Genomic DNA, 244,768 nt, shown 5'->3' with positions numbered 1-244,768 from the left:
ATATGTTGCCGCAGCCAATCAATTTATATGCAAATCATCACACACCATCAGCTAACCACGATAATAAAGCACACACGCAAGCCAACGTACGGTCAAATACACAAAACACACACTCTCGTACCACACACGCTTTTCTTCCGCTCACGTTTTAGGCTTTTCCGGCTTTTCCCAATCACCACAGCGCGGTTGAATGGCTGTCGGTTCCGAAACGCGCCCGTGATAAGAGCCAAGATCTCTTCGAGTAATATTCTGCGAGATTGGGCGAACTTTTTTTTTCCTCAAATCACACAATCCACACACTCATTCATTCACACACGCGCGCGCGAAAAGCCTACTTGAGGCGGTTGCGGTTGAAGAAAATTGGTGTTTATTTAGCACGTTCCACAGCACGTTCGTTTCTTCGAAATGCTCGTTCCCCGGTGGGTTGATCACACCAAGCGGAGTTGGCAGTTGTTCTCTTGACGAACGTAGTAGGCCTTGTCCACTCTTCACTCGGGAAAATTGGGACCGAGGAAAACACAGCAAACCATGAAAATTCTCGGAAACCTTTTCACAACCCGGGGAATCCCGTTAGAACCGCGTAGCGTGCTTCTATTTTGCTCACGGTCCGAATTCCAATGTCCGATTTCGACACTCCTCGCACCGATGCACCGACGTTGCAGCGATGCAGGCGTACGCACCGGCCGTGCACTTTGCACTCACTACGCGCACTTCTCGTGGTTTTTTTTATGCTTTTTTTTCGTCCCGGCAGATGCACCACCTTCCAGAATACACTCAGCCGCTTGGTTTTCTCGTTGGCGTAAAACGGCGCCCCTACCTTATGTCCTGGTTCTGGTAGGGAGGAAAAATCCAAGCGCAGGCGCGCGCACACACACCCTTCCAAGGTGCCTTCCCGCGAGGCCCCTAGTGCCTGATTGTGTGTTGCGAGGGTTGTTGTTTTGCCCCGTTTTCCCAGCGTATACGGTACAGAAACGCGACCACGGTACGTCCGTCTTTTACGCCAGTCTGAAGGATATTGAACGCGAAACGGGCCCGAGAGCTGGGCGGCCTCGAGAAGAGCAACAATTTTGCGAGAGAACGAGAGAAAGAGTGTGAGAGAGAGAGTGCGCTCGGGGAGAGAACTTTCTCTTTCTGTGGTTTGAGCATGCATTAATTTGCAGTATCTAATGTTTTATTTGTTGCCACAATAACCATTAGATCCGATAATAATGCATCATTTTATCTCTTAGCGTTGATTGCCCTCAGAGAAACAGATTGATTTTCTGCACGTTTTATTTTTATTTTAAATAGTTTATTAAGAAATTTTGAAGTTGTACGTTAGATGAACCACATTTTTACATTAATTTATACCCCTTGGTTGGATTTTTGGCAATTGCTGTTCAGACTTTTTAAAATTGATTTTCTCATGCTTACCGATAAACACTCAAATACAATTAACGATAAATGCCAAGGTTTAATGTTCACGGTTTCTTTTCAAATAATTTGAACCGCTTATACAAAGCTCCTCAGCATAAATTCAGCATAATCCGCATGTTTTATAATGAAAGAATGCTAGCTCTTTTGCTACATAAGAACATTGGGGTTTTATTTAAAAATCATGCTGAATCTATGCTACCAATAAATGTGAAAGAAGTAAACTCCTATATCGTTCCTGCTCTAAAACCCGATGCAATGTTTATGCTACACTGAGAGTATGCTGCTCTCAAGCTGAGATTTTCTCTCGCAGCATAAATTCGGCCTACTTCTCTTTCGCTCTTTCTCTGGCCAGATTCGCTCTCTTTGAATATTATGTTGTTTTTGTCCGTTGGTTAGCAATTGCATTTACAGTTTTACAATTGTATAACAGTAACAGATTAAAACTTTTTATACGAATATTGTTTGAATCGTCTTTCTCATACTATAAGTAAAGGTGTTTCAAATCGATTCGACGATCTTCTTAGATTCAAACAGCATCATCACTCTCACTTTCCGACCTCAATCTAAACGTAATCCAACCTCAGTTGAAATACCTACTCATAGCCGTTTAAAAACACTCTTTATGCAAAAACATTATGAGAAAACTTATTCATAGCTTCAGTTTATTGTGCATTTAGCAGCTTCCCCACAGATTCCACGCCACCGCTCATGGGAATGAAAATAGATTAAAATTAACCTCAGTGCGGCACAACCGAAGTAGTATTTCAAAGTCCGCCTCGCCACGCCGTCTTTGCATAAGAAGCCAATAACCGATAAAAATCTGTTCCTCCTAATGAACATATTGTTCACCAACGGTTGACTTCGGAAGCGCTTTGCGTGGCCCAACCAAAGCGGAAGAGTGGTCTCACGTTTCGTGGCACGAGGTTCGCCCCCACATCGAGGGCGAGATAACGGACCGGCTGTGGGAAGGTTGTTCAAGATGCAAGACGCTGTCGGCGCATAAAACCCCCCAACAGCATGTAAGCCACTCGAGCGTGCCCGGTAGAGGTGCGTAGCATTATTAATGGCCCCGAATCACCATTTAAGGTGAAATGTCAGCATCGCCTCTGGGGCGAAGGAGAATGAGAGTGAAGAAAACAGGCAGAAGATCATGCGAGGGTGAGCTCAAAGTACTGCTGCACTGTCGTGGTACGATGTCTTGCGTGTACGTTAAATTTTGAACCGTTTATGTATGCTGCACGGCTTTAGGAGAGTACCTTTAGTGCGAATAAGGGATGATCATCTCAAACTACCCCAGGAAGGTGTGCCCAAAGTCACAATAACCCTCATTGGAGAACTAACCTGCCTCAATCGAAGTGATCAGCAGTTGAATCGGCAATGAAACGACTCGCTTACGTCACCATCTTTATCAATCGAAGGAACGCAACAGTGAACCTTATCAGCTGCGAGCCTTCTCCTGCATCGTGATGACCATATAGGAGGTGAAGGTAGACGCAACACAATCGCTTATCGATAACGCCTAACGCACGAGTCCTTGGACGCTGCAACTTTGTAGTCGCTGTTTAATCTACGACTAATATTTACTATTTAGATTAGTTTCCTGCTATCATACCCCCCTAGTTGGTGCGTGAGCCTTAATCGAAGCATAAATTGACCAAGTTTGAATTAGCTATTTAGAACAAAAAAGATCACTTGCAGAATCTTTTTTCTTCTAAAAGGATCAACCAGAAGCAGAAGTATGGGAAAAATTTGCTGGGGAGTTTCTTCGTTTAATCCACGCATGCATCAGATTACTTTTCCTCATCCTCGTGCGTGCGATAATCCTTCACACCACGTTGTGGCACAATGTTGCGATTGCACGATAAGAACAAACGTCCCTTATATTAAAGGATCTCCCGCGTTCGAATGAAGCAATCAGTGTGGAGCTAGTGCTAGAACCAGTCGTATCTAGTAGGGACTTCGATAATCGTGTTCTCGTCATGTGATCTAGTGGACTAAACCGTGATCGTGTTTGATTCCCACCTAAAAAGAAATTCCTGTGTGAATTGTAAAGTGTACCGATGAGCATTATGCCAACCTCGACGTTTGTGCTGGTGGTGATAATTTCCTGTACGTTGGTGGCTCGAGATGTCCTTGCGACGACAAAAAAGAAAGACGGCTCCGTAAAGCGCATGATCCTGCTCGATCGAACGCCTGTCCTCCCAGATCGAGTGCGTTTGCTAGCGGAGTGTGCTGATGGAGATCGTAACTGTACGCACACCTGCCCGGAAAGCTACACCCTTGATGCCCGCAAGCAAACCTGCCGACCGAAGCGCCAAGATGGCCGCCAATGTCCTCCGGGGTACGTGCTACGGGCCGGTGCCGGCGGTGCTGGTGGTTGCGTGCTGGACCAGGAAGACATCCAATGTCCTCCCGGGAGTACCCGCGAAGGCAACCGGTGTGTGGTGCGTAGTTTCTCCTGTCCTTCAGGGTACACCCGGCGGGGTCAGAACTGCCTTAAAGAGGACATCTGCCAACCGGGGTATCGGTGGGAGAGCGGATTATGCTTCCCGAGCTCCGCTCGTCGCTTCTGTCCAGCTGGGTTTGTCGAACAGCGTGGAGGAAACTGTGCACCGGCGGCCTGTTCGGATTGTTGTGACTGTCGGGATGAAGTCGCCGGAGCCGTGTGTCCTGCCGGGTACGCCAGTCAGTGGGGTCGATGCGTGAAGCTTTTGCAGGCTTCTCCGGATCTTCGCATCCAATCGGTGATGTACCGACTCCCAGTGGAATGTCCTGCAGGTGCCAGCTTCAACGAGGGACAGTGTGAGGAATGGGCCGCTGTAGGTCGACCCGTCTGTCGAGCCGGCCATCTTTACAACGGATCCTGCGTCGAAGTGGCCAAGTGCAACCGAGGCACACTGAACCACGTGTGCTCGTGCGAACTGGAACAACACGTGACCGGATCGTGCACTGTTGGCAAGCTAAACGAGGGCGTGTGTGTCCTTGCGAGAGTCCACTGTCGAGCACCGTTTCGCCTGCTTGGTGGTGTGTGTGTGCGTGAGTCCAAAATTCGTCCCACCTGTCCCGATGGTGGTGTGCCGTTTCAACAAGGATACTGTGCCCTTGAGGTGCCTCGATGCGGTCGAGGATTCTCCCTCGATAGCAACGGTCTCTGCCGGAAGGAGGCGGTTTGTGCGTTCGAATGTGGTCCTTACCAGCAGCGAAACAAATGGTGTGGTTTCCCGGCGACTTGCCCGGAAGGATACACCCTCGGTGAGTCGGGACACTGCGTGCGGGAAACGATCCGACCAGCACACACTTGCCCCGAGGGAACAGTCGAACGTGGGGAGCGTGGATGCGTCAGTTTAACACCGATCTGTCGGTCGAACTTCCGGTACGATCCTGCCGTAGATCAGTGCACCCGATGCGAGGAACGACCGCTAGAGTGCGCTCGAGGCAACCTAACTGGAGGGCAGTGTGTGTGGAGCGAACCAGCTTGTCCCGGGGAGTACTCGTGGAAGGACAGCATGTGTGTGTGGACGGGCACTCGTCGAGCGTTCCAATGTCGGCGAGGATACGAGGAAGGCGAGCTGTGTGTACACGGGGAACTGGCCTGTCCGGCGGGATACGAGCTGTTGGGAGAGAGCTGTGTCACTCGGGAGGATGTCCAGTGTCCGGAAGGATCTTACCCACTAGACGGACGTTGCACGATCGCTAAGGAGTGTCCGGAGCACTTCCAGGCAGGACCACAAGGAACGTGTTTGCGTGAGAATCGGCGACTCGACGAAACCATGCCACCAACCTGCCCGGGTGGGTTCGCTTACGAAGGTGAAGTGTGTGTGCGTCGATCCGTGGTCGAACCGTTAATCACCCGCAAGGAACCACGATGTCCTGAAGGATACGACACGCGAGATGGGTGTGTGCGTACGATCCGCACATTCGCCGTATGTCCACCAAGGACGATCTTCACGGATCGAAGTGACAGGTGCTACTGCGAGGTGGACCTAACCTGTCCAACCGGTTACGAACGGGCTGGATCGGACTGTCAGTTCCGTGCGGCCGGTTATACGTCACTCGTGAACTTCCTGAATCCTTGCTATGGCGCGTTCTGCGAGGCTGGAGCGTACTGTATTGCCGCTTGCTCGTTCCCACCGTGTCCTTTCGAGCCCTGCTCGACGACTTCGCTTGGGGCGACGTTTGGAGCTACTCGACGTTGTCTCACGCCTGGTGCCGGACCCGAGGACGATTGTCCTCCGCAGGCGGTGATTGGGCTCGTGTGTCCTCCAGGCTATGAACGCGTGAATAGCTCCTGTCTCGCGTACTACGACAAGGTGTGTCCTGAGGGCTACGAGCTGGATGCAGACGAGTGCACGCGTGCCGTGCGCCTCGAACCGATCTGTCCTCCAGGCTACCGCGCGGATGGTGGTTCGTCCTGCGTGCAAGTGTCTTGTCCGAACGGGTACAAACTGATGGAACTGGGCGGATCGGGAGAAGTGTGTGAAAAACGCGAGCTTCGCTCACCGAAAGCATGCCCTCCCGGGTGGGACTTCTTCCAGGGAACGTGCCATCGGAGAGCGTCTTGTCGTAACGGCACAATCGAGGGTCCGTACTGCGTGGAGCGGGAATACGCACGTCCTACCTGTCCCGAGGGTTTCCAGCAGCGTGAAGACGATTGTGCCACGGATGGATCCTGCCGTGGAACCGGAGCTACACTCATCGATGGCACGTGTATCCGTATTGCGACTCCACTGCCCTGTCCGGAGGGAACGTACCGTCAAGGGAAGCATTGCGTGTACCCGGATGCCCCCGAGTGTGATGAGGTACCATTTGTGGCCACCAACTGCACATCAGAGGTAGACTCCGGTGGTCAATGCCGCCACAGGACATCTCCAACCTGCCCGAAAGGTTACCGACGTCGGGACGATCGGTGCATCGCGTGTCAGCTCGAGAAACTAAACTGTCCGCCAAACATGGCACTCCGTGAGCAAACGTGTGTCGCAGAACGACTCACCTGCCCGGAAGGACACTTCCTGCGAGATGGACATTGTGTGATGCTGCACGTGGTCAAGCCACGGTGTTCCTCCAGCGAGTACACCCTATGTCAAGGGTTCTGCATCGTGGCGTACACACACGAGTGCAAAGGCATCGAATACGGGTTGCCAACGTGTGGGCGCGGATTCCAACACCGTGGTCGATGCGTGGAACCAGGAAGATGTACAGATGCTGAACACGCGCTCATTAACGGCGAGTGCCACGTGCGCGTCTTCTCTGATCCCTCGTGTCACGGCAAAGGTTCGCGAGTGGGCGAACGGTGCATTAATGGGACTCCTCAGTGTCCACCGAACTACGCCCTCGTTGCAGGACAATGCTACAGCCGTCATATCGAGAATGCTCACTGTCCGGCATCCGGATCCTGCGCCGATAGCTTCTGTCAACTTGAGCCACCACGTTGTAGCGCCCCAGCGGCCATGTTTGATGGAACCGCGTGTCGGCAGCTAACGACCGCGAAACCGGTGTGTCCTGTCGGTACCAGCCCTGACCGGTTGGATGCGAGCTTGTGCCAACTTAAGTCGGAAAAGGCCGTTTACAATTGCCCTCCGGAGTATCACTACCAGAATGGGGTTTGTTTGAAGAAGCTGTACAAGAACGCATCCTGTCCGGTGGGTTACAACCTGCGTGGTGGGGCTTGTGTCAAGCGTGTTTGCTCACGCATGTCCTCGGGATCCGTGTGCGTGGATGCGTCATCTGTGGTCACTTCCAGTGGAGCAATCTCATGTACACAGTGTCTCAACGACACTACTAGCTCTGCCGGACCGTGGGGCGCTAGTACAGCTTCGGAATCCGTCGATCTATGCTGTTCGGTGTACTCCCCGCGGATCTGCCGTGGCACAGGAGAGTGCTATCATGAGAGGGAGCATCTTTGCGGCTCCTTCTGTCTCACCGAAAACGACAGGATCTATCTGACGGTGTCACGCACGATGTACGTTGGCACGCGATTGTACGTGGCTCCACGCCAGAAATCCGACGACGATGATTACTACAACGGGAATGGAGAAAATGACGAAGATGGTGCGGACTCGGAGGACTGCCAGCAATGCGTCATGGGACCGGTGAATTGTCCGAAACGATGCAACACGTACGAATGTGAATCTGACGATGGTATGGAGTGCAATTACCAGGATGCAGCCACGTTCTGCGCTCAATATAAGGGTGTGAAACTTTGCACATACCTGCTTCATCGAGGGTAGTGAAAAACGAGCAAAGCATCGCTTGAAAAGAATGTCTAAATAAAACAGCTATTTTACCACCTACCTTCGTTGTTTGTGTTCTCCATAATAAAGATTATAAGCTATTCGAAACTGGTCAATTTGAATTTGCTCATTTTCAGATTCGTCTACGACTGTCATGTTGTCAAACTGCTCGCCCATGGCATGACCTTGAGTGGTTTAAAAAAACGCATTCAAAAACATAACTGTCCCATCTGTCATCACGAACGTCGCCATTAGGGAAGCGCAAAAACACAAGCTCTCCAAATAGAAAGATAATACGCCTTGTTAACAGAGGCTAATTTTACGGTAAGCTATCACACCTTCACCCTACGGTACCTAATCGCACTAACGCGGAGCTGCGATATGTTACAGATAAGCGGAAAAACGAACCAAGCACATCATGTCGAGTACATCGCAGAAACACAGAAACTTCGTCGCGGAACCGATGGGAGAAAAGCCCGTCACAGACCTAGCGGGCGTGGGCGACGTGCTGGGGAAACGACTCGAAGCAGCTGGCTTCGACCGAGCGTACACGGTCCTTGGCCAGTATCTGATTTTGAAAAAGGACGCCGAGTTGTTCAAGGAGTGGATGAAGGACACCTGTGCAGCGAACTCGAAGCAGGCCGCTGATTGTTACCAATGCCTGAGCGATTGGTGCGACGAATTCCTGTAAATAATGTGCTGTTGGGGTTGTACTAGCATTTTAAGAGTGGACATCGTACCACGACAAGATTCCGAAGAGGTTTAGCATTATGCGTGACAATGTACCGATGAGCGCTTCCACGGGTTTGGATCCGTGCGTGAGCGCAAGTTTTTCATCCAAGTTCATCGTGTTTGACGAATAGAACAAATTACTGCAATTTTAATATTTACTTTATAAAATCTCATATAATCTAAGTAAACGATTGCGTTTGCGTGTTCGTTCATGTTTCCGAAAATAAACATTAGTCATCATTGCTGTTGAATTTACAGCCTGTGACGCCAAATTTACGGAGCATTTTTTTTCTCAACATCAACACGCGCAGCATCCATTGTCAGTTCAAGAAACGTCGCGTGGTGCTATTTTGTCAACCAGTCCTTTATATCCTTTTTTGTTTGAAAAATGCTACAATTACGGTTAAGAGTGAATAATTAAAAATTTGTTTCTATATACGAGAGAAAGAAGAGCAGCTTTCTTAATTGGTAGTTCTTTTCATGAAATAGCCTTAGATCGCAGGACATTATAGTAAACCATAGGGTGTTATAAACTCGTACCTGCGTCATGACAAGCGTGGACAACATTGAAAAGTGATGCAGGAAGCAAGGTTAAACAAAACCGTTACAGCTGCTGGAGAAATGCAAAAAGCAAAAACATTTTGGCACATAGAAAAGCAACCGTTTGCTGCAACCATAAGCTATTTTCAAATATATAAACATCTGTGATGTTATCATAATTTCAACGAGATTGTCTATGCGCTATGCCATAGAACTAGCTCTCTACATAGTGATAATACAATTTAATATTACCGATAAAGTTGACTGTTTAATCGACAAAATTACGCCGGAAACAAATTATCACACTTTTATTTGGTGTTCAAGATGTTGGACGGTTTGCAATCGCCAAAAAGAATAGAAATAAATGCAATCGTTTGAATAATGCTCTTGCATCTGTCAAACTCCCATCCAAAATGGCGGCTTCGAGTGTGGGTATTACTTCACCTCCGATCCATACATAGCTGCCTTAGAAAAAGTCGAAGTGCAAAAGAAGAAAGATCGGCCAAATTTTCGGAATTTTCTCGGAGTGAAAAAGCGAGTGGAAAACGTCCCGTGCGAACACGCCGTGGTGCACCCGGGGGAAAAGTGTCGGTTGGTGTAAAATTGCGTTTGCATGCGATGAAACGTAGCGCGTGAGCCTTGCGAAAACGATGTGGCGTTTTTCGGTCCCCGCACCTTGTTCGAAATCCGTGCAGTCCAGGGGTGGTGGTCGGGCGGAGAGGAACCGAGCAGAGAAAGAAAAAGAAAATATCCAGACTTTGGTGCGCTTCGGTCGTCGGTGTTGAGAGAAAATAAAATTAAATCCTAGCTTGTGCTTCTTCCACATCAGAACTAACGCGGCTGCTTCCGTGTGTGCCGCGACGGCGGAAGTGGCTCATGTCGCCATCGTCACTCCCGTCTCCCGTCCTCGAGCTGGATTTAATCGATCAAAGCGGTGCGCTGATATACGTGGACTGTTCGTCAAATTCTGCCGTGCTCTCTTCTCGTTCGCCAAACGCATTCACTTAAAAGCGACCTTGCAGCAAACGGCGCGGTGCAAGCGAAATTCATTGTTCTAGGGGTGCAATTCCACACCGAAGTAGCCGCAGCCCAAAAATCGCATCCTCCGTTTGTTCCCTCGGTGCCTCTCATCCTCTCTCACCCGCCCCCTCCCACCGTCTCATTTCTCGACAATTTCTAAACCAGTGAAACAACAAACGTCAGTGGCGTATCGCTCTCTCGTTCTCTCGCTCCACACCCACCCACACAGTCGCAGGTTTTAATCTCACCACCACAGCGGTGAAACGTGTTTAATAGCGACGGGTGCTCATTTTTTGCTCACTTTTTGCTCACCGCAACTCACCGTCTCACTGGTCTCTCCCGAAGGCGTGATTTTGCTCTCAAAAACACGGTGGTATTAACTTTATTCTTTCTTTTTTTTTGTTTCTTAAAACACTCCCCAAGAACCACTTTCACACCCTCCCCCCCTCGTCTTCTCGTCCCCTTGTCCGGAAAATGACCTTATATGGCAAAGTGGCTCGCGCAGGGAGCTCCAATTTTGTAACGTTGTTTTGCATGCTTTCGCTGCCACGGTGTGCGCTTAGGATTTCGCCCGTTTGGAGATTCCTGTTTTACCCATAAACCCCATATGGAAATCATTCGTTCACAAATCACAGATACCCTGGCCTCGGAGTAACCGGTTGACCGTACGGTGAAAAGCGGTAGAAAGTATCAATCCACATGTGGCAGAGTTTTCCGAACAAACGAAGGAAGGAGCGTGTTTGGGGTTTAGGATTACGTTCGATTATCGAGCAGCAGCAGCAACAGCAACTGCACGAAAGAGAATTAGATAACATAAACCCCTTTAACATACGACAACGAATATTCTTCCCCACATTCGTCTCTTACAACTTCTCGGCGTAAAAGAAAAGGGGCTAAAGCTGCCATTTCCACAACTGCATCAGCTGTGTGAGCCGTGTGTCCCAATTTCGTGTTTTTCGCTGTCTCTATTCCTGTAACAAGCGCCATTACGCAATGCTTACAGCGAATTGTTGTTTATGCTCCATACGGCCAACGCGCATAATTCCTCGCCGATATTAATCTGCTTGCCTTCCCTTCCACCAAATAGTAAACCACCAAACTCGTCGGCTCCAGCGGCCGGAGTGCATCCGCGTTTCCGGCGTGTGTGTGTGTCCGTGCGGTGATCGTGTGTGTGTGTGTGTAAGTGGCCCAGTGTGTGATCCGTGTGCCGGCACACGTGTAGTCCGTTCCGTCGGGGGTTTTTCCTTTCTGCTTGTCCGGCGAATGGTGGACATGTCATGAGAATTAATCGTATCGAAGAAAGAATGGATGACAACAGTTCGCTCGGTCACCAGAACGGTGGCGGCAGTGCGGTTGGCCAGCTGGGCGGCATCGGTGGCGGAGCGGGCGGTGGCCAGGGTGGTGGAACCGGCGGGCTCGGTGATATGGCCAACAGTGGTGCCGGAAGTGGCCTCGTCGGTAAGGGCGGTATGGGCCCTGGTGCCGGAAACTGCGACGATCAGAACAACAAAACGCCGACTCAGTACTCGATTCCTGGCATACTGCATTTCATCCAGCACGAGTGGGCCCGGTTCGAGCTCGAACGCTCACAGTGGGACGTGGATCGGGCTGAGCTGCAGGTAAGTTCCGGAGGGATAGGGAGATGTGGGAACCAGCGGCCCCCTTGTTGGCCATGTCTCTCAACGCCGGCTGCGAGATCGGTTCGTGCCCGCGTTTTAAGTTATTCTTAGCAACCCGCGCGATTGGAGTGAGCTTCCTGCTGTTTTTGGTTTGCACCCGTGGCCTGCTTCGATTTTCCGAGCGTCCTCGTTGCTATGTTTTCTTGGTCGAAAGGTGAAACGAGACGCAGTGCGTTTTTCACTCTCCTCGTTGGAGACAGAGATGGGGAAAATGATCGGAAAATCGGTCGATTAATGTCGTGCGGTCGTGTAAGTTCATCTCGATTGACCCACGACCGGTTAATGGTGGAAAAAAGGATCCAAAAATCCCCCCTGTGCCAGTGTGTGATCGAACTCTAGCAGCATAGTCTACGTGTGAATTAAAGATAGCACGAATAAATGAACACTTTCAGTTCGTCGTGCGTTCTCTCTTTCTCGACTAGCAATCGCTAGCATAAGAAACCTCGAAACGCAAGACAGTCTTGAATAACGGCCGGGTGCATCCAACCAAACTAACCGGCTCGCCCAACGAAGCGCAAGATACGCACTACGCAAATGGAGCGAAACTAAGAGGAAAGCCACAGACAACGTGCAGCCACCGAGAGGAGGCTAGACGGCGAGAAATAGAGACCCCACGAGGCAGGGCCAACCCACTGGTGCATCGGTTTGAGCGTAATTTCCTCGTTTTGCTTTTCACGCGCGCGCCTGTACGACGGAATGATTTACGATGGAAAACCCTGCGGCACCGCGGTGACGCTTATCCTTTTCTAGAATGCTCCTACCCGGCAAGGAGCAAAAGAAAATCGCCCTCGGGTAGGAGGTAGGAGGGAAAGCAAAAGTTTTCCTTGCAAGGAGTAACGCGAAAAAGGGCACACACAAGTCGCTTTTGCAACCGACCCTGTCTATGTTGCCCTTCCAGCTGCGTTGTTTTGGGGCCGCGTTCCCGTCATCGAGAAATTAAACTTTAATTTCGGAAGTGCCGTAATGGCGCGAGGGGTCCGGATGTGGCATAAAGCAGCGCGCGTCGTCAAACTTCCGCTATTGTGTGTGTGTATTGCGTTGCCAAAGGCGGTTACGAAGCACACGAGAACTTTGTGCCAAGGACCTCACATTATCACGCTGGGAAGAGGTTTTTTGAATTAATCTCATCACATATTCTTTACAAATTTTACCTGTGCATAAGCGACCCTCTTTTTTTTGTTCCTCTAAGGAATTGTCCTCCGTGTGCTGGAGGCGAAGACGAACCACCGAAAAAAAACCCCCCAAAGACTACGAAAAGTTGTTGAAGCGTTGTTGAGAATCTCAAGGAAATGGAACGAAATCGTTTTATTTCAAAATTCCACCTCACATCCGTTGCTCGCCCCCCGTTAATTGCAAGTTGATTTTTCAATCAAACTGTCGTTTAGCAATTCTGCTCGTTCGGTTCCGCTTCCTCCAGACACACAGGTGGATTCTCTGCTCCTCCAGACACACAAGGAAAGTGTTTCCGTGCGTGTGATGTTTTGTTTTCTCTTCTGACCACCAGGGATGGGGCTTTTTTTTGGTATTCATTTTCTGACAGCCCCAAAAAGCTAACACAACCGCAAAGAAATCATGGACCATATCGCGTAAACCGGTTTTATGATTTTATCCGATTCGCCTTCTTCTCGTTGGGTTTGGGTCGCTTTTACGGGTCCGTGAGCTGCCATTCATGACTTTGCAACGTGATTTCGATGGAACCAAGCACACCGAGCGCGCAAATAAGCGTGTCGAAGATTGCCAGTTTTAATTAGCGCCGAGTTGTCGGTTTTTGTGTGTCAATGGTCAAATATAAATCCTGTTCTCCCTGGGGGGAGCATCGAAATTCAGGATTAGTGCCGTGGAAAGTCCACGAGACGATGCAAATTTGAGTAACCAATCGGCTGATTGGCGGCATCTTAGCTAATCGATTGGTATCAAGCGCTAAAAAAAGATCGATTCCGTGCCGTTCTGCCGTGGATCCCTGGAGCCAGCTTCTGGCTACTCCGCTTGTAATGGTGGCTCAGTAACGCTCCGGTGAAGGTGTGAAATGTTTGCCAATTTATTGTGCTAACGAGAACGAGAGCCCACCTTCTTTGGAAGCTCCCCACAATTTTAGATCGATAATCCAGGCGATAAGTCGCCCTGTAATCCACCCAGTTGAGGCCGATGGCTCCCCATGTAACATGCCAACATTGGACAGTTGGGGGCAACAGGACCATCCCCGTTCACGTTCCACATCCATCGTGAGCCCTATCAAAAGGTGGTCGTGTATACAACGGTTTACGGTGGGAACCCATTGCAAAACATCGCAAGGTCATTCAAGGCTGGCAGTGGAGGGCTTTCATTTTTTTTCTTTATTTTGCTCAACCGTCATAAGTGCCGCCGTGAAGCATTGTTGCTTTCCCATGCCTGCAGCCTTATCAGCACGATTACACACGCACACACTCACCCACCCTCGGCCAGTTCTCGCGGGACAGTCACGTAACAATCCCTTGTCCCTTCGGTGAACGCTAAACAACGCATTTACAAATGGCGTAGTAAGTGTCGTCTGCCGCAGTGGTACAAAAGCACACCGACGAGCGTTTAGATAGCACCGTAAATGAGGAATTTCTACCACCGACGACGTTGATAACGTTCGATTACTACACTGCGTCCACACGCTTCATGAATGCGCTGGCCTGATGTGGCGATTGCACATAAATCCTCTCGGGGAAGGACGATTAAAATCCGACGTTAATCATTTCACAACAAACGGCGCAACCTCAAAGCATCGGCGCTGGCTGAGGAAATAGGAATGCGCCTGGAATCCGCGTGAGTTGGGCGGCAAAAGGGATAATCTACCATTTGTGTGTAATGTTCCCCAGCGTGGGCGCGCGTGAGCGGTGGCTTATGCAAATATTTACAACCCGCTCGTCTGCCTTCATTCAACAAGCATTTTGCAACGCGGACGAGCCGTCGCGAGTGGTAAAGTATGGATTAAATTTGCTAATTTAAATTATCATCATAAACTCGTCCTCGCACGGGGGAGGAGGTTGAATTGCCACGCGACGATGGACCGTTCTGTCCGTTGGTGGGAAGTTTTTAACGTTGAAAAGCAGCCATAAAGTGATACTTGTTGGCACGAATCGTCATGACGGTGTCGGATGCAGGTTTTCAACTGCACGCACTGCAATTCGCCTTCCCAGTGGCAGTAAATGATCCCCAAATGGGTGGCGCCTGCACGCAATTCACCTTCAGCACTCGATCGATCAGTAACCAGCAGAATGACTGGCTGAAACACTTGCACCAACACACACACACCGGGTATATGACCTACATCCTGGCGGTGGTAGCTTTCCCATCGACGAAAACCCAATTAAAACGAGATCTATTCCTGTGATCCATTCGCCAGCTCCCGGTCGTCGGTTGAGATCCTTTTTCCTTCGTCATTAAATTTGATACAAGCGACACACGACGATGGTGGAGCCTGAAAGGGGAAGCAAAACCCACCCACCCACCCCCCCGGTCGACCAGCTGATACAAATCGGGTTACGTTGGAACACTCTCCGGACCGGATGATGATGATGATGTGGCGCATGCCGGTGCAAAGACACCGACTGTGGGAAAATGCTTCCACGTCTCGTCTCCTCAGGTCCTATCTACATCTTGGGGGGCTCCCAAACCACAAGGAGGGCATTTTCCTCCCAAAGGGATCGCAACAACAACCCAGTGCCCAGTGCAATTTTCTTAACCATCCTTTGGGGTGGCGATGGCGACGGTGCAGGTGTGAGGTGAAGGAAAAGTCCGTGTAAGGGTTTGCAGTGCTGTGAAACAACCCTCACAAGTGCGCTGGGTGTTTTCCTCCCTCCGTTCGCTAGGTCCCACAAGGGAGAGGAGGGTATCATGGACAACGCGAACTCCTTAAAATAGCTCTTTCATCCACTCTCTCTCTCTATCTCTCTCTCTCTCTCGTGCAACTGGCACTAAAGCGACGGCTTTGAACGAAAATCTCATTAGCGTGTTTGTGTGCTAATAACTCCCTACCTCGTCTGTTGGACAACCGGAAAACTCGCTTTTCCACCTTGCGGTGGCCCCATCGCGAATCGAAGTGGAAAGAAGCGAAAAAAAGGGGTGTTTTTATTCGCCACCGTGTGCGCCTCCAAGGTCCAGGGCCTCCTCGCCTGGGGAGTAGGTACTTGAGGTACCCTGGGGGAGTGGGTACTTGAGAGGAGGGAAAGGCTTTCCACCGTAAACCAGCTGGTGTGGGGAATGCGGGGAAGGACTGTGTGTCCTAGAAACAAAAACCAACCCGACGGCATAAGAAAACGCGCACGATATTTGAAACAGGACCGCGAGCACGGCTGTATGTGTTTCTTTCCTTGTTGGCTTCTCGGTTTGCATTTCCGATCACGTCGCGCACTTCCGGGCCGATAGCGAAGGGTATCATCGATTACGCATTCGATAATCGCTCGCTCTCTCTCTCTGTTTTTCCCCTTCTCGTGAGAGAGTGACAGGAAAATCAGCGAAGGAATCGGAAAGCGAATACGCGAAATAAATGAACGGTGTCGACGCGTGAAATCGGGGTGAGGTGGGCGTGCCTTTTTTTATTTGTCTTGATTCTATTTCATCCCTTACGCTCTCTCGAACCCTCGGGGACCTTTTTTGGTTAAGCAAAATCGCACAATCCCAAAAGCAAACTCAGAGACTGGACTCTGAAATGTCCCCGCGGAACGCGGAACGGGATGAATATGGATTTACTCGTCGCCGTCGTTCTCGACGTTGGTCAAATCCCAACGGCCAGAGGAGGCACTTTTTTTGTTTGTTGTCCTACTCTCCACACCACGCCGTTGTGTTTTATTTGAAACACACCACTGCCGCCGCCTTTACCGAAATGGTGGTGGCAGTAGGAAGTAAACACCTCAATAATGTGAGGCGTACGAGGCACCACTCATGAAACATGCTCGTGACAGGGCAGTAAACGAAAATCCGTGGTGAGCGTTTCGTGTCATCGTCGCCGCGATCGAACAGGACGAAAAGAATCGATCGCATGCTAATGTAGCGTTTTCGTCGAATCACTACGCGGGTGCCGATGTTTGCTGATTTCCATACGACACACCGAGGGAAAGCAAAAGGGAGCAGGACCAGTGTAACACCAACCTTTTTGGTCTTCTTTTCTCGCACCAATTAGAACCACAGTGGTGTGTGGTGCGTGCGAGTATGGGCGTCCACCCTGCGGGAGAAAGGCCCATTTCATGCTTTTAATGCTCAACTGCTATGCTGGTGAAGCTTCAGGGTTAACTCCCACCCATTGGTTGGCCCTTCACAATAGCATGGAAAGTCAACGCAGAAGTGGCCTTCGCCCGTAGAAAAGCGAATACAAGAACACACACACAGACACATGCGCGCGTGCACAGCATGAATATTGAATGCATCTGTCACCAACCGGGGGTTGAATGGGGTTTGCAGCTGGAATGAGACGAGAAAATCCACGCTCATCGTTGTTCGCTATCAAAACCACGCTTTCCCAGCCGCCTAGTAGAGGTGTGTGTGTGCGTGCGCGTGCACATTTGATAATCTCCCGTTTTCTCTTCGTCAAATCGCATCCCTCCGCCGGATCGGGGACAGATGTTAGAATGCTTGTGCTGGCCGGCATGGTGGATGATCATTAAAAATCCTGCAGTTCTGCGTGAGATCATCTCTTCCCGGGGTCGCCGCTAGAAGCTTCCCAAAAGTCTTTTCATGCGCCTTTGAGTAAGACATAATGCAACATGCGTGCGAGCGTGTGGTAGGCATTTTCCAACAACCCCCACAACCCATGCGCTTTGTTCTGACGAGAGGCGGCTTCTTTGCCGCAGCTGTGTTTATGGGGGGTTTTCCGTGCAGAGCTTTTCCCAAACACAACACCACAAGCGCTTTAAATAAGACCCGTGTGGTGCACCGTGAGATGGAGACGCACGCGTGAGGCAAATCTTCGGCGTTGTGTGAAACGCAAGCAAGTGAAACGAACCAGGTGTGTGACCTGTTTACGGTCGTAGCCCAGCCAAACGGCGCTGTTTGTATCGCGGCATTAACGAGATTCATCCTTTGTGCCTGGTTTGGGTGGTTGGTTGGTTGCAGGAGCAGCCGCCGAGAAGCACTTCACCGACACACGCCGTACGTTTTTTTTGTTTCCAAACGTGGCTTTGGAAATTAATTGCTTTACACACACACAAACACCCTTCGTGTGATTTGCTGCTCAAACGGGTGTTGAAGTGTTCCGAATGGGGTCCGTTCGGGAGGACTCTGCGATGGAATGTCCCGTAGGCATGCGAAGAGCGCGAATTCGTCCTTTAAACCCCGGAAAAACTCACGATGGTTCGCGTAAACGCAGGAACAAAATTATGGCACTGCGTGCGTACACCTCGTGCGAGGTGGAAATGTTTTTTTTTCTCCCCTCTATTTAATAATGATGAGCAACCGGTGAAGAGAGAACATAGACGAGACCCGCCGCCGGTGCCATCTACATCATAAATTTAGAAACACCCCGTTCTCGTGTTGTGCGAATTTGTGTCTAGAGACTTAAGCGACAGCAGCAGCTCTCTCTTGCCGTTGTTGGATCGTGTGTCATTTTTGCTTCCCTTGTCAGTCGGTGGCGACAGAAACCTGCGATCCTGATCCTGAACGCTCAGGTGTCAGGTGTGTGCGACAGCCTTGTGTTTAAATTGAATGTTCGCGCCCATCTTTGAGGCTGACGGTAAAGGAACGTCTGTTGCCCCCACGGGCAACCGAACAACAGTATCGAATCGTTTCGTGGGCTTTTCGGGGGAATTTTATTCGAACCTTTTTGTTTCCCCTGGTAGCACAACGCTCTGGCGTTCAGACAGCGAAATATTCGAGCAATGTCTTGCATTTGATCTCGACCCCCCCTTTTTTTTGTTTGTGCGTCTCTCTTACCTTGTTTCAAAATGTTTTCCTTCGCCAAATTCCAACCCTTGACCTTTGGTTTTGATGTAAAGGACTCCCTAAGGGGCGGGAGTTGAAGACACTCCATTCCCGCCCCCGTATGGTGTGTGTTTGCACGAGCCAAAATAATTTGTAATATTTATCGGAGAAAGAGAGAGAGTGCGAGCGAACGCAAAGGATGGGAAGAATGATAAAATGCAACGGAAAAACTCTCGCTTTGGGAGCGAAGGGTCACGACACGAGTGGGGGTTTTAATCTCAAGAAAAGCGTCTCTGTTTTTGTTTTGAAAAATTCGTGCCAGAATTTCGGTGAACGGTGGTACTTATGTACTTTCTTAAGAACTACCGATGGATGGAATCGTTCTGTCGGCTTCTGTCTGTTATGTTTTACCGCAACCAGAACCGTGAAACTTTGCATCACGCGTTTGGGGAACGAGGACGACAACACAACCGAGAGCGCAAGCATAATATTTATTATTTTGTTTGATCGTTGCTCTCCCACGGGAAGCGCTGGCGATGGTTGCATGCTTTGACCTTTTAGGTTCATAAGGACATAAATGTGTCTGCAAATCGCCCGTTCGCCAGCTGGGGGAAATAACTGCTGTGTGTAAAGCTCACAATCTAATTGGCAAAAGTTCCACCGAGTCGTTCGTCAGTTCGTCCTTTTGCGAGAGAGCATCCTTGACCGACCCGTAGACACATGGCAGCTTTTTTTTTGTTGAGATCCTTGAAGCACACCTGAAAAACCATCCCCCATCGGGTTCTGTGGAAACGTTATTTACTTGCTCCGTACGCCGTAGAAACCACCATATCGTGGCTGGTCTCATCATGTTCCCCGGTGAAGTTCGTCGTAACGAACGTACGCTTCCATACGGCTTTTTGTTTGAGTTGCCATTGATTCGAGTGTTCGAGGCGAATATTTATTTTCCGCGATTTTTCCTCAACCTATTTTTTTTTTGCTGCTATTTGCCCCCGCTCCATTGTTCGTCGCTGGAAACCCGAACAACTCATCGTGTGATGGAAATCCATCCTTCATGTGCTGTCTGACGAATTTTTATCTGATTGTGTTTTAGATTCGGGGGGAGGAATTCGTAGAATTCAACCGAAACCTAGTCATTCGTCAGCGGCGTGTTTAATTATGCAGTCTTACTTACGGCCACCAAACCATTGCCAGGCACACGTACGCTTTTTTTTATCGCTGCCACCCACCTCGCAGCAGACACACCACTTATCGATTTGTATCGATTTCAAGCACTTCAACGAATCGCTCATATGATTGATTTTAAACGCGGCTGTACCTTCGGGGACAATCGGATCCGAGAAGTTCACCGGATGCGGTGGAGCAGGAAAATCCGCAACGAAGAAACAGGCTCAGGTGCGTTTGCTATGGTTTCTATTAAAGCACCACCTGCAAGCACCTTTAAACTGTACGTCATGTAAGCGCTTCGTTTGCCTGCTGGTCTCGCACGTAAGGACTCGACGATATGATGGCGCTCAACATGTAACACGAACGTTTCAAACACACACGTGGAAAACAGACGAAATGTGAAAGGTGAATTGACCCATCAGTGAAGCGTTGTTCGTGTGGGCGGGATATTATTGTTGCATTATGATCGTGGTTTTTGAATGGGGCAAATTCGTGGAAGCAAAAAAAAACGCAAGCATCGATTCGAATGATTGCAATCCGCAATTTTAGACACTCGAATATTGGATGGGGAATTTCGGCGAGGTGTCTTCTAGCGTTGCTTTGCGATCAATCCACAAAAGTGCCAGAAAGTGGGGGGAAAAAAGTGTTGGCCGTTTGTCAACACTAAGCGCGTTATTAAATCATCTCTTCACGTCGTAGTCCTCCTCGCTGTGTGCTTCCTGGGTGGAGTAAAATTCAACCATTTGGAAGGACGAAAACGACGATCGTGTGTGCTGCGATGTACATAACACTCTCATCTCGACCCGTCAGGTCGTTGCAACGGCGTCCAAACGGGAGGCAGTAAAAATTATTTATTTTTATACCCACAATCCCCTACTATACTACCGGTGGGCCGGCCACACCGTCGGGTCACGCTTTTTCCGCTTCCCTGTCTATGATGGCGGGATGTACAGACGCTGGGGTGTCTAAAATTATAAACCCAAACTCTCCCTTCTGCGATTTTCAGCGTGTGTGCGCGCGTGAGTTTTCCACCCCATTTTTTCCTCCCCAGTGTGTGTGGGTGGTGTAGTGCGTGCTCTTTCCGGCACACACGCTCGGTGCTGCATCTGCACGCCATGCTGCAGAAGGGCCCGAGATTGGGGCCCCATGTTGCTGCTGATCATCATTAGCCGTGTGATTGTGGGTGGGTGAGTGAATGCGAAGTAATGCCGATGCCGCCGATGTTTCAGTCTGACGGTTCTGACGGTTCGAGCACAAGTTCAGCAACAGCTCTTTTCAATATCATGGCCACACGATCGACCGCCCTTGTTTCGTGGTGTGGAAAGGGTGGTTGAAGGGTGGTTGTAAACGTCTCTCTTTCTCTCTCTCTCTCTCTCTCGCCATCAACGGATGCAATTTTCTGCCGGAAGGGTGGCCTCAAGCGACAAGAAACCAAATCCCATCCCTTCCTGGAAAGGGGTTTGGAGAGTGTTGTTACTACACCCCCACCACGAAGGGGGGGGGGGTTTTGATCGACGTCCAACAACAAGGGTTGATTACCGTGCGACTGAGGGAGGATCGCGATTTAATAGGATGCATAAAAAGAATAAATGCTGCTTTTTCTACGCGCTCTGAAATTACGGTGCTGCTTTTGCTGGTGAAGGGAAGTGGTGGCCTTTAACTCGGTTTGTAGCCCTCGTATCACATTTCGTGAAACGAAAGAGAAATCATAATGCACACCACACCACCCACCCCACCCCACCCTCACATCAAACAATCATAATGGACCCATTTCACCGTCGTCCCGTCTCGCACAAGGGCACACTCTTTTTTCTCGACGCGGTACGATTATTAACTAACCCCACCAGAGATCGGGCGGAGCTCATCATTAGATATCGATCCTGCAATGGAAACCGAATTTCACCCCCCTTGCCAGTGTCGAGTGATTTTCCTTTCATCGGGGGCAGTCGGGGGGAAGGAAAAAAAAGACCGGTTTCGATGAAAGACGAATTTCCGTGATCTCTGCTTTTCCGCTTCGCGAGCTGAAATGGAAGCAGAAAACACACCCGTGGGCCTTCGATAATGATTGACGGAAGTGTGTGAAATCGTGGAGGGTTCCTCGGTTCTTCACGTGGGGGAGAAGATTAGCAGAAACGCAAATCTTTCACACCCAATCCGTGTTCCTGCCATCGTCCTTAAAATATCTCACCCCGGAAGAAGGCGCTTTCTTTCTTTGGCTGGATGTCGAAGTGGCGGCGGAACTGGGCGTTTCTGTTTGGGAGCTTTTTTTTCTCCTTCTCTTCTTCTTTACGATGGGGTGCGCGCGCGTTTCCTGATATTGAACCGTTTCACTTTTTTTTGTTGTTGCTGTTGCGCGGCACCACGCGTCTCACACAATCTTGAGTCCGTCGAATTCAAGGCAATAAGGCAACACCGCCAGTTTTTTTTTGTACTATCAATCAAGCGGTTTTATTATTTGTGTGCTCGCTCGCACACCATTCGAGAGGGTTACCCAGGGTTTGCCTTGTGTTGGTTATGAGCCCAGTGTCCTTTCTGCTGCTGGTGGAAACACTCGACCGAAGATTGTGCTTGGTGTGAAACGTTCTGCCGTCGATCGATATTGTTCAGAGAGATTTCTGATGGAAGCGGAGTTCAATTTTTCGCGACTTACTTTACTAAGCTACGAGCAGCAATTCCACCCTTTAAATGTGGCATTAAAGATCACATTTTCGTACCCAATCGAACGGCGGCCGTTGTAGCTTTTTTTTTCGAAGATGGGGTGGGTTGGGCGTAATGAAAAGGAAAAGCGTCCAATTACCATCACGAAAGTGATGCAGTACTCGCGCACACTCCACTTGCAATTGTACGTGCTCCTCTCGCACTGTTTATTTTATTGGACTTCGGGCGCCAGCGTGTTGTGCTGCACACATACACCATACGGTTGGGGATTATGTGTGCCTCCCCCCCGCGATGGGTCTCCTATCCTTTCCTCCCACATTTCACTTGGATTTCCCGCGCGATCATCGTGATTCAATGTGATGCGCGAAACGCACCGCGCAAGAGCTTTGTGCGTTGGGCGTAACAATAGATGGGGGGGGGGGGATGAGAGGAGGTGGCAATACAATCCACCCTTTGGTCTACCCCTCCCCCCTCGCCCCCCCCCCCCCTCGGTGGGGGTTGATTATTAGCACTAGTTTTCTAGCGCAATAACCGTTCCGAGCTCACCGATGTGTGCCCACAACAACCGGCCCAGTGGACCGATTCGGCCACGGGCTCGCTCTTTCAGCGGCGCAACTTTTCTCCCCCCCCCCCTCCTTTTTTTTTCAGCACCCGGTTACGCTAACCACCCTCCAAAAGGCTCGATCGAGGCGGTAGGAGGGCTCCCCCTGGTGTTGCTGACAATGAGGAAAAATCGCCACCCAACGATCGAGGCACTTCTCTCTCGATGGCGACGCAACCCGGGCGAAAGTGTTTCTTTTTCTTCTCCCAGTAGTGTGGTGGGGAGTGCGTCCACCCGAAACCCCACCCACCGATGACGGCTTCCGCGGACAGGGTGGGTGGGTGGTGGATTATGTTTATTCAAAGAGCTCGTCGCTCCCTCCCACGCCAACACGCCAGGGGTATTTTTTTTCTTCTGCCTTCCATCAGGGGTGGGCATCGAGCATCATCGCGAGATCTCGCGCAGGTGTTGGTACTGTTGCGCGTTTGTTGCCATTGTTTGTTTGCGCTGTTGTTGGAAAGCGTCGTCTTTTTGTCCGAAGCACGCAGCCAAGCCCGTGTGTTGGTCCTTGTTTTGTTTGAGTTGTGCAAATTACGCTCTGTCGGGAAGCGGATTGTGACCCTCGAGGGGTCAAAGACGCATGCATACGGATGAGCTCGCATCCTTGGACGGGTTGCTGCGTTCTGGAGCGGTTTCGGTGAGTTTCTGTGACGTTAAAGGAACCGTAAACGAACGTGTGAAACTCGTGTCGCTAAATGTTATCCGTAATCGTTACCGAAGAGTGTGATCACGCGAAATGGTCGGTTCTTTTTTTGGGTGGAGAGCCTGTGGCAATGAGTGAGCGTGTGTTAGCGAGTCCTTCGGCATTCTTCTTATCACAATAGACCGCCAACACAATGGGCCGCCGTCGTGAAGGTTGGTCATTTAACTGCCACCCATCAAATAGGGGCTTAGACGGGAATATGATGCGGTCCTGTCTGTAGCGTCATTCAGGGAGCTTCTGCTTCGGTAGACTAGTAAGGGAACTGAAAATTTAATTAACGTAATAAATAGATATATATTACCCGTGGTGCTCCGCCATGAGTGTGTCGACGTGTGACGGTAACGAGGACGATGACGAGGAACCGGGCAAAAAATCCATAAATCCATTGGATTCTCTCGAGGCGAACGAAAATAGCTTCAGGATAATGTCACCATTCACCCGCTGGCTCTGCGCTGGTTCCCCGTCATCATCATGTTTTATTAGAAGGAGTAGAATAACGTTTTACGGCCACTGAAAATGCGCCCGCACATGCAACTCGGCGAGAAGAGGTCTTAATGAAAAAAAAATATCGAGAAGCAATTGCAAACAAGTGGTTGGGGAGCATTGCATCCCCCGACGGTGCTTTAGCATAACCATGTCGTTTTCAGTTCCTTACACTGCTCCGGATATAGCGATTGTTTTGTTTTCAATCTGTAAACCAGGCGCAACTCGACCGAAAGCGGATCGTTTTGTTGCCCTGCATGTTCACACACGTGTGTTCCCATTCGGTTTGAAATCATGATCATGATAAACAGGAACAGCAAGGGGACGAGACCGTTGAGAACTGCAAGCTTGACTAAACCGCACGAACGATGTATTTAATTGCGACAAAGCACAATCACACGGTGTGGGCCACATTTCCCATGCCTTCTTTTGAGTGAACCGAAGAAACAACCCGCAGCATTCGTTACACCCCCGATCTAATGTTCTTTTCCGGTGTTTTCTTTCAGGCAAAAATCGCCGTGCTGATGGGCGAACGCAAGGGTCAGGAATCCCTCAAATCCGACCTGATCCGACGCATCAAGATGCTAGAGTATGCACTCAAACAGGAACGCGCCAAATTTCATCGGTTAAAGTACGGTGTCGATCCGCCGATGAACGACATTAAACCGCCAACCGATGAGCCAGGAATTGGAACGGAAGTAGCTCCCGGTGAGTGCAGTGGGGGCAGGCTCCCATCCACCCTCCCATTGGTTGATTTCTTTCTAACACTCCGATTCGATGCTTGTAGATCCGGAGGTACCATACAGTTCCGTGTCGAACATCACTTGGCGGCAGGGTCGGTTGCTGCTGCGTCAGTATTTGCAGGAGATTGGCTACACCGATACCATCCTGGATATCCGTTCGAATCGGGTGCGTTCGTTGCTGGGGTTGAACAACAACAGCGAGCAGGAGGAAAACGTCAACCCAAACGTGAATGGTGGCACCGAATCGAACAAACGCGCCAGCGAGTCGCAAGGTACGGTGTGTCCTTTGGCCTGACCATCCGGAAGAAGCAGACCCCGAGTCAGGGAAAATGTTGTACTGATGGCCCTGATCCCAATTAATGCGTAAATTGTTTGCGCTTTCTGCTCCCGCAGGACGTCGAACGCCGGCGAAGAAACCGTCGTCCGTGACCGAAGCGATGATACTGGACTCGGAGGCGGCTGTCATCGCCAACTTTGACTTTCTGGCCCGGGAGGACGTGGAGATGTCCGACGATGATGACGTCTCGGACGAGATCGATGTGGTCGGTGACAGCGAGGACACGGATATGAAAACGACCAAACGGAAAGCCAAAGGAAGCACTCTGAATGACGGTGAGAAGCGATGAATAGAAAAAAAGGACATAAGTCAACATTAGGAGGGTGATGTTCCCGCCCTGCTTTTGTCGCCCGTTCGAGCCCGTGGGGCTTTAATGGCTTTTGGTGCCCCGGGGGAGAGGTTTTCTACGTGCACACGTATTAAAATGTGTTCTTTAACTTTCTTTCTTGGACTTGTGCTAAATTTGGCTGACGGACTCAAAATTACGGACGATTGTTGTGTACACATTGAACGCTCGCCTTTGGATCGACCAGATATGGACGCCGAAGCGGATGATGTAATCAATGAGTTAAATCCACTAACAGAAGGTGAGGATGTTATAATGGAAGACAGTAACAAAATCGACCCCGCCGGAGATGATCTGTATGTTGGTGAGTGATCTCTTGCCGCGCCAAAGGAAGATTCTTTTTTCCTCGCATTTTCGTTCACCTTCAAACTTTCGGGTTTGCATGGTTTGTGTACCTACCTCTTCAGAAGCTCGCGATCCTTCCCGAGAGACGGAAGTGTTGGTGTTTGCCATGAGGCTGAAAGTGTTACCAATTTTTGTTTTTCTTTTTATTCGTTGATTCCATTATGCTTCTATAATTCATCTGTGTTTCGTTCATTCGTTGTTCCCGCTTATTGAGATTTTTTGGGGCTATCATGCCATCATCATGTTAGCGTGTTATGTTCGCTCGCCGTAGTAACGATTCTCACGATAGAGCAGTCCGTTTTTCCCGTTTTCAACAATGCATGTGAAACTTTACGTACAACACCCCCTTTTAAACCATAACGACTCGATAGATAGCAGCGAGCGACAGTCATTGCACTTCTCAACATATAGTGATCATCTTCCACGACCGCCCGATCTGTGACATCGTGTAGAATGGGCGGAATAAACGGGAAAACCGGAAACCTCCGGAAATTCCGAAGCTATCAGAATCGTTTGCTCACTTGTATCTCCTTCTTTCTCTCCTGTTCTCGTTGGAAACGACGCCATGTTACAGGTTACAATAAAAGTGGTATGCCACGCCACCCGACGATACCGGGTATCGGAAACGACGAGGAGGTCGACTCGTCCCTCGGCGAGCTGGCCCAGCTGACGGTGAATAACGAGACGGAGTCGGCGTACGACGTGTCCAACTCGAAAGAGCCATACCGCAAGACGTGGAACGCCAAATACACGCTCCGTTCGCACTTTGACGGTGTGCGGGCGCTGGCCTTCCACCCGCAGGAACCGGTCCTGATAACTGCCTCCGAGGACCACACGCTCAAGCTGTGGAACCTGCAGAAAACTGTGCCAGCGAAGAAGTCTGCTAGTCTCGACGTGGAACCCCTGTACACGTTCCGCTCGCATAACGGCCCGGTGCTGTGCCTGGCGATGTCGGCCACCGGGGAGCAGTGCTACTCGGGCGGATTGGATGGTGCGATCAACTGCTGGAATCTGCCAAGCTCCAACATCGATCCGTACGATAGCTACGATCCGGAGGTGATGCGGTGCACCATCGACGGCCACACGGACGCCGTCTGGGGGCTGTCGGTGAATCACGCGAAGAACACGCTCGTGTCCTGCTCGGCGGATGGTACGGTCAAGCTGTGGTCACCGTCGGGCAAGATCCCCACCAACAGCACTACCTTCACGTCCGAGACGGAGGGCATCCCGACCTCGGTCGATTTCGTGAAGGACCAGATCGATCGCATCGTCGTGGCGTACAGCAGCACTCACTGCATCATCTACGACACCGAGACCGGCAAACAGGTGGTGAAGCTCGAGGCCAGCCAGGAGATGACGGGCAACCTTGGCAAGCACATCAACAAGGTCATCAGCCACCCGACGCTGCCGATCACGATCACGGCGCACGAAGATCGTCACATTCGCTTCTGGGACAATGGGACCGGATCGCTGGTGCACTCGATGGTGGCCCATCTGGACGCGGTCACGAGCCTCGCGATTGACGCGCACGGGTTATACCTGCTGTCCGGCTCGCACGATTGCTCGATCCGGCTCTGGCACATGGACAACAAGACGTGCGTTCAGGAGATTACCGCGCATCGGAAAAAGTTCGACGAAAGCATACTGGACGTCGCGTTCCATCCCTCGAAACCCTTCATCGCCAGTGCCGGCGCGGATGCCATCGCGAAGGTGTTCGTTTAATGCAGCACCGGTGCCTGGGCGTGCGTGAGTGAGCTGAGCTGCTAGCCGGCGAAAGAAACGGAACAGTGGGAGAGAGGATTGCGTGAAAAGAAAAATCGGTAAGACTAGCCTGGCGGCAGTCGTCGGTGGTGCGTGTTCGTGCACGTGTTGCACGCCATGGGCTGGCGTCCGTTCCGATCCGCTACTAAGGTGTTGTGGAACTTCTTCTTTTGTTTTTTAAAGCATGTTTATGATGTAGCTACGCACTGAGAAACGTTTCTTTTATCCCAAAATGCGCGATTGCGCGAGAAAGTGACAATTTCCACAACACGCCACCGTTAACGTAAAACAAAAAGGTGGTGTACTCATTATCCGTGTGGTGTGTGGATCGATTCGAGCGCCAGCCCCCAACTGCAAGGAACTGCGAGGAACACCCTGATGTTGTGCATGCGTGCACACACGACACGCCACAAGATGAAACGTTCGTTTCTCGAGCATAGAAATCGAAAAGCGAATCTTTAGCGCGATGGCGGCGAACAGCCTTTTCGGGAGGGAAAAATGAATGCACGACGCATTGGCGAAGAAGCTAACGAGCGGAATAATTCTAGTAAAATACATTTAATAATTGACACACTCACAATTCGACACATACACACACGCGTATGCAAGGAGCAGCTCGTTTTCTTTGTCCTTTGAGACAAACGCTTCGCTGTTTCGAACGTGCTGCTCTCAATCCCTTTTTTTTAGGTTGGACTTAGGCATTTCAAAGGATGATATCGACGAAGCGTCAGCAGATCTTTGATTCTTAGGCGGGACGGTTCCATCCTGTCGCGATCAGAACCGTTTCAGTTTGTTTTTGGCACACACACACACACTTACTCACTCATACATACATACGTGTCTGGCGGCCTGTTTGTGGTTGAGGCAGAAAAAATGTAAATTACACGTGAAAAACGCCCCTTTCATTGTATTTCCCGATACACTTTGTGTGGTAATCGCGTTTTCGGGTCGAAGTGTGACCGCCCAAAAGCGCAGTCAAACCAGCATGATGTTGTTCGAGCTGCATTCGTTCGACCTTACCTCACACACACACACACACTGTTGCACATGACGATGAGATTGTTAAAAACAAGCACAGGAAATTGCAAAACCCGTGGGTAGAATGGTGCCTCAGCACAATCACACAGCCACACACTCACAGGACCATATACACAGCTCGTCCACACGATCGAAGTGTGCCAGATTTCATCGGCAACGGGGTTTGCCCGCTGTATGATTTACGCAAGTACGCATGCACGTGCTAGAAAGGATCAATCGGTTTTTGTACACAGTCTCTGGAGCTGGCGAGGACTTTACTTTGCTTCCCTTCATTCGGTAGGGCTACATTTAGCAAGCAGTTACATTCATAAGAATGCATACACTCTCAAAACAAGCGAACATTAGCATAAAACAAGTATAGTAAAAACAAATGATAATAGAATAGCGCTGGATAAGAGAAGCCCGGGGGCGAAATGCGCTGGTTACAAGCGACTACTGCTAGTGCTCTGTAAGGGGGGCGTCGAATGCAACAAACCCTACAAATCCAAGCCCCGCCAGTACCTGGGGAAGTGAGTGCATACGTGCAAAAAAGAAGAAAAAAAACAAACTTACCAGGCGCAGCGCGGATAAGGGGAGGCGCACATCCTGACGTACTAAAATTACGGGAATAAAGTACGCACGACAGCTAGACGGCTCGTATTGATCAAGTGCTGGCACACAGGATGCAGGATGCATCGTTTGATGCATCTCCCGTGGAAGGAATGGTGTGGTGCGGGCAGCAGGACGTTGCACATGTAACACGCTCCTTCCGTTCAGTGTGTGCGCGTGGGCGCCCCCTTTGCATGCAACTAGGAACGATGATTGATGAAAGTCCTAAGAGATGTAATCTTATATTTAGGCATAAATAGCGAGAATCGTGCGTATATAGGAAAACAAGCAAATCATATTAAGAGATATCTGATACATACACTGGCTCATAGATGTTTGACCGGCGGTAGAAACTCCATGTCTACTTACCCCCCCAACCACACAAGCATGCACCATCACCAAACGGCAGCATAACACGGTCGGTCTCGAAGAGTGAACAGACCCTTCTGGCTCGCTGCCGGTGATAAGAACTCCGGCTCTCATGCTCGGTGCGTGAAACGTGTGACGACGGGAAAAGGAATAAAAGTAAACATAATTAGCATGGGAGGGAGGAGCAAACAAAGCAAAACAAAAACTACACATAGCCGCCGTGGGCAAGAAGAAGGTGGTCGAAACAAAATAGTGTCGTGAAAATATGATATGATATGAAAATTGTATTTATTTTACTCAACTCCATTCAAAGAAAACGAAAACATGTTGTTAAAGATTTTGATTTATTAATAAAGTGTAGAGTAATTATGATTTCAATCGTTTCTCTCATTGTGCGTTTGGTTCCGCTTTCGTTTATGTTCGAATTTATTGTTTATTTTTTTCTTCTTTTATTTTAGTAAAGCTCTTTTTTCATATGGGATAAGAATCTATCAGCGCTGGCCGTTGAAATCGACCGTTATCCCGTCGGTGGTGATCGATCGTCGTAGTGCAGCTAGCTTTTTGGGAAAGGGATCGACACATTTCCCGCAGTTTATTTTTATCGCTAGAAACGGTAGAAGGAAGAAGGATAAATTATGTTTAACATTTCATTGAAAACAAACGAGCATTAGCAATAGCCAGCACAGCCAAGCAAAACCTAGACGCTCTCCTAGCCAGTGAACCACGTTTACTACAATCGTCCGTGTTTCGTTGGCCACTTATTCCGGGCGAAGGCAGCAAATGTTCGACAAACAAAATGCGGCCATACCTAATAGCAATACAGATTTTATATAAACATGAAAACACAAGCTAAAAAGGAACAACACAAATGAGAAAAATGTTCGCACGAGCAGGGGGGCAATTGGCACACGCAAACAAAATAAAAATATTAGAAAATCGCACGCCTCAATGGGTGTGTGCTACTGCAGCGTTTAGTGTAGGCAAATAAGCGTTAGAACGCGCGTGCACTGTGTTTACCGCGACGCTGCTAGCATTTTCCCAAGCCCAACAAGCGCACCTGGAACCTGCAGTCCTGCCACAAACACGCCGTTAATCCGTTTTGGTTCGATCACCGGGCACAACTATGGTTTCTAGGGTTTGATACAAATCGAAACATTACTCACGCAGCCAGCAACCAACCAGTTGAAGTCGAAGTCGAAGAACAAAATGAGCCATAAAGCTGGCGATTAGTTAAGATGTTCGATCAAAAGGAGCTTATGTTACGTTCGTCGTTTATGGGGACACCTTCTTCCTTTCGAATGCCATACTTTGTACTACTGCCGTACGGTTTTGCATAGCGAATGAGACCGCTGCCTTTTTCTGTCCACAAGAGTAAATTGCGGGATGTGAGGAAGTACGAGTTCCGGGTGGGGCTGTCCAAGAGAAGATGCGAAACTAGCAATTGCCGCCATTCGGAACTAGGGAACTCGGGTAGCTTCCGTGGTGTTTGTAGATATATCGAAACACGTATGATGATGAAAAGAGGCGACTGGGAGAAAAAACAACCAACATTACAAGCATTATAGCAACATTAACAATGCAGAAAAGGACTAAAAAGCACAACATAGAGGAAAGCAAAGCAAATAAAAAAATGGATCTAACATAGCAACTCGTACTCGAAATGTAGCATTTGAAGCGTAGTTATTAGCATGTATCTTACACTTGATGAGAGCGCGCGAATTTTGGGCAAAAATGACGAAGAAGACGCATCAGCAGCAGCAAACATATTAACAAAAAAAAACCATAGTACCGCTCTCCACAATCTCCCTGCCCCGTGAAAGGTTCACAGTTTCAGTTCCGCTCTGCTGTACCGTCGCGGCGTGCAGGCATTTTAGTTGTTCGGTGTGAAACGAAAGCAGGTTTTGAAGGAGCAAACAAGCAATAGTACCTCTTATTGGATTTACTCATTGATTTTCGACGTACGAATGCCGCGTGCATGGGGATAAAGGAGAGAATCATTATCATATTAGGCAAAAACAGCAGATACTAAAGGAACGGCAGTAACATCGTGCATGTGCATGACTAGCTAACCTAATAGCTACATTCTTCAAAACCCAAATCTACCAAGTAATAGTAACCAATAAAAAAACCGATTATGTGCAACCTTCGGGTTCGAAAGGCATGCTCCGAAGGCTTAATGAATCAGAACGTTTACGATATCGGAGTCACTTCGAATCGTATAAAAACCCGAAAAAAAACGCTGAAGTTAAAACGGCAGTGCTGCTAACTTTTCGTGAAGCGTTAATAAAAATTAAACACTAAAGGAACAAAAAAAACACACAAGAAAGCTAGAGTGAATACTCACCAATCGTTACGATAATAAATAGTTATAAAACTTTGATATGAATAAAATTCAATGCATCGCAGAATTGTAGTTTATTTTAAAAACAAGTACCAATATAAATGCAAGCCACCCGAAGGCAACGTCACACCGGCAAAGGCAAGCTGACAACGGCTACGGCCACGTGAAGAGGGATCCTTTTTTTTCAAAAAATAGAGAGAGAGAGGGAAAAGACGCATTTCGCAAACAAGACAAAATTGTACGTGCAGCCGTACGCTCTATCATACACTCGCACGCACAATAGTACGGAAAAAGCATAGACTATGCTGCACCGTTTGGAAACAAACCATTTCAAGCCACCAAGAGCGCCAATACACTATACGGACCACTGATTGTTTCGAGCTGTTGTTATTAGCCTTTCGAAGCAAAAACACGTTCCCATTCACGCGTATCCTTTAAACCGCTAGAGAACCGCTTGGTGCAGCTGAACCATAGCAACCTACGATACTAATAGTCGCACCTCACGCAGCCGTCGAAGTGCAAATATCTAGCCTGCCATGATAGCGCAATACACTATTACGCAGTTTCATACACTTCATCTCACACCGTACATCACTCCACGTGGCGTATGCATCCTAGCAAGCGGTGACGTAGCACGTGGTGGTCCTGCATAGCACGGGCGAATAAAAAAAAATATTGCGAAACGCGAGCTATAAACTTATAAAACAAAACAAAAAGAGAAACAAAATGGTAGACAAAAGCGTGGAAGTCCTGCGTGATCGGCAATCGCGAGATATGTGTACGCCTGTAAAACCGTTGAAATCTAATACAAAAATTGAAGAACAGGACGCGCGCACCCAGTGGCTTCGTCATTGTCCTGCACCATTGCGCACATGGCGACTGGAATGGGGCCGCTCTCGTGCAAACACCGCGAGACTAAACTAAATAGTCACTAAACAAAAGAAAACCCGACGGGGAAGCAAAGAAGGATCATTGTGTTTTACCTGTAATATATTGTATTTAAATGAATCATGTACTAATAATTGATAAATGATAAACGTATGAAAACAAAGGAAAAGAAAAACAACCCAACAAAGTAGAGGGAAATAGACATTTAATCTTAACAACAAACAGAAGCAACAAAAGACGAAATGTGCGGGAATACGAATGGGGGAGTTGGGTGTATTTCTGCAAGGGTTCTCCAACCGCAGCTTGGAGAAAGCGTGATGGTAAAAGAAGAAGCTCTGCAAGGGATGCAAGGGCAGGAATAAATTAAATGCCCCAAATCGTAACGCTTGAAATCGTGGTGGTAGAACGATTCTAAATGAAACATCCACGTGCGGTGGACGATCAATCCACTCATACGGCACAGAATCCTAGAAAATCCGATTGCATAGCATACAACCGCAGGCATGTTTAAGCTGGAGCAAATCCCTTGGAAGGAGCTCTGTATTCCACTCCGCCGGTGGATGTAAGCTACAAAAAGTGATCGAGTGGGCGGAAAACCTAACATGCCCTTCTGATGTATCAATTTCGCCAGAGTTGAAAAACGTAAGCGAATTCGTGGTGGAGGGCGAATACAGACGCGTAAATCGTAATAGGGGATTCATAAATTTCCCCTTGGAACAAGGAAAAACACAACAAAACGAACAAATGCCAGCACGAGAACGAAAGCTGATAATGACATTAAATTTATTAAAGTTTAAATAAATGGACTAAAATCAAACCAATCGACGTGTGTGATTGATTCTAATAGAAGCGACAAAAGGAAAGTTATCATATATCACTCTAGTATCCTTTTTTTGAATTCGTTTAGTAAGACCACGTGGTCATCATCGTTATTGAGAAACACGTGCTCATATATATCATCGAAGATAGCCCACCGAAATGTGGAAAGTTTTTGGAACTTCTAAGGCCTAAATAACAACACTAAACCGTTTAAAATTATCGTATGCATTTATTTTTGCTCCCGTGGGACAACGTATTACATGATATCCGTGTTATATACAAACAATTCATTTAATAGTACACAATCTTCCCCACCTACAGATCCTCGATGCTACCACCTGGCATTTGCTGTCGTCCGATTGGCGCTCACAAGCGGAAGGTTTAATTCGATACCGGTTGAAGCATGATTAAAACAAAAGCATAGAGATGTGACCTTTTCCTCGACTGTCACAGTGGAATCGGTTGAAAGGAAAGCTACCCCAAACATAATAAAACAACCATTAGGCAGGCTGAGACACAATACCGTACGATACGGGAGCTAGGCTCGCACTCAACACAAGCCTACTCTACGCCAGGAAGATGACGAAGAAAATGAAAAATAGTATCAGCACGCCAAAGATCTTTATCATGAGCCACCGGTTTTTGGTAACGGACTGAAAGTACTTCAGAATCTCCCCATGCGCGGCTTCCACGTTCAATTCGACGTCCTGCAGATTGCTATCGATCCTATCGACCATCTCCTCCTGTTCCTTCACCATGTGGGCGAGCTGCTGAAAGATGCCGCCCAGCTCCACGATCGTGCTCTCGATGTTTTGCATCGTTTCCGCCCGTTCCTGCACGTAGCTATCAGATTCGTCGTACAGTACCAGTTGCTGCTGCTGCTGTAACAGCGGTGATCGTTCGCTGTTTGATCCACCAGCGGCCGACGAACCACCCATGTCAATACAGACTTGATCTTGCTGTTCCTGGAGCAAAAGGCTACCTTGCGTTGAGCCTCGCATCGTCGATGGAGGCAACCCTCCGGTCATTGGACCCTGGCTGAACTGAAAGGTTAAAGCGTACAGCTTACGGTTAGTAAACGAAGCCCTGCTTAGCTGGTACGGTAGCTCAATCCATACCTGATCGCGTCGCGTTTTCTGTTGCTTCAGATTTTCCGTTCGCACTTCGAGCACTTGCTTGAAATCGGAACTCATGTTCGCCAGCTTCGCCTGTAGCGCGACCACCATATTGGAGGAATGTGAAAGCAAATGCTTGCCGTTGGTGGATCTTCGTTGCGATTTCGAGACTTCCTGCAGCCGAGCGATTTGCTGATTTAGCGAGTTAAGATCGCCTTTGATGATGTACGTCAACTCTTGAATTTCCGCTGGCCGGTCGTCGAACAGCGTTTTTTTCTTTGCCACTGAAAGAAAATAAAAAGAAAGCCTTTATGTAAAAAGAGAAAGGAGGGATGCGTTCTAGCCAACACGTGCGATACGTACGTAGAGTCAGCTTCTCCAGTTTTGTGTACGTGCTAGCGATGTTTTTGCCAATGTGCTTGGCAATCATCATGAACTCCGAGTAGCTTTGCATGTGCTTAGCCTTCCGCGGATCCTTCAGGTTGACCGCCCGTTGTATGTTCCGCCCTTGGAGCGAGCGAATCGCACTCGCGAACTCGTTCGAACGGTCGCGCGCCGTCATTGTGAATTCCGGTATTACACTCCCCTTGCCGAGCGGATCGTCGTCCTCGTCGTCGAGAATGGAGGTTTCGCCCGTCCAAATTCCTGGCCCCTGCTTGGGAGCCGTCTCCTGCCAAGCGTTACGCGGCTGCGGGTTGACCGGAGTTGGTACCACCGAGGCAAAGATGCGCTGCGATAACGACGGTAACCAGCTGGTGGCCGAACTAGGCGGTGGGTATTTGGGTTTCTCTGGGATATCTTCTACCCGTTGCTGATGACCACCGGTTGTCGTAACTGGCCCCTCGGAGCCTATGGTTATTACCGCGAATGAATCACCCGTTTCGTCAGCACCGTAACGACGTCTGGCCCTTGATTGCATCGCATAATCGCCCAACAGCAGGACCACAAATCAAAACATCCATCAAACGGTCCAGCCCACTGTTGGTTGATGAAGCACTTCTCGGATCGCGAATCAAGGAGTTCCCAAAACGGGACAAGGACACGTATTCTATCACAAACACATTGCGCGATCCGTGCTCATGTTGTAAGAACCACAGCTAGTTGGTGTTTTTTCGACACGATATGAATGAAATCAATTGTTTTTCAGTGGGTAAAAACATAAGAAAATGACGTGGAATGAAGAATTACGATTTCTATTTTACTTTTTGTCATTGACAGCTGGCAAACCCAGTGAAAAAACTGCACGTACAGCCAAAGTATGGCTCCGTTGACTGTCAATCACGACTGACAACAGTACGATTTTCTATCAATTTTCTTACAACACCGAGCCTGTGGATCGTCCTGCTCGTGATAGGACTTATTTCGGAAAGTTTAGTTTTCTTAAGTGAAAATGACTCTGTACCATTTCGGTAACTGTGCCGCGTTAGTGTACGTGCCATATTACTTCACCTACAAGTACTCCGGATTGTAAGTATCGCACCATTGACACCCTTATCCCTTTGTTTTTGTGCGAGACCCCGTGCCTCCGATACGTTCATGCTGTATTGTTTTTAATTAAATTACCATTAACACGACGTGTCGCTTAACAGGTCGGAATACGGCGCGTTCTGGAAATGTGTCCAGGCTGGTGGAATATACGTGTTTACACAGCTTTGCAAAATGCTTGTATTAGCAACGTTCTTCCCCGACACCGACACCTTCAGCGAAGGTGCCCCGTTTAATTTCATTGCCGTATGTATCCGCTTTAGACTGAAATGAAATTATCCACCAGTATTTAGCTAATAAGCGTACATCCTACTCCTCCCACAGGAATTCCTACGATGCAGCGTCGATCTTGTTGACTTTCTGGGTCTCGCCTTTGTGTTGTCGAGAATTCCCGGCAAAGGTCACAGCAAACTCATCACAGCCGGTTTGGGGTGGGCTACAGCAGAAGTGATTTTGTCTCGTGGACTAATGCTCTGGGTAGGCGCTAGAGGGGCTGAATTTTCTTGGATCTACACTCAAAAATGCTTGGAATCGAACGTGTTGTTAATACAACACCTCTCTACTGCAACACTACTGTGGCTGTTCTCCAGGCACGATCTGGATAAGAAGTTCGCCCCGGTGGTAGTGTTGCTGCTAGTGGCCACTTCGTACCGTGGCGTTTGGCTTGAAGGTGCTCTGCATGCCATATCAGCCGGCCCATGGCTGGGGCTAGCCTTGAAAGCACTCATCACCAGCTGCATGGGAGTCGCCACGCTACACATCTACTCGGGGCTCGCCCAGCAGATAGGATTGTAGAGCTTTCACGTTTTAGTTTATCACCCATTTCTCAGTAGTCATGCACCCCCAACAATTTGTTATTCTATTGCAGCATTTTGCAGATAGTTTATTTAATTGAATTAAAATAAAATCCTACTAATCCTTTAAATCGAACAATTCATAAACTAAATTTATATGATACACGTATGATAGGATGATACAGCTATGTTTTCTAGTATGCCTGTATACTAGTTGAGAAATTATCTTCATTATTGTGTAATATATTTTTTAAGCGCATATACACTTGTATACTAATTAATGAGTAACGCATATGGAACATATGCTTTTCAGCGTTATGTCCAATTTGAACCCTTCTGCAAACTGCACAGATTTCCGTTTTCATCTTTCTCTAAACGTATGATATTTTTTGCTGCAAGTACTGAAGAAAAGTGTTAAATTTTTTTTAAGAAAATTGTTATAATTTCTAAACTGCCATTGACTTACTTAAGAGCTTAGCAAATACCGACGCCGCTATTAGCCGCGATTGGTTCTCGAGTAGGATTCGAATTTCTTTGATAGGAATGGAATCGTTGGATCCTGTTGTCCACATCGAACGCAACAAGTTCGTCATAGCTTTCGTGGTCACAGATCCTTCAGGTTGGTTGTCAGCATTATCTGTTGGTCCTAACGCGGTAAATACCACTTGGTGTTGTCCAGCAACGTTTGTGCTGTGCATAGCATCGATAGATGCTGGCACGATATTTTGTGCTTCGTAATGGTTTAGCCTTATTGCGCAAGAAGTTACGTTATCGGTGGCTGTTTTACAAATTTTTTTCACGTTAAATAATGCATCAAAATCCATTGAAACATGTTTCCTCTTTTTTAAACACTTCAAACTTTGTTTGCGAGGAAAGTTAACACGTGAGAAGCGCAATGGCTCGGCAAACATCTTCTTCAAATTGTGCTCCTTGTTGCAAAGCGCCAGCTCTTCCCGTATTGAATTCTAATTTGACAATAAATTGGTATATTTAGATAACAAATTAGTGGATAGTGAATAGGTTCAAAATTAAATTAACAAAAAAATGCATACGGGGTTTTTTGCGAGGTTATTGTTACGGCTTATCCATCGTTTATGGCATTCAAAATTAAATATGATACGATGATCAATGATTAGCCGTCTTTTTTTTAACGTATTTTTTCCGTCTTGCCTAATATTCATTCTTTCAGAACTGCTTGGGTAATTTTCTTCGTGTGCTGATTGTACAGATCTATCGTTCTCATTCACTTCGCGAATAGACATAGACTCATTACTAGAACGTAAATAATTCATCTATAACTTTGTTGTTATCTGATAATCCTACTGTTCAGGTACTTACTATTCAGTAGACACATTATTTTCTTGATCGGTTTGCATAATTGTCTCAACCGCCAGACGAGGCAATTCTTCTTCAAGAGCTGCATCGTTGTATCTAAAAAAGAAGGCATTTACTGGTACAATTATGCTGAAACATATTCGAACCAGTTAAAAAAGCTATGGGGTCCTTACGGGCAGTTGGCAACATTGGCCATTTCGTCAACTGTTCCAACCGTCATATCAATGTTCATGTCCTGCATGTTAGGCAACTCGTGGTCCATTTGAATATCGTTGTCCGAATCACTTGACTTAAAAAAATTGAGCATCCCTTCGGATGGTGCACCTCCGAAATCATCATTTGCTAATAAGTCGCGATCCTCGTAGGTCGTTGTTTGGACTTCACGCAGAGTGATATCTTCCAAATTTTGTACTGTGGTTTGATTCTGTTTCAGGCATTCGATTATTTCGTTTTCGGAAAGAGGTTTAATCAAGTAATCAAGCTCCATATTCAAGATAGTATCTAATTCTCTGCTCTCTTCCAGTTCAATCTTCCTTACACTGAAAAAAATTTAATTTATCATTAGTTTTAGGGTATTGGATAACAGTATGAAAGATTGATTTGTTATAATTACATATTTTGCTTTCTATAACTCACGGCGAGATTGACTTCAGGTTTATTTATGACCAGTAATGATCCTGAAATTGAACACTTGTTTAATTAACAGCCACGGACACAAAATACTTTAACATTGTTGCACATACGATGAATGGTTTGCAGAGTCAGCAGATATATTTCGGTTATGCCTCGTGCAATCTTCGACGTTACGGCAAGAGGCAAACCTCGGCTTACCACCAGGTGATGCACGAATTTACTAAAATTAAGTTCAATTAAAGTCAAATACACCTAACGTTCATTTCCATATCCCATCCATCCCTACCTCAGCTCAATTAGTTTCACATCACTTTCGTTTTTTTCAGTTAGTCTTCTATACTGCTTCAAATCCGTTCCCGCAGTCCATACATACGAAAAAAGTTTGTTATCGTTCCACAGCGCTAATTTGTTTGAGAATTTAGATTTTGGAGGCATTTTGACGAATATTTTACAAAAACAAAACTTTACTAGTGTATTATCGTACTGTTACTATGTAATTTTTATCAAAAATTTCACCGTGTCACAAGGATTGAGTACCTAAAATCTAATTACCAACTCAATATTAACGGCAGATGAACAATGAATACCAGCGTGAAACATTATAAAAATTAAACTACGATTTAAGCCGCCGTTGCCAATAGCAACCGTACGCAATACAGCTACTAGATTGAACTTCATGGCCTGCTTAGCTTTTGTCTTTCGCACATTGTGGGGGATGCGGAAAAGACACTAACACGTTTTTTGTTATTTTATATTTATTTTTAATTCGTTGTATTTTAGGTCGTATACCAACGTTCGGTTTGGATAGCCGAGTCAAGTTCTTTCTTAAATGTTGGCTACAGAAATGACGATGAGTAGGGAACTACCTACAGTATGAACTTTACTGTCGATAGCATAGATCAGAAAAAAAACGATAGTTACATAAGAAGCATGTAATGATAGTTGCATGAAAAGATAGTTATTTATTGCACATTATTATTTGATGCTACAAACAATTCTCCTTAAAACACTTATCATCAGTCAATAATCAATCAATCCAATACGATGATCGGTTTTGAGTTTTGAATTCTGTTTGCACAGCTTTATGTAACCGTTCGTGTTATGCAACACTTCAGAACGGCAGCATATAAATGCACGAACCGCAACGGAAAAATTTAAATATGATTGGGTGCTTCCGTGATGGAAGCCGTAATAAATTCGTTGCAATTCAGTGCCGCACTGCAACTGTTTCTCAACACACTGGTAGTAACGCACCTTTCCGAGCACTACAGTGTCTGCGTTGCACGTAGTGTTCACGATGATATACGTCTCGGATTTCCTCGACCCGTTGTTAGTTTGCTGGAGGACAATTTCAAATTAGCGCCTGATAGCGACGAACCACTGCGCCATTTCGTAGCGGCAATTGATGCCGGATGCGAGGGTTTCGTAATAACGAACGACATGCTTTTCCCGTTTCTGGACATCTTTCGATCAGCCCACGAGGAGGCATCCTTTCGGGCTCGTAACAGACGCATCATTGCCATTACACAGCTTGATGATTCCCAAAGGAAGCGTTTGATACAGCACGATATCATGGAAGCTATCCCCAACATGCTGATGGTGGTTCCAAACGCAACGGCCCGCACCATTGAGGTGTACACCACCAAGCTATCGGGAGCAGAACCTCGAGGAATAACGACCGAGCTAATACGTCTGGAACGCATCAATCTCGAGACATTACCGGTAGATTCTCTACCAGCATCTTTGGTGAATTTTCCGAATCAGCTAAGCAACATGCAGGGACGAAGGGTTCGTCTGTCTACCTTACCCTATCCACCGTGTACCGTAGTTTATGAAGTGGTATGGCTAACAAGAGCCGCTTGCCAGCGATAAACGTGGTACGTATATACATTGCTTTATTCATTCCTACCAGCCATTGGGACAAGGAAATGCACGCAGCACGACGCCGGCCAATTACTCGCTCCAGGTGGACGGCACTGAAATACTGATGGTCCTGGAGCTGTGTCATCGCATCAACTGTTCGGTAGAAATTGAGCTTGGTAGGTAGATTATACCGAACATACGACGTTAAGGTACAATGTACTCACGTTAAACCGGCATGTCTAGTGGCCAACTCAGAATGGGGCCAGGTGTATCCCAATGGCTCCTCGGACGGATTGATCGGGTCACTGATAAATCGGCGATCGGATGTATCTGTAGCAGCAATTTATCGTTGGTAGGAAAGATTTATGGGACAGAAGCATACACCTAATCAGTTTCCTATCCACGCAGGTACGTCTGGTATAAGTACATGACGATGTCCGTGTACACCGGCAGATCCGGAACCTCATGTCTTGTTCCACGTCCTCTACCGAAGCCGTTCTGGCAGACACCATTCCTGTCGTTTCCTCCCAGTCTTTGGTTGACCGTTTCCGTATCATTTTGCTTTGGAGCTACGGCCGTGTACCTCACCGAGCGTGCTCAGGAGGAACTCCGTCCAGCGACTAGAACCACCCATCGGTACCAAGTCATCGATGCCATTTTCTTCATGGCTAGCCTGTACGTAGAGCAGTCAGTTCCCTTGCCGAAAAGCCTGATGGCGGGGTCGGTACTGGTTTCGTTTCTGCTCTTCGGAGGGTTTATGGTCGGCAATAGTTACGCGGGATCACTCGCGTACGTGATGACGATACCACGGTACCAGAAATCTATCGACACACGTGCCGATTTGGCCGCGAGCGGTATCAAGTGGTCCGGTCGGTCCATCATCTGGATTAATTCGTTCGTAATGACGACACAACCAGAGCTAGTCACGATACGGGATAACTTCTTAGTGCGCGACAGTGCGACCATGGAACGGTACATAAAATCTCACCTCAACATGGGTTATGCTAGCGAGCGGCTAATGTACGGGAGCTATCCGGTTGAGCCGTTTATCGATCTCAACGCCTCCCGGTTTCTGCAACCACTCAAGGAGGATCTAATGTGGGAACAGACCATAACTGCGTGTTCTAAAACCTGGCCACTGATGGAATTGTACGATGATTTACTGTTGCGCGTGCACCAGAGCGGTATTTTGCGGTACTGGGAGATAATCGTACGTATCAATCACCGGTGGCAGTTTATAATAGACAAATTTGCTAAAAGTTTTTGGTCTTCTCTGGAATAGAGCGTAATTCGGAATATGAACTTACAAATTCAACGAAATCTAGCTGATGCTCGCCTTTTGCAACAAGCCGAAAACGAGCCAGTTAAGCTCACTATAGCGCACTTTCTGGGTGTGTTCTTCATTCTGTTTGGGGGATTAGCTTTCGCCACGCTGTCGTTCATCGGTGAGGTACTAAAACATCGTACGCAGGCATCCTGGACATCTAGCCGAATGAAGCCTATCCTGAGGAATCGAATGGATCCTAACATCCGCAACAATAGCGTGTGGATTGATTAGAAGCACTATTACCCGGAACAACCATAAATAAATTGCTACCTTAAGCTGTGCTATTTCTTTCGATACTCATTAAACAATAGTGAATTTTTATCCTCTCTCCGGGAAATAGTATTGGCAAAATTAAACTCACTTCTTGTGCTTCACCGTTTTACGAAATTTGAATTCATTGCGCCATTAGATCGCTGGATGTTGTTGCGATTGGATCGGATGCGCGATTCGACCGTTTCGGCTGCGGCGGCTCGTTTGAATTGCTTCGTTAGGAACTCCTTATCGTACTCTCGACTGTGTGTGGTTTCCTCACGGTGATCTTCGGCCTCATACCGCTTTACGTTCGATTCCCGTTCCTTTTCGCGCCACTGCGCGTTGCTCATCATGGCCAATCTCTTCTCCTCTAGCTCTTCCTCCGTCAACGGCCGCTTCTTTTCTGTTGGTTTGCTCCAGGATGGCTTCTGTTTCGATTGTTCCGCCTTTATCTCCTCCCGGTTGTACAGCCGAACATCTGCTGAGCGTGATTTGGTTTCCAATTTTTCACCCGATGCCGTTACTAAACCGAAGTTTCTAACCTTCTTGGCGCGTCTTTCGTCGTCGGAGTCCTGCGCTACCGGACGAGCAGGGGAAGATTCCGGCGAATCCGAATCGGATGTCGATGCTGATGAGCTGGATGATGGCGTCCTGCGAGGTTTTGTCGGCCGTTTTTCCGGCTTTGTCCGGTTGGGACTTGTCTTTCGAGGACTTTGCGAACGAGAATGGCGCCTGCTCTCTTTGGCTTTCTTCTTTTCAACTGATTTTTCCCGCGATCGATCTCGACTGTGTTTGGCTTTCGACGAGCCAGCTTTACGGGCTGGTGACCGCTGCCTAAAACGATTTGTAGGACTGTTTCTACGTCTATCCCTACTTCTAGAGCGGCTTCTGTTCCGTGAAGAATCGTTGGCGATACCCCGAGAATTTCTATGACGCTTCCCATCGTTTGTATCTTCCTCCGAAGATTCCCTTCTTTCTCTTCTTGCGTGTCGAGAACGTTCGGTGTTTTTGCTTGGACCTTTATCTCTTCCACGTGTGTCACGATCGTCTCGCCGAGAATAGTCGTCCCGTTTTGCCCTATGACCATGTTTTCGTGTCTGTGAATCTTCCCTATCTGATTCCGAAGAACTGGATCCGTTACTTCTCCGATCAGGGTGTCGTTTCTTCTTTTTCGAACCAGTGCTTCCCATCATGTCCAACTCTTTGGACAGCTTTTCGTACTTCATGGAAAGCAGCTTGTTAAAGCTAACGCCTTCCTGGTGTTCTTCCGCCATGGAGTTTTGAACTTTTTTATACTTCTCTGCCAATAGCTTATCTAGATCTGTATCGCTATCATCGCTACCACTATCGGAACTGTTAGAGCTATTACGCTTCTTGCTCTTTTTCTTTTTTTTATCGCTCTTTTTACTTTTTTTAGCCTTTTTTTCCTTCTTTTTCTTTTTCTTGCCATCCGACGATTTCAAACTCTCATCTCCCTTGAGCAGACGATGAAGTTCCTTCAGCTTAACAGGATTTTGTAGGATCTTCTGGCGAGATTCGATCTGTTTCTGTTTGATCAGCATTAGTGGATCCTCCATGAGCTTCCGGGCAAGATCCACCTGGTCGTTGCTGAGTACATCCTTGTGTTGTCGGATCGAAAAGGGAATGCATTCGTGCTCGACATGATTTTTTGGCTGAGCCACACCGAACGTAGAAGTAGAAGCTTTTTCTTGGGCATCGAGCTCCTCGAACGTCTTGTCCACGGTTCGGCCCAGCAGATATTCCTCTCGGTTGACCAACTGTGACGGTCCCCGGTACATCCACTCTAGTTTCTTATCGTCACCGTCATCGCTCGGTAGAACGCCGGACTTTTGTCCCATATGTTTCAGCTCCTCGCGGCTTCGTTCCTCGTCTATTTCACGCCGGAGCTCGTTCAAGCGTCGCTTTTCGGCCGCCTCCTGTTGCTCCGCTTTCCAGACACGCTCTTGGTTTTTCATCGTGTTCGGGTGCCATGATTTTTTCGTATTCTGAAAAGAATGAAACACTAGACATGAGCCGCTGCGTTTACTCACGACATAACTGGAGACTTACCAAGTCGCCACCTCCCATTTTAGGACACTTTTCATTCAATGTTTAATCAATACACCAGGAGTTAGTCTTTCGCGCAAAAAATATGTTTTGTTTGGATTCAAGTATGTTGACACAAGTATATCAAAATTTGACATAATAAAGCGATTTTGGGTCACTAAAATCATGATGTAGGATAAAGATTTATTTCTCTTTAGCTCTGGTGCATTAATATGAAATATTATTTTAATTTGACTAACATGTTTTTGTTGTGATAGTTTTTGTAGATTTTATCTGATTTTTGTAATTTTATCTGCTTCTATAAATGCATTTTTAAACGCTGATTTATTTGGCTGCACTGTTTTGCAGGTCGTCTTGGGTAGTCAGAATGACATTTAGGCTTCCACATCGTCAAAAACTTGACACGTTTCGGTTACGTTTACGTTTGCCCCGGTTCGCGTAGCATTTTGTCGATACGGCTTTCGCATTTGTGGCTTTTCCGTAGGACTATATACTCCAAACGTGTCTGGTAGATACGCGTGCGTTCAGCATCCATTAGTGTTGTTTTACCGTAAAACTACAGCCTAAGAAACTACTCTTCATCATGGCCGAGACCACGAAAGACCTGGGTTTTACCAAGGAGGAAGAACTGCTGCTGCAGGATTTCAGCCGAAATGTGAGCACCAAATCGAACGTAATGTTCCATGGCAATGCGTTCATCGTATCGGTTGTTCCCATTTGTAAGTAACACCTTGCGATATCTTCCGTGGATTTCCGGTAGATTTTCATTGACGTTTTTGATTTTTTATCGTTGCATCTTGCAGGGTTATTCTGGAGAGTGCATCAAATGGACCTGCTGCCGTCCGTGGTGTTCTTCGTGATTGTTACGGGACTGTGCACGTACCTGCTGGCCATGGCTTATCGCAACACCAAGTTCACGATGAAGCACAAGATCGCTATCAAGCGTGAGGATGCGGTAACGCGTGAGATGACCGCCCAGCTGTCCGAGGACAAGAAGATGAGCCGCAAGGAGAAGGACGAGCGTGTGCTGTGGAAGAAGATCGATGTGGCCGAATACGAGGCTACTACGTTCTCCATCTTTTACAATAACGCTCTCTTCCTGGCTATCGTCATCTTCGCCAGCTTCTACCTGCTGCGATCGTTCACTCCGACCGTCAACTATATCTTTTCGATGGTCAGCGCCGGAGGACTGCTCGCCCTGCTGTCCACGGGAAAATCTACGTAAACACCAACGCACAATAGTTGGGGCGAAACCGTGTTCTTGAACCAGCTAAGCTAACGAGATGGTTCGATCGAATTTTTGCTATCGAACAGGCGCTTAACTACTCCAGTTTCCCCCCTCTTCAAGCAGTAAGACTTACTAATAATTTAAACTGCAGGTGTGCCCAATAGGTGCATGCTTCGTTTCCACTGTTACGAACTGAGACATTCATTCACTCTGTACGCCGAATCGTTCCCGTTCGGCCGAACAACAATCATTCGAAGCATCGCTCAGTAAAGTTTAAGTTAAAACAAATGCTCCACGTGTTACAAACTGGCTGAACTCGGGACATCCGAAATTGTTTATCTGGGGCAAGGATCTTTGATTATTTACTAAATTTTAGATACTTAATTTCATTAAGGACTAGGAAGTAGACGTGACCTGATTGAATTTTTATTTTCAAGAACAGGACATGTTATGTAAAAATTTTTGAGAGGGTTTTGTATGATTAACTAGCAAAGTTACTTCATATTATTCCCAAAAATATAAAAAAAATCGAAAAAGTAGAATTTAGTTATAATAACGATGATTTGTAATGAATATTTTCGTAAATGTGCAAACAACAATGTCCAACAGAGTTGCCCTTCCCTGGCTCGACGTCACGCTGTCAAAGTTTTGAAAACAAAGCCCGTACGCCATACTGCATGGTGAACAACATTACGCGAAGCAAGAAGAAGTCAGACATTACGCAGAACAACAACATCGAGAACGTGATCGTGCAAGGTGCTAGCAGTGTGATTTTCAGAAGATTTTGTCTACAGCCGCAGCGAGTTGAATTTTACAAGCGTGAGCCAAATATCCATCACGAAAGGTGAACATTAATTCCAGTGCAAAACCAGCGCACTTTTAGAATCGTGAAATATCGTGCCACAAAGACAAAGTGCTACTTTGTGGTCCATTCGCCTTTTTATACGCACGTCGAGTTTCGCAAATTTCCTCATCAAAAATGGATTACGAAGAGCTGACGACGATGGTGGAGGAGCAGAATCAATCGGTAAGTAGGCCCCCGGGGAAAGGATTTCGGTAAAAAACGTGCCCCGTGCCGTGTGTTGTGATGGAGACGGAAGTTGCGATAAAAACAAAGATGGCGGCAAGCCACCGATGGTGCTGTTTGTTTTGATTTCGTTCTTCCGTTGGACCTTGAACTATTCATCACCCACGAATGGATGGATTAATGGCTGATGAACGGCATAAATTAATGTCAATTCGTACCGATCAAAAAGTTCGCCTTTGGGTCGGGAAAATCTGATGTAATACCTGCTGTAGTTTCCCCGAATAGAGTACCATTCGTGGCCTCCCTCCAACCCACATTCATGACGTCATGGATCAGTCGGAAGGCTGGCTGTGTGAGAAAAAGTTGTTTACGTTGCCGTTTCATATAGCCACCAGAAAGAACGCTCTCTCCCTCTCTTTCAGTCTCCCCTGTTCGTTTGCGTTTGCCCTGCTCTCTTGTAACAAGAGCAAGTCTGGGTTGGTTGTAAAAAAAAACAACAACAAAGGAACCACGTTTCCCCTAAGGAAGGGTTCGACGACCTGTTCTTGCAATAGAATGTTAGCAAGGGTGCGAAATACGACGCAATTTCCTAAGCGTGGCTTGGGTTGCTTTGATTTTAGGGTGCGCTGAAGACAGCAGATAGCTTCACGGTACAATTACAAGGGATTTTTGTTTCAATTTTCAAGACATGATCCTTCAAGATGGGTCCTTGTGGCATATTACACAGCATGGGAGTACGCACGTGCATTTGAAGCAGCGATAATCGTGTAAGAAGCAATCGCATCAGACAAAATTTTCGCATGCCCAGTTGTTCATCCCTGCACCGTATTCCCAATGCGTAATACACCGTCCCACTGGTTGGTCTCGCATGCTACCAAACGTACTACGTTCTCTCACTCTCACTCTCTCTCTCTCTCTCTCGCTTACACCCGGTCGCGAGAGACAAATTCGCGGAGAGAAGAACGCTTACGCAAATTACGTCGTTGGCCACCGTCGTATCGCGCGCGGTCCGCCTTCACACGGCCCAGGGGGTTGGGGTGGTAGGGGCGTATGTTGGGGGTGGTGGTTGCGGGCGGAGAGAACGGTTTTTGCCGCTGATTCGCAACACAGCGAATGGCGCAGCACCGTTTCGTTGCCGTCGGTGCGCTTTGTCGGACGGGTGTTGTTGCGTCGTGGTTCCGCTGGCTGGCTGGGTTTGCATCGGAAACCGGGAGATCCACAGTCAGTTGCGTGTTGGCACTGGTGGTCGGTTGGACAGATCCGCGAACTGGACAGGGACTCTGTGCACTTGTCGCAAGACACCGTGTTTTGTGGTATTAGAATCGTGTGCCGGGACCATCCCCGCGGGGTTAGAGATTTTCGGGCGTGAAACACGGAACCAACCCAACAGGACACGCTTGTCCGGTTCGTCGATTCGTACGAATCGGATTACGACGACGATCATTCCCACCGGCAGCTGCAGCACCCTTCGGTAGGTAGGTGAAAGAAGGTCCTGCGGCAGACCTGTGTCCTTTCCCATGTGCATTGGTCGCATGGCCACAAGACATCGTCCTTTTTCGCTGCTCAAGCGTACACGTGCGTTAGTTCTTGTCGTGAAGAACCACCCCATTACGTTGGGGGAAGTCCGCTAGTGATGTGGAGTAAAATTACGTCGCAAAACGTCATCCACTTGGCGTCGTAGAACTCTCGATATCGGTGCTTTTGGGTTGTTCGTTTTGCCCGGTGCAAGGTGTGCCTTTTCCAATGTAAAACTGGCTTTGAACTCCCGTCAGGATATATCGACATTTTTTTGCTGTTCCATGCCGGTTGAAGCCAAAAAAAGGTGGGACGATGAGCACACGTTGAAGCGCCGATGCGTAATAAATCGTCACCAACGGACCGTGCCAACCTGTATCTTCTCCATTCCCGCATATGACGTCGTTTATCGACCCTCACTCACCCCCCTAACCGGTGGCCACCGATTGGTAACGGGTTAGTTAAGAGGAGAGCCCTCTTTAGCTCGATTTATTAATAGCAAACCTGCGGCATGAAGGGCAAAAGGATAAAACGCAAAGAAGCAACCTTGCGCCCGGAGTTCCTTTCCCACTGAGAGTGCTTTCCCGAAATTCACCTTCGTCCTTGAATGCAATTCACTTTCGCCAGACGAATGCCGTTTTGTCTGGTTGTTGCTGCCCCTTCGCTTCGTTTATTGATCGTACCGTAAATGACGTGATTATGACTCTAATCAGTGCTCGTGTTCTTTTCTCATCCGTTCCAGGAGCGTAAGGAGAGCGGCAAACGTGGGCGCAAACCCGGTCGGAAGGTATCCACGGAGAAAATCGATATGAAAGCGAAGCTCGGTAAGTATACACTAAGCGGAACGAGGTGTGCCCTAAAGGATCTCGGGTTCTGCCACCAGATGATAGTAACGAATGGTGTCCTTTCTTTCCGGTGGCGGACAAGCAGAACGCAGCCGGCAGAGTGCACGCGAGTGTCGTGCCCGCAAGAAGCTCCGCTATCAGTACCTCGAGGAGTTGGTGACCGATCGCGAGAAGGCTGTCGTCGAATTGCGCCACGAGCTGGAAAAGCTGTACAACTGGGCGCTTGAGGTGGAAGCCGGTCGCTGCCCGGAAGGACTGCAGGAACTCCTGGAGGAGATGGGAGCCATGAAGCAGGAGTAAAACCGCACAGCACCCAATCCAACGCCACACGGCGAGGACAAGCGTTTTGTTTCCGTTGGAGCACCGTTTTGCTTCCCGTTGAGGTTTAGATTTAGTTCACGCCAGTTGGCTTTGTTAGTTGCGTTCCCTCCTGTGGATTTGCGTTGGCCACGGACAGAGTCTTTATGCTTCGGCAATGGGCTCGTTGCTACACGGGATCAAAAATCCGTGCGGTTTCGTTGCATTTTTAACGTGGTTTAGTTCAGCTTGCGTTCCTTAATGATTTCCGGTTACGTTTTCGATTGTGTTCTGTTTCGAGCAATTTGCCTAAAAAAAGATAAAGAGAGTGAGAGGGTGAGAAAGGATAGCTAGGAGTAGCGGGAGAGAAGCGATAAAAATAACATAAAAAACGAAAAATGAAAGTAAAGTTATACAAAAAAAAAAATGAAGAACAAAAGTACATATGCACTCTGAATTATACCGATTTAAAGACGAAAAGTAAAAAAAAAACCACAAAAGCAAAAAGGACGCGGGACAACATTACCTCAGTTCACGAAGGACAGTCAACACAAGCTTCTGCGGCGAGTGTATTATCAGTTAGCTTACAGTAAGGAGGTACAAATGCGAACGTAGGGTTTCAAATGGTCTGCACGTTGCGCCCTTCGGTGGAGCGCAGGGAAGCGAAAAGGGCAGCAACTGTAGGGCCCTGGGATAAGGTTACGATTAAGTATTTTTTGTGTTAGATTTTACAAGCGAAGCAAAAGGAAGAAAAAAAGGGGTCCAACACGAAAGGACTTCCGATCGAACAGCCGGGGGCGAAACAATCCCGAGCAGAAGCCCCTTTCGATGGATGCTATTAATAAAACCATTCTCCTTTCTTTTTATCGGCAAAGAAGAGCGTGCTCTAATCCACGATTTGTTGCTGCTATCTGGCTTCGTTTGTGGCAATCCGTAAACTTCTGTGAAGGCACACCGAAAGAGCAATCAAGAATACTATTTTTGTACGATAATACGAGTTTGGCAATTATATGATAAAATAAAAGCAAAAACCGGCGCGTATCCTTCGGCGCGAAGTAATGAGTGCGTTTTTGTGATTCCTTTTCTGATGACTAAAGAGATCCTTGCTGTAAGGAAGAGCCTTGTGATACGAGAAATGAGTAACGATAGCGTGGTAGGTTATTTTTTCTTCATTTTATTTTGCAACAATAGCATCAATTCTACTGCGCAGCGTACAGTGTCTTCAACAGAAGGAAGAATAATATGTACAATAATACGGCAAAACAAAACCCCAACGTGAACGAATCTACGAGTCCTGCTCCAGATCCCCGATGGATCTGCTGCAGGTCCCGGTTTCTCCGATTCGTACACGATTTGGTTCCTCTGCTGATAGCCAACCTGGTTCTACCGCCTCTCAGGTTCCACTTTGAGCTTTGGGGTTTGATTTTTCAGGCAAATCCTTGCGGATTGTATGCGTGTGCGAGAAGCCAAAACAACAACAAAAAAAAAACGGTGGGGGGGAACTGTTTCACAAAAACAGGCCCACCCGTGGCACCGGGTCGTCACTGGTGCGGTCAGTTATTTTTTCCTTGGCAAAATTGGCATAACAAAACATAAAAAAAAATCGATTTCGATTAATTACGATACAAGTACACGATAAAACAAAACACATATAAAACAACAAGCAGCAAGCACTCGAAACGCTCGCTCACGTGGTCTTAGATTAGCGAATCCCACCCCCGTGCCAAACGATCCGTCCGGTGCTGCGGGAGTTCCGGGATGCGGGAATGCGCTCCGAAAAATGCTTGCCGATTCCGTGCGGCGGGTGGGAGGGTGGTAGACGGGTGCCCTTCTTTGGTGGTCAGTCTCACGGGTGAGTTGTGGTCAGTCGCGTTTGGGTCAATGAAAATCCCTCCAACGACGGCTTATCGGGCGGTTGGTAACGAAAACCCGGTTGGTGTTTGATACTGGAACGGAGCCAGCTGAAGTAGCTGGAATGGTTGCGGTTGTGATTCGAGCTGGAAACTACCACCCGGGTTCGACGGTGCTGTGAGTGCGTACGTAACTGGTTGCTGACCGTAACCGGTTGTGTGGTGCATTCCCGTGGCACCGTTACCGGATGGTGGCGTTACGATCACTTCCTGCTGGTTCGATCCGGATCCGTAGTGATCGGAACCACCGTGCAACAGGTGTCCGTACTGCCCTCCATCCTGGCCAGTCGATTGAGGACCCGTTCCGTAGTCAGCACCCTGCGAAGTCTGACTCGGGAACGTGGAGGGTCCGTACTTTGGCTGCTGACCATAGTGGATGAGCTGGTGGTTGAAGAAACTGGTGGCATCAACGTTGCCGTACTGCTGCTGTTGTTGTTGCTGCTGCTGCTGTTGAAGCTGCTGTTGCTGTTGCAGTAGCTGTTGCTGCTGTTGCTGCTGATACTGCTGGAGCTGGTCCTGGTGCTGTTGAAGAAGAGACTGATGAGATTGTTGTTGCTGCTGCTGCTGCTGTTGCTGGTGTTGTTGTGCTTGATGTCCGGAGCCGCTGTGGAAGACGGTGGTCTGAGTGTAGTGAGCTCCGTGGTCACTTCCGGTGCTGAGTGAGGAGTACGACGCTCCCATGCCCGTCTGTGCATCGCCCGTATTGTCCTCGGTGACTGGTGCGCTGGATGCGTGCTGCTGGGACTGCTGTTGTTGTTCCGTCTTCTTCGACTTTTTGCCCTTGCTCTTTTTGTATCCCGTCTTGGTCGTGCGGCGGTAACTGTCCTCTAATCCAGCGTATTCCTCGTGCTGTTGCGATTCGAAAGGATGCAGACGCGTGTTCGAGTAGCTAGTCGACGAGAGTTCCTTGTCGAAGGGGAATGGGAAAGAGCCCGATTTAACTGGCACTGGATACGGGACCTTCTTCTCCACGGGGTACGGTTGTGGGACGTACACCTTCACCGGATACGGTACCTTCTTCTCGACTTCGACCTTCACCGGAACCGGAACCTTTTTCTCGACCTCAACAGGAACCTTTACCTCAACGGGATAGGGCACCTTCTTCTCGACAGGATAGGGCACGGGTTTGGGGACCTCGTAAGGTACCTTCACCTCAACCGGAACCGGAACCTGCACCTGTTTGTACACCGGGTAGGGCTTCGGGACGTGCACCACCTTTTCGACGATCTTCTCCACCGGGTAGGGCTTGTCAACGTGCACGATCTTCTCCACCGGGTACGGCACCTTCACCTCTACTGGGTAGGGTTTCGGGACGTGCACCGGTTTTTCGACGATCTTCTCCACCGGATAAGGCTTTGGGACGTGCACGACCTTTTCGACGATCTTCTCCACTGGGTAGGGTTTCGGGACGTGAACGATCTTCTCCACGGGGACGTGAACCACCTTCTCAACGATCTTCTCCACCGGGTAGGGCTTTGGCACGTGCACAATCTTCTCGACCGGGACCTGCACGACCTTCTCCACCGGATACGGTTCCTTCTTGACCACCGTCTTCACGTGGTTGTGATGGTGATGGTGATGATGGTGCTTGATCTTGATCTTCTCCTTCACGATGTTGTGCTCGCCGATCTCGTAGTGCTGACTCTCACCGACGGCCGCATCCGGCGCATCCGAGGTCGTATCGATGACGCCCTTATCCGAGCGTGTCGTCAGCTCGGGCGTTTTGCGCGTCTGCGTTTCCGGCTCACCGTCGGAGGCTGCGTGCTTCTTTGGCTTCTTGCTTTTCGGCTTGCCCAGGAAGATGTGGATTTTCTTGCCCGTCTGGCGCTTCTCGTGCTTCTTCACCGCCTGCCACTGGCGATCTTCGGCCGGAGTTTGCTCCAGCATCGACAGTCCATCGTGCTCGGCGATCGCTTCCGGCTGCAGCTTTCGGCTCTCAAACTCCAGCGCCAGTGTTGCCGAGATGACGACAGCCACCGATGCCACCAGTATCTGCAAAACGAAACCAAGAACGCACAATCGGTGGGTTAGTTTAAACGAAGGGTGTGCTTCTAAAGGACGATTAAATGCTGCTAAGTATTAAGTGCTGCGTCTTGTCAGCATGCAACTGCATTCATAGCGGAGCAGTACGCAGCCACATTTTAAATGTTGAGCCGTACGCAACCTTCAAACGTGACGATCATTACTTCGAAAGATCATGAACAAAACAATTTATTAGATCAGACAGTATCAGCCGTAAGATATAATTTTTTTCAATCAAGGGGTGTTTCTGTCCATGGATTATCTCTAAAACTAGCTTCAGGCAGCTTAGGTTAATGCAACGGCGAAGCAATCACTTTTGGTGTCCTTTCAGTCATTCATTTTGGGTTCACTAGCACCAGGTGGTTCAGATTCTTAGGCTTATCGTGCCCTTTATCATTGTTTTGTATCACAAAACTTCACTGGGAACAGTGTAATTCACGCAATACCAAGAAATTGTTCATAATTCGTCACAAACTCGCTCGTTTTCTGTCAGTTCGTTCGTTCACATTCACAAAGCGTTCTGGGAGGCAAGTTGGTCTTCAGTTCACAATCGAATTCAGGACTCAGAGCAGACTATCACCCGCCACACATTATTTCGATGGTGCACTAGGGTCCCTTCGAAGAGGTTCACAAAACCACGATCCTCACGATCCTTACCGTAAACTTCATTTCGATACACTTATGGATGGACGGAGAGTACAAAGTTTACTGGTTGAACGTTTCGCTGCTGCAAGCCTATTTATATATTAATTAACCAACCCAAGCGTATCCGGTGGGTTTTGCCCTCCTAGGTATCGGCCATCCCCACCAGCAAAAGCTCAACAAAAGTAGAGCGGGGTTTTTCCACCCACACGGTGCATCGTATGAAAAATGCACTGAAAAATTGGCCATGCACTCGGCGCGTTCGTTTGCATGGGGCCGTGTCCGGATCGGCGGGCAATGTTTTCCGCACTCGTTTTCCACAGCGCGCTACGACGGGGGAGTGCGAGGGTGGAAAACTCCCTCAACCCTCCTCCCTCGGGGGTGAGCTGGTGCGCGTGGTGTAAGGGAAATTGTTGTTGCCATCACGCTCAAGTAAAAGGGCTTCCATTTTTAGCGCCAATTAAACGCACCCTCCAGCCCCCGCGTGGCCACGGTACTTTCGCTTTTCTTTTCCTATTTCCACCCCCGTGTGCTGGGACGGGACGGTTTACATGCCCGCTGGCCCACGAGCTTTTGCGGCGTGGGGATGTTGGCGGAGGGTCTCACACGAAGCTACTTTCTTTTGTTTTCGTTTTTCACCACCCTGTGTGGTGGAGAAGCAGCAGCACCCCCAGCGCACCACCCATTGAGGGGGCGGGAGCTTTTCACGCTCGTCCACGATTCGCGAAGAATCACTTGCGGCGGATGATGGAAGCCATTCGTGCAGCAGTTGGTGCGCAACAGGAGGAAATGCACGAAACGACAAACGAAAAACATTTCATACAAGCCGGTAACGAAGGCAGGAAAAATAATACACCCCCGCGTCTCGAGTCTCAAGGGGTGTGAGGGTGAAATGAAAATGTGGGGAGGAAAATGACGTCCTCGCGGACTTTGGAGCCGAGTTTGGAAATGGTGTGGCTCATGGGCTTAAGAGGAGTTGCTCTATTAGAAGGGTATTTTCGGTCCTCCCAAAGAATGAATGATGGAGTTTTAGAACTATTGGATTGTGATATTTGAAGTTTTTTTTTTCATTTGGAGTCCTATCGTTTAACATGCTGAAGCATTGATCTGTATCCATGACAACGACTTGTTCATTGCCTCGTGAATGTCCTTTAAAAACCATGGCACACTTTGTTACATACGCGTACATGCGGTTCTGTCAAAAGAGGCTCGTTTGAGAAGCACCCAGCCTAATTGCACGAGGGTGCATTTTTCTGCGAAAAGGAGAGTGCACCCGGTCGGGATGCATTCGAAATGTCCGCCCTGGGTGCAAAGAAACGATGAATATGTTTCTTTTCCAACCGCGCGCACGGCACCCCTGTTCAAATTAGCCACGTTTTCAAACGCAAACCGTTAAAAGGGCTATGCGGTAGGGCAGTAGCCATGCCGGGTACCGTGCATTTCTCGTACGTTCGATCGTGCACGTAAACTCACGCTCGTGGGCGAGTGCTGGCCGGTTTCGTGACAGTTGCGGCCATGGTGGGTGGGTGAGCTGTCAAGGAAAAAATGGCGATCGGCGCCATTTAGCTGCAGTTCATGCCGTGGCGGCTGCACCGATTAGGCTGCCAGGAGTTCGATCAACTTTCGCCGTCCGGGAAGCGTGTGGAAAATGCGATAGATGAAGGATGGGTGTTTCGGTATGCATTGGTGTGGCATGCGCCCGTCGGGGGCTTTTCGTGGGGCAGCACTACGACCAAGGGGCGAAAGAAAACTTGCCCTTACAAGTGATCGTACTAAGAGGAGTAGAAATGACAAGCGATAAAATTAAGTAATAATATTCCTGTTGTGTGTGGGGCAAAAGCGTTTCTTTCTAGCCACATTTAATCGAGCTGCATGTTGCCATGTTCACGCTGAATGGGGTACATGTTTTTAATTGAGTTTGTTGGCTGAGTTGGTATGGCTATTATTTTAAAACATTATTTATACATTCATTCAGCATTAATTCGCGGTACGGCGGGGCAGTGCTCTACCCGCACTGATGTTTAACTCATGTCGCAATTGGAAGGTAATACATTGTACTAGCTTCGCTTCATTATGATTTTGTTTTAATCAACGGCAATGTTAGGGAGGTTTAATGAGCAATAGTTTTGTTTCTATTTAATACAAATATTAAATCTAAGGTAGTTTGAGCTTCAAAAGCATTTTTGATCGAAATAAGGACTCAAAAGTGCCTGCATTCAAATTTATCTGACTAATAGATGAATTGAGCTTAACATTTGCTCTATGCTTTGGCTGCTATGACATCACACCGTTTCCCAGAAGACCGATAAGCAGCATGTTCACGGTTTAAATTACATTTCCGAGAAGTCAGAAAGCGGGAATTCCATATCCCCAGATTCGATTAAATAAGAGCCACCATCGCACACGAGCGACTGATTAGAAGCCCCCAAACCAGCCTCGTGGTGGTGGAAATTTGCGTGTAGCATAACGTTGCTTTTAGCGCTATCTTTTAATCTTCATCCCGCTCGAGCTTCCCGACACAAATCGATCAAAGTAGGCTTGCTAGTTGTCGGAGGAAAACGAAGAAAAGCGGCCTACTGCTTTTGACAGCACGAAAGAGAAGACATGATCACGCTCACACCCACTGCAGCGGATCGCAACGAAAGCGAAACTGCTGCATAAGTGCATCGGATGCACAATGCATTTACCTAACGTGCCCGCGTTACGTGCAAACCCACCCGGTGGATGGTTAAGGGCTGCGATCTCCGATGCGGCCGCTAATAATCACCATGTTTAGCCGGCCGCGGTGGCGCTGCACTTCCCATTTCAATTATGTGCATCGCGCGTAGATGCACGCTGCAGCTTTTTGCCTCCCCCAGTTGTTGTGCGTACGGCGACAGACAATCGGAATCGACGCCGCCGTTGCGTGCGAGCGTTTGTGTGCGCTGGTTTCGGTGGGTTTTTAGGATGGGTGGGATTTTTTTCCGCTTTTCCACCACCCGACCATCACCCGTGTTGTTGGCTATGTTTGCTGGCCATGTTGCGTTGCATTGCGCAATGTCTGCAAATCGACAAGCCGCCGGTTCCCCGGATTGTGCAACGGAGGAAAAAGGCGTATATATTGTACGCATAATTGTTAGTGTGTTTATTTTATTTCCCTGCCGCACGCGCAACGTGTGCAGACGGGCGGGTGGCTTTCGCTATCGTTAAGCCATCAATTTCCTCGGTGCCATTAAAATGTGGAAGAAAAAAGGGGCACCGTATTTTTCCTGCTTCCTGTACGACGCACGGCACGGCAGCTCATTAGTGGCCAGGTGGAGGCGTTTATTTGAGAGCAGCAAGGAAAGCCCACGCACAAACGAGTATAAATTAATCATACTTTGCACGGGGGAAACAAAGGCGGATTGAAATTACTTAAAACAACATTAGTTCTCATTTAATTTTTGCTTTCTCGAGACCGACCAAAGTTATTGCTGCAGCGAAAAAAGAGAGGATAGGGTGTAAGTTTACGCAACCAAACTGATAGGAAAACGTTCAGTAAATCGCGTAGTTAATTGAAACGTTGAAGTCGCTTTATCGTTCGAGCATTTAAACTGTTACGAGCATGGGTAATGGGCTTCTTTCGAGTCGAACAATTCAATCGAGGCGTAATATCGACGACGTGCTAAACGGATGAGCTTTTCCTTACACCACAAACGAGCAAAGCTTAACGTTTCTTTCCACGACTATCCTGGGTGCATTTTGCTTGGAGGAGATATATTTCCCTTACTTGGTATAAACGGTACAATCTACTTGTTTGAGCGACAACTTTTACATACAAAATCTTACCATCTCTTAGCGTAAGCGGTGCGTTTCCTAAATTTTTACCAGGCGCTTTTGCTTCCCCCGGTTTTCTATCCGAATAAATAAAAAAATGGCCACCGTAAAAAAAGGCCCACTCGTCCGGCGGGCAGGTGCATATGGCTACGTTTGCTGCAGGTGAACGAATGCAAGAAAACAACAAGAAAAAAGATAACCAAACCGGCTGGAAAATGAAAGCTTTTCACGCTCTCTTCTTCCTTGACCGTTTGTGGCATCGGACGCCTCAGTCAGTCGCCTGCGGGTCAGTTTAAAAACAAGGAGGGATATAATTATCAGTGTCTACTACAGCCTGCAGTTGGCATTATGCGCAAAGTGCAACCTACTTTTGCCACTCCTGCAAGTGACTAGGATTATGCTTGTTCGCTGGTTTTTTGTTGTTGTTGCGAGTTCTCATGGGGATGGTTTTTTCTCTCGCTACATCACTCGGTTGCCTAATACAGGCCGTGTTACCGTGCGGTGGCCAATGGCACTGGTTTGAGGGGCTGCAGAACTAAACCCGTCCCCGCTGTGTGTGTCACTGTTCAGCGAGTGGGTAACTTACTTAGCATAACAAATCCGCTCACGCGTTTTGGGGTTCGTAATCAATCGTTTCGTAATAATGCCGATAAGTGGTTTTGAACGGTGCATTCGCGTTTCGTATTTAGTACAAACGGTACATCAAGGGAACCGAAGATGACATGACATGATGCGGGAAGCAGCGCAACAAGTGGTTGCAAAGACAAACAAAACCAAAAACAAAAAGACAATTTAGGCAAAAGAAAAGAAGAAAGCCCTAGCTACGGTTACGGATGATGAGTACATGAAGGGATCGTCCCTGATCGTCGTTTTAGCGTAGTGCTTGGCACGTCCAAGTGCGAGCCCGTCGTTTTGCTAGCGAGCTAACAGGTGTGTTAGTTTCTTTTTTTTTGTTTTTAGTTGTTGCTGTCCGTGACATTCGCGTCCTTCCGCTCTAGTCCTGTTTTCACCAGCTTGATGGAATGTAGTCTGATCGCGTCGTCTTAGGCGTCGGTGAGCGTTTTCGAGTAGGGGTGAGGACGCTCGGACGCGTCGTACTCTCGTTCTGTCTTCCATTTTGTTGCAATTCATTGCTCCGTTCGATTCGTCTCGTCTCGTTCGCGACGGTGCGCACCACACGTGCCCTACTGCCAGGCCGGCGGTACCAGACATGCAGTCCATCAACAGCAACGACAATCCAAAATGAATCAAAGAAAATAAAAAGAAAGATGGCGCAGGTGTGCCGCTGCGAACCTCCACATCCAAGCGGGTTTACTTGGAGGAGGGATAGTAGTACAGGACGGTGTTGCCAGGCAGCTGCCAGTGGGACGCCTGCAGCTCGATCAGCTGCAACAGTGTGCGACGAATAGCTGGTGCCGAAGCGGCCGAATTCAGGAACGCATCACGAACTCCGGCCAGCAAGGATTCGAGCTGTTGTGGTAGATGTGTCTCCAGATCGCGTCCGATACAGGTCAGCACGAAGAACAGACATTCGATCTGTGGGGACGGAAATGTGCCAGTAGAGTTGAGTGGAACCGATGGGCATCGTTGGAAGGATCTTACCTCTGACAGGGACCTAACCGGTGGCTGGACACAATCCTCACAGCACTTGCCGAGGACGGTCAGGAGCACCAGCGGTGGTGGAACACCGTCACACTCGGTGCGGAGCTGCAGCTGACGTCGCTTCAGCTGGCAGAACATCTCCGTGAGGAAAGCCATGAACGAGGTGAACCGTGGCCTGGACGGATTCTTCGAGTTCTGCATCGCACCGAGCACCTTCTCTCGCTCCTGGTACCACTGGCGGCAGGTGTTGAGCAACGCCTCCAGAAACGTTTCCTTCTTCTCCTTGGCGATGATCGAAATGCAGACACGCGATATGGGGAGTGAGTAGCTGGGAAGGAGACAAGCCATGGTTGTAGAATTTTTTCCAACAAATAATTACTAAGCAGTGTACTTCTTCCACCTGACAGTTGAGCTGTCAGTGGTGTTTGACAGAAGAGAAGTAGGCATTGGCTTACCGGCGCCCATCGACGGCACGATGCAACAGCTGGGCAGCCAGCTCCATCAGGCAGCGGGCATTCAGCTGGTTCGGATCATCGATCGCCTTGTTGATGGCGGCCTGCACCTCCGGTGGGAACATCCCGATGTCGTTCGCCTCACCCCCAATCCCCAATCCGAGACTGGCCAACCCGCGAGCCAGCGTATCCGCCGACGAGAGGGACTTCGAGCGCTGCAAAGGGGCCAGATTCAGTTGGGTGTTGTTGTTGTTGTTGATGTTGCTGGTGTTGTTGTTGTTGTTGCTGTTGCTGTTGCTGCTGATGGAGGAGGCGTGTGGCGAGTGGCTGCTGTGTGGGTGTGTGGCGGTGTGAAGCATCGGTTCCGGGGCGAACTTGACGCGTGGTCCGCTGGACTGAGATGGTACGAGATCGCGATGGCGGCAACGAAACATGAAAGAGCAGAGACGAGAGCAGATAAGCAAGCGGATCAACACACACACAGCCACACGCAACACAAACGACAATTTTCACAGTAAGCGAAGGCGTAGCGCGCTGATGAGAGCGGTGGAGGCGGTCCTGCGATGCCCCGCGGCAGGACTTACGTGCAGGATGTTGCTGCTTGAGGGCGAGTTTACCAGGGGCATGTGGGATTGCTGCAACGGCACGCCAACATGGTGCAATGGGTTGTGGTTGGGCATCATGAGTGATCCTCTCGGGACGGGACTGCCAATGCTGCCTAGCTGGAGCGCGTGATGTGCCCGTCCTGGAGGCATTCCGCCCAGCGGCATCGTGACGCTCGATTTCGAGTGCTGCAGGGAGCTGCTGTAGATGTTCAGCGACCTAAAACGTGCCCCAACGGGACGAGAAGAATCATTTTCGTGAGGGTGATCCTTTGTGGGGCGAGCTCTCAAACCTTACCTGGAGCTTTGCAGTGGAAATCGATGATCGTTGAGTGGAAGGTTGTTCATCTGGAATTCCTGCGCGTGCACGTTCAGCTTGTTGTTGAGACCCGCCAACCCGTCCAGGCGACCCTCTGTTCGTGGTGGGTGAAAAATTTCACACAAGGATGTTAGACAGTACTGGTTGGCCTGGGACAGAACGTTGTGCTTACCGCGTAGTTGCTGCTGAGCGTGCTGATGGGCCTGGCTCTGGCTGAATGCCAAACTGCGCCGTTTGTTGTTGCTGTTGAGCTGCGCGCGTGAAATGGACAAAATGAGAAAATGTTTAAACGAGTTGAAAGCGAAAAACCATATTGAAGCAAGCTGAATGAGGCAGATAAAACCAACGGCAATAAAGGAATGTCGTGTGACAAGCATAGGCAGAGATATTTATCCAAAATCTCGATATTATTCCTACTCTAAGCGAAAGCGAAACCAAGCACAAAAATTTGTCACAAAATAAACTAAAAAAATGTACTCCAATAGCGTTTTTTACCTCAAACAATGGCTAGGGGGTTGAATTTTCAAATTTTCAAACAGATAGTCAGTGGAACAGGCAGCGTTAAAGGAAAAGAAGAAAAATGTTATCACAGAGCAGTTCGATAGGTTCACGATAGTAGTAGCCGCCATGCCGAAGCTCATTTGGCCTCTCATTACCTGCTGGTTCGATGTGCGTATGAAGCTGCGCTCGCGCGAGATACCAGGCGAAATGTAGTCCTGAATTTTGACGCTCTTCTTCATCGCACTGTTTTCGTTTTGTTCGGCCATTGTTTTGTGTTTCGGTTTGCGGCTGCTACTGGTGCTCTAATCCTTGCGTCCTTCCTTGTTCCCGGGGATGCGTTCTTTGGCACTATTTTCCTTCACCAATACCAGCGTGTGTTGCGATCAAACACGCGTTGGGTTCATTATTTGCTTGAACGCGGTTTTCGTAAGGTACCTTCAGAACCTGCGGGTAAAGGGTTTCATGTTCACACATCGCGATCGTTGATATTAAGTAACAGTTGTTCGTACAAACACCGTGTTATGATCGTGCACTGAATCCAACAAATCATAGGAAAATCCCCCCATTTCTTCTATGCTTCCGTACGCGTTCAGCGCGTTTATTATTCATGCTCAGTACACCACCGGGTGCTCAGACGGGCACAATTTGCATACCCACACATCAACCCCCTATGCTTTGCAGCTGTTGCGCATCGCTGTTCGCGCCACTGCACGCGATCGTTACGTCATCGAACGCGCGTTAGCCGCCCGGAAACAGAAATAAAATATTATTCAAAAATATTCTCTGCCACGTCTCCACCAGCCAGAATGGGAGCCGGTTTTCCTACGGTACACCAAAATGTGCGTCCAACGATCGACACCATCGCGACACGATCGCCTACGCGATCTCTCGGGTGGCACCGATTGAACTTGAATGCTTTACGCGATCACCGGTTTAAGTGGGCGGAAGCTAGCCGTTAAACGTGGCACCTATTTGCCAGCTATTGAACGCGGTGAAATGCAAGGGCAACTAATTGCATTTGGCAAGAAACACACACACACGCGCCTGTGCGAGCTCACACATCGAATGAAGGACGACGATCGGTGCACTGGCAGGCGTTGACGATCGCGGAATGTTGACGAGCGCGTTCATATTTGTAAATATTTACACCTGTTTCGCGGGCTGCTCTGTCATGGTTGCATTTTAGCAGGTGCCCAAGACAATGCAACTGCATGTGTGGTTTCGGGTTTCAAGCGAACGGAAAGCGATCGAACACATTGCCTTTAAACGGGGATTAGTCAACGTTTAAAATTCGATTTGCTGCGGCTCGAACCATAAGCCAACAATTTGAAAACAGACTGCTCACCGCTGTTTTGCTGTCAAAACAATCGTTATTTGGAGACCCCTACCAAGATGGAGGAGTTGCATTCGATGCATCACCTTAATGCACTGAAAACGTCACACACGGACGGTAGGTTTGTTTACTTGAGGTCGCCCATCCTAAGGCGCACCAGATATCGCGTTCAATTTGCTCCAATCAACAGCCTCACCGTGAGTGTGTGTTCGTGCGCGATCGCAATCCTCCGTGACCCTTAAACACCGTGAAATGTTGATCTTAATTAAATCCCCACCGTTTTCAACGCATCCACGCCCTGTCAAGTGCTCACTAGCCCTCCCGAATGCCGGCATCATCACACGCGCCTCCATCGTGAGAGGAGGATGACATCATCGCCCGTGCCTGCTCGAACCACCAGCTGATCGTACCGCGGCTTTGGCGATCGATGCGTGCGTAGGTGTAGCATGGCGCGTGTTTTAAAATCTGCTGCTACTTAAACCCACAAACCTGGGTTCGTTCGTGCTCGAAAACAGATCGATTCGGAATCGAATTTTCTAAACAAAAACTCCGCACCGATGATGTACAGCGACTGGTGCTTTTTTTTGTTGGTCCTCTCGCTCTCTCTTTCCATTGCTTGCTGCTTTTTTTTCCACCCCCTAAAACACCCCATCGGCGGCGCGCCATGCCGTGCGGGTTTATTATTAGCGACTGCCGTGCAGCGGTACCACGTGTGTGTGTGTGTATACCGCCATTTTTTCTGGCCTCTTCTCTTGCCAAGCCACCCGTCTACTCGCGTTTCACGATGGAGGTTTTAGATGTTTTCCTTCACCAGAGACGGATGCGTCATGGGAGGTTTGTGGGGGGCTAATTTTCGTCAGAGAATATTTTGGTGAATGTTTTTCCTTCACCCCTTTTAATATCATGCACACACACACACACACACGCGCACTTAGAAAAGTGCACCCGTATCTCACATTCGCGATCGTCACCACCAACTAATTATCACTGCTTGAGGGAATTTGTTCGATAAACATGATAAGATGATGGCTGCTGATGATGACCACCACCCACCCACCCAAAGACGCCTCTCAACCGGATGTGGGTGGTTGTGTGGGTGGATATGCACCGGCCACCAACTCGGGCACTGTTTTCACTGGCGTTGATTCATCTCGCAAGATGCTCGCATGCACAAAGTGTCCTCCCCACACGATTCACTCGCGGTGCCCAATCTAAACCATCCGGAATAATTCCACCTCGAAAACGAAACTACCCTCTCCTCCCGTGGGATAGAGTGTTGGTATGCGTGCGCCTGGTTGTTACTTGCGCGCGTTTGTGGCGCATTTCTTTACCGCTTTTCCGTCGTCATACGGCGTATTGGCGTACGGTCTCACCAGTACACGGGGTGGATAAGAATACATCCACGGGAGCTTACGTTAAACACAGCGCAACGATCGATCGATACGGGATCGATTTCACTCCCACTTTAGTTTCCCACCCACTGCAACACTGCAAGCGGTCTTACCGTGCTTTGAAAAGCCCACTAACAGCCACCCACCGGAAGGATCACTGGTATTCGTTCGTTCTCCTAGCACACTTAGCCACCCTCACTATCGCTTGTTCTTTCTCTCTCTTTCTCTATTTTTTGTCACTTCACAGCAAACCGGAACCGACCGAACAGGGGTTTGGGGTGGCGCGCCCGTACGCGGTTTTGGTGGACGGTGACGGCGGGTTTTTTTTTCGGAACAGTGTGTGTATCGTGTCGGAGTGGTGTCGAGTTTCTGAGCCGGGACGTTTCAACCGCGATCTTCGAAGGGACCTCGCGGTTTCGATCGATCGAGAGTCACACAATCTCTCTCTCTCTCTCGTGGTGCTTAAAACACGGTTCTAGCGCTAGTCTCTGACTAGAGCCGATCGTGATCTCTCCCCGGAGTGCGTCTGCATTCTTTAGTAGACGTGAACGAGACCGCGCGGATGCTGCAAAAAAGTTAATCACAAAACACCCCTCATCGATCGAAGTCGCCTACTTAGATCGCACGTTCTCTCGCTGGCGGTGACATTTGGCACCCGAAACGTTCTCTTACTCTCACGGGTTGCTTCGATTGCACTTGGTTCTCTCTCACTCGCTCTCTCTCTCTCACACACACAACAAGAAGGTGGTCTGCAGGTCACTACCATCGCCCATCCACCCCATCAGGACAAGGGGGTGAATCTTCTCGCGTACGCGCACGTTCGCTTCTTACCTCGGGCTATTTTCGCGCATCTAAGCAAGAGCGCGTGTCATGCCGCAACCGTTCGGGACAGCGCCACTGGCGGGCCTGTCGGTGGGTTTTTGGGCGTGTATCACTCGCGGTGTGGCGACCGTTGAGTAACCGATGACTAATCATGCATGGTGACAATCGCCTCCGGTACAAGCTTCACGGCTCACCGACGGCAGAACCACGCGACAAATGGTCGACTATAAGGCTTGATTCACGAGCCAGTGAGACGATCGTTGTGTCTTCGTACGTCGGAAAGGGTTAACTTCTTGGTTTATTTCGAAGTTGAGGAATTGATAGAAATAAAGGTTTATGAGGCAATGGCAATAAAGGTTTATGCTAATCATCTGAATCGTTGGTTTAAAGTCCCTATAAAATTTGAAGCATTTTGTTCTGTCTCGTAAATCATAAGTCAAATTTATGCATAGGTATTTATCTATAACTGGAAAAAATGGATAATGTAGATTTTTATGAACATTTAAAGTAGTTCATAAAACCAAGAAAAATCCAACTTACCCATCGTTTAAACAGAACCTGTATTTTGCAGAATAGTGCGACCCTTAGAAGGCGCTGCAACGTGACCAACCTGCATAATGATCGATTCTCTCTACCACCGGCGATGCATTCATAAAGCGTCTCCAAAGACGCCCTCGCTTGCCCTAGCGATATTCGGATTCACAGAAGGTGGTCATCGAGATTGAAAACACTTCACCACTCACAGGCTCGAGAAGCGACATGGTGAGGTCGATGGAAGAAGCGTTGGGGTTTTGTCATGAATTTAAAATATCTTTCTTTATTGAACTCGCATTAGTATCCACGTTTGGGTTTGTTCTCTGCCTTCGGTTTCGCTTTGCTTGATGTAATGTCATTTACTGGCTGGTCGGCCCACATTGCTTACTTACTTACGCATTAGAGATATAATAACTTACATATTATTGGCTTTGCTGAGTAACAGTTCAGGCTGTCGAGAAGAAAGTGGGACTGCATTTTTTTTGTTTGTGTAAATATTTAACCGTTTCGGGGCTCGTTTGTTTTGTTTGAGTTTGATTTCGTGTTGTTTAGTTGGTTTTTGGTTTAGTTTTGTAAGACTTCACTATCGATTTAACGACTGTTAATTTTACTTTAAATTTAATACTCCGCCTTTCTTTGTGTAACGGAAACCGAAGGTAGAATGTATATGCTAGTTTTGTTGGTTTTCAACTCTCGTTCTTTTTTTTGCTGCTGATGACATGTTTATTTCTTCCTCATATTATAATAGCTCATGATCAGTGCTCTACTACATGCTCTCAAGATAATTCTTTTCTGTTGCTTGATTTACCCTTGCAGATCAGCGTCACTTGGGCTTTTTATTTGGAACTCTCTAGTCAATTTGGTCTATTTACAAGTCCTACTGTGGACCATCGCCCCATCGCCAGGATGTAGGTGGTTGAGCTGAAAGGATATTAACGGACTGGTGTAGTCACATACTACTCTGCGCGGGTGCTGTTGCTAAGACGCAACAACAGTTATGTTGATATGAGTACGAACAAATTTCACCTCAACGATGTCTGAACGCGTAACGGTAGGATATTGCACTGGAACGGTTAGATAAGAATACAACTAAACGATAGAGGAAACAGTAGAATATCGAAGAGAGTGTAGAATAGTGTTGGCTTAGATAACGTGTAACTATGCAATGGTAACCCTACGTGGGTCGAATGGTCATAAAATCACTACCGAATGCTTGAAATATTCCGCTACCATGAAAGAACCATATGTTTCTGCTAGTTCGCTACGTTTTGCAATGAAACTGTGTAAGAATATCGGTTGTTTATTGTTTGTACATGTTGCTGTTTGACTGCCCCAGGGCTCCCGGGGTGCAGAATGAGACTGTTTTGGGAGCAGCTTTTGACGAAACGGTAAACAATCGCCCTTTTATAAGTTATGTATGGTTACTTATGCTCGTGTTTTTTTTCCATAACGGTGGTTGAGTAAAGTGACATTTTGCTCGTTGCTCTTTGCACATCGTGTCATTCGTTTCTCGTTGTCGGGAGCGTAAGGTAAAAGGCAAACGGTACGAAAGTCTACGACCCCTTCGCCGGAGTGAAGCCCAACGTTATTGCTAGAATGATTTTCTTCTTTTAAACTCCCTCTGTTACACCCTTTCGAGGGAGAGATAAAATATGAATGTAACTTATTCTCCCTTCTCTGACCTATGGGAGCGAGTGCATCACTCGGGATTTTCTCGAAAGCATAGTTTATAATTATTTGTTTAAATTGTTCTTTTCTGTATATTTTACACTTCTCTGTTAATACTTTATTTCTGGCTGGAACGATGAATGACACTGTGAAATTGATCCGTAGCCACCTTTTCCCGCTTTGGAGTCGTGGAAATCCAAGCGTTGCACACAACTTGAGCGCGCTTGTACGCAATGTTGCGCACAATCGTGTTTCACCCGTTGCGTGCAAGATTTTCCGTTGCAAGCGCTCGAAAAGCGCACCCATTTCCACCCGGCTTGCCGATCAATGGACATCGTTCGCGTCGCTTTACAGCTTTCCTTTATATTTTTTTTGGTTCGGTGGCGCACACTCTTTGGTTTCGTTTAATGATATTTCCGTGAAATATTTTCCCGTCTTTAGAATTGCTCTGTTGTTCGCATGACAAAACAGGACGCGCCGCAGGTAGCGTCCTTCATTCATCAATCGCTTGATCGTAAAAACCAATCCGTAAAACATTATGCCGCTGTTGAACGCGTGCTGCAAAACGTGCAATGAAACGAATTCCCTTTTCCCACGTGTTTCGTGTCCTTTTGCAGATGCTTCGGCATCTTCCCACCCGCCCTGAATTCGTTCCCTTTGTACAGGAGTGGCACAATAACTGAGACTCACTATGAGTGGCGCTTTTGAAGCGATTGTGAGAAGCGTTCTTTGAGCAGGTGTAAAGCAGATAACGGTACCTCGGAAAACTGGAATAGGTACAACAAATAGTACGATTAACAGTGCTAAAGCGCGCTCATGCATAGCAGCAACACAATCACAGTCTAGGAAGAAGGAAAAACAACTGACCGAGCATCCGCTTTTTTCGTGCAATCGTTGCCATTTGCAGCAACGTGCATGCTCATATCGGACCCACTATGTACAATTCAAACCAATCGTGTGGTCCCACCACGAACGCGGGCTCCACAAACTTTTAAGAACATCGAAGAAGGCTACTTAACTGCTACGTACACGCACATTAAAACACGCACACTTACACAGAGGCCGCGTTGCCTGGGCCAACATCAAGTACTCATGTTTCGATACAGTAACTGACTAAATAACGCGAGCATTCGTAAACTGTACATGCAGGCGTACCGTCCCCGACTGCTCTGTAGAATGGTTCATACTGTTATACTGTTAAACTCTTTTTTTTTTCAACAATTTTATGCTTGTTTGGACCCTTAATTTATTACATTCCTATAATCGTAACGCTAGTCGGTTGTTGTGGAGTGGTCTAGGAGCAGGAGCTAAAGGAGTAGTCTTAGGTACTAGGGAGTCTTATGTACTATTGTGTTATTTGTTTGCTGAACATTAGCCTCTAAGGGGTGGCTTAGTTCGAACTACTACCACTGCTACCTGTTACGCAATAGAAGTCAAACCTATACTACCAGCAACAGTGTCGGCTAGGAGCGAAAACCCAAAATAGATAGGAATTACCTACTTATTGACATTGTGTTTTTTTTAAATGCTTTCCCACTCCAGAACAGCAGCCGCTGGGAGGGTTTAAAATGCAAACACTTTGCTGCTCTTTGCTGCGCTGGCTGTTGCTAAAGGACTGTGCTTCTAAGCTAGTGCGATTAAGCGTGTGTTTTTGTTTGGTTTTCGGGGTGGGTTTTCCCTTGCAGCGCTATAACAGCGGTAATACTAGCACCAACACTACTAAGGTGTGATAATTGCCGTTTGCTTTGATTGCATTAAACCTACGAAGCATGAAGGTGTCGCTACTATCACTGATATGATTGAACGAGGAACCGCACACGCAAACCGTCTTCCATCGGGATCGGGCAGCAAATGAGACGACTCACTGTAAAACGTTACAGAACGAGAGAAACGAGCACCTCATCATGGGTTAAAATGGGGGCCCGATTTGTTCCACATTAATTAGCAGCACGGGTGATTAATTAGTCAAAACGAACGGCGTTTAAAGGAGTCGGGCGTGAGTGAAACATATCACAAAACGCATTACAACCCATTGCCATCGGTTGGAAGGAGTCTTTGGCGGGGTGATTTGTAAAATCCTTGCACAGCCTTTTCCCCCACGGACGAACTGAAAAGGTTACTTGCCCGTACGTCACGCCCGGTAGCCGTGTGTATTATTTGGCCCGGTTTTATTGCTTCCATCATGGTGTGATTAATGTTTGTTTGGTTTAAATTGTTTCTGTTCTAACGGCTCGCAACTGTGTGTGGGGCATGACTCTTCGCTAGTGCATGGAGTTTCTTCTTGCTTTCCGATTAACAACTTGGTTGTGGAAATTCGACGAACAGCACACGCATTATACAAGACACAACTCACCCCGTACCGGGTTCATCTGCGCCGAGGGCATAAAATAAAGCTCAAACTCATCCCCGGGTATGGCTTCGTCCGGCTGGGTGTACAATGATTCCGCTCGCATCATCGCGCACTCATCTGTGCGCCATTTTCCATCGAAACTTGGGCGGCTTAAATATTTCAGCCCGAAGAAACTCCACCGGCGAGACGACATAGCAGAGAAAAAGCTCGCGCACACACGATGGAGACGCCTGGTGGCGGAAATTTGTGTGTTGAATTTCACATCACATCCTGCTTGTGTGGTTTCAACACAAAGGCGAAAGCACGAACTCGAGCTGTCCACGATCGAGGTTTTACGGCTGCCGCAGTTTGGTGTTTGCCAACTCTCCCATCCACCCACACGTACGCACTGCTTATGATATGTGGCCGCGGGCTGATAATGCCAACCGGGTGGATGGTTGTTCTGGCTGGTTTTATTTTTCTTTTTTGCGTCGACTTTTAGCTCCATTTCACCACGGCACGAGCCTCTGCCCAAAGGGTAAGATGGATCGCGAGCTACTCCCACACGCCGTACGCCGGCAAGGTAAATAATAAACCATCAAAACTCGCATCGGGATTTGACGATCCATCTTTTTCGAGCGCGGAAACTGCGGGGTGAAGGTTTATGGGCGAATCGTAAAAAAACACGGAACAGCATGTCGCCGAAAGCCAGCCCGTATGCATGCACGATGGAAGATAAGCGCGCGCGAGAAACGAAGCGGACTTTATAATCTGACTTTTGGGTACTTTTGTGCGACGAAGTTCACGCTGGGCTGCTGCAGGGAGGCTTTCGTTCATTCGAGTTTCATAACTAATTCCACGCATGTCTTCGAGCTGGATGGCTCACGTGGGACAATCCACCAATTGATTGTCATTTGCCCAGTGCTGATGAGCGTTTCAGTTTCCCTTGCGGAAGACGGAAGGTGTCAGTGGAAAATCCTCTCGTTAAGCGGTTTTTTAAATCAGCACATTTTTTCGAACGCATTACCAGAAGCCATAAATTGGCGTGCTACAAGCCCGCTTTAATGTCGCCGGGCGAAGGTCGAACCTTTAACTTGGGTGGCATGGCAGTGCTCCCATAAATTTTAATAAACCCACCAAGATGAGCTGCCAGTGAAGAAGGCAATACCGAAAAGAAGTCCGATCGGGCCGTGTGTAGCTTCAGTGGCTTAGAACCGGCTGATCGGGAAGGTGTCTTTGGGGTTCGGGTCACATGCCGGTGGCGGCGTGCTTACACCGAAACACCGAAAGGAATGTGCTTGGCAGAGATTGGCAATTGCGTCACTGGCAGGATGTTCTCTCCACCCAAGCGAATGTATGAAATCGAGCGGAATCATAATCGTAAATTAATTTAACACCCATGAAATCTGTGTCCTTCGAGTTTCACGGCAAGATTGAGCATAACCCGACCCGACGGGGGTGCGCCGGTGACGAAAATTCGGTCCCCATCTTCATTTCCATCGGCACGAGTATCGTACCGACCGTATCGATTCAACAGATGGGAAGGATTGCAAGGATTTTGCAAAGGCAGAAATGGGTCCTCGTGTGCTGGAGGCCGGCAGCATGAGTTGTGACCATCGGTGGTTTTCCGGGACGATACCATCGGGGTTGTTAATTAAATTTAAAACACCGCACCGCGCTCGCCCAGAGACCTAGTCCCCTTTCTCTCTGGTGTCAACGTAAAAAGGGTTTGAACCCAAGGGTTCGAATCCCTTCGGGGTGTTGGGTGTGTGTTCTTTTTTCAGATGCGCCCAACCTCTAAAATTCGGCCGAGGACGCGTCCCGGGATAGATAGGCGTGTGATTAGGTCGCTTTGCGCTGCTCCGTGGTCCACGTGACCCGTGGGGATGCGAATTAGAGATAAAAGTGTTGTCATATTTGCGATGCCTTTTTTTTGTAACTGGATGCGTTTGTGATGTTCAGTTTGTTCGGAAGCCGCAAAAGGGATGCGTGAAAAAAGAAAATGAAGCTTAAAAGAAGCAAAACCAGCATGCGTGATGAGTTGGAAAGATATTTGTAAATTTTTGCTACGAATCAGAGAGAACGCAACAGGACGCTCCACTATTGCAAGGAGCAAGGAGTAGAGATTCATTTTTTCTTCCTCTTCTTCTTCATCTACATCATTCTCATTATGTGGCTGCGAATGGTACGAAATCGACTTGATCTCGTTCCAATAAATGTACATGCGCTTCTGCTTCCATATGCTTTCTTCGCTCAAAGAAGCCATCTTCCTCGATCCGTAGCGCGAATCGATCGAACACGTAATGCACTAATGAAGGAAAATACACACACTCACACCGATCCCCGGTTTGCGGGCGATCTGATCCATCTAATTATTGCAACGCGTCCCACTCCTCGATCGTACTCGATCACGATACAAGGGTGTTTTGGTCACCCTATCACACGTGGTTGGTTTTTCCGCTATGTACAGTTTTCAGGACGACGCAGCCGCCTGGACAAAGAGACGAGACCCGTTACGATCACCAACGATCCGCCTCCGGTAACCAACGATTGAACGGGGGTTTCTGTTCTATTTTTTTTTCTTTCTCACAAAATGGCTACCCCAAAAGGACATTAAAACACAATTATCCAACTCGCCAATGCCCGCGGGCTGCCTTCTAGGTTCGTCCTAGAGGATGCTGATAGCTGTGACCTTTTTCTCAGGGTCGACTCTTCGAAAGAGAAAGTCCGATTTTCCTTCTCACCCCCTATCACTACGATGCCTGCGCGCGTGTCCTTACGCGTGTGTGTGTGAGTGTGCTCTCGCTAATAATATGTCGAGGAGATGTCTTTTGATTTTCGTACCGATTTCCACGAGCAAACCATTTTGGGGTATGTTTTTTTGTGGTGAGCTTTTTCTCCACCCTCCTTGGCTTGGCCAGCAGGCCATTTCCTCTCTCGTTTGATTCGAATCGTGTATGTTTTGTCACAACCATGTTTTCTTATTCATTTTCCCACCTTGCGCGAATTGAACGTGTGCGGGTGATGGTTTTGGTGGCGTTCTCGTTTCGGCCCTAGTGTTTTTGCTCCTTTCTTCCATCGGTCCAGCGCGTTGTGCTGGTCGGCTTGCATTTTTTTTTGCTATTTCATTTCTCGCTGCTCCATTTACAGCGTCGAATCCGGCTTCCGGAGGTGGACAATTAATGCGCTTCCTCACAAGTCCGTGTCCGGGTAGAATGTGCCCGTAGGCTCGCGAGCAAACACACCACCGCTAGTGGGTGGGCTTTTGCTTGACGTGTTTTTGTTTCGCCTTCAGCCTACAGTTGATGCAGAAGACATACTTGCGTGCGTTTGTGTGTGTGTGTGTTCGCGACTGTTTGCGTTCCGTCTGGGAACGCTGGCGTTTGTAGCAAGTTGCTTGTCGTTTCGATGGAGGCGCCTGGTGGCGGCTAGAGAGTGCGCAATTTTTAATGATGCAGTGTTTTTAGGTTCGACTCGCCAAAGATGTGATGCGATGCTGGCATCCGGTTGGCAAAAAACCCTCTCCGTTCCGGTTCACTTTCTCCAGTCGACACCGAAACACCTCCACCCAGCGTGCAGGAGAGATTGACGATGTGAAAGTCCTACTTCAGATACTACGCAGAAATTGGTTCAACTACAAGTTTTTGTGTGTAACGTGTTGTTTCCTATTTGTTATTACGATTCCGTTCCTTCGCCTTCACTCGGGCTTTCTGCTTTCGAGAAAGTGTGAAACTCGCCCTTCCTAAGCCGGTTTCTGCTGTCAACGCATGATGCCAGCACAAAACGGCCGTCGATCAGGATGCGATGAACGTTCTTTCCGTCAGAGCGACCGAGCGACTGCCGGCAAGTACTGTCACACCGAATGCGTATTATAATACACCCCGCGTACAGACACAAACCAGCGTGCCGGATGGTGTCGGCTGCCGCCAAGGAACGGAACCGGTTCGCTAGAGAAGAGTGAGAAACTTTTACATGAAACTTGAAGCTGAATCAGTAGCACCGAAGTAATCAAGCAAATATTAATCACTGGAACCGCCGTTTCCCAGGCCGGGCTTCACGTCCAATGGAACCTGCCGCGTGGAAAAAGAGAAGACGGAAAGAAGAGAAAACAAAGCAGCAAACACATTAGAATAAGAAACCGTTTGTGCGAGGAAAGCAAGTCATTACGCGTAGGGCGTGTGGAAAATGTGGGGCCGGAAAAGCAGCTAAGAACCGTCGCGATGTGATGTAAGTTCATTAGAACGACCCAACTCGGTCAACTCGGAGCCCGAATGGCTTAATTTATCAGCATGTTTGCTCGATATCGATCAACCGGCCAAGGTGGCCACCTACGGGAAAATGGAAGGCTTCCGATCCATCCCTCAATCATATGGGGTGGCCAAAACGGGGCACGGATCGGAGTATTATTATTAATGAACCGCCAACGGACCAGCTCGAGGCTCGTGGTATCAGAACATGCTAGCGAGCCGGCAACCGGCACACCGAAATGCTCTCGCACTTGTTCGGTCCGTTACGCTTTCGCGGGAAAGTTTGACGAGGAAAAGTTTGTCTCCCCGTTGGGCTGGTGGGCAAGTGAAAAGAGTGGAGCAAAAGAAAAAAGAAGCAAAGTTACTCTACGCGCTCGAACTCGTGCCCGTGTACCGGTCCGTGCGAAGTTGAATGCTAATGAAGGTATCGTTGGTCCGTGGCAAATCGAGCCCAGGATCACATCGTCATGCAGGGTGGGTGCGATTACGGGACAACCAACAAGGCCACAGAAGCACCTGAGTGGTGTATCGCGCCGTATCAGCGGGATTGAAAATAATTTATGTATTTACAGCGAACTGGGCGCTTTATGAAATTAATTCGCAAAGCCAACCGCCACTAACCAGAGAAGGATGAAAAAGAAAAGCCCAATGATGGTCCATTATTGGACGATCCGTTTATCGGTGGATTACCGCGTACCTCGTTCGGTGAAGGTTGGATAAGTGTTTAAACCAATGATACCGATGGCCCACCCGGGCTGATTGCAACACGAGTGGAGATATTCATTTAATGGCTTAACTTTTAATAGAACACAACCGTTTTACGGGCCGTACGGGTAACATTCGTTGGTCATTCCATGAGCCGAAGGGATCGAAATGCGAAACGTCAGCGTTTGAATTTGGCATTACCGAAGGGAGATGAAAAAGCGCAGAAACAATAGCGCGCATTCATTTGTATAATTAATCCATCCGACAAATCCAACGCGTCGTGACAGGTGGGATTGATCGCTACATGTCCGTTTGTTCCGCAAGAAAAACTAACCCATCCCAAAGGGCCAACGATTCCGCTGGCGCCAGTTTGGCCGCCATCGGAGACATTCCACCGTCGGATTTACCACCCCATCCAGAACAGGCCCTCTTGCGCCCGAGAGCGCCCCATTAATCGCAAGTCATCCGCATCTCGCACGGTCCAATATTTATCCCATGCCGGGCTGGGCTCCAAGTCGTACTCAATCTCGGTTCCGCGACTTACCAGCTTCCGGAAGCAGTCCTCGAAGAAGAGCGTCATCGAACGGTAGAGGTGCTTCTTCACGCCGGCCAGATTGTGGCCCTCGTCGGGGTATATCAGCTGCTTGAACAGTGCGCCTTTGCTGGAGAGTGCCTTCGAGAACACCATGCTCTGCTGGAAGTGCACGTTATCGTCGGCCGTACCGTGAACCTGCGTTTGGGGAGGAAAATGGGAACCAAGCGACGTTGGCGTGGTTTGATTAAATGTAATGGGTCCGTGGCATGAGTTTCTCCTGGGAAAGTGAGAGAAAGAGAGCGAGAGAGAGAGAGAGAGAGAGAGACAAAGCGACGGCAGCAATAAATTGCCGACCGATGACGGGGAAATGCTTGCCGAGGCTTTTCCACGTCATCGGACCTTCGGTCGACGGATGACTGCCTCGTGAAGGATTGTTTCCGATGGTCGTAATATGTTACGAGTATTACGGCTGCAATCGATCCCTTCGTTTACTTTCACTAAGTTTCTTGCTCTTTTTCCCACTCTCTCACACCTTCTCCGGGTAGCGTCACTCACCATAAGGAACTGCTTGTCGCGCAGTTTTTCGGCGTGCTTCGACAGATCGCTATCCTCGTAGCCCTTGTAGTTGTCGGTCACATTCGGCATGCCCATATAGCGCTCGGTGTACGTGGAATCTGCCGTGGAAAAGCCCATTTGAGTGCTCATTTTGTGGTGTGAGAAAACCCTCAGGAATCCCTACCGTAAAGCTTCCAGTTTGTGACAGGTGCAACGCTGATACCACACTGGAACAGGCTGGTAGGACTGGCCATGGCTAGAGCTGCCGTGTATCCACCGTAACTCCAGCCCCAAATTCCAACCCGTCGTTTGTCGACAAAGTGCAAGCTGTCTCGCAGGTACTCGGCTACTTCAAGCTGATCAGACACTTCGACGGTGCCGAGCCTTCGGTAAACCTCGTGCAACAACTGATACCCTTGGCCGCTTGATCCTCGTCCATCGATCTGCGTCACAATGTAGTCCTTCGTCCCGGCAAGGTAGGTGTTCCAGTCGACACGCCACTTGTCCGTCACTAGTTGCGTTCCTGGGCCAGAATACCTATGCCGGAGAGGTGAGTAAGTTGCGGTGACAATTCGGAACTTCAGGATGGCTGACGATCACACAGAAACACTTACACATGCACGATCATCGGATATCGTGTGATCTCGTCCTCACGCAGTCCGGGGGGTAGAAATAGACGCACTTGCGCATGATATCCGCCCGAGATCATCACCGGGAAAGACTTCACCTGCGGAAGCGCTATCTTGCCTATGCGTTCGGCCAGCGCAGTGTTATTCTGCAGATAGTACAACACCTGCGTAGGACTCTTTGTCGTGTCGGGTACGATCCGATAGATGGCGCTGAACGGTACGATCGGACCGAGACACTCGATCAGTGCGTACTCGCTGTTGCTGGGCGCAAAAATGGCCGTAAAGTACTGACATGGCATGGGCGGTTGTGGGATGACCACTTCCGGTTCAGCGCCGGGTTTCCGTTTCCGCTTCGACGGAGGTGTCGTCATCGGTACCTCGACGTACTCTTCTTCTTCGTCCTCGATGTCCTCCCAATCATCGTTCCACTGTTGCTGCACCCGATTCGATGCCTTGATGGTGACGTGTGCGTGTGAGCTGTGTTGGTGGCTGCACGTGAGACAGCGTGGTGGTCGAGGTGATGTTCCTTGTTTCGGTGGCAAGGACGAAGCCCGATAGAGATGCTGTTGAGCTGGGGAGTGCTCCGGGATGCCAAGGTAGTACCTGATGCGTGGTACGGATCACCCGAAGCACGAACGATACGGATAGGAAAAGGAAGAAAAGAGCGATTGAAACGAGAACCGGTCATAAATAACCAGGATCGTCCAGGACCTTGACAGTCGGGCGCAAACTTACACGAAATTATTCGCCTGATCCCAGTGGAGGATTTTATTAACCTCGAAGCGACCATGCGTCAACGGGATGATGCGCTTTTTGCCGATGTGCACGTGTACCAGGTGCCGAAAGTGTCCTGCCATGAGAGAGCGAGAGAGAGAGAGAGAGAGAGAGAGAGAGAGAGCGAGAATGAAATGTCAGGGACACGGATAATGGAGTGGCTGAATAATGAGCTAAATTCCCCTGTTTGAAGAAACTTGTCGTGCCCGAGAATCGAATCAAACGGAACATCCATCTTCATGTGGGCAGGGTTTCGTACTCGTATGACGTATTTTTTTTATTGCATGTACGATTCTGCAGTCAATTTGGAAAGAATAATGTGCGTAAGTTCCTCGCCGGAAGGAAAATAGAAGGATGACACATCTGTGGCATCTGTGTGTACACTGTGCCGTCAGAAATGATTCTAACTTTTCCTTATTACCGCATTTTTAGATGGGTTCTTCCTTTAGAGAGGATGGCAAGCAAAGCTGATGGCTTTTTGGGAGCAAATTCGGTAACTCTGAGAACATCATTTATTTTAACATGTCGACTGATGGCATGTCATCACCAAAAGGGACACCTTTCGACACTCCAAATTAGTACGCGCCTACGCTGAACCGTGAATTATGCACACGCATTTACATAATTAAGAAGTGAGCAGAGAAAGCCGAGTAAATTTCAAGCAAAGAAAAGCATCCTGGCACCCAGAGTGGTGGGCGTTTGTGGTTGAAAAAGCAAAAAAAAAAAAAAATAGCTGCGTCAAAGAAGTAAAAGCCCACGAAAAACACCTACCTGCGGCACCGTCGCGCAACGGCGAGATGGCAATGTACGAGCTGCCATTAAGGCTGAAGAACGGTACGGACATCTCGTCGACCCAGCCGCGTCCATCGCCACTGATCCGGTGTGTCTGCGGAGACGGAGAACGAGACGAAAGGACTCGAATAAATCCCACTTAATTCGCAAACATCGCAAAGTGGATGATGTCGCTTTTAGCGTTTCACTGAACCCGCCGGTGTCCGTGCGAAGCCAACCGCAGGACTTTGATGTCACACGGCGGAACGGCCATCGTGGTGGGTTACTCTCGGCACTGGTTCCTATTTAGAGGACCACTCTCGGGAGCGAGTTAATCCGTGTCCTGGATGGGAGGCGTAAAGCCTTCCTCAACAGGAAGGTCGGAACTCGGCATCATTTCGTTGCGATTCGACATACTGTGGTTCGCGAATGCAACCAGCTCTGGATGAGGTTCGAGCAAATGGTGCGGTTTGATTAGCCTTTGGTCCCATCGTCAGGATAACGACACCGCTGCCTTTTACTTCATGTCTGGCTCTTTTTTTTCTCAGTGTCCCTTTCCACTCAGTGTCCTCGAGCTAAAGCAAGCACACCCTTCTCACCACAGGGCGGTACAGCGTGGTCAGAGATTTATTGTTTCAATTTCACAGTTGAAATGCAGCAGCGCGCCCATTGGACACGCAAAAAGCAGAAACCACAACGAGCGGGCACGTTTCGGGACACGTTCCGAGCACGGCACGTTCAGATCCACCGGAACATTGCGAGGGAATTTAACGTCCGACTTCATCAACAATTGTGCAACGGACGGAATAGGAAACGGAACGGAACTGAGAACTCGACGCAGGTTGAGGGATCGAGTAACCCTCGGGTGTGTTGGTTTTTTGTTGTTGCCCAGCCCAGAACAAAGCTGACAAAGAGGCGAGGATTGGATGTTAAGTATCTCGGTGAGATTTGGACGTATGCATTTGATCTGTGGAAGCGCTAGTCGTGGTGGTGAATGAAGCCATCCTAGAACTCAGGCACACCGAAGGGTGGCTGCGCACGATTGGGGTTGGCTGCCGGACGGGCACAAGGATAACGCTGTTTGGAAGACAAATTACCTCCTGGCAGTACCACATCGGGCTTTTGCAGAGCGTCACGACCGACAGGTTCTGGGGTCGGTTCATCCAAACCACGCTGACCTCGGAGGGTGACACCCAGGACGCGCTGGTGAAGTAGTGCTCCCTGTGAAGGAAAGAAAACAAACGCACCCCCCGAGCGAGCGAGAGGTATAATGGGTGGTATAAATCGTTTGCTCAGCTTCGATCGATCGAAGGAATAGCACCGATGATGGGTTCCACTGAATAAAGCCGTTGAAAGCCGACGGGCCCCCAAAGCGGACGTCGGACAATTTATCTTCTCGTTGGCCACTAGCCCATCGGCTTTGTGGGGGTGCGTGTGTGCTAAATAAAATTTCAATCAACCACTGGAGCTTTAAGCTGGCCCACCCACATGAACGGACGGCAATGGCGAAAGTCAAATGGCGTTAAATTTTCCGATGACCGCGGCACTGAAAGCTACACAACACGCTCGGCTTCATTAAAAGTTGTTTGCCGAACTCGCTCACTAATTCATTTTCAACTTTGTGCATGGCTCCACCGTCGTGTGGGCAAACGATCGATGGTGATCGATGTTCGATGGCAGAGTAGCCTTGGCTCGAAGCCAGCTGGACCCTTGTGCGTCTCGCACTGTCCATTACTTGCAGGGTGAGTGAAATTTTTCAATTGAACGGAAACTTTTTTAATTGTATTTGAGTTCAGTTTGCGTGGGTAAAAAAATGTTTCACTCGATCAAATACGACTGGTGGTGGAAAAACGTCTGTACGTTGTTGAAGGTCCTGGGACTGAGCAGTACTAATAGCCGTTTACTGTGCCGTGCGATGAGTTTAATCAAACTTTAGCAACTTTAATTTATTTTGTAATGCTTATTTATGCTACAAACGCAACAGTGTAGATGTCCTTACGACTGATTCGCGGTGACAGTGGATCGATTTCTTTAGACGAAGAGTGTAAGCTGTCATACTCCGAACAGGCGCTCGAGTATTCAGTTCACGATTCCTTTAAGCTCGCCGCATCGTATTGGAAAGCTTTAAAAATCGCTTGATTTTGATGCTCCTTTTGGGGCGTTTGATTGTAAGCATACGATAGAGTTTCGGCATCATTTCTAATGCAAAAACGACCACACTGATCAGCACTCCGTACAGGTAGAGCTGGAAGATAGCCTTTAGGGTGTCGGTTTTCAGCACACCTTCCTCGAGCTTGAGTGACTGCTCGTACATAACCTGATCACCGATTGAATCGAACCAATTCTGGTAGTGGTTGATGAAACCGCCCTGTATCAGATACTGCCGATAGGTACGATATTTCAGCTCCAGCACCGAAAACGGACTGAACTTCATGAACTCCAGCATCGGCACGAAGGTCTCCCACATCACGTAGTACTGCCCTTCAACCGTATCGTCCTGCGAGCTCTCGAAAGACCGGTAAGCGCACGGGACCAACGTACAGAGCCGCACCGCATGGTCGATGATCCGTTTTTTCGTCATCGGCATCACACGGTGTTTCAACTCAGGAAAGATGGCCGTCACGAATTTGTGCACCGTCGGAGGTGCAGCAAACTGGTAGTCGGTAGCGACCAGCTCGGACGTGGTTTTGATACGCCTCTCGAATATCCGCATCGAGATCAGTGACAGGATCTGGCTCTCGTAGATGGTGTGGCAGAATAGGATGAGCAGGGCGAGCAACACGGCTAGTGCCCGTTCCTGGCCATTGAACAGATCCCAATTACCGGCTGACTCACCAACGAAACACCCAACATTCAACCGAATCCAGCGGCCACCGAGAGCGATCTTTGTCAGCACGATCGTCGCGACGCAACCAAGCAAACACAGCCAGATGTCGTAGTTGAACGGTTTGACGAAGAACTCCACCAGGCTTATCTGATCACCGGTCGGGATGCGTACGCAGATGCCACCGAAAGTAGGAATCGCGTGGAGTTCTCGCACACTGTCGCTTCCAAGGAATACCTTTGCAAGACACAAATCACCTAGACCACGCTCGACGAGACCGCCCATATTGTCCTGCTCGAGCTGTACTAGGTAGGTGGCGTTCTGGTGCTGTACGATGTCGTACATCATGTTGACTTCGGGACTGTACAGCTTACCATTGAAGTACACGGGCTCTAGTGATCTCTTATTGGACACGATAGTGTATCGGTAGCGGTGCAGGTTCACCAGGTAGTCGGGAAAGAGGCGCGAAAAATCGATCCTACCATCGTCTGAGAGCGCCCGAGTTTGGTTGGAAAACGTGTCAACTGTGTAGAGTTCGATCCGATCGGGGCGTGTTTCTACGGCGAGGAACAGCACTCGGTGCAGACCAAGTAACCGGTAATAGTGGGCCACCGAAGTGAGCAAATGAGACGATTGCTCGGAAATGGTGCGCTGGAACAGGATCACAAAGTACGCGTTATGGTCCCAGTACCGAGACTGGGTGTACTGGAACAGCTTGAGCGGTGGCGTGTCGGCGGTGATGTCGGACTTAAACACGACGCACACTTTGGCCTTTAGCTCCAAACTTGATTTTGTGGGCTGGTCAGGCTTGAAAGGAATCGTTTTCGAGTGCTGGTAAATCACGGGAGTCTGGAGATTGCGAGTCGATCGTAGCATCTCGGTGATGTATGGAGAAGCAAATTTTTCTGCGTACGGTTGTACGATGACGAGCAGTTGCGGGTCACGGATGGAATCAAGCACCAGTTGCAGCACATTATTCACGCGTTTCACTATGTCCGGTTCCTTGTACGGTTCCAGGTTACGACCGATAGTATAAGAGGTTAGTAGGACGATCGTTCCAATCCGGGTTAACAGCTTATGCAGGATCATTCTGTACCAAACACGACTCTGTGGCGAAAGCAAGCGATTCCGCGGGTTTTATAGGTCGTCCGGGTTGGCCATATGAATTGTAATTTTCTGCAAAGTGCACATCTTGTAGTGCATTAGCTGCGCTGAAGTCCATTTGCGGCTATTATCCACAATGGACGTATTATTGTCCATGTCAGAAAAATGCGGTTTCAGGAATGCAGTTTACTCGTGAAAGGCTGCTGCAATTTCGTTCTCTAAAAGCACGCATTTTCTAGAAACTCTTCACCACAAAACAAAAGCAACGTGGCATGAGAAGAGGATACATAAAATGGATAGAAAACATTTTATCGAACGTTCCATCGTTCGGAACAGCGCCGGACAATGGGAGAAAATTATTTAAATTCATGCAAGATACGCTAGCTTAATCTTGTTTAATCAACGTGAGAACGGGACATTTCCATTTCCATCCGTGGGCGCTCGGATAAGCACCCACACCCTTGCCTTGAGGCTTGGCCTAGGGAGTTTTTTAGTTTGTTTCTTCACCAGAAAGTCATGCTAAAGTTTTCCAAACCAAGCAGGGGGTTACGAGTTGTAAAGTGATTTCACTTTCGACGAGATCAGGAGGATCGGGAAGAGCAAACTTACTGATTCAGCAGGATCGGTGGCGGCGTGAGCTTATTCATCCGAATGCTCTTGGGGTCGGTCAAGTCAGCGACGTTCAACGTGACCGTTGGGTTGCCCGTTCCTGGCTTGGGATACCTGTCGAAGGATTAAAAATAAAAAAGGTCCAGTCGATTAGAGTCTTGCAGTGGAGTGGGTCAACTCTACGGCGAGTTGGTTACAGCAAATTACGCTCATTGCTATACGATCTAAAATACACGCTAGTGCTCGGATGCAGCGCGGATCGACAAACATCGCAGTAGGCGAAAGCTCCACGCGTTTGAGCCGCAAAGGCTTACGACGCAGCTTACTAAGGTTTCGTTCGATATAAATCTGCCAGCGTTATAAACCCACCCGCTTGGAAACAAAGTAGCCGTGGAAAAGGATCTCGCTTTTAGCCATCTCACCTACGGTGGAACTCGAATACGCTGCAGAATGGAAACGGGCACGGGAAGCGATGAAAAGTTGCTCTATCGCTTTTCGTAGCTGCTTTTATGCCTTTTGCTGCAGAACGAAGAACGGGATGAGGATGAAAATAAAAAAGAACCTAATGCCCCAGCACCGGTTGAACTTTGTCGTATGCCTTCTCGACCGAACACCGATCCTCGCCCGTTGCAACGGAAGTCCACCGAATGGGTAACATGGGTTTTCCGAGAGTTTTCTCGGGCGCGCACTCGAACGCAATTCCAACATTCGGGTGCAACTCGAATGGGAAAATGACGGTGGCAGTGATTTTATTGCAGTTTTCAGCTTCTCCGTCCACGGTTTGCGCGATAATAACCCACGACGTCGTTGCCTTCCGAAATGTGAGGCTATCAATTCCAGGCAGCAGGTCCTTTTGCACGCCGGGCACGACTTTGTGTGCTGGCATTGTTTCATTAGCGCCAGCACGTTGGCCGGACGATTGGCTTATTGAATCATAACCTCGCATTTCGGGCGCACACGCTTCGCCAAAATGGCGTCTTTGGGAAAACAAAAGACTCCTCGAGGAGCGTGGGTGTTTGCGTTATGTTTTTCTTTCATTTCCCTGCCGACCGATCGCGAGAGGGCAGGGCATAAATTCTCATCCCGCGATGGGTTGCAGATGCAGAGGGCATAAATTCCGCCCGGCAAATGACTTCCAGTTTGCCGACCTGGATGAAGGTCGTGCCCTGCTGTGGAACGGTTCAGTTTCATTTCGGGTGGATTCGAAGACGCATCTTGGATGGACGAATCGGGGGCACCATTAATTTTGCGAAAGTTTGCCCCAAATTTGCCTGCCTTCGCAGTTGGTAAGATGCCGACTAAAGCCCGATCGGATCGGCCCTCGGATCTCGACAGCTGGAACAGTGCCCGAGTGGTTTCACCGTTTTTCGATGAAAGCTTTGTGTTTGAGCGTGAGTGAGCTTCCGCTTGAGTGAGCCATTGAGCTCTCGAGGGCACGGTCTGACTGACTTGGGGCGTGGGCGTGTAATGTAAATATTTAAACTGTTCTCGAATTCCTCGAACCGAACGGGGTTCGCCACGGGGTTCCACGCGGATGGGTTTGAGTTATCTTCCAATTAGTGAAATTAAGGAGCTCATTCCGCACGTGAAGTGGCTTCCTCCAGACGTTGGTCGTGGTAGTAAATCTTTATCATTTTGTGCTCGACGGCCGTTGGGTCGAATCCTGAAAAACTTCCAATTCTTCTGTATTCGCATTGTCGTATCGGTACGCTGCGAGACAGGGGACAAATTAGTACGCTCAAAGCCACACTAAATGGCTGGCTTGTGGCGGGTGTTCTACTCCGGAGGGAATTTCCGAGTTTTCCTAAACTTTCCCCCAACGCCTCTAGGCTCTGAAGGGAGGCTAGCGATATCCGTGACGTTCCTATACACGACCTTCAGGACCTGTGGAAAGAACAAACATTACAACCCTTTTCTGGTGCAGAGAGCTAGCGGCGTTCACATAACGGCAAGGGGCCAACGAAGAACTATTAATCTCGTTAATAATTAGCCACCGAGTTCATGTTACGCGAACGAAGGCGAGGTGCTACTAAAATATTCAGCACGACTAATAGCTCCCGACCCCGGCCGGGTTGTTCCACCCTCATCAAAGAGCGCCTCAATTATTCAGCCGTTGTTCAAAAACTTGCCAACGCTTGCGACACCGGGGGATAACGCGTGTTGATGATCGAAACACAATGAAACTTAATAAGTGGTAGATGAAACGCGCCATCGCCGTGCTGCAAAGAGCGTGTCCTTGCTGCAGCACCCACGCGCGAAGGCGCGAAGCAAACAGAACGATTTGCCGGTGCAGACATTGTTGCAACCGGCTGCACGCTTCCTTGACGACGTACCGGAAGTGGTAACAAATTTTCACCCTTACACGCTGCCAGCGGGATTCCACCAGAGGGTGGTAGCGTCATGGCACAGTTCAAGAGATGTACACGGTGTTTGATTGTGTTTGTGCTGATCATTGTTCCGGAAACGGGCACGAGTTCCGTTCGCTCGCCCGAGAAAACTGGAAAGTGCAGCATTTTCCGCGCACCGCGCACGTACCTGTAGCCGGCAGCCGTAGTCAAACAGAGCGAATTAGGACGTGATGAGTGTTTGAGAAGCGTCGAGTGAGAGTTCCACGGATTCGGGAGCTTTCCGATGTGGGTTAAAAAAAGGGGTGTATTTATACGGCAAAAATCAACATACACCCACATAGATACTTTGCGTCACGGGGCAAGTGGGGCTATTTGCGAACTTAATTCACTCCGTTTCGCTCTTTGTGGCCAACAGCCTGAACTAACGATATGTTTGTTCGTGTGCTGAATTTCCCAAACCAAGGCTGTTAGAAGCGCGTTCCGGTACGGTGTAACATTTGTTTCGCATGGACTATGGCAGGATTAAACCCACGATCGTTCGTCGGTCTCGATCGAACGAGACAAAGAAAAATGGCACCATCAAATTCGCATCATCATGCGACCAGTCCCAATGTGGTGAATAATCGTTTCGTTCCCAGATCGGTTTCACATCAGTAACGTACTCGGACAACGCTTCGCTCGGTTCCTTTGGCTGGTGTGCGATTTGTCAAGCATAAATCGCTTAGATCGTGTCCTGAGGACATTCCGTCCCATTCGTTGGTATTTTCCCGCAGCATTCTTCCCGTGGTTCCACCGATCGGTGGTCATTTTTCATTTGCGTTATTTATGGATTTCCATTCAGCAGCATATTCTAAATAATTCACTCACATATGTCGTATTCGTTGCGGGTCGTGGAACGTTGTGGAACGCGGTGCAAGGATCACAACCGGAACCGCCCCCGGTACTCGCAAATCGAGGAGGCGATGCTCTCGCTCTCTTGAGTGGGTGTACGCCGGTTTTCCTGGGTCCAAAAGCTCACCGACAGCCATCCTAAATCACGCGAACATGAAGCGTATCTTATGTACGGTTCTTTGGGAGCCCCCATTCCCAAGCCGCTGATGGCGAAAAAGGGCGAACAAAAAAAAACGCGCACATGAAATCTTTCCATTCCCCACAATGAACGAGGAGTGCGGAATTCTTCTCAAGAAGCAGAATAAAAAGGCAGGCACCAAGCACCCGTTCGGCGAAGGCACGAAAGCGTATAGTTTTTGCGTCGAAATTGCTTTCTTTTCCGTCGGTGTTGCCGGCCGAGCCCTTTTTCCAGCCGTTCACGCGCGCAGCACCATCTCACCGGCTTGGGCGGGCTTGACGTGACGAAAGATGAAGAATGAAGAACGAACAGCAACACAAAAAAGGCAGCAGGAAGCGAAACGACCGGAGGGAAAATTGCAGCACTCCCTGTCACGAGCCGTGCGCTTTTCCGGGACCTTCAAAGATTGCGACAACCCATCGTTCCCGCGTCACCGAATCTGATTGAGGAATGCAAACAGTGGAAGAGTGCAAAAAAGAAGAGAAAAAAAAACATCAAGAATGCGAGGGCATGAAAAATGCGGGCAAGAAAAGCCCTTTCTGCTTGTGAAATAATAACAAAACAGAAGCACCCCGATTCCAGCTTCTCGGGGCTTCTTTTTTTGGCGGTAGAGAGCGAAACGAGCGTACCAAAAATAGCTGAACGTTTTCGTTCCGGTTTTTCCACCCACCGGATTGCCGTCAATTGAATTAAATAAACGCAAAATTAAAGACCGAACTCGTCCGCAGGGCGGATGGCACCCAAGGTGTTCGTTTGCGTCTTTTATTGCGCTTATCTCGCAGGGAGCAGGAATCGCACGTCCGGAATTCGGTGCTGGAAGTTTTGGGCAACATTTTTTTACGACCACTAAAGTGTTGTACAACGCCCGCGAAGTTGTTGAGTATTAATGGTACAGCACGAGAGATATCAACCCGAATGGAGTGCATTTTCGGTGGCTTTTCTCTTTCGCGAAAGCACGCCGCGGCCCCATGCGCATGTGAAGTTATTCGGAAAGAAGTACGATTTGTCGGGAAATTGATTCAAGACCCATTAGCTTTTGTTTCGTCTCGATTCCACAGCATGCTGGGAGTGCGAAAAGAACGTCTAAATCGTCCCCAAAACCCTTTTTTTGTTGTAAGCCACGCTTCCTTTTACGTTATTCTTTTTGAGGAGGCCCTTTTCCTCGGAGCCTCGAAAAAGAACTTCATCTTCTGAAGGATCGCTCCTGAGAAGCGTGTTTCTGTGTATGGCGTTAACAAAAAAAAAACCCCGCCAGCAGCAGGCGGGATAGCAGGAAATCATAAGCAGCGCAAACGACGTCATTTAGGTCGTCTGTTTTATGCCGTAATGGCGTCGTTCCGTACAAAAGGATGATGAGCCGTGTGCCGCGATCCGCCGTATCAATTCCTGATCCTTGATGTTGGCCGAAGGGCATCAGGGCAGCAGAATGCCACTTTTTCCCTTCGGCTGGCTGGTTTGATCGCTCTAGCAGATCCACTCCAGTAGTAGCCCGGCTGAGTCTGGAAACCGGGGGATGGACCGGGTTCGTCCTTCCCATCGCAAGCGCGCAGGGAAAAAGCGATTGTGTGCGGGCGTATCCTTGGGAAATAAAGGGACAACCCTGCTCACCTAGCGCGCTTTTGTTTGCGCCTCATGCAAAGTTGTTCCCGGTTTGTGGATCGAAGCGGCGTCGGAGAACAAACATGTACACATCGTCCGGCCGGAAGCGCCCCGAACATGCACATAGGAGCCCGGATAGGCCCGGTGACAACGGGCACCAGACAATGCCCGATCACACCCCTTGGGGCGTCCTTGGGGAGCACCGGGAAGGACGTGCGAAAAATGGTGTGTGTGTCCTTCGGTGCTGCGAGCTTTTATGCTCGCGCCCGCACCAACCATCCGCAGTAAGTACCTTTTAAGATGGGTTCCAGCGATGAAAAAGCTCCGCCTACCGCCTGGCAAGTAATGAAACGAACCGACACCGGTGGCCGGATTCTCGTTCCCGGATGATGAACGGATGTAGCATCAAAGATTGCCCGGGAACCGGCAAAAACCGGACGAAGCCCCATCCCGGCCTGGGTGGAACGAAAGACACGGACACGGACAAAGTGTGCACAATGTCAAGGTTGGCGCTCGTAATGGAATCATCAGCTTTGTCGCTGTTAACAGCACCGGTGACTCCCACGCGTTCCCGCCCACGAGCGGACATATTACGATCGAGGAAATATGGCCCGTTCTGTTGCAGCAGCTCGGTACGGTTCGCTTCCTTTTTGGTTCGGTTCACAGCGTTCTGCCGTTGCCGGTGAAGGAGATTGAAAAACGTAAATGATCAGAAAACAAAAGCAAGCGGTAAGATTTGATCCGATCCGTGGATTATCGGTGAGGGTATTCTTTTTGAACGGCATGAGCAGCCCACTCGGAAAAGGAAGAATAGCACTGTGAAAAGGACGGCAGAGTAATGCCATTGTTTGGCGGGATTTTATTAGTTGCCAATCGGTGTAACAATGCGAAACGACTCTCGATTACTGCAGGGAGGCAGTGAAATGGGACTCGTAATTGAAACGGAAAGCGCCAACCTTCCATATCCAGGTGCCAGTTGTTGTGCCAGGAGTAATTTTCAATTTTCATTTCCAAAAGCATCACAATGATTGCTTGAAATGAATGTCCAGCTTTCGGGGTGACTGTGCCGGATTTGAGATTAGCGAGCGGGCAAAATAAACTGGACAAAAAGCCAGCAAAGGTTGAACGGAACATATTAAATTCCTTCACTGACATATCCGAGCCGTTCTATATCCGAGCCGTTGCAGTAAAGAACAAAGATAGTAATGAAATACCGGTCCCATTCTTTCTGCGTGATGGATGTGACATCGGACAGTCAGCTGTTTAAATGTTGCGACCCTTTAAGGCTGAGCTTTGAAAGCTCCCATTGCCTAGCGCAATGTTTCTTCGCTCACACGTCGTCAAAAGCAATCACTAATAGACAACCGTTTATCTGCTCGAGCTGGTAATCACTACTCGCATGTTTGCCGCGTCGAGTCCGATAATCATGGCACGTGCTCGAGGCAAACAACATCTCGAACGAGTTGATAATGTCAGAAATGATTTAAGTAGCCGATTCACGAGAAAAGGCACCACCGGCGAGTTAGATATCGTTTGTGGCCTCTCATGCGTGTGTCTCTCGTTCCCATGGGCAACGCGATTGATTCGAGATCCAGAAGCCAGAAACCGAGCACGTGACCTTACTACTAATGTCGGTGATTAGGCGCTCGTCCCGGTAGGGGGTCCTTTCCAGAGATAGAGAGCGAGAAAGCGAGTGTGGAACGCTTTTTCAGACATACACACAATTTCTAATCCATTCCCAACGCCCTCCGAAATGCAATTAATAATGAAAAAGCAAAAAGCTTCCGGCAATGGTGGCATTCGTGTGGCGTATCCTTGCCGCCTCCCGTTTTATTGCCAAGGGTTCCTTGTTGTGCTTGTGGCCGTAGCTGGCCAACACTTACCGCAGGGAGCGTATCTGGGGGTAGAGATTGATGTCGCCACTCGCCGTACCGTACCAGGCAAACTGTTGCTCCTGCACGAGCGAATCGTTGAACGTGGTGTACAGCATCAGGTGGCCGTCCGTGGACAACCAGATCGCTTTGTTGGTGTGCAGGATTTCCTCTACAGGACGACAATGAGAGAGAGAGAGAGAGCAATAGAGCAAAAGACGAAAGCGAGAGAGGCGTTAGAGACAAATGGTAAGTTAATTAAAAATTGCATAATTGCATCGGGAAGTGAATGGGCATTACGAAAAAATGGTGCGATGCAATGCAGTGTCGGATTGGATTGCATTTCAGGCGAGCTGTTAACATTAACGAAGAGAACGTTAAGGACCTGTTGAAGGCTTGTCGGACAGCTCGTTCAGTGTGGTGTTGACGTGATATTTTTTTTTTGCTCCATCCTCGTGGTCCTTTCAAGCACCTGGTGGTACGTTCGATTGAAACTTTCGCACAAAACACTCACCTTCGTACAGCCAGTCGGGTACACCATTGTACACGATTCCGGGGATGGCGTTCTTGGTCAACCGGTAGGCTTGAGCGGCTCGGGCTGATGGTTTGTAGTAGATGTCGTACTCGTACACCAGCACGATGGCTTGGCCTTTGGGAGTAAACTCGGCGTGCAGCAGGTACGGCCAGTCGTCAATCAGCGAATTGATGGTCAGCTGAATTGTTTCACTGGAATGAGAGAACTCGTTCGAGGAGTGTTAAACATGAGCCGTCTGTAGCACCGCGAATGGTGCGGTTGGCAAACTGGTAATTGCGCTCTAATTGTCGTGGGCTTTGATGTCGCAAGGGTGTGAAGATGGGCGAGGTCCTTGCGGATTTTGTGTGCTGCTGGGCTGAAGGATCCCACCGGGAGTTGATCGAGGCAGTTTGACGGTGAATATTAAACAGGCCACCCGTTCACCTGGGTGCGTTGAGTGCGTTCGCTCGCCGGGAGGGATTTGTTCCGTTTTTTTTTGTTGCGCCCTTTCTAATTTCCATTTCCATTAAGTGGAATAGGTTACATCCACGCAACGTTCCATCTGAATATTGCAGCTGGTTTGCTTCGTAGACGACTAGGGCACAGCCAATATGTTTTCGGCCAGTGGCAATAAAGCACCAGCCGTGCAAAAATAAACGAATCAAACACGGGACGACATTGTGTTGCACCACAGCAAAGGATCAACTGCGCTTGCCACGTGGCCACGTGGAGAAGCGTTAAATAAAAAGTCTCCCGCCGACTGGGAACGGGAACGGACGAACGCGCACACAAAAATCAATGAATTACCGGCCAATCAGAGGGACACAAACCCACCCGTGGATGTCACGTCACTTAAAGCCCACAAATTGATCCAGCGGCGCGGAACAATTTATGCCCTTTGGAGGGGAAAGCGAATGAAAAACGACGGATGCGACGGATCGGTAGAAAGGTTCTCTCTCGGCTAGTGGCAGCTGTCAGCTTGGCTTCCGGTTTAATGGGCCATTAAAAGCCCGCCACCGGTGGCCGACTATTGCGAGCTTTCCGGTTCAGGGACGAGCACAAGTTGTGTGAGTGTGTGCTTTTTTGCTCGCTTCCTTTCGATCGGTTGGTGTTAATTTTTCCAGCGCTCGTCCGAAAAACCGAGTGCCCATTAAAACTCTTCAATCGTTGCCTTGTGCGTCCGTCTGTGCGTTTGCAAGGGTGTGTTTGTTGGTTGAGCTTTATCGCCACTACCGGCTTGGGTGCTCTGACGGACGGAAGTTTTAGAGGAAAGCAGTCATTTTCCGGACACAGGATAAACATCCGGACGCGTCGACGGAACTGCCATTGACCGCCATATTCGAGCAGTGATACTTTGGGGCCTCAACATCCCTAATCCCGATGGTCCTCACGATCGCCTTAAATGTGTGTGCTAAATCGTGTGACAAAGTACCCGTGTGCCTTACCTCGTCGTGATGTCGTAGACGGTGTACTGCGCCAGGAACGAGTGGCGGAACAGCTTCTGAACGTTCTGCGCCAACAGCAGGTACCTCCGGTCGGCCGAGATAGAGAACTTGACAGGAGCGAGCGTTTTCTAGTGAAAAAGGGTGTGCGAGAAAAGAAAAAAAGGACGTCACAAGAAAGCAATCAAAGTAAGCCGGCCGGTCGGTCGCCATCAGCACCAGTTGCGCGCTCCATCGATACGTCATTCGCTCTGTGGTCTCTGGAGGTGTTGCGCTTTGACCGTCGATCAAAGGCGGCCAAATTCACTGAATCCCATTTTCACCGGTTGCTTTGATGAGATGACAAATCCCTTAAACTGTTGCGGTTAGCGCTAGGGGGATTCCGCGATAAACGGATTGACAGCTCAAACCGAACCTGCTCGGCTGTAACGGCAGGGATTTTCGAGATTATGACGCGTTGACAGGATTTCAAAATTGATTTCCGGGACGAGCGAATTTGTGGAGATAATTCTAATCAGTTTTTAAATGTTTCTTCTCATGAATTAAGCACCCGTCTGCAGCTTAAACGCGAGCAAACACTTTGTTCTGATAAACTTAAACCGAGACGGATGTAATTTTGTTGCTTGATGCAACGCAACGCGCTTCCCGGCAAGTTGGTCCTTACGGAAAGCATAATTTATGCTTTTTTTTAGCCAGCAAAACTTCTTCTCATGCGGTTTCTTGCCCTTCCGACCGGCAACTGGCCAGACGAAAGACTACCGCGTGAACAGCTGTCAGCTTCTTTTGGGGGTGGTTCAGCGCTATCGCAGATCGTGGTTAATCCTAGCCGTAGGAGCTTCCATCCGTGCGTCGGCTGAAAGCGATAGGAACAATATATTTTCATGCGCTTGGAGGTGGCTATTTTTTTCTCCACCAACATCGTGAGGATTCGGGGTCCAATCCTTCGCCCAGAGTTGAGAGCGACCGTCGTCGAGGATAACCTGGGGGTTTACCAGAGAGAGAAAAAGAGAGAGAGCGAGAGACCTCGGTGCGAGTAATTGGGAAAGTTTTTGGGGCAAATGTACTTCACCATAGATCATGGCGCGCCGGTGTGTAGTGGAGGGCGATGATAGTGATTTCCGACGACCACCCGTCTGTGCCAGCGGCTACCCGTTTGCTAACCGCGAGAAAGCTGGCAGGTCGCTGTTTCGCGCCCAAAAAACCCCAAGCGGGTTGGCAAGTTCGCGCATAAAACATAAACTTCCCACCGGCACACTCACGGCGTCGTGGGCACGTGCCAGGACACGCAACACCGCACCTTCCACGATGTCCCTCGAGGGGAGTTCACCCAGACAGGGGAAAACAACTTTTAACACCGTGCTAAATATTTCGCTAGCGATCTTTATTATGCGTCAAGTTAGCGTTCCGGCGTGTACGGGTTGGGTTCCCCTTCTCGAGGCGCAAGTTTTTCACCCACACCCGACACCGAATGGGTTGAGCGGTTGCACTTTGGGAAATTGGATTGAGATTTCGAACGATCCGACTGAAGCAGGGGGTCTCGTTGGGTGGGTGGGCGTTTCACGGCACAAACAACCGCTCCGAGGGCGTCGATGAGTAATTGGAATAATAAGGCCTGCCTGTGGAGACTGGTGGTCCCGATCCCGAGCCCGATAAAACAGGGTGCGGCTTTATCCCCTGCTGGGAACTGAGGTCTCGAAAACAACGTCTCTGGGCCCAGACTGGAGCTTATTCTGGTTGTGTTCCGGCTCACTTTTAAAGGTGCTCGTCCAAATTTGTCCTTTTTTAAAGTGATGTAATTAATTCAGTGGAACTAGGAGACGCGTTTTGGGTGGAGATGAGCGCCTGCAAAGGATGGAAGCCTGCTCGCACCTGGCTCCCTCTGGTGGACGTTGTTTTGGACCTTCAAGAGCCACGATTAATTACCCTGCGCTTGGCAGAGCCCTCGAAACGCCCGGCTGAGCTCCGGTGTTGGTGTGCGTACCCGTGTCAGGAAAAATGTCTTCGCGGGTTTCACGCGCCACACCGGAGAAGAATGGCAAAATTTCCCATCTAGCGGCTGCAAATCAGATTTTGGGATGATAAGATTAGGGGCGTTGATGTGGCTTGCGAGCTGGCTTCGTGGGATGTTTTTGCCGATTAGGTTTTTTGTTTTTTTTTCGCCTCTCTGGGGATGCGTCTTTGGGTTCTTATTGTGGTAAGGACCACGGCAAGTTCGGTGAAATGGTGAGATTGAGTTTTAGATTAAATATTAATTTTAAATTCGTTGCATTATTGAGCAACACGCACTTGGTTGGGACGCGTTTTTACGAGGAAAACCATCATGCATATTAAGCACCAACCACAAGATGCATGCATTTCAGGGAAATGTAAAATAAAACTCGCTCTCTCACGAACGAGTAAATTATTTAAATCCCGCCTGGAAAAGCTGAAGATATCGAGCAGACATTGATGGAGCGCGGCAGATCACAGGAATCCCTGTGACTGTCAACCTCACTTACCAGCGTCGTGTTGGACATGAGAACCCGTTCGGAGAGATTATTCATGCTGAGTAAACTTATTTCCCCCCAGTGGTTTTGGTACAGGAATTCGTCGGCTGGCAGGTTCCCAAGTCACCCGGTGCGGCAAGATGTCACCCGGTCCGAGCAGCGTCACACGGTCACGGCAAGAAGAAGCAAGAAACGTTAAGCAGATTATGAAGCGATCGTAGAAATTGCCCTCCCCAACGTTCCCGTTTTGGTGGAACTTACGCCCGATCCAGCTGCCGTTGAGCTTCTTCGGTGCGTACTCGCCATCGATGATGTCCTGCAGTCGTATCCGTTGGCCCTTCACACGAGGACCCTCGTCCGGGGGCGTCAGCAGCACCTGGTGGTGGTGGGCGGGAAAAAGCGGGACGGGTAAAGTTATTGAGCAATCAAACCGGTCAAACACACCCACACGTGCACACACCCAAATGGGCTCTCGAGGTCAAGGGTTTGATGTCGTAATAGAGGCACACATGCACGCACGCCCTGGGTGACATCCTGGCATCAATCCTGGCTGTTAGACATCAGCGAACGAAGCCTCCACCAGTTTGCATACGAGCGAGTGGCTAAGTAGCTTTGATAGGGCAGCTCATTTAGGAGAGGAGCCTTAGGGAGCTTTGCAAAGGATGCGCCATACATGGGGACAGTGGGATCAGGGGTTTCTTGCGATGGAGTTCATCGAAAAAGGTAGTGATGGTTATCGTTGTGCGTTGGTGTGAGCTTGGGAAGAATGCCAATCGATTTCAAAACTTCGATCCGCTCCATTTTTTGAAGTGGATTAGTTCCCCTCGAGGAGATAAGAAATCGAGCAAATAGAAAAAAAGGGCACTTTTAGAAGATTCACAGCTGTCGATAAATTCGGCTAAGAACTCAGGCAAAATTCGGTGCATAATTTGATAACAGTGTCTGCATGGAAAAGCGGTCGCAGAGGAAGTTGTCTTTTTCGATTTTATCGATTCCGACGATGCAGCCAACGGGTTCCTTTGTTATCGTTTGCTGCTGCGTTTCGAACAACTCAACCACGAGGGCCTAGCAACGGAACGACTTTGCAGCGGTTCCTTTGATACGATGTTGACACAAATTTGAACAACGTTCCTCGCAACAACTGTTTTTTGAGTCAACCTGAAGCATGGTGGGATCTTTTCCACTGTGGTGCAATACCGGGAGGAAATGAAAAGGCTCGTTGTTGTTGATTTGTGGTGCATTCAGAATGCGCTTTGTGGACTGTATGTTTGCTTTGCAGCAATTGTGTTGCTAGTTTTTTGTGCGAAAGAAAGCCAGTCCCGGTTCCGTTTGAGGTCGTCGATGGTGATGTTTTCAACTGAACAGAACCAATATTAGAGTCCCCGTGCAATCGACTTCATTGAACGCACTTCATTTCTCAGAAAGACTCATTTCCTTGGAATTTCCTCGCTTCTTTGCTAGCATTTTGGCGTAGGAATAGATTTCAAATTACTCTACCTTGAAGTATTCGTGGAACAGCATAGCATCTGTCTCATTTCGTAATCTTCCTGATGCACCAACGTGGTGTAAACCATTTTAAATTTATATATATTTTCATTTGCGCTTCCGGAAAGTAATTAAAACATTATAATTGCGTTGCTGCAACACGAATACTAATGCGAGCACGTTGGCAGGGCAGGGCCGCCAGATGCATGCACCGGGTTTCGAGTATAATTGAAAAAGCTTTCGAAATCCAGGTCGGGTCGGGAACCGGACACGTCAGGTAGCACCAGGACATTTCCAACAAATATCAGCTGCATTTTAATCGGAACCGGCCTCGAGCACTGGCGAAGAAATGCAAATGATTGCGCCAGAGAAGTGCTCGCCAGCGAAGTGCTGAAGTACCATCGGGAAGGTGGCGTAGCTTTTCCTCGTTTTGCTTGCGTGTCCCAGGAGCGTCCGTCAGGAGCAGATGTTACCTATAGTGGGGAACGGATTTTCGACGATATTTTGCTAGCATGTTTCCCGATGCCCTCGCACGTAGGGCAGACAGCAGAAAGCTGCTCTCAATTTTGCCTAACTTCACGTTCCGAGTGCAGTACTTCAAGCAATAGCGTTGTGAGGTTTTGGCAAGCTTGTGCCACTCCCAAAGTGGCAATTGAGGCACCCATTAAACGAATGATTTATATCATACAGATAAGTTTCGAAATAATGCACACTTGTTTATCGTTCTGTGCATTGTTCGCTCAGTATCAAGCCTTTTAATGCTTGAATAACAACCATTAGCAGCGTTGGTTTCGGTGTTCATTTTGCGTTTAATTCCAGAGAAAATAAATTACCTTTATTAGCAGTAATGGAAGGGATCTTGGTTAGCCTGGCCGCAATGATTAATAAATTCTGCGATTCCATAGCTCCATGCTTGGAACTGTTTGCTATATTGCACCGACACTGTAAGTCAGCACGGCATGGTGCACTCTAGCTGCCAGCTCAGGGGCACAATTGCCTCGGGAAGAACCGGTTCAGATACCGGCACCGTTACCGCTGGAAGCGCCGAAAGCAATTAAATATAATTTTCCAACTGCCAACTGGGCACCGGAACGTGCCTGGATGACCGATCTCCTAGTGCCATGGCGTTTTGGCGTCGCTCGAGACGCAAACATTCAATTGCTCTTCGTTTTTAGCTCCGACCATTTCGAGGGTGCCGGTTTGCGGTAATTAGAATTTTCCGGAAATGTGTCAGTACAAACTGAAGCGTCTGTTGGGAGCGTTTCTTCGCAACCGAAAAGTGGGAAAAAAATGCTCCCGAGAGCGCATGATGCTTCACAAGACTAACTCAAAATGGGTCGACATAAACGATACATCTCGCGTTTCAAAACAAACGCCCTGTTGGGCCTCATCGCTGGGTCCGTAATAATAACAGTTGCGTGAATTACGTTCAAGGGCTATCCGTCCCTCCCAACCTCGGTAATATGAGAACCGACAAGCTCCGCTTCACGGAAGGGCAACGGAACTAGGAAGTTGATAAACGGCGTGCGAACATCATGCTCAATTATTTACGAAGCCCTTTTCGTTGGCAGCGTTTGAGATTTAGTTATTGTTGACGTGCAGCCGCACCCAGGACGCAATTCCGCGAAAAGGGTTCGCATCTCGCGCGGGCAGATTGAGTTTTAGGCGATCGGTTGGTTAAGATACGAACGACCAACGCCAACATCTGCTCCGGTTGGGTGAGGTTCCGTCGTCTGAGTCTCGGGGTTTTTGTTGAAGGTTTAATGCTTTTTATGTCTCGAAGACGGAGTACCGTCAACAAACCCGCGGGAAAACGCTCGCAAAATATTTGTTCGTCATAATTTTCATGGTCGACATTCTTGTCCGTTGTTTTAGCGCGTTTATTTCTATTTCGTCCGTCCGCTGTTGGGCATTTTCCTGACGAAACAAATAAAAAACCCACCATATCTGCTCAGTATGAACCTTCTCAAATTTCCCTCAACTTTGAGAGGCATTCCGGTTCGAAAACAAATACCGCCATTGGCGTGAACGCAACTCTCTAGCAAATTGGCTTTAAACCGGTGGTCATGTGGCGTGCTGTAACGTTTCGTATTCGGTCATCCCCCACACTGTGAAGCTAAAGGGATCACGACCCCATCTACCCTACTTTTCACTCAACAACTTCACCGGAGTTTTCACCTCGAAGAAGCGAAGGTCGAAAGTAACTTGTCAACTTGACGTCCCCTCGCAAGGTTCGACGGTTTCGGAGGGGTTCTCGGAAGCACGATGTGATGCGCACGGGAACTCCTGCCCACGAAAAAGGGACAAACTCTGGTTCGTGTACCGCCGAACCACCCGGAGGGTGTAAGGAAATTAACCACACCGTGCACGGGAGAATGAATTGTGCAGAAATTGGGCAATAAGCTCGTTTTAGGTGGCGGCAACTTTCGACTTTTCTTTCCCAGACCGGACCGCAAAACAAAACAAAAAAGCCCACGTTCGGTTTCTCGCCTATCGGTTCCGGAGGACGGGAAAAAAACCCTGTCTCTGGGCAGCGTCATACCGAGGCGACGTTGGCAAATTAAATTATTTGCTATATTGAATTTGGTGACGGATCCAATCGTCACGGGACGCGAATTGGCAAGGGTTCTAGGGCCTGGGCTGGGTATCGGTTTCAAGGTCGTCCAGGGAATTGCATTTGCGCGACGGACGCATGTACCACAAAAAAAGGGGTTTCGAAGGCACTTACAGCTGCGAAAGATGGCGAAACAAAGGGATGGCCCCGTTGAAAGAAGAAGGTAAATTGGATTTCACATGGAACATTTACACGAAAAGTGAGCGGTTGACAACTCGCCCGCTCGAATGTGGATGGATTTGGTATGTTCGATCACACACCGAATCACCGAGCATTTGTGAGGTTCTCCATTAAAAACGTGATTAATGGAGAGCGTTTTGTGAAAAAGTGATCCCTTCCGTTTGAAGTCCCCATCGTTCGATTCGGTAGAATTGTGACACCCTCTCTTGAAGCTCGAAAGTTCAAGCGGTCGGTGACTTCTTCAGGGCGCCCTTGAACGTCATTGGGTAGTCCTTGCTCAGAATTTACGATCCGTCCCGTCAGAGTCCCTAGGGAGCGGTATCGTACAAAAGATGCGCCAAGAAAGCCACAACTTAGTTTGCGATGTATTTTTTTGCCACCTGATCGTGGTTCAGCGTATCATAGACCATTTTGGGGGATACAAAAAAACAAACCCCCAACTTTAATGCGGTTTTTCCTTCTGGTCGTGATCTAGCAAGGATTTATCGCCGTCTGCCAAGGTCAAAGAACTGGTGCGGAAACAGCTGTAGCATAGGGAATAGCTTCTGCGCTTTATTGCTCTAGTCGTGGCTGCAACAGCGAATCCACTTAACCTTTCCTTGCATTCGTCCTGCTATCTATTATGTAGAATGAATTTTCTCCATTTGCAACCCGCAACACTTCAGGTTGTGCTTGTGCGGTTCCTAGCTTTGGATGTGCTGAAGTACGCTCCTTCTACCAGCACAAAGTTCGAGCTGTTGGACGAGTGTCTAACATTTACCGATGCATTTATCCGCATCCTCATTCATCCCTAACTGTTGTCACTATGTACGAGGGATTGAAATGTCAAGTAAAGAGTCTTCCATTCAGCTTTAACTGCTAACGGGTTGATGCTTTAAGCGTTTTTCAGCGATCGGAAGACTTTCTTTTTACTTAAATGATGAACTATTCAGTAAAACCAAACTAGCATTCTTCCTGATGGTTTGACTTCTGAGCAACCGTTCCCATAGTAACGGCACATGGAATACCGATCAGAGCAGACTACCGGATGGCACATCAGTTCACACGAACAACTCAGCCAGCCCGCGTGTGTAGCTACAAGCACACACTGCCCGTTTTCCCGTTTTTCGCTGGTGCGAACAGTTTTCGAGCGCAAAATTTCATCGAAATGAACCAAAATTCCGAGTGCCAACCACAAATTGGGACCTCCGGGCCGGGCGATGACAAACCCCCGGGAGCGTCCGTTTGGAGCAGATCTCGCGTCAAAAGCAATCTCAACGCGAAGGGCTACATCGTCGGCCGGTGCATCGGATCCGGCTCGTACTCGAAGGTCTACCAAGTGTTCTACCGCCCAGCTAGGCTAGAGCCTGGCCTTGGACAGACGCTTGCCTGCAAGCTCATCGACCGGCGTCGAACTTCGAAGGACTACGAACGATTGCTGCCACGAGAAACGGTCGCAATGCTTGCCCTGAGCCATCCGCACATTGTCACCGTGATGTCGATCCAGGAGTACGGTCCGTTTGTGTGTGTCCTGATGGACTACTGCCGGTATGGGGACCTGCTGCAGTACGTGCAGGTTCGTAAGCGCGTATCCGAGCGCCGGTCACGACTGTTCTTCCGGCAGTTGGTGCACGCGGTGCAATATATGCACGAGCAGGGCTTCTGCCATCGGGACATCAAATGCGAGAACATTTTGCTCGCCAGTCCGTCCTACCTCAAGCTGACCGATTTTAGCTTCGCGAAGCAGTGCAGCGCTCCAAATGGTGGTGCCAGTGCGCTTAGCGTGACGTTCTGCGGTTCAGTCGCTTATACTGCGCCAGAGGTCCTGAAGGGTATCGCGTACGATCCAAAGGGCCACGACATGTGGTCACTAGGGTGTGTCCTGTTCATCATGGCAACTGGTACGATGCCGTTTGACGAGGGCAATGTGCGTGCAACGATCGGTCGGCAGGAGCGCAAGCAGTACTGCTATCCGTCTGACCTGCGTCCAAATCCATCCACCATGGAACTGATTGACAAGCTCATCGAACCGGACGTCACCTTGCGGGCCACCATTGGCCAAGTGGCCGAAGACCCGTGGCTCATTGGCTAATGAGAGAGCAAGAGCAAGAGATAGAGAGAGCTGGAAATCTGGATCCTACTTACCACTGACGTCACGATCAGAGCCAGCACGACGATGATAACGAGCAGGGCAATCAGGATCCCTCGCCAGTTGCGCTGGTTTGGATTGGCCGAGACGAGCTGTGGAAGAAGAGAAGAGTTCCAAAAGATAAGCATCGATTCCGAACAGCTGGAAGCAGTAAAGAAGATGGACCCAAGATGGATTCCGGTTGGATTCCCAATTTACGGCCCCGCTTTATCCCGAGTGGCCTCGAAGGCGAAAGTTTCTTTCCCCGAGCTGCCGATACCAATTAAAATTTACGACCATCGGCATAGATTATCCCGAAACCCCCCCAAAAATACAATAAAGCTTAAATTGAGTTGGAGATGGTCATAACTCATCTCATCCCGAACGTGCGCCTCGCGGGAAGGATACAGCCCTGCCCGGTTGTATAATTTCTTTTCTGACGTGCATCTTCCAAATTTCGCCCCCACTGGGTGTGTTGGGTGTGCTGATTTGCTCTTTTTGGGAATACATTTAGAGGATTGGTTTTTGGGTATGAAACAACGCGGTTTCGGTGGCCCTTTCCAATCGACCACGATTCCGTCGATTAACGCCCATCCGTCGCTATTTATCATACTGAGGCTGGGGGTTGTGTCTTTTTTGTTTTGTTCTCCCTTTTTCCTTTGGTTAAGTAATGCATCGCATCCATCATGTTCCGTTTGCCGAGCGGAACACTTTAGCATTTAGCATTCGCGTGGATTCGTAAGAGGAAAAGCGCCACCCTTGAGCAACGCACACACACACACACGTACACCCCCAAAACGTGATCCATCAGAGGGGTAAATAAAACCAACCCCGTGTGGCAACAAAACGGCTCGGGTGCAACTCTTTTCGCGCGAGTTTCGTCCTCTTTCCACAGGCGCTCCTCACTGAAAAATGGTAATAAAATAAAGCGGACGTTTCTTTCTCTCTTCCGGGCATGCTGCACTTTTGTGCCTTGATTGATGATGTTTGCTTGCGAATTGGACACGCGAGCGCGCTTTTATTGCGATCATCGATGTGGAGATGAATTGCGGACGGTGTGTGTGTGTGGATTTAAAATGGCTGAATTGGTCACTCTTATCGAATGCGGGACAGTACCGTCATGAAGCTGGCAAATGAAATAGATCCCATTATTAGCACTTCGGGGTTTGCAGCGTTGGGGCCGTTTTTTGCTGAGCAGACCAGTTTCAATTTCAATTTTGGTTCCTGCCAGTGTGAGGGGTTCTTTTTTGCTCTCTTTCTCTCTCTCTCTCTGCGCACTCCAGACAATCGTGCACCTGAACAATCGTCAACATTCACCTTTCGCGTTAGCGTCAGCTTCCTCTGCCAGCTGCACCGACGCGGAAAAGCTCAAAGAAAGTAGGGCACGAAACGAAAAGTATGACCGCAAAAAGCACCCTTCAGCAAGACAAACAGAACGTCGAGTGCGTTCGAGCTACCTCTGCCAGGTATGGATGCAATATTGTCGATGGACGATGAAAATGACGGTGTCGATTCCTTGCGCTCCTCGTGGGTTCGCCAGTGCTATTGAAATTAAAATCCAGTTCCGGTTTGACGTTCCGTATTCCCGTTCCTTCCGGTGGAAGAGAAATATGCGAGAAAGAGATGGAACAGTCAAGCAACCCCATCCTGGCGCAACGTCGCGGATGCATACGAAGGTGGAATAAATGATGAAAGTTAATCCTTCGGCAAACAACTGGCCAGCTCCGGGCCTTCTTCTTCGAGCCGGTCCCATTGATCCGGCCACGAATAATAATGCAGCTGAAAGTGATTGAATAAAGCCCAATCGTAGAAAGGGCCCCAAGAGGTGCCGAGAGAGTAGGATAAATAATTCATGAGCTGGTGCTGTCGTTGCGAAAAAATGGCGCCTTCTGATGCAGGGCGAATATCGGAAGGGGCTTAGTGCACGCGTGCACGTTGGCGCATCAAACCGGAACCGGAAATGGGTATCCGTCCGCATGTCTGCAGTCTTAAAGTGTATGCTTCGGGAGGTTCCATCTGGTGCATTTGAGAGAGTTTTTTTTTCCACCGCACCATTAGAACAGCTTTAAGTTTGTGCTTGTGTTCCGCTTATGTCTTTTTTGGAACAAAATAAGGAGCTGCTGTTCGAGCACCTCAATTGGAAGCACTTTAAAGCGCTATCGAGTGAATCCCGCGGAAACGACGGAATGGCTAAAATATAAAGCCCAAAGATTAGTCCTCTAAGGCGGTGTTGCTGTGGATGTACATTATTATTTTCCCTCCTTTTTCCCACTCCCACGCTCTCTTTTGGGTTTTTCTTCTGCCCATTTCCTCCTGCTTCACCAATACGGCAAAGGAATCTGGGAGCGGTCACGGTCAAAGTTTTTCGGCGCAGGACACCGGCACAACTTTTAAGCCTGACAGTTTAACCCTTGGCAAAAGTTGGCCATTCGACAGTGAGGGGTGCCGTGGTGGGCCTTTTTTTCTTCCTTTGCATAATGAAGGACGCTCATTTTAATGCCCTTTCTGCGCCATCGTCACACCTGCCGCCGGCTCATCTGCGGGGTGCGAGATAATACAAAGGCATCCTTAAAAGGAGAAGGGTTTTTTTTTGTAGCTGAGGCGCCGTCTACCGTCAGCGTTGTTTCTTTTATATACGAGCTTTTTTTTCCACCCGCAAGAGCTAGAATGTGGGAGGTTTATTGAGCAGCACAGGACGAGCTTTGAGTGATAAAAATTTGGACCACAGGGACACGACACACACACACACACACGTAGAGGATAAAAAAGGATGGCTCCCGTAATTAATACGGCGCTTGGCGCTTCCACTTCCGGTGGGGGGTTTGGTGAAGTTGGAACCGGAACTAGAATGAAGTTATGCCCGGAACACGGCGCACGGTGGAAATTTATTGCACCCAAATTACGGCCCATTCCGAGGCACCCGAAATATGAAGAGACATCGGCCAACGGCCCACGGTTCTGGTGTGGTGTTGAAAAAGGCACTGATTAATTTTTATGATCCTTGAATTAGTCTTCATCATGGTTGGTGGTCCCTGGGCAGAGAGAGAGAGAGAGAGCGATAGGGATCGTATTTTTTGTTGCTCTCCGCCCAGTGGCCAGTGGCATTGGTGCAGGTTAACCGGGCCCAGGCTAGACTGGCCACAGTGACCTGGCAGCCGGCATCGCGGAACAACCCGGCAGTCGAATGTGTTCGAAATAAATTCGATCATTGGATTAAATAAATTTATTCCAGTACGTGATCTCCGCTTTCCGGAACGGGTTTCGGGAAGGCAGTGGAACCAGCGAACAGCGAAAGGAGTTGAAACACACCACACGAGGGCCACACGTGCCGTGGTTGTGTGGAGCTTTTCGTCGCAGAGCAGAGCAACTAGAGCAGAGAAATCGAATGGAAAATTTTACGCTTTAATGCACCGCGAAAGCACGATGGCCAATGGCGCGGAGGGAACCTTAAATGCCGATGCTGGAAATCCAGCGGAACAGCAATGGTTGGGTGAGGAATGGAAGAGATAAATACGAAGACGGAACAGTAAAATGCGGAACAATTTATGTCGTGTCTGTGTTCGAATGTGATCACGTGTCATTGCGGAAGTTTGAACGGCAAATTTGAACAGTTCGCGATTGATATCCATATCATGGCGTTTGCTCGTGAAGGTTGAATAATTAATAAAGTTTATAAATAGCTTTGGTTATTATACAAAATATGAAACAATCGGAAATAGTGGCAGTAATCGATTAAACAGAATGTCATATCAAACGGTCGCTTCTGCCGGAAGCAATCTCATTACGCTCAAAAATGTTTATCACAAATTAATGCATATCAACATAACGCTAACGAATTACCACACGAGATCGAGATAAAACAAACTACCTTAAGCTGAGCTGTGGTGTGAAAAAAAAACTGGAGCAGGTTTGAAGCACCCATCTCGCATTCCTCATGCTCCATTCGCAGCAACAACGATATTTTATTATCTATAAAACCTTATCGAACATTGACAGCTCGGCAACCCAAACAACCAAACAAATTTCCACGAAAGCTTGCCGTTCCCGCGTACGATTTGTTTGGAGGCTTTCTTCCGTTCCACGTGTTCTAAATGTTTCAGCACCATCCCGGTGATTCTCCGCTCGTTCGGAAAACATTTGGCAAGCAGAATTCACCGAACGGACGAGTCCCGAGCGCGGTCTTTATTGGGCAGACTTGCCAACAAAAGTACCTTCACGGGTTGGGATGTGCATCAATATTGAGCGCTTGAAAACGTGGCCAAATGGCAGCGAAAAAGGCGGAACAACCTTGCCAACAGGGTAGGGCATTTCTGTTTGCTTATACATTTCTGATTGCGAGAAAACCCCGGGGAATCGCCACGAAACAGCCGGAACAGCGAACTTTGATTTTCGCCCGTGATCCGGGATTGTGATCGGTTCTGGGGTTTGTTTACCTGTCGAAAGGGAGCTTGGGATGGGAAAAAGGGGGCTGAAATATCCTTCGAAATTGCATCATCATCACCGGGTGGCTGCGTGGCCGTAGAACCGTGGCCATGGGGACATGTGTGTGTGTTCTCGAATGTATAAATTTTCTCAACAGCGGAAACGAAATCTAATTTAACCGGTTTGGTTCGATTTCCAGTGAGTGACTGCCAATGAGCGGAAATCGCTGGTTATTGGATTGGAGCTTTCAGGGGTGCTTCTACTGCGGAGTGATACGGCAAACACGTGCCACCAGACGGACAGTTAGTGAACGATCGTCCCTAATATAGTGCTCGGGCCCCCTTTTTTAGTGCCAAATGTTTCGAATAGAATTAATCAGAAAATTGAAATCGGATTATGTTTCGAGAAATCACCACACAGCACACTCCCTTGATGTGGCACATGGGGCAGAATAAAAAAGCACAGCAAGAGAGAAAGAGGACCAAAAAAAAAAATGGTTATATTAAATCGATTCACGCCAACCGCTACACCGAAAGGGTCTGGTTTGGGTTCGAGTGGATCCCCCGTTCGAGTGCCGATTGGAGACGAAAAAGGTCGGTGGAACCGTTTGGCGTGTTATCGGACGCGGCAGATGAAACGGAGTAGATAGTCCTTGGCCGACCATCCTGCCCGGCGAGTGAGGGCCCAATTGGGTCGCCTTTTCTTACGGGCACTCATAACCGGACGGAAGTGGTTTTGGGCGAAAATCGATATGGCGCCGGTGGTGGTCCGTTGGGTCACCGTCCGGGACGAAACCGGGTGTGTATTTGCGTACAAGTGTGAAACGACACGTTATCGTTATTCGTCGCCATTCGATTGCCCGGTCTGGCCGGATGGGAACCTCGGATGTGGGTTCGAGCCATCCGGAGTGATACTGAGCCATCTTCTCCGGGGATGCGTTCGGTCCCAACTTTCATGTTACGCTGGCTGGAACCGACTAGGCAAACAAGCATGATCGGATGAATGTTTACGGGGCCCGAAACTTCAATTACATTGACGGGATTAAAATAATTCCACACAACCGGTCGGGGCCAATAGAGTCTGGTGGATCGAGAGGTTCGGTTGTTGGCTATTGCGATTACACGCTGCCACAACGTGTACCAGGGGTTTACGACCCACCAGACGCTTACTTGTCGCCTTTCCGACCGAAATTGGGTCAGCAAGACACAGAACGTGGGACATTTGCCCCGTTTGATTGATGCAGGATCAGGGTTGGTTCGATAGTGCGTCGATACACCATTAAGATGCTTGTGAGAGTTTAGCGACGAGTGGACAGGAACAGAGGCGAGTGAAAGGATTTATGCTTGTTGATCCTTCGCAGAGAAACAGAGGTGTGCCATACAAAGAGACAAAGAGCTCGAGAGCCGTACGATGGTGTGGTGGGAAATTGGCAACAGGATAAAATTAATTGAGTCAGAGATTGCGTGGCCGATATAATCGATGGAGTGGACAAAGACCGTGAAGCTGTGTAAGCTCGTTCCAGAGAAGGAACGCATTTCAATATAAAAGTTAATGTAAGAGTTTCTTCGAAGCTTCTCTTGAACCTGCCCGAGGAGGGGTTGGAATTAGTTTCCAGGAAGGCCCGAAGGACGTGAGGCATTAACACCCGGTGGCATACATATTTGATGAGTGGTTCCGATTACTCTAGATTATCTAGTCTAGATTTATTATCAGGTCTAGATTATCTCCAATGGGGGGCTACGAAATTCGCGGAATTTCTTCGATGTCGACCTTCAACTGAAGGAGGTATGAAAGAAAAAATGGTAGGATTAATTTAACCAGAAAACCCTCCAACGCATGCGACCTTTTACTAATAAGCTAACAGCACAGTTTCATATCCTTCGGAAAAACGCCAAAATCGTTTGTGTTTCTCTGCCGTGAAACAGTTCCCACGAGGCAGCTTTTCGGGGGAGCCACCGAAACCGGTGAGTGGTTGTAAAATATTGGTTCGTTCCATCGTCAATCATAATTGGACCCGAGCGTTGTGGCACGTTTCGCACGTTACCGCCAAGAGCGCGTTATTGTCCCACGAGAAGTGTTGGCTTTTGTTACATGACAAATTAGCTCGATCGGAACGTCGCCTAGCGACCGCAGCGACTTTCTCAGCCAACCAAGATGTCAGCCTCATCTAGCAGGCTATGTAAATATATTCTCCCTCAAGAAAACAGACCCTTTCCTCTCCCAGCAGGCCATGCTTCGGCGCCTCATGTTACGAATGTTTGCCATGTCGCTGCTGGTTTGGTGTGTAGACGCACTTATCGCGTTTCCGGGAAACCCGAAGCCACCGTGAAGGATCGTCGGATGTATCGGAACGTGCCGAGCGCATCTTCTACGTGGTGACCAAATCGACGCAGAAAATGACGCACTGATCGGGATGACAAATTTTCCACTCGTGCGATCCCACCAACACCCGTAAGCCGATAGAAAATGGCTTCATCAAATATGGAAACCGTACGTGAGGCGTTTCGGTGGAAAAACAGGTCCTAGATGGCTGGGGTTTTTTTGGTGGGAGGGACATGATGGTTTTCCTAGAAGCGTAAGCTTATGGCTTTTTTATTTTATCGAACAAAAATATAAGAAATATGCAAAAAAAAGATGCGAGAACAAAGTCAACCAGATGGATGTTGCCGGTGAGTCGTGGGTGGAACAAGTATGGCCCACGCATACACACGCATAATCGGGATTAGCGTTGGATAAAGCGACGTGAGATGTATTTGGGGTTGGAAGTGCAGGAAGACACCCCCTCCGGACGGGCTGATCGGAAGAAAAGCACGCATTTATTTGCCGCTTCGATGAACTCGGAGCAACCCGGAGCAGGAAATGCCTTTTCACGGGCCACGGACTGGTGGGGATTTAATTTGTTTGCCCGAACGAAAGTATAAAAAATGGCATATAGACAAGAGTTCGGCTGGAAATGGTGAAAGTTTTATCGCGTGCTGGATTTATGGAACCAAGTTTCAACGGTAATGGAGGCTGAAAGCGATGAAAAACAATCGTTTTTTTTTGCGAACCCTTGCTCCACTGACGCTCATTATGGAAGTCATTGAGGAATGTTATGTCGGCGTTAGGGAAAGGGGTTTACCCATTATTATGAGTAAATAACACTCGAGTAATTTCAGGCCGTTTGATGATTGTTTTTTGCCATTAAAGGTGTATTGTTTGATGTGAGAGGAATTCTGTGATCATTTGTATTCTACGGAATATTGATATGAATAAAAAATGATGGAATTTATTATTTTTTTAATCGAGTATTTATATTTCAACAGGCACCTGATATGCCAATGATTCGTTTGGTTCTGTTGCCCGGTTGAGCGCTAGTTGTTGATTGTAATGGTTTTACAAGCACGAATCATTGAAAAAGAGAGAAAAAACTACAACCATCAGGTCACGCTGGCCACAAAACGGAGGGAAAGACAAAGCGATCCTTTTTTGCTATAGATTGCTTTCATTAGCACAACCGTTACGGCAGATGCTTTCAGGCCGCCACCATGGCTTTACGATAATCTGCGCTTTTCGCGTGCCATGGCTCTTTTGGCACTTCAAAGCCGACCATGCCCTTTCGCAATACGCCAGCTCCCACCAAGACTGGCGAATGAAGTGTACTGCAAAAGGAAACGATCTACCCTGCGCCTTAATTATGTGCAAAATCAGAAAAGCCGGTACAGGAGGTTAGCGCGAGCGAACAAAAAAACAAACGCCCAGATCAAAACCCAACGAGGATGAACCTGGGGCTCACACAAAGAGCCCAAGATCGTGCCCTTGGCCTTGGCTCCTTACGGGGACGGGTGTGAAATGTGACATTTTCCTAATGCGGAAATGATGTTCGGTACGCCTAACGAATGCAGCATCGAAGGTACGTGCCGCTGGCGTGGGGGAGTTTTTTGCGACTCACCGCGAACGTCGTTAGTTAAAATGTTTGAGCAGTACTCGAGCGTAAAACATAAAACACCGAACACAAGCCCTCGAGGTCGAGGTGGTAGGATTGAATTGTCGCCGGAAAGCGCATCTGGGGCACCTGTTCGTAGCGTTCCGCGTCACGAATGAGTGATATATTTGCATACGGTTATCTCTTGCGCGGGTTATTAGCTGTCATTCAGCTGTGGGCAATAGACACCTGCAGAAGATGAGCCTGTAGCTCTGAAGGACGAGGAACTAGCACAACACATGTGGAAAAATGAATACGAAAACTCCTTTCGGCGGTTTGCAATCAATCGAAACGAGAGCTGCTGGAAATGCGAATAAACCAACGATAATGTTTAGAGATCAAATGAACAGCAATTGAGAATATTGTTACGTTAAAGGGGGTGCTTTTCTTTTTTCCATTCACACAACGAGAACGGAACGAACCCTTTCGCCTTTTTTCTAGCTTGTGCGCAATTTTCATACACCAAGCAACACCCTCGTTTACTTGTTGCCTGCCGTTGTGCGCTCGTTTGCGAGGAACACCGGGAAGGAAATGAGTTTTTCGCTTCATCCTTCGAGAGCGATCCAATCAAAAGCTCCACACTACGTAGCCGTTTGCTTTGGCGCGATGTTTCGCGTGCTTCAACGCCAACGCCATGATCGATTGGCTTTTGCATCAAACGGCACACGAAAGCGCTCGTTACTCGTTTCATTTCTTTTTACCGTCACATCCTGCGGGCAATGAAGCTAGGTGGTAACGCTTTTTTTTTTTGCTCTCCTGGTTTCCTCTCATTCTTCCTGCTTCATTTCTGCCAACTCATGACGCTACCGGGGACGTTTGCTACTGTCACGGAGGTAATCATAGTTGGATGGAGGCTCGAGTAGTCGCGAGCCCTCCCACCGATCGGTAATCGATGGCACCGTGTGGTACTGCCTGTTTGTCCCTTGATGGCGTTTTAATTCGTTCCTGATGAGCGAGGGGAAACGCACGCCTTAGGCTGTCAGTAAAGCCGCAGCGAATGTGCTGGCTCAATGCTAACAACAGTTTAATATCCACCGGCAAGGATCCAGTAGAGCTCGAGGACACCAAGCCTAGCTCAGCCGACGCGCATCGCAAATTGTATTTTGTCATGTTGAGAAACTGTGGATCGTTGAACAGATAATAAAAACGAACGAAAAACGTCCCCAACGTGCATGAGTTCATGCTAATATTCGTTCTGCTCGGGCTGGCAATAAACAAATGCTCAATGACAGAACCGATCGCGATGCAATGTGTGCATTTTACGTGCATGCTCATCGATGCGCTGGACCATCTTACGCTTCGATGTGTCATTGTACCGTTCTTTTCGCTACATTCCAAATCCCGTACCCTTGTGCACGTTGCAGAACGTGAATCTCGTTGGAGGGAAGCGTTGGTACGGCGTACGCTCGATTGGTTTTCACGGCACCGTTCCGGGCAGCATCCTTCGTTGCATCCTTCAACGGGTTGGTGGGAAAAACCCAGCAAAAGGTGCCAATACAAGCGACATGTATTATGCAGCAACATTCGTTATCGACGGGGTAAGTTTTTCAATCGCTGCACGCATAATAGAGCGCCACTTGTTACCTCGGAGGGATGAAGTGTGTGTGTGTGTTCAAAGTTTAACTTCTTGAGATACTTGTTTGCATCGAGTTCAAACGGGTGTGGAACGAACGAGAGTGCAATTTATGCCTACGACTGTGATTGTAAAGCTCACTTCAGATGGGCGCTTTTTTTGCTTAGCAGAAGACACTGAATGTGAACGCATAAAAACCAACTTCTCAAGGAGAGTTCAGCGCACTGGAACGGCTTGACATGAACTCAGAAAAGTTGTACATTACAGCAGCATTACTGAGCCAAACGAAATCACCATTCGTTTGTGGATGCTAATGTACGCAACGATGAAGTTTCAAGCTGGCCCCCGAGAATTTTGCCCCATTCGTTCGTGAAACGGGGTGTTTCTTGGTGTGTAATGGGGCTAACTTTTTTCCGCTTCCTTTAAGCTCTCATTACACGATGTTCGATACTCCATAAAAGTGTCATTCCGAGCATTACCCGTCGTGTACCGCACGGAACGTGGTCGAATTAGCTAATGACTTCTCGACCGAGTCCGAGCGGTGACTCGGAGTGTGCTTCAGTTCTTGCTGCCACAAGGAGCTTCATTAAAACGGTCCGACTGCCTACGGCATCGCCATCGAAGGACGACCGGAACGCGCAGGCGGCCCCGATTCTCGGCGCATTTCTTTGCCAGAGCATCATTATCACTAAATTAGTGCCGTGTAGTGGAATTAATTTAGCTTCTCGCGCGCTACACGCCAACACAAACGCCCAGTTGCAGTGAACTCTGGTTTCCACCACCCACTTGAAAGTTTTCGCCTTACCGTCATGCCAGCCATTCAGTTTGAGGGGGTGGCACTATAAAAACGCAAGAAAAACACAAACGGGCCACTCACAGTTCACAGCGTGTCGGAAAGACGTCGCCATGGCAACAGTTTCCGTGTTCGCCGTGCGACAGCTTCGTTTGATTATCTACCGTGAAGCGAAACGACAACTGCGTTGTTTCGAAACTCATCCGGAAAATTAAATGAGTCCACCAAACGGAGTGTGGGTGGTGGGAGGGAGGAAGGGTGGTTTGGTTTTTTTTATGAGACGAGAATCTCATTCTTAACATCCTCATCTGCCCTGGGGGGCAGGCATGCCAAGCTGGTGGTTCAATAAGCTTGAGAACAAAGCGAACACAACGTAGTAGCCCGTGGCGTCGGGGCAAATGGCGACATACAGGGTGGCCCGGTTGAAAATTGCACCGTTTGCCGTAGGCCTTTGCACACTCGTATCAGGACGGTAAAAGTCCATATGCGTGTATTTTATGTTGCTCAGCCCTTATTTACCCGCTGGCAAACACTCGCAACCGTGGCACAAAATTCTCCACCGGCAGTTTGGAGGATTGGAAAATCTTTTCCATCCGACCCGATTGCGAGCGTCTACAGGGTGAACCGGAACACGGGTGGTTTTATTGCAACCCTCTGATCCTCGGACCCGGGCAGCATGTACAAATAATTAAACATTGTCCCCACGGGGGGAAGGAGTCTGCGAATGGGTTTGCGGGTCAGTGTTGGCACAACATTGCCGATGCTTCACCGGTGTTAACCTTCCACTAGCTACGGTGCCGAGAGCATGCATGGATGCACCAGCTCTCGGTGCACTCGGGTGCAAGATGATGCAGCTCTTCACACGTTCGCACACAGTGGCAACCACAAGGCAGGCATGTTTGCCTGTGCACGCCGGTTGGCATCCGGGAGCGAAGAGGAATTCATTAAATGTCCGTAACCCGTCGCCGGCTTGCCAGCCGATGTTGCCGCTTGTGGACACGTTCGCCATTTTGCTCCCGGTCTCGTGTGAGCGTGTGGCGATGGCTTGCCACGGTTCACGAACCACTTAGAAGTGATTTGTAAAGAATGGGGCTGCGCGCTGCAAACGTCACACGGAGGCTGCCCGTCAAGGCTTTGATAGTGCAGAATGCAAATATTTGCGCTGCTGCTGCAAGGCGTAAGGAGATAAACTGCTCTTCGGTTCTCTGGCAGGCGTTGGCGCGTGACGATGTGCGAGGGCGTATGCCATCGATGGTGTTTCGAGGCGTTTGCCTTCCGTGACACTCGGTGTGCGCTTGTTGCAATAAGCACGGTTGAAATATTTGCTCAACATTTGGCTTATGCTTGGGAAAACTCGCCTAAGATAAAGGCAATCCAGGGCAATCGAGCTGTGAGATGTTAGTAGGACCTTTTGTTGCTTAAAATACGATTTGAAACAGTTGAGTGGGTGGAACGGATTTTAAGATGAATTTTAAAGGCAAGAACAAATCACTTGATTGGAGTTTTATCAGCTTATTGAACGGTTCAGCTTGCACACAAAGAAGCGATACCAAGAAGCTTTCCAGCAGAGATACGTTAGTAATCTCGTTATGATCAACAGATTACCTCACGATACGTAAACTCGGTCAACTGAATTTCGAACGCAAATATACCATATGAATGGACAAAAGAAAATCATGCTTATAGACAGAACATTTTTAAGCCCCATTTCTAACCAACAGAACGTTGTTGAACCCTTCCTCAGAGAGACCAACATTTCAGAAAGCTCAAGAAAAGCTCTTTTGTAACAAAAGGATGCACTTGTGAGAGTGTCCAGCGAAATTTGTGTTCGCTTCTGAATGAGCCCTCTCGGAAGTGAGTGGGTTGACATTTTCAAACACCGATATAAGTGCTAATGTGTCGTCTGCTTGACGAAGGCTTTACGTTATTTCTATCACTGATGAAGCGTCCTATTAATGCGTGATACTCGTAGCCTCGTGCAAGGATTATGCAAATATGCCAACGATTATAACCGTTGTTTGCAGCACATCAATCCAAACGCACACAAACACCGAACTCCCGTTGCGTCCCCAAGCGCTCCGGAACCGGTGGCATCTGTCCATCAGCTTCAACTCGATTAAATTCCGTCAGTGGGCCGCTGGAAACGTCCCATCGAGCGGTCTCGACCAGCCAGCAGGCGAAACCGAAGAGGGAATTAATTAAATCATGCTGGCCCGTCGTCTGCGTCCGGTGCAATTTGCCGGTGTTCTACGACGGTGCTTCGGTGTTCAACAAGCCATCAAGGCTCGGCTTCTTGGCCAGTGTCCATCATCGGTTCGGTTCCGATCGGTTCTTTTCCCGGGTCGGGCTCCCATCGCGTCCCATCTCGGTGGACGACTCGCAAGCCGAATGGCAATCGTGTTTCCGCTATGCTAATGGGGTCCTTCCAGGCCTTCAGGAACGCTCCATCCCAGCCGGGGTGTGCAATTAGAAATGCAAAGCGTTCATCAAGCATCCTTTTAGTGTCCGCTTTTCCACGATGGCTCCCTCCTTCCGATGAATGGTGCGTTTGAGACCGGCAAAAGTTGGCCCCGTTGTTCGCAGCCGGACGGTACTAACCTGTGTAACGAAACAATTAATTTCCCATTTTGATGACCGGGTGGCCAAGGACGATGGCCCACGGGAGCGAATCGCACCCGCCTATATGCTGAGAATGGGTTGTTTTTCCTGTTCCCGTTCGGTTCGTTTTCTCTCTCTTTATTTCGCATTTCCGCGTATGATAACTTCGTTTTCAGAGGCAATGAAGCGGATCAGGGAGCGGAAAATGATGCCCTCTAGCTGTACCGTGAGCTCCCGGAACACCAGTTTGCGTGTGTGTGTGTTTGTGATCCTGCAGGATTGGAAAATAAGCGGCAAAACGGCCCCATTCATTCCGGGTTTCACGGATGTGCCACGGACGATAAATTTCCCGCTGCACATCGAGGGGCCCATAAACCGGGCACTTTATGACTTTCTCGGTGCGGGCTGCGTCACACGAGCGGCCAGTTCACGTCCGAGTGGTTTCCCGCATTTTTCCGCACGCCCCGTCGAGGAGGATTGTTGGATAAATCGGAAGCACCGTAACGAGCAGAGGCCTACTGGAGGGCAGGTTGATAATAAAATATACGAGAAGAAGAAAAAAAAAACACACCCACCGAAGAAAAGAAGCACGAAGCAGGAGCGGGCATTCGCAAATGCCACCTCAACCGTTACGCATTTTGGAGGAAATTTTTCACATTTTCCTCACGTTTCTTGTACTCATCACTGAACAGCATCGGTTCCACGTGCGAACGTGCGGGGCGTGGAAAGCGTAATCGAATTACGGCGGGCAAACGAACGGTTAAATTCAATTCCCGATGAATCCCGGTGAATGCAATCGGGATGCGAGGATGCCAGGGAGAAAATTCGGTGCTTGATGTATTTGCTACTCTCTTTTAAACTCGCTCTAAAAAAAACAACAGCCCAGCCAGCTGACGAACCGTGACATTGGCATGGGATGTGATTTTTGAGCATTACATATAAACTTTATTTTTACTGCAATGATGAAACGGAAATGGTTTGGTTGGATGATTGAAGGATAATATTTTTAGCCTTCCGCAATAACATAAAAACAAAACAGGGGTGCCTGCATTTGGAAAGAAAATATAAGTGCGACTTGGCGCACTCGAAAGCTTCATTAAAGAGGAAATAAGTATGCAAACAGATCTTCGTTCAGGAGCCTTCAAACCACGTGGGAAAGCAAGAAAGAAAGAGAAATGTAAAGGGATCTCAAATCGGTAGCACCGGGTGCCAATGATGGCAAATGGCGTCAATGGCATGAGGACAGATAGCTCGCCTCGTTACTCCCTCCTCTCGAGCGATTCACCGGTGTGTATGTGTGCGGATTGTTTGTGTGAAATCTCCTTGAAAGCTTCGTTGTTGTCGCTTTGAAATGGCACTGCAGGATGCGACGCTCATTCACCGCCAAACGCTCACCGGTAATCAACGTGGCAAATGGGCATCGTTTAAGTGTGCAGGGTTGAAAATGTGAAACGTTACCCCGAAATTGGAGTGCTTGCACTCGGGCATGAGAAACGCAAACACTAACTCGTTTGTTGCTGCTGGAGCGCTTTAAAGATACGCTCGAGAGAATAAACAAGCTCCAGCAAGAGCAGCGCTAATTCAATTGTAATTTGGGTTTATTTATGCTAAGCGTACTTTTTCGCTTGTTCATCAAACCGAAACCGGGGAGGTGTATAAAACCCATTACCCTTCAATCGATCTCGAGGACGATCGTGTGCGGTTAGTCTCGGGAAGCGCTGAGCGATTTATGGCGCACCGACAAGCGCACCCGGGGCGATGAGTTGATATGAAATTCATAGAATTTTTCATTTGCTCCTCCCATCCTGGGGGGCGATCATTGTTCGACCGAAACGTCGGAACGTGCCAGTGGACACCGGGCTCATGATTTGGAATTCAGCCACATTTCACCCGTCCTCTTCGAGAGTGGCCGGCTTGCCAGTGGCTGGGGTGTGTTTTATGGACGAAGGAAAATTACGATTCGGTTTCGCTTTCGTCCCTTAAGTGCCATTCATCCGAATCGTCCGAGGTTCGGCGATTGATACGACAGGTGTTTTGTGGTCTGGGGGAATTGGGTATGCTCGGTTTCTTAAAACAGCAATTATGGCTGCTGTAAAACCGAGGACGAGAGGCGATAAAGCGCCACGATTGACGATAAATATCATATGCTTTATGGGCGGGAGCTGGAGCGGAACACTTTCCCATCACTCGTTCGGCGATAAAAGGACTTGATCCTTGATGGGGAAGAATGTGAGAGGTGTCTCTAATGTGTCACGTAATCCACCACGAGGTAAAATAAAGCGAACCGATTAAGGCTAATTATGACATGTTTTATGGTGTTCCATTCGTTCGCTAGTTTGTCAGAAATAGTGATTGAAAAATATCCATAAGACTATAACAAAAACACACACATAAACCGAAATGTATGTTAGAGCTGTCCAAATGTCCTTTTTCTTGCATGTAGACCGTAGAGGAGAACACGACAATCCTTTTAATAGCCTTCGCAAACGTGATAATAATGGAATTGTTAATCAACATGGGACAGAAATTGGTACTCATCACGTACGGCGCGAATGGTGAATAAATTGGGCTAATTGCTCGTCCTAGCGTGCCATTAATTGCAACTGGCTGCAACAACTGCAACACGATGCATTTTTTGGGTGCTGCACCGGCAGTGCGATCATGCGCAAGTGGGAGGATATTTTTCGCCCTTCTCCGTGGTATTAAAATGCTTTTGGTGAAACTCGTTGGCTTGATGAAGCAGTTCGTTTAATCTGCAATTGAATTTTAAATAGCGTATCGCTCCACACGCCCCACACACTAATGAATGTACGCCCGCTGGTGGAGGACGTTGAATGATAATGAAGCTGTCGAAATGAGCTCATAATTCGTGGAATGAAATTGAAACGAAAAACCAGCCACGACCACTGCATTTATGTGTGCTAATTTGTTTGGTTTCCTTTTTCGCTTGGAACTTTGACATGGCTATTAAACATGCCGCTTGATATGCCATCGAGAAGTTGGGTTTCGTGAATGAACGCTTGCATGAATAACTTTGCTTGCATGTACACACGCACACGCACCACCGCATTCCGTTCCAAACGATCCACTAAAGCGAGTGTGGTGACTTCAAAAACCGCATCCACCGGCAATGCGCCATACGTCAAATGGGAACCCCTTACTGCAACGTCCTTCCCGGGCGATGTCCTGGCGGTTTCTCCCAAACGACCCGATTATGCTACCACACCGAGAAAAGGGCCTGTTTGCTAAGCGCACGGATGTCACCACAAATCGGCGACACGCGGTACGTGTCCGGACTGCACGATGTTACGCCACTCCTCGATCCGTCCGAATCGGTCGGAAAATTCGTGCCACCGGAAGCAACCGAGCCCACCATTCGGACGGTGACCGGACGCGGTTAAACCACGGAATCCCTGCTGACCGCGAGCGCGCGCGTGGCTAGCGATGGAACGTAAAATTATTATCACTCACGTATGGTAGGGTAACGCAAGCACGGTGAAGCGATTTATTTGTGTGTGCGTCAGCCGGAAAGGGTCGGAAAGTATTAATTCGTTTAGGCTTGAATTTCGGCCATTTGCTCTCGTGACCGGCCGAGGGCTGGGAGCCAGTATAAATTGCATCCTGGCGGTTCCCTTGTGGGTTCGCGTCCTGCCGAATGAGCTGGGCGTGAGGTGACAAAACAAACGAGCACACTTTTGGGTAGGAACTCAGCGGCCAGTAGCACGATGAACACATGTGCGTAGAGAATAATTGACTGTAGCGCAAAAGGACGAACCTGGGTGGCGTTATTTTCGATGCATACAGCGGGAAAATTATGCCACTGGCCAAATAATTAGGCCAGGAGAATGTTTGGTAAATAATGACACCATCATTCGTTTCAGGGTGGTCAGTTTGGGAGTCCAAATCTCGGTCACAGTATTATTTGGGGAATAATTGTGCCCGAAGTGGTTGATCCGGAAAGTCGTCCTTATAATGAAGAGCAGGTAATTCGATGGCAATTTGCATCTCACACGAATGCCGGTGTATTTGAGATTAAATTAAATCATTAAAATCAAATCTATCACCCCGAAAGACTACCCGCTGTCGGTTCCACGGCACAATTTGCGCAACTACGGTCGAAGCCGGTGCAATAGCCGTTCCGTGCTTATGGCTCAATCGGAAGGTATGCTGAAATGCCGTGCCACCGTTAGCTGCTCGTTCACCAACCGTAAGAGGGAAGTATCCACCCATGACCGAGTCACTTGAAATTCTCATAAAACGTTGATCAAAAGGTAGTTCCCTTCGTAAGGCACGTGAACGAGCGGTGGAGTTTTTGAGTGGTATTTGCCGGCAGAGTTTCATGTATGCCTGACGGATCCGGTGGAGCAAAAAGCGAATTTTTGAGCCAAACTTTTCCCTCAGGATACATTCACCCGTACACGAGCATCTCGTTTTTCCGTTCTCTCACAAACACACACACACACTTTGATCCGAAAAGGTAGAGGAAAATTGCGCCCAACATTAATATCGCAACATCACCGGCGGGTGGCATAGCGATGCTGAGCATTTTACCAGCTTTTGGCACATTTTTTGGACCCGCAGAAAAAAAAACAACCGATCGTCGTCGATTGAGGCATGTGACACTGCCTGGGGGTTTGGTGCTTCTTTTCTCTCCAGGGGTGAGTTTTTTGGAAAAACGCCCCCGATTCATATCACGCTCTCCACACGCACCAACCGACGGTTAAACGAGGGCTATCAGATTTCCCATTTCCTATCCCCCGGGCGGCGTAATATCGATAATTACATCTGCGACGTTTGTGACGTTTCCCGGTTTCAGGCTTGAATCTGGAGCTTAGGGCAACCGAATCACGCCTCCTGCGCAAGGACACACAACAACCGGATGATCTCCGAAAAGACAGCTGGAGAAGGTGGCGTAAATTGTTTGCCGAACAGGAAATCGATCTGTTTTTTTTCCCTGATCGCATTGTTCGCAACGGTCACTTGGATGTGGTGCCTTTTTTATGCGTCGTTCCGCAGGATTTTGTTTTGCACCACGTTGGCAAGATTGGCACAAATTAGGGATCGAACGAACGAAACAAACCGTCCGTCTTCGTTGCGGCGCGTTCTCCAATTTCAAAATTCACCCGGTACATCAAAGCATCGGTGAAACGATGAGCCCTCCTTTTTCAATCGCACGGGCCGGTCTTTTAGCGCCTCGAAAGCTCCCAATGGCGCATCTCGACGGAGGAGAAATCCAATCTTCCGTTGCAGCCCCAAGACGAAACCCTATCCATTTAGCTGATTGTTATTTTTCGTTCACCATCCCATCACCATCGCCCAGCCAGAGCCCAGTTGGGTCGTGTTTCTGATGGAAACAAAATATCCTCGCACAAAACCCACTCGCTCGATGATTCCGCAAATGATCGAAAAATGGATCTTTCCAAGCCCGATTCACCTTCATGTCCTGCTCGTACTGAACGCGAAAGTACTCCATCGCTCGCGCTGATGAACCTGTCTCGGAATGGGGCTCTATTTCCTTCGAATCCCGTCGGAGCCCACCGGATGCACTTCACGCTTGTGGCCAACACATCGAAACACTGGCACGTCAGCGTCCGGTCGATTGAGTTCGCATTTGAAACCGACCAGCTTGAAAAGGGGAACTGTTGCACCATGTTGCGTTGGTCCAACCTGCCAACCTGTCCAACCGACAAACCGGACAAACGTGAACCGCGAAAAAGGCACACACTCGGAAAGCGCACTAATTTTGAGGTCATCCGAACGGGGTGATTTTGCACGATGCGAGCTGCGCACGTGCCCTGGACTCAACACGTGGCCATGGTTTGATTAGAGCATCGAGTCTTGGCCCCTCAGACGGGTGTTGCAAAAAAAAAGAGAAGAATAAGCAATCCATTGTCTAGGTCAAGATTGAAGGCTGACAGGCTTCCGTGGGTGGGTCGATAAAGTCAACCGGTTGGAGCAGGTCGAGTGAGGCTAGTCACGTCACAAAGTATATTCCATTCCATGCTGCTTCGGGTATTAGCATGCTGCCGGTGCTTTAAGCGGCCCCGGCACTCCGAAGGATTATCGATATTGAACTACAGGAAAAGGCTCTCTCTCTCGATGAAGAGCTATTTTCCAAAAAAAAAAACCTTTTCTCGGTAAGCCTCGGAATTTGCATAAATAAACCACTTAAGCCCGGTCTTAAATAACGTTCGTCGTCGTTCGGTTCTTTCGCCTTCCTGGCCACAGACAATGCACCGGCAGTGGTCACATTAAAGTAGGGATTGCTGGCTGCCTGGCATGGTTTCATTTCGCTCCAATATCCTGACGAATGACGTTGGCTCTATTGAATTTCCACGCTGGGGCTTTTCGTGCCATTGCCGCCGGTCAGGGCAATAAATTTGCACTCCTGTGGTGGTTAGCCGGTTGGGCTCATGCCAGCCGACGACGTACGACCGCACAGGGATGCATCTTGAAGCGAGCCAGCTGGGCTGCTCACTTGCATGTGCGCGCTTGCATCTTACGTGCCCGGTCCTTTAAAATGTGAACGATTCTAGGGAAAAGTTTCACCAACAAGCCCCCGAGCGCTCTAGAGAATGTCGTTGCGCACGTTTTAATATCCCACCGAGGCTAGCAGCCTTCGTCAGGCGACATTTGATTGCCCCTTCACATTGCAGAACCGGGTGGATACGTTCACATCAAAATTTATGAATCCTTATCAAAGCGGCTTCCCGGGAAATGGGAACGTCCCGGTCTAGTACGGTTTGCGGCGAAACCACCGGAATCATATCTTGATGGCACGCCGCTTTTTAAAGCCGCTGTTCCGCCGTCATGTTTATGGCGGGAAATTACCAGAGTGACCAATATTTATGTGAAACCCCCAGGCAGCCGGTGGTTGGATTGATTTCAGCACGAAAGGAACGAAGAACGAACCTAACGTGGCGGTTGGAAGCCCATCAAGTACGGTGTAATTCCATTGTCTTATTACGATCGTCCCACGCCCTGGGAAAAGCCACCCGCTTTCGTAGATGTCCCTGGCCGATTGTTCGGTTGCGTTTGTGCCTTCTTTTTCTCTTCCGCATTCGCTTTTAGTGATAGAAAACGCTACTGATTATCTCGCTGCGTTCGATTGGCTCGTTGTTTAATTTGGTTCTGTATCCTTTCTCTTTCGCTTCTACTGCCTCTCACTCGGATGGCGATTGCCTCAGCGATAAACGGGTGGCTTCGAACGCTTGAAGGTCCTAGCGCAAAAGGACCTCCACACAGTTTTAGCGTCGTCGTAAATTTTACAACCATAAGCCCATTCCGAGCGGTCACCGGCTTCCGAAGCGGGATTAAGCGATGAGCTTTCACATTTCTAGCTGACCGTTTTGGGCGTTTCAATCTTGCGCTGGTCAAAACCCGCGGCCCAGCCCCTCGGTTACGGAAGGCTGGGAAAGTAATTCATTAGGCATGGGAACCGCTTTTTTTTCTTGCCACAAAAATCATGCATCTTGCGATGACGATGTGCTCTGTCCGGGAAGCGACCCGCTTTAGCGGCTAGGCTTATCTCGAGCTGGCCGAACGCTTGTCTAGCGCGTTGGATGTGTTGCGTGGCTTCTGTTCAGTCGGTGGGGGACCTTTTTTTACTGCACGATTGTCGAATAAATTTGATGTACACGAGCGAATACTTGCGGTCCGAGTGGTCCGGGAAAGGGGCCGCGCATTTTTATCTCTGCGCATAATGCCACGATAAAAAGTATTTCGGAGGGAACCGAATTTGTGCACGAGGACCCTTGGGGTTACGGGGTGGAATTAAATTAGATGAAGCATTTGTCTAAGTAGCAATTAAATTATTATAGTATGCATGTGCAGGAATGTAGTAGGTTTTAGGTTTTCCTTTACTACCAAAGAGCAGTAACCCTTTTTTGAATATAAATAAAATTGCGCCATATCACGGGATAGCAAAAAGGGCTCAACAAATCTCGTCCATCTGCATGCCACAGCACAATTGCACCCATAAAAGCTGACTGTGTGATTGGGTGTCTCTCCCACTGGCTGTTTTGTGTTTATTCGCATGAATTTAAATAGCTCATATCCAGGGAAGGGCTGCGACGAACGCACGAGAATTATGGCTCCAATTGTCTTGTCTGGTCTCGGGTGGTATTTTTTTTTTCGGCAGGACAATAAAACTGGAAGTTTTTGCTAACCGCGATAAACGCCCCAACCACGAACGCCTTTCGCCACTTTCGCTAAACGGTCTCGGGGGCAGTGAAAGCGAGCACATATTTACATTTATGCGCCGTTAATAGTGTACCGTGCGTGCGTTAGAACCGGGACCGTGAAAAGGCTCAGCCATTGCGAAGGGTTTTGTAAGCCATCGCATCGTACGTTAGTGAAAGTAAACTGCTCTCGTCCTTTTGGTGGGGGCCAAATGGCCTCGAGCTCTACGCCATTGTACGGCAGCTAATCGTGTAGATGGATCATGCAGCCACGTCGTGATTATCGCCTAATTTATGCACCCACTCGCACACAAAAGGTGTGATCGTCAATCCCACCGGGGATGCGTCTAGCGCAAAATCCCCAGTACGGCAAGGAAAAAAATGAAAGAAAATATGTGTGTGCCATTCAAAATCACTCTCATATCGCCATACCCCGTCCATACCAAGGATCCGTTGCCCGATCGTAGCCACCGGAAAAGGTTGCATGTGCACAAATACACGTGCAAGTCCTTCCATCGTGTCCGGGAAGCTGACACGGGGACGATATCGTCGCGATAGTTTGCGGCTTAACAGGTGGTAACGGGGTGGGAAATGGTGCCGAGTCACGAACCACGAACCGACCTCTGGTGAGCTGCTGAGGTTCTGTGACGACGACGTGGCGTAGTGACAGACACCGACCGACCGTACCGACCGTTGGTGCACTTGAGGGAAAATTATTTTTTCATGCTGATGGGCAACGCTAATGGTGAGCACGGATTTGCTTTTCCGTGCGAGCTGAGTGAGCTTTCTCGGTGACGTTATTATACATGTGCTTTAGGACGCTGTAATTTTGTCGAGAAGGAAATTGATTCAAAGCACACCTGTGCTGGGTTGTGGAAATATTTAAATTTGTTGCACGCGTATGTTATGGCAACAATTTAACATGTAAAGGTGAGAGCACACATGGCGTGCTGTAGTTTTGTGCCACACTGTAAGGCAGCTCCCTCTCGTGAGCCGATAAACTGCCACGGTGCCATCAACACATTTGTTCAAGCGAAGGACCCGTTTCCGTTCGGCTTCGTCCCCACTCCCATACAGGTTGGTCGCGACGCTGCAACCGGAAACCGATAGCGGCACTAATGTGACGGGTTGTGGGTTGCAACGGGCCGGGTGGTGTGAAAAATGTAAATTTAATTATTGCTGTAAATGATTCAATCATTTATGGGCGGCGTATCCTTGCACTCCACCAGGACGGTGTGTGGTGAAAGGTTTTTTTTTCATTCGGCCCCGTTCCGAACATTGCGTGCGGTTCCGGCAGCGTGGATGGGAAAAGCGATGCAATCGATGACCGTCACAAGCGGGCTGGGATGCCGTGAAGTCACGGAAAATGCACGCGATCCGCGTTGATGGATCGCCACCATCAGCCGCGTTGATTGGGCCATTTGGGAGTTGTTTCCGCTTTTCCGCATCGATCCATCAGCATCGATACATCACGGAACGTCCGGTCGAAGCGAAACGTTGCTTCCGAGAACGAAACGAAAGCAGAAAAAACACAGTATTTCGCTCCATTCAAATGGCAGCTGATTTTGCCGTCTCATTAAATCGAGAGCATGAGCGAGAAGATTTTATGCTTCCTGCCGGTTTCGAGGAAACGGCAAAAGCATCGAAATGGTGCATGTTTCCACTGTTGAAGACAACCGTGGGAAGGGTGATAATCGATCGGACGTAATGATAAATTGGTTCATAATTAATTTTCTCGATCGCCGCGCCATTTCCTCTTGGGAACAACGAAAAAATGTCCAGCGATCGGTGGCGTCTCTAAAGGACGAAGACACTGGAAGCCAACGAAAGGAGTTCGTGAAGGTCCGCTTCTTATCAGAAGCCTGCGATCGGTGTCAACGGTGCTTAATGTGCTGGAACAATTTGCAATGAGTTGGAAACTACTAAACACGACATCCATCATTGCGATTTTGAGAAGCTCTTTAAAGCTTAAGGATTCATGTTTTCTGTAGGCGATCAAAAACATTCGCACTCAAAGAGTGTATGTAAATCATATGGGGGTTGGAAGTTTAATAACATCCAAGCAGGTACCGAGTGACGAATGGAAACAAATCGCACCTTCTTCCCGAATGATAAATATGGCTCCCCCGCTCGAATCCTGCATTATTTAAATAAAAGATCCCCGAAAGGTAACGAACCCATCGAACGGAAAGAAAACGGAAAGCTTTCGGAAAGGCGCATAAATATTTGCTTTGTTTCGGGTCCGTTGGGATCGATCCTTCCCTCATTCTTTCTCTCTATATCACAAATAGAACGCTTCAGGTTCGAGGCTGATGCCTGAAACCAAGATGATGCGGAAAAGAAAGTAGAAAAGATAAAAGAGAGAGGATGCTTGTTATTTTGTTTTTTTGTCTGTGCTCAACCTTGAAACAGTGTTTGTTTGTGTAACGCTTTTTGAGAGCGAAATCAAACACGAGCTCTGGAGAACTGAAATCGAAAGCAAATCTTTTTGCGGGAAAGCGAAGGGCAAAGCAGTGACCTAACAGCGCACCATAAACAAGCGGTAACATTTACCATATTTCGCCGAAACTTGCATTCGCCCGATGGTACATTAAAATCTCAACACATCGCCATCCATCGGTACAGCTGAAGTGGATTACAGCTCCACGCTAATTGGATGCTTTAGTCGATCAGCTTTGCAATGGCAAATTGATTGCCATGGTAACGGTGGTCAAAGTAGACGTAGAGTGCTGCGAGAGAGTACAAAAAATCAATTCCAGCACATAAATAAGCCACCACGAAACCGATTATCTCAATCACCATAGTACTTGTAACCCGGGGAGCTGGGGAGCGTTTTAAATTTACGATTATGTTTTGGGGGTAAACAAACGAACGCTCGCACGTGAGTGTGGCACCTTCGAGACGCAGAAGCGCACTTTCCGCCACCGCAATCTAATCGTTAAATCGATCGGTAATTGACCTGTGGTGGTGATGGCGGTTTCTAGTTGCATCATCTCGAACGGCATGATAGTATCTCATTAGAATTTATCGATCATCGTGTCGAGAGGAAGCAGTGCCTTTTCCATCCCGCTGAGCGACGGCCACGTGGCGTTGAGATTCGCACGTCACCGGGTTCGGTTGTGGAACCGTCATACACCCACACGCTAACGCAGGAATGTCGAGATGCTGCTGGAATTATGTTGCATTCTCGCTCCACCCGGGACTAATTCGATTATCCGAATCCAGCGAAACGGTGCAGTGGTACGCATAATTGATGGGATGGTTTCGTCTTCGAAGTTTCGCTAACTAATTACCATTAATGGCGGTTGCTGGCGGGCGTTGTGGCTCGAGTGGCCCAACACGGCGAACGATGGCCGCGTGGATTTAATTAGATTATTCGCAGAAATCATATTTCGTGAAGGGCAGATGAAGCGACGACGTGGCTAATAACGAAGAAAGTTTTGCCGATGAAAACCTGTGAGGCGCTTCCGGTTAAACGTCGAAGCCCAACGTGACCATTTGTGTGCGTTTCTGCGCTACGGTTCTTGTTTCCTAGAACTAGCGATCGGGAAGAATATAATCAAAATCACCACACACGAATCATTTACGATGATAAGCAAACTGTTTTTGATCAATTTCGATGGAAATGCTAGTGCGGATGTCACGCAATTTAGCTGTGATTCAAATTGAATCCTCTTCTATGCTTTGGGTGCTTTTTTTGCTTGGGAAATTTTTTCAACTTGAAATGGTTTTCTTTAAATTTAACTATCCAGACGCCTTGATTTGATGTGTGGTTGTTAGCCAAAGATTGATGAGATTTTATCGAGTGTGCTAACTAACCATTGGCGTTGGATTACGAAGGTGCCACGAAAAAGAACACGAACCTCTGACGCGGCTCGGTCATTGTTAACGAAACACTTTCCTCCCTCAACCCGAGAAATAGAAAGCAGAAAAGGTAACAGAAAAGGCGAGTCTCAATAGATCCTTCGTGTTGGTACCCGGTGAGGGTTTCTGGGGCTTCTCCCTTTTTTCCACCTTTTCAGGTGTGCAGTGGCCAGGTTGTGCCTTTCAGTTTTCGTTTGTACATCGCAGCAAAGTAACTGACTAGAACATGATTGATTAGATCTAAATTTGAACTTTTGCATGGCAGGACTGGCTTCTCCCGGCCCCCATTCGTACACCCTGCGTGTGCTTTGTTTTGCGAGGCCTTCCAAGGCACCCAAGTGGCTCCTCCGGGGGCTTATTAGGGTAAATAGCGATTGATCACTGTCAGAGTGATTGAATTTGGAGGCAAGTTTTGAGTCCCATCCATGTAGTGTAGCGAGCTGCACTATTCGTGCCCACGGGAGGTGATTTATCCCGTCATGGCTGGGAACCAATATTGACAAAATACGCCGAGCTTTGCTTTCCATCATTGCAAATTGCAATCAAAAACTATTTACCCTTACAGTTTGTGCCGTAACCGTAATGCGAATGCGTGTTTAAACAGGGAGACCGTATAAATTTGCTGCGGTAAACATCAACCACGGCTCGAAAAGGCAAGCTTAAAGCGTTTTCGTATCAGCAGGCACTTATTTCATGCATCAATTGCAAGGCACGCATAAAATACATGCGCCCAAATGGCATATTTTTAATGTTCTGTCAACCGTAAAATGAAGCTTACAAAGCTCATTGGTCTGTTGGCTTCCGGAATACTCCAACCAGGAAGCATCAACGCTCGATGATGCGACAAATGAGCTTTCGCTTTATTTCTGCACGCTAACGCATAAGCGAAATCAGGAATTTCATTTCGCTTTTTCCATTTCGCATCACAACGACCATTTGGTGGAAAACTTTGAATGGCACGAAAAAACTGGCACTCCCTGCCATCAGCAAAAACAAACAAACCGCACAATCTAAGCGGCAAATATGGCGATAATAACGAGACGAGGAAAAACTTGCACTATGGTTGAGGTTTTGCTGTTGTATAAGTTTCACCTTGGTGTGCTTTTTTCTCTGTCGCTGTCGAGTGTTACACGCTCTCGATTTCAGCGGTCAAAATTGTAGGAAAAAGGTGGCAAAAGCCGTCACAACCATGTACCGAGGGAATACGAAGCGAATGGAGGCGCCTGGTGGCTCTGGTTCCCCAATATTGACTTCCTCGATTCTGCATCGAACTGGTTCGTTCTTACGTGGCCACCACTGACGGTGAACGAGAGAAGCAGTCTTTTGGTGACCATGCGATGGCATTTTCGGAGCTGTTGCACGATGGTTGGTAGTGCAGTTGATAAATCGACGGCGCAGCAGGTGAACGGGTTCCGGGTTGCAGCTTGCTAGAAACATGTTTTGACACTTCCGGGTCAGGAGCCATCGTTTTCGGGTCGCATGGGAAAAGCAAGAGCGAAAAGGACCGAATATGGAACGTACTTTATATGTTCAGCCAAATATGCCCACTGGTTGAAGGCACGGGCGTTAGTTTGAAAGATGAATACAAAATGCATGTAGCGCTCGCACATTAAAACAGATTGCGACCTAACTTAAACCAGATTGACAAGAAAAGGTCGTAACAACACTTTTAAAGTTGCTAGTCCTTTTTACTCACACTATCCTTGTTGATTGCGCAAGCACAGAAAAAAAGTGCTTTGCTTATAACACAAACAATATCCCGACAAAACGCCTGGACCGTTCGACCTCAACGAATGCTCGTCGCAACCGCAACGGAATAGAACGAACCGCACACACAATGCTGGTCGGTCATACGTTCCTCGTCTGTGTGAGAACTCTCGCATATCCTTTTGGATGCGTCCTTTTAAAAAGAACCCTTTTTTTGTGGTCATAAAATGGGCTGGTTGTCCGGAAGCGATGCCAAAACGCTCAGCCATTGTTCTTGAATCGTCACTTACACCGCACAATGGAGGCGCCTGGTGGCGCATAGCATTTCGGACAAATTTTCTGCCCATTTTGGAAATAATTGAAAATTAAACGCTCTCTGTGGTATGGGTGGGTTTATGAAAAAGAAAAAAAAACACTCGCTCATAGAAAAGCATATGCACAAACAAAGGCATGCGGCAACGTGCGGTTCAGCGATGCTTCCCAGCCTAACAGCCAGTGTACCGCAGCGATGCGGTACGATGCGATAAATGCCTTCAGCTGTATCTGATTTACTCTCACGCTACTCCTCCGTAGCCCACCGGATGCACTGGCACGTCCTTCCTGCAGCTGGTGGAACCGACGGGAGCATATTTTCCCATCCGCTCGTATCAACGACAAGCGACTACCGGCTGGCCCGGGTTTACGATTATCATAATGCCTGTGGCTTTTAGTTTCATCTTCCGCTCCGGTATGCTGGGACTGGGACTGGCTGCCATTCCCATCCCGTCGGTTCATCGGTGGGATTTTATCAAAATAAATTCAGCTTCATATTTATACACTCACCCACCTTCGCTCGCTTTCCCTTCCGGCTGTGACAAACGTTTTGAAACAGATTGGATTACGGCACCACAAAAGCACTCGCCAACACGCCGACAACGCCGGCGCATCTAATCTGGTTGGTGCCGGCTGCAAAACGAACCCACCAGACCTTTGGTGGGTGGCTGGTGGCTCTTCGGACCCAGACCCCGGGTGGTGATGAAAGTCATAAAGTGAAAAAGAAGGCACGTTGGGGAGGTTTGAAAAATGAAATTTAAATAGCTCCCCGGGCCATCCCGGGTGCTGGCAGGATGAGCTCCCGGAGCTCCAGCGATGGATGATGCCGAATTGGGGGATGATTATCATTATTGAAAAATTCATGAAGCTGAACCGCGTTCTCGCGCCCGCGTGGCTCGTGTTTGAAATAGTTTTCCTTCCACTCGGCCATCGCGCTCGCTAGTCGAGTGGCTTCGTCAGTTTGTGTGTTAAAACTGCCCCACATCCTGGGCACGAAACGGTCGGTCGTTTTGATTACGGAAACTATCATCATAATCATCATTACCGTCAACCGTCATTGGTCGGGTGGATGGGGCCACCATCACAGGAACCGTGTGCCGAAGCGATTCGCTTTAACAAGCGTACTGTTGGCGCAATTTTCGTCTGCTTCAATGTCCCGAGCGCACGATACAACGTGCCCCCGGCGTGGAAGGCGCTCGCCATGTTCATTTCGCGGAACTCAAGACAGAAGTTAATTTTCCACCCAGGAAACTTATTTCAGTCCTCCTTCACCCATCCCGAACGTGGTGCTCGTTTGCAGCACTTTCCCAGTGCTTTTCTCATCCGTTAAAGCGTCCTCCCCCGGAACGAATGTAGTTTTGAGGGGAAGGTTTTCCTTCATCCGGGGTTTGGCCATCGCGAGCAACAACTCTCCCCGGTAGCACGCTGGATTTAGTTGCAAAGCGAGGCGAGGGCTTAAACGTACTCGAGCACTACGTCCTGTTGGTTCCTCAAACATACTACAACGGGCTGCATTGGGTACCGTACCTTAGCGGAAGACAGAAAGGATATTGTTTTGCCATCGCGTATGAGTGGCGGAATCTCCTACACGGGTCGTATTTTTTCTCTCATTTTTGTTTTGAATTTTAAAGTTTTCACTTCCGGAATTTATGATTGTACCGAGACCATCGGGAATATGGGAGCTGCTTGGTTTTTAAGCTTCAGTAGCGGGAAAAAGCAGTAAAAGGAAAAACAAAATGGCCCTCCCTTTCCGGATGCTCATCTCGAGTGAACTTGATCCTGCAAGGGACTGCGCTTATAGGGAAGTTTTGCAAAAAGTCCCATGGTTGGGACTTCTCAAACTGCCCAGCTTGGAAAACTTGTTACAGAAGTTGGAAACGCTCGGAGATAGCGCACATTTGCTGGACGATCGGACGAAAAGACGTTGTGGCAGTCTTGCCCAGTGGGCTAGACTGCGGACAGGTTGGTTTGCCATCCAGCCCACCGAGATGCTTTTTATTTGGTTTGTCTCTTTTTGCTTACTTTATTGTCGTTTCAATTGGCTCCCATCTCGTGTGGTCTCGTGTGCAAGTGTCTCACACGGCACAGGACAATAGCTGCAACTGCTACCGCTGGGTCAGTGGTGTGATGTGGCCGGGTCATACCCACAATGCGCGGGTGTGAGTTCTTTATCGCTACTTTGCCCGCAGTTTTGTTGTGTCAATAGTTTGCGCTGCAATTTAAACTTCTTTCCAAAGCGCAGGACAATGCGAAAAATGACGCTACGACAGCTGGTTGCAGTGAGCAGAGGAGATTTTCTAAACTTTTCCCCAAGAATTGTCCGCGATTGAATAATGCAATCGTGTTAAAAATACGCCAGGAGCTAGAGGGATTAATCTTTCGTACCGATGTGTCCGAGTGTTGTGAAAGCAGCTCGATTGGATGAATAACGAGCCAACCTCCCGGACCTTTCGTTTATTGTCAATTTGTGTCTGCTGTCCGCAGGATGCTGCATCGGGCGCCAATTGGCTTAAATGGAATCGATGGAACGAGGAGTTGCATTGGCGGTTGTGCAATATGGTTGCATCTGCAGCGCATGTACGTAACTCAGTGGCTAAGCTGAACGAATAGGAAAACCAGCAGCTGTGCACAGCACGTGGCATCCGACAAGCCTTCCAGACCCAGCACGGCGTACGTAATTGAAGGGCGCCAAGGTGTAGGGGATGGTTCGGCTCGTGGCAGCTGGAATTGACACTTGATTGGCACCGCGTCATGGGCAGAATTTTGTCTTCCTATCGTGACATAAGCACTTACGCACGCACATACACGTTTCGCTTCCACGCGAAAGGGTACTGGGGTGAAAAGGTCACAAAATTCGAGTTACAATTTACGACCGATTTTCGGCGCAAGTGTTTTCGACGCTTTGGGTTTTGGTTAATTGATGATGGCCATGGGGTTGGATGGAAAAAGCGCAAGGTGCTGGGGGAAAAGCTCTCAAAGCTCACAAACGTTAAACACTCGTAGCTACCGGGGGAAATGAATTAAAAATTTCAAAACACAATTACCTCGAATCCACGAACGCGTCAAAAGGCCCATGCCACTGAAACCCTCAGGAAAAGCACAACACGAAAGCTCCAAGCAAAAGGTGGTTTGTTTGTGAATTCCTGTTACCCACTCCCGGAGTCATTTCATCGCTTCCGGGGTTTCGAGATCTAGATCGTGCCTCTGGAAGGGAAGTGAAATAATTGATTAAGCCATTCCCAGAGAACCAGGAACCGGGAGCAATCCGGCACGCTTCCGCGGTGGCTCGTGCAATGGTTTTATTTTTTGAACGATCGCCAACAGGAACCGGGAACCGTCAAAAGCTTCAACACCCGTCCCATCCGGTGTCGATGACTGGCCGCTGTTCGTTTGCGTGCTGCCCCATGGTGCACGGTCGGGAAACCCGGCGTTATGCTGCCGTCCCGTAGTAATGCCACCGGGAGGTTTATGTTGCCCCAGGAAAATACACACCACTCCACGCATCGTGGGGCAGCTCCGAGAAGTTCCAGCGGGAAAGCAGTTCCACACAAACACACCCACGGACCGGAGCGGAAACTCAAATTCACCGGAATTGTTGAGTCACAGGGTGCCCTCGACGAAGGACGACCGGCTGTTGCTTATCGTTACCGCCAAAACCTCGCCAGCAGAAGCAATTATACGCGGTGTCGAAGGGAAGGAGAGTAGCCTGGATGTGTGTGTGTGCGTGTGCGTGTGCTTGTATGTGTGCTGGAAGGTTTGTTCTTGGGAAAATTAATGGCCCGCGAGGTGAATCACAAAACACACGCACCAGTACCGTGGGGTCCTTCTGCTCCGGATTCCGGCTCCCGGATGGAAGCGGGACGGAAACGGATGCCGGGATCGAAATGAAAAATGTTCTACAGCCCCGTTTGAATGGCGCGTGGCGTGGGTGCGTGTGTTGCGGTGTATTGCGCTGGCTTTTTCGATTAGACCGACCATTGTCGGGTGGTACATTTGTTCAATTTTGCAGATCATTCGGCGGTTTTTTTTCGAGTGCGTCCTTTTTAACGACCGACAGAGCACCAACCGAGTGGGGAAGGTTCGTTGGAACCTGAATTGTCACCTCGTAAATTCAACCGGTGGAATGTTTGGTGGGTGCGATTTTTTTCAGCTTACTTTTGCATGCTCCGGTTTCTCCATTAATTTAATTTATTATATGCCTACAGGACAAGAAACGTGGGTTGGAAAACTCATGCAAGGCAGAGATTTCGCCCAAAAGATTGGTGGTGATGTATTTTCTTCCGCTTTTGCGTTTAATTTCGCTTGGCTATTATGAAAGCAAAAACCCACCCGTGAAATCTGTTCATAAAACACTCTCAACATTTCCATCTCGAAATATACTGCAGCTGGTACCAGTGGTATCGCTTAAACCTTCCGGTTCGTTCATGCGAAAAGCACGGAATCATTTTAACGACATTCACGAGCATTCACGTCGAGCTTTCTACGCCGGGGAAATTAATGTGTCCTGCGTGTTTTTTTTTTTCAGCGGTTTCTTTTGGATTCAGCGCATCCTTTCAGTCAGCCACCCAGCCAGCCGCGAAAAAGGCTTCCGTTTTTTTGTTTTATCCTTGCGCAAGCAGCGAAAAGGAACCAACCCAACAACCCACAATGTCATCGATCACGGATACCGCGCGACCGGATGTAGCCAATTAGTTTGCTTCTCAGGACAAGGACGACGCTTCTGCGGTGTTTCCTTCCTCAAGCCCATCGGCACTCGGTGATGAAAAGCTCCACCACACCCAAAGGATGGCTCTAATCCTGAGGCGATTATCGCTCGCGGCAAATTTAAACAAATTTCTTTGAACGAGATTTCCGCTCCACCGACGCTTGATGCCGGGTTCGACTCGGTAGTGATCCTTTCCCACAAAAGCTCGCTGCGCCCTTAGTTCTTCCACCCAAGCCCCGGAAAAGCGCTGCTGCACCTACCTCGTCGTCGTAGTTGTCCGCTTCCGTCATTGTGCTCTCGTGCTTCGATGCGTTTCGATGGGCCGGAAGTGACGATGTCGAACGGGTTCACTGGTTCACGCACCCGGAAGCCACCCAATGTCGACCCCCGGGAAGTTTGTTTCTCTGCTGCGCACCGAGATTAGGGTGCCCTTTTTAATTGATGGCACTTTGCGAAATTCAAAGCTCCCGCTGCACCGTTACCGGGAAAGAGCGCCTTCCGGAAGTGGGGTTTTCCGCACTGTCACACAAACAAAAATACACACTCACACAAACGCACTGAGCCTGGCACTGGCAACTGAATCCCGGGGAACGAGGCGACGCTTTCGCCACAAAAGCCGACCGATTATCGGCACCGGGCTCGAAGCGAGGGAAAAACAGCGCCACGGTACGCGGTACGGGATTTCAATTATAATTATCCATCGGGGCGTGACGGGCGTGCACTTGCTGCGCTATAAATATGTACTCATTTACTTTCGCTCGTTTTCGCAGGCCCGTGCCGGTGCCATTCGCGAGGAACCGCTATTCATCGCTTTACTTTTCCGCGCGATTTACGCTCAACTTTCACGTTTCCTGCCACGCTTGGTCGTTGGTGATCTTCCACATCTTTCGTGTGTCCTTTCCGAGTTCACTCGTTGACGGTCCTGTGAGTGTGAGAGGCAGCAATCGGTGAAGGAAGAAGGAAATTATTTATTTCGCTTTTTGTGCTACTTGAGCAAATCTCGCGGAAGACGATACTTTGGGTGTGCTCGCTGCTCTGCTTGGGGGTTTGATTGAGGCTGCGTTTACGGTGAATGAAACGGTTCGGAAAGCTTAGAAAGAGTGAAATTGCGCTCAACTGATAGCTAATTGTGTGAAAAATAAACAGCAACAAACTCTGTTGCGTTGGCTGCTGTTCAGTGGGTCAGAATGAATCGTCCATTCTATCTGTCTGTCCAATAATGCCTATTTAGCGCATCGATTGAGCAACAAAACACGACAATTGTACGGCGGCATTTCGATCAATGCTTCTTTCATTTGATCGCCTAAAAATTTTCAAACAACAAACAATTGCTTGAAGACAGCTCACGTACACGTTCCATTCAACGTCACACAATTGGCCCTCTGATTGGCCCGTGCATTGGAGCCTTTGGTTTACGGTGCACCACCAAAATATCGACCTTCCATTTGAGCTCTAGCTTAAGTTCCTTTCTGTCTGCGATAAAGCTCAACCGAAAGAACCACAGCTCCGTGACAAATCACGGTCCACGGTCATCCGGCCGCTTTCGTCGATGCGATTACGGGCGACCTGTGCCAGCGCTGCCACCGAGATCGAAGATCTCAGGGCATTTCCGGACACCGGCAAAGCAATTGCACTTCCGTTGTTTTCCGGCAGCGGGAAGTGCGCTTGCTGGAGCGAGTTTATGTTCGTGGGTTGGCGGATACTCGAAAAAGGTTCATGCTTTCAATCACTTAGTTCGCAGGAAAGAAAACCCCTCCTGTGAGGTTTTCTTTCTGTTGTTTATGGTTTCTTTTACGTTCGCTATTCCGGTGTCCATACTGCACGTTACTGCCATTTGGCTTTAAGTTTCTCTTTGTGTAGTTTATTTTTGCTGATAAAAACAAATACGCTTCACTAAACGCGTCTCGAGTTGGTTCACGATAGTTTGTTTTTGGCCAGCTGCCCGAAAGCTATTCAAATACGCATCCTTCAGGCTGTATTCTGTAAATAAAATAGAGAAGAAATGATTGATGCATTAAAGAACAAGCTAATTTACGCGAGAAATATTCAAACTGAAAACCCGAGAGTGTCGTTATGCATGTTCGTTATAATAATTGGATTGCCGTTCAATGATTGCTTGTCTCTCACATTTTCTGTTGCCAGTTAAAGTCTCCAATTAGCGATGTTCCGAATTCCATCGGTGCAAATCAGTACCTGATGCTGGGAATCACGACTCCAGCCGACTCCCCATCCGTTAACTCATTAGCCAGCTAAGCCGTAATCGGAAACTGCATTTTTGATCGTGTTCAACTCGACAACGCGACGCATATTTAATTAGCCACCCCAAAAATGGCCTCGCTGAACGGCACACAGCTGTCGCAATTCCCCAAGCGGATAAATCGACGACGATCAACATTACTCCCGCTCTTACCGAGGCGTTTACTCACCTCCACCGGGTGAACCAAAAACGATTTGGAAGCAATATTGAATTTAAAACCAATTTAGCTCCCGACCCGTCGTGCTCGCGTTGCGCTCGCGTCGCAAACCGAAATGAAATATTTCTCCCCAGTTCTCGGCCCCGGGTGTATGATGCAGAAAACAAATTGCACGCATTTGTCGTTTGTAGTCCGAGTTCGGCTAAAGCCCAGCTTTCCCGGCTGGGACCACCGAAAATCTATTATGTTCACCTCCCAACGGTTCCTCTTCCAACGATCCCCGAGTTGCCTGGGTCTCTGTCAACGCCAACTCGATGAACCAAGCCTCGAGAGCGCCACTGAAGTGCCACAGGACAGCACCGGACCACATTCAATTAATCACGAGCAAACCAATTTCAAAGGCACAAACAACCACCGGCCACCGGTTTCGAGTGCAGCCGGAACACCGCAATCGGGAGCATATGGGGGCGATGTTTTGGAAAAACATTTAGCAACGCAGCCGATAATGGTGTTGTGGAATTTTAGAACCAGAGGACATGAGGGTTTCTCTGGCTCATTGATTATTCGTGCAATGCTGACGGTTTGAAATTGTTTTGGATTTTAATTATTAATGGGGCATCTTTGCGATAAAATACTGATAAGTAGAAACATTTGCTTAGCTTACTTCATCATTTACGAAGCAAAGAAAAAAGGAAAAATGATGCTTTAACCGATCAATTTAGATACGTGGCATTTTACGAGCTGTGTAATTTTTATTCCCCAAACTTTGATTGAATCCAGGGCCCTGTTTTGCTGCCGAGATTGTGTTGCGTGATTACCGCTAGCGAAGGACTCGGCACCGTTTCCCCCATCTGTGCCATTATTACACCGAATTTATTGACATTCGATTCGACTTCGAGCGTTTCCAATTCGGTTTACACCACCCTTCTTTGCAAAAGCCACCCTGACGTTCCATCATAACGATTGAGCCGTGGCATGAGGTGGGCTGGCAGCGTTTGTATAATATCGAAATAGAAGTCACAATAAAATCGAATACATTTCCGACATCCACCCGAACCGGAAGCAGCTGCACTACGTCTGGAGGGCTCGATCCTTATGCGAGGAAGAAGATTTTCGGGCGAGAAAAGTTCGACCGTGTCTTGTGTAAACCGTGTTGTCCAACCGAACCCTGCGAACCCTTTTCGCGCTGGTGGAGGAAGGAAGAAAAAAAAAGGTAACGATGTCAATAAACCACACGACGCACTGTCCCACCCTCATACGGTGCCCATCCTGCGGGCACATGTCCTTATGGTCTTCCGAGGATACGGGGCACGATTTGCGGCAAACTTCTCCCACAGTTGGTGATGGAACTAAGCGCACCATCACTGCTGCAGCATTCGCTACACAATTCCGACATGGTGCCCATTTCCGCCAGACGCTCGGTTTCGCAATAATAAAGTTTTCTTTTTCCTTTTGGACTCATTTTTTCCCCCTCCCCCAACACATACTATTTTCCGGGCGACACCGCGAGTGAATAAATCGCTAGTAAACGGGAAACGTTTGGCAGTGTTGCCAGTGATCCCTCTAGCAAAAGGCGACAAAACTTCATAAAGCTGGTGAATATATTACATCGCAGTATGCATTGGTTTCGAAACATCTCACTCACTCACTCTCACGCTGTCCCGTTCTCATTCGCGAGTGTTACGACCAGTCTCGACACCAGGTTTTTGCGAGGGAAAGTTCAATAAAAATCAGTGTCAGAGAGCCGGTTGCCGGTATTTGAATGATAGTGACAGCGAGTGTCACTCGAAGCGTCGAAATAGGCGACGGGGATCGCGAACGCGTGTGACCTTGGGCGCGTACGAGAAAATGAACGGGACGAGGCAGTCAATATGCTGTCACAGCGTCCTCCAGGACGAGGCTAGAGTAGAGTGTGCCGGTTGTTGGCTCTGATGCCAGTTCGAGAGGGCCCCGCTAATGGCCAATAATGCCCGTCGGGATAGTTTTGTTGTTAGGTTTCCATTTCGATTCCATGCTTTGCCATACGTGGTGTGCCTGGAAAATCCATACCAAGGTTGGAAAAACTGCGCGTGGAAAATGCTCGCATGTTTTGAATACTTGATGTACTATCAATCATGTGAGTTTTTCTTTTTGCCTGGGCGCAATGCAAGACAATCCGACATATTATGTTTTATGATATTGTGAACAAACGCCGTAACGGGTTGATGACTTGAATGTAATTCTCATCAGACGCAAATATTCATCATAAGTTATTAATCACGATGAAAAAGAAAATACACAATTTGTTTCATTCCACGATGACTAAATCATATAAATGTTTTGGTAGGTGGTTTTTTGCAGGGTTTTCCCCAAAAAGCAATCAAAAATGTGAACAGTGTGCGTGTTGTTCTTTTGATAGTCGAAACAGGAAACGTTATTTGGTAAGTTATTGTTATTTTTCTTCCCTTTCATAGAGCAACAGCCGTGACAAAACGAACCAACGTTAACAGCCCAACCCGATAGATGGTGTGATAATCGATGTGTTATTGGCATCGTAAAGATTTCTTCGAGTTTTACGCGCCATCATAACGGCGTGTCCTTCTTGTTCCGTCGATTGTTCGATCGATTCGCTTCGGCTCTCCCTCTCGCTTATCGGCGCAGTTTTTACACATACCCACAAACACTTCAATTTCCGACAAGAGACAATTGAGCCCCCTCCCCAAAAGCCCTTAAATCGGGGCCACTCTGGGCAAATTGAAGCAGAAATCTCTTCACATGGTTGTCTTTATGAATTATGCAAAGTTATACAGCGGCAAGCGGGCATTCGGGCATTCGGGCAGCCTGCTGCAATTCTACTGTCCCAGCAGCGCCCGTTCAGTTCCGCGAAACGGCCATGTTCGTGACTATGCCACAAGGAGGCATGACCTCGGTCTGGGAGAAGCGGTCGAACAGGGGAAAACTTTCGACAAACCAATCTCAGCCCAGCATGGGCCGGTCCGTGTGTTGCTCATCCTTGAGCTCCGGAACGCCCCGAGAAAGCAACCCTCGCGAGACGGCGAACATGCGCGAGACATTTTATGCGCAATTGAGAACGGCTACAAAAGCCGGCAAATTGCATGTCAATTATTCACGATGGGATATGTACATTTTCACCTTGCCCTGCGCGAAACATCACCATGGGCTCGGCGGGAAGGAACCACGGCGCGTTCCGTTCCCATTGCCGGCCGGCAATGAAAGGCGGCACACTCAGGCCACACGCTCGGTATTGATGGAAGGAAAACAAGCAAAGTAAGCCATCTGCGCGGTTCTCTCGCCCACCGTCTTCGTGGCCAAGGGCGTTCGCGGTCGTTTCGCCGTTGAAGAAAAACAGTACTCGTGCCGGCCAATGTTGATGATGGGGCCGAGAGGCCGGTATATGTTTTATTACGAAGCGCCCGAAACAATCGGCCAGCGAGAAGTTGCCTGCAAAAGGCCCATAAAGGCCCAACCGTACTTTAGCGTGGGAAAATCGAGCCCCCGGACGCTCGTGGGTGTCCATTACTGTGCGTCCGAAGGCACACTTGTGTGTGTGTGTGTGTGTGTGTGCATTTTCGCGTTCTTGTGCGCTCCAAAAACCTCCATCAGGACATCCGCCAGGATAGTAACGAGCTCGCGGACCGCCTCTTATTTCTCCCGCAAATTGGAATAATTTGGAGGTAATTGAAACAAATCTAATCTGTATTTCTGCAGGCGAAAGCTCTTCGTCTTGTTTGCCTTCAGCAAGAGACTTTAGCTTCTTTAGCCACACACACGCAAAAAAAAACGTCCTCACTTGGTGGGTGCAAAACCACCAATATTGAGATACGGCCCGGGTCAACTCCATTGCCAGGCTCGTTTGATGGCGATGGCGGTGTGGCTCGTTGCATAAATTTTCTCATCCCATTTGCACGCTGTCAACACGACCACTCCACCCAAGGGACCATGTCTGGAAGGCCACGGAACGAGGTGCTTTGGAGCCGTTTTCGTTTGAATTTATCGTCTCGCCGGCATCCATAACTCATGCATTGACACCGCGGGGCCACTACATCCGGCCCAAGGCACCCGCGCGCACGTAAAACACCACCGCGTAGTCTATTCATTATGCCGCCAACCGATCAGTGGGTCCTTTCAGCAAGGCCGCTTCCGGAGGCTAGCCGACGCTACGGTTCCTAGCGGATCCGGTTGCGTTAGCTCGAAAGGAGCGCCCGGCCAGCTTTCGCGACGGATGGCAAGTGGCAGGAAGCGAAAGCAAATTAGAAATAGTTCTCCAACCACACCGAATCCCGAGACCTTTCCTTGGTGCACACACACACACACACACACCGACCGGGGTTGCTTCCCGAGTCCTGTGAGTCCTTGCGGCGAACGGCACGTAGAGCGAGTTAAGCGCGAGTGTTACAAGCAGACAAGTCCTTTCGCCACAATGCACCCTTTCGGGAGTAAGCCGGGTGTTCCGACCGGGGACCGATGGGAGGGAAAAACTAAACATGGCTTTTCCCGGCATCGTCACCACCCTCCCCCCCCCCCACCCTCGCTGCCATCATCGTTGTCGTGAAAAGTGAACCAACCTGCGTCCTGCGAGCCTGTGATACCGAGATGATGCGGTCGGGAAAACTCTTATCATGGGGCAACATGCTCCATACTCGACCGCGGGTTGACGCGGAGTACGGGACGTCTGCGAGGAGCTAATTGGACAGAAGGTGGAAAATGTGCCCCCATCCTGTCCTGTTTCTCACCCTGTTCTTCTGACCCGCTTTTCCCGGGAAAACACGCATTCGAGCTCCCAGTTCCCGGTTCTCGTTGCCCATCCGACGGCCCATCATTCATCGTGGGCTCAGTCATTTTCTTTTCTACCCGTAAGGGGAAAACTCAAGGGAAAAACGTCGGGACGTGCTACCCCAATCGACCTTTATTTATATTTAGGTCAGTTTTTATTCCGCGTCAGCTGGAGGAAAGGCTCGGTTTTCCCTCATCACTCGCGCTCTCTTTCCCACACGGCACACTCTTTCAGTGGACTGTCGTTTTGCGGTTCCACAAACGGCCTCCAACCGGTCATCGTCGTGCCCGTGCATGCCCGTATCGATTTCATACCACCGGTTTAAGGTGCCCTCTTGGCTTTCCGGGAAACGGGAGCGTCGCAAAGAGAAAAGACGACGACGCGCGTATGTGTGTGAAAAGATGAGATTGGACCAGCGCAACCCGTTTCCTACGGGGAATGAAACAATCGGACACCGCAGGCACATAATGTGTGATTGGTGGAAATGGTTGGCAAGAAGAAGATGATGAAAAAAAAAGGCCTTCCGCAATGCTGCACCGCACTGCAGGTATTGATTTCCAATCGAGCAATTTATGTCACGCCAAACGAGCCCTTAACGATGCTAATGTTTGCAGGGTGTGTGTCGTTGCGAACCGATGGCACGTCGGTTTTTGGCGCATTCCCGACCAGGAAGCTCCTGTGAAAGGTGGTTCCTCTTTTGTGCATGCTCCCTTATTTACTGCCACTGGGGTCGGTAGTTCACCTGAGAGGCACATGAATCCCGAACTAACGGCCAAACGGTCTATCAAACCCTCGGGATTGCGTTTTTAGGGGTTTTTATGAAGGTTTTTCAAAGCGCACGGGTGAATGGTTGGTTACGGTAAGCAAGAATTAAATTCACACTCAAAAGAGCGAAAGGAATGCATGATTAATATCGGTTACATTTGAACTGTGGATTAGTTGTGCTGATTTTACTACACGATTGAAGAACATTGGTTCAATAGGTGCGCGTATATATGATTCATAAACCACCGCTAATCATGTGCATTAGCGTAAACGGTGGAGCATTTTTGTGTGTGTGTGTGTCTTTGTCTGTGACTTTGGCCACCATGACACGGGCCACGTGGCACCTCCCCCCGACCACCGGGTGCGCTGCTCGGTTTGGTGACATTTTTATCCACATTAACCACATCCACTGTCCCCGGTCCGTGTCTCGACGCGGCATAAGAAAAGTCACCATAAAAAGCTTTACGATATTGTTATTGCCATCATTACCAACCGCTGGCGCTGGTGCTGGGGCGACGACATGCGGCCCCGAAACAAACAGGAACGTAGAAGCAAAAAAAAATACATACACACCATTCATTTCCCATGGAAACTAACCTCAGCTCACGCCAACGAAACCGCGGGCCATGCGATACAACCCTACGGTGTGTGCGCTTTTTTTTCGGTGCCATGTCGTGAAAGGAACCGCCACCGGAAGCACCAATCCCCGGCCGATTCGAAACGCAAGAATCCGGCGTAATCATGCACGACCGTGGGCTTTTTTTTTCGGTGGGCTCGTTTCGTTCATTTTCTTCGCTGACAGCCATCACCAGGCGAATGAGAAGTAATGGCACCACACGTGGACGAACGGTTTCGTGGAAACCAGTTGAATGGCACCCGGATGCAATCTGTGGAGGTGGGAAAAGGTGGCAAGGAGTGAGAAAGTGGGTGGTTCGCTCCAAAAATGCTTCCTGTCACCAGGGACCGCACGCGCCTTTTATTAAGCCCCACTCGAGGTCGGTTTAATGACCTCTTCAGGTCGGCGGTTGCCATCCAGGACGTCTCATTAATGGTGGTTCGTTCATATTCATGGCGAGCCTGTACCAAAGTTAGCCAGCCAGTTCCGAAACGGTCGCACAAGGCGCCTTAAATTACGGCTACAAATGACCGACAGCTAAGTAGCTGAGGCGAATCGTCGGCTCCAATGCAATCACATGCCCTTGACCACGTGGTGAGTTCGCCGAAACACCGAAACCTGCTTTGTTGAAAGCTCAAACAACCCGATCAAAAATGATACGAAAATGGCTGCACAATTTGCTCCCTCATTTGAAACCATTTTGAAAATGTCTAGTAAACCCTCGAAAGTGTTCCTCCAAATTGTGATATCAAAAATGAAACAAACAAAGCCCACTAATCATGCTCGTGTCTTTAGCTGCTTGTCCTTTTTGCTCAACCATTTGCTCGGTTTCTCGTCTTCTCGAGCAGCGTTTTCGACCGTTTCCCTTCGGAATGCCACCCAGCTCCCGACAGCGGTGCGTTTCGACTGGGAATTGCAAAATAAATTACAACCTAACGCTCACGGAACCATCGGCCAACGGTTCATCGGACCCGGGCTCCCAGGAGCCCTTCGTGTGGCCGGCGGTTCCTTCGAGGTTTCCGTGCCCTTACCTCCCGGCTGGCATGAATTTATTACAAACGCCTTACCCACTGGTCCCGAGTGGGCCAGACCACGAGCTTTGGCACGGAAGCCGCCTCAAACAACGAGACCGAGAAGGGCAGCATTTGCCATTCGACTGACCTCCGGAATCAAGCCAGCATTTGAATGGCTATTTTTGTTTCTAATCAACGAAGGCTCGCTCGCTATACATATTTGAAAATCCTCTGCCTCCTCGATGCGTTTCTCGGCCTGCTAGGATGGCGTTCTTGTCGGGGGCTTGTGAAGCGCGTCTTTTGGGAAGCGAAAACGCCACAAATATTTTGTTATGCAAAACAATGAGCAGCGTGTGTTTTGTGCTTCGTCCTTTTCGAGGATCGAGAAAGTTTCTGCGCCAATCGGGCTCGGGAGATGTAATGTACCTCACATTTGGAGTGAAATAGATTCCGAATTAGGCGGAAAAAACCCATCGAACATGAAAGCTTTGCTGAGCTTGTTTTTCGTTTACACCCACGGGTTGTGAGGTTCAAAAAGAAATAACAACTTTGCACATTTGATTCGCTGCGCATTGCAGAACATTTTAAACAAAACCCAAAATCGCGGAATAAATACGAGAATCCTGGATTGTTTGGTACCACTCTGATTGCCACATTCATTAAAACTGAGATTAAACAACATTTACCGGCCGGGTGGTACGAAAATTTGCCCGGCACCATAACTTTCCGGCCCAGTGCCGGAGTAAAGGACGATCCCACCGGATCGTACGAAATCTCTCACGGTCCGTAATTCATCTGAGGACCTCCCCAGGTCTCACGGGCTTAATTTAGTTCCTCGGAAAGCGCGAGCACGGCGGCTACCTTCAGAACAATCACCGTAAGCCCGAGATTAATCTTACCGCGCTGAGCGGGAGATCGGGGACGCACAGCCAGCACGATAGTTACCAATCTGTTAACGCTTGAGCCGGTGCCTTTTTTGGCAGCAATAAAAAGTCACTAAAAAAGCAATCTGCCCCGTAACGGGAGATAAGGCTTTGGGTGGATGCGTTGCGAGTGCTTAAAAGTGTAATAAAATTACGCAAATGTGTTGACGCACTTCCATCGGGTCGCCGGGGCTCGTAGGATGGCGTGGTTGCGAGAAATTAATACTTCCGTACGTTCACGGGACATTTCTCCTCACACCGGTCCCACGCGCGCTCGTTATATGACAAATGATCAGGAGGAGTTTTTGCCTTCGTTATTTTGTTTTTTCCTGCTTGCGTGCGCTTAATCTTACCTAAGCATCATGAGAAACATGATAAACAGGTAAAATGGCCGAAGCCCACGTTTTGCGTAATCCCGTCCCAAGGTCAGGATGGTCCGAGGATGGTGCCAATGTGGGAGGATGCGTGAGAGAGAGAGAGAGACAGAATTTGCTGTACATCCATCTAGCACCTGGAGAGCCAGCTCCCGGCGGGATGACGACCGAGCATCCCTCACGAGGGCAGTTATTTTCAATCTGTTTCTCAGTCTCACCCACCCGGCGGATGGATATTTCGTTGTTTCATCGACTAATCCTCCGACCGATCCATCCCGCCAGGAGGTGGAGAGTTCTCGGAAAGAAGAGGCAACTTTCCCACACGGATGCGCAGGTAGCAGAAAGCTCCCGAGATGGAACCGATACGATCCGTCATCCGTCGCCCGACGGAGAGCCACGACCCACTTGGTGGGTCAAGTTTGTCCCATTAAATCCTCCTCCCACCGGTTGGGACATCCATTCCCTATGCTCTAAGACGTTCCGGGCGGGCTTAGACGGACGCACATATGGCCTTGTCCCGGGTGGGTCCTTACCGGAGGATTTACGCATCGGATCCGCCGGCTGCAATCAATAAAGCGGCGCTCCAGCGAACACGCTTGTTCGGATGTTGATGAAAATCTAATAAAACTTCGCTGACAGAACGTCATAAAAAGGCAACCATTCGTCAGGATCTCGGGCGAGTGCCGCGGTGTAGCATGTGCCACTGGTGAAGCATGATAATTACTTCGGGATGACTTTATCTAAGGCGTCCCGTTTGCATCGGGTCGATTCGCTCAAAAAAGCTTTCAAAAGGTGCCCTTTCGACCCAATCTGATACGAGTGCCGATGAGTCAGCCGTAGCTCTTTCGCTCGAACGTTCCAAGGATCACAGCCATGCTAGGTGTTGGAAAACTTTTGCATGCCTTGCTTCCTTCGAAACGGTCCATTCGTCTATCTACGTTTTTTGGTTGCCGTCATCCACGCCCGGTTCAGGATGGGTGCTGAAAAGCCATCCAGCTCATCGTTATCGGATCGAACCGCTGGGAGCGCTCTCAATTGGGCGGCGATAGTTTTTCAGCTTAGTGAGGGCTCAACTTAGGTGCTACCCTCGCTTTCGCGCCACTGTTGGACAAGCGCCGCCGATAAAGCGATTGATTAAAGTGAACCGTTCGAAAAATCAATCGTCACTCAACCCCAATCCAATCCATGGACTTCATCAAGGGTGGGTCGTTTTTCGTTTCGCCTTAGTAGGCCATGACTGTCGGAATTCATGTCGGAAAATGCTGAACGTTGTGCTAATGGTTTGGAGGGCTCAAAATATTACACACTACCGAGAGGTCGTATCGTTTATGAACGGCGCATAAAGCCTGCTCATGTATGATAATCGTACGGGTGGTTTGGCCTTTACCCGGTTTTTTTTTCCGGTCCTGCCCGTGCTGCATGCCAGCAATTAGGCGATTTGGAAATAATTTATCTAATGTTTCTGCCCAACCCCGGAGATTCTGCTGTCTTATCGTATCGAAGCAGATTGATTTTGCTCCATCCAACCGACAACCGCCGCCACATGAAACGATCCATTTACTAATTGCTTCATTACTGGGCCGTACGTGGAGTGTGCGTGGAAAACGGTGGAATGAAGACGGAACGCTGTACGGAAAATCGGTACTCTACGTTGTCGTTCCTGAGGAGAACAATAAAGTAGCATACTCTCGATAATGTCTCAATGTGCCAGCGATATCGGAATGGCGTATTTTTGCTTATCGGAAAAATGAGGACACGATGGAAAATTTATCCCCAATGAAAATGGTGAAAACTGTCAAAGACACGCGCCGATAGCGGTCGTGCCGTCGTTCCAAATGAACTTTCCTGTCTCAGTATCAGTTCAAAAAGTGGGAACTGACGATGGATCATGTTCTTGTAAAAAGGTTGCTTTAATGTTTCTTTTTAATACAAGTTTGAAGCGGAGATTTTTTTCTACTTCGCATTTGTTTCGATTAATGTAAACATTAGCTTTAATACTAAGCGTATGCGTCAATCAAAATTCACTTCAAGATGCACAACGGAAGTATCATTTTGAGCAACATTTGCGAAAACAAGAACAACTCCCATCAATAACAATGAGAGCTCGATAACTTTCCGGGCGTTGTCTTTTTTCCCCTAATGATACACCTCCAATTAAAGCTCTTTGTGGAAGTTCTTATCCACGCAGTCGGTGAAAATGTTATTCGCGCTCTGGCAAATAAATAAAAAGAGAACAAAACTCATTTGCATAGCACACCTCATGGCGCATACTAATCAATCGCTTCAGGCAAAGCACGAGTTTTGTTCGTATTTTAAATCCAAACGGAAGCTTCGAAGAGTATACATGCTAGACGGTGCTGTTTTGATTGGCTTTTCTTTTCACATCTCTCGCAATTGTTTTCATTGGCTTGATTTCAGCACCCTATGAAGGCCCGGCGTTGTGACCAGTGTCGCTTTTTGCCGCTATTCTGGGCAACATTTGACAAACGGCACATGGTCTGGCTTGGTTCAGCTCAATCTGTTCCCGGATCTCATTCGAGCACCATCGATCAGCGTCCTGAATTGACGGCAAGCCCCCGTGTGGCGAGCGAACACATGTCATAGTCATTTTTCGAGATATACGGCGATGTCCATCATGTGGGATGCTTCGTAAAAAAGACCGCACCATACTAGTGGTTTGGTTTTCGAATATTAATCACTTCACAATTCGATGGCACAGATCCCGTGTGGGTGGGCCGTGTCCTTGGCCCATTCGAGGCTCCCGGAGAACAAAAGGTCCTCTCCTGAGTGCAGGCTGAATGATTCACGAATCGCATCCATAGCGAAACCGGGGAACGAAATCAATGAACAAGGAATCGATCCTGCACGGGGGCGGTATATATCATTCCAATGACGTGTATTATCTGCAACATTTATTATCTCGCCCTGTCAAGCGGTGTTTGAATGGGGAGACAAGTACAGTAGTTCAGGGGAATTACCAGCCCAATTTTCGTCTGCGTATCATTAAGGGTCAATTCTGACGTTATTTCAAATTTTATGGTGAATGGCAACAAAAAACCATCGTACTTCAATAGTACAAAATTCATTCACCATGTGTTGCAACAGAACAAATGGCAGAATGCAGAAAAGGAACGTTGCAACAACTGTTTATTGGTCTCTTCCTTCTAGCAAAATCTGTTTAAAACACACTCATGCATTCAACGAAAAAGGCACACGGTTTGTGCTCAATTGGTTTGCAAATCGTAACAGTTTCCAGCTCCGCTAGAGATGGTTTATGGTGCTTTTTTGCTAGATTCCACAATGTTATAAACAGGAACTCGGGTTCCGGCTCTCTCGACAGCGCGAACGAAATGAACAATGGGCAAGATTATGCTGCAGCTTTTGCATGGCACGGATGGTGTTTCAAATGGTCGCCCGGTTTTTTACCGGTAGCGCGATATAAAAGAACAATAAAATTCCACAGGAAGCACCCGAGCAGATTGCTCCTCCACGCGTATGATACGTTTGATTGTGGACCAAAGCATTAAAATGGCTTTTACTGCAGCGCGGGCTGTTGTGTTTGAAACAATACGTACGGAAGTGGGGACGATTCCTTCGTTTAAACGGTGTTTACAGCACGAAACCAGTCGCAGACCATAACGCCATACTTCGCATCACGATTCCGTGGGTTGCCGGTTGCCGTCTACCCTGGCTCATATTAATATTCTAAATATGAGCGACTTTATTGTACAGCAGCTACGCAGTGTTTCTTACATTCAACCATAAATTCCGACTTTAAATCCAATAAAACAGTGCTGTAAAAACTTGCAACCAAATCAAACGTACGCGAACGTGCCAGAAAGTATAAACAAACAGCTCCAACGGTACTCAGAATCCCAATTTGGTGCTGTGGGTTTTAGATACTCAGTTTTTTCAGCAACGTTGCGTTTGCCTACAGGCTTCCTTCACGTTCGGTCAATTACCAAGTTTAGTTAAACATCAAGCAACCATAACAAGCCAGGCAGTCGTGACTGGTACAAAGTACCAGGCGTCTCCATCGAGCAGTGGTCGTCTCCACGCGGTACCAGGCGTCTCCATTGGTTCATTAAAAATGTTTGCTGACTTTTTACCTCCCCAGGCGCACTCGTTACAACTGAACCTTTAGTAGCTCGAAGTGTACAGCATTGTAGTAAATAGTTGCTGGTCAGCATTCCGAGATGATTACACTTCCCATTTGCTGTACGATAATTTGGCAACGACGCATTATGACTCTATATCAAATCTAACGGCTCCATTCACACCCACTAAGACACACCCATAACCGATTAAGACCACTCGGTATCTCGTTCGCTTCCCTACCGCCTGTCAAAGCCCGAAGCGACACAGCGAGATACGGCCATTTTTTCTTGATCCTTATTTCGTTTCTCTCAGCAAAACGAGGCATCGAACACACCTACTCGAGCGCTCCGTAAACTCTTCGTCCCGAAACGCGGGATTGATTGCTTTCCCAAATCCTCCGGCAAATGAAAAAGACGAACCTTTTATTGTTATTACAAGCCCAGCGTTCACGAGCTCGCCGGTTAAGGCGATCGGTTCACCATTCGTCGGGCGGCTGAAAATATGTTCCGTTCAATTTACCCCGGACCAGTTTCTTTGCCTTCTCCGGGCTGACTCGAACACCACCGGAATGTGGCCCCATGTTCCGAGAATTATTGTAATCGCACACAACGTATCAATTGCCGGACCGAGAGAGCAGCCTACGGCCAAGTGCCCATGTCCCGGAAAGCTGGAAAGCGTTTGGCCGCATCACACCTCGACCGTACGGCTTAACGATTGCACCGTTCGAGCCACGTTCGCCCACGGTGTGTTGCGGGTGATGGAAAATAAATACATAAAACATTGCCCCCACCACCACGCGAACCGTAAGAAGTCGGTAAACATCGAAACATAAGCCCGCTACGCAGAAGGTGTCCCAAATTAACATATATCGATCAACAAGCCACCGTTAATTGGTTGCCAACCAGGCCGGCCGTCTTGAAGGTGTTTCGCGGAGAGAAACTGTTGATTGCACTGGCACTGATGGTGGCTTTGACTTTGGGTGCTTTGAGCAACCCGCGAAGGCTAGTCCCGTTCAAGGTGAACCCAACCTGCCAGGGTAACAGGTTTGCCGGCGACGTTTGATGGAAGGTCCGAAAACGGTATAGCCAACGCTAGGCATTAGCAGCACCAGCAGCAGGACCAAACATAAATATGAATAACGGCGCCCAATAAACAATCCAAACCCATTTCGGGAGCCAATCGATGGAATTCGTTCCAGGAAGGACAAATTCCATTATAATCCTTCGCGTCCCTTTTCTTGCCGACTTGCCTTCCACGGTGACGGGTGCGCTAGTAAAACAAACCCTCACAGTTGTGGCTAGCAAGCAAAAAAAAAGGATATGGAAAAACGGTTTTGACGAGCCCAGCTTTTCGATAAATGACATTGTTCATTATCGTTCAATACCCTACGGGGCTTCATTATGTAGATTTTCGGTTTATTAATTTAACAGACAATTAAACGCCATGAATAGGCTCGCCTTATTTGATTATTTTCTCTCGCCCTTACCAGGATCATTTGCAGCACTTTGAATGCTGAAACGTTTTAAAAGTGTTTGATCATGAAAAGTAGGGTTTGCGTTGGCCACTGAAAAAGCCTCTCATTAGAAAAAAAGACCTTCATTCCTTGCTTCATAATTTCGTTTATGTTTTAAGCTTGAAATGAAACGGCCTATCATACGCGGTCCTTCAACGAAATTTCGATAAGGCGGAGGAGGCAAACAACCCCCGCCAGCAACGAGGCATCGTTGGGCAATCAGCGAACCGTCACAGCTGGTCAGTGTCGCAAAATGGAGCCCGCTTATCAGATTGAACCGAATCCACCACCCCATTCGCCTCGTATCCTTCCCAGCTCTGCGCGTTTGAATCTTTTTCGAAATTTGAATTTCGTTCGCGCTAAACATTTGCATAGATATGCTGGACGGCAAATCTCCATTTTGTGCCCTGTTCGGTAAGCTCGAAGCTCGTCAAAAGGCCTGTACCGTCACGAGCGCCAAACTCCCTTCCAAGCTGGACTTCAGCTCGAACGTTCCACCACCATCGTTTCTCTCGCATTCTTGGAACTGGCGTTGGTTCTTTCGACGCTCGAAACCGAGCCACCACGATACCACCCACTGAGCTACCGAGCACGTTTCACGCTGTGATTGAATTGAAATGGTAGAAATTCTTGCTCCCACCCACGGTGACCGGACGCAAAAGGTTGGGCAGCTTCGCGCAAGAAAAGACGCCCAGACAGTGAGCGTGGGGTGAACGAAGTACCAGCAATTAAGATAACCACGGGAAGTCCCCGTGGTGGGGCCCGACGACAGCAGGACGCTCGAGGGGCCATTTATGGATGAGAAATGCTTACCTTGTCACGCGCGATTTTACGATGCCGGATCGAATAGTCGGGTACCGGATTGGTCTAGAGAAAGGCCACGGTTGGAATCATAATTCTGCCCTTCGTCAACGGTACAATTGCTGCTGATTTATGGAACCAATCAGACAGAACCAAGGTTTCTCCGTTGGTTTGGAGCAAAATCCGGGCCTTCTAATTGAATCACGCGTTTCACTTCACCGGTGGCAGCCAAAAGGACACACCGTCGACGTTCGATTTGCGCCACACGGGGGCTGAAGTCCACCCTCTGGCAGGTGATGGTTTCGTGGAAAACTGCACGCCTGTGATTATTCTAACTTCACGCAACGAAATCCCACGCTTCGGCCCTTTTGCAATGCTTTTACGCAGTCTTCACGCACGTGCTGTTTACCTACTTGCCTGCCGGGGTCTTTACGAAAACGAACGAATGTGAAGCCCCTCACTGACGGTTCGTCACGGTGAGTGAAGTTGTGAGGCGTAGAACAACCCTCACACCCGTGACGTGCGTTTAGTGACGAAACACACACGAAACACGGCCCGTTCCGCGGGAAAATTTCCCTCTACACAACTTCGTAGGGCTACTCTAATCAGTGGGAGGAAATGCGTGCACCGCGTTTAACACGGCCCACTAACACACGCGTTTGTCTTGCGAACAGGTCACTTCACGTTGGGACACAGAAACACCAACACCACGGGGAGCACAGATCCGATGGCCGTTGAAAGCAGCTCGAGAGCAGTGTTCTAATGTTTCGAAAAGTTTGACAGCTGATTAGAGAGCACGCGAGAGTACGCGCCTGGGAGATGGCGGCTGTGGATCTTTCCACGAACAGAGACGCTACGAGGGAGAAAGAGAGCGCACGCGAACGGGATTCGAGTCCGCCTCCACCAGAGATGGTGAAGTGTAGCGATTTCCCGTATTGCTTACGTGTTTTGATCGGCGTGTCTCGAAAACGATTCACGATACGAGCTGTCCCCTGAAATCCAGCCGGCCGTTGTGAAGCAACGCACGGCTGTCATCGCAGCAACCCAGTTCACACGCACACTCAGGGCTGCCAGAGCACGGATAAATTATTCATCCATCGGCACACTACGATCCGAGCGGACCCAAACGTACACTCAGCAGCCCCGTCGAGGCCTCGAGGCGGGAAAGTGGCACTTACTGTAAACTGTCACTGTGGCGACGTGGGCGCAATTGTCACTCGCTTATTTTTGTGGCAGACTAGGCTGTCATCGCGTACACCCTGGCTGAGTCAATGGGGCTGCCAGCCTCCCAAGGAGGACACGGGCACGGATGCAAAATGATGATAGTGATCCGGACGGCTCTCCTCGTTCGCTATGGCGCGTGACGTTTTCCAGGTTGAGACCTGCTCGCTCGCACGGTTACGGAGAAACTAAGCGTCCCGATCGCCAGCGGCAGCTGCTTGAGTGCTCGCGAGCTATTCTGGCTGCTCCGGGGATGGTGTTCGCTCTCCGGAACGACGGGGGAAAACGCTTTTCCGGACCACCAGTTATCCCTCACGGCTCACAACGTGTGCAGGATAAACAGCCATTGGGAGGAAGGTGCTGGTATTGCATGTGAAATATTTCCCCAAAATTGGGAGATTAAATACGTCGTTTCTATTGGCATGTGCTCAACTACGGGTAGCTATGTAAAATGTAAAACATGTAGTAATTCTTACCAGAAAACCCTCGTCCTTTATCCCATTGTGAGGCCCAACATCCTGATGCTCTCTCATCTCCAGCCTTCACCGGGGGAGCTTATTTCAGCCAGCACCGGGAGAAAAAATCAAACACCAACACGCACATACATTTCGAGCACACCATACTACGGCGGTCATGCGCAGGACACAAGGCACGCACACGGTACACGCTACCTGCCTCCAGGATGCCCTTTTTTTCGCACATCGTAATCCACACCACAACACAACGTGGCCGTCACATGGAGCCATCCCTGGAGAAGAGAGTGTGCCTTCACTTATGTGTGAGAGTGAGAGAGAATCTAAAGGAGGCATTGTAATAAAGTCCTTATGAGAGCTATCTGGGGAAAGCTTCTAATCTCATCAGCCCAGCTGAACAGGCCATGACTCTCGCGAGGGGAAAACTAGCACAAACACAGTAATTCGCAGCCTTTCCGTGATGGTGTTGGTAGCATGTGTTTGTGTGTGCGAAATCGTCCCGTCGAAATACCTGTTGGGGCATCTATTTTATGGAAAAGCTTTTTTTGTTGTTGCTCCATCACTTCTCCCCGTTTGTATCTTTGCTTTGACGAGGTAACCCCGGTACGGATAGAACGTATATCCAGAAATCCTGATGCTCCAACCAGCGCGCACCGAAGAAAAGAAGCGGAGAGGAAAAATCTGGAATCTTTTTCCAAACCACCCCTCCGGTTCGAAATTTACAACGCAGCTTGCGTGCTCGCTAGGGCGAAAGCGTCTTAAAGTGTTCCCACATCCGGACGCAGTTCTTGGGATCCTTAGAAGAACGGGGCGTAAAAAAAAGCACGCTCTCTCCAGCTACTGGAGCACATTTTCCACCGTTTTAAACCGTCAACGAAGCGGCTTCGTCAATCGTACCGGGAACTGACTCGATCGCTCGTAGAGCGGAAACCGGTCCCCGACACCGAACTATGCGGTGGTTCCGCATCGTCGAGTGTTTGAGGGCTAGTCTGAGAATTACCTGCGCTGGGAGGAAGAAAAACGAAGTGATTCCCGGAGATTCCGCACCCTTTGGGATGGGGTTGTTTGACATTGTTGAGGAAAAATTGGAACCACTCACAATAAATAATATCCGCCAGCCGTACGCGTTTTGCTCCTGGCGGAAAACGTTTGCGTCTGAATAACCTCAGCAAAAAGGGCACGATATGTTTCAATGGTTTTTGTGTTTTAAAATGTATCATTTTCTAAGCCAAGATTTACCTCTATTCTGCAGCAGGAAAAAAGGTGAAAATTGTAGAGTAAACAAAGAAGCTCCCAAACGAATAAAACTGACCAACGGAAAGCCACTCGAACGGGTGCAAGATGCAGGGATGCATAAATTTGCAATCGATGATTAAGGGCAAGTAAGTGCAGTTTCGTTTACCGTCAGACGTGCGAACCCCATCATTACCAAGGGCACTCACCTGGTAAGGCAAAACTTTCAACTCTGCAAGGATTCAAGCTTCAACTACTCTCCATTCCCCACAGCTGCAGAAGCGTGCAGGTTAAGAAGGAGAGCGAAAAAAAAATGCAAACACCTGGCTCGTGCCTTAAACCTTAAACGCCTGATGCCAATCGAGCTTTTCGAAACGTCTCCCGGGTGCTCTAAGTCTTTTTGGTAGCATCTCACAAGCTGGCACCTCTATGCACCTTGGTGAATGACCTACTGGGGGGGAGAGTTTGCAACTTGAAACGGGCGCACCGTACCGAATGGTTAGTTACTTTTGCTCACTTCCAGGTGCCTCGAAGGACTCTCAACCAACGCCAGCACCAACAGAAAACCAATCAATTACGACTTTCCGTGCTATGCAAACCCGCACTTTGAGGGTATTATCATTTCGCCCGAAATAAGATAAGCCTGCCGTGGCAATCGGCTGATGCGATTTATCGGCGTGATCATTGTTACGGTTGAATCAGCTCGAATATTAAACCGAATGCGGCAAACTAAGCCGCTCCATGCCATGGCACGTGTGTGCGATTCTTAGCCAACGATGTGCTCCGTTTGTGTGTACAAAGGCAATTCCACCGGCAGACAGACAGGGGCAGCCGTTATCCTGCTGAGAAGAAATGAGAATCCCGGCTAAATACTATCTCATAATCACGCTTGGGGGGGCTTATCGAGATGAGTCCCCCCACCGGTGCTAGTCAACGGGCCAACGTGCCACAATTTCGTCCTAGAATCGTTTCAGTCGGCCCCAAAGAGGGTGGCTCTAGCTTGAGCCTAGCGAGCTTTTTCCCATGCCTACTGAGATGGAAGAAACGCGCGCTGGTTCGTAGTTTCCCCCCGACGTGCGTTTGTCCTTGGACGGGCATTTTCCTGCTCATCTGAATTTGCATCATTTGCCGCAAAAGAGCGTTCGTGAAGGTGCGTGAATCTGCCATTCAAATCAGGCAGCAAAAACGCAAGGACAAAGAAGCAAGTTTACTGTGTGCGTCCTTGGCTTTTTGGGTGATAGTGGAGCCGCTCACGCTGGTTCAGGAAGGTCGGCCTTAGCCTTTCGTTGCAGACGGGAGACGATAAACATCGAGCAAATTGTCACCGTTTTTGTGGCACGGAATTTGTAAACCACAGGCACTTACCTCGGTCGTCAAAAAATCGAAAACTTCCACACGCTCGGGTGAGCTTTTCACTACAACCACATGCAAAGTGTCGTAAAACGTGGACAAAAAAAAAACCGAAGCGAGATTTAAGCGAAAGTACTGCTGCCCAACGAACCATCAGCCGCCGGGCCACCGGATGGTAGTGGAGGTCGTAATGATACCATAATTTTATCATTTTCCATGCGGACAGTTTCCACTTTCCACGGTGCATTGTGCGTTCCAGTGCGCTGTTTTTTTTTTACTCTGCCACACACAGGTTTTTATCCGTGATAATACAATTATGAAAAGCGGGAGTAAAAAAGAAAAACCTCAGCCCTCCCGACTGCTATCTGATGACCCGGTCGCTCTGTCGAAACGCTAAACGACAGTTTGAAATGGCGCATGCAGGATGTAAAAAAAACACCATGCTTCACTTAGCGAAAGAGCGCGCATCCAACCGGCACCTTGAGCGTTATAAATCGGTGACACTTCCCGCGATGACTTATGCGTTGTGATAGCGGAAAAGCGGCTGGCTGCAGTTGGGAGTGTATTTTCATATCGAAACCTCAAAAACACGCTCGTGGGGCGGTGGGTGGAAAAAAGAAAACTACAATCTGTCCCTCCGGGAGAAGCGCTTACATGACATTTCATCCTCCCACTCGGGGGGAAAATGGCACATAAACTGAGCCCTAGTGTGCTCGTGGAACGTTACGTAAACTGAAACCCGGCGATGTCCTTTCCCGTATGACGGTCGGTGATGTAAATGCCTCACGCTTTTGGCGTGGTGCTGGCCGCTTAATTTGCACATCATCATCAACTTTGCACCTCGGCAGGAGACTTCTCACACACCAAAGGAAAACTCGCGCTGGGGGTGGGCTGAATGCACGTACCAAAAATAAATAGTCACTCCCGGCAGATCAAAGTGTGCCGGGAGTGTTTCCAACATGGCCTGCTGCTTTTATTTTTTTTTGCTTCTCGTTTTATGTTTCGTCGTTGCTCGTGTGTGCGTTTTAAATTCATTCCAAACTGAATGAAAAAAATAAAATAAAACAGAACATGGCTGCGAGAGTCCCCTAGCGGTCTCTGTGGGAATGGGATGCAACCGGAAACGGAGGTGTACGCCTCGTGCAGTTCGATGCATTTTACACCGCAAACGGAACGAGTGTTGCCGGTTCCCGGACGTGTCGCGTAGCTTAATTCGAAAAGTTTTCCCACGCCCGTGTTCGATGTCGCCCTCGGTGCCCTTTTGGGACTCGGTTGCGCAACGGATGGCAAATTTCATCGCTTTTTTTTCGGGTACACAGCGCTCTTATCATGCTGAATACATTGGGAGTGACTCGCTCGCAAAGATCGTTAATAAGTTCACTTGTTTAATGCTGCTATAACAGCATGTTCCACTTAGTTAAGCTCCGATCGAGTGAGTAAACCCCAAATCAAGCCCCGAGATGTGACGGAAGCTTGGTGTTAAATAAAAACCGCTATTAACTTTCCATCCATCGATACAAACTCGTGTCGGTTTCGGTGAGGATGGCTTCTACCTCGTCAACACCCTATATCGTCCTGATTTACACCACAACACCTCGTCGTACGCTTTTCCCACGAAAGCCACTCGTCATTCGCACGATGCAAATAAAAACTTCATCGTTTTCGCGCGCGGAAGGCTTACCAGCGAGCTCTCCCTTCGTTAGAATCGTATTTTGGCACCACGCGCCACGGTGATGCTGGATGTCGCTTTGCCGAAGGGTTAAGGACTTCTGTTCGATTAGACCGACGATCGACATGGGCGTATGCATACTTACGAGAGACTCAACTTCCAATCCCACAACCAGAAACGCCATACATTTCCTTCCTAATGCCACTGGAGGCCATCGTTCGGCTCAAACGTGAGCTGGTTGCACAAAAAGGGAGCGAATGTGACGCTATCGACGATCCGGGATTGCCGACTCATGAAGGTGCAAACTGCGTTAATGTATAATTCAACCTGAAGCGGTACCGGGCGTCCTTCCCAACAGGATATGACAGGCTTTCTGTGGCAGGTGGCCACCAGTGCGGTTGAGGTTTTGTACTTCCATTCCCTTGGGGCCGAATGGTGCAATCAATCGTTTGCGCTTCGGGTGGCACGTTTCATCAATTGAGCGTTGGACCGTAAATTCGGTTCGCTTCCGAAACGCACTAAACGCAAATCGGAAGTGTGCAGTCCTGGCGAGTGTCAGTAGGTGATAGAGAGATCCGTCTCTGTACATCATGTGCCTGGTGGTTTATGCATTGGGGCTTTGGTAGCGAGTATTTATTCAAGTATAGCTGATGGTAACACCAACGAATGTAGCCAACTTTCATTGAAGCATCTTTGAAAATCCATCATAAACAAATTGTGGTCGATTTGAAAGATTTTGTGAAATATTTCATTTTCTTTTCAAAACTACCAATTGCTTCGTATATGGCCAACATTCGAGAATAGATGGCTATGAAACCAGTAAAATAAGTACTTAAAAAACGACGTAACAAACGGCAATCAAATAAAAGCAAAAAAGTCATAATTAATCGTAATTTAAATCGAGAGCATTCCGTTAACGGTGAAATATTTCATATTAGTTGCACAAACGAGTGTATCCTTACACTCATTCGCCACTTTTTAAGAATGTGTTTAAATCATATTACCGTTTTTAATGTTGCCAAGAATCTTGCAATAGTTTCAACGATCCATATCATGGTTATAAATTTGATACCGCTTCTTGAGATTTGGTTACGGCCACATTCCTTCGCCCGTTCCAAAGCTGTTTGCGGGCTCAAATAGTATGTTCCATGGCATAACATCTGCCACTGCCACCACATGCGCTCCGATCGCACACATTTCAATTACGCTGGAAACTATGCAATTACAACCCAAAACTATCTTGCACTCAACGTTCGGTGGTGCTTGTAAAACTCCTTCTTCCCAGCCATCAGGACTACACGACCCTTGGCACCGTGTGCGACGCAAAGTTCATTTCAATAAACCGATTGTTGGCTTTTCTAATTAAAACCGAAATCTTGCTCCAGCTCGACCACTTCGGGTGGTGCTTTTGGGTGGAAAAACCGCACTCATTTCGAAGGGTGGGTGCCGGTGATAAAAGTATTACAATGTTTTCGCCCGTTTTAGCCAACCATTTGGGCCAACGCACGTGTTCGGGGATGCTTTTTTTGAGTCCCAGCGCTCCAGCTGAGCTGTGCGTGCGAAGGAGTAAAGGCATTCAAAAAAAAAAAAAGAAAGCACAACAAGAAGGAAAAAACCTTGCCTCTCGAAGATAACCATCTCCAATCCAATTACTATCTCGGGTTGTTTCAGCGCTGGGGTTTAGAGTTTCTTCAAACACCGCCAAGCCACGTCGACACCGACGACGACCCTGAAACACTAGAAGATAACAGCACGAGGGAAGGAAATGTAGCGTCCTGGGTAAAAGAAAAACCAGCTGGCAAACAGCGATACCAAAAGCGCTCAACGTGTGGCAGTGACTTTTTACCAGCAGACGAAACCAGGCCACGGTTTTTCTCCGGTAAACGGAAGGACCGGCTTTCCCTTGGCAAAAGGACGTCGTCGATATGGACGACCAGATCCATTTGCAGGGTGGCATCCATCAAATTTCCAGCATTCCGTCAAACCGGCGCAAGGAACGTGGCATGTTTTCGACTGCAGCAAATGCAGCGGAAGGGAAATGTTTTTTTCCGTGAAAACCCAACTCGTCCTTCCAAAGCGCTAGAGTCGGAAATATTTCACCGAGCAAAACATGCTAAAAGCCCAGCTTTTAATCTCTGCAGCCAGCTCGCGTAGTTCTTTCCTCGTGGAGCTCGAATTTCGTGCTAAACGTGGCCACGCGTGGAAGCTTTCCATCTCACGGTGTGTCGGTTGGTTTGCTGCAATATATTGTTTGTTTTTCGCGGAAAATATATTAGAAGCCTTTTTTCATTCGTCGTTTCGGGGAGGGGGTCCATTTTCGTTCTCACTTTTCCCTCCAACACACGCCACTACTCACGCCGCTCATGTTTGCGTGCGCCTCGAGGAAAGGACGATGAAAATGGTTCAAATTATAATTGCTCACCAGCAACGGTGTGGTTCTTTTGATGCGCCAACACCGGGGCGCACAAAATCTCCCCAAAAAACAACGCACCACCAATCGGGACGGACGGAGCTCGGGAAATGAAAATTGGCGTTGATGAAATAAGGCCCCCGAGCTTGCTGTTCTTTTATTTTTCCTGCACCACTCTGCATGGGAAGAGAACTCGAAACCACAACAACACTTGCCTTTGTATGCCCACGAGACGCCATGTTGATTTGTGGCGTGAGAGAAGGATCTATTTCGCCTACTGGGACCTTAAACACTATGCCAGCGAATGTGAGGGAAAGCTCCATAGCAACGGGGATTTTTTGGCGGGATTTTTCGTTGCTGCACGTTGCTCTCTTAAACTGGAAACTAATTTCAGTTGCGGAATGTTTGTGCTTCTCCGTGAAAGTGAAACAAAACACCAATGAAAAAACCGGTTCAGGTTTTAAACTAAACGCCAGAAAAACACATCAGCAGGAACAGGAAAGTCTTTCTTTTCTTGGAACACTGAATTGGAAACTCCTCCATCAAAAGCGTCTTTTCCCAACTTGCAAAGTAAAGAAATACACTCCCGGTTGCTTCGTTAATTTATTCAAATCTGTTAAAAATCTGTCGAACGTCCGGCGTGCAACGTCATTAGTCGCGTTCCGCAAAAGTGCTGAAAATAATTAGCAACTCTCATTACACTCCAATCGGTGTTCCGATTCCCTTGCCAAGTGTCTCGAAAGCACCAGGACGATTCTTGCCACGGGTCTCATGGTACATGCAGTGGACCAAAAACTTTCAACCAAACCAGGGCGATCGTAAGACCCACTTCTAAAAAGCTCAACTTTTGCGCATTTCCTTTCAACGCGGCGTTCCTTTTTTTCTTGGTTTTTGCAGTTCCAATCGAGCTTCAAGTGCGCTCATTTGAATGGCTTTTTTGGTTCTTTGCACATTCGCATTCTCATTGGGTTTTGTGGTAAACATTTTCCCGACTGAACAGCAAAAAAAAACTCAAACGCACCCCTTAGCAATGGTCAGGAAAGTGCAAAAAGGCCTCCACGTGGCCTCTGGGTTCTAAGAGTTTGGAAGCGAAATATGCAGCGACACTGGCGAACTTTCACTCTCGCGTGGTGGGTAAATATTTAATAGCATTTCCGAGCTGCCAGCGAGCTGTTTCTTTTCCCACTCTCCCCACCGAAGTGGGCTGGAATTGCGCGGAAAGAAAATTCCTTTGCTGCCCGAACGAACCCGTACGTTGGATTTGGGGCGTGAAATAAGTTTCCAGCATTTGTATTGCAAATGGCGCAACGACAAAGTGTTCCGAGTCCGAAACGCTCGTCGAGGCAAGCCGCATCCGTTATTTAACTACGTTCGGCAGGAATTTCCGGATCGAGTCACGTGGTTCGTAAAGTTTTCTTCCTTCAATTTCCCAATTGGGAAAGAAACTCCCAAGATCACAGCCACACGAGTCGTTTAGCGGATGTACGGTCGGTGTTTGTTTGGGAGATTGCACGATGGCGTAGTTCCGCGTTCCGGTTTAGCCATTTCCGATGTTTTATTCCGCCTCGACAAATGGACTGACCAGAATTAATCTTATGAGCCATGGGCAACCTACTCAAATTAAGCGAACTAGCTAGTGGATTTATTCAGGTGTACAGTGCCCAAAAAACACGACGTTAAAATTAAACCTATCCCCAGAGTGCCGAGCATCTCGTGTTTCAGGATAAATGATAATGGCCGACGTCACCTGCTCCACCCGCTAATTATCACCGGCTGACTCGCAAATGAGCGAGTTTGTGGTGGAAAATTCATACATTCAGCCTCCAGAAAGGCGTTCTAACCTTACCGATCGACTTTGACACCATCAATCAAACTATCAAACGAGGGGTGAATGGGGCCAAAAACCACCCCAAAAACCCCCGCTTAACGCTGGTGCACCTCGTGGTCGGGGTGTGGAGTGAATCGCGAGCTAATTGCGTGGAAAATGATAAGCCACGATGAGCTCCAGTGCCCGTGCGAGAGAGAGAGAGAGAGAGAGAAAGAGACCTATCTGTTAGGCCTATCGTTGGTGCGTTGATGAGATTTTTTTTGGCAATTTCTCTTCGCATTAATCTAGCTCGAGGTCCGTCCACGACCCGCAAAGAGTAGTTGCTCATTTACACCGGAGGCTGGAGGTTTGGGTCGTAAAGTTTAATCGCCACAGGATCAGGGCCAGGATGCTATCAAATTCACAAGGCCCGTGTGCCTTCCCGCTTCGTTTCGTTTGATTCTATTTCACGGCCACGGCTAAAGCTGCCCGAAATCTATTACCATTTCGACTATCATCTGGCTAAACGATAGCAAGCAGCATCAGCATAAAACATTAAACATTGTGTGTCTGTGGGGAAAAAAAGAAACTAACCCCCGTTGGAACCATTCGCACGCACGGAAACGGCCGTTTTCTGGCAGTTTTTGGGGTGGCCCGATGGCAGAGTTCATCCATCTGACGCCGGCGAGCTTTTGATTGTTCTTTCGCGCAAAAAAAAACGAAAACAAAACTCCCATCAGCCGGGAAGAGGACGCCACAAAAGGACGCGTGTGTAATATGAATTTCATGAACGTCAAACGAACCGAAACATGCCGCGAAATATGCCGTGTCCGGTTGGTTTGGAGCGAAAAACAAAAAAAGCAAAAGCGCGTGGATCTGGGCAAATATTTGCGCTGTGATTTTCCAACCTCCCGGCGGTAGCTTTTTGTTTTACTTTGTCGGTTTTTGTTTCCTCCGATGGGCAAAGGATCGTTTTGGTGAATTTGCTTTTCCGCCGATCCGATGTGGCGGAATCTGTTTATTCTAATGTCGTTCATTACGCACTTCAACCGAGCCGATGATGAGGTGTCCTGGGGTCTAGGGCTGGACAGGAGATGGAGACGCATAATGACTCTATCAGTTCCATTCGTTGGGGGTGCAGTGATTTATCGGCCACTGGATTGTGGAGATAGCCAAAGGAAGGATAGCTGGCGCAGGGAGATAAAGCGGAACGAAACGCTTGTAAGTTACTTGTCAATAGTTCTTTTACCAATACAAGCTTTGAATGTGGCCTGCTGAACAAAAAGAAGCTAAGAAAAAAGTACGTTTTTTGAGTTAAAATGTTATCGACAATCGACAAAATTAGTGCGTATCATTCCAACCATCGATGTCCGCACGATACCGCAAAAATGTATATTCGCCCTTGCGCGATCGTTTAAAAAGAATGCAGAAGAGCGGGCAAAATTATGGAAAAAAAAAGAGGAAATCAAAAATTACCGGCGCACTTGACGATTGGAACAGCGAAAATTTTTCACAAAAGTAACAGGAGAGCATACTAGCTAGTAGGCTACATTTTTAATTTTAAAAAATTTAAAAACACGTGGTATTTACCGCCCCTAAGTTTACAACTTTCACTCATAGATGGCGCTGTTTAAATTGATGTTGCATATGATATCCAACAGATGGCGCTAATTAGTGTCCAAAAATTAATTATAGCATGCCACGTGGTACAGCGCCATCTATGGGCGACTAGTTCAAAACTTGGTTACAGCGGCACCTTGAATGTTTTGCGCGCAATACATTGTGTAGTACAGTTTCTGGCGTGCAATGTTTTGCGTACAATATTGTTACCCCCTGGTTGGGATGCGCTCCTGTTACTTAGGTTTAAAATTTTCGCTGTTCCAACCGATCACATGGCCGATAATTTTTTAATGTCCACTATTTTTCAGCGCTATCTTTTGCGCTACCGGCTTATATTCGACGTGCGGTTTTAATAACATTATCCACAAGGTTTAGCGTGGTTTTGCATGCAGTTTTTTTTTCTCGTAAGCAATCTTTCAACTTTAAAAGGCGGTTGCACGTTAAAAAGGACTCGCCGGAAAGGACTTTCGCAGACTTTTTGAATGTTGAGGCGTTTGAATTTAAATTCAAATCTACGCTTCAACGAGTGAATAGCTGCACAAAGCACTCCCTTTCGGTATTGGAAGGATGTTTCGAAAAAAAAGTCAGCTCATTGCCTTCATTCTAATCACGAAACGCAATCATTTACATGCGCTAATAGCTTACTGGCAACAGCCGTGCGATCGTTGTCGATCGTGACCTGCGCGTGACGGTTGCGTCACCACGACCGGAAACCCCCGTCTGCAGGTGCTTGTTTTTGTGCGCCTTTTTTTATCCATCAGCCAATTTTTGGTTTGCCCACAGCCTCGCTTTCCAATACGTCACACATTCGCTTTATCAATGGAACCCGCACAACGCGCCCATTCCTGCGGTCATTCGGAGGGTGGCATTATCTTCGCCCTCGGGCAGGAAAACAATGATTGATATCGTCCTCCCCGCGGTGCGCACACTCTTACAAAACACCTTTCCACCAAAAGTGGAAGGAAGTAAACAACGATCGATCGAACATCCAGCACAGTTTTGGCATGTTGTACCCAAAAAAAAAACGGTTGGCAACAAACGAACGAGCACACGCTCACTTGCTTTCAAGCAAATCACAACTGACCTACAGAGGGTGGATTTTTTGGGGTTGAGAAGCAAAAACATTTGAGGAAAATCTTTCCCAATTCGAGCGCGACGGTTTATGGAAAAATCGTGTCTTTCCTTCGCCTCGGCTCAGATAAGACGCCCTGGGCCACCGTGTCTTTATCGCACACCGTGTGTTTGTGATAACGCTCATAAGAGAAAGCTCACCGTCAATGTATAAAAAGCATTCTCTCGCGCCGAACCAGCACCAGTTTGAGTTTTTCCTTCCCCAGTTTCGAGTGGTCAGTCTGTTCGAGCAGCGTGGTGTGTTGTGTTTTTTTTTGTCTCTTCCTTTCTCATCCCCTGTTGCATCCCACGCAAAAGATGTGGTGCTTTCGGTTGGCCTTTGTCCTTATCACGATTGTCATCGAGTTGCTGCTGCATCCCTCACCGGTCGTGGGACAGTACACAGGTCTGTTCTTCTCATTTTTCCATCCATCCAGCACGCAAAACGCAGACGCGAGTTGATGAAAATGTTTCGATAGGGCGATACGCATCAGACCGTTCGCGTACGATGCCATGGCGGCTGATAGGCGCAGGCAGGTGTTTCCGTTGGCGGACCAATCGAAGGCAGATGGTGCTTCTGATTGTTGGCTGATTGAGTGTAAAGGCCAACGAGTTGGCGCCGAGTGGTTTTAAAGCGCGTGCAGTGCGTTTAGAAATAGTGACGAGCGCTAAAAATAGTGCAAGGGTTTTCCCAGGGTCATTCCCTGTCTCGAGATGGTTGATTATCAATGGACACTTTTAGGAGAGAACGACAGAGCGAGAGAGAGAGAGAGTGACATTAAGAGCTCGTTGATAAAAGTAAAATGCCCACGATGGCTAGTGAAGAACGGGTTTTTGGTGGAATTATGAATTTATTTGATTCAAGCTGAAGCCTCTCCTTGCGAAAGTCGATTTTCCACCGGTTTGTGGAGGCTTTTCCGAAGCTTTTTACCATCAGAGCCTTATCTTATGCTCCCCAATGACACGACTACACGCTTCATCCTTTCTAATCTGCGGAGGAAATTAACACACCGTTCGGGGAAGGACACACTTTGCCGCAAAAGGACCTTCTCTCCTTGCGAGTTGATTCATTGATCTCGAGACCTCAACAAAAATTGCTAAACCATCAACGCACTCTCTCTCGCTCTCTCCCTTCGATTATCCTTTCCAGGACCAACGCTTGCCTGCGGTGGAACATCACTCGTGAAATCTACGACTCTGATCGCACCGAACGACATCTCCGCGAACGGATTGACCTGCGTTTACACGATCCGATCGCTTAATCTACGCGTCTGTCAGGTAACGCCAGCAAACAACGCACAGGCGTTCTCAACCTTTTTCCCAAATCGCACGACTTTTCTTCTCCCCCATTCGCAGCTTCGATTAGACTTCAACTCGTTCAGCTTGGCCCAACCGACGCTGGATCCGTACCCGCGTTGCATCAACGATGTGCTGTCGATCGAGAATTTAAACTTCGATTTATGTGGCGAAAACACCGGCCAACATGGTGAGTGGCGTTTACCGCGAGGTGTTTATAACCGATTACGTTAATCCGTCCCCCCCCCCCCCCCCTTTTAAACCGTTGATCCTCGCGATCCAAAAAGTGTACGTACCATTCAACCCAACCAACGCCGATCGAACGCTAACCATTACGTTTCGCATCGCGAATCGCAATCACATCCCGAACCTACGCAACCCACACTGGAGCGTCCGTGTGCAGCAACTCGAATGTCCTACGGGTGCTGCAGCCGCCTCGAAGGATACCTTCCGTCAGGAGTCGGCTTTCGATCAACCCGAGCTTTTACCGCTAGTGGCGCGTACGTTTCACAACGACATCGGGATGCTCGCTCCGACTGGGTGTTTGCAGTATTTTCCCGACACCACCGGGACGGTAGAGTCCTTTAACCTTGGCACAGGTGAAGGACCTTACCTCGGTGGGTTGAGCTATGCGGTTTGCTTTCATCGGCCACGCACCGCACAAGCGTTACGTTTGCGACCGAGCGTTTTTGAGATGGCGTACGTCCTGGAACCGGTGGCTGGAAATGTGGCCGTTGATGAGCTGTGTTACTCGAGCGTTGCGTCGATGGAACGCTCCGAGGATCATCTGCTTGTGCCGAATGCGATGGCACGGTTGCCCTCGTTGCCGGTGCTGCGTTCGAGTCGGTTTTGTGGCCATAGTCTCGTGAGTGGTGAAGTTGAAGGTGAGTCAAATCGTGAGCCTCACGAAACACGCTCACGCGCTGAAGGATAATGAGGATAACGAGCCATTTTTTCTGTTGTTGTTATTCACCCAACGAATAGTGACCGCACCGGGACCGTTCGTGATGTACTTCAACAGTGACCAGCTGTTTGATCCGTTCCGTCGTGAGACTGGATTCCGCATGCAGTATCAGATCCTGTGAGGAGGTGTGTCCTTTGAGCAACTTTTCCGATCGATCGTTCCGGGATCTTTAAGACGGGCGTGCTTTCGGCAGCAGTCTGAGCCTGAGCCTGAGCCTGAGTCTATTACACTGCTACAGCTACTAGATCAATAAATCATTCTCTAACCGTTTCCATGACAACAAGCGCTTCAATTGCATTGCATTCAGTGGCGTTCGGAAGGTCCCGCGCGTGAGATGGTTTCTTCTCGTCCTTTTCGTCCTTCCGAAACATATGTCCTCCCGAGAAACACCGTGTGGTTGGGAGAGTGATGTCAGCTGAAATGGTGCCTGGGTGCGTTGTTGCCAGTCGGTTTGAATGAACGCCAGGAATTAGTACAACACGTGAGCATTCACCCGTGAGGTTGGGGTGGTTTGCCCCCCTTCGGGTGGAAGAAGAAGAACAAGAAGACGACGAACAGCAACGAAAAGCACCACTGGCACGAGACCGAGAAACCGCCCGTTAACGTTCAACACACTCGCCGAGCATGGTAAAGCGAAATAACACCCTTTGGCAGGAGAAAAACCCTCCCCATCGAAGGACGTTCCACCCGAAAACCCACCCCAAAACCCATCCCTTAAAGGCACACCGGAGAGCGGCATCGTTTCGCCGGATGAACCGAAATGGGCCAGCAATTTCCATTGATATTAATAATTAAATTCAATAAAACTCCATAATAATAAAATAATCTATACCCCGGACGGTTGCCAGACCGGTTCGGTTGTGTGAAGTGTTGTAATAAACTTGAGACATCGTACTCAGTCTCTCTCTCTCGTCTCTCGCTCACTCGCTCTCTCCCACACACATCCTTCTCGATTATCCTGACGGTAGCTGCACGGCCGCTGCCGAAGATGCTGCCAGGATGCCAGGTGGACACGTACCGTGGGCGTTAACCGTATTCTCGGGCACGTATGTGTGTGTGTGTGGGGGGGTGTTTTTTGCAGACCCTCCCCCAACACGCGAAGGAAAACGCTCGGCTGGTGCTTTGTGTGTTTGAGGTTTGAGTTGGAGTCCTTTTTTTGTGTGTTGCTCCATCGCGCTGGTCCTTTCGAATGCACGCCGTCGACACATGTTTGGCAAATATCCTTTCGGTGTTGGATTGGTTTTCGATCGTTTTGGGGGTGGCAGGATGGCTCGAGAAAACACTCACACTCCTTCGAAAGCTCACTCGCCGGTCTTTCGAAGGTGCCGTGCTAATGGGGCAAGCTCCTGGATGGCTCGAAAGCAATGACGTCGTCGTCAGAGTACGTCCCTGGTTTGTGGTTTTGAGTTTAAAAAAACGCCTTTAACTGGAGGATGGGGTTTAAAACTCGCTTTCCGGCTTCGAGTCGGTTAGACTGGGATCCGAAATGAAGCATTCAATTTATGGTTGTAAATTGCAAAACGGAAGCCAACGAAGCTGGTTCTTGTTTTTTTTGTGAAATTATGCCCCTTATTGTGGGGAAAAACTTTGACACCAACGAAGCACATTGTGGGTGTGGGATTCTTTTTCCCCACGTCACGAAACACCAATCCGCTTTCCGCGATTCGATCCTTCGTCGAAAAAGGACCTTCCCAAGTAGCTCCCCAACAACACCAAGCCCGAGCAAGTGAAATCCTTTCCCCATAGCGAGAATTCAATGAATCGCGCTCCATAATGGAATGAATCGCGCATGCAAATCAATTCAGCATTATCAAATCGCGCAAAAAACGGTCTGATCAATCATACCCGCCTGGGGGGGTATATAAATTGTGACACACACGATCGCAACCCATCAGCAGCACGCGCCCCAGGTGTTACAGAAAAACCACCTCTAATCCGAATCGATAAATCCACCCAACCTCGCGGAACGTTTGGGAATTTGATCCTTAAATGTTGTTCGCTTGAAACTGCCGGCTCGCGCTTCGATTAAAGGACGCCCCGAGGCCGCTTTTCCGAAAGTGTGTGTGTGTGAAGCGACTTCAGCCAACTCGCACGCATCGATCGCGGTGCTAAGATTTGCTTCTTTAAACAACCAACCCCGCGTGCTGGAACCAGATAGACAGCCTCCCACCGGATGAAGCGATGGATGAAGTGTTAGTTTCGGGCCGGGTGCGCTTCATTTTCGTTCCGGTTTGGATCCTTCCCCAAGCCCAAGGGTGCTTGTGCGTGGAAATTGATTGATGATGTAAAAGTATCGCCTCGTGCCGTCGGATCGACCGACGAAGGCATGCCGTGTGTCCTTTCTGCTGCTTCTTTTCGGGTTTATTTTTTGCTCTCTCTCTCTCTCTCTCTCTCTCTTGCTTTTCGACGATACCGAGTGAAACGAGCGAATGGATGATAAACTCCACCACTTTTCGCATCGAACGTTGCTCTCCTTTTTTTTTTTTGGCATTTTCCGGCCACTGTCGCCGGAAGGAAGTGGCACTTTGTTTCGATGACCCAAAGCTTCACTCGCACCGGCGGGTGTCGCTTCGTTTTTTTTTTGCGAGTTTTTGTGGAAAAGCGATCGATGTAAATTGATCGTTTGCGCTTGTGCGCGGCCCTGTTTGGAATCGCACGCCAAGGGTTCATGTATATTTGATTGCGCGATTTGATGGACGCGCGGAACATCCTGCGGGTTTTCCAACCACCGACATCCGCTTTAACAGCAAGAGAAGTGGGTTTTTTTTTCAATACAATAACGCCACTGTAACGCGCGTGGGTTGCTTCAAACGATTCGCTTTTTTTTTCGCTTGCATGGATGTGTGTATGTGTTATGCTAATAAAACAATTAAAAGGTTTTCCTTTGCTTCCCACCTGGGGGGTTTCCCAACCCGAGTGTCGGACCCGTTGGAGCCTCGTGCCATTCATAACAAATCATCGACCGACCGACAGACAAAATGCAATTACCAAAAATTAGCTTCACCACCCCACGCGCTCGGGAAAACTCTTGCCCCCTGGCGCCCTACCGACCGACCGACGAGGGAGCGCAAAATATTATTAACATTCCACACGGGGGAGTGAAATTGTTGCCAACGCTTCACATTCCGACCCGGTAAATCGATTTTCGGGGCGTACGGCGTTTAAAATTACTTAACAAGTACCCGAAGCTACGCCGACGTGCCGGTGCCAGGTTCCCTTTTGTTGGCACGGGGGGGTTTTTTTTTCTCGGCGGAATGGGGAAATCAAATTTGCCGTACCGTGTGGGGGGAGGAGCGGGGAGTGCCGGAGAGGTGATTAGGGGGTGATTTTTCCTAATGATAAAATACGACTACCGAGCGCTCAGAAATCTGTATCAGGTTGGCGCACGGTGTGGCGTAAATGATGTTAAGCGCAGCCGAAGGATTTGTAAATTAATTTTAAGAAACTTTTCGGATCATTTATTCCACCTTTCAGAACGAGAGAGAGAGAGAGAGAGAGAGAGAGAGAGAGAGAGAGTGAACCGGTTTGTTTTTCGTGGGAGCTTTCGTTCCCGGTTATCGATGGCTACTGCGATGCTTAAGATGCCACGTGTTCAAATTTTGACATATTTTATCGTTAAGATGGAACATTTTTCTCATCTCGAAATCTCTCTTGCATCCTTCCTTTACGCTCGTGCTACACAATTTACACCTCAACCATGCAAAACACGCCACCAACACGGGCCGCGTCTGGCGCAATCGATTGAACTGCCGCCTCGAAACGCATCCAAATCCACGGTAATCATGATTTATGGATGCTTTCCGTGCACATTCCGTGTTCCTGGCTGCGGCTGGGTCGTAGATAGCGAAAAGAAAAGTCAATAGAATGACAACGCCCCAAAGAGGTCCTCGAAAGAAAGAAGAAAACAGAAAACACAGCACCCTAAACTTCACTTTCGTCCTCGCGCGCGTTTTTCGCAGTTCTGTAATTTTCCGGCATCCCAGCGACCCCTCGAATCCACGTCCACGTTGACAAGGGCACGAAAGTTTGTGGGCACACAAAACAAGCCCCTTATGCGAACGACAGTGGAGATAAATTTTAATAAAGCTTCCCTCCAAGAAATGTGGCAACTGCGAGGCGGCATGGAAATGCAGTAAACGGCAAGAAAACGGAAGCTCTTTCGCACAGAATGGGATCCGAATTCTTCGGGAAAAAGAGCTTGCAAGAGTGTCTCCACCTGACGACCGAAGTTGGTTGGGGGTGACGTTTTTCCAAATCCTTGTGAGTTTGGATACGGGCTTTTTGTTTCAATTTCTCGCACACGCTTCGAATGTCGCGGAAGGAATGCGAGCTTCTTCGTCACGGTGAAGAACATCCACGGTTATGAGGTGCAGCAAAAGCTTTAAGGTACCGGAATCACGAGCAAGGGACTCGCTTGCATTACCGGTTGGTGTGAGTGCGTTAACATAACCCCAATTAAGTGTCGGGAAGCCTTACGAAGTGGAGTGTTTAAGAGATAAGCGACACTGCTTTTTTGCCACCGTTCGTTTCGCTTATCAACCTTCTCTCGTCGAAGTGGAGTCGAAACGATGGAATTAAAGTTTTTCGTTTACACACTTTGGAACACTTTTTTTGTGTGCTCCTTTTTTTTGCTTCAGGATGCTCCAGGCGCTCGTATCCCTTCCACGTGCTGCTGTATTATCGGGTGGAAAGTTTCGGCCTTTTTTTTTTATTTGCACTCCCTCACACGCCATCGATGAGTTGTGTGTGAAGACGAGCGCCCGAGCACAGGAAGTCGAACACGAGCCAAAAAGGAACACATTTCCCAGCTCGAGCGCATCCCGGGTTCGATCCTGGCTTCGTCCTGACCGTCCTCAACAGCCAGGCGTTCCGGCCAGGAAGCGTTCGTGTTCCGGAAGATTAGTCCCAGTGCAGCGGGAAAAAGGAGGAGGATGAAAAAGAACAAGAAGAAGAGAACAGCAACAACAGCAAAAATGCAAAAGAAACTTCCTCCCTCGAGGGTGAAAGCCATCCCAGGATGGAAGCCTTTTTTCACTTCGCGTTTGTGTGCGCTCCTTCGCCATTCCTTGTTTATGTGTCGCTTTGGGCGTGCATTTGATCATCGTAAGGATAAGACGTGCACAAACATTCGCTCGGTGACAAATGAAAAATCAAAGAAAACCACCACCCACCCCGGGCTCCGTTTGGGGGTGGAAAAAAGTCACACAAGCTGGTGCTGGTGCTGGAGAAGAGAGAGAGAGAGAGAGTGCTTCCCTATTTTCCGTCGCTTTCCCGTGTGCAATATGTGTCGACGGCCATCGCTGATGCTGAGCCCAGGATATTAGCATACTTTTGGGCTGAAGCGTTAGTATTTTTTCTCACCGTTGCTCGGTATTTGCTTACCTAAGCTCTCGTTCGGTCTGTCGCACCGTCTTGAGTGTATTGGGGGGAGTGCAGTGAGCCTAGCAACGGTCTTGAGTCGCGCTTGTTGAACAAGGCATGCTTTAATTCCTTTCACAGAAAGCTCATGGGAAATAAATAGCTGTGCATTGGCTCCTTCGATCGCATCGCATCGGGGTGGTGTGTTTTCGTGGAAAGCGTGGCATCGACTTTAACGTCGAAATCGATCGATGGCTTGTCGTTTGAACTGCGTGAACCGAATGCGATTTTAAAGCACGAAACCACGATTAAACGCACGAAACGCACTTACCAAAAACGTTTGTGGAATGCAAAATTGAAACAGGAAAGCGACCGGTGTGCTCTAAAGTTGCAAATAAAACCTCATTTCCGGCCGGCTAATCCATCGAGCACCGACCGTGGCGTATCGGTGGAACAAATCAAAACGCAATCACACCACGATCCGGTACCCGATAATATCTCAATTTATTTTTCGGCTTATTGTTTCCAAACACCACCCCCACACACACACACGAGTACACCTGGATGTGGTTCAAAACTTCCGCTCGAGCAGCTTTCCTGGAGTGGAAATTGTGCACCACCTGGCATCGATTCGACGAAACAAGGACGCGACCAAAATGGGTAGTTCGCGATTTCCGCACGCTCAGTGCAACGTTCGCGCTGCAAGGATACTCGACCAAGCAGCCAACCGGCCAGTGTCCTTGAGCGTGGGTTGATGAATTACTTCACAAAAAGGATAGCGCCCGATGGACGTGTCCATGGGCCCCGAAATGAACACCGAACCCGAACACCGTGGTTTGCGGTGAAGCAAAAGAGCTCCGGGATCTGGGCGTTGGGCCGAAAAAGCGCCACATGGTGTTTGACGATTTCGAGTGGCACTGGCAGCTGCTGGTGGGCCGGTTTTGTTTTTTGGGGGGGGTTTTGGCTCCAGCTCGAGATGGAAGGGTCCTTTCCATCACGCCACGGAGATGACATCCTTTTGCTGGCTCCCCGTCACCAGTTGGCCAGTGCGGGAAGTTTTGGTCGCGAGCCAAATGTTAAATCGATCGATGAAAATCCGTGCCCGACCCGTGGACCGGAGCCCCGATGGATGGGCCTGATGGATGTGGATGAACGACTGGCCGGATGGATGGATGGCTTGTGTGATTTGATGCCTTCACGTCTAGACTTAATTGCGGATTGATTGAAATTGAATGGTTTCAAATGATGCTGAACGATCAGCAGCCAACGGCCCAACGTTGGTTGCGATTTGTGGTTTTCGAGGCGAAACCGCTTTTTGTTTTGCTTTTGTTTTCCACCCACATCGCCGTGTTTGGTCATTTTTTTATCACACACACACACCCACCGGGGCTTTCCTTTTTCAATTCGTCAGCCCATCTATCTTGCGGAACGTGGGGAAAAAGCCGTTTAAAGCCGGGTGTACCGGTGGAGAAGACCGATCAGAACTCGATCAACCCAACACCGGGACGTGCTTTATGAACTGCAGGTGGGTGGTTCATTCACAGCTTCAGGTGCACGTTACATGGGCGACAATATTCGGTTCGTTTGAACCATTCACTGAAGAACGTTTGACAGTTTTTAATCAAACCCTTGAAATTTATTCCACCGTTCACCGCCCACCAGTTTGCTGAGCCCTTTTGGGCACCATTAGCACGATTTTTAGCGTAGAGCAAATTAATATCATAACATGCATGCGATAGCCACCGGCCAGCGGAGGTTAGATAAATTTGCACCATTTCCGGACAGGTAACACACTCCACCATTGTGCACGGGCTCGTAGCGTTCGTAATGTAGTTGGTGCACTTAAAAATGCAATAAAGCTCCGTTGTTTACTGCTGACCGCATCGCGCGTTACATGCGCTTCTGTTCGCGTTCGCTCTCTCTCTCTCTCTCTCTCTCTCTCTCTCTCTCTCTATCTCTCATCCTTCCACGCCCGTTCTAGCTGCAGATAGTGTTAGTTACATGGTCACCCGTGGGTGGGAAAACCCCAGGACAAAAAATACATGGCCACTCCAGCCAACCCTACACCGTTGTCATCGGCAGACCAACGTCGAGGGTACTTTCGGGGGACGATGCAACCCCTAAGCTAAGGGGGAGCTCACCATCAGGACAGGCAATCGGTGTTGCGGAACCCTCGTTGCTGGCGAGCATCTTTGGTCGTTTATCAAAAGCATATAGTTTTATGTTCGAACAGGAAAAATAAATGGAAATTTATGACATTTGCTAACCGACTCAACGACCGACCGACAGCGCGAGGATCCGAGGGCCGGATGTGTGCTTGCCTTCCTTGTTTCGTCCTCTCACGACACCCACAAACACACCCACGATGGCACACAATCGATGCAATGGCGCTGACCTACAGAGCGATACACGAGAGCGGAATTACTGGAGTCGCGAGCTTTTGGGGCGAGCTTTGGGGGGAGACACACCCAATCGAATCGGGTGTGGGGTGGTTTTTTTTTATGATCCCTGCCGGTGGGTGGCTGGGAGGGTTCGTGGTGATGTATTTTCGGTAAATGGAGCACCGCTTAGAAACAGGGACACCAGTGGCGTAGCCAGCCGCTAGAACAGGGCTTTGGTTTTAATATCGCGCTGAACGGGAGCTGCCATTTTTTGTCGTTTATTTTTTATTTTTGCTTTTGGTCTTTACTTTCAGCGATCTCGTTTGACTTCCCGGGTGGATTTAAAACAATTTCCCAGCCACCTAACGGTGCGGGGCGATTAAGCTTCTGATCGCTGAGGGCGTTGGGGGAGGTTTATGGATTTAAACGATCGCATCCGAAATAGATGAATGCGGCTGTCACTTCTGGGGTGCATGTATTTCCCATCATGCCGCATGCAAATACACGAGCAAAAATGCGAATTTTAGCTACCCCAAAAAAGACGACTCATTTCCTCACGTGAACGTGCATCGAGCGGTGGGATTTCTTTCTCCATTGTTCGGAATGCTAACGGCGTCACCTGAAAAAGGTCTTCATTAGTGGAAGCGAATTTTGCTTTTTTTGTTGCCGTAACTTTTCACATCGTAAAGCACGTTGCAGGACGCGGATGGGAAATAAAATCCCTACACACCCTAACGAAGACGTTATCATAAGTTGTCGGCACTAATTTGATCATAGTGCATTACATTTATTTTCACACTGACGCGCTCTGCAACCCTTTACCGACAGGGAGAGCAAGTCCTGGGGACACATTTTTCGGGTGGAACGTTGTCGTTGGACCACCGAAAAAACATGACACGAAGCTGACGCAAAGCCAAGCAAACGTCGAGACGTCGAAACGATTCCCGGTCCAACGTTGTAAGGGAAGTTCTCGTTCGCTTTCTCTCTCTAGTGGCCTTTTTTCGAAAGGGTAAAAAGGCTCGCACTGATGGATGGATGGCGCAAGGCGCTGATGCTGATGGTGCTGATGATGTCGTCAAGACGATTCCGTCACGCCAGGACGCACCTCGGCAACCCGTTTCCCTTGGTAAGAGAGCGTAAGTGCATCTGGGTGGGTGATGGGCATCGAAATTGCTTCACTCGCTTGGGCAAGTTGGTCCCCGGAACGTGAAGTGAAGAAAAACACGCTCGCAAGGACATTCAACCGTGGGGGCTTTTCATCCACAAGACGCTTCGGCGCTAAGAGGTTGAGTGGGAGGAAAAAAAAAACAAAAAAAATCCTCCCTTTTGAGAGTGAGAGAGAGAGAGCATTTCGGGGGTACGTGCCGGGATGGATGCTGGTGCTGGTAAAACTTATCGCTTCTCGTTAGTGGAATTGGAATGAAAAATTTAATTAGTGAAGCCACATATCTTAAGCGGCTCGCTATTTCCGCCCGAACAGGCCCGCCGGGTCATCACGGAAGCGTACCGTTAATCGGTGTTGCGAGTCATCGGATTAGTGCACTCGAGGCGCATTAGAGCGGCGTGTGATAAGACGGAAGTGCTCGGTAGCGGCACCAAGCGCGCAAGGACTTCCTTCGTCCGGGTGCGGTTCCCATAACTTACCTGCTTTATGATGCGATTCCATCGCCTCGGTTCTTGCACTTGCGACGCTGGTGATGACCTCGTGGGAAACGAACCTCCTGAAAGCTCACCGTCGTAAGCGATGGCCCATCGAAGGAATGATAAAAGTGGAATCGCTCGGTTCGTAAGAAAGCGAAAACGCGTTTTTTTTGTCCCTTCTTTGAATGTCACCCACAAAAAGCGGCTTTATTCGTGCTATAAATTAATGTAACAAACCGCGCACAAAACCGTGAGCGAAAGCCGCCATCTTATTGCATTATTACATTTTTTCGAGCATCCACAACACTCTCAACAACCACAGAGGTGTGGCATCCTTTGATGGTGGCATGTTGTTTTTTTCTTTCCTTCATTTCGTTACCACGCGCGCTAGCTCAAACGGAAGGATATCAAACGTGAGCGCACAAGTCGACCGCGAGTCGAGTTACCGATTTGTCAACAACCGAACAACTCATCGCACCAACGGATGCAGAATGTTCGTTACGTTCCTTTTCCATCGAAATGGGTGGCCCTTCCTGCGAACGCGACCGTTTCTTTCATTTTCCCCTTCCCCAGGAAACCCTTATGTAATCCCGTTTCCATGGAGACGCATGGTGGCTCAACCAGGCACCGATTTGCCAGCACCGAAGGACGGTATGGAATTTAATTGAAATTTACGATTAACCCTATTGAAAACGATTGTTGGTCATTTACGTAACAGTAGTGTTTGCGGTGTGGTTTTCCGTCGCGCACCGTTCACATCGCCAATCATTAGCATCACCGGTGAGGCGGACGGCACAGTATGCAGATAAAGCCCGGCCACCACAAGCACATTCGGTTCAGTGCAGCCGGTTTTCCTTGGAATTTCTCTGCATCGTACACTGTCGCACATATCCTTGTACGGTTCGGCCCTCATCCCCATGATCTTCAGCCCAGAAAAGCGGGTCGATAACGAGCACGAGGCACGAAAAGCACATGGAAAATGCCCGTTCCGTTCCAATACCGAGCTCGGCAGCCGTAAAGCCAACCGCTACGGTGGTTAACGGATGGAGCCAAGGATTCGGAGCCCTTCGGTTTGCTCCTTCGATCCCACCAAACCGACCCGTCCATCGGCGAGAATTACTCCGCCCGAAGTAAACCCAACTGACCGTAAGCAGCACATCATCGCAAAGCAAACGATACAGTGCAGGACGTCAGCGCAAGGCAAAGATGACGTATGTAAGTGTGAGGGTGTGTGTGTGTGTGTGGCAGGACGACGGAATGAAGTACGAAACTGGGCTCCATCGAGTCATCGACCAATGCTCACCTCCTCCCAATGAAAGGGGGCTTTATGCTAATACGCATACGCAACACTTGACAGCTAATAAGACAAATCGATAAGCCACGCCACAAACGGAGCCTGACGGCCATTATCCTTCGGGAGTCCGGGGCCGAGCTTCAATGCCCCTTTTCAGCCGGCGAATGAATTGTTTGTGGTCAACGGGAAAATTATTTACTCCTGCCAACTCCACCGGACCCAGTGTTTCGTGGCTGGCGAGTGAATTTTCACAATAAGTTGCAAATCATGCCGCGTTGATCAGTTCTGGTGACTGGCTGATGGAAGCGCTGCCTATCGCTGCCGTGTGTGTTAATGATTCGAAACGGAGCATTTCTGGGAAGTCGAGTAGGGCTTTCTTGGACGAACCACCTTGCCCGCTGGCAAGGTGAATTCAAGCATTCGTCGTATGGGCTGTTCGCTCCATAAACTACTATCGTCGTTTCGTTGTTTCGCTCCCTCAGCATCATCAATCACCGACGCATGCATTCTGTGTGAATGCTCATGCCGAGTGAAGAAGTTAGGGTGATCGATTCCGCTCATAACGCCGTCCGTCCTGAGGGTAGCAGAAAAAGCCAATCCCACGTCAACCAAACACCAGCCCCAGAACGGGCAACGTTGCGTGCCACGGAGCCGATCGGTGAAATGCTATTGATTTGTTTATGATCGATGGTTGGGTGCTTCAAAGGCGACCCAACAACGAGCGGCCATTCAATCCCGTCCTGGCATGGTCCGTCGGAAACACCACGGACCCACGGGTCGGACGGACCATCTGCGGGCGGAAGATAAGGACACTGGAACAATAGCGGATGCTGGTTGGTGCGCTTTTGCTCTCGCTCTCTCGAACGTCCGAGTTTTCGCACATCGTAAAACGAGATTAACGTTTCCTGGGCGTTTTGTGGAAAGCATCACCACGAGAAAGAGCGCACCGTCCCGGAATTGATGGCCCTGTTTCAGGAGGAACTGATGGCGGCGGTTGCTGCATCACCGTAGTGTGGTTGTTTCATTTCATCTGCACCTGGAAGCGGTACGCACGTGCAGCGGTTATTATGCACCGACGGCAGTTTGCTGGAAGCGAAATCGGTGCTCTATTAAGCTGGTTTATTGGATGAACTTTTGACCCGTTGGAATGCACCTCTGGGAGCATGCAATGGAAATTTCCTGTCATGATGGCACGCAACTGGGACCACTTTGGAGCAGTGACTACGAGCAGACATTGGCGGAACAATTCGGAGTGAGTTTTAGACAATTAGCAAAACCGTTGGTTTGTAAAAATACGTTATAATGTTTTATTCAATTGTGACTAGGTACATCAAGTTTATAACGAATTTTGACAGCTCCATTGAAAATGGGTCTCCGATAAGTCTGATCGGATGTATCCTTAAAGCCGTCCTTCAAATAGAGATACCTAAAATAAAGTAAATATCTCCCACCAAGCAAAATGTGACGCCCCAGGTATTTACCCAAAAATTACCTGTTCGATGAACTCGCGAAGGATAGTTTGTCAAAGGACGATATCTGAAATAACTCATTCACTCGATCCTCGCACATACATCACTCGATTACTTTTGGCCAACGTGTTGCTTCAAATGTTACCTGTGCCGGGAGTTTCCCAGCGTTACTTACGACACAGATGGCAGGAGTGGTGACGACCCAGCAGAACTTCCACCAGGACAGCGGGTAGTAGCCGATCATGTCCTTAATGCCATCGTAGAAACGATCCACACCGTAAGCCCACGAGATCGAGACACACTCGAAGAACATCAGGAACAGCAAACAGAAGCCACTGACCGCGTACGAGTCGAGGATTTGGAACACATACATACCGCCCTATTGGAATGCAGATTCTGATTAGCTCACTCCCGAACCTCAATCAAACTCCTTTGGTACCGTACCTCCGTAATACACGTCAAACCAACGAGGTAACTGATGAAACATACGAACGCGATGAAAATCTCCTTACGCTTACGCAGCAAATGTGGCCATTCGTCGATCACGGCCGTGATGAAGCCTTCCATGGTGCAGAACTGCGAGTCGAGACCGATCAGTAACAGCATGAAGAAGAACAGACACGACCATAGTGGTGCTCCCGGAAGCTGTAGGACGGCCGAGGGATAAGCCAAGAACGCGAGACCTGGCCCGGATGCGGCCACTTCCGCCACCGGACGCTGCTGCTCGTGGGCCATGAACCCGACGACGGAGAAGATCACAAAACCGGCGAACATACTCGTGCTCGAGTTGACCGTACACACAATCAGAGCATCTCTGGGTGGAAAAATCGGAGCAGATTCAAAATAAACGTTTCAGAAAAAGTGGTACCGTCGAATGGTCGGCATGTTTCACATACTTGTAGACGTTGTTGTTGAACTTATTGTAGCTTCCCAAAGCGACCAGTGTACCCAAACCGAGACCGTACGAGAAGAAAATCTGTGTCACTGCGTCTATCCACACCTGTGGAGGAAAGCGAAACACCCTTAGAGAGACAACAACCCCACGCCGGTATGCTTCACAGTGACCCATACCTCGGATTCGGTAAGTTTCGACAGATTCGGGCTCACGTAGAACTTGATACCCTCGAAGGCACCGGGCAGTGTGATGCCACGGATCAGCAGGATCGTCAGCAGGAAGTACGGGAACAGAGCGGTGAAGTACACGACCTTGCCGGTCCATTTGACGCCCTTCCAGATGCAGAAGTAGCACAGGATCCACACCAACAGCAGCGTTCCGGCGAGTTCCCAGCGAATCGAACCGACCTGATCGATACCACTCGAGATCATGAGCGCACGGCGCCTTTAGAGACAAACAAGAGAAAGGAACCGGCAAACACATTACACAAAAGACAAACTACTGGACAGGACCCAGGCCGACACATACTCCCAGAACTCCTTGACGGGATCGGCCATATCGTTGATGGACACGTTGTTCGAGTTGAGCGAGCAAATCTTCGTGACCGTCGCATTGGCGCCCAGCGATTTCCAACAAATCAAGTCCTTGCGATCGTACGGATTGACGCAGTTGATCGAGTTCCACGCGTTATCGCACGTGCGCCAGGGCACATCTGAAGGACGAACAAAGGAACAGAGGTTTTTCTTGTGAGCGAAATTCGCCCCAGGAGTAGATCATAACGAAGCGAAACGAAAGGAAAGGTACCTGCACGCAGTGACATGAAGAAGTAGAATATGGCCCAGGCAAGGATGACGATGTAGTACACGTTCATCCAACAAGACATGACGGCTGCTGCATAGCCAATACCTGCGGAACAACCGGACGTTGTGGATTATCGAAACGAACTAGAATTTCCACCAGGACGGGTTACCTTTGAAAATGGGCGCAATCTTGAACACACCCAGCCCACCGATGGTCAACATCTGGCCGAGGGCCAGCTCCATGAAGAACATCGGTATACCGGCCAGGAAGAGTGTGACAAAGTACGGAATCAGGAAGGCACCGCCACCGTTCTTGTAGCATAGGTACGGAAAACGCCACACGTTACCCAACCCGATCGCCAACCCGACGACCGACAGGATAAAGTCAAGCTTTGACCCCCACGAGCCACGCTCGGGGAGGTCCTTTTCCGTCTTCGCTACCTGTTTGTTGCCCTGCGACATCGTGACCGCTTGCTGTTGGACGTCTCGAGACTGTGCGTGCTCGTCCTGGCCGTGCTCGTCCTTGCCGATGGCGATTAGCTCGACGGAATCTGCCGCTGGTGCGCTTGTGACCTCGATTCGAACACCGACCGTGCCCTGTTCCAGGGCGTGTTCCAGCTGTTCCTGCTGCTCGCTCAAACCGTCCAGCGTATTATCTAAACATCCAACCGAGGCCGCGGTGCCCTCTGTCATAATATTGGTCGGTTTGCTCGCTGCCTGCGCGACGACCGCGTTTCGGGACGGGGCCGTACTACTGCTCGGTTGCCGGTGTTACTGCCCGCGGGAGTCAATTGGAGCCTGTACGCATGCGAGGTGAAAAAAGCGATCGAAAATGAAAGGATTCGATTAGCGAGTGTGCGAGTAAGTGTGGTGTGTTTTGTGGCTGGAAAAACAATCACAAGCATGTGAGATTTAGCTGCATTGGTGTGTGCGTTGTTCGGTGTTGTTGAAGTCGAGGATCCGTGGAATCTACAGCAACGGAAAGGAAGAAACAAAAAGGAAAGCTACATCAGTAAACTGCTCACTAACGGGTGCAGAAAACACGAGATTGCTTTCTCTGCTCACAGCCGCACAAAATGCACGACAGGACTCCAGGACGACACGCACATTCACAGGATTTAAGCTACCATGAGGGCATGCTCAATGATGGACGTTTAGATCGTGCCACAAACTTGCGCTTTTTGTCAGCCATCGAATAGAAGCGTCGATCGGTACCGATCAATCAGCCGCTCGTCCTACGATTCCTTCCATCCCCGGTTCAACATCCGCTGCAAAATTGAAATGAAGATGATAACACACCCACCACCCACACACATATGTCCGTGCGTACGTCCTCATGCACCACGGTATTATTCTGTCGTTCAGGAGCTGGCACGAGGTGACACACGATGCCTCGATTGATGAAATCGTTTGCCACCAGCTGTCGGTGACAGTCAACGGTGCACATAAATCATATTCCACGGGTGCTTCTGGGCACGATCCGGGCTTCGGTGCTGGTGTCCCGTCGTCTTTAATCATTTGCCGAAAGGATTCGAGTGGATGCAGCTGGATGAATGTTGATGGTACCGTCGAAACTCGCCGGAGGGAGATAAACAACCCCCGAGGCAAACTCCCACCCACATCCAGGACCTGGCCGAGCCGAGGCCGATGAGACAAGGGACAAGGGAGCGGAAAAACAATCAGCGTAGATTTTCCCTTTAATTTCCTCGGGGAAATTTGCACGCTCCTGCTAGGCGATGGTGCTGCTTCGGGCCCCGAGTCCGAGTTGCGTCTCGGAATCTTTAGGTTGTGTAAGGCCGGATGCCCCCGGTCTCGCCGTGGCTTCGGTGCTATCGAAAGGCATGCAAGATTCATCTTCTCATCGGTGTTCGACGAACGTGCTTCTGTTGGGTGGTCGCGAAACCATCGCCTGCCATCGGATCATTATAATTTACGGCGTGTACTCTTCGTGATTGAGCGAGCAAACGAGCGAACGTTGGGTGGGTGGGCGATGCTGGGGCCCACCCTTCAGGATACGGGTTTCTGGTCTCGAGTTGTTCGATCCATTCAGGTGAAGAGATGCAAAGCCAAATATTTGACGACGCATGCTTACGCGTTCGACGGGTGGTTGCTCCAGCTCTCGTTACTTTAATGTGAAGGGGTTTTGGCGTAGTCAATTTGATTCATATGTTGATATCCTGCGCGCTACAGGACCACGACAGGATGCACGGAAAAACTGTGCCATTTTGGGGGCGGTGAGCAATCTTTCAAATACGCCCGAATGGATGGAATGGAAAATGGCCAGCTCATCCTTTGCAGGATCATTATTCGATGCTTTGTGAAACGTGGCAGCCCACAACAGCCGGCAGGCGATCGATTCAGATGCAGAATGCCACAATATTGCACACACAAAAACCCCCGGATCGTTTCGTTCGTGCTGGCGAATTGCAACAATGTAGCCTGAACAGGAGGAGAGAACGGAGAGACTAAGAGAGAAAGAGAGAGAAGAAGCAAAAAATCACAACGAAACGAACTGGATAAAGGTCCAAAGTCATTGAAACGAGAAACAATGCAACATAAAACCACAATCAGCGCAACAAAACGTGCGCCCGGGACGAAATGGAGTTTCGAAGCGCGAAACGAAGTAACTCCCTCCACCCTCGGGTGGGGCTGGCTGGGTGAATGCGAAAGGGCAACCAGGGAAAACCGGAAACCGACCCACCGGCCCTGCGGGTAGCGGTTCTGAAAATGCGAATAATCATGATAATCATCAGAAAATTCGCAACACTACCGGATTTATACAGATTTATGCGGACGTGCCGTCAGTGCCGTTCCCATCAAACCACCCCCGCTCGGATGGGGGGAGGGGGGGTTGGGAAGGACGTACCGAGATTTATGAAACGAGTTGAAAAGAGAAACCCAAACAGCTCGGTCTCTCTCTCTTTCGCAGGGAAGCAGTACATTTTTCCTCTGCATTCGCGGTTGAAAAGGCACCAAACGGGCGAGATAAAAATGTGAACCAAACCGTGGAAAACCCTCGTTCGGGAGCTGCAAAATAAATACAGCGTAGCAGCAACAGCAGCATTAAAAAAAAAGCACACGGGCAAAAGGAAACCCTCCCCCGGCCTGGCGTGGTGCAGCATTTTCCGCTCAGGCAACATTGATGATGCACCCCATGCATGCAGCCTGCCAACACAGTTTGACTCGCGTTGCTGGTGTTGCATATGCTCGAACAGAAAACCCCAGCCTGTGTGGGTGGATAAGCAAACGCGAGCATTTTTAAGATGTAGCAGCGCTTCAGTCAACAGGTAGAGTGGTGCTTCTTCGTTTGAAACCGTGCTCAAAGGCGCACTGGTGTTTTCTTTTGCGCGTTTATCATTTACAGCGAGAGGATGCGATCCTTTGCGCCTGGTGGATGGAATTTTCGCAAATGTCCCCGTCAACGGAAGGATATGGACCGCACGTCACGCGGGAAAACAAAAGGGAGCCGCGGTGGAAATATCGGAAATTAAAAACTTATCCTCTCCGGACTCCGGGACGAGCGCAGCTTTACCACTCGGTTCCTCGATCGGTGTACGTTCCGCTTTCTGCTGGCCCTTCTTTTTTTTCTTCTTTATTATTTCCACTCTCGTCAGGCTCGTGTCCGCAAGAAACATCAAACTCCCGCCACCGTGCCGCCACAATCCTTTCAAACAATGCCCAATGCCCAAAACGTGCGAAATGCTGGGGTTTTTCTGAGCGATGAAGGATGCGAAAAAACCCCCGGGGGTGGAAAATCGGCTCGCGGATAATGATACCGTCGCTCTCCTGCTACGCCACCGATGGGCGATGGGCGTAAAATTATCTGCAACGAGAACCGCGCCGGGGGATGCGAAAAAGAAAAATTATGAACGTCAAAAAGTAGCACCATTTCCACACCCGAGCCGAGTCCTGCCAGCGTGCGGGACAGCTCTGACGTATTACACAGTTCTGCCTTCACTATTGTGCAATTCCCACCGAGGAACAAACAAAAAATAAAATAGCGGGATGATGATTTCTCCGAGATTTGCTTCCTGCGCCCGTTCTCCCAGTGCGTTTCGTGGGTGGGTTTAATTCTTTCAGGGCCGGGCTTTTCGCTCCCTTCAGCCTGTTGAATGCCGCTCCGGTGCCCGGAGGGATTTGTGGCTGGTGAGGCGCGCAAACAAAAACTAAACCAATAGGAAAACAACGACGACAATTTAAATGACACAAAGCCGCGCTCGGGCGACGATGTGCTTGGTGGCAGGAAATTATCGGGGAAACTCGGGTGGCGGGACAGCAGATTTCCCTCGGAGAAAAATGCCGACGATTGTAGCGTTTAATTAGCATTACAGCCGTGCGGCTGGCGAAGGAGAAACTGACGGGTTTTCATTCCATCCGTCTGAATGAAGTCCTTTACAGCGAATAAAGCGAAAAAAAAAGAGGAATCGAACGTTTAGTTGGTTGCAGGAAGTAGAAAGCGTACAGCGCATCCACACGCAGGGATTCTTACGTTTTAATGGAATTCATCAAGTCTCAAAGGACGAAGCAAACCCAGAGGTGTTCATTAGCTTTCCGTCCAATTCCGGTGCTCGCAATTCGCCAAGATGCTGCACGTGCGTACCGTAAGCCACACATTCCCTGAAAGGACTATCAGTTTTCGTGATGAACACGAGCGCGGAAGATTATTTGCAGCAAATCGAAGGAATCGACCGAAATTCCATCGCACCGGGATTCCACCGCTCGTTCGGCAGCTTCACATACCGTGTTCTACGCTCCGCACAGGACGAGGCACGCCTCGGACCGCCGTTCAAAGTTTGCTCAAATAAACTTCAAAAAACCGACACAAAAGGGTTAACCACGACGACGTCGGATTTGGTCACGATAAACCCGCGGAACTTGGGGGAGAAATTGAAGGCACTTTGCGACTGCTGCTTGTGCGCATCGTGCCAAGAATCGAGGCGTGCAACGGGCGAATGCATTCCTGCCGATGAAGGGAAGTAATAAGTTGCGAATGCTGCATATTTCGTTGATGATAAATTTCATCATACCACTCCCAAGCGTACGGGCGAGTTTTGTCTGCATCCTTCTGACACACCGAGACACCCCATTGGGTGGCCTATTTTGTGCAAGGAATCGTTCACCAAACGGTTGCATCGTCATTGGCGTGTTTGCTCCACTAGCGCCGGTAGATTCCGTTGTGCCTGGTGTGTGGGTGCAGGAACTTGAGGGTGAATCGAAGAGCGAAAACTGGACGGACTCAGTACAATTACTGAGAGGAGATATTTCAATCAAAATTTAACGCTTCAGGCAGGCAGGCCCACCAGACCAGTCGTCCTCCGGAGTAGATCCCTGCGAAGGGAAACTTTTCAACCCACCCGCACACAGACACCGACCGAAGCCAGTAATCCGTGCGCCCTACGAAGCTTCTGCGAGTCGTTTATCTTTCCATGCAGCAACCAACGAAGCTCTTGCAACGCGCATCCTATAAATGGAATGTGATCCTGTTTCCATCGGAAAACCAGACGAACCAGGACGGGGCACATTCACAGACGAGTGTGCCACCCACAACGGGGTTTTGAGCGAAATATAGCTTCACTCCTCGCCATTACAAGCCGGCGGAACCAAGGGGCGGAAGTTACACCAACTCGCTTCGCGCGTGGTTCCAAATGCATCAAAATCATCTCGAGTTGCGAATCGGAACGGATTTACCGCAACCAACACCGCCAACCTGACGTGTTCGTGTGTGGGAGTTATTTTTTTCTTCCTTCTCTGGTCTCGCAAAACCCTACCATCCTTCTTTCCCAACAGCATGTGCCGGGTTTTGGGTGGGAAGTTTTTCTTTTGCTGCCATTTTGCTGCTCCTCGCTCGGAACAAGTGTATGCACTTCAGGCGTGTCTTGGGCTGGAAAGGATGTTCATCTTAGCCGTGCAACGATGAAGATCTTGTGCCATATCGTCCATTTGTGGTGCTCCGGGTGGGGTGGTTCATGGGTGTTTGAGCGAAATAAATGTCTTGTTCCTTGTGTTCGACGGTGGCTTTCTGGCGGAGGGTTGCACAGCATCCCCGGGAATGGCAGTGACCGTAAATTTCCTACAGTTAAACGAGCACGGTCGCTCTCCCATCGCCCGTGCCTGTGCGTGACCATAAATCATAAATTCTCCAAAGAGACATTGATAAAACGCTATAGCCTTCACTCACGAACTCAAGCCAGGCACGCCATTTCCTCTGCTCGCAGGGCACATATTGCACATTTTCTTCGTCCTGCGCTTGGCGTTGATGCTGCCGGTGAACGGGAGGGGTTACATTTCTCTTCAGACACCCGGATCCTTCGGACGTGGTGCATCGACCCCGACGGTCACTTCCTTCCAGGTGCGCACGTCGGACGGGAAACGTTCGTCTAAGTGGATTACAAAAATAGCCATCGTAAACGTCGATGTTGTCGATCCACTGGTCAGTTGAACAACACCGAAAACCTAAACCCAGACAGATGCCTGACCAACGCCCGGCAAGGATGCAACAGCTCCTTAACCGACCTCGGGCTGCGACAGATGCCGTGCGAAAGGTGACGGAAAGGACACGCGTACGGGCAGATGTGGTTTGCCAATCGTCTCTCCGACGGATCGATGGATGATGCGAGCTGTCCTACCATCGTACGCCACCAAAAAGGACGTCACCACCCGCCGCCAGGGTATGCAGCCAGCTGCGAATGGTTTTGAAACATTATTGCAATGTTACGACCGAACAATCCCAATCGATTCGGCTCGGTATCCTTTTGTATCCAAAGGCGCAGCTGCCTTTGTTCGCGAAGCCACCGTTCCCGGGAAGGCCAGGTAGGAATGTGTCGAATGCCGCACGGCTAAAGGACCTCTCGGGTTCGGGTATGATCTCTGTCGGGAAGAAGCAAAGTGATTGTGAATTGAGTTTGCAACACAGAGCGCGTCGTTCACATATCATGCTGCAGTCATTCTAATGGGTTATTTATTTTATTGTAAGCATTCACGCACGTCGATTTCGACCGAAGAAAAACGCACCATTCGCAGTTGGTTCTGTTTGCTTTATTTATTAAACCGCTCGTGTTAGGACTCCACCAACGGCATACAATCGGCCAGTTGATAAATTGGCCGCCGTTTGAAGCGAGCATGATTTATGCAACGTACGATAATTCCTCGTTTCATACCGATGTCCACCTGTGTGCCGTGTTGCGTGTTTACCTAATTAACTGCCACTCAGCCGTTGCGATGTGGAATTTGTCAAATTAAACGAACCGAAACCGAGGCGCGGCGAGAAAGAAGCAAAAAAAAAGCACAACCAATGGCAACTGATTCGAAAGTATGTTAAACAATTTGTGCTAGTGACGGTAAAAATAATGCACTTCCGCCAGCGCGTCACATCCGGGGGTTGGAGCTGAGAGAGGGTGGCATTATGCGACGGATGAGGGGACGGAAACGGTCGATGAAGCGCTGTGGTACCGCAAAAATTATGATCAATTTCAATCAAACAAACTGACACAACTGAAAACCGGCACACCACCCCACATCGTCGGCAGGACAGGCCGTCCGTCAACCTCGTTCGTTCGGGGTACGTTAAAAAGGCGATATGATAATCGGGAGATAAAATCAATTAAGTGCATTGCGGAGAAGTGCTTCGGATTTTTAATTTCAATCCCCACCCTCGGTGCACGCTGCAGGATTTCATCGCGCGCGGGTGCATTCGAGCGCAAGCGGCATAATTGGGACCGCGTGACGCGGTGGTGCATTCCGAGCTTGCGAGTACATTAACATTTTGTACACCGCGATAATTCGCTCAATCGCGAATACATTTCGATGATCGCAACAGTCAATCTGCAGCCGCTTCCTGTTCGTCCGCCTCATGCCAGCGTTGGCCTCGAAGATTGGCCAGATTCTGGCTGAGTGGCTGGTTGGGAAACTCGTTAACCACTCGACACAGCGTGGGTGATGCGCTTTTTTTGCGGCTTCATCGACAGAGGCATAACCTAAAAACCAGAACCCCTTGAAGATCAAACGCGATCAGCATGGGGATGGTCTGCTTCAACGATCGTGCTCGAAAGAAAGCGCTGCCGAAATGCGGCAAGCCACTTAACGCAGAGTTATATCGCTTTCCAACAGAGGCTGTCAACATTCCGAAACGTGATGCTGGCATGAAATGGCCGGGAGGCATTTTGAAAGAGAGACGTTTTTTGGGCAAGTTTACGCAGCATTACATCACCAGTTTGGAGCTGTTGCATGGTTTATTTGTCTGAGTATCGGTACATTCAATGTAGAGGACCACGCTTAACCGATCTGTAGATTTATTAAATTCGTAAAAAATTCTTCTAACCCATTCGAAGAGTACACACATCGCTTCATCGCACCCTTTTGCAGACTGTCACAGAGATAAGGCCCTCGGCTTGAACATTATCGCTCGATGGAAATGACCCTGGTTTCGTTGCATTGGGAATGTGTGTGCGATCGAGCGGATGATTTGTTACCGACGAACGGAAGAAAACTTGTGCCCCGCGCGTTTATTTCGTAATGCCCCCAGGCACTGACATAACTTACACCGTTTGGTTAGAAGGCAACGCGGTTTTTTCTTCTTATCTTATCAGCATGACGAATCCACTCGGTACACGGTACTGCTGGCTGTAGATTCCTCTTCACGTGAAGGTATTAAGGCCACAAGGGACAAACCGCACACAACCGCTAGGTAAACACTGAGACCATCCAAAAGAGCGAAGCTAGAACGGCAGCAGTTCCGGGGGTCGCTTTGGCGAGAACATCGAACCCACCACCGTTCGTTCCGGCATCGGCATCGATTATCCCACGGTGGGTAAAGGTGACCCGGGCCCTTATCAGTTCTCCGTCCAGTAGTTGAAAAGTACACGGGGCGAAAGAATGATAAGGGTTCGAGTGCACCGGTGCATTTCCGATAAATGAAACCCATTGACGGGAGTGTGAAAGCGAGTGAAAAAGGCGAAGGAAAATGGGAGCGGTTTCTGGGAAGGGCCGACCGGCTTGGGTGGCCTATTGGCATTATTGGAAAGCGAAACGGCAGCTGTTACACCGCAGCGTGAAGCGAAGGAAGGATTACTTTCGACGGGTTGGACACTACACACAAAAAGGGACGCTTTGTGGTGGTACGCACGTGGCGTTGGAGAAGGACACGGGCACTACACACTAAAGGGTAAAGCACACAAGCACACATATACACGGGTACACACTACGCAGAGGGAAAAAGGACCAAAAGGAGTGCTACTAGGAACGGAACGGAACGGAACGAAACGGAACACACACACGTAACGAACGGAAACAAAAACCCACCATGTGTCCCGGGAGCTAAACTACGCGGATTTTCCCGCCACGTGTGGTTGAGGGATGGAACAGTGAGGAGTAAAACCGGGTGGGGACTACTTTTCACTACGTAAAACAAAAGCAACCAGCTCGAACGGAGAAACGTTCGAATGGTACACGCGGGAAAGATGGATAGGAGAGCGTTGGATGCGATATTCATTATCAGGAAACACACCGCTTCGAGAATGCAGCTCACGCACACGCGTTCGAGCACATACACACGCGCACAAATACACGTTCACGCTTCAAGGGCTGCTGGGAGCGGCACACATTGCCACGTTGGGTCTCTTCGGTTGGGCTATCGCACTAGCAGCAGCAACAGCAGAAGGTTGAGCCTTACATCCGGCGAACCATTGGGTCGTCGTGCAATCAACCGTTTGCCGCTTGAAACCGGACGCGATCGAGTGGCTCTTGCCGTTTGCTTCGTGGCGTTGTCCTTGTGCCTGATGCGATCGATAACTTTCCCATCCACTTTCGGGCACATACCGACCGTGGAGGATTTTAATAAAACTGTAACACACAACGCTGTGTCCTTGGAAAAATCGGGCCCATCGCCATGTCGTTCGGGAAGATTCTGAAAATGAAGCGAAAAAAAGAAGCGCTCCCCGAGAAGGAACGACAAATGGAGATTAATTTTACACCACACGGAGAATGAATACTCACTCGGGTGATACATTCCACCGCCATCGCTGCAACACCATCGCTGCGATCGTTTCCCGAGAGCGAAAAGTTTCAATTAAATCGAGTTATCGTCAATCTATTGAGCCAACATGCCGATGTCGAAATATTTCAGGACCTGCGAATGAGAGCGAGTGGGCGGAACATTGTCATCGGTGATAGATAAAACATGGGTGAGAAATGAAATTAAAATCATTGCCCGGCGTGGTGTTTGCGTGCCCTGCACAAATCGGTTCAAATCAGGGACGATAGCAGCGTTCACCGAGGGTACGATACACTGATTGATTGATATGTGTAAGCGTGGGTGTGTCGGTATAGATCGATCCTTTGGAGCATTGGAATGGTGGTGGGCACACACTTGACGGAAAATTGGTCAATCACACACACACACACACACACACACGTACGACCGGGCAAGTGGGTAGAAAGAAAAAGGCGGAAAAAGCCCAATGTCTAAGACGGCCACAGACAGACGATTCCCGCCGGCGTGTGATAAGACAACCTCGAGTCGAATGTCTCCTTCATCGCCTCGCTCATTCTTTCTCTATTTCGCTCGTCAACGACACTCTAAGGACGCATTTTCGCGTACCGAAAAGCACCGCCGCGAAGGCTGCGAGATAGGCAACAGTACACACACACAAAAAAGAAAGAAAGAAATCGGTAAATGGAAAGTTCGTGTTCTGTCCTCAACCGCCGCCGCCACACCGAGGGAAATGTCACCCCGGCACCCGATACGGTGAGAAAAGGGAAGTCACAGCAAAAGAAAAGAAAAGAAAAGAAACAGAAAAAAAGCCTACGGTCCACCCACCCCGCCGAAAACCAAACCGAACCGACAGTTGGCAACAGCTTTTGTCGTGTCACTCCCAGGGGTGAGGGCGGCGCGTCGTGTTCTTGGGTGGGAGATAAGCGAGAGAGAAAAAACAAAACTCTTGCCCCCTGATAACGACGACGAGTGGGTGGTGGAGGGTGGAACCGCGCTAATTGAGATGTATTCGCGCTTCACCCCGAAGCAGTGGGAGGCGTGGGAGAGAGTGAGAGAGTGAGAGAGAGAGCGTGTTACGACGTCGATTAGGTGACTGGAAAGCCATTACACAATGGCGGCGGGTGGTAAACAGATTCCGCCACCATTGGGGGTGGTGCGTGAACTTTCCATCGATTTCCCTCATGGCCATTAATGCGCGCGAATGGATTACCAGGATTATGGCTTTCACGCACTGGCAGCTCGAGCGACCAAACAATGAGTGGCGGATTACGATTCTATGTCCGACCGAGCCGACCTGAAAGAAAAAAAAGTTTTGGATTTTCTCTGACCATCGACTTCGCGTGGTAGCGAGCGCAATAAAGAAAATGCGTTTCTTCCAGCGTTGGAAATGAAGTTCAGAATTCCTTCATCCACCCCCCTCCCACACACACACACGTAAGCACCTGGTTTCAGCCTCTTTGCGGGCAGTGATAAACTCGCTTAACCTCGTAACGTAACCCAGTTACGGAGAACACGCGCACTCTCCAGCGCTAAATTGATGTAACGAAGTGGTAGCTTCACGGAACATTTCGGTAGACCGGAACCACTTTCTTCTCAGACAAAACGACGGGGGTGGTTGGATTTTTTGTTTCGTCGTTGGAATTTGAAGACAGCTAGACCTTGGCCTTCTCGTCGGACCCACCTGCTCATACCGACAAGTGTCTTTTTGACCGCGGCTCCGACGCGGCGACGAACATATGTTGTCGACATGTCGGCTTGGCTTTGGGAGTTTTAGGAGAGAGAGAAGGCAGATAGATGAAACCTCCTGGTAGACGAAAGAGCAGTTTCGGTCTCTATTTCTGGTGACCCCGGACCGGACACGCTGGCCCGCGACGGAAGCAATGAACGCTCTAAGCAGGATGGGTAGTCATGAGCATAAATTGATGGCAATTTGTAAACCCCTGGCGTGGTGCGGGCCGCAGCATTGTCTCCTCACCGTCACACCACGTTCAGCACATCCCGAGGGGCCATCGGTTTCCGGTCTGCTCGGTACGCGCTGTTGTAGCGCGCTTGATGGAACCGCGGGGTCAAATAAACCCAGGTAAAGAGGCGATGTCCCTCAGCGCCCTAAAATTGGATGAGAAGCACCGGAAATGAAACCGGAACCGGAGTGTTGATGTTTTTGCGTGCGTGCGTGCGTGCGTGCGTGCGCCCTGCAATACATATATATGAGAGAATTTCGGCCAAACGCCGTTTCTCGCCGCCCTTGTGCGCGATGTGGTTAAGCGGCCGCTTTCATTTTCCTATTTCGCCACATTATCGGGGTTTGGAAAATTGGTAAAAGCCATAAACTCATTCCCATATCCGGTCGGCGAGCCGGTGGTCGGGTTGAAATGGGTGACTTTTGGTCCCCCACGATGAAGGGGGGAAAGACTCGCCATTTACCAGCCAAATCGATCCCGCATAGGGGACGCACAATCGCCCCAACAACCACCGGTACGATGGAGACGCCTGGTGTTTTACACGCCTCAGGGGTGGACACCCGAGTAGGAGTGGATTAAAAGGCGTGCGAGTGAGTGAGCGAGAAAACACGGTTTAGGGCAATGGAAAGCCGCACCACACACGTGCTAGGGTTACACACGTAATTGACTGTCCGAGGGAATCCGCTCGATCGCCCAATCAAAGCCTCGAGCTCCATCGCTTGCTTCAGCTCCATCGTTACGGTCGCTCCAAAGTCCCCGCGCTCGTTGACAAATTCTCCCACCGGACATTGGGGAACGCGCGTTTGCCCGCTGGTCTCGTAACATCCGTCCGTCCGCACGATGGCAGCACATGGCAGCCATCGTTCGTCGCCGGGGACGGCGACATCGGCAACAGAGCAGCCGTACCATAAATTATGCTCCAAAAACATGCTGCTGCTGCTGTTGCTCTTGTTGCGAGCAGCGATCGGTTGGTCGTCGGTTTTAGATGGCCCCTAGGCGCACTTCCACTGGTCAGTTAGAGGGGGAGGAGTAAGTGGGTGGTTGGGTGAACTAACCGCTCTTCTTTGCACAGTGGCCATTCGTGGCGTGGAGTAACGTACACACGCGCCAGGACGATCAGATTACGCGCCGCTTGCAGGCGGTCATAATCTCGCTTTCTCGTTCTACAACGGGGTTGAGGAACGAGGCAAACGGGTGCTTGTACGTACACAAACAAGCCTGATAACACGAGATATTTCGCCATAATCGCACGAAATTAGAAACAGACGCTCGTCTAACGCCCGCCGCTCGGCATAAGCAGCTCACGGGATTCGAATGACAAACCGCATGTATGCTAACACTTCACACACATGCACACACGCCGCCCATGAGCGCCATGTGCTTCTTGTTTTTTTTTTCCATTCCACCCCCACCCCTCCACCCCATTTGTAACCATCAAACGCGAGCGCGTGCATGTGGTTGATGTTTCGCATTTTTCGCTTCCTTCTTCGACTTCTCCTTTTTGTTTTCCATCGTTTCTTCTCCGGGGCCAACATTTGGAGAGTATCAAAAAATGAACATCACCCCCGTCTCAGTGTGTGTGTGTGTGTGTGTGGAAAGTGTAGCGCTCAAAATCACCCCCTTTTGCGAGGGCCAACAGCAGCATAGCGTAAACATTAGCGCATTCCTCGCAGCGGGGCAAAAGAATCGCAGAACGAGTCTTGAAAGAAAGCCGTGGGATTCTTAAGGGTAGTCGGGGGGTTTTTGCTCCCCTTCCCTCCTCTTCCCCCGCTTCTTCCCATCGTTTCCTGCAGCCCTGCGCGCGCTTTGGTGTAAACATTTACATAGGTGAAGTAGTACGCGGCTGGCTGAAGTACACAGTCACGGCGACGCGCGTTATCTTACCCCCGAAATCAACCCTCCACAGCGCGCTCGTGCTCCATAATGGCTCGCGGACTATTTAACCTCGATTTCGCCAACCAACTGGCCTCAGGCCCAAGGGTGGGAAGTAAACGAGAGGTCAGGTCAGGCCTCCGAAGGGACGAAAGACACCATTTTAAACGGGGGGAGAAAGAGCACACACCAACACACACAAATCCGACCAGCTGCCGGGGCGTGTTTGCTCGCGACTTCCAGGAAATCTTCCCGTGGGTTTTAAAGCGCGTCCCTGGCAAACGCAAGCAACCACAGATTATAATGCCGCCACACGCATTTGCGCCATTTGTGGGGCTCCATTTTCGCACACCCATCGGTCGCAGGGAAAATGGGCGATTTTGGGTGCGGAAAGTTTTGCGGGTTTTTTTTTTTTGCGGAAGACCCAAAGTGCGTCGCCCCTTAGCTGTTGGTCGTTATCATCGCCAACTGTGGGTTCGCCGGGATTTTAGGCTCCTCTCTCTGTCTCTCTCGACATCATAACAATTTATTTATGTTTTATCTAATCAACTGATTAAATATTTGACGGTGGCAAACGAGCGCACACGAGAGACCCGATGGATGGATGGGACGCGAGTCAACGCCAGCAGACAAACACGCACGCACGCACGCACGCACACACACACACCAGGGTGGAAGAAAAACCACCGCAACCTCTTAAGCACCAGTGAAGGCGTGCGCACGACCGAAGAGACCCTTAAACGAGGGCTCCAAAGTAAACGTTCCATCCCTGCTCGCGCTGGAACGGCATCCACCCCCTCCGGAAGGCTCTGTAAAGCACACACACACGCACGCACACAGCGGCACGCAATTTTCGGTCCCTTTTGCAGTTCTCCCTCCCCCAGCGGTGGTGGTGGAGCTCGATCCGATTCTCAGATTACACGGCAAACGCGCCGGGGAAGTTTTACTGCCAGCGGTTGATTCTTCGCATGTAATTATGGGCGGTTCTTCTTCCTGCGCGTCCTTTCGTTTGCGAATCTCTTCCCATCGTCGGATCATCGGAGCGTTTAGGGTGTTTTTTGTTCTTCTGTTTATTTTTGGTAGTTGTTCTTGCTTTCGACCTGACCCGTAGCAGTTTGGCGCTACGAAGGGATGTACCTTTAAAGGACGCAATAATGCAATAATGGCGATACCCATAATTTGCCACTACGCCACGTGGACCCCGAAATAGCCCAAAAACTCCTATTTTGGGGCCTGCTCGTTATCGACCGAAAACAATTTGACTGGTCGAGCGGATGCTGGAGGCTGTTGTTGTTGGGTCCGGGCGCAACCACCCCATCGAGAGGTCTTTCCGGCTCAGGACAGACGTGTCCGAAAAAAACTTGCTGATAAGAGATTTGGCACAATTTTTCTTCCACTTCGTTGGCCGGGCTGCGTGGTGGAACCAGCCACAAAATACTTCGCTGGTTGCGCGTGCCAACCGCCATCACCACACCACCACCGGAATGCCATCTCGGTCATTTCCTGTCCGTGTGCGTCCGTGTGGGGGAAAAGTTTTCCCCGTGGTGACGTTCCATCTGCCTGGACTCGGGATCGGGCTGAGCGGCATGCTGTGAATTCGCAGCGGGATTCCCTAAATAAAACTGACCAAACTCATCGGGGACGACCTAAGAAGCGTTTCTTCGTCGTCGTTCTCCTCTTCTTCCTGTCTCGAATCAAGGGACTGAGAGATAGAGGATGACAAATTTGTGTGCGACCTTCGGAAGAACGCATGTGGCGGCGCGTGCTTCATGTGGTTTATTTGTGGCTTTAAGCGTCATCCGAGTGGAGCGAGAGCGTTCGATGGGCGCACTAATTTCCGCTTCCGGTTGGCGGATGTTGATTGCTCCTGTACGGCCGTTGTGTTGCGGTATCGAATTTTCCCCCACCGAACCGGCCATTGCCATCATGAATGGGAGGACGTAGAGGTGGATTTTATTGCATTTTTCTTCCACGTCACTCACACAAATCGCAGCGGGATTAAACTCGCCCACCGGCACATACATGATGTGCTTGCTTTGGCAGTCATCCAAGACGCCCTTCCAAAGCAGCGATAAATAATTGCAGACCGTTGGAAAAGTCATCACGCGGCATAACTTTGTCTCATCCCGAACGGAGGGTGAATGCGGCCAGCCAGTGCGTTCTGTCTCTTGAATCGAGAGACAGTGCGTCCCATAAATCGTGACCCGGTCCCAGTCCTTTGCGTGATGAAGGCCTCCCGCAAGGGTGTACTACTTCATCTGACCCGTCTGCGAAAGCGATCGGTATATCGCTTCGGGCACGCTAAAGCAGCTTGATGGGAAAATCCCGTGACCGGGCTCGGTTAAGTTGCGCCCACGCGATCCCCCGAAGTAAATCATTTAAATCAATTACAAAAACCCTCCCCACAGAGACGAGCGAGAGACCCTTTTTTCGCAACCATTTTTTTGTTGTTGGTTGTTCTTGTGCCGCAAGATTTCAAGGCGAAACGTTTTTCAACGAGGCAGGATGCTGCAGAGGACGTGCGCCGCTTAATTGAATTTCCAATAACCTGATAATGAAACGGGCACACAATGTAGGTTTCGAAATAAATATTTCATGTTTTTCACGATATGCTTACCAATTCGCAAACGCAACAAAGTCAACTCGGAAAAAGTTACTTCCCCACAGCGGCCGTAAACGTCAAACTCCTTTCTTGGTAGAGCACTTGTTCAATGGGCTACTTGGATTCCTCAAACCACGTCAGCAAGACCTGAGGTTAGTGTTTTATAGCGCTTGTCTTCCGTCGCAAGAAATCTTCCAAACAGCGCGAACCGACACGTTCACGGGAATTTAATCTGCCATCGCTGGCTCGACCGTCTTGGATGGTTTTTTTTTTCTCTCTCTCTCTCTCTTCTCACAGGGAAGTATAACAGGCCTTCCAATCGAGTGCATAATTGAACCGCTGATTCCACTACCGGTTGTATAACGCAACACAAGCTGCCCCAACCACTGGTCGTCACATGTTCACGACAAGCATGCAAGATGTGCGTTAGCCTGTGGCTCATTTGCCCGTGACACAAGTGGCCCCGTAATGAGGCGTACCACGGCCACGCGTACATACCATATGGATGGGATGGTGGTACATGGCGAAAATTTGTTCCATATGGAAGCGATAAAAGCGTTATTACCTTGCTCGGAGAAATTTCATCATCCACGCGAGCGCGCGCACACACACACACACGCACACATACTCGCAACCGCGTGCGGAAGGATGGCAAAAATTATGGTCATGGCGTACTTCGTTTGGCGCGTCGAGTGCCACCATCGAAACGAGCGCAACAGCATCATCTCGCCGGCCCGCACGAGGCTCATCGAGGCAGTGGTATGTTCAAAATTATGCCTTTCCCCTCCGGAAAGGAAGACAGCAGCGGGAGAAGAAGAAGAAAAAAATAACTACGAGGAACCCGAAACCACACATACAGCCCGCAGCTTCTGGACACTCCAGAAAGAAGATGACGATGACGACGTGCTGTTGCTACCCGAGACCGTTTTCGTCACGCGATTCCCGTCCTCCTTTGTGCCACACGCACCGTCGAACGCCAAAAAATACCATCCTCGCATCCTTTTCGCCAACGGCGACAGACAGCACAGGATGCAGGAGCAGGAGCGCGAGCGCCCTCTCCCGGTGAACCGCGCAACAACTCCCGGCACAGCCGGCAGCAAGCAGCAACCGCACGGCCTTCTTCGATGCCATGCAACGCGCCCGTAGGGAAGAAGAAGAAGAAGAAGAAGAAGAAGCGGACTTTGGAGTGTTAAAATGGCCGGTTTTTTTTCCTGTTCTTTGCCTCTCTCGAACTACACCGCAGAAGGAAATTGCACACTGGTTGGCTGCATTCAAGTGGTTTTCGTTAGGTTAGGCAAACGCACACTTTTACTTCGAGACGCACATACACACACGCACGCACACGTGTCCACACACGGACACAGGACAGGGCCGTCTCAGAAAACGTCTCGCGGAGAGCTAAAACGCACGTGCGCGCTTTATGAGGGAAGGTTTTTCCACGATTTTTCATCAAAACCGCGTCTGGAAGCAACAGGGAGATTGGTTCGAAAAGGGGTTTTCCGTAAGCCGGCTGCCAGCTGCACGGTACGCTCGGGGAGTTTCCAACGCGACGATCTTCACACAACCGTCGTTAAGTTCGATTCTAGCGATTTCCACGGCGTGGTGGCGTGAACGGGCGCGAAAAACCGCGGAAAAGCGCACTTCCTACAATGCTCCGGCACGGTTCGAAGCAAAACCACTTCTGGTCATCGGACCAGCGGCGCCGAGCGATGCGAAAAACACGTCTGCACCGTTGCAAGTTCAACACGAAAATGAGACTGCGTTTTATCTCTTTCTTCTTCTCGAAACGGCCCTCGAGCGGGTTGGGCCGAGCGAAAACGAGAGCGAAAATGCCGACCGCGACCGATAACGGTACGAAAACGCACGTCGCGATATCACTTCATATGAGCGGATCACCCAAACTGAGCGAACCCGTGAACGAGAGAACAAGAGCTAGGTAGAGAGACAAAGAGAGAAAGCAAGAGAGAGAGAGAGTGAGAGTGCGATAGAGTGAGAGAAAAAGGGTCGGTTTTCCCTGTTTGCAGCATCCCGATGACGCGCGAGTTCGTTCATCTGGTGCAGGAAAGAGAACAATCACGGAAGGACTCTTTTGTCCTTCAGTTTCGTCCTTCTTCTCTAGCAATGACAGGCATCCGTGTGTGTGTGTGTGTGCGTGCGAGTGTGTGTTGAACCGCGAGGAGTGTGTGCGTGCGATACCGATGTCGCTGTCGCATGTCCTGCCCCGCTCCTTGTCCAAACGCTCCTGGCCCAAGAAAGGATCAACGAGCACGTTCGCTCCTGATTTTACCCACCATCCTGGACCGGCTGCCATCCGTGCCGTCACGGAAATATCGCTACGTGGCATACCGTACGGCGTTGCCTACTGTCAAACGTGCTCTTCGCACTGGTCTTTTTCCTTCGCTTAGTTCTTTTTTTTCCGCGTACCCCTCGGTACGGTGTAACGCATGTCGAAACGGCGCGAGGCTTAGTCCTGTTGTTTGCTGCGGGAGAAGGAAATCATCGCGCCAGGACAATCCTTTACTTTGCGGCTCGATTGCGAAAAGGGCGTGCGAGTGGTGCCCAAAATTCAATACGACGGCTTTGATCTATTGTTGTCCGCTTCTTATCCTGTTTGCCTGCCAGCTTTTTGTGGCACGGCAGGAAGCTAACCCAAGCAGGCTTTGGGAATTCTTTCGTGAGCGTTTTCGGTCACCGCAGCCTGCTTGGATCGAGTCGATCGACGAGTGACGGGATGCATTTGAAAAAAGATTTAGTGGACGTCAAGAATGAGCGGTAAGGATGGCGTAGTTTTTAACATTCATTGTCTCTCTCCTTCACCAACATAAAAGCAAAATCCACACTAGACGACTTGTCTCGCGCCTCGATAGAACCGATTCATACGAGCAAACGCTTTAAGCGCTGCCTAAGCATAAATACATAATTATGTGTCAGCACCGCTGCGAAGGTCGTTGAACGGACAGGCAGGCAGGCAGGCAGGCAGGCCAAATGAAAACACAAAAACCCACATACATCCGCGCGGGAGAAAAGAAAAAAAAAAGGAAACCCTCAGCTCTGAGCCGTCCCCAGTGTTCCATCGTGTTGCATTCATCACTCGTTACAAATCATGCAGACCCCGCATCAGCAGATCCGGGGCAGCGTTTGTGTAAGCCATCGGCGCAATTTCTCGTCCCGGTACCGGGTGTGGGTGGCTGAGCCCCGGATGCCGACCTCGGGCACGGAACCAAGCGCGAGCATAAGACCACCGCACCACTACCGCTCGAACGCATGACGTACCGGCGAGGAATTGGATAAATGCGTACACAAACGGATAGGCATTCCGCTCAATTATGGATTGTTTCCATTAATTTAAATCCCTTTCATCTTCCCTCGCACTCACACGCTCACTGGCCATGCTGTGGAGCATCGTGTGCGCTATGTTGCTTATGCTGCTTGTCCCGCCGGACGAGGGATTTGTAATTCGTTCTTTTTTTCATCATCTCTCTCTCTCTCTCTCGATCTCCTCATCCGTTCGTGTGTTGCTTGCATATTTATGCGCCCTCACCGGGACGCGCGGGTTAACCCGCGAGGACACGAAGATCGCGGGGTCTATCGCTGGGTAGGCACGCATTCTCACACCTCCAGGCTTCACTTTCATTTTCTCACGATCTGTTTGCTTTCAATCCTTTTCAGCGAGCCGTACCGTGCGCGTTTAATGCCGGTTGTTCACGCGCCCGCGCGCGCTCGATAGCAAGCGCATAAAAGGATCATTTACATGAGCGCGAGCTTTTTCTCCTTCATCCTTTGGCTGTTCCACACATCACAGACAAACCCCCCGCGAGACGGATTCTTGATGGTTTTCCAGTTCCTGCGAAACGTCATTATCGTTGCGAGATGTTCACCCACACGGCCACCCGCTCTTTCGACAGCATTACGTGCGCATCTACTTTTGCCTCACCGTTTAGGTTTTGGGCGCCCCCCACTTCCACGGGGCATAATGAAGTAATTAAGGCGGATTTCGGGGCTCCAACAAAGCGTTGAATGCGTAAGCGGAACTTCGTGGAATTACTCATGTCGCACGGTGCCCAATTTAAGATCCAAGATCTGTGGTGGCATCGCGGCTCGAATCACGAATCACGCCCCCGCCTCGAATGCTAATCATTCGAAAGTGTGAACTGCGCCGAAATCCGGGCATCGTTACGGAAATCTTAAAGGGCGCGCCTTCCGGGCCACCAGAGGAGTAGCGCATTTCGTGAAGCACGGATGCGAATGGTCTCGTTTTCTAAGCCGAGCTATTTCTAATCATTCGCCGACAGACGGGCCCGGAACACCAAGAACCGGGTTCAATGGTGCGACGCTCGTTTCGTTGGAAATCTCGAAATCAACTCAAAGACGACCGTCGACGTCGTCCGTGCGGTTCCCGGGATCCTTGCGGGAAACAATAGAAAATAACTTCGCCAGCATAATTTCCTTCCGACTAATGAATTATTTCGCATCCACATCCAACGCCGGCGTGGCAATCATTATCCTTATCCGGACTTAACCCCACCGAACCGGCGACGGAAGGCGCGATGGACCGTCTCCTTGAACAAGGGGCCCAAAATAGAGCGAACTCGGCGGTCGATGGGCTGCTGGCAAAAGCTGTCGGGTAAGCGGGTTTCAAAATATTCATAATTTTCTCCCATCGCCCTGCTGGCTGGTCGAAAAGGACGAAAAGGATGAGCAGAGAGAGAGAGAGAGAGAGAGAGAGAGAGAGAAAGAAGAAGCAAACAAAACAAAAAAAAAACATAACCCATCACCTCGCTATCGCAAATCGAGTGGCCATCGTTAGGACACGTGCACGCTGGTTGGACGATGGTTTTGGGGTTTTTATTAGCTCTGGTAATCCATTTTTTTCCTTTTCCTTCCCTTTTTGCTCGCTCAGCCTGGGAAGGAAGGATTGCCGGATTGCCTGGGCAGGCATGCATGTTTCAGGTTAAATCTGCCGGAAAAGTCCTTCGACCTCTTACGCGGGTAACGGGCCCCGAGCGAAGGCAGAACCGTGTAAAGCCACAGCCAAGCGCATGAGAGACCGATCCGGTGGCTCTCTGGGGGGTGGGAAAACAATCACGGACACGTACACCCACACACCTACACATCTACCGCTTCGACGAGGGTGATGTTGAACTATTTTCCAAACCAGCAGACACAACGCATGAAATATTAAATCATGCGCTGCAGGCGGAAGATAGGTGGAATTGTCATGGAATTGTGCCATGCGCTTGGTTTCCCTCGCAGAAGAGATGAATTATTTCGCATCGGTGGAAAATTCCGAACCATCACCGTCAAGAAGCAAACGTTGACTGTGCCCCACGAGCCAGTGGAGTCAGTTCCGCACTATCTTTTCGAGCGGGTGGTACACAACGAAAGTTAGCGTGGGAGCTTTCCTTTCAATTCCGTTCAATTGACCAGCGTCTTTGGACGAAAGGCTGGCAAGTTTGCGCTAGTGAACTATTTTTCAAACCCCGGCGTAAGACGGGGGGAGGATTTTAATTTCGCTAGCCAACCCCCCCCCAGCGAATGTACGGGTTTTATTTGCCAGCCACCCAACCAGAAAGCGATTGAGTGTGAAAGGAAGAATTATACGCTCTCAACCCCGTCATGGAACAAGTAGGAGCGCAGTGATTTATGATCGTCTTCCGTTGCGCCGGCAAGGACACGTTCCGTGGTTGGCAGATTAGTTCGCCCTTTTTCGGTGTAGCGATTGGTTTGGAAGCACTCGAAGTGGACCCACCCGTTCCACCTGGATGGGTAAGCTTTTCCGTGCGACGAGGAAAACCAATTTCGGGGCCAAGCCGTGATTTCCGATGCGAAGCGACCAGCGTCCTGGAAGAAGAACCGACGGGCATAAACAAAACATCAACATCATCATCGTCGGTGTCGTGTGGCATCCTCCAGGGCTTCCGATGGTCAGGCGGAAAAGTTAGTCAAACATCTTCGGCAGCATGTAGACGGTATTGCATAACGGACGGTGGCCTCGGGAGGACGGATATCCGTTTTGCCGCACAATCGGAAAATACCGACCAAAAATAGCCGGCCAGGAAAACATTCCGAAAACATTTGTCCAGCAGGGTGTCCGAGGCAGGAGGCCGCCGGAAGCCGAGGGTGTACAGTATTTTGTTTATTGTTTATCCAAGGTTATGATGTTTTTCCTTCTGCGGCACATTCAAATTTTCATTTATCTTCATCCGATGAGCGATCCGGGAGCCGGAATCCAGCACCACAGTGGATGAGTGGATCGTCCTGCTGGAGCGTGCAGGGATTTTCCTCACCATCCTGTCTGCCACCGTTGGCCTGGGGGTCGGAAATGCAGTGCACAAACGGGACCAAACCCTGCTCTCTGTCTCTCTCTCGCTCGCTCTCTCTCTCGCCCTGGAAAACCAGCACCGAGCGCTACGGAAGTGTGGTCATGGACAATTCATTCACACAAATACGATTAATTTTTGTCGTTTGCCGGACCTCGGAAGCTCAGCCCGCTTTTTGCCGCAAATGGCATCGCTTTTCACAAATACCTCAGTTCGCTTATCGCTGTGCCGTGCTCGTTTCGGCGGGGGTCTTCTTCTGCTTCGTCGTTTGCCAAACCCAAGCGCACTGGGAGCTTACGGAAAGCGAGAATTAACCACAGTGGAAGCAAAAAACATAAAGCAAACCCATGGCAAAAAAACACACACTCACACACACACAAAAACGGGCGACTCGGAACGCAGGGAGTCCGATTTACGAAACCAACGGAGATGGAGCTTGGGAGCTCTTTCCAAAAAAAAAAGGAAACGTTTTTTCCCGCCGCTTCTGTGTGCCATGTCCGGTCTCCGATTGGCTTATGTATGCGCCACCACCCACGCAATCCACCCACCCACCCACAGGAGTGCTCCTTAAAACTGCAGACTGCGGTGGTCTACTTACGGGCGTCCAGGGCCCGGCCCGGGAATATGACACTCCGGGTAGAAAGCTCGAACCAATTTGGCACAGCGCCAGGCGCTTGTTATTAAATCTTGATCCAGGAACTGGAACGAACTGGAACACCTCGTGCTCTCGTGCCCGTCCTACGCAGCCGCCAGGTCGCAATTAGCCCACCGAACCGAGCGCCGTGGGTATGAGAAGGGGGCTGAATTTTGGGCCGGTTCGAGCATTAAATCGTGTCCGGTTCCGGGAATGGCTGCAGCCGAAATAAATAAGTTGAATTTGTCCACCAACCGACCGGTTCTTGGTTTTTCGGTCCCTTTCGACCATTTAGCCAGCCGTTGCGCCTGGAAGGCGATAAGAGGCTCCCTTGGGTGGGGTGGGTTCGGAACCGGAACCTCAGAGGATGCCCCGAGAAGATAGAGCAAGGCCTCCGAGCCAGGTATCCAACGGGAAACAATGGGGCCGCAAATTAAGCTAACTACTTCGCGTCACCTACGGTCCGGGTTTGGGTTAAATTATGTGCCGGAAAATATTAGCTTCCTTTTCTTTCCCGGCATGGCCAGCCTAAACGTTTGCGTGGGGGAGAGTCTGCATTTCCGCCCTAGTCGGTGTTGCCAAGCTCAGCATCATTCATCATCGGAGGCGCAAAAGCAAAAACGGGACGCGACACTCCACGTACTCATTATGCCGTACGCCGTACCTGCAGGACGACGACGATGACGATCCGGTCCCGGCCCTTGACCGAGCCATTTATCATTCAATCTTGTCGCTAATCGGGCCCTCGCCGAGGGCAGACGCGACAGCGGTCTATCAAAGATGCAACATCTTCCCGGACACGGCGCTTGACGCGTGGGTCGACCACACGGACACATCCTGGCGAACCTGGTTGCGCTGACATCGCGCCAAAAGACGATGATGCTGGTGGTGCTGTTTAAACAGCTCTCCAAACCACGCAAGCTGTAACTGAGCTGCTCGTCGTGCTTGCTACGGTTTGCTCATTTATCATACAAAAAGCACGGGGAGGCTTTTGTGAAACCCCCTTTTCGAGGAAAAATCGTGTGACGAACGCATGTCTGTGCTGTTTAAAATCACTTTTCCAGTAGCCACGCTCGTTTTGGTGCACGTTTGAGGGCATCGATTTTTTTTTTCATTCATAAAAATCTCCCACACATCCTCTCGCTCGGGAATTAGTTGGTTGGGATTTATTTCCCGCCCGTCATTAATGCCATCTAGGGATGGTTTGCTCCTGCCGGACGGGCGTGGCAGCAAATCAGATTGAATGGAGATTTAAGTGCCCCGGTTCATTCGATTACGCCTGAACGGTAATCACATTTTCATTAGCGTCAATGCTCTCGCGCAAACCATCAACGTGGACGCGACAGAAGCGTTGAGTGGGTTGGTAGCAGTCAACAATAATAAAAAGCAAAAGAAAAAGAATATCAAACAGAAAGAAAGAAATAAAACCAACACCGAACGTTGGTTCGCCGCGAATCGTGAGCAACAGGACCACGCGGTCAGCTCTCGTGCATCTTTGTGAAGCCAGCAGCATCTTGACTTACCTGACGTTGAATCGCGGCCAGTTCTTACCGGTGTGCGTGTGTGTGTGTGTGTGTGTGTCTTGCCTTCTGGATCCTTCCAAAGGGCACCCGGTGTCAGCTGCCAGCGTCACCCGTACCGTTTCAGGTAACTCGGTCCCGATCTGCAACGAGAGACAAAAATGCAAATCAATTGCTATTTGTTTCGCATAACGAGCGTTCCGCTTGGTTGCATAATTTATCGCCATCATGACGCTCCCGCGGGAAGGTCGAGCACGACTTTAACGAACGAACAAAACACTTCGCGTGAGACTTTGGTAAGGGAAGCATAAGAAAAATGGCCGCACAGTAGTAAAAGTATGAATGAGCAACGCCTTTAGGTTGCTTTTCGCGGGTTTCGAGCCACGGAAAGGAAGCTTAACGTCCTTTGCAAAACCTCCTCTCGTTGGTGAGGAGATCGATTTTTTGGAAACCATTTCCGGTCGCCTCACTCCTCCTCCTCCCCACACACTCATTCTGACCATCAGGATTAGGGGGGTTTTGTTCGCGGGAAATTCGCCGCGCGGCTAAAGAAAATGGAAGCGGGCTGCGGTACGTCAACCGCAAAATCCATCCCCCAAAACTGGGGTGGGTATGTTGGGCGGATGTTCGAGACGGCGGAGGCGGCTTATTTTCCAATGAAATCCCGCAAAAAGGACACCTTATTGGTGGTCGCTCAATGCCCGCGGTTTGCCGATGATGCGAATGATGAAGCCGCAGGCGGTCGAAGCGTTAATCCGAGAGAAAATGGCTTTTTTCTTAAATATTGATGGCTCGTTTGCGTGGAGAGGTGGAAGCGCGTGGAGGGGGGGGGAGATTTCAGGAAGGTTTTTTAGATTCCTCCAAAAAAAAATACAGTGGAAGCAAATCCTTCGAGGTGAAATGAGACAAGCAAGCAAAGCATTTGAGTACGATTCGTAGCGTAATTTGATCTTTTTCTTTAGCTTTCTCTCTGTCTCTCTCACTCTCTCCATAGGTAGGCCATAATGATTTCGCGGTAGGCCATGGAAAATTCACTTTCAAATCGAACGGTATGATTGAATGTTTCCGTTCGATCCGCGGGAAACACAAAATCACTTCCACTTGAACTGATTTTCCTCGAGCGGCGAACGCGCGAAACCAAAATTGAATATTGTACTGCGATCGATTCAATTTGCCGTCGTCCACGTGGCCACTCCGTCCGAAGCCTGGGTGCTTATTTTCCCATTTTCCCCACCCACACCGCGTGGTGTGATAAATAAACCCGATAAACATCCGACCGCTACCCGTCCATCCGGACGCGGAAGTTTCGCCCTAGCGAATGGCAAAACTTTCATTCGGTGCTGCTTCCCGTGGCAACCCAGGAAGCGTGCTCAATTTTTGCGACACAGATAATTTTTGGCCTCTCGCCCGACCCGGTCCCGGTGCATTGTACCGCGCCGACGGTGACGGTGCAAAACTTTCGCTCGTGCTGCGGAAAATGCGAATTAATTTGCATAAACAAAATAACCAACCAACCGAGCAAGCTAACCAAAACCGAACCCCGGGGGCCAGATGTAAGTTTCCGTCGCGCGACCGACCCCAAAATGGCTGCAGCAGACCCCGGAAAGACCACATTGCGAATGCCCGCACGCCGATATGCTTTGTCCTGGGCTCAGGAGGTTTCTTCTCTCTTCGGTGGCCACGAAGACGAGACCAGACCACTGCAGGAGCATCATTTCGGTGATGTATCACTTAGTGTTTAAGTCGGGTCTCTTTCGAGCTGTGAGGCTGCATTGGGGGTGTCTCCCAAAGCGTGTACCTGCCAGAGGGCTCCCCCGGAACGGACAACGGTTTCGGGCAGGACACAATTAATTTGTTTACCAACCCCAAAACGAGCCGCTGCTCGTCCCGACAGGACGGCAAACGGTTTGCAACATTGCAACAATCAAACGTTACTGAGGCGTTTCAGATTTTGCAACCGTAAGTGCGGGCCAGCCCGGGTCCTGGGAGGTCAAATGAAAGTTGCAGCTGGCCGAAGAAGACACACAAGCAAAGACGTCGGACGTCGGCCAACCCATATGTGCCGTTCCGGGCGCGACCCGAGCACGGACGTGATGGTGATTATTTAGAGAAGTTACTCCCGTACTCGAGGCCCCCGGAACTCGCACTCGGACACGAAGGCCGTCGATAGGGTGGCATCCATTACGTCCAAGGGTCAGTCTGGGGGTTTTGGGTGCGATGGGAAAATTAGAATTGGAAATTACTGCCCGCCAAAGGGTATCGCAGTATCGTGGAGTGCTGCTGCTGTTGCTATTGCCATCGGGCCTGGGCCTGGGTCGCTGGGCACCGGGAGTCACACCAGTCAACGGTTGACTGCGACGTGGCTCGAACTCTCGAGAACTTTCGAGCACTTCTCTGGCTTTCCTTCGTGGCCCCTGTAGCTGCGTCTTTCGTCTTCGAAACTTGCGATGCGATGCAGCCAAAGTCATGTCAGCCAAGCGCCGCCGACAGCCGGTGGCCGCCGGAGACAATCGGAATGTCGAAGTCGACATCGACTTGCTAAAACTTCGTGTGCCATTTTGTACGCCGACAATGGGTGTGCTGGCGGATGTGAAGGGACACAGTCACACCGAGAGCAGATGTTTCGTTTCGCCGGAGGATTTACGCCCCCAGGAGGGATTGGAGCTTCCGATGGCAGCTCCGGGAAATCGGGGCGGAAAACTTTGCTCCCAGAACGAGGTCCTTTTGGTGGGAAGGCCCGGCGTCGGAAGGCCGGATCCCGGGTCCATTAATTGCTGATAAAAGATTTCGCAAAAGCTGCCGGAGATTTGAGGGGGAAGATTTTGTGTTTCGCAAAAAGTTCGCCCGACCAGCCGGAGGATTACCGAGGGGCTATAAGTTTCACACGCGCGCCCAAGCAGAAAGGCAAATCAATTGAATTCGTGGTCCCCCGTTGGGAGGAAGCAGCTCAAGTTTAAAGCCACAGTTTGTTTGAACGCGTGATTATTTTTTGTGTGTGTGTGTTGTTAAATTCTGATTTGATTTTGCTTTGTCAGCCCATTGCGGCGAATTAAGGCTGGGAAAAGGAGCGCACCGTCGCACGGGCCGACGTCGTTGTCACGCGGTTGGTCTAGGCGGGAGAATTAATTAGCTCATTAGGGAGAATGCAATTAATGTTGGCGAAAACGATGACTGAAACAATCGTGGGCACTGGTTTGCTTGAGTTTTGTGCCACCTCGAACGAAGCCCATGTAAATGGCCGTGAGGGTAGAAATTTTCACGTCCTTTTTCCAGGTACGAGAGGCTGCTGAGTAGGCCATGCTTTCGTTTACCACTCACGTTAACAATCACGTTTACGCTGGATGGTTGAGTTGTAGGGCGAAGCAATTAGTCATTAATTAAGCCCCCTGCTTAACCGCCGCAATTGACAGACAATCAGGCTCATTCGCATTGGCGCTGTTGCGGCAATTATTGTGGATATTATTTTCAGTTTTTCCACCCTCGCAGGAATCAACGCTCAAATCGTTACAGCGGTTAAATGGAATGCGCGCGGGATGAAATATCAAAAAGAACGCGCCCACCAAAAGTGGGCAGCAGAATGCTTTCCCTCCTGCGGACAGGTCACATTTTCCGGACCCGCGTCCCTTGATTAGCGGAATCAACACCACCACCACCACTCGGGTGGGAGTGAAAGAGGATTGGGTTTTCCCCGTTCTTTCTTGTTTGCTCACCGACCAAATCGAGCCGTCGTCGTTGTGCGGAGATTATCTCTGCAGGGCGTGGGTAACCGCAGGGCTTAGAGCGGATTCCGCAGCTCCGAAACGACACTCGGCAGTCCATTTTCAAACCGTTTTCCAGCCTCGAAATGTGGGCGCCAGCAGCAAACCCTCACTGGGAGGTTTTTCTCCGAGGTGCCGCTTGAGGTGAGCAAATTTGAAAATTAAACATTCCATTTCGAGCCATCCCCCCAGTTCCATTGGTCCCGGAATCTGGAGCCTGGTGACGATTCGGTTCGGCCAAAAGATCACCGGCCGCAGAGATTCACACCCGTAAGCGAGAAATCCCCGAGGCGCACGAGTTTGGCGTCATGCTTGCGGCACGTGTGCTAAAAAAGGACATCAGCACAACCCCACAACAAACGTGTCCGCAACTGGGGTGGGTTCTGTTTGGGTTCTTCTTCCATTTTATTTTCCACTCCCCCATCGGGACAGTGGCAGCTACGATGTAACAGCTTTCGGACGAGCAAGAGCTGACCAAACACCACCGTGAACGGGTTGCCCTCGGGGCGCAAAGGGCACAGGCACAATTACAAACGGAAAGCCCCAACGGGACCTTTTTTTGGATGGGGTGGGCGTGGGCAGTGATGGGAAATTTGATAATTCCGTTCACACCGGCGCCCCTTGCCAATGGGTTAGAGGATGGATAAAAGAGGCACGATTGCCGAGGCATTTGGCAAATAGAACCCAAAAAGGGATTCCTGGCATGTGTATTTGTCCAGCCGCGAACGTGCGCAAAAGCGACACGGAGCCAGTTGGTGGGCTAGTGGGCTAATTTAGATTATCTTTTGATTGCAGCTCTGCAAAACCCAAATGGGCGAGTCGATAATTTCCACTTTCGGGAGTGTTTAATTTTTCGCTTCTCCGATTGCTGGACGGCCTTGGGCGAAATGACTCGCTCTCTTCAGGGAGGCCCACATCAGGGAGGTTCTGGTACAAATGGTGAACCAGAATAGCCATGGGACAGGGTGGCAATCAATTATCATAAAGCAGCTCACGATATTGATTACAAGGATGTGTTTTTCGAACACATCTAGTGCGTGTTACATTGTCCGGAAGAAGGTGGCCTTTGGCGATCGAACGATCGTTGGTGAATCAGTGCCCTTTTTTTTGTTGCACCCTTCCGTGGGGGTTTTGTAACCAGTGACAGCAATAACTGGATGCTCTATTTAAACACCACAGCAGCTCGTCTTCATGGCGTATACACAGACGATTCAATTTATCAAACCCCCTTCCGTGACGGCATTCGCTTTTGCAGGGTGCGATCGGGCAGCATGAAAACACCAACTCGTGTTTGTGAATGTGCACACGCGCTCGTCAAACAGTCACTTACAGCTATCACACCAGACACATCAGGGACCCACCGAACGCCACCGTCGCCGATATGGCGAGATCAATTAGTTTAATGGATTTAATTAGACGCAATTCGACTCGAACTCGGTCGGTTGAAAATCATGCCAGCTTCAGCCCCATCCCGGTGGGTGGACGCGCACGAATGTGGATAAAATGGACCGTTTTTCCCAGCCCCTCGAGCTCGCAATCGGCACCTCAAACGTCGGAGTGCTCGTAAGTCGAGTGGGGAGCTATTAGTGCGTAATGATACTATTCATTTAGCAGAAGCCAACGCTGTGGCTGTGGGTTAAATGGCTGGTCGATTACAGGGTCGAACCGATAGATAAGCCTTCAAGCATGGGGGTACCAACACCGATTCGATGGAATCGTTTCGGATTGGATTTTGATCGTCGTGATGTGACCGTGTGGGTGAAGGAACTCGCGTCCCATTACCGCGAATCGCGATCGATACGGGATATGAGTTTTTACCCGCTTGAAACGAGGATGTCTTCGAGGAGATGGAGAGCTAACAAAAAAAGGACACCAACGAACTTGTACGGCACACCTGCACAATTACACCATGCGATTGCGTCCTGGCAGAGACACACTCTGGATCATCATTCCAAACGATTTCATTTGCTTGCGGTAGCCGACCGACCACGGTGTCCTTCAATTTCGAGGTCCTTTTTCCCCATCGGGAACTGCAATGCCACAGGACGTCTTTGTGCATCTTTCCCCCCGAATGATATGCAATCTTGGCTTCTTTGAGGGGTCTCTTCTTCCTCTTCCTCTTCTTCTTCGGTTCTCCATTGCTGCAATCGATGCTGTTCTGCCGGAGTTCATCCCTTTTTTTGCTTTTTTTCGTTCACCCTCCTTATTTGTCTATCGTGATTCGCGTTTCGGTTGAATTCCGGCGGTGCAAAGAAGCATCTCCCGCACGACGCGGTCCGCCCGTGTGTTCAGACAGTTTAGAAGTACAGTAAATATACGTTATTGATTTTAGATTCCTCCGAGGCACCGAAACCCTCGTTGCGGAACCGAAATGTACTTCTTTCCCATGCCGCCAAACGCCTGCCACCGTGTTAGGTGTGACTTTGGTTTTCTTTTTTTGTTTGTTTCATGTTGCCAGACGGTATTTGCATATTTGGAAATTGAAAACAGCTCAGCCATAGATTGGCCCCGACCACTGGCCCCGAAATGTGCACGTGTTTCCACGTCTCTTTGCAGCAGTTGCAGGATTACTAGCAGGAGCGCGGCGTTGATCGTGGGCGCGATGAAGCGAACGTGCGCAATATTGGCCAGTATCACACTGATTTTGCTTCTTTTATTTTTTGTTGATTTGGGGGTTTTTCACTGCGCTCGGTTGTCTGCACACCACCGATTGGTTTCGGTGGATCGTTGGATAGCTGCAAGCGGTTTGGTGCTGTGCTTTTTATGCTCGCATTTCTTTTTTTTTTGTTGCTAAACGATCATACGACCCGCGTAATGGTGGAAGACTTATACCCAACATATTACCTTTCGCCAGTGGGCGTGGGGGGTTTTCTTTTTATTTTAATTGAAGCACCTCAAGCGCGGAAGTTTTGCAATCCGTTGCACCGTTTACCGCTCCGGTTCCTCCCAACAGCTCGAGTATGCGCTCGAGTGCGGTATTATCATCGGAAATGTAATATATATACATATCCACCCAGAACTCATCCCTGCTTCGAAAGCTCAGTTCCCGACAATCCGTCATTGCACTGGGCGCGAGTGAGTGGGTGGTTGCTCAATATGCACATCCTCCCCCAAGCGCGTTTCATGCTCACGGCAAGAAAAGAAGAAAAAAAAATGCCGTGTGGAAAACGCGGGCAGGAAAAATGGTGCCCCAGTTGGTTGGCTGACTCACTGGTCTCGACCATCATATTGCACTGGAATGCGTTTTATCGTTTGCTTTCGCACGTTCACCCAAGAGTGAATGAGAGAGAAAGAGAGACGGATGGATGGATGCGTCGGTGGGAAAAATAAAAAACGGAACAAGACTCATGGAAATGTGCACACCAGATGATGGCTGGCGGATGGTGGTACGGGCGTTGGATGGCGAAATAAAATCCAACCAACAAACCAGGCCGGACGGAATTTTCGCTCAACGGTCCATACTCACACGCACAGGCCACATATGCTGTGCCGTGTGTGTGTGTGTGTGTGTGCGTTTGTGTGCGCCACATGGATGAGGGATTCCCGGAGATTCCCGGGAAGGAACCACGTGAAAAGACAGCAGAAGCGATAAGCTGGCCCTTGGGAAAGCGTAGTTGAGAGGAAGGTAGGTACACCCACCCGGGTTGGGAAGCGCATTGCAAAAAGAAGCAAAGGAAGAATGGGTAACAAAAAAAAAAAAAAAGAAACACCCTCCCTTCGAACTGGCCCAGCCCGAGAGCGCATAAAGCATGTTGCGCGCCCATTTCGGCTTCGGGCGGTTTGTCGAAATGTGGGCAGCATATGTTAACAATCTCCGGCAACACATTGTAGGCAATCGGCAGACCCGAAGAACACGGAGGCACGGAACACGGTAGAGGCGAGATGCAATCGAAAAATGCGGGCTGCTCTTATGCTCGGCAACGGTCCGCCCTTGGCATTAGAAGCATTAGCGGTTTGCTCGAAGTCCGGCGCGAGAAAAACCCCGGCACCCGTTGGTTGGCGGTTGGTGTGATGTCGATTGCTTTATGCTTCGGGTAGCACAAAATGTGGCCCTTTCCTCTACGTTTCCAGTGGTCTCTCGCGCCAACGACACTACCACGCGGTGCAACATTTTATGGGCGTGTGTGCTTGGAGTGTGTTGTTTCGCAAAACGCCACAAATGTTTATGCTCCGGCGAATATCCCGCAGATGAAGCCACCGTACACGCGTTGCATCTGCAAATGCGCTAATGTGACAGGCCTTCTAACGTGCACACACACACCCACACGCGGTAGGTGTGAGGTCGATTATGTTACGTTGACCTCGGGCGGTTATGTTTGCGGGTAATCGCCAGTAGTCGCCACACGGCAGCCTTTGGAAAACCCCAGCGGGTGCATCGGGAAAATTTATGACCGATTTACCAGACAGACCACCACCCACACAGGGATGTCACCGGAACGGAAGGAACAATTCAATTATCGCAAAATTGGCCGACTAATTTGCGTCAACTTTTGCTACGGCTCGGTGCCACCCCATCACAAGGACCTGTGTCGCCTTTGACGGTGGGTGGGTGTTGGCCCTTACGTTTGGGCTCCCTCGAGGAAAACCATTGTGAGCGGTTGAGGGAATTTTGTTTGACTCGCCTGTCCCATTGCATCGGGCGTTTCATTTTTCACACATGCAATTTCCCCACGTGCTGATGGTCAAAAGCTGACCCGGGGTTGGTACAAAATTAATCAATCCAAGCAGGCTTTTCCTTTGCACACCTTCCCACACGCATAGTAGGCTGCGCGAGCGCCCGTATGTGTGTGTGTTTGGGAGGATGATATCGCGCGCATTCGTGCACTCGGTAGAAGATGCGGTTATATGGTGTGCATTTTTAATCCCGAAACAGCGACCAGCGACTCTGCACAATGTTCATAACGACTGCAGCATGCGCTGCGTGCATTATTTACATTTGAAAAATTCATCCCGTTAGCCCTCTAGGCTGGCCGGCCGGCCGGTGACGCCAACCCAGTTGCAGTGGGCGAAATGGGAGCAGCGAGAAATGAAAAAAAACACTACACCCAAATCGTGTGCCACAATCGCACAACACAATGGAGAATTTTGAGTGCATTCCGGACGTTGAGGTGGCGCGTTTTTCGAGCATATGGTCGCTGCAGATGGGCTGTGGGTAGCATCCACCCGCGAAACCCCCTGCAGCTCGTGGTGGTTTATGTTTTATTTGTTTTTATTTTATTGCTACCACAGGCACACCCCTATCCTCTCACTCGTTTCCCCTCTTATGGGTGAGTTGTTGTTCTGCTTTTGCCCGCGCTTTTGCCATTGGGCCAACCTGGCGCACAACCTAACCTTCGTTCCCCACGCGAACGCAACACAGGACATGATGAAAATCCGGAACCAACAAAACAGACCAAAAAAAAAATCCACCCCAACCAAATGGTCCTCTGTGCGCCCTACATACGACACCAAAGACATGGCCAACATGGCTCACAACTTGTTGTCATCATCGCCCGCAGCAACATCAACGGCAGCACCAGCGTTGGACCCCCAGCGGCCCCAGTCCCAGGAAAAGGGGGAAGGATGCAAGGAGACCAGGCACGGGTGGCCCTGGATTCAATCACTGAATGAATACTTCAGCGACAGAGTAAATTGATGTTGATTAAAACAATATAAATAAAATTCTCGTTCCGTTCGCAGCATGTCCGCGCGATACGGCACGGCCTGCTGCGTGAGTGTGCGCATCACTGTGTGTGTGTGTGCCCGTACACGGGGGTAGTGTGCCAGAGTTTATTTGTTTTTATTGACGTTTTCTTCTTTCGCCCAACCCCCCCCCCCCACCCTGGGCGCGCATCGTTTTGTCTACGTTTTTCCCCATTCCACATTAGGGGCGAGTGGGATGCATTTTCGCCCGTGTGTACTCGCGTTCGATGATTAAACTCCCACCAGCGTTTCGTTTTGGTGGGTGGCACGCGGAAAATCTCACGTCATCGGTGGCCTGATAGAGACTGACGGAGCAACAACACTGGGCCAGGATTTTTGCTCTTTTTGCTTTCATCAGCATGCAGCTTTTTTGTCGCCGCGTTTGTTCGATTTATTTGCTCCCCATCCATTCGTGTGTCCGTGTGTGTGTGTTTATCCACCCCCTATCCTTACCTTCTCCCCTTCCATCCCTCTTCCCGATCACCCCCACAAACTTGATGGACGCGATGGATCATGTAACGAGGCGCTTCCGCCCCCGGCAACGATTCGGCGTCGGATGAAATCATTCCGAGTGACCAGCCCAAATGTCAAGCGGCGTTATCCGGTCGGAATAAAGGAGGGCAAGCACGAACACATAAATGCACACAAAACCGGGTGCGAGGGAGTGGAATTATAATCTTTGGTAGCAGTGCGATATTGTACAGCTCTACTTTTATCCATTTTTGTTTGAGCACACAACGTACGCAAAGGCAATCGAAAACGGATTTCGTGCATAATTGGTGGTCACCGATGAAAGTTTGCTCTGCGAGCCGGTGAACATTGTAATTATGGGTGGATCTTTTTTTTTGAGAAGCTTAAAAATAGCAATTAGCTTAATATTCGGTTTTTGGTTGTATCCTTTTTATACAAACGCTTTTTCCGGAATGGGGTTAACTATAAAGGCATATTATTATTAGTCCCGTAAAAAGAATACGTCCTTCGAGAAAATGCCGAGTGCACAAGCAACTTGAGGAAGTTTGTTACACCACCACCGCAAAAGGTAGCGGGAAAACGTGGAAAGCTGATTGCACGAACGCAATCACATTTTGCAGTTGCGGAATTTGCATCCTTCTAGAGCTGGTCCTCTTCAGTGCTGTGCGGTCGCTTGAATAAGAGAGAGAGAGAGAGAGACCCGAGACTGGACCAAATGGCAGAGGGCAAGAAAACACATTTTGTGGCACGCAAAAATGAGGCGAAAGCAAATATAAAAATAAAACCACGCACACAAACAACGAAACGCAAACGGGAGAAAAACATCCCACATCCCCTTCACGGCTCGGGAAAACCGTCGGCACACGGGGATGAAAGTTATCATCTGCAATTTCGTTATTTGATACGCTCCGGAGGTCCTTGGGAAAGAGAGAGAGAGAGAGATGGAGGACGGGGGACAGCGGAAGAACCCCCGTACATCCTTCCGGGCGCAGTAGCAAAGGTTGCACCGCAGTTTCCATCTCGTTGATGGAAATGATGAAACTCCGCACGTCGTCGTCATTACTTTACCCTTTTTTTTACCCCCATGGCAGGGCCGCGCACACTTAACCGGCCATGTTTACATTGGCATTTATGCCCTTCTCTCCGCATCTCTCCATTACTTCCCGTACCGTTCCGTGTCCTTGGGAGTCCTGCCTGACTGCCTGCCTGCCTGCCTGCGTGAGCCAACTTTACCGAGCGTTTCGATTGTCCAACGCGCAGTGATAAATCCGTGCCGGAATACGCCCGAATCGCAGCAGGCGGTTGCGAATGCTTGTGGTTGCGGCAAACGCCGACAGCGAGCGAAGAGAATAAAAAAAAACAGCCTCATCCAAGCAGCCGTGGGCTTTCTGTTATATGGTTCTTGTAAGCGACCTCAGTAGCCATAGCGGTTCTGCTGCAGAGCCCTGGAGCGGCCAATGTGGACCGAGCTGCGTGTGGATCCGTCTGGCCGCACGTTTGCGCTGTTTATTTTACATTAAAATAATAATTTATACTTTTACGATTTGCGCCTGGAGCTGCAAGAGAGAATAAACTCACAAGCGAACTCGAAACTCACAAGCGTACAGCGTGTGTACGCAAAATCGGTCACGGTTTAATGGGGCCCAGTTCGAGGAATTCACGGCGAATCGAGGGATGGATTTTCCAAAGCCCACAAACACACAAAATTGTTCGTTCGTCCTTGATCCAATCGACATCGACGGGCAACAAGTGCGCCCGTCGAGGATCTTCACGCCTAGGACATGGAATTGCATTATCTGGAGCGCTGTTTTCGACACCATAAACAAGCGCCCCTTGCGGTCGACAAGCGAACTGTATTTAATCACATTTACTTAACGGCCAAACGGACCCAACCTCCTAAAGAGTGCATTTGAATAAAGTAATCACAGAAAAAGTGCCCAATTTCGGGTGGTACCGATCAGCAAATTGAGATGATTTAAAGTGACCAGCCGCCCGAAGCCCGAAACCATTCCCAACCGCTTACGTGTCGGTTCCGTTCGTTACAAAATGGAAACTCCCCCGCTCGGGAAAAACCCCCAACCGACAAGAAGGACCCATCTTTTAGTGCGATGGGCGAACGGCGCACCATAAAAGTGTTTGTGCTGTCGTAAAATTTTAGTATCCCTTTTTGCCGGGGGTCGACCCTCACCGGAGTTGATCATCTGTTGCTAGTGTAACTACCCTTAACACGGCCTCTAAGGACCTCCCTCTCCACCCCCTCCCCAGTGGTGGTCCCAACAAACGGACGGTGTAAAGACCGCATCACATTAGACGTGCGAATGATGAGCTCGTACGCCGGAAGGGTGGCGTTTTATTTCGGTACACCATTATTAGCAGTGCCCGCGTGCAAGAGGTCCTTTCGGGCGAGAGTGGACATGACACCAGCAAACGGAACAGCGTGTGTGTGTGTGTGGGTGTGTGTCGTCGTGATGAGCCATCACACTCCACTGAAGGGGGTGTAACTTTTCCCTCACGCTAAACGGTTCGGGCGATTGACGAACAAACAAATACTGCGAGCGCACTTTTGTGCCCTCAAAAAGGACCTTCCGCTGTTTCCCGGTCGTCATTTCGGCCAAGAAGTAACCGATAAACGATTCCCAGTGCCCCGTAACATCCAATCAACCGGTTGGGCGGAAAATGCGCAATGATATCCGGCAATTGCTGGCCAGCAAGAGAGCGAGAGAGAGAGAGAGAGTGAATGAGAAGGCGTTGGTCCGTTACCGAAGGACCCAACACACGTGGTTTAATCCGTCGAAAAGTCAATTTACCTTCCATCAACGTGATCGTAGAGGCGAGAGCAGTGGCTTTTAAATGCGCTCCGACCCTTTTTTTTGCTGGTGCCACGCGAGGATACGCGAGGAAAAGGAGTCGTAACGGAATCCTTTGCCCATTCGTCGTCCGATCGGAGCCTGGAAGGACACACGCATCCTACCACACGGGTGCTGGGTTTCACTTTTTCACTCACACCACGCTTCTTATCACACCCACCCGAAAACGCCACCCCAACCCCCTTAGTCCTTCGATTGGGTGGGACTTTTGCGGCTTCGCTTCGTTGCCCACCCGTGTTCGCGCCATTATCGTAAATGGGTTCGATGTCGTACGTGCACGTGTGTGTGTGTGCAGTATCTTATCGATTTCCACCACCCCCTGGGTCGGGTGGATCCGGATGTGAAAGCAGGAACAAAACAAAAATCGATCTCCCACCGCCGTGTGGCGATAGGAATGGGTCAAAGAAAAGGAAGTCCGGTTCCCTGGACCGCCATATGGTCCGCCAGTTCTGGGCGGATCCTCGCGAGGGAAAGAGTGTGTAAGCAAAAAAAAAAAATAGAAAAGAGGACCGTTTAAATGACGGCAAAGAGCAATGGCTCTGACAGGTAACGTCTCCGGCACGACACGCTTAATTGTCGGTGTCCTGTGCTGGCGAAATGGGAATCGATTGCGAAAAATTTATCGATAAACAGAGAACCCGAATGTGGCCTGTTCTATCGCGGCCCGCTACAACCGACGATCCGAGAGGAAAGTGGACCCATTTTCCGATCGGGTTCCTTTTTACACGCTAACACGCTATCACCTACCGGGGATTTCTCGGAAAATTACACCACCCCCAGGTTGGCCACCTAATCAAGCCCGAAGACCCTTTCGCCTGCCTACCGGAAGTTTTCCGCTTATCGTTTTTTTTTTCGTTGGAGGATGGGAGGCTCGAATGATGGGCCTCGGTGAAGAAATTACAACCCCGGGGGTGCCAAAAGGGGTTGTCGCCCATTGCCGCACTCAAGCATCGCCGTCGTACATGTCGAGCGGTCAGGGAAAACAAGAACATAAATCGTCCTCGACTCGATGAAAGTTTCCCTCGTTTGTCGCCCTTTCTAAAGAGGGACCACCCCGCTCTCGATACGTTATCGCGCTTGTAAGCCGCCCCCACCACATACGTGTGTGTGTGTGTGCTGACGTGAGTTACAACGTTCGGCTTTTCCCGGGGTGCGTTTATCTCTTGCCTCCCATTGCCTTCCTGGGATGGCATCGGGCCAATCGGGCGGGTTGGAGAAAAATTCAATTAAGATATAAACGCTTGGAAACGCAGGGTGAGCGACCCCCTGCCAGTGTCCATCCCCACCCCCCCCCCCCCCGAAAAAGGTGACACAAAAGGACACGAAACGGAACACGAGATCGATAAGACGAATTTGGACCAGCGCCGCGGAGGCCAAGGATGTGCAAATAGCCTTTTCGCAGGGTACACATTTCATTTGGCCCAGACGGTGGAGGTCGTTTCTGGGAGAGGGAGGAGGAGGAGGAGGAGGATCCATGTCCCGAATGCCGGCAAGGGATGAAGAAAAATGAGCACCACTTTGCACCACGTTCGCCAATCCTCACCACTCGGACCGGGAGGAGGATAATCGTTCGACTGTCAAATGGTGATGTCACACTTAAGGGACGGCATTTTTCGTCGTCCTGTTGGCTCAGCGTTTCCCATCCTTTTTCCATCTCCCACCCCCGGGAGGGGGGGTGGAGTCTTATCTGGTGTCCTGCGTCTAATTTTATCACCCTTGCGTCAAACTGCGGCCACACGCCCGTATTTCAGGGTGGCGCCTTTCGCTGTTGGCGCTTTGCGTTGGCGAAACCGGCCACCGATCGATACTGTAAATAATTGACAAGGCGTCAGTATTCAAACAATGTTCGGGTTAATTAAATTTCCCCCTGCGTTGGGAGGGAGTGAGAGAAGGAGAGAGAGAGAGCGAGAGGATGCTGCAGGGTGGACGAGAGAAAAGGGTACTCGGAAGCAAATATTATGCTACGGTGTGCGTTTTCAACCCGAGGCGACGGTTGACGGATGATGGGATAAGGCTTTTTTTTCTCTCGTTTTGCAGATTATCTGGACGCTTTTCCGGCCACCTTGTTCCTTGATGACGTGTCGGTTTCGATCGCTACATGGTTTAGATTTTTCAGTCTAGATTACACCAGCAAGTGATGATGATTTCACACAAGAGCACATCGAGCGTTTCGATGGAAACGAAACCAAAGCCGGCTGCGATTGGGGTGCCTCGAAACGTCACGTGTGCAAAATGGCGCCAGCTTCTTGGCCAGCGCTATAATTAAACGTTTCCACAAGATCCACAAACCACAGCGCGTAAAAAACTAATTCCACCACAAAGCGAGCGCATTCTGAGGGCCGGCAGACTTGCATCCTTGCGTGCCCTCCCAATCGGCATCGGTGCCGAAAAAGTCCTTCAAACAGCAAATGGGAAACTGTTCGCCAATTAGTGGCAAATGGCCACTGAAATTCCATCCGAACGGCACAGGGTAGCCTGAAACGTAACCCGCCAAGCGAATTGTTGTGTAGGTGTCGGTAGTTTTCAGTTCCAGCGAACGTCGAAGGCGTCAGTAGTTTGCGCGTTCGCTTTCCTTTCGCAAGTCAATTCCGAGTCCTTCCTCCCTGCTGGGAAGGGCGCCCAGCTCGTGCGAAGGGCGCTTTTAATTCGGGCGTAATTGCTGGGATTCAATTTTAATGAAGTTCAAAGTAGTGGATGTAATTTTGAGCCCGCCTTAAGCTCGCTTGGATACCACCCACCCCGCAAGCGTTCTTACGGCGTTTTTTTCCCCCTATTTCTTTCCTTTTTTGCCTTTCTCACTCTTCACTCGCTTGGTTTTGTGCAGGGGTTTTATTTTTTGCATCGCCAGTGAATGGCAGTTGTTTTATTTTTTGCGCTTCCCTTCGCACAGGTTCACAAGATGGGGATGACGTTTTTCCGTTTTCCACCCACAGTCACCCCCCCCGGTCATGGGCATTGTTTCTTCGTCGTCGACGGCGACACTCGGTACGGTACGGTGCCGTTTTCACGACATTCTACAGCCTCTTTCGATGCATTCCACGATCGAAACGCTTTTCATTATTACTCCCTTGCAAACCACCCCCCCCCCACCCCCACCCGCTGCTGGAAAAGGAAACCATACAAACACACAAACACCGCCTCCGGGTCCTTTGCACTCTCGATGCTTACTTTTTAATTAGGGCAAGCCGGTTTTGTCCCTCGATCCCACGGCAGTAGTTCGCCCACACGGAACGGTGCAAGTGAGCGAGCAAAGTCAAGCCTTCTGCGTACCGGCGGGAAAAGCGGTCGCACGGAATGAAGCCAGCACCCCCAGCACCGTAAGCGTAGCAAAGGCAAAAGCCATCCGAAGGGAAGGTAGAAGGTAGTGCACTAGTGTCTATTCAAACTGGGCTCAGCCGGAAAAGCGTGCCCCACGGCACGGATTCCCGTTCGGGCATCATGAGTTTGTGGAGAGATGAGTGTTCACTTTTTTTTTGTTCTTCTTCTTTCGTTCATTTGTTTGTTTGTTGCTTTTGCCTTCCTCCATCGAACCGGGTGGTTCGGTTGCTCTGAAACGCTGGTGCGAGAAAAAGGTGAAGGTGGTCGGTTTTTTTTTGTTGTTGCTGTTGTTGGCCTCGTCCCTTCAGGTTTTTTCCCCTCTGGTTGGGTGCACTCACGTTCTACTCCGGATTTTGCGCTCGTTATTGATCCGTAGCCTGGTTTCGTTGCTTAAGCGCGGCAGAGACGTTAGCTCACTTTTCTGGTGCACGTTTTTGTGTGACACAAAAAAAAACGTCCTGTTGGAATATCTATTTTACAGCATTCAAAAGCAAACTTTACAGCTTCTTTAAAAAGGAGCACGAAAGTCGCTACTGCACGTACGAGCTGAATAAAGCATGGATTTTGCAGCCAGCATCGCGATCAAAGCAATTCAAACGCACCCCGATAACAACCGGTACCAGAACCGGACGCGTGTAAAGCTGGTCAAACAAATTCCATATTTTAATGAGCTGCACACGCAAGTCCGGGTTTCCCGGTTGGGTGGGCGGTGGGTGGGAATTTAAACGGCTCTCATCGGCTCGACTCGAAATGAAACGGAAGTACGTCAATCAACCCCTGGCCCCGCTTCGATCGGTCTCCGGAGGTAATTTAATTACGAGTGCATAATGAGGAAATTAATGCACAAAATGAAGCGCACGAGCGGTGGCACAAATGCAGATGCACTCAACGGTGCATCGGGGGTCGGTGCATTCGGTATCGAAAGGGGGCCAATAGTAACGCAAAATTTGGCCTCAAAACGGGCACACCTCGTGATATGGTTGTGTTTATCGCAAAAGGTTAATCTGAAAAAAGGGAGAAGCGATTAAAAACGAAACTGAATTGAATTTGAACGTGGACCCCCGGGGGTGCTGGTCCCATTTGGCGTTCTTTCCTGCGCCACGGTTAAAGGGTAAGTTAAGATGGGGGTTGAAAAAAAAATGAAAAGAACTGGCAGCTAACACCACCAAAAGCCGCTTCTTCCTTCAGGCTCGACTCACGGGAACGAGCCGGATGGTTTCACCCGTTTAATATTCATTCGGTTGCCACCGTACGGTGCCGATCCGATTGCATACATGTTTTTCCTAGCGCATTAGCAAACTTTTGAAATAGTCTCGTTATTTTTTTTTTTTGCTCCTTCACTCTTCGCTCGTACGTGTTCAAATGGTTCCTAAATTTGATAGCGACAACATGTTGTTTTTTTCTTCTCCCACCATCCTAGCACGCTCCTCATCTGCCTTCGAAACTAGGCGTTTGTTTGCTCAGAGCCCCACCAGGAGGGTGTGTGTGTGTGTATGCACACGTTCAGTTAACTATGCTAGAGGAATTTCAGCCGACGGAAGCAAACGCCAGCCAGCGACGGATGGGACGATGAAAAAAGAAAGCAAGCAAGCCGGAAAGAAACAAAAAAAAAGCACAGCCACGAAGCCACGAAGCAAGGGGCAGTGGAGAGAGAGAGAGAGAGCGAAAAAAAGTGGAACCGAGCCACGGAACGGCAGAGGTCAAATGGCAGGGGCATTTGGGCAGGGGGCCACGGGCACGGGCCGTCACTGTTTGTAGAGCGATAAGCATGACTTTACATTCATTTGCATGTAAATGCCGGGGACTTCCTTCGGCGATGATGGCACCGCCCAGGGAAACGGGATAGGCGATTAGACGGCGCAGGACGTGCACCGGGTGGTGAAGGGGGTGGTGGGTGGGGGGAGGGTGGTTGGAGGGTGGAGCCTTCTTCCCTACCAGACTATCTCGCTGTCAGCGTTCAGCCGCTCATCGACGGGCGCTTGACGAGTTGGAAGTGAAGGTTTTCTTTTTTTTTGCTCTCACCCACGTGTGTGAGTGTGTGTGGAAAAAAGCCCGTGTGTGTGTGAAAAAGCCAACCCCCGTTGGCGCTGAGTAGCTGTTGTCACCCCGTAAGGTTATCATCGATTTAGGAAGCAACCCCCCGTTTGGGCAGGAACGAACGAAAAAAAAAATGAATCATTCTGGCTCCATTCAAAACCCGTTCCCGCATATGCTGCCTGGCGGTGGTGCCATTTGACAGCGTTTAGATCGCAGCACGATACTGCCAGCTAAGGCGTATCCTTTTTTTAGCCACACACACACACCCGTACGTTCCGACGTCGTACGAGATCTTCACCCGAACATCAAACACCGGGCCGGGAAACATGCGTTTTAAAATGAGACTAATTTCCATTCGCAAAGGAGGGGTGGGCTTTTTTTTCCCGCTTCGTTCCGTGGAGAACTGCTTGTGCGCTGTTCACGCCGTTCGAAAGCAAGACAAGCTGACAAATAGTGACGTGGGTCTCTGGTTCAACAGTCAGCGTTGTTAGTTGACAAGGAACCAGTTGCTAGCAGGCGTTGATGGCAATCCATCGTTGCCTAGCAACGGGGATGGTTGCAAACGAACCAAAGCTTCTTCATTGGGCCAATTCCGCACGTTGCGCGTTCCACGGGCAGGATATTGCTTGCTTTTACGATTAGACAGTTTTTCACGAGCTGCGAGACTCCGCCTTCAAAAACACAGAAACGGCACGCGGTTTATTCGACCCCCGGGGATAGAGTTCTCGGTTAAAATGTCTCTGTCCTGTTCGGCAGCAGTTCCGGTACGCGCGCCAGCTCTAAACGACGCCTTCACACGCAACCCACTGACTATTGGTCAGAGCTTTAGCCAACCAGACTGCTGCGGTTGTGGTCGCGGCCCCAAGAGACCTCAAAGCCAACCGCTCCCTCTCGGGGGTGGGAAAATTTCTCCCGCACACGCCACAAAATGGCAGCAAAACTCGGCATGCCATGGAAAGGACTTTTGGTGGACGAACCCTGCCGCCTGGCTTCTTCGATTGCAGCGATCGCAGTAGCCATGAAGGCAGGATGGAGGCGCTCTCACGAGGACGAGAATTTATCGCGTCTGCTGGCCATCCGTTGCAGACGCTTGGGGTGGAAATTTAAATCATCCCCCGCCTCGAAATGGCCAAAACTTCTCATTAGGCGCCGGTTGGTTGGTGGGCGGTTAAATTATCAGTCAGCAGTAAAACCATGGTGCTACATACCTTCCCACCTAGCACCGGGGGCCTGTCTGGTGTGATTTGGAGCCTGAAAAAGAGGGAGAAGAAAAAAAAATATGAAGAAGCGGAAAGAAGGCATTAAAATACCACCCCGAAAGCACACCCGATCCCGCTGCAACCCTTTTGGCCTATTTTAAACGGGAAACGGCGCGAGTGGACGAATCGTGTGAGCGCAAAAATTGTTCACTGAATTGCTTAATAAACAGTCCCGCTTTATCATGCTCAAATTACAACCCTCGCCCCGTTCTGTTACAACCGACCGTGGGTGTGTGTGTGCGCGTGTGTCACGAGTCGGCAACATATTTTCGCGGGCAAGCGAGCGCAACATACATCGCCACATTCGTCGCATTAAAATAAACCTTTTAAGTGTCGAAGGCGTGAAGGAAAAGGCCCATGCTCGTTCCGGGAGGCCCTTCGATGTTGGCTTTCCGGAGAATACAAAAAAAAACAACAACGCTTAAACAAAAGGCAACCCATTAGAAGTCGGATTATGATGATAAAGTAATTTGAGCGGAACAGCCGAGTTGACGCTCGTAAAACGCTCCGTGAATCATTCCCTCGAAATAAACCCCACGAGGGCCTTGGCTGGTGAGGCAGCCGTGTCCTTCTCGCGCCATTTGTGCCATTATCGCGTGGGAGGAGTGGGATGGTTCGCTTCTTCTTCCTTTTCAGACTGCGTTGCCCTTTTTCCGACCCCATTTTGCCGGAGCGTGCGTGAATTTATTTCATTTCCAGCGCATGGTTTGTGTGCTCGAAGCTCGATCGCTTTTCTCCGCGGTTCCAGAAATTCTAGCCCACATCCCGCTATCCGTTCATTGGAACCGGGCCATTACCGGGATGATATATGTACGTATCGAAAAGGGGTGGATTTCATACGGCACCAGCGAGCAAATTGAGGCGCTTAGTTGGATGCTTTTCCGACGCTCGAAAGGAGTTCTTCGGAGAAGAGAAAAAAAAACAACACTTCTATCCTGCCCCAACAGCGAGGGCATTGTTTGCACAATACATTCTTCTTTCTGCCAGTTTTGCTCTCGCTTTTTCGCCCGACTTCCGGACCATCCGGTGTGGTGAAGAAAGCCACAAACCAAAGCAGATGGCCCATTGGGGGAGATGAACGAAAATAAAAACAAAAAAGAAGCGCACGCGATCAGGCGATAGAGCATGCAATCGGTTGGTGTGAAATCCATCGGTGGGTTCATTTTTTTTCTCTCCCTTTTTGTTTTGTTTTGTTTTTTGTTCACCTCGAATGGCTCTCGAGACGCGGAATGCTTACTCACAGTCCGCGTGAAACAATAAACCACCCCGAAGTGAGGGTGTTTATCTGCGCGCCGTTTCCGGGGAATGCAAAATGTGACCGATTCTTCGGCTCTATTCAGGGGGATTGAACACCACCCCGCGTCGGTGCAGCTTCCACTGACCACAGGGTGGTGCTTACATGGTGTGCACTTACTTCTTCTCTCGCTCTCTCTCTCGTTTTCTCTCTCTTTTTCTTCCTTTGCGGCTGGTGTCTAACGTCCATTCTTCACTCGTCGATGTGAGGATGGAAATGAGGTTAAATGCATCCGACAAGAGTGGTTGTTTATACACCCACACGGCTTCTTGCACTTGCATCCGCGCACACACCCACCCACACACACTCGAGGCAGCGTACACTCACGCACAGATTGCACTCTCTCTCTCTCTCTCTTTCTTGCGCCTCGCGAACCGAAAGAGCGCCCGGTGCATTGTACATGCGTCAGCGCGAATGCAGTTTGTTGCAGAAGCGCATCCACCGACACTTGAGTTTTGTCTTGACGTCGTGTGGCACTGATGGTCCAGAGCATTCGTATGCATCCACAAACACGCGCGCACACAAACACTGTCCATTTGTTAGCCCCGTTTGGGCCACGGCACACGAATGAATGCAAATCGGAAGAAGGAAAAAAAATATGGCGCCACAGCACGCGCGCGAAAAAACCTCCAACTCGCGCGTCCAAGCGGATACCAACTCGTCGAGTATCGATCACGTACGACCGGCGGCAAGATCCGTGTCCGACCGCACAAACGTCAACGGTGCAACTGATAACGGTGGCGCTGGCGAACCCGCGGCGTTTGCTGCGACTCCACGCAGCGAATTCCCGCGGACAGCAAACGCACACATGCCAACAGCGATAGACAGAAGCTCGACCACGACCCGATCGTACCGCAACGCGTCCCGACGTTCAAAGGGTCACGACCACCGACAACCGTTGGTACGCGGGTTAGCCTCTGCCAGATAACTGCCAGCACTCAAAATTCACGCATTCTTCATGACGCTCTGACCAGGCATGAGATGGGGCACGCAGGACAAAAGGGGGCCTTGGTGGCAACTTAAACTTGCTGACTCGATTGGACGCTTCCGGTTACAGATGGAAGCGGTTAGCAGGCAACAATCAGAGAGAGAGAGAGAGAGGGCCATTCCATCGTCTGAGGGGAGACACAGAACAAAAAGAAAAAAAAAGAAAGAGTGCTTCCCAATCGCATTCCACGTGGTATCACTCCTGTGTGGGTGTGTGCAATTTCCTGTGGTCCACAGTAAACCTAGGTCTGCCGACTACGTGCTACTAGATAAAGTAGTAACCAGCCGGAGCTCCGTACGTACCAACACCAGCCGGGCTGGGGTTTCGCGGATCCGAACGCACACGCTTATTAGACACGCATTTCGCGTACGAGCGGCCCATAATGGCGCATGCTCACAAATGGCACGTCGGGACGAATCGTCGACCGAAGTCCTGGTCATCGATCCCGTCGGTTTTTTGGTCGCACGAGCTAACCACCGGGAGAACGTCCGGAAAACCGCGTGTGGAGGCGTTAATCGGTTTTCCAGCTTTCGTGCAAAGTAAATGCACTAATTATCGACCGTTTGGCACTTTTGTTGCTGTATTTAATAGCTTTTAATTGTTTTGTTGCTGTGTGTGTGGGAGTGTGCAAAGGACGAGCGAAACGTGATAATCCCGACGATGTTGCGTCCTTTGGGGATTTGTACGGGGAATTAGCACCTTTTTTGGGGGTGTTTTTAATCCACCGAAACGAGCTTAGGAATGAGGGCGATGTTTCAATGGCACACTTTTAAAAGTTGCCTTCATTTACGCTTCGCGCCTGCAAAAAAACGGAGCACCACAAGCGTTATTATCTTCGGGAAGTTTCTCGAGAAGGAGTGAGCTGCTTTTTTCATCCCCCACTGCAGATTAAATCTTGCCGGTGACGATGAGCTCATGAATTAGATACGCGCAAGCAATCAAATCACACCTCCGATGGCATATGCGAAGCTTATCGGTACCACTTTATCGCCCTGCACGATCGGCACGATACGGCACGTGTCCTGCGGGTAGGAAAAAAAACTTTTGTACCCAACTGGCGTGAAAATCGCACCACCTCCGGCTTTGGTAATAATTTCCCGCTGTACGTTTACGAGACCTTCTTGCTGGACTACTTTTTTTTTACTTTTCTTTCCTTGCTCACATCCTGCCCACCGAACGGGACGAACGAGATGAAAATCTGGTTCCCAAACCGACCGAAGCAGCGTGCAAACGACGTCAAGGTACGCCGGAATTACGTGCCCATCTCCCATCACCTTTTCCCACCCACCTCATGCAAAAAGGGACGAAACGCGAGCAACATTTCATTTCGTCGACGTTAATTTGGCATCGCGTTAATGAGTGAATGGGATATCCTTAAATGAATTACGAATTTATGGCACCCAAACGTCGAGCGATGATGACGACCAGGACGACCAGGACGACGACGCTAATGAGGGGGGTGGGGGGGGGGGTTTGGGGGTGCTTTTTCCTGTTGGTGCGTTTCGCTTTTCCCACCCACCCACCCACCCACCACAAAACCGGATCTCGGAGGCCGGAATCCGGATCGCCGTAATTGCGCGTCATACGCACCCATCCGCGGGAATCCGCCCTACTCCCACACCCAAGCAGGAGGTCTCCCCCTTCTCCCCCCGCAACACCACCACGAGGTCCACTACTGGGTTGTCAAACGGCAGCGGCTTGACAGCAGGCAGCAAACGAAAATATATTACCATTTAACGCAGCTGCGTGCGGCACCGCGCGTGGAAATGAGCGCGCTCGCGCTCGCACACACACACAAAATGATGCGCAAGTTACACGGAAACCAGGGTGCAGGGGAATTGCAGGGGTGGGTACCATGATTTCCGGTGCCGGAAAGCCGCTCATGAGCCGCACCGTTGTTACGCAATCCTGGGAAAGAGTGGTGGGGCGACTTGCAATCATCAACCCGATGGTGCGCTAATGTGTTCCCGTAGATGCGCGCCTGTGTGGATGTGTGTGGGTGGGTGTTTGTTCAAACATGTTGACATTTCTAGATCATGTGCGAAACGGATCGTTATCCTGCACGGGGCACGTAAGGAAAAAGACGGGCCTAAGAACTCGGGCACCGGGATGGGATTCGAAATTGAAATTTAAAAGCTCGTGTCTTGTGTGTTTCGTGTATGACTGCCAAAAAAAAAACGAAATAGAAAAAAATGGCCATCTCTCATTTCTGGTTTCTCGTGTTTGCGCTTCAAATGCGGATGCGGACGTCCCTTAGCCCACGATGGAAACCGTAGCCAAAAGCCTAACAAAGCGACCACTACGCTCGATAAAAAGCGACAAAACGACAGCGACATGTTTGCAAAACTAACAACTACCGGCCTACGGGAGCCTCGGGGCCATATCGACCGTCCGTCCTGAACCGAGGTTTGGGTTGAGCGATTGGCTGGGAATCAATTTTAATTATTACGCCATCATTTTCCATCTCACTCCGTTGAGGTCAGTTTTGCCATTCAGACCCCCGGTTGTCCTCCCGCCCCTCCCATTACGCAGACTCCACCATCCCGGGGGCTTATTAATCGAACCGAGTTCCCTTTCGAGAGCAACGAGTCCACCCAGGAGAGGGCTTTTTGAGGCAGGGCCATCGGGGAGACGTTGAACGGTTGTTTTTGGAACGGTTCCAGCAGCGACCATCGCGACCACGCCACGGGTGGGACTTGTTTTAAGCCTGGAAAACGTTCCACCCCACTCACGGGTGCGGTTCGCATCGATCGAACGCCGCAATGGCGACCGGTTCGAGCCGCTGGAAGCACCGAAATTAGATTCCCATCACGTTCACTTATAAATTCTTAATTCCACCGATTGACAAACATGCGGCTCGCGGTTGGCGCATCCGGACGGTCGATTGGGGCACGGCAAAAGAGCCCGCAACGGCACACACGACCCCCGGGGAACGAACAGGACGAAAATAAACACACCACCGGGACCCACGGGATCCCGGTGGGCACCGTGCCGATAATCGAATCGTGTGCGTGCAGCAGTTTGTCAGCAAAACGTCAGCAGTGGAACAGCCGTTTCGCTGGCCACCGAAGATGCGGTTTGATTTTTCGCAAGGACGACAGTTGGGGGTTGGCGACATAAGAAAAAAAAACAAACAAACTCATACCCCGGAAACGAGCAATCTGGGCCAGTTTTTGTCGACTTCATCGCGATTTGCCGAGCGGATGTTCGGCGCGGGATTTCGATGCGGAAGTGGATTTCACAAAGACAAATATCGCCGCACAAAAAAAAGCAGTGCCGTATGCCGTTGTTATCGAGGCTTCGTTTCCGTACTTTTGCTAGACGTGTTTTTTCTTTGCATGTCCCATAGGTGTTTGAATCTCTTCCAAAAGGTGTGCTCTTGGTGAGTTGGAAAACCCCTCCGAAAGGTGTTAATGCTTCGCTTTGAAAGCGAATTGAACAGATCTGCTTCATACCGGGAACGAAACTAGCATCCTTATAACCTCCTCACACGTGGTGTGATTTTCTCAAAACCACCCCACGAGACCGTTGCCAATGGCAACCAACCAACCACGCTTGAAGGACTACGCGCACACGCCAACCAGCTTCATTCTCGCAGCCTACTTTGTTGCGTGCAGACCCCCGGCAGCTTCACGCTTCGTTAATATTGAATTGCTTCACACTTTCCCGTGTGCATTGAGCGTTGTTGAGCAAAAAAAAAAAAAGAAATCTAAATAATTACTAAATAACCCCGCACATAAACCGCCCGACGAAGGCGGGCCAAACCGTGGGTACAATCGCGTTGCTCCAACATCACACCATCGCCGGCACCCGTTGGTCTCGTGGATTGCAAATTTGCCTCATTAAATATCATGAAGTGAAATGCTATTAAGTAGATTTCACCAGGCATTCCTGCCCCCACTGACTCGCTCCCCCCCCCCCCCCGGGGTGGGAGCCTTCTACTTCCGCCCCACGGGTTCCCCGGACAGCGGTGCCAGAAAGGGCCGGAAAATCCGTTCGCCCCAGCTCGGCGTATTTACATTTCTTTTATGTGTGAGTGTACGTCCCGTGTGGGGTGCACGGAGTTGTGGGTGGGTGTGGGCGCGTTGTAGCATAATCGACCCAACCCCCTGCGGATGCTGTAGCGAGCGTTACGCCACGGTAAAGGGCCTGGTTTGTTTGCACCGAGCGCGGTGCCAGGCTTTGTTCTAGCTTCCAGGACCTCCATCGCTCGTGAACTCCCGACCTCAAAGGATCCATGTTGAAGCCTTCGCGAGGGTGTGTGTACATAATCTTTCTGCGAATTCGCATTGCACTCCCATCATCCCATCGCTAGCGACCGTTACAAGGTTCGCGCAAACGTAGCTGACGTGGAGCCTCGTGATGCATTTCTGCTGGGGGTGGTTGTTTTTTTTTTGCTCTCCACCCGGAGGTGCATTTTCCTCCGTTCCAGTTGCAGTTCCGTTGCCGCGTCCCGGTTCCGGCTCGTGGCCTCGAACCCGCCCCATCGAAGGAAATTAAGCGGTGCTCGAGGCGAGCGCAAGCGGGCGTAAGGGAAGCGCTTTTTGTGTAAAATGCATTCGCAGTGGCACCCAGTGGCGTGGCCGTGGTCGCGGTGGCGTTTTTTCCACGCCCAATGGTCGCAAAACCCTTTTATGCTGCCACTTTTCAATCCGCCTGGTGCTCGTTTGCTTGGCGCATCTTGGCGCTCTGGCGCATCTAAGCAGGCGCTGCTTGAATCCATGGTGTTGGAGTGTGAGAGAGAGAAAGAGAGAGCGAGAGCGAGCAAACAAGTGAAAAGAAGATAGGTTGGTTGGCGTATCGCGGGCATGCGGGAACGGTATTTGCCTTCTGGTAAGATAATTTTAATTAAGCGACAATTTTTATTTGCAACTTGCAATCGTTATCACCCTCCGAGGTGGCGCTGAGGCGCGCCTGGGAAAGGATAACGGCAGAGGGATTCATGAGGCTGATGAAGCGACCGAAGCGGAAAAAAAACGTGCGGACGTGGATCCGGCTCTTCGGTGGCCGCTTTCATTAGCAGCGCGCTGGGAAACGCAAGAAACGTCCACCAAGCGTGAAGCTGTGAACTGCAAAATGCACAAATTCCACCGTCACACGGTGGTGGAAAATGGGAAATGGCTTAGAAGCGCGGACGAGTTTTTCGAGGCTCGCGTTCGCAGCGTGTGTGCGTGGGCTCACTTTTTCGTCCTTTTTTTGAACGTGGGCCGTCCGTCGGCTGGGGAAGTGAGTGTGAGGATGGAATTTTGATTAAGATTTTCGAATTAAGCAAGCAATAAGTTAAAACGAGACCGGAGAAAATTATAACTTTTCCGCACTATTATTAATTTCTATCTCGCCGGCATGTCTAACGAGTTACATAAGCTAACGTTGGGTAATGATTGCGCTTGGTTTTCCGGAAAATAAGCCGCATCCTGTCAGCACCATCGCACGTTTCGGCAGGACGTTCGTCCACCCTGGGAGACCTAGGACGCGGGTTTTTGCTAATAAAGCACGAATTAATTAACCCAAGATCGGTGGCATCCTTTCGCAAGTGGGAGCCATTTGATCGTCGGGAATATTTACCCACTACATTTTTTTTTTCGACCACGAAATCACTCCCGAGAGCCTGCCAGGATGCGCCAACTGGCCAACCGAACGACCGAGGAACACCGGCACACACACGGAATTGATTAAAGCGATCCGGCCGGTTGAACAAACAAAACGGACACCAGCGACCGAGGTTGGGAGAAAAAAGTGCTGACCAACTTGGCCCGATTTTCAAAACCAACCCGTGTGAGAGAGAAAGAGAGAGAGCAGCTTACGGGCAACCACCGACCCGGTACGGGTGGCGCTAGTTTTCAGATTAAACGAAATTTTGTTTATTCATCAAGCGCCGGAACCGAACCGGGCGTCGAAAATGGCAGCTCGCCCGGCAGCCGAGTGAATCCGCCTTTTCATTATTTAATAATTGTGCCCTCTACTCCTCCCCCGCCGGACCAACCAAAGTGGGCCACTTGCTCACTCCTCCCGGGCCAAAGTTCAACCGGGAAGGTCCTTGCGCCAGGCCAACCAGGAGGTCGTTAGCTGCAGGTCAGCGACACCGATGCCAGGCAATCTCGACTGGACCGATCTCGCAACCGACCGACCCCTGGGGGTGGTGGGAGACCTTCAGGCATCTTGTTTGGTGTCTGCTGGGCAGGACATCGAGCCTGCGAAGGGTTCGGACGTGCGGCACGATTTATTAACAGGACATAAAGGACACATTCCATATCTGCAGCCGCCCATACGCGCTCGGTCACTGTGTGCGCCAGGGCCGGACGCTCATTGTCGCATTAGCGTGTTGTGGGTGGGTGAGGACGAGTGAAAATTGTCGCCATTGCAGCCAGCGCCATTGCACAGCATCCATCACAGCCGGATGGTGAACTTTCATCCGATTGAGTGGCCGAGGACCCCTTCGGTTGGCCAGCGGGTGTTGTATTAAACTGTCACAAACGCCCATAAATATGCTCATCTGTGCAACCCTGTGTGATGGTGAGAGGAAGTTGGCCGTTTTGTTTCGCTTGTTCCAGGCCGCTTTTACGGGAACGGAAGAGGGCCACAGGCCATGACCGGAACCGCGGACGTTGGGGACCATGATCTCTTTAACCCTCGGGCCATTGAATTATGAAGGCTGTAAAATTTTAATTCTATTTATAGCGTTTACCGCGCGCGCTTTTTCCCATCGGGCGGGGGTTTCTATCACTAACCGGCGTGGGTGGGTGAAAAGTAACCCCTTAAGGGTGCGGGAGTCGATTTGCGGGCGCCCCCGGGGTGCTAATCGTTGCCAGGTGATGGAGAAACGTGCCCGAGCTCAAGGAACGTCCAACGTTGGTGGACGTTTTCTTCGCTCTTTCTTCACTCGTGAAGGTTCCCTGCTCTTGGGAACCGGGAGAAAAAGGGGCGAGAAAACTTGGAAAACCGTGCAGGAGTGGGTGGTAGGGCTCATACATAAATTGTATGCATCTTTGATGGGCTCCGGTTGCTGGCCGGAGGAACTGGCCCCATCGAGCACACGAGCGCTCAAAGAAGCGTTCGGGCATCTCGTAGGAGGGCTTTATAAAATATTCACACTTTTGCGCCGGCACGAGCGCCTTCCAGAGCCTTTGGCCTTGCAAAAGGGGCCGTAAACACGAACCCGACCGTTGCGAAAAACACCGACCGCACACCGTTAGTCGCCCACACACGTGCCAGAGTTATTGGTAGCGTGGGTTGCGTTGGTGTGGCCTTCGTGTCCTTCGGTTTTCCACCGGGTGCTAGTCTCGCGCGCGCTCGTTCACCGTGGCGCGTCATAAAGTGTAATTTATTTTGGAGCAAAATTTATTAGGTCACCATCAGGATCGAATCCACCGTCACGCGGCGCGGGGTTTCGATCGATTCCATTAGGGAAATAGTTTATTAGTGATAATGGAAAAACCGGCCGGGAGTTAGCTCGATTGCGATTGCCAATCGATGGCGTTTTTGCCACGGGAAAAACGAGGCTTAGCAGCACGTAGCCGTCTAATGTGCTCGTGGCCAACCGTTGGATGGGTGGTTTAAATACCCTCCAGAAAAGGGCACCCTTTTGCAATGCATTTGTGTAATTTGTGCGGCATTTGAATTGCGTTGGAAACCCCTCGTTGCAAATATGTTTCAATTGGCAAGGGCGAACCCTTTAATCTTGTTCCGAATTCCGAGGAATGCCCACACGTCGTTGAGCAAACAATGTTCGCCTGTGAGCCGGAGCCAGCGAAACTGTGCCAGAGTGAATTGAATCCAAAATGGGGATTCGTAGCCCCAGACCCGACCGAAACAGGCTCATATCAGGACACCTCGACGAAGCGGTCACAGGGAAAACGCGACCGTCACGATGACGTTGGCATTCTTCCTTTTTTCCATCGCGCTCCAGGACGACTTCCGTCTCGATGGCGCTGATGATGGTACTTGGCGTTAATTTGCGCTCGAGAGCCAGAAAAAGAGCTTCTCCACACACACACACGCTCACGCCCATCCACCCACCTACTCTCACGACCCTTGCGCGACGGCTTTGATTAAAGGGAAAAGGGAGCGAACGCAAATTTGGGACCATTTGTTTGAGCTAAGAAATTGGAAGGAAAATATCCCATGAATCACGGCACCCGGCAACCGAACGGGCGTTGATTCGTGGGCTTTGGAGGGCTATTTTTTCTGCTTCCGTTCAGTTGTTTGCCCGTCAAGCAGCATGCTCGGAACGCGCGCTGGCTTTGGCAGTGAGCAAAAGAAGGAAGAAAAAGGCACCTTCAAAACCGGTCGGCATGATTTATGCGGGGTTTCAACCGAGGGTACTTTTTTGTCTGCTGCTTCTTCATCTTTTCACCAATTTTAAAGAGGTGAGAATTTTTGCAAACATATTTGAGGCCACCGACCGAAGAGTGGGGTTGGGAGGGGGGGGATATATCAAGTGGTGGACTGGGTGGGTGGCTTAAATTTCCATCCTACCGTGAAGGCGGCCGCGTGATGTGACACGCCACACCCGGGCAGGGGAGAAAAACTTTTTGCCAAAAAAAAAGAAACCCCCCCCATCCAGTTCCGGACCCCGTGCAATAAAGTTCACCATAAATCTTCATTTGCCCCAGCGGGAAAGTGGTCCCGGTGCACACGACCGGCCAAAGGCGGTCGTCCTCGTCAGCGGATTTTTGCCCGGTGCGAGAAGTCCTCGAACAGCTGCCCGGTCGGGACGGGAAGTTCCGGACCCATTTATCTTTCCAACCCCCGGGGCTGTGGGCTTATTACATTTCGGGATGATTTTCCGTCTGCCAAAGCGGCCACGGAGGCGACAATGGTAACGAAATTAGACGTATCGACGTACGCGAGCCACTTGCGCGTGGGTTCAGATTCACCGGACTCGGAGCTCTGCTACTTTGGATGATGAAAAATTGATTCCCAGTAAACCCTCGTCCTGCGAGCCTTCGCACGAACACACACACACACGAACACGCACACGTGTGCACGAATTCCCATTCCACTCAGGGTGAAAGAGGAGGAGGAGGAGGCAAACTTTCCGGTAAATCCAAATCTCCGGCCACATTCCCATCCAGATTCCCTTTGAAACGGAAACTTCCGTTCGGTGAAACCACCACCTTCTTGCTTTTGGTCGAAATTTCATCGATGGAATTCCCTCCGAAGGAAACCGACGGCCGGGCGATGCGGGCTGGCAAGTCCGAACCGTTTCTGGGTGGCCGGTAAAGGCCGGGAATACGTCAGAAATTACGAGGAAAATCAATTCCGTAAATATTTTCCCATCTCACCATCGCCCACCGGCACTCGCTCGGGCTGTTGCGGAAAGTTACCGAAATTGGAAGTTTGCGATCCTTTCGATGGGGCGGCTTGTGTTGTTTTATTTTTCTTCTCTCTCACACACACACACACAAAATCATTCCTGCTGTTGCTGGCTCTCGGTCTCTTCTCCTTAAAGTACGCCCTTGATTGGTCTTCGTCCGGGAAAAGCGAACGCATAAAATATTTGAAAATATTTGTTTACACAGGATCAGCGGCGGTTGTGGTCCGATGCTGGACGCTACGGGCATCAGGTAGCCACCCAATTGGTCAATCCTTTCTCAGACTATGAGGTTATCCTTTGCCTCACATGCCTGCGGTGGCTATGGTTACCGAAGAGGAACCTGTTTGAATGTTCCCCATGATTGTTTGATGTGTTCTATCGGTGGAAGCAAGAAACAAAAGTTTCGATGGATCAAAAAGGATGCGCCCCATCGGCGTCCGGTTTATCCCTAAACAATCACTAAATTATCTAATGAGCAAGCCCAGCAAATAGAAGAAGCGTACCAAACCCCAAGAAAAAAAAACGATGAAACAATCCGCTTAACGAACGACAAATAAAACGATGTAAAATATCACCCTTCAAGCGGTCGAAGTAGGCGAGGAGTTTTCTCGTTTTTTTTTTGAATCTGTCCTTTTCTCCTCACTCAAACCGCGTGGAAAATCGGCTCTCGGAGCGTCTCGCCGTCTGATCCCGGGTTTTCTGTAAACGTTGGCCTGTTTCAGCCCTGTCATCGAGCTCGTTACGGGCGCGAGAGCGAAAAACAAACAGACCCTCGAAGGCGCCGCTGCAAAACGGCATTCCTTTGTACCATTAATTAATTATTATTGGACTTTGCTCGCCTTTCCCTTGCCGAATCCACGAACGAGAGAAGCAAACGGACGTGTAAACGAACCTTAAACCATCCCGCAACGGGATTGCCGACCGTCAGCCCCACGGTGGAAAATATGAGTGGCGGAAAACCGACGGGCCTTTTTGTTCGGAACGCGCAACTTTCCAATTGAATTTTCCACCCACCACCGCTGGGTTGAACCACCACTCCCACAAAGCCGGTGACCAAGGAAACGCTTTCCTTCACGCTTGGATGTCCAATAAATGTCCGATCGTGAGTTTTCCACCGCTTCCTCTGCTAATGGATGCGATCGAACCGGCGTGTGGGTGTGTTTGAGTGAGAGTGAGAGAAAAAACGAATAGCCTCCTTGCTCGCGGTCGCTTTTCTTATCGGTCAGTGCCTCGCCAACCGCGTTCCCCCCCCCCCCTCTTCCCATCCGGTTCGCGCATCTTGAGAAATTTTCCAAAATGTCATTTAAAGTTTATGATTACTCGAAGAAAAAAAAATTGGAAAAAGGAAAAGTATCGGTGGCGCCACCCGCAGCTGTTCGCGACCTATTTTTCCCCCTTTTCACGGTTTCGCTCTCATCCGGGTTTCGGTGGTGGTATTTTTCATTCGGCTGCCCGTGCCCCAGTCCTGCCCTTTTCCGTCCTCCCTCCCTCCCTTGTTAACCTTTGCCAGCGGGGGTGGAAGGACGAAAACGGTCGTCCCGATTGGAAGGCAACGGTCCATATTTCCATGTTTTTGCCTTCTTGTTTGCTTCTTCGCCGTTCCGTCGGCGCAGAAGTGGCCACTTTGTACGGTCGAAGTCTTTCATTATCAGGCCTGCTTCTCTCTCTCTCTCTCTCCCACCCGAATCCTTCACTCATCTCCCCTGCCCACACTGGAAGCGCGGTTTGAAAAAGGGACTTACTTTGCCTTCGATTCGCGGCCACCCCACGGCGGGTGGTGTCTTTCTTCTTATGGGTGAAATGAAAATGTCGTGATATTTTCATAATTTATGATTTGGAAAATGCCGCCTCCAGTCTATTACCCAAAGGCCCGTCGTCGTCGTCGTCGTCGACGCCAGTAAGGAGCAGCGGCGTCGCGCCAAGTGCTTCGCACAAGATTCCCATTTTTCACACCATCGAAGGAGGCGGTGACTGAGGAAGCAAGTCCGTTGCCTGGTGAGCGTGGCCATGGGCTTTTCCTTCGTAGAAGCAGTCAAAGCAGGCGCTGAACGCGCGGGATATTGAAGCATCGTTAGTGCCACCGAATGGAAGAAGCCAGCGGGCGCGAAACGAACCCACCCCAATCAGTAGATGCTGATTATTACGACGCCGATGACGATGAAGTGCGACGTCTAATGGAGTAGCCGGAAGCCGAACATGGTTGCGATTGGATAACACTGGGTGGTGGGTCTTTCTTTTTTTCGAATCCGTGAGAGCTCGGTGAACGTACCTCAAAAGGCCAACCGATTAGCGGCGGTTTTCATCGGCAGTTCGATTCATCGTTTTAAATTCCGAAACCCGAAACTCCGCTTGGCATAATTGGGTGGCTTGTTTTAAACTCGTGACCCACAGACTCACGGTGACTCACGGGGAACTTCATACCTCGAAAACGATCATGCTAATTGGTACGGCATGGTGTCCTGTAGCTCCCTCCAGGATCGATAACACTCGATGTCTTGACGAAGATGAGTTTGCACGAAATGGACGTGTGGGTGGCGTGCCTTTGCACTCGAGAGGTGAAAGGTCACGGCACGCCTTTTACGCTTACGGTGCAAAATGTGGCCACCCAAGCGATGGAAGCTGTACGAGAATGATGTTGGGTATGTTTTTAAAATGATTAATCGATTCCGAGATGAGGCGAAGTAATTGGCTAGCGTGTGCGTGTGTTGGCACACGCTTTTACCGATGATTGAAGCAAAATTTAATCAAGCGATCGACTGTCGGATGCGTGTTGTTTCACCATGATTGTGGAGGGTGAATCATGAGGCACAAATCTTATTTTCTTTAAGTTGAAATACATTCTCAAGTGGAGATACCGGCAGAGAAATCGATATTTTTCGCCCCTTTTTTTTGTTCCTACAATTGAACTCACGCGAGAGCAGACACCACAAGTGCACCTAATATTGCTCAATCCTTCTGCAACATCCCATGAAGTGGTCCTCGATTCGTCGTACCACGGGAATTGGACGATAAACTTGCAACCCACGCCGCAAGTAACGAACTCCATCCTTCGTCCATCTTTGGAAGCAGCACGAGTGCATTCAACTTGACCGATAAATGGCCAGCAATCAGCGAAACAACCACCAGCGGGCTCGAATCGAAGTGCCCAAGCACCGGTGGTGCGAGAAAAGCACAAAATAGTTCCATAAACTGGCGCCTTTACCCACCCGACGACGCTGCCAATGCATATTTTATTTCGCACAAAAGGACGCCCAAACACCCGCGATGCGGCAACCCACTGCGGTGCGCCGTAAAGGTTTCGCTGAATGCGGCCAGCGTGGGGGTCCAGGATCACTCCACGTCCACTTGGGTCATTCCATTCGCGCTCTCTCGCTGGCTGTGTCTGCCCGGGCCGCGGGGAAAACGGAAGGATAATCCCGTGGCGAGCGTATCGGGCTGGAAAGATCAGAAGGTCCTCCGCCGGGTGCAACCCGTAAAATGGGAAATCCATTTATCTACCGAAACCACACCACCCGTGCTATGGTGTGGGAGGGTGGGAGGGAAAAGGGAGAGATGGATCTCGAGGGGAATGGTGCCACACCACCGGTACACCGATGGCGTTCGCGATCAGTGATAAGCTCGGTATCAAAATCCTTTAAATCTATTCGACGCAGGGGAAGTTCGCTTGCTGCGAGAGAAACCGAAGGAATTGGAAACACAGCAGTAAAAAAAGGGGGGACTTAAACGACACACACACACACACATGAAACATCCGTGCCCACTGTGTGGTGTGCTTCTGCCAGCGGACTGCGCCGGGTCGTCGGCTTGAACGGTTGGTGTTGCTTGAAAACGCTACACAAAATACAATTTGCATAAATTTACTTAATTTTATTACATTACGACACCATCGCAACGATGTCCCCAACGACGACGACGGCAAGGACGACGATGGTGGCGAGGACGATTCAAATCTCCGTACGGCAGCATCCGGGAGCATCGTGTTGGGTTATTCACACGCCCGTGCCAAAGCTCCCGAGATCAGAGAGTATGTTTTTGTGGCACTTTAGCCGGCCGGATGGAGGCGCATGGTACTTCAGCATTCATCGAAGCATTAGTCCTGCTAAAAGGAGTAATAGCCGTACTGCCGGTCGCACCAGCACCAGCACTGTCACAAATCGTTACTGCCAGGGTTCGAGCGTGTGTGGGTGGGCTGGTGGGAGTGGGGCGCATTTTTTTTCCTGTATTTTCTTCCCTTCGAAATCTCAACCGTCGCGAATGGCGGATACAAATTTGCAGCGACGTGTCGGTATCGTCTGGTGAGCCGTCTAAGCCAGACTCGACGTACGGCATGAAGACATGAAGACGGTTTGGTGTGGTTAGGACCGCGAAAGACGCTCTGCAATGCAAACCGATAATTTTCCTCGCGTTCCAGCGTGATAACAGCGCGTTAAGCGAACACGTAGCGAACTGGCGAGGGGTGAAAATTCTCCCACTTCTCGCATTTTTCTTGATCGCCTTTTCTTCCGGTCTCGGTGGGACTTCACTGGCAATGATGACTTTTCCATCACCGGTAGCCTGTCTCGGGCAGCAGCGTTGAAGAGCTCACCGGGTGCGTTAGGAAAGTTTGTCCTTAATGGACCTCTTTTCACAGTTGCTTTTTTTTCGCTTTAACTGCGAGGAGCTGGTGCGTGTGTTTGAAAGTGGATTTAAAAGCCGAGATATCTTCACGAGATCATTAAGAAAAAAGAAATGAGTAATGACTGGGAAAATGCGCTGGATTGAAATTAAAATAAGTCAAAGGAAAACGAACACGAACCACTCGCCCACTGCAACCATTGCACGATCTTTATACGCGTTTTCCTTTCCTTATCGTAGGCATCTGAGCGAAGAATGAGCCTACCCTAGATGGGACCGTAATGGCATTGCATTTGACGCTCACATGTGTACCCTTTTAATCATACGCACAAGACACAATATTTTTTCTCACTCGTTTGTTGGCGTTTTGTTGCTCGTACGCACATGAAGGAAAACTTTCCGTCCGCAATTTATTAGCGCCAGTGGGGGAGAAATAATTACCACACGCTGGCACTGGTGGGCGCAACAGGCGTAACAAAGTTTGCATCCACCGCCAGAACTAGCCATAAACGAGGTGGCTAAAGCAAAACCGCCGTAACCGTGAAACAATGGCACCGAGAAGAGTAACGGCACGAACGGAATGGAAATGGGTTCTTGCGCAGAAAAATGTCGCCCATTCGAGGGGCGTGATGGATGGTCAAAGTTTTATCAATCATGCCTACGATTGTGGCGCGTTTCTTAGTCCACCCACTCCGAATGGGGAATGTGCAGTGGGCTAGTGGGCCAACTTTTGCAATCGTTCATTACTAATGGTTCCATAAAATAGCACGCTTCGATGGGTTGCCAAGGGAACGGACATTTAATCGTGTCATAAGTAATATATATGAGTGTGTGTGTGTTCTTGTAATGCAAATTTTATTCTTGAGGACATATTTTCTTCATTTTTTGATTTTTTTTTCATAACCATACGAACATTATAAATCATTTATTCAAAGTAAGGAAAGCTTTTTTTTCTAATTTTAGTACACCATATCCTGTTGCGATAACTTCACGCACACACACTGGGTTGGTGAGATGTAACCGAAAGAAAGGATCTTTCCTAACTGACCAGGCTCGAATTCATACCAACACTCACAAACAGGTCCGTTTTCTCAGCAACAGAGCCACCAATTCGACGGAACGTAATAATTATGCAGGGCCATTACGTGCTCCGTCCTTACGGGCGAGTCCTGTCCTTGAGTAAGTTCAGCTTGTACATGTAATTACATTGAGCGTTAGTCTCGATAATCTTCTGTGTCGATGGGATTCACCAGCTCGTGACAAAGTAAAAGGAAAACACGGCAAACAAAAAGGGGGAAAAGAAAATGGAAAACGATCCTCTACCACCGTGGGCGAATTCCTCTGAAGGGCTTAACTTCGGCAAGAACCATTCCGGCTCGAGATTATCTCCCACGCCCTGCTCGTTATGTCCAAAGGGCAGTAAAGCCTGTAATCGCAGGGTAAACCCTGACAACAAAAGCAATGCCTACGGTACCCTGGTAGGATGGTGTGCTCATTTGTCCGCGTGCCTCTTTGATCCGGTGACATGGTAAATCGAGTTCCGTTGAGTAAAATTTAATAACGCCCATTGTCGAGACGGACATTAGAAGGCTCTGGCACTCCTTTGTGTTGCTAAAGAATTGAGAGGACGGAACGAGCCGAAAAGATGTTCGAGGTTTGGGGCCATTTTTTTGTCAAAAGTGTGAAAGTAAATCTTTAAACTAAATTTAGAATCACAAACACACCGTCACCGTCGGTGTGAAAATCGTTTAAGCGAAAACGGACCAGCTGAATCTAACACGCCCCCGTTCCAGCGCGAAGATGAGCCACAGTTTCAAAGCGTGAAAGCCGGCGTGGTTCACACAGAAGTGAGAGCAAAAAAAAAATAACACGCCAACGCGACGGTGAACCCACCCATAGGAAAATTTGCGACCACGGAGAACTTTTCAGCGCGCAATTAATTTCGGTCATCACATGCCATCGCAACGGTTTTGCGTACGCTCACGAACCCGGTGCGAAGAAACGGCCCGAGATGGGTCGAGAGAAAAAAAAATCTCCGTAAAAAGCCGCTCGAAACGCTTGGCAGAAGAAACGTAAACGGGCGACAAGGATGAGGTCGGATGCGCGTCCCGAATCAGGGACACCCACCACAGGACGACCCGCAGCACCGTTCGTTTGCGTCAATTTGTCCTCTCTTACCGTCGTCGTCGGCAAGGGAATGGAAAACTTTTGCCCTCACTTCTTCTGCGGGTGCCGGTGGCATCGGGAAAGTGGACGAAACTCACTAACCCGGAACCATTTGTCTTCCTCGTTCTCGCGTGCACCGTGCACCAGGAGGCGTGAGACGGACGCGCTGGACCGTTCCTGGGAAAAACGTGGCCTGATAACATTCTGTTAACATGCAAATAATTTACTCTTACGGTGAAAGTTTGCTCCCGAGCTGTACTTTTATTTTGGAAATGGTACACTTGGTGATTTTTTTTTCTGTTGCCCTGGTACCTTCGTGCTGGCTTTGGTGACCCGTGGCGGTTGAACGCTCGAGCGTGTTCCCAGACGATGTCGCTAACGAAGGACGGATGCTTCATGTGTGCTTTTCATCTCATCTGTGAGGTGGGTGCTCGTGTTCGTCGTGCATTCGCTTTGAACGGGCCCTCACTCTGGTGTGGGTGCTTCTTTAATGGATCGCTCGTCGCCCGAGAAGGGTTTTTTTTTCTCTCGCCTCTTAAGCGAACCTCCCGACTGAAGGGCTTTTGAGTTGCGCCCGACGCACTTCGCGACGAGTTTGGGTTCGAGTTTGTCATCGGACCACCGGGAGCGTGTGTTTAATCGATTTACGAAACCCTGTCGAACCGCAATTACCACTTCCGGCTAATGTCCAGTCCAGCGCCTCGAGTATGATTATAATTGTTTCCCACACAAATGATCGCGCCAGACCTCAAGGGCCGAGTGATAAATGGGGCGACCATATTTCAGCATCCGGACGATGAATGGATGGTGTTGAAATCGCACGCCCGCCCCAAGGCTCGAGGCGCTCTCGATCGATTGTGCCGTGAAAAATAACCCGACGCTTCGGTTGACCATACAATAACGAACCCGCAAAGGGTTTCGTCCCACCGGGAAAGCACCCCGTTAGCAAAAAGCGAGGCTTCCAACAATAAAATGTATCCCGGAAGAAAACCCCCAACGGGTCCCCATTGTTCCGTTCGCTTGTCGGTAATTTATCGTATCGCATCGTACCGGGTTGGTACCAGGCGCCTCCACCAGACCGATCCACCTTAAGATCGATATCGGTGCAGGCACGTCATTGTCTTCTTGCGAAGTGCGCGCACCAGAAAGAACGTCCAGGTTGTTGAAGTGCAAGTGCAGGTGTAGCATGAAAGGGTGGCATTCGGGAGAAAAACCGCAGTAGAAGAGCGCTTCATAAAGAACCGTCCTGAATCCAGGCCAGGCCACGCCACTGGCGAAGCGCATCGAGGGATGTACTTGTTATCCACAGCTTTACAACTTTCGCCCACGGGTGGCACTGGCGCGTGGGAAAGAAAAAGGACAAAAGCAGAACGCAACAACAACAGCAAGAAGAGCGAAAGCGAAGCACAACAATCGATTGGCACCTGCGTTTTGCTGGGTGGCAGGAAAAGAACGTACCTACGCGACCCATTTTCCGGGTTCCCAGCATCAGGGGGAGCACACAAAATAAAAAAAACACCCACACTTAACTCGCGCTCTACGAAAACTACCCCGTCACTTGAAGGGTTGATCCTCGCGAGAGTCCCCGGGCACAAATATGCTTCCTAAACCGGCCGCCACCATGGTAACGTCGCCTACTGCGACGCGAGATGCAGTTTTTCGCTTCGGCTTCGGCTTCAGCCACTGCAAACGATGGCGAAACTTTCCCGGCCCAAGAAAACCAGTTCAATCTCCCAATGCCACTTACGAGGCGATTCGCGCCGGCAGGGACTTCCGCAAGTCCTGCGGAAAGTCCACCGGCAAGACCGGCGCAAGGACAAACTTTAAATAACTTGATTGCACACAGGTAATTAGATTCTGAGACTGAGCGCACAACAAACCCGCCGGCAGCGTCTGCTACTGTAACGGTCGTCACCGGGCTTGACTTCCTTACGGCTCTGGCTGGTGGCGCCGTGCCGGCCAAGATCGGGACCAGCGTGACGGTAATGGACCCGTCGCTGCTCGCCTTTTAAAGTTGCGGCCCTGGTTGCTTGCTGGCAGGAAAGATTATTGCACCTTCGCAACCAGATGCCCGGAACGGATCGCATCGGGATCCCCGGGAAGCGTGGCTGGGAGGAATTAAAAAAGTTTACTCTCTTAAGTTGAATGTTTGATTAAAAATTATTATGCTTAGCGTAAGCGTAATTTAACTTGATGCTTAATTTAGTGCGGCATACCGAGGGCATACGGGGGCCTGGACTTGGCACAGTTCCGAGCCTCCGAGCCTGAAGACGTAACTAATCCCCTGGAAGGTCCCAGTAGTTTGAACGGTAAATTATCCGTTTTAAATTAATCGTTCGGGCAGGGTGCTTTTGGTTGCGATCGATTTGTCGTTCGGTTGGCAAAGAGAGCTTTTATGAACAAGCTGTTAGTGTAGCTGACTTACATTCGTAAGATCGTTATTTAAATCGCTACAAGCCGCGTGGGTGTTTATTCAACTAAAGCAGATGTTTTACTCACCCGACCAGGATCAGATCGTCTCTTCGTCTGGCTCGTTTGCCCTCGTCATTCCGAAAAGCGCTGCTGAAACGAAAAGCATTCAACGTAGACGTGTCATTATTCTGCTCCCCGAGACAAAATTCAGATTTATTTTTTTCCCGCTTATTTCACGGTGCCACTTTATGGGCAACTACAAATTCTAAAGAAAAATTCCAACCCACAAAACGGTCTTGTGAGCTTCACCCACAAGGGTGGAAAACGAAAAAAAATGGGAGCCACCGGAATGTAATGAAGCAGGCAAGCGGGATAGTAGCACCGCTGTCGATGACAGCCTCACCCGATTTCGTTCCGTCGCGATGTCACCGAAAAATACGCCCATACCACAGGCAAGAGATCGTCCTTAAATATATAGGCGTAATATATATTTTTTCCAGCTTCCTTTCGCCATCTTCCTACTTGCCACACACACACACACACTCCGGAAAACGGGACCGGTCTTTTGTTGCGCACACCCCCAACAGAGTCACAGCGTCGTCTTCTTGCGGTCCTATTAGCGAAACGAAAGCTTCGCTTTAAAAGCTTCCTGCTCGGGTCGGCTGCAAATGAATGCCATTCGCTTGGGCTTGGGCCGAGACGGTTGCGGTTACGTGCGTTCACCGCACCACAGTTCCTTGACGCTTGTCACCCGGTTCCGGCGCGACCTGAACCATCCGCTTTGTGTCCCCGTTGGTGTGGGTCGGAAAATTGGGATCCGTTCCATCCATGCTTTCATGGGGGTTTTTGGCGCGGTTTACCACAGACCGACCGCCAACTTTTATCCGACCCATGAACGGTGGCAGATTTGCGAGCTGCAAAGTTTTCCGGGTCGGTGAAGACCCGTTGCACCCACCGGACGAAGTCGGGCTGATTAGTTGCGCCGGGCGTGAATGGCTCAAGTTTGGCTCAAGTGTCTCAAGGCAAGCTGTGGGTTTGCGCGCGCGTGTATGAGTGCAAAGGATGCAGAAGAACGACACCTTACGAACGAAAGCACGATCGATAAGCGGACGATGAGCTGCGAGTGCGCTGAAGAAAGAATAAAAAAAAAAACACGCTGCAGTTTGTGCCTTTTGACTCGCAAATTAGTGACGCAGAGTTCCAGCGTCAATTCCGAGCGACGGCTGCTGCTGCTGCTGCTGTGCGAAAGTTTGGCCTCAATTTTTAATCATTTTCGGGCTCGAGCTTTGATCTAAATTTTCCGCCCGAGTTCCTGCAAACAATCGCGAGCGTTTCAGGCATAATTTCGCCTTTAAAGGGATCGCCTCGTGCGCGTTGCCGTCCCACTTCACAAACCGGTCGCCAGTTGGGCCAATAAAAATCTCTAGCAAATT

At 49.4% G+C, this 244,768-nt stretch overlaps 14 protein-coding genes and 1 long non-coding RNA gene across 18 annotated transcripts; 8 read left to right on the top strand and 7 right to left on the bottom strand.

Annotated features, from left to right (window-relative positions):
- Positions 1–3,485: 3,485 nt before the first annotated feature.
- On the top strand, positions 3,486–7,643 carry LOC128722544 (neurogenic locus notch homolog protein 1-like). Its single transcript, XM_053816214.1, has one exon. The coding sequence runs from the start codon at positions 3,486–3,488 to the stop codon at positions 7,641–7,643; it is 4,158 nt and encodes a 1,385-aa protein (XP_053672189.1).
- Positions 7,644–7,874: 231 nt separating this feature from the next.
- Positions 7,875–8,560, top strand: LOC128723365 (barrier-to-autointegration factor). Its single transcript, XM_053817098.1, has 2 exons — positions 7,875–7,970; positions 8,037–8,560. Exon 2 carries the CDS (start codon positions 8,065–8,067, stop codon positions 8,335–8,337), a length of 273 nt encoding a protein of 90 aa, XP_053673073.1. The 5' UTR covers positions 7,875–7,970; positions 8,037–8,064; the 3' UTR covers positions 8,338–8,560.
- Positions 8,561–11,215: 2,655 nt separating this feature from the next.
- Positions 11,216–30,005, top strand: LOC128727274 (striatin-3). The gene is made up of 6 exons (XM_053821169.1): positions 11,216–11,557; positions 24,615–24,816; positions 24,896–25,123; positions 25,245–25,463; positions 25,722–25,838; positions 26,454–30,005. Exons 1-6 carry the CDS (start codon positions 11,216–11,218, stop codon positions 27,599–27,601), a joined length of 2,256 nt encoding a protein of 751 aa, XP_053677144.1. The 3' UTR covers positions 27,602–30,005.
- A 3,910-nt stretch (positions 30,006–33,915) lies between these two features.
- LOC128723080 (syntaxin-5) lies at positions 33,916–35,717 on the bottom strand. The gene is made up of 3 exons (XM_053816786.1): positions 35,162–35,717; positions 34,802–35,082; positions 33,916–34,726 (listed from the first exon to the last, which is right to left on the bottom strand). The coding sequence occupies exons 1-3, from the start codon at positions 35,715–35,717 to the stop codon at positions 34,250–34,252; spliced, it is 1,314 nt and encodes a 437-aa protein (XP_053672761.1). The 3' UTR covers positions 33,916–34,249.
- Positions 35,718–36,136: 419 nt separating this feature from the next.
- On the top strand, positions 36,137–37,224 carry LOC128725349 (transmembrane protein 147). The gene is made up of 3 exons (XM_053819084.1): positions 36,137–36,265; positions 36,388–36,529; positions 36,608–37,224. The coding sequence occupies exons 1-3, from the start codon at positions 36,189–36,191 to the stop codon at positions 37,076–37,078; spliced, it is 690 nt and encodes a 229-aa protein (XP_053675059.1). The 5' UTR covers positions 36,137–36,188; the 3' UTR covers positions 37,079–37,224.
- Positions 37,225–40,224: 3,000 nt separating this feature from the next.
- On the top strand, positions 40,225–42,466 carry LOC128722541 (uncharacterized). The gene is made up of 5 exons (XM_053816211.1): positions 40,225–40,884; positions 40,958–41,084; positions 41,152–41,260; positions 41,317–42,118; positions 42,191–42,466. The coding sequence occupies exons 1-5, from the start codon at positions 40,225–40,227 to the stop codon at positions 42,464–42,466; spliced, it is 1,974 nt and encodes a 657-aa protein (XP_053672186.1).
- Positions 42,467–42,606: 140 nt separating this feature from the next.
- LOC128723401 (pre-mRNA-splicing factor CWC25 homolog) lies at positions 42,607–44,652 on the bottom strand. Its single transcript, XM_053817135.1, has 2 exons — positions 44,558–44,652; positions 42,607–44,493 (listed from the first exon to the last, which is right to left on the bottom strand). The coding sequence occupies exons 1-2, from the start codon at positions 44,573–44,575 to the stop codon at positions 42,607–42,609; spliced, it is 1,905 nt and encodes a 634-aa protein (XP_053673110.1). The 5' UTR covers positions 44,576–44,652.
- Positions 44,653–44,997: 345 nt separating this feature from the next.
- On the top strand, positions 44,998–46,033 carry LOC128722979 (translocon-associated protein subunit gamma). The gene is made up of 2 exons (XM_053816680.1): positions 44,998–45,273; positions 45,358–46,033. The coding sequence occupies exons 1-2, from the start codon at positions 45,138–45,140 to the stop codon at positions 45,777–45,779; spliced, it is 558 nt and encodes a 185-aa protein (XP_053672655.1). The 5' UTR covers positions 44,998–45,137; the 3' UTR covers positions 45,780–46,033.
- A 494-nt stretch (positions 46,034–46,527) lies between these two features.
- On the top strand, positions 46,528–50,025 carry LOC128727185 (REPTOR-binding partner). Of its 2 annotated transcripts, none has more exons than XM_053821066.1 (3): positions 46,528–46,809; positions 49,067–49,148; positions 49,255–50,025. In XM_053821066.1, the coding sequence occupies exons 1-3, from the start codon at positions 46,762–46,764 to the stop codon at positions 49,467–49,469; spliced, it is 345 nt and encodes a 114-aa protein (XP_053677041.1). In that variant the 5' UTR covers positions 46,528–46,761; the 3' UTR covers positions 49,470–50,025. The 2 variants fall into 2 exon arrangements, with proteins under 2 accessions (XP_053677041.1, XP_053677040.1); XM_053821065.1 differs by having other exon boundaries at positions 49,252–50,025.
- A 1,345-nt stretch (positions 50,026–51,370) lies between these two features.
- LOC128725099 (titin-like) lies at positions 51,371–54,067 on the bottom strand. Its single transcript, XM_053818820.1, has 2 exons — positions 54,056–54,067; positions 51,371–53,368 (listed from the first exon to the last, which is right to left on the bottom strand). Exons 1-2 carry the CDS (start codon positions 54,065–54,067, stop codon positions 51,371–51,373), a joined length of 2,010 nt encoding a protein of 669 aa, XP_053674795.1.
- A 3,699-nt stretch (positions 54,068–57,766) lies between these two features.
- Positions 57,767–64,190, bottom strand: LOC128727134 (uncharacterized). Of its 2 annotated transcripts, none has more exons than XM_053821004.1 (8): positions 64,149–64,190; positions 61,467–61,755; positions 60,983–61,061; positions 60,790–60,904; positions 60,474–60,711; positions 59,893–60,284; positions 59,438–59,765; positions 57,767–59,371 (listed from the first exon to the last, which is right to left on the bottom strand). In XM_053821004.1, exons 2-8 carry the CDS (start codon positions 61,575–61,577, stop codon positions 59,147–59,149), a joined length of 1,488 nt encoding a protein of 495 aa, XP_053676979.1. In that variant the 5' UTR covers positions 61,578–61,755; positions 64,149–64,190; the 3' UTR covers positions 57,767–59,146. The 2 variants fall into 2 exon arrangements, with proteins under 2 accessions (XP_053676979.1, XP_053676980.1); XM_053821005.1 differs by having other exon boundaries at positions 59,893–60,104.
- A 9,194-nt stretch (positions 64,191–73,384) lies between these two features.
- Positions 73,385–132,264, bottom strand: LOC128723120 (venom dipeptidyl peptidase 4). Its single transcript, XM_053816828.1, has 16 exons — positions 132,235–132,264; positions 99,874–99,969; positions 93,732–93,846; positions 93,483–93,577; positions 90,988–91,115; positions 89,543–89,754; positions 89,041–89,200; positions 82,142–82,255; positions 78,702–78,825; positions 77,605–77,719; positions 76,795–76,909; positions 76,045–76,662; positions 75,615–75,967; positions 75,431–75,549; positions 74,885–75,070; positions 73,385–73,458 (listed from the first exon to the last, which is right to left on the bottom strand). The coding sequence occupies exons 1-16, from the start codon at positions 132,262–132,264 to the stop codon at positions 73,408–73,410; spliced, it is 2,631 nt and encodes an 876-aa protein (XP_053672803.1). The 3' UTR covers positions 73,385–73,407.
- Positions 132,265–162,476: 30,212 nt separating this feature from the next.
- On the top strand, positions 162,477–164,539 carry LOC128722536 (uncharacterized). The gene is made up of 5 exons (XM_053816206.1): positions 162,477–162,564; positions 163,309–163,436; positions 163,515–163,644; positions 163,742–164,338; positions 164,439–164,539. The coding sequence occupies exons 1-5, from the start codon at positions 162,477–162,479 to the stop codon at positions 164,537–164,539; spliced, it is 1,044 nt and encodes a 347-aa protein (XP_053672181.1).
- Positions 164,540–176,392: 11,853 nt separating this feature from the next.
- LOC128727527 (sodium- and chloride-dependent GABA transporter 1-like) lies at positions 176,393–178,968 on the bottom strand. 2 transcript variants are annotated; one of them, XM_053821446.1, is made up of 8 exons: positions 178,815–178,968; positions 178,427–178,748; positions 178,261–178,362; positions 177,985–178,168; positions 177,633–177,900; positions 177,458–177,561; positions 177,006–177,375; positions 176,393–176,940 (listed from the first exon to the last, which is right to left on the bottom strand). In XM_053821446.1, the coding sequence occupies exons 1-8, from the start codon at positions 178,947–178,949 to the stop codon at positions 176,665–176,667; spliced, it is 1,761 nt and encodes a 586-aa protein (XP_053677421.1). In that variant the 5' UTR covers positions 178,950–178,968; the 3' UTR covers positions 176,393–176,664. The 2 variants fall into 2 exon arrangements, with proteins under 2 accessions (XP_053677421.1, XP_053677420.1); XM_053821445.1 differs by having other exon boundaries at positions 178,427–178,968.
- Positions 178,969–203,192: 24,224 nt separating this feature from the next.
- LOC128723162 (uncharacterized) lies at positions 203,193–224,182 on the bottom strand. Its single transcript, XR_008410812.1, has 3 exons — positions 223,960–224,182; positions 222,495–222,537; positions 203,193–203,296 (listed from the first exon to the last, which is right to left on the bottom strand). It is a non-coding gene; the product is annotated as an uncharacterized LOC128723162 (long non-coding RNA).
- Between the last annotated feature and the right edge of the window lie 20,586 nt (positions 224,183–244,768).

This window comes from Anopheles nili, chromosome 3 (assembly GCF_943737925.1).
Source record: "Anopheles nili chromosome 3, idAnoNiliSN_F5_01, whole genome shotgun sequence".
Taxonomy (NCBI): Eukaryota; Metazoa; Arthropoda; class Insecta; order Diptera; family Culicidae; genus Anopheles; species Anopheles nili.
Note: the sequence above shows the minus strand (reverse complement) of the source record. Positions and strands in the feature narration are given on the sequence as shown.

Bases quoted from the DNA above. Each gene is read 5' to 3' on its own strand.
- LOC128727527 (XM_053821445.1), bottom strand. From the start codon at position 178,949: ATGACAGAGGGCACCGCGGCCTCGGTTGGATGTTTAGATAATACGCTG. The intron at 178,169-178,260 runs GTACCTTTCCTT...TTCGTCCTTCAG, and splicing joins CTTCATGTCACTGCGTGCAG to ATGTGCCCTGGCGCACGTGC. The intron at 177,562-177,632 runs GTATGGGTCACT...TTTCCTCCACAG, and splicing joins CGAAACTTACCGAATCCGAG to GTGTGGATAGACGCAGTGAC.
- LOC128723365 (XM_053817098.1), top strand. From the start codon at position 8,065: ATGTCGAGTACATCGCAGAAACACAGAAACTTCGTCGCGGAACCGATG.
- LOC128725349 (XM_053819084.1), top strand. From the start codon at position 36,189: ATGACTCTGTACCATTTCGGTAACTGTGCCGCGTTAGTGTACGTGCCA. The intron at 36,266-36,387 runs GTAAGTATCGCA...GTCGCTTAACAG, and splicing joins ACCTACAAGTACTCCGGATT to GTCGGAATACGGCGCGTTCT. The intron at 36,530-36,607 runs GTATGTATCCGC...CTCCTCCCACAG, and splicing joins CCCCGTTTAATTTCATTGCC to GAATTCCTACGATGCAGCGT.
- LOC128727185 (XM_053821065.1), top strand. From the start codon at position 46,762: ATGGATTACGAAGAGCTGACGACGATGGTGGAGGAGCAGAATCAATCG. The intron at 46,810-49,066 runs GTAAGTAGGCCC...CATCCGTTCCAG, and splicing joins TGGAGGAGCAGAATCAATCG to GAGCGTAAGGAGAGCGGCAA. The intron at 49,149-49,251 runs GTAAGTATACAC...GTGGCGGACAAG, and splicing joins CGATATGAAAGCGAAGCTCG to CAGAACGCAGCCGGCAGAGT.
- LOC128727134 (XM_053821004.1), bottom strand. From the start codon at position 61,577: ATGGCCGAACAAAACGAAAACAGTGCGATGAAGAAGAGCGTCAAAATT. The intron at 60,712-60,789 runs GTAAGGTTTGAG...GGCACGTTTTAG, and splicing joins TTTCCACTGCAAAGCTCCAG to GTCGCTGAACATCTACAGCA. The intron at 59,372-59,437 runs GTAAGATCCTTC...CCGTCCCCACAG, and splicing joins CGGTTAGGTCCCTGTCAGAG to ATCGAATGTCTGTTCTTCGT.
- LOC128722541 (XM_053816211.1), top strand. From the start codon at position 40,225: ATGGAAGCCGTAATAAATTCGTTGCAATTCAGTGCCGCACTGCAACTG. The intron at 40,885-40,957 runs GTATGGCTAACA...CATTCCTACCAG, and splicing joins GTACCGTAGTTTATGAAGTG to CCATTGGGACAAGGAAATGC. The intron at 42,119-42,190 runs GTACGTATCAAT...TCTCTGGAATAG, and splicing joins TGCGGTACTGGGAGATAATC to AGCGTAATTCGGAATATGAA.
- LOC128722536 (XM_053816206.1), top strand. From the start codon at position 162,477: ATGTGGTGCTTTCGGTTGGCCTTTGTCCTTATCACGATTGTCATCGAG. The intron at 163,437-163,514 runs GTAACGCCAGCA...CCCCATTCGCAG, and splicing joins TTAATCTACGCGTCTGTCAG to CTTCGATTAGACTTCAACTC. The intron at 164,339-164,438 runs GTGAGTCAAATC...CCCAACGAATAG, and splicing joins CGTGAGTGGTGAAGTTGAAG to TGACCGCACCGGGACCGTTC.
- LOC128727274 (XM_053821169.1), top strand. From the start codon at position 11,216: ATGAGAATTAATCGTATCGAAGAAAGAATGGATGACAACAGTTCGCTC. The intron at 11,558-24,614 runs GTAAGTTCCGGA...GTTTTCTTTCAG, and splicing joins TGGATCGGGCTGAGCTGCAG to GCAAAAATCGCCGTGCTGAT. The intron at 24,817-24,895 runs GTGAGTGCAGTG...CGATGCTTGTAG, and splicing joins TGGAACGGAAGTAGCTCCCG to ATCCGGAGGTACCATACAGT.
- LOC128722979 (XM_053816680.1), top strand. From the start codon at position 45,138: ATGGCCGAGACCACGAAAGACCTGGGTTTTACCAAGGAGGAAGAACTG. The intron at 45,274-45,357 runs GTAAGTAACACC...TGCATCTTGCAG, and splicing joins CGTATCGGTTGTTCCCATTT to GGTTATTCTGGAGAGTGCAT.
- LOC128723080 (XM_053816786.1), bottom strand. From the start codon at position 35,717: ATGCAATCAAGGGCCAGACGTCGTTACGGTGCTGACGAAACGGGTGAT. The intron at 35,083-35,161 runs GTACGTATCGCA...ATTTTCTTTCAG, and splicing joins ACTGGAGAAGCTGACTCTAC to TGGCAAAGAAAAAAACGCTG. The intron at 34,727-34,801 runs GTATGGATTGAG...TTAACCTTTCAG, and splicing joins AGAAAACGCGACGCGATCAG to TTCAGCCAGGGTCCAATGAC.
- LOC128722544 (XM_053816214.1), top strand. From the start codon at position 3,486: ATGCCAACCTCGACGTTTGTGCTGGTGGTGATAATTTCCTGTACGTTG.
- LOC128723120 (XM_053816828.1), bottom strand. From the start codon at position 132,264: ATGACGGAAGCGGACAACTACGACGACGAG. The intron at 89,201-89,542 runs GTGAGTGTTTTG...GTCGTCCTGTAG, and splicing joins ACCCGACTGGCTGTACGAAG to AGGAAATCCTGCACACCAAC. The intron at 78,826-82,141 runs GTAAGTTTGCTC...TTTCCTTCACAG, and splicing joins CCACCGATCCTGCTGAATCA to GGAGCACTACTTCACCAGCG.